This window comes from Stomoxys calcitrans, chromosome 3 (genome assembly GCF_963082655.1).
Source record: "Stomoxys calcitrans chromosome 3, idStoCalc2.1, whole genome shotgun sequence".
NCBI classification, from domain to species: Eukaryota; Metazoa; Arthropoda; class Insecta; order Diptera; family Muscidae; genus Stomoxys; species Stomoxys calcitrans.
Window position 1 is genome coordinate 142730038 of NC_081554.1, and position 288358 is coordinate 143018395.

Genomic DNA, 288358 nt, shown 5'->3' on the forward strand with positions numbered 1-288358 from the left:
TTTATTACATTATTATTGCAAATTGGACATCTCTACGCCGAAAAATATACCCATACCAAATTTTAAGACGATCGGATGAAATTGCGACCTATAGTTTGTACACAAATTACCATGGACCGACGGACAAACAGACAGATAGACGGATGGGCATAGCTAATGAGTTGATCGGTATACATATCAATGGGTCTATCTCTCTTCTTTTGGGTGTTACAAACAAATGCACTAAGTTATAATAGCATTTACCACAGTAGTGGTGTAGGGTATAAAAAGGGCTTCTTTGGCTGAACATATAAATAAAACTTTTTATACCCTCCACCATAGGATGGTGGGTATACTAATTTCGTCATTCTGTTTGTAACTACTCGAAATATTCGTCTGAGACCCCATTAAGTTTAATCTCAATGATTGGGTGATTTTTTTGAGGTTAGGATTTTCATGCATTAGTATTTGACAGATCACGTGGGATTTCAGACATGGTGTCAAAGAGAAAGATGCTCAGTATGCTTTGACATTTCATCATGAATACACTTACTAACGAGCAACGCTTGCAAATCATTGAATTTTATTACCAAAATCAGTGTTCGGTTCGACATTTTACACAGGTTTCCAACATATAATTTAATTGTGGTCCAAACCGGACCATATCTTGATATCGCTCTAATAGCAGAGCAAACCTTTCCTTATATCCTTTTTGCCTAGGAAGAGATGCCGAGAAAAGAACTGGACAAATGCGATCCATGGTGGAGGGTATATAAGATTCGGCCCAGCCGAACTTAGCACGCTTTTACTTGTTTTTACTTTCTTTCTATTTTAAAATCACACAAGCCAATGAGAAAGATGCATCTGAAATTGAATCACATTTTTATGCAGATATTTAATATTACTCATGATCTCGATTTACCTTCATTAATATTTTTTATTATTAAATTGGCACTGCCATCATTCGAAGTGCTGATATTGCATCACTGAGTTTTTCGTCTGTTTTGTTCTTCATTTCCGGCGACATTTTCATTTTATTTTGTTTGTAACTTCAATTGCTATATTATTTTTCACATGATATCCCGAAACGTGATATCAACCGTAGGGGTATGAACATTTAAAATTTTATATGAAGTATTTTTAGTTGCGAAAGCTAAAGTAAAATAAAATATAGCAAATAGAAATCGATTCTTATTATACCTTCATCTACAATAATAAGATGCACATAAATGATTTTTGAGATTCAATCAACAACTTTTTGATATATCTCTTTGCAAAACTATAAGGCGTATCTATAGGTTATTGTTGAAGGTTTATAGATTATTAATGTGTTTAAATGAACTGTTTTTGTGTGAATATTTGATAACCGTTCATATATCAAACAATTAAGATAGGAAAAAAGCCAGGCGGAGCCGGCTTTATAATACTCCACATCTATCCTATTATTGTAAATTGTGAGATATGATTATATGGATGCTACATCTACATTAACTCTGCATGGATTTTGGTGGATGTAATCAGATGGCCAATAAAGCAATCCTTACCAATTTTCCCACAAATTCTTGAAAAAATGTTAAAACTATGGCCATATAAATGTAAATAAGTGGATGCATACATATGAGAGCTATATCCTTATAAAATAAGGACCGAATTTGATAAAATTCGTCAGATATATCAACAGTAGTGGTGTGTGCCAAATATTGTGAGAATCAGCTAAAAATGACCACAGTATTCAAATCGACCGAATATACATATATAGCTGTGTTTAAAACAAGTAAAAGCGTGCTAAGTTCGGCCAGGCCGAATCTTATATACCCTCCACCATTGATCGCGTTTGTCGAGATCTTTCCCGGTATCTCTTCTTAGGCAAACATATGATAAAAGGAAAGAATTTTTATGATATTGGAGCTATAATATCAAGCTATCAAATTTTGTTGTAGACCATAGTAGAAGTCGTTGTCTAACATTTCAGCGAATTCGAATAAAAATTGCGATCTTTTAGGGCTCAAGAAGTAAAATAGGGAGATCGGTTTATATGAGAGCTGTTTCATGCTATAGACCGATTCAGTCCATAATTAACACGTATGGGAAAAGTCGTTGTACAAAATTTCAGTCAAATCGGATAATAATTGTGACCTCTAGAGGATCAAGAAGTCAAGATTCAAGATCGGTTTATATGGTAGCTATATAAGGCTATGGACCCATTTGAACCATACTTTGCATAGTTTTTGGAAGTCATAATAAAAGCCCATGCAAAATTTCAGCCAAATTGGATAAGAATTGCGCCCTCTAGAGGCTGAATAAGTCAAGACCCCAGATCGGTTTATATGGCAGCTATATCAAAACATGGACCTTTATGGCCCATCTACAATCCCAACCGACCTACACTAATAAGAAGTATTCTTGCAAAATTTCAAACGGCTAGCCTTTCTCCTCCGAAAGTTAGTGTGCTATCGACAGACGCTCGGAAGCTGTATTTGTTATGGTAAAAGTAAAACAAACGGCTACATTATACCCAAACCTAACCTACAATTATAAATTTGGGAAATAGATATATGTATATGAGAGCTATATCTGAACCGACTTTTTTCGAACAGATCAGCAAATCCAGCAATAAATATAAATGGAACCTTTCTCCAAATCTGAACCGATTTAGATAAAATCTTGCAGATATGTTATGATCAATAACAAAGCAATCTGTGCCAAATTTTGTGCAGATCAGTTGAAAATTGTAGATACTACTGCCATTAAAGTGTTAATCGGGAGATACATATATATGGGAGCTATATCGAAATCTGAACCGATTTTAATGAAATATTGCAGATATGTTAAAAAATAGTAACAAAAAAATCCGTTGTAAATTGTGTGCAGATCGGTTGAAAATTGTAGCTACTACGGCCATTGAAGTGCAACTCGGGCGATACATATAAAGGGTGATTTTTTTGAGGTTAGGATTTTCATGCATTAGTATTTGACAGATCACGTGGGATTTCAGACATGGTGTCAAAGAGAAAGATGCTCAATATGCTTTGACATTTCATCATGAATAGACTTACTAACGAGCAACGCTTGCAAATCATTGAATTTTATTACCAAAATCAGTGTTCGGTTCGAAATGTGTTCATTCACCGTAACGTTGCGTCCAACAGCATCTTTGAAAAAATACGGTCCAATGATTCCACCAGCGTACAAACCACACCAAACAGTGCATTTTTCGGGATGCATGGGCAGTTCTTGAACGGCTTCTGGTTGCTCTTCACTCCAAATGCGGCAATTTTGCTTATTTACGTAGCCATTCAACCAGAAATGAGCCTCATCGCTGAACAAAATTTGTCGATAGAAAAGCGGATTTTCTGCCAACTTTTCTAGGGCCCATTCACTGAAAATGATTTGCAAGCGTTGCTCGTTAGTAAGTCTATTCATGATGAAATGTCAAAGCATACTGAGCATCTTTCTCTTTGACACCATGTCTGAAATCTCACGTGATCTGTCAAATACTAATGCATGAAAATCCTAACCTCAAAAAAATCACCCTTTATATGGGAGCTATATTCAAATCTAAACCGATTTTGATGAAATCTTGCAGATAGGTTAAGATCAGCAACAATACAATACAAAAATTATAGTTACTACTGCCATTAAAGTGCTAATCGGGAGATACATATATATGGGAGCTAAATCTAAATCTGAACCGATTTTAACCAAAATCTAGAGCGTTCGTTGAGCCAAAGAAGTGACATGTGCAAAATTTCGTGACGATACACAACAAATACGAAGTGTACCTTGATTACAAGAATTCCTGACTCACAGTCGGACATGGTTACGTCGAATCAGAAAGTGATTCTGAGTCGATCGCTATATTATCAATGGGTCCAGTTCTTTTTTAGCTTTCCAAACAAATACACAAACTTATAATACCACAGCGGTGGTGTAGGGTATAAAAACGATTATCGTGTAAATGTTACCAAACAATGTATGCACCTTAGAAATTCTTGTTATATTTTCTTGTACCTAGCAGCCACTTGTGCGTTATTTAATGATATTTGTCATTGGACATACCAAAATTTTTGTACCGAAATTTTAAAAATTGTCACTTTCCGAGTTTACTGGTCTTTGCCCAGTCAAAACAAACAAGTAAAAGCGTGCTAAGTTTTTGCCAACCACTGGTCTATACGCTCAAGTACACACGCTTTCTTTTTAGTAGAAAAGGCATAAGAGAATAATTATTGGTCCAGTACACGAATAATCATTTGCGGATATGAAGCACAAAATTCCAACATAGACGTGCATATTCATGGCCTACATCATTGTACAATCTTGGAAACCCACCATCATGGATTCTGCTAAAAATTTATACAAAATAAATTTAGCTGATGGGCATAGTTACGATCATCGAGAGACCGGTTTTTATGGGAGCTATATTAGGTTATAGACTGACCTTGACCGTAATTGGCGCAGTTATTTGAAGTTATAATAAAACACTACATGCAAAATTTCAGTCATGTCGGACAAAAATTTCGGAAGAAGTCAAATCGGGAGATCGGTTTATATGGGAGCTGTATCATGTTATAGACTGATTGGAACCGGACTTGCACAGTAGTCAGAAGCCATAACAGAACATTACATACAAAATTTCAGCCAAGTCGGACAAAAATTACGGTTTCCAGGGGCTGAAGAAGTCAAATCGGCAGATCGGTTTATATGGGAGCTATACCAGTTTATATACCGATTTGGAATTTACAAAGTACAATTTTTGAAGGTAACAATAGTACACCACATGCAAAATTGCAGCCAAATCCGACAAAAGTTGTGGCTTCCAGGGACTCAAGAAATCAGATCGGTTTATATGGGAGCTGTATCTAAATCTGAATCGATATGACGCATTTGCAATCCCCAACGACCTACATCAATATAAAGTATCTGTGCAAAATTTCAAGTGGACAAACGGACGGACTGGCATGGCTAGATAGACTCAGAGCGTCGAGACGATCAAGAATATGTATACTTTATGGGGTCTTAGACGAATATATCGAGGTGTTACAAATGGAGTGACTAGATTAGTTTACTCCCATCCTATGGTGGTGGGTATAAAAAAAAAAAATATTGTGTGTGAGAATGTGCCTACACCAGTGACGAGTACACAATTGCAATTATTTTCTAGCCTATGGGTGTGCTTGGGATTATTTTCTTGTGCACGTTCAAAGTAATTTGCAATTGAGTGATTATTTTTGCCAACCACTGGTCTATACGCTCAAGTACACACGCTTTCTTTTTAGTAGAAAAGGCATAAGAGAATAATTATTGGTCCAGTACACGAATAATCATTTGCGGATATGAAGCACAAAATTCCAACATAGACGTGCATATTCATGGCCTACATCATTGTACAAAAGGCTCAATACATTTTCCCCCACCATGTTTGACTATATTTTTTATAACGTGCTTTATATTATGTGTTGGGAAGTTATGTGACAAAATGTTTAGACCTAGTTCCATCAAATTATAAAATTTTACAAATAAGAATAAGAACTGCTATGCTATTGGAACTATATCAAGTTACAGTCCGATTCGGACCAGAAATGAATTGAATGCAGAACATTGTGTAATATTTTAGTCCATTCGGATAAGAATTGCGCCTTGTAGGGGCTCAAAATGCAAAATCGAGAGATCGGTTTATATGGGAGATGTATCAAGCTTTAGATCGATTCAGACCATATTGCACACGTATATTGAAGGCCATGGGAGAAGCCGTTGCTAAATTTGTGCTAAATCTAATGAGAATTGCTCTCTCTAGAGGCTCAAAGGCCAAGATGCCAGATCGGTTTATATGGCAGCTATATCAGGTTATGTACCAATTTGCACCACACTCATCACAGTTTTTGGAAGTCATATTAAAACACCCCACGCAAAATTTCAGACAAATCGGATGATAATTGCGCCCTCTAGCGGCTCAAGAAGTCAGGATCCAAAATCGATTTATAAGGCACCTAAACCAGGTTATGGACCGATTGGGACCACACTTCTCACAAATGTTGAAAGTGATACCAAAACACCACTTGCAAAATTACAGACAAATCGGATAAGAATTGCGCCTTCTAAAAGCTCAAGAAGTCAAGACCCAAGATCGGTTTATATGGCAGCCATATCAGGATATGAACCGATTTTGACCATACTTAGCAGAAATGTTGGAAGTCATAATGGAACACCTTACGCAAAATTTCAGCCAAATCGGCCAAGAATTGCGCCCTCTAGTGGCTCAAGAAATCAAGATCCAAGATCGATTTATATTGCACCTATACCAGATTATGAACCGATTTGGACCATACTTCTCACAAATGTTGAAAGTGATACCAAAACACAACGACCGAAATTGCAGCCAAATCGGATAAGATTTAATCAGATTTAGCCATTTTTGAATGGTTTTTGATAATTATACCCACCACCGATGGATGGGGGTATATTCATTTTGTCATTCCGTTTGCAACACATCGAAATATCCATTTCCGACCCTATAAAGTATATATATTCTTGATCAGCGTAAAAATCTAAGACGATCTAGACATGTCCGTCCGTCTGTCCGTCTGTCTGTTGAAATCACGCTACAGTCTTCAAAAATAGAGATATTGAGCTGAAACTTTGCACAGATTCTTTTTTTGTTCATAAGCAGGTTAAGTTCGAAGATGGGCTATATCGGACTATATTTTGATATAGCCCCCATATAGACCCATCCGCCGATATAGAGTCTTAGGCCAAAAAAAGCCACATTTATTATCCGATTTTGCTGAAATTTGGGACAGTGAATTGTGTTAGGCCCTCCGACATCCTTCGTTAATTTGGCCCAGATCGGTCCTGATTTGGGTATAGCTGCCATATAGACCGATCCTACGATTTAGAGACTTAGGCCCACAAAAGCCACATTAATTATCCGATTTAGCTGAAATTTGGACAATGAGTTGTGTTAGGCCCTTCGACATATTCCTTCAAATTGGCCCAGATCGGTTCAGATTTGGATATAGCTGCCATATAGACCGATATCTCGATTAAAAGTCTTGACCCCAAAAAATGCGCATTTATTGTCCAATGTTGCCGAAATTTGGGACAGAATGTTAAGTTAAGCCCCTTCAATTATTTCTGTAATTTGGTCTAGATAAATCAAGATTTACATATAGCTGCCATACAGACCGATATCTCCGATTTAACTGAAATTTGACACATTGACTTATGTTAGGCTTTTCGACATCCATGTTGTATATGGTTCAGATTGGTTTATTTTTAGATATAGCTACTAAAAGGACCAATATTTTTGTTATACACAATTGAATAATGACTTGTATCTATTAGTATTTGCTGCAAATCGGTATAACTGCTATGGAATATACGGTGTGCAATGTTCACCCAATTTTGATGAAAGGTGGTATGTAATGTACCCGAGGTGTTAGGTATCCAAAGTTCGGCCCGGCCGAACTTAACGCCTTTTTACTTGTTATTAGTATAGGTCGGGATTGTAAATGGACCAAATCGAACCAAGTTTTGATATAGCTACCATTTAAACCGATCTTGGGTCTTGACTTCTTTAGCCTCTAGAGGGCGCAATTCTCGTCCGGTTTGGTTTAAATTTTTGTACAACGGCTTCTCTCATTACTTTTAATATACGTGTTTTATATGGTCTGAATCGATCAATAGCTTGGTACAGCTCCCATATAAACCTATATCGCGATTTTGCTTCTTTGAGGGTTAACCCTACAAGGCGCAATTCTTCTCCGAATGAAATAGAACACAATGACTTTTACAATGTTAGGCATTCATTTATGGCCCGAATCGGACTATGACTTAATAAATAGCATAACATTTCTAAACCTTATTCTTCGCTTGCCTAAATAGAGATAAAGCGCAAAGAACTCGACAAAGGCGATCCATGGTGGAGGGATCGCATTTGCGGTGGAGCGCAGAGCGTGCTAAGTTCGGCCGGGCCGACTCTTATTTGTTCTGTTTAAAATTTAATACTGTTTAAATTTCATTTTTTTTTTACCCACCACCGAAGGATGGGGGTATATTCATTTTGTCATTCCGTTTGCAACACATCGAAATATCCATTTCCGACCCTATCTTATATATAAAAATCAATTTGTGTTTGTAGGTTTGTTTGTCACAGATGGTGCATAATGAACCCGTGGTGAAAATAGGGTACTATATTTTTTGATATCTGAAGGGGGGGCGGACCCTCCCCCTTACCCTTATTTTCAGAAACGCCAGATCTCGGAGATGGGTGGTGCGATTTAAGCGAAATTTTGTGTGCTCTCTTATAGCACCCTAAAAATAAAAATTTGGTATCCAAATTTCGGATGGGGTACCGAGGGGGTTGCCCTACCCTAAAACCTACCAAACATATATTTAGACCAATCACTACAATATGGGACTCAAATGAAAGGTATTTTGGATAAGAAAACATATCTGATATCCAATTGTCGAACCAAGTGCTAAGGCAACCACCCCAAGCCCCAAAACACCCCTAAATCGGACATTTTTACCGACCATGGCAATATGGGACTCAAACGAAAGGTATTTGCGAGCAGAATACGAAACTTATATCCAAATGTGGGACCACATTACTAGGGGTCCACCCCCTTCCCCAAAACACCCCCCAAATAGGACTTATTAATTGACCATGGGAATATGGGGCTTAAATAAAAGGTATTTGAGTGTAGAATTTGAATCTGATATCCAAATATGGATCAAGTGTTTGGGGGGCGGTCTCTCCCCGAAAACTTTCCCCAAAGGGGACAAATTTACGACCATAGGCACATGGGTTCAAATGAAAGGTCTTTGTGAAAAGTGTGTATGGGGCCACCCCACCTGTATTGTATTATGTATTTAGGGCAACTCCCCTTCCCAAAACACCCCCCAAGGGTAAAAATTTTCGACCATGCCAATATGTGGCTCAAATGAAAGGTACTTGAGATTAGAAAACTAATTTGAAAACCTATTTTGGGGCCATGTGTTTGGGGGACTCCTCATCCTGTTAACTCCTCTTAAGCCAATGGCAATATGTGGTTTAAATAAATGGTATTTATGAGAAGAGCATGATGCTGATATTTTTCAGGGCCAAGGGTGTGGGGGACCACCTCACCCCCGAAAACATCGAAAACAAATATCGGGCTGAAATAAAAGTATTTTAAAAATGGAGTACAAACTTAAATTCGTGACCAATGAAGATAATATGGGATTCAGATAAATACACTTATATTGTTAAACTGTTAGTCAAGCGACTAACGACTCAATAAAAGATCTTTCATTATCGAAAATAAATATTCCAAGGACACTTTCGTTTCATATAATGTAAAAGAAGGCGCAGCGGAGAGGGCCCGAGTCAGCTAGTATAAGATTAAATCCCCATTTGTTTGTTTGTTTGTTATACCCTCCACCATAAGATGGGGGTATACTAATTTCGTCATTCTGATTGTAACTACTCGAAATATTCCTCTGAGACCCCATAAAGTATATATATTCTCGATCGTGAAATTTTATGTCGATCTAGCCGTCCGTCCGTCCGTCCGTCTGTCTGTCGAAAGCACGCTAACTTCCGAAGGAGTAAAGCTAGCCACTTGAAATTTTGCACAAATACTTCTTATTAGTGTAGGTCGGTTGGTATTGTAAATGGGCCATATCGGTCCATGTTTTGATATAGCTGCCATATAAACCGATCTTGGGTTTTGACTTCTTGAGCCTCTAGAGTGCGCAATTCTTATCCGATTGGGATGAAATTTTGCACGACGTGTTTTCTAATGATATCCAACAACTGTGCCAAGTATGGTTCAAATCGGTTTATAACCTGATATAGCTGCCATATAAACCGATCTTGGGTCTTGACTTCTTGAGCCTCTAGAGTGCGCAATTCTTATCCGATTGGAATGAAATTTTGCACGACGTGTTTCGTTATTATATCCAACAACTGTGCCAAGTATGTTTCAAATCGGTCCATAACCTGATATAGCTGCCATATAAACCGATCTGGGGTCTTGACTTCCTGAGCCTCTAGGTCTCCAACATAAACATAATTTAACTGTGGTCCAAACCGGACCATATCTTAATATCGCTCTAATAGCAGAGCAAATCTTTTCTTATATCCTTTTTTTTTTGCCTAAGAAGAGATGCCGGGATAAGAACTCGACAAATGCGATCCATGGTGGAGGGTATATAAGATTCGGCCCGGCCGAACTTAGCACGCTTTTACTTGTTTTTAAATTAAGTTTCTTGGAATCATCCCTTCTTCAATGGCATTCTTCGACGAATCCCAGAAAATGCAATCCAGTTAACTTTAGCAAGTAAAAGCGTTCTAAGTTCAGTTGGGCCGAAGCTTGGGAACCCAGAATGCTAAAAATGTATACAACATAAATTTTGTTGAAAGGCTCAATTTTTTATTCTACATACCAAACCTCTGTGGACCGTACTTAACACAGTTGTTGGAAGTTATAAGGAAACACCACATGCAAAATTTCAGCCAAATCGGATAAAAATTGTTGATTGAAGGCCTCAAGGGGTTAAATCGGGAGATCGGTTATATGGGAACTATATCAGTTTATTGACCGATTTGGACCTTTCTTAGCACAGCTGATGAAAGTCATAAGAAAACACTACATGCTTAATTTTAGCCAAATAGGAAAAAAATTGCGGCTTCCAAATCAAATCGGGGGTCTGGCTTATATGGGAGCTGTATCTAAATCTGAACCAATATGGCCCATTTGCAATCCTCAATGACCTACATCAGTATTAAGTATCTGTGCAAAATTTCAAGCGGCTAGCTTTACGCGGTCGACCCCTATCGTGATTTCGACGGACGAACGAACGGGCTAGATCGAATCAGAATGTCGAGACAATCAAGAATATATATTCTTTATGGGGTCTTAGACGAATTGCGAGGTGAAACAAACGGTGGGTGGGTATAAATAGTGAAAGTATATGTGTGCAACTGCATGAAACGTATAAATACTAAACTGTTTCACGTTAACTCCTATCATTGTCCTTCTTATGCTGTAACGTACTGTCATTGCCCTTCAACAGGTTTTAAAAATGTAAGCTCAATAATGCATTTTTGACCATTTGCCAAAAAAAAGTTCAACTTACATTCTGTCGGATACATATTGAATTTTTATTTAAATGTTTGTGTACGTCTTCCTGCAGTCACTATCCGTGCGCCATTGCCAAATCCATTGAACGGATATATCTTTATTACATTGTATTGGCTACTATTGCCATCAGCTTTTGTGTGATGATGACCTCGATTCCTTAATTTTTTGCACATCCGTGCTGAAATTTAAGGACGATATTAAAGGGTCAGGCCTTTGCATTGTGTAAATGCAAAATTAATGGCACAGAAACAGGCAAGAAGAGGAAACTCGATATAGGGAAATTAATTGGGTTTGTAGCATTAAATTAAGTATAAGAGAATTTATTTATTACTGAAATTGCCTGTAAGATGAGCTGATTTCGGTTTGATGAGAGTGGAAAATCGATTTACCAAGAATATCATTGTGGTAGAAGGAAGAATGTATCATAAAGAGCTTAACACTTTTAAAGTTCGTGGCAACATTTTTAAATGAAAAATGTTGTTGAATTTTTGAAGAAATTGAATTCTTAAAGAAATTAAGAAGCTTTAATTTTTCCTGGTTCGTAGAAGCTTTAATTTTTGCTGGTTTTACAGAAGTTTGATACGTAGAATAAAATTATGCCCTTCAACCAAACTTATTTTGTATAAATTTTTAAAAGAACCCATGATGGGTTCTTAATATTCGGCTCGACCGATTTTTCCTGATTCCGACTACAAAGCCTGCACGAGATCGTAGTGTAAAGAGGATGAACTGGCTCAAAATACTTCAAAGGCCGATATTTATCATAAAAGGTATACTTATTTTTTCTATTTAATTAATAGATGAGTATACAATCACTTTCGTTACTACCTCAATAAATTATTTACGAAAATATGAATATTGCATTGGTGGGATTGCAAGGGTTTATTGTACTTTTGCGGAACAATGCCACTATTGATTATTGATTCTGAAGTGTTTTGTGATTAGGTGGACAAATAGAAAAATGTAATCAAGCAGAAGAGGACAGCAAGGACTCAATTCCCTTTCTATGAAAACACCAAATGATTAGTTTTTTTAACGATTTCATAACATATCTGATTCCTGTTTTGGGTAAATACAAAAACAAAAAGACATTTTGTCAGAATGTTTTCGTATGAATACGAAAATGAAAATATTTTTTCAATTCATGTTTTCATAGAAAGAGTATTAAGCCCTAGAATTTATAAATAGAATAAAATAAAAACGAGGTTAATGCGATACATAAAACAAGTTTTATAACTCGCTAAAAGCTTTTTCAGCTTGAATGTGATTTTTTTCTTACTCACCCTTTTCTACAGATTCGCAACTACGGACAAGTTCCGGTCTCCAAAAAATTGGATGGGAGAAGATTTAGCTCAAACCAAGACTTCATAATCCACTTAAATAAGTTATTTTCCAGCAGGGATCAATCATTTTATGAGCATAGATTCAACCTCATGTCGAAAGATGACAAAAAGAAGACGTCATGTATTAAAATGCTTTACACAAAAAATTCAATTTACTTGAAAACAAAATTAGTGAGAGGCTCATTAGATAATTGCTGGCACGGGGTGATCGAAAGGTAATTTAGTGATTGGAATCAATATTGGCAACCTTGGCAATTATATATACTGTCAATCACAAGATTACAAGTAAGTGTCGAAGTGTATACTTAACAGGGATGTTGAGTCGGAGTCGAGCAATTTTGCTGTTTGTATACCCACCACTAGGTCGCCCGGTAGCCGAGTTGGTATTGTGCTTGGATTACCAGTGCAGGGGTCGTGAGTTCAATTCCCGCCAGAAGCCTTGGTCTGTGGCTACTGTGGTATCACAATGGACTTAAAAAATTGTCAAAGTAAGGCTGCAAAGTACTGTCACTCTTACCTAACCTAACCATACCCACCACCACAGAATGGGGATATACTAATTTAGTTATTCCGTTTGTAACACCTCGAAATATTCGTCTACAATCCCATAAGGTTCGGTTGGTAAGAGGGTGCAGATATTAATCCGCCCCATGCCACTATGGACATACACCTAAAACAGTAATCGGCTTGTTTTGCGCTCCAAGACCTATAAAGTAACCTCTAAAAAGAACATTTTTAGTTAGGAATTCCGTGCTACTTACAAAATCCTTAATGGTTTTCAATACCACTTCCCTAAGTTGGTTCATGTCCGATATTGTATCTCCACCTAAGTACCGATATCTGTTGGACGCGAAAGCCGGGCAATAACAAAGGAAATGCTCCAACGTCTCATAATCTTCCCCGCATTCCCTTAACATGCTGTCACTAGCCGCACCGATTTTACATAATTGAGCTCGTAGTCCAATGTGTCTCGTTATGACACCAATAGCTATACTGACCTCCTTCTTGCTTCCTTTCAGTAATAGCCTCGTCTTCTCACGATCTGGATCACCCAATAGGATTTCGCCATCCTACCAACCATTTCGCTGTTTCAACCCGGCAACCAAACGATGCGGATTTTGCCATCCACAGAGAAGGCGTTAATCTCCTTCTTTCACTGCTAGACTGTTCTTGACCTCACCGTCTTGGTTGTTATTGCCCTTAAGACAATTTTTCTGTCGATAAAGATGTTCACACTCGTCGTCCTCGCTTTAGCGCCACACCACTTCACGTATTCCGTGATCGCCCGGATCTAGGGTTCCGTCAATCCAAGACTGTGCCGATGGCAGAGGTGCCTCGCACTCGACTTCTAGGTTCATCTCAGGTATCCGATCGGAAACCTTTTCCGTTCCTTCCAGGTTTCCAATCGTCGCCTCGATCATACCGCGATGGTATGAGCTGCTCTCATCCTCAATCCATTCTCCTATCGCCTTAAGTCTCATAGCCGCAGTGGCTCCCTAACACTTAATCTGTATGTCAATGGGTCGGATATCTAGAATAGTCTCCAGTTCCCTTGTGGGCGTGGTCCTCATCGCTCCGCCTATGCCAAGACATCATGTTCTCTGAACCTATTGTGTGGTCCTTATGTTGCACCTTTTCCCCATAGCAGTCCACCAAACTACTGAGGCGTAAGTAAGTATTGGTCTAATCACGCTCCTGTAGAGCCAGTGGACTATGCTAGGATTCAGGCCCCATTTCGAGTCTACGGCCCGTTTAAATAGTGCCCAACATCTGTTAGCCTTCTCAGTACGCATCTAAGTATTTGACCTTGTCAGATATCGAAATCGTGTTATTGAGGAAACGTGGTGCGTTAAATTGGTCCACCTTCGTCTTCCTCGTGAACATGCGAATTTCAGTCTTCTCTGGGTTAACATTAAAACCTCTGTGTCTAGTCCAGTCATATGCCATATGCAAGACCCTTTCGGCGCATAGCTTATCTCGATCGGATCCTTATATCTTAGAAGTATTATAACATCGTCTGCTTAGCAGACGGGTTCAAATTCCTCCTCAGACAGCATCCGTAATAGGTCATTTATGGTGGTCACCCATAGGAGTGGCGATAAAATGCCCACCTGTGCCGTGCCCTGTGCCACTTTCTCCCTTATATTTATGCCATGGGACGCACAATTTATTCACCTGTTCCTTAGCATATGGTTTATCCAGTCTCTGTGGACCGGGTCCACCCGGTACTGGACCGCACATTGTTAAAATCCCCCTCGATGTCAATGCATACCGCCAGTGTGTACATCGAAGGATTCTTCTATTTTATGCCCAACCTCGTGCAGGGCAATCTCCACCGACTTGCCTTGACATAGGCATGCCGTTTGTATTTGAGCAGTTCGCTGGATGTCATACTCTTTACCACGGTGTTCACAATACGTCCCATCGTTTTGAGTCGAAAGGAAGTAAGGCTTATGGGTCTGTAGGCTTTTGCTGTCGCATAGCTTGCCTTGCCGGGCTTGGGTATAAACACCACGTTAACAACTGTCCCAAATTTCGGCGAAATCGGACATTACATTCCCCTTTTACGGCCTCAAAACCTTGAATCGAGAAATCGTTCTGTATGGCAGCTGTATCCAAATCTGGACCGATCTGAGCCAAACTAAGGAAGAATGTCAAGGGGCCTAACTCAACTCCCTGTTCCAAATATCGGCGATATCAGACAATAAAAGCGCATTTTATGAGTCCAAAACCTTAAATCGAGAAATAGGTCAATATGGTAGCTATATTCAAACCTAAGCCGAACTAGACTAAATTGAAGAAGGTTGGCTAAGGGCCTTACACAACTCCCTGTCCCAAATTTTGGCAAAATGGGACAATAAATGCGCCTTTTATGGGCCCAAAACCTTAAATGGAGAGATCGGTTTATATGTCAGCAATATTCAAATCTGGACCAATCTGTGCAATTTTGCAGAATTATGTCGAGGGGCTTAATTTAATTCACTTTCCCAAATTTCGGCGACATCGTACAATAAATGCGCCTTTTATGGGCCCAATTGGTCCATAAGGCAGCTATAAATGCGCTTTTATAGCCGCAAGAACCTTAATCGAGAGATCGGTTATATGGCAGTTATATCCAAATCTGGACCGATCTGTGCCATATTGCAGAAGTATGTCGAGGGGGTTATATTAAGCCCTTCGAGTTTCTCCTTCAATTTGGTTCAGATCGGTCTAGACTTGCATATAGCTGCCATATAGACCGATCTCTCGATTTCAAGACTTGGGACCATAAAAGGCGCATTTATTGTAAGATTTTGCCCAAATTTGGGACAGTGAGTTGTGTTAGACCCTTCGACATCCTCCGTCAATTTGGCTCAGATCAGTCTAGATTTGGATATAGCTGCCATATAGACCGATCCTCCGATTTAGGGTTATCTGCCCATAAAAGCTACATTTATTATCGGATTTTGCTGAAATTTGGGACAGTGCGTTGTCTTAGGCCCTCCGATGTCTTCTGTGAATTTGGCTCATATCGGTCCAGATTTAGATATAGCTGCCACATAGACCGATCCTCCGATTTGGGGTCTTAGGCCCATAAAACACGCATTTATTGTCCGATGTCGCCGAAATTTGGGACAGTGAGTTAAGTTAAGCCCCTTGATATACTTCTGCATTATTGCACTGATCGATCCAGATTTGGATATAGCTGCCATATAGACCGATCTCTCGGTTTTAGGTTTTGGGGCAATAAAAAGCGCATTTATTGTCCGATGTTGCCGAAATTTGGGACAAAGAGTTAAGTTTCTGCTATGGGACATAAGTTATGAGTTTTGCACCGGATTTTGACGAAAGGTGGTTTACATATATAGCCGAGGTGGTGGGTATCCAAAGTTCGGCCCGGCCGAACTTAACGCCTTTTTACTTGTTTAATCTCAAATACCTTTCATTTGAGCCACTGGCATGGTCGAAAAATGTTTACCCTTTTGGGTTAGGGGTAATGCTCTAAATACATGATCCCAGATTTCGATATCAAATTCGTATTCTACTCCCAAATACCTTTATTTGAGCCCCATATTGCGATGGTCACTAAAAAAATGCTGTGGGTATTTTGGGAAAGGCGTATACCCCCAGAAAATTGGTCCCGAAAATTGGTATTAATTCTTGCTCTACCTCCCAACTCCTTTCATTTAAGCTCCACATTGACATTTTCGGTAAATATGCCCGATTTAGCGGTGTTTTGGGGATTGGTGTGGTCCCCCAAACAATAAGCCCAGAAAAGGTATCAGCAACGTGCTCTATTCTCATATAACTATATATCAATAATTTGAACTCTATATTGCCATTGGCCTCAAAATTGGATATCAAATTCGTTTTCTAAACTCATTTAAAATCCTTATTGCAAAAGTCAGCAAATATGTCCGGTTTGGGGTATTGGCCCTAAAAACTATAAATATTTTGTTACACTCTCTTTAAGACGCAAATTGTCTTGGTGAGCAAATACGTCCTATTTGTGGGTTGTTATGGTGGTGGGACGTCGTGTGGACAGTTGGCCCCTAATGTTGATATCAGATACGTGGTATACTCCCAAATATCTTTAATTTGAGCTCATTATCTCCATAGTCGGCAAACACGACCGGATTGGGGAGTGTTTTGGTGGATGGGCGGCCACTCAGTGAGTTGGCCTTGAAAATATATATCGGATTAGTGTTCTACTCCAAAAATTCTCTTATTTGAGCCTCATATTCCAATAGTCAGCAAAAACTTCCTATTTGCATGGTGTTGTGGGGGTGGGGTGGCCCCATAGACACTTTTCCGGATTATTGATATCAGATTCGTGCCTTACTCCCAAAGACCTTCCATTTGAGCCCCCGATTCCTATGGTCTTAAATTTGTCCCCTTGGGGGGATGTTTCTGGGGAGAGGCGGCCCCCAAGCACTTGGTCCCATATTAGAATCGAAATCTACACTTAAATATCTTTTATTTAAGCCCCATATTCCCATGGTCAGTAAATAAGTCCATTTTGGGGGTTGTTTTTGGGAAGGGGTGGACCCCCAGAAACTTGGTCCCAAATTTAGATATTAGGTTCGTATTCTACTCGCAAATATCTTTCATTTGATCCCACAATTGGATATCAGATACGTTTTCTTATCCTAAATTCCTTTCGTTTGAGTCCCATATTGTCGTGATAGGTCCAAATGAATGTTGGTAGGTTTTAGGGTGCGGGGGCCCCCCTAGGTACCCCATCCGAAATTTTGATACCAAATTTTTATTTTTAGGGTACTGTACGGGAGCACACAAAATTTCGCTTAAATCGCACCACCAATCTCCGAGCTCTGGCGTTTCTGAAAATTAGGGTAAGGTGGAGGGTCCGCCGAAGTACTCTAAATTTGAACATTTCTGCGTAATTGTAGTTGGAAATGTATTCCAATTTTTCTAAGGTTTTTTCTACACACAAGTATCTCTTATTTAAACCACACAGTGAAATGGTCAAACAATTTCAGTTGAAGACTACCAGATGACGCTGATTTAAATGTTAATGCTACTCGCTTAGAGTGGATCATATGGTATGGTGATTGTCTATGAATGACTATTCATTGACAACCATTATACGACTACATATCAAATAGTCATCATTTAGTCTTTTTTATACCATGAATGAATATACCACCACCGAAGGATGGGGGTATATTCATTTTGTCATTCCGATTGCAACATATCGAAATATCCATTGCCGACCCTATCTTATATATAAAAATCACTTTATATATAAGATAGGGACACTTTGAACCATATGACATCATCGATGCTGTCAAATCAATTAAATCTAATGCTGAAGGATCTGATCTAATTGATCCTAAATTTTTAAAAATAATATTTCCCCATACTCTGCCTTACATTTGTTATTTCTTTAACAATATTATATTAAGGAGCTGCTATCCACAATCCTGGAAACAGGTAAGAGTAGTCCCGGTACCGAAAACTAATCAAGAATTTAGACCTATAGCCATACTTCCGTATATTTCGAAGTTATTTGAACACTTTTGAACAAACAAATTTCGCAACATATTGCGGATAACTCACTTTTAACCAACCTCCAATCAGGATTCCGGCCGAAGCACAGTTGCACTACTGCACTTTTGAAAGTTATTGAATAAGAAGTAATATTGATCGCAACAAAACCCTTTTTCTGGTTCTTTTAGATCATTCTAAGGTGTTTGACTCTGTTGACACTAAAAATCTCTGCCTTAAACTTAAAAATTTTTTTAAATTTTCCGAATCTTCAACAAATCTGATTCATTCCTATCTTTCCAATCGTAGCCAATCCGTATCAATTGGAAATCGTAATTCTAGATTCCTTCCAGTTCCACGAGGTGTTCCACAAGGTTCGATATTAGGCCCTCTCCTTTTTTCTTTATACAGCAATGACCTTTCCAAACAGTTGCAGAGTTGTAGTATACATATGTATGACGATGACGTTCAACAGTTTATAAGCACGTCAGCTGAGAAAATAAATAATACCGTAGATCGTCTGAATAACGACCTTAACAATATTAATGCGATGCGATGCGATAATAATGGGCGAATGCAAATGGCCTTCAATTGAATCCCTCGAAGTCAAGATGTATAGCCATTTCCAGAAATCGCACAATAATGCCGCTAAATATTAATATTGTTTTTGATGATAAATTATCATGGGCGAATCATATTAACTCGGCAGTTGGCATGATGTATGGTGTATTAAGGACCTTATATATGAGTCGCTCGTATACTCCCATAGAAATCAGAATGCTCTTGGCAAAAACATATATCCTGCCAAAACTTTTATATTCTTGTAAATATATACTCTTCCCAATAATATCCAAACTTTAAGTAACGAAAAACAGTTTAAATCTTCGATTTTTATTCACCTTTAATCTTTTTAACATATTCAATCTTTTTCTAAACAATTTATGAACAATTATAATTAGTTTAACCATTTGTTATTAAGTTAAACAAAAATTATAGCAAATTTATTTAATTTAATCCATTTGTTGATACACATTGTTAAAATGCGAAAATCCAAATGTATTTAAAATTTACTATATAGTTATTTTATACAATTAAGAAATTTTTGTACCCTCCACCATAAGATGGGGGTATTTTATGTCGATCTAGCCATGTCCGTCCGTCCGTCCGTCTGTGTGTCGAAAGCACGCTAACTTCCGAAGGAGCAAACCCAGCCGCTTGAAATTTTGCACAAATACTTCTTATTAGTGTAGGTCGGTTGGTATTGTAAATGGGCCATATCGGTTCATGTTTTGATATAGCTGCCATATAAACCGATCTTGGGTCTCGACTTCTTGAGCCTCTATAGTGCGCAATTCTTATCCAATTGGAATGAAATTTTGCACGACGTGTTTTGTTATTATATCCAACAACTGTGCCAAGTATGGTTCAAATCGGTTCATAACCTGATATAGGTGCCATATAAACCGATCTTGGGTCTTGACTTCTTGAGCCTCTAGAGGGCGCAATTCTTATCCAATTTGAATCAATTTTGGCACGTAGTATTTTGTTATGATTTCCAACAACTGTGCCAAGTATGGTTCAAATCGGTTCATAACCTGATATAGCTGCCATATAAACCGATCTTGGGTCTTGACTTCTTGAGCCTCTAGAGTGCGCAATTCTTATCCGATTGGAATGAAATTTTGCACGACGTGTTTTGTTACTGTGCCAAGTATTGTTCAAATCGGTCCATAACCTTATATAGCTGTCATATAAACAGATCTGGGGGCTTGACTTCTTGAGCTTCTAGAGGGCTCAATTTCTACCCGATTTGGCTGAAATTTCGCAAGACGTTTTTTATTGTTACTTCCAACAACTTTGTAAAATAAAGTACAAGTCGGTTCATAACCTGATTTAGCTGCCATATAAACCGATCCGTGATTTTGACTTCTTGAGCCTCTAGAGGTCGCAATTATTATCCGATTTGCCTGAAATTTTGTACGACGGATTCTCTCATGACCATTAATATACGCGTTTATTATGGTCTGAATCGGTATATAGCCCGATACAGCTCCCATATAAATCGATCTTTGTATTTTACTTCTTGAGCCCACAAAGGGCGCAATTCTTATTCGAATTGGCTGACATTTTACACAGGTCTCCAACATTTAATTTAATTGTGGTCCAAACCGGACCACATCTTGATATCGCTCTAATAGCAGAGCAAATCTTTTCTTATATCCTTTTTTTGCCTAAGAAGAGATGCCGGAAAAGAACTCGACAAATGCGCTTCATGGTGGAGGGTATTTAAGATTCGGCCCGGCCGAACTTAGCACGCTTTTACTTGTTTTTCTTTCGGTTTTATTAATTTGATCTCTGAATTTTCATTGCTGCCTTCAATTTGTTAAAATTAAAATATATTACTTAATTTTTACTTTATAACTAAGTTGCAAATCACAACTGAACGATTAGCTGACCCATATTTTATATAGGACCTAGTCTTTTGTGTGGGTATTATCACAATAAAAATAAATACAAATACAATTACAATTTGTGTTTGTTTGTAGATTTGTTTGTTTGCTTGTTTGTTTGTGTGTTCCTTATAGACTCAGAAACGGCTGAACCGATTTTCTTGAAATTTTCACAAATGGCGCAGATTGATCCCGTGGTGAAAATAGGGTACTACATTTTTTGATATCTGAAGGGGGGACCTTAATTTTCAGAAACGCCAGATCTAGGAGATGGGTGGTGCGATTTAAGGGAAATTTTGTGTGCTATCATATAGTACCCCAAAAAAAAATTTGGTATCCAAATTTCGGATGGGGTAGTAGGGAGGCCGCCCCACTCTTAAACCTAACAAACATATATTTAGACCAATCACGACAATATGGGACTCCAATGAAAGATATTTAGGATAAGAAAACGTATCTGATATCCAATTGTCGGACCAAGTGCTAGGGGGACCGCCCCAACCTCAAAACACCCCTAAATTGGACATATTTACCGACCATGGCAATAGGGGACTCAAATGAAAGGTATTTGCGATTAGAATACGAATCTGATATCCAAAAGTGGGACCACGTTTCCGGGGGTCCACACCTTCCCCAAAAAGACCTCCAAACAGGACTTATTTACTGACCATGGGAATATGGGGCTTGAATAAAAGGTATTTGAGTGTAGAATTAGAATCTGATATCCAAATATGGGACCAAGTGTTTGGGGGACCGCCTCTCTCCAAAAACATCCCCCAAAGGGCACAAATTTCCGGCCATAGCAATATGTGGCTCAAATGAAAGGTCTTTGGGAGTAAAGCACGAATCTGATATCAATATTCGGGAAAAGTGTCTATGGGGCCACCACACCCCCACAACACCACCCAAATTGTAAGTATTTGCTAACCATTGCAATATGAGGCTCAAGTAAGAGGGTTTTTAGAGTGGAACACGAATCCGTTATATATTTTCAAGTCCAACTCACTGAGTGGCCGCTCCATCCCCAAAACACCCCCCAAGCCGGGGGGTGTTTACTATGGAAAAATGGGGCTCAAATTAAAGGTATTTGGGAGTAGACCACGTATCTGATATCAACATTAGTGACCAACTGTCTGAAGGACGTCCCAACCCCTTAACAACCCCCAAATAGAACGTATTTGCTTACCAAGACCATTTGGGTCTTAAAGAGAGTGGAACTAAATATTTATAGTTTTCAGGGCCAATACCCCAAACCGGACATATTTGATGAATTTTGCAATATGGAGTTTGAATGAGATTAAAAAACGAATTTGATAACCAATTTTGAGCCCAATGGCAATATGGGGTTCAAATATATGATATATAATAGAGCACGTTGCTGTTAAATTTTCCGAGCTTAATGGTACTGATATATTTGGGATAAGAAAACAAATTTGATAACCTATTTCGTGGCCATGTGTTTGGGGGACGCCTCATAGTGTAAACTCTCCTAAACCAACGCCAATATGGGGTTTAAATAAAAGGTATTTGAAAGAAGAGCACGATGCTGATATTTTTTCAGGACCAAGTATCTGGGGGACCATCTCTCCACCGAAAACACCACTAAATCAGACATCGTCAGAATATCGGGCTGAAATAAAGTATTTTAAGAATGGAGTACACCTTACATCCAAACATAAATTCGTATACCAATAAAATTCATATGGGATTCAAATTAAGATACTTATATTGTTAAACTGTTAGTCAAGCGATATACTATTGGTTGCCCAAAAAGTAATTGCGGATTTTTTAAAAGAAAGTAAATGCATTTTTAATAAAATTTAGAATAAAATTTAATCAAATATACTTTTTTACACTTTTTTTCTAAAGCAGGCTAAAAGTAACAGCAAATAACTGACAGAAGAAAGAATGCAATTACAGAGTCACAAGCTGTGAAAAAATTTGTCAACGCCGACTATATGAAAAATCCGCAATAAGTTTTTGGGCAACCCAATATTTTCGCAGCATGGTATTTCACTATAAGCTCTTTAATTGTCGAAAATAAATATTCAAAGGAAAATTTTGTTCAATATAAAGTAAAAGAAGGCGCAGCGGAGCGGGCCCGGGTCAGCTAGTAAAGTATATATATTCTTGATTAGCGTAAAAATCTAAGACGATCTACACATGTCCGTCCGTCTGTCTGTTGAAAACACTTTATAATCTTTAACAAGTAAAAGCGTGCTAAGTTCGGCCGGGCCGAATCTTATATACCCTCCACCATGGATCACATTTGTCGAGTTCTTTTCCCGGCATCTCTTCTTAGGATATAAGAAAAGATTTGCTCTGCTATTCGAGCGATATCAAGATAGGGTCCGGTTTGGACCACAATTAAATTATATGTTGGAGACCTGTGTAAAATGTCAGCCAATTCGAATAAGAATTGCGCTCTTTGTGAGCTCAAAAAGTAAAATAGAGATATCGATTTATATGGGAGCTGTATGGGGCAATGGACCGATTCAGACCATAATAAACTCGTATGTTAATGGTCATGAGAGAATCCGTCGTACAAAATTTCAGGCAAATCGGATAATAATTGCGATCTCTAGAGGCTCAAGAAGTCAAGATCCCATATCGGTTTATATGGCAGCTATATCAGGTTATGAACCGACTTGTACTTTATTTGACATAATTGTTGAAAGTAACAATAATAAACGTCTTGGGCTATGGACCGATTCAGACCATAATAAACTCGTATGTTAATGGTCATGAAAGAATCCGTCGTACAAAATTTCAGCCAAATCGGATAGGAATTGCGCCCTCTAGAGGCTCAAGAAGTCAAGACCCAAGATCGGTTTATATGACATCTATAGAAGGTTATGGACCGATTTGAACCATACTTGGCACAGTTGTTGGATATCGTAACAAAACACGTCGTGCAAAATTTCATTCCAATCGGATAAGAATTGCGCACTCTAGAGGCTCAAGAAGTCAAGACCCCAGATCGGTTTATATGGCAGCTATAGCAGGTTATGGACCGATTTGAACCATACTTGGCACAGCTGTTGAATATAATAACGAAACACGCCGTGCAAAATTTCATTCCAATCGGATAAGAATTGCGCACTCTAGAGGCTCAAGAAGTCAAGACCCAAGATCGGTTTATATGGCAGCTATATCAAAACATGGACCGATATGGCCCATTTACAATACCAACCGACCTACACTAATAAGAAGTATTTGTGCAAAATTTCAAGCGGCTAGCTTTACTCCTTCGGAAGTTAGCGTGCTTTCGACAGACAGACGGACGGACGGACGGACGGACGGACAGACGGACGGACATGGCTAGATCGACATAAAATTTCACGACGATCAAGAATATATATACTTTATGGGGTCTCAGACGAATATTTCGAGTAGTTACAAACAGAATGACGAAATTAGTATACCCCCCATCTTATGGTGGAGGGTATAAAAATAGAGATATTGAGCTGAAACTTAGCACAGATTTTTTTTTTGTCCATAAGCAAGTTAAGTTCGAATATATCGATGGGAATATATCGGACTATATCTTGATATAGCTCCCATATAGACCGATCCGCCGATTTAGGGTTTTAAACCCATAAAAGCCACATTTATTAACCGATTTTGCTGAAATTTGGGACAATGAGTTGTGTTAGGCCCTTCAAAAAACTTCGTCAATTTGGCTCAGATCGGTCCAGATTTGGATATTGCCCCCATTTAGATCGACCCGCCGATTTTGCTGAAATTGGGACAGTGAGTTTTGTCAGGCCACTCGACATTCTCCTTCATTTTGGGTCCGATCGGTTCAGATTTGGATATAGCTGCCATATAGACCGATCTCTCGATTTGAGGTATTTGGCCCATAAACGACACATTTATTGTCCTATTTTGCCAAAGTTTAGGGCAGTGTGATACGTTAGATCCTTCGACATCCCTGTGCTATTTAGTTCGGATCTGTTCAGATTTGAATATATCATCCATATAGACCGATCTCTCGGTTTAAGGTTTTGGGCCATAAAAGGCGCATTTATTGTCTGATATTGCCAAAATTTGGGACAGTGATTTATGTTAGGCCCTTCGACATTCCTGTACAATTTGGCCCAAATCGGTTCAGATTTGGATATAGCTCTGATATAGAGCAATCTCCCGATTTAAAGTCATGGCCCAATAAATGGCGCATTTATAATCCGATTTCGCTGAAATTTGACACGCTGACTTATGTTAAGCTATTCGATATCCGTGTCGTATATGGTTCAGTTCGGTCTATATTTGGATATAGCACCAAAAAGACCAATAGTTTGTTCTACTAAATTGAACAATGACTTGTACTTGTTAGACAATAAATTATGCATTTTTCACCGGATTATGACGAAAGGTGGTTAACACTTATACCCGAGGTGATGGGTATGCAAAGTTCGGCCCGGCCGTACTTAACGCTTTTTTAGTAAAAAAAATCACTTTTCAGTTTTTACATATTTAACATTTTTTACATATTTAACAATTAAGGATGGGCTAAAATCCGGTAAAGCCGACCTTTTGAGCTTCACCATACTGGGCATGCACGCTTATTCATCAAAACTAAAATTTGATATATAGAATTTCAACAAAATCCGTATACATTTAAGAGGTCAGAGAGAAATCGTTGTGCAAACAAAATCTGAACCTATTTCTTCGAAGTTTATCTGGGTTTTGAAGAGTCATTTCAGGAGCCTTCGTGCCAAATTTCGTGAGTATCGGTTGTCAAATCACCAAAATGTTGGACTATTAGTTAAAATCGGGCGAACATATATAAGGGATCTATATTTTAGTCCAAATCAATTCCGATAAAACACCGTATGAGGCATCAAGGAAATTTTCGAGTCAAATTTTGTGAGAATCGGTTAACAAATGACCAAATTAATGCAGTATTAGTCACAATCGGACGAAAATATATGTTGAAGCTTTATTCAAATCTGAATCGGTTTCAACCAAAATCACAAATAGTACAATTCATAAAAGAGGAAATTGTTCAAAATTTTAAGAAAATCCCTTAAGAAATAACCTGAAAAATGTGACACATCGGATGAAACATATATATGGGCGCTATATCTATATCTGAACCGAATTTAATGAATTTCAACAGCAGTGCCGGAAGTCGAAAGAAAGTATTTTGTGTGAATTTTTAGCAAATGGCCATATAATTGGAATATTAACCCAAATCGAACGAACAAATATATGGGAGTTATATTAGAAATTGATCCGATTTCGGCCAAAATCAATCTATTTTGCGGTAAATTAAGAAGAAAGCGTATTGCAATTTTTTTATAAAATCGGTTGATAAATATGCTTGCCAAGGGTTAAAAAAATTAATTTCGGGTGATACCTATATAAGTTAGTTTTCTTTTTCGTCATGTGGGGGTAACGGAAACTGTGTTATCCTTCATACAATGTCCGATGATCCAGGTAGTGTGGATTACACCCCGCCTGAGCCGCTTTTTGATAAAAAATTCTGTACCACTATTCCTGGTAATAGAAGTTGTATAGATTTCTATACGGATGATTCCAAAGACAACCAGGTAGGCTTTGAGGGGTACTCTGACCGCTTTGCTGTCACTGGCTTGAACAGACGTCTCAGTCATTGTGTCCGTTGTGACATGTCATCGTTTGATCGGAAAACGTGCTGACAGACGGACGGATGCCACTAACGACTTTTGCCGAAGCTGTGAGGACATCGAGGAAAAATAAATTATAGAACATCCGCTGTATGTGTGTCCAGCACTGGCAGCCAGAAGGAATTCAACTATAAGTTCTCTGATTTAACGGATGTGATTATTCGCAAGTTGTTGGGCTTTTTAAAGCGATCGGGATGGTTCAACGGTAAGAACTAGAATTTATCATCCTTCTCCTGTTCCTGTGCTATCACAATGGACGAAAACGTCTAAGTTAGTCTGATAGGGAGCTGTATCTAAATATGAACAGATTATTCTCAAATTCGCCATAATTTCGACGGGAAACCTTCACACAAAATTTGCAGTATAAGTGTAAATCGTACAAGAATTTAAGTTTATACAAAGCGTGATTTTTTAAGAGCTATAGGAAAGTTTTTCGAAAAACAACATATAAAAGTCAAAAAAATGCATGAAATCTTTATATGAATTGATAGTACGGTATTTCATGCAAATGTTGACCATGACTGCGCCTCGAATGACCCATCCGCTTAGTCCAATTTCGGCATACTCTCTCCAACATTTCGGCCTGTATCTCACGAATAAATGCATTAATGTTGTCTTTCAATGTGTCAATTTAAGCGTGTTCGTCTACATAGACATAAGCTTTAACATAGCCCTACAAAAAATAGTCTAAAGGCTTTAAATCTCACGATCCACCAGCCCGTAATCCGCACCAAACTCCGACTTTTTCTGAATGATCTACACTTCAAAGTCGACAATTATGCTTATTTACGTACCCATGAGTAAAAAAAATGATCACTTTGATAATGAAATTCACTAATTTGAAAGCGTTGCTCGTTTGTTAGACGATTTATGGTTAAATTATAGACCAAACTGAAGAGGTTTGACAGTGAAAAAAAAACACACGAAACCCGCGTGAGAAATTTAAACCAGTGCTTCCAAAAAGATAATAGTTGAAAAATCACCCCTTATATATGGGAGCTACATCCAAATCTTAACCGAGTTCTTTAATTTAAATAGGCTAACAAATATAGCTGTACTAAATTTGAAGACAATGAGATGGAAGTTGATCCTGTTCTTTGTACACTAATTAACATGGACAGACAGATAGAAGGACATAGCTAAATCGAGCCAGAAAGTGATACTGAGTCGATCGGTATGCTTATTAAAAGGTCTATCTCTATTGCCTGTACCACAGCAGTGGTGTAGGGTATAAATATTTATTAAAACTTGCACCCATTTTTTGAATAATCTCAGTTTCTGTAGAAAATACACTGGTTTTGAGTAGAAATGACATTCCATGGTTTTATGTAGAAATGACGTTCCTGGTTTTAAGTAGAAATGACATAAGGCTTATAGGTCTGCAAGCTTGGTGTAGCATAACATTAACACCAATAATACCACCTATGCTTTCTACCAGGCTTTCGGATTATATGCAAGTCCTACACGCAAAAAATCAAACTTTTTGAACATTTTACAACAAATAAAATACTTTTACCACGAAATTTTTCTTTTATTCTAACCGAGTAGGATAGGTTAGGTTAAGTTGAAAAGAGGGTGAAGATATTCATCCACTTCATGCCACTATGGATATGCACCTAAGCCAGTAATCGGTTTGTTTTAACCGAGTAACGTTTCACTTAAAAACATATCAAACGTTAGCCATAATCGTAGCGTTATTGTACGTAACTAACTCTGTTTATTATAAGCCCTTTGCCACTTTCGCATATGGTAAAAGGACCTTTCTTTTGTAAAACCATAAACTTTTTCATTGCAACGTGCATCGAAAGCCACAAACGATTATTTGAGTGCCGGGGCAATAATATTGGGTTGCCCAAAAAGTAATTGCGGATTTTTCATATAGTCGGCGTTGACAAATTTTTTCACAGCTTGTGACTCTGTAATTGCATTCTTTCTTCTGTCAGTTATCAGCTGTTACTTTTAGCTTGCTTTAGAAAAAAAGTGTAAAAAAGTATATTTGATTAAAGTTCATTCTAAGTTTTCTTAAAAATGCATTTACTTTCTTTTAAAAAATCCGCAATTACTTTTTGGGCAACCCAATAATTCTCATGTGTCTTTCCTTCTAGAGAGAAAAATTGGTTGGCATAATACTCAGTGGTTGGCAAAATACTCACTCTATTATACATTACTTTGTAAGTACACAAGAAAATAATCCCAAGCAGACCCATAGGCTTGCCAATGATTGCAATTGTGTGCTTGCACTGGTATAGACAAATTCTCTCACACAACATTTTTATACCCACCACCAAAGGATGGGGGTATATTCATTTTGTCATTCCGTTTGCAACACATCGAAATATCCATTTCCGACCCTATAAAGTATATATATTCTTGATCAGCGTAAAAACGATCTAGACATGTCCGTCCGTCTGTCTGTTGAAATCACGCCACAGTCTTTAAAAATAGAGATATTGAGCAGAAATATTGCACAGATTCTGTTTTTGTCCATAAGCAGGTTAAGTTCGAAGATGGGCTATATCGGACTATATCTTGATATAGCCCCCATATAGACCGATCCGCCGATTTAGGGTCTTAGGCCCATAAAAGCCACATTTATTATCCGATTTTGCTGAAATTTGGGACAGTGAGTTGTGTTAGGCCCTTCGACATCCTTTGTCAATTTGGCTCAGATCGGTTCAGATTTGGATATAGCTGCCATATAGACCGATCCTCCGATTTAGGGTCTTAGGCCCACAAAAGCCACAAATTTGGGACAGTGAGTTGTCTTAGGCCCTCCGACTTCCTTCGTTAAATTGGCCCAGATCGGTCCAGATTTGGATATTACTGCCATATAGACCGATTTGTTGATTTAAGGTTTTGGGCCCATAAAATGCTCATTTGTCCGATGTCGATGAAATTTGAGACAGTGAGTTTAGTTAGGCTCTTCGACGTCCTTCTTCAATTTTGCCCAGATTGGTCCAGATTTGAATATAGCTGCCATATAGACCGATCTCTCCATTTAAGGTTTTGGGCTCATAAAAGATGCATTTATTGTCCGATTTCGCCGAAATTTGGGACAGTACTTTGTGTTAGGCTCTTCGACATTTTTATGCAACTTGGCCCAAATCGGTCCAGATTTGGATATAGCTGCCATATAGACCGATCTCTTGATTTAAAGTCTTGGCCCCATAAAAGGCACTTTTATAATCCGATTTCGCTGAAATTTGACACAATGACTTATGTTAGGCTTTTCGACATCCGTGTCGTATATTGTTCAGATCGGTCTATATTAGGATATGGCTACCAAAATGACCAATATTTTGTTCTAAAAAATTTCCGTGTCAAATGTGGTCCAATTCGGACCATATTTCGATAAAGCTTCTATGGAAGCATAAATTATGCATTTTTCACCAGATTATGACGAAAGGTGGTTTACACACAACCCGTGGTGGTGGGTATCCAAAGTTCAGCCCGGCTGAACTTAACGCCTTTTTACTTGTTTTGTTTGAATTAGCAAAGAGCAGCTCGGTTGAAAGCGGATGATAAACTCTGAAAGAGATAATTTTCAAAATTTCGCAAAAATTAAAAAATTTGTTATGACCAATGACAAAAATCATCAGAGCTATACACAAATGGCTGCCAGTTACAATAAAAAAACACAACAAGAATTTTAAAGGGACGTACATTGTTTGGTAATATTTACGCGATAAAGAAATATCCATCCATTTAAACAACAAATTCCATAAGTATTTTTATACCCACCACCGAAGGTAGGGGGTTTATTGATTTTGTGATTCCGTTTGCAACACATCGAAATATCCATTTCCGACCCTATAGGGTATATATATTCTTGATCAGCGTACAAATCGGAGACGATCTAGACATGTCCGTCCGTTTGTCTGTTGAAATTACGCTACAGTCCTTAAAAATACAGACAATGAGCTGAAACTTCGCACAAATTTTTTTTTTTATCCATAAGAAGGTCAAGTCCATAAAAAGGTCAAGAAGATGGGCTATATCGCACTATATCTTGATATATATCCCCCATATAGACCGATCGGCCGATTTAGGGTCTTTGGCCAATAAAAGCCACATTTATTATCCAATTTTGCTGAAATTTGGGAGAATGAGTTGTGTTAGGCCTTTCGACATCCTTCGTCAATTTGGCTCAGATCGGTTCTGATTTGGATATAGCTGCCATATAGACCGATCCTCCGATTAAGGGTCTTAGGCCCATAAAAGCCACATTTATTATCTCATTTTGCTGAGGCTTGGGACAGTGAGTTGTGTTAGGCCCTTCGACATCCATCGTTAATTTGGCCTAGATCGGTCCAGGTTGGGATATAGCTGCCATATAGACCGATCCTCCGATTTAGGGTCTTAGGCCCATAAAAGTCACATTTATTATCCGATTTTGCTGAAATTTGGGACAGTAGGTTGACTTAGGCCCGTCGACATCATCCTTCCATTTGGCTCCAATTGGTTTCGATTTGGATATAGCTGCCATAAAGACCGATCTCTCGATTTAAGGTTTTTGGCCCATAAAAGGGCATTTATTGTCCGATTTCGCCGAGACTTGGGAAAGTGCGTTGTGTTAGGCTTTTCGACATTTTTCTGCATCTTGGCCCAAATCGGTCCATATAGACCGATATCTCGATTTGAAGTCTTGGAGTCTGGAGTTGTGGGAATATGGAAGGCTTGAAATACAATTGGATATCATAACTTCGAAATAACTTCCCAATATTTTGTACAACGCTTTCCTCGACGACTTCCACAAAATCTGTAAGGTTTGGTCGAAATCGCTACAGATTTTGATATAACTCCCATATATATGTTCGTCCGATTTTGAGAAATATTGCAATAAAGTGCCCATTTCTTAACCGATTCTCTCAAAACTTAGCAGGAAGGAGTTTCTTATGGCTCTTGATATTACTTGTGAATTTCATTGAAATCGGTTCATATATAGATACAGCGGTCAAAAAAAGTATTCATCATTAGCAAAATTGATAATAAATTCACTTATTTTGGGTAATTGAAGAAAATTTAAAGTAAACAAATAATGCAGTTTATGCAATAGTTTATTTTTCGTAATATGTTTTAAAATAAATTCAAAAAATAAATTTAATTAGCGCAAAAAATGCAATTTTATTAATAACACCAAAAACAGAACAAAAAAAGTATTCATCATTGATGTGCTATCATCAAAGTCAAATTCAAATATTATTTGGGAATCCCCATTTTCTGTTTTATTTAGTAAAGGAGGCTTTGCCCTTGACAGCAAATATTTAATTTCATTGAAAATATAGTTTTTGTCAAAATGGGTCGTAAGCAAAACGAGGTTTCTGATGAGGTAAAAGTTTTGATAATAAAACACCACAGGAATGGTTTAACTCAAAAAACTATCAGTGAAATATTAAATAGACCACGATCTACTATACAATCCATCATCAGAAAGTGGACAGAAACGAAAACTGTTGACAATAAACCAAGATCTGGTCGACCAAAAGCACTTTCAGTTGGAGATGTGCGTTGGCTAGTGCGGCAAGTTCAGAAAACTCCGAAGACAAATGCGACCATTCTTCGTAAAAACACTATGGAATATTTAGGGAAGGAAGTTACTACACAAACAATTCGAAATACACTCAAAAGGCATAGTTACAGAGGAAGAACTGCACGTAAGAAGCCCTTTATAAATAAAATAAACCGAGTGAAAAGGCTAAACTTCGCAAAAATGTATGTAAAACAGCCCGAATAATTTTGGAAAACAGTCATTTTTGCAGACGAGAGCAAGTTTAATCTTTTTGGGTGCGATGGAAAGGTCATAGTGTACAGAAAACCAAATACAGAGCTTGTAGAACGAAACACAGTTGCTACTGTAAAACATGGTGGAGGTGGTTTAATGGTTTGGGGGTGTATGGCGGCTTCAGGAGCGGGAAATCTTGAAATTATTAATGGTGTAATGGATCATAAGTATTACATTGACATTTTAAAGAGGAATTTAAAAGATAGTGCTGTAAAACTTGGGCTTGGTAATAACTTTCAATATTATCAAGATAATGACCCCAAACATTCTGCTTTAATTACCAAGATGTGTATGCTGTATAACTGCCCCAAAGTCATTAAAACTCCTCCTCAAAGTCCCGACTTGAACCCAATTGAACATCTTTGGGAACATCTCGAACGCAAATTGAGAACGCGCAATTTTTCGAGCAAGAGTCAAATGCAACAGGTGATAATGGAGGAATGGACTAATATAGACCAAAATATAACCGCTAAATTAGTCCAATCGATGTCAAACCGTTTAAAAGAAGTTATAAGACGCGGTGGTCGAATAACAAAGTATTAATTTTTTTAAATTATGTTATTTATTTTTTTGTTTTTTTGCAATGATGAATACTTTTTTTGTTTAATTTTTTGTGTTCAGCTGTAAAATGGCCCTTTTTGTTCCAATAAATACTATTTTTTTCTTTAAAAACAATGAAATTGTGTACATATATATCACACAAGCACTACTGCATCATTAGTTTAATATGTTTTTATTCCAATTGTCTTTTGTAGACTTATTAAAAAAAAAACATTGAATGATGAATACTTTTTTTGACCGCTGTATATTGGGTTGCCCAAAAGGTAATTGCGGATTTTTTAAAAGAAAGTAAATGCATTTTTAATAAAACTTAGAATGAACTTTAATCAAATATACTTTTTTTACACTTTTTTTCTAAAGCAAGCTAAAAGTAACAGCTGATAACTGACAGAAGAAAGAATGCAATTACAGAGTCACAAGCTGTGAAAAAATTTGTCAACGCCGACTATATGAAAAATCAGCAATTACTTTTTGGGCAACCCAATAATTGCCATAAATGCTTATCGCCCTATCTTTAGGACGGGGGGTATACTAATCTACTCATTCCATTTGTAATACCTCGAAATATTCGTCTAAGATCCCGTTAGGTATATATATTCCTGACCGTCTCGACGTTCTGAGTAGAACTAGCCATGTTTGTCCGTCCGTCTGTCGAAATCACGATAGCGGTCGAACGCGTATTGCTAGCTGCTTGAAATTTTGTAGAGCTGGAGGCCACCGTAGTGCAGAGGTTAGCATGTCCGCCTGTGACGCTGAACGCCTGGGTTCGAATACTGGCGAGACCATCACAAACATGTAAAAGCGTGCTAAGTTCGGCCGGGGCGAACCACCACCCGAACCCTCCACCATGGATCGCATTTGTCGAGTTCTTTTGCTCTGCTATTAGAGCGATATCAAGATATGGTCCGCTTTGGACCACAATTAAATTATATGTTGGAGACCTTTGTAAAATGTCAGCCAATTTGAATAAGAATTGAGCCCTTTGGGGTCTCAAGAAGTAAAATAGAAAGATCGATTTATATGGGAGCTGTATCGGGCTATAGACCGATTCACACCATAATAAACACGTATGTTGATGGTCATGAAAGGATCCGTTGTTCAAAATTTCAGGCAAATCGGGTAATAATTGCGACCTCTAGAGCCTCAAGAAGTCAAGATCCCAGATCGGTTTATATGGCAGCTATATCAGGTTATGCACCGAATTGAATTATACTTAGCACAGTTGTTGCATATCATGACAAAACACGTCGTGCACAATATCATTCCAATCGGGTAAGAATTGCGCTCTCTAGAGGCTCAAGAAATCAAGACCCAAGATCGGTTTCGGAAATTAGCGATTAAATAAAGCTCCCATATAAACCGATTTTCCGATTTAACTTCTTGAGCTCTAGGAAGGCGCAATTTTGGTCCGTTTTGGCTGGTATTTGGGCATGTAGTGTTCTGTAATGGCTTTTCACAACGGCGCTATGTGCTGTCCTAATGTAGCTCCCTTATAAACCGATTTCTCGATTTGATTTTTAAGCCCTTACAAGCTCCATGTTTTGTCAAATTTGGCTAAAATTTTGCATGTGGTTTTCTGTTATGACATCCAACAACTGTGCTAAGTGCAAGCATATAAACCGATCTCCCGATTTTATTTCTTGAGCCCTTACAAGCCACAATTTTTGATTGATTTGGCTGAGATTTTGCGTATAGTGTTCTGTTATGATTTCTGTTATGATTCAAACTGTGACGAGTACGGTCCAAATCGATTCATAACCTGATATGGCTCCCATATAAACCGATCTCCCGATTTGATTCTTGAGTCTTTGCAAGCCGCAATTTTTGTCCAATTTGCCTGAAATGTTGCATGCGGTGTTCTGTTACGACTTCCGAAAACTGTGTCGAAAGCGGTAAAATCAGTCTATAACCTGATATAACTGTCATGTAAACCGATCTCCCGATTTAACATCGTTAGCCCCTGGAATTCGCAGTTTTCGTCTGATTTAGTTAAAATTTTGCATATAGTGTTCTGTTATGACTTCCAACAACTGTGCCAAGTACTTAACTTAACACGCGTTTACTTGTTACTTCTACAGCAACTTCAGGCGCATTTTTTCCAATATTGCCAAAATTGGGCACAACGCTTTCCACAATGCCTACCACAAAATCTAAAAAGTATGATCAAAATCGGTTTAGATTTAGATGTAGCTCCCATATATATGTTCGTCAGATAGTGGGTAATTTGCAATAATGTTGTCATTTGTCAACAAAATTTTTTTCCGTTTCAACATATTTGCACGAAATTTGATACGGATTGCGTAATAACCCATCTGAAAACATCCGTTAAGGTCCATCAAAATGGGTTCAGAATTAGATATAGCTCCCACTTTCTGCTTATAGGGTAGGTGTAGGCTATTATAAAGGCGGCAACGCCCGACTTTTGCTTCTCCTTACTGGTTTATTTATGATTTATTATACCCTTCACCATAGGATGGGGGTATACTAATTTCGTCATTCTGTTTGCAACTACTAGAAATATTCGTCTGAGACCCCATAAAGTATATATATTCTTGATCGTCGTTACATTTTATATCGATCTAGCCATGTCCGTCCTTCCGTCTGTCTGTCGAAAGCACGCTAACTTTCGAAGGAGTAAAGCTAGCCGCTTGAAATTTTGCACAAATACTTCTTATTAGTGTAGGTTGGTTGGGATTGTAAATAGGCCATATTGGTCAATAATTTGATATAGCTGCCATATAAACCGATCTTGGGTCTTGACTTCTTGAGCCTCTAGAATGCGCAATTCTTATCCGATTAGATTTAAAATTTGCACGACGTGTTTTGTTATGGCTTCCAACAGCTGTGCCAAGTATGGTTCAAAACTGTCCATAACCTGATATAGCTGCCTTATAAACCGATCTTTTGTCTTGACTTCTTGAGTCTCTAGACGGCACAATTCTGGTCCGATTTGACTGAAATTTTGCACGTGGTATTTTGGTATCACTTCCAATAACTGTGCCAAGTATGGTTTAAATCGGTCCATAAGCCGATAAAGCTGCCATATAAACCGATCTTGGGTCTTGACTTCTTGAGCCTCTGGAGTGCACAATTTTTATCTGATTGGAATGAAATCTTGCACGACGTGTTTTGTTGTGACATCCAACAACTGTGCCTAGTATGGTTCAAATCAGTCCATAATCTGATATAGCTGTCATATTAACCGATCTTGGGTCTTGACTTCTTGAGCCTCTAGAGGGCGCAATTCTTATCCGATTTAAATCAATTTTTGCACGTAGTATTTTGTTATGATATCCATTAACTGCACCAAGTATGGTTCAAATCGGTTCCTAACCTGATATAGCTGTCATATAAACCGATCTGGGATCTTGACTTCTTGAGCCTGTAGAGGTCGCAATTATTATACGATTTGCCTGAAATTTTGTACGACGGATTCTCTCATGATCATCAACATACCCATTTATTATGGTCTGAATCGGTTTATAGCCCGATACAGCTCCCATATAAATCGATCTCTCTATTTTACTTCTTGAGACCCCAAAGGGCGCAATTCTTATTCGAATTGGCTGACATTTTACACAGGTCTCCAACATATAATTTAATTGTGGCCCAAACCGAACCATATCTTGATATCGCTCTAATAGCAGAGCAAATCTTTTCTTATATCCTGTTTTGCCTAAGAAGAGATGCCGGGAAAAGAACTCGACAAATTCGATCCATGGTGGCGTGCTAAGTTCGGCCCGGCCGAACTTAGCACGCTTTTGATTGTTTTCATTTACTTTTTCCATGAACTCAAATGAATTTGTAATAAATGTACCCAGCTTGTCATGACTTTGAAGAATTTATTTCTAAAACATGTTTTAGAATCAATATTGCACTATGCAGCTTATCCCCATTTCATTTAAACTTGTAATACTATGAAAAAAAGTCATGTGACACTTCAATGTTTGTTTGAACTTAAAAAACAAGTGTCAAATTTGTGATAATGTCACAAAAACTAATATCAAATAATATTAATTGAATTATTTCCAATACCTAACAGTATCATAATGTCATAAATATTTCATGTGAACTACAAGCGGAAAGTGTTATGTAGATATTTCATATTTTATGAATGCTAATCAATCATGTTTTACAAATCCCTAACTACAGTTTGAAATCAATTTTACATCTCGTATAGCGGAACACCCACCCAAAGGTAATAAAATTTGTTGCAAAATTTTTGCCATAAATATTTTTGATATAAATAAAACGAAAACGCTACACCTTGTCGGTTACCAGCTACACAAGTATGTACGTTGACAAAAAAAAATAAACGTATAACTCTTTGAATTACATAGAATGCTGCAACCTTTAGCCGACAGTCACCTGCATTCACAAGAGAATAGACAACTACGCGGACATTTGCAAATACAATCTAAAGCCAAATGAAAAATTTCCATTTCATGTGTAAGTTTTAACACCTGTAATCAATCGTACGAACTGTGATTGAAAGCAAAGTTTTATATCATTTTTTTTAGGTGCGCCTTTCGCTCAACCCCTATGTAACTGCTTAGTGGTGGCAATCGCTTTAGGAACACTTGCTTGTTGGCAGACCAATGAATTTCCGAGTAAATGTACCAGCAGCCAGGTGGGAATACCTCAGACAAGTGTTGAATAAATTAAGGATATTAGTGTTGGTTGGTTGGTTGCACCTCGTGCAAAGTGTTTGTTAGCTTAGCAACGAAAGTTTAAAGGATAACATTTTGGTTATAATGACTGACATTTGGCAAAACTTTAAATTGGGAAACAATGTTTTGCACAGCGTTGCACGAAGGAAAATGTCACCGGCAGATTTTGAGGGAAACTGACACGAAATATATGTACTATGTAATATTTCAATTAGAACAGAGCAAAAATTTGAAAAGAGATGCAAAATACATATGGTTAAGCTAAATAAGCTGAGTCAGGTTAAAGCTGCGGTCTACAATCGGACTAACTTTGAAGAAGTCTATCACGATACCACAGGAACAAAAAGAACCGCTAACCTGCTTTCTTCTATTGAACCACACAGATAGTTCTTAAGCGCCTAGTTGTTCACATCGGCTAAACACATTATTCTTCATTGAGATCATGTTTAGGATCTTATCGTGTCCATCCTCGAAACAAAATCATCTTATTCACGTATCTGCACTGAAAAAAAATTATAAAAGATTTTTTTCGTAACATTAAGGAAGCAATTTTGTCCATAAATGACAAGTAAATACTCCTAATGTTTTCGATATTATGCTTGGCTTTAAAAATTAGGTCTTAATCACAATGATTTATCAATCCTAAAAATAGTATGTTTAATCTTTAAAATCACGTACTTGACATAAGGATGCATATCTTTGAGCTAAACTTGAGGTGCGTTATATTGCAGTATATTAAACTTAAGATGAAGAAATTACCAATAAATTGAAAGAGACCACAAGCCTTTGATTAGAAATCAAAAATAGCATTGATATAAGTAAGAAATTTTTTTTAATTTTTTATACACACCACCGAAGGATGGTGGTATATTCATTTTGTCATTCCGTTTGGAATATATCAGAATATCCATATCCGAACCTATAAAGTATATATATTCTTGATCAGCCTAAAAATCTAAGACAATCTAGTCATGTCCGTCCGTCTCTTCGACCGTCTGTTGAAATCACGAAATTACCCATAAATTGAAAGAAACCACACGCCTTTGATTAGAAATCAAAATTGCAATGATATTGGTTAAAAAATTTTTGCTACTTTTTTATAGACATGTCCGTCCGTCTGTCTGTTAAAATCACGCTACAGTCTTTAAAAATAGAGATATTGAGCTGAAATTTTCCACAGATCCTTTTTTTGTCCATAAGCAGGTTAAGTTCGAAGATGGACTATATCTTCATATTGCCCTCATATAGATCGATCCGCCGATTTAGGGTCTTAGGCCCATATAAGCCACATTTATTATCCGATTTTGCTGAACTTTGGGACAGAAAGTTGTGTTAGGATACTCGATATGGTTCTTCAATTTGGCCCAGATTGGTTCAGATTTGGATATAGCTGCCATATAGACCGATCTCTCAATTTAAGGTTTTGCACCCCTAAAAAAAAGGCGCATTTATTGACCGATTTTGCTGAAATTTGGGACAGTGAGTAGTGTTAGGAACTTCGACACCCTTCTTCAATTTGGCTCAGATCGGTTCAGATTCGGATATAGCTGCGGTATGGACCGATCTCTCGATTTAAGGCTTTGGCTCCATAAAAAGCGCATGTCCAATGTAGTGGAAATTTGGGACAGTGAGTTGTGTTAAGCCCCTCGACATACTTCTGCAATATGGCACAGATCGGTTCAGATTTGGATATAGCTTCCATATAGACCAATCTCTAGATTTAAGGTTTCAATATTTTGTTATACACAATTGAAGAATGACTTGTACTTATTAGTATTTGGTCCAAATCGGAACATATTTCGATATAGCTGCTATGGTGCATAAGATATGCATTTTTCGATAGATTTTGACGAAAGTTGGTTTACATATATACCCGAGGTGGTGGGTATCCAAAGTTCGGCACGGTCGAAGTTAACGCCTTTTTACTTGTTAAGGTTAAAAAACACTTAAATGAAAATCAAGTATTTATTACATTTTCAGATTCTGGCCTTATTTGAGGCATATTTCCATATTTATTAAATTTGACCTCATTAAGTGGTCATATTAATTAAATTTGGAAAATCGGAGTACAATCCCAATACTAATCAAATTTTTTTTTTTATGTTCAAGAATTTAAATATGGATTTAGGTGTCCATAACCTTTATATCATTTATGGGCCCACATATCTATTTATGGACCCACCTGGCATTTGGTTCAATTTTATTGAGTACAGTACACCTTAAGTACCAATTTTCTACCAATTTGCAAGTTTAAAATGTATATCGATTTGAGAGCGTAATCCAACGACTCGCACCGATGTGATTTGTGTGACACGATACATTTGTCATTATTGACGTTCAATCATGGAATGTGGTGAATCAAAATAGACAAATTGGTAACATCCCAAAGACACTGAGAAATGTATGAAGGCATCGTGACTTGTGTTTTAATGTCCTATCTTATTTCATATGTAGGAGAGTTTAGCAAAGAAACCTTTCGGAATTTTAGAAAAAAATGGTTTATATGACAGCTTTATCAGGTTATGGACCGATTTGAACATACTTGGCACAGTTGTTGGATATCATAACAAAACACGTTCGTAAAAAATTTTATTCCAATCGGATAAGAATTGTGCACTCTAGATGCTCAAGAAATCAAGACCCAAGATCGGTTTATATGGCATCTATATCAGGTTATTTACCGATTTCAAACATACCTGGTGCAGTTTTTGGATATCATAACAACACACGTCGTGCAGAAGTTCAGCCAAATCGGATAAGACTTCCGCACTCTAGAGGCTCAAGAAGTCAAGACCCAAGATCGGTTCATATGGCATCTATATCAAAACATGGACAGATATGACCCATTTACAATACCAACCGACCTACACTAATAAGAAGTATTTGTGCAATATTTCAAGCGGCTAGCTTTACTCCTTCGGAAGTTAGCGTGCTTTCGACAGACAGATGGACGGACGGACAGACGGACGGACGGACATGGCTAGATCGACACCCTTCCTATGGTGTAGCCATGTCCGTTCATCTGTCCGTCGGACGTTAGAAAGTTAGAGTGCTTTCGACAGATAGACGGACGATCTGTCGAAAGCACTCTTACTTTCGAAGGAGTAGAGCTAGTTGCTTGAAATTTTGCACAAATAAAGGGTGATTTTTTTGAGGTTAGGATTTTCATGCATTAGTATTTAACAGATCACGTGGGATTTCAGACATGGTGTCAAAGAGAAAGATGCTCAGTATGCTTTGACATTTCATCATGAATAGACTTACTAACGAGCAACGCTTGCAAATCATTGAATTTTATTACCAAAATCAGTGTTCGGTTCGAAATGTGTTCATTCACCGTAACGTTGCGTCCAACAGCATCTTTGAAAAAATACGGTCCAATGATTCCACCAGCGTACAAACCACACCAAACAGTGCATTTTTCGGGATGCATGGGCAGTTCTTGAACGGCTTCTGGTTGCTCTTCACTCCAAATGCGGCAATTTTGCTTATTTACGTAGCCATTCAACCAGAAATGAGTCTCATCGCTGAACAAAATTTGTCAAAATTTCAACACATTTCGAACCGAACACTGATTTTGGTAATAAAATTCAATGATTTGCATCTTCTCCGATTTGGCTATAATTTTGCATGGGGTGTTATGTTATGATTTCGAACAACTGTGTTGAGTTTGGTTCAAATCGGTCAATAACCTGATATAGCTGCCATATAAACCGATATGGGGTTTTTATTTTTTCTGCCTCTATAGGTGGCAAATTTTAATCCGATTTGGTTGAAATTTTGCATGAGGTGTATTGTTATGACTTCCAGCAACTGTGCTAAGTACCATTTAAATCGGTTCATAAGCTGAAATTGTGGTTGAAATTGTGTACAACGACTTCTCTCATGAACTTCAACATACGCGTCAATTATGGTCTGAATTGGTCTATAGGCTGATACAGCTCCCATATAAACCGATCTCCCTATTTTACTTCTTTAGGCCATTAAGGGCGCAATTTTTATTCGAAAAGTTCCAATATCATAACAATTCTTTCCTTTTAGCATATGTTTGCCTAAAAAGAGCTACAAGAAAAAGATGGGATCCATGGTTTAGGGTATATAAGATTCGGCCCGGCCGCTAAGTCCGTTTGTACTTGTTTTAAAATATTTATAAATTTGTTAAGCCTTTTTTAACTTTTAAAAATTTGAAAACAGCAGAAAATGTTTGCTCTTTTAGCAAGAAATTACCGATGTTTCATTTTCCTTAGATTTTCTTCTGTTTCAACAAACATTTTTGCTGTTTTTGGTTAAAAAATTTCTATGAGTGAATTTTATTGCCCGTCTATCGTGGCTAACAAACACCGGTACTTGGGCGAGGATACAATACAGATATGAACCGATTTAGCGGCATGGTATGGAAAACAATTACGGATTTTGTTTGTGCCACGGAATTCTTGGCTTAGATTTTGTTTTTCGAGAATACTTTTTAGTGTTTATAGTGCACAACAAGCCGATTACAGGCTTAGGTGTATGTCCATAACGGCATGGGGTGGATTGATATCTCCACCCTCTTTTCAACCTAACCCAGTTTTCAATCCAACGTTAATCTATAACAAATCAAAAAATTTCGGATTTGGATTTTTTTTTTATCAAAAAATATTTTTTATTGTTTCATCATCATAAATAAATTTTGATTTTAACTCATCTGGCTTATTTGGCTTATTGCTTTGTAAATAAGGCTATATTACATATACATTTTACAATGCAATTTGAATCAATTGTGTGGAGGCTTCAAATATCTTGAGGAAGGAAAATGTCTTTAGGTAATTATTTTGCAATTAAACCGAATTATCGTTCCTTAACAATTTGCTTGTGTTCAAGTCTTATTCTACGTTTTTCCTTTCTTCTAATTTAGACTTCAAGTGTAATTTATATGATATCTTAAAGTGATACTAGACGCCTTACAAGCCGGAATGATATCACTTACTGGTGATCGAAATTAATGTTGGCTTCTATAAATATCAAAAGCCATGTTAAATGCCTTTCATGTTGTTGCGTATAGAGCTTTCGACCTGCCCATTTTTTCTTGTTTTTATTCAAATCAATTATGCATTGAATAATAATCCGACAGAAGAGAAAACACCATTAATCCAATCAAATAAAAAAAGGAAAATTAATTCTTTGCCAACAAAAGCCGGTATTGATATTTTTCGGCGATGTTTGCGAGCCTCATGCCAAAACAATGACCGTTCGTCATTTGGCAAATAAATCAATTTTTATCTTTATTGCTCACATTTTAATGACAACTGACATTTTTTGACTGAGGTCACCGGCTGGGGGACACAAGCGAAGTCACACAGACAAACACGGCAGGGAGGGATATTTTTACATAGTACATATGAATATTCAAATTTACACTCATCCTTTTTGCCATCGCTGTGGAGTAGGCGTACAACAACAGCAGCCAGACATTTGACACATCCCCCATTCTCTCTCCGTTGTAAACAACTCAGCCACATAATAGAGTGACTTTTTGTCACAGTTGGTGTTAATTTTTTTCTCGTGATTCTATGAAAGTCAAAATATTGTCACCATGCTAGTGCGAGAACAAAAAGGTACTACACCGACATGTCAATTTTCCAACCACAATCGTAAATGTGAAATGTGGTGCTCATCAGCTAAACGGACTATGTGCTTTTATAAATATGTTGTACAATTACTTCCCTGATATATATTTATTTGTTCATTAAATATTTATTAACACCAAACATAAGAGAGTTTGTTTTGTTAATACATTAGTTAATCCGTCGTTATATCGTTTTAGGATCTTATAACGTATATATTCTTGGTCGATTATATATACTAAGTCGATTGAGCGATATCCGCGTGTCGAACAGTCTGTCTGTCTTTCCTTTTGATTATTGTAATCACGCTATATTCTGCAAAAGTCGAGATATTTAACTGAAATTTTGCACATATCATGCACATGATAAGAATTTGAAAGGGCGAGATGTGACAATTATAGGATATAGCCATAGATAGCACATATATCGATTTTCCAATTTTGTGTTTTATGCTCATAAAAGCCTCAATTTCTACCCGATTTAGCTAAAATTTGAAATAGTGATTTGGATGAGTTATACACAAAATAGACATGAATGTACCAAATGCAGATCGGACTATTATTAGGTATAGCTGTCATAATGATGTCAGCATTAGAGCCTTAAACCTACAAAACCGCTTTGGTTGCCCAATTCAGCTGAAATTTGTAACACCTAATTATTTTAGATCCATCGACATTGTTGACGAATGTGATACAAATTGGACTATTTTTGGATATATGTAGCTGCCTATATACAGTTCTGCTGAATAAGAGTCACGCATTCATTTCCGATTCGTACGAAATTTGGAATAGTGAGTGATTTTGCATTGGTTAAGAACGTGGCCTGAAATGGTCTTGGTAAGATCATAATTTAAAGTTATTGTATCAGACTTTCCAATAAGGACTTGACAACTTCTTATTTTATATGGAACAGAATTTTCATTGGAATATTTATTTTCTACAACTAAAGAGCTTTTAGTGAAATACCATGCTACGAAAATAGTATATCGCTTCACTAACAGTTTAACAAAATAAGTGCCTTTATCTGAATCTCATATGATCTTTATTGGTCTACGAATTTAAGTTTGGATGTAAGGTGTACTCCATTCTCAAAATACTTCATTTCAGCCCGATATTCTCATGATATCTGATTTAGGAGTGTTTTCGGGGGTGAGGTGGTCCCCCAGACACTTGGCCCTGAAAAAATATCAGCATCGTGATCTTCTTTTAAATACCACTTATTTAAACCCCATATTGCCATTGGTTTAGAAAGTTTACACAATGAGGCGTCGCCCAAACACATGGCGCGCAAAATAGGGTATCAAATTCGTATTCTACTCCCAAAACCTTTATTTAGGCCCAATATTGCGATGGTCAGTAAAAAATTGCTCTTTGTGTGGTATTTTGGGAAAGGGGTTGAGCCCCGAAAAATTGATTCCGAAAGTGGGTATCAATTCTTGCTCTACCCCCCGATGCCTTTAGTTTAAGCCCCACATTCACATGGTCGGTAAATATGCCGGATTTAGGGGTGTTTTGGGGAGTGGGGTGGTCCCCCAATCACTAAGCGCTGAAAATGTATCCGCAACGTGCCCTATTCTCATATATCTATATATTATTTAATTGAACCCCATATTGCCATTGGCCTCAGAATTGGCTATCAAATTCTCCCTATTGCAAAAGTCAGAAAATATGTTCGGTTTGGGGTATTGGCCCTAAAAACTATAAATATTTAATTCCACTCTCTTTAAAAACCAAATTGTCTTGGTGAGCAAATACGTCCTATTTGGGGGTTGTTATGGTGGTGGGATGTTCTCTAGACAGTTGGCCCCTAATATTGATATCAGATGCGTGGTCTACTCCCAAATACCTTCAATTTGAGCCCCATATTTCCATAGTCGGCAAACATAACCGGCTAGGGGGGTGTTTTGGGGGATGGGCGGCCACTCAGTGAGTTGGCCTTGAAAATATATATCGGATTCGTGTTCCACTCTAAAAACCCTCTTATTTGAGCCTCGTATTGCAATAATCAGCAAATACTTACTATTTGGGTGTTGTTGTGGGGGTGGGTTGGCCCCATAGACACTTTTCCCAAATATTGATATCAGATTCGTGCTTTACTCCCAAAGACCTTTCATTTGAGCCCGATATGGCTATGGTCGTAAACTTGTCCACTTTGGGGGATGGTTTTGGGGAGAGGCGGCCCCCCAAACACTTGGTCCCATATTTGAATATCAGATTCTAATTCTACAGGGTGGCTGATGAAAGCCGCTACCAAAAAAAAATGTAATAACTTTTTTTCTATTTAATAATAATAATTTAATAATTAATTTAATTAATTAATTAATTAATTTAATTAATAATAATTTAATAATTAATTTAATAATTTAATTTAACATGAATAAAAGAAAAATGTATTCCATACACCGAAAAAAAAATGTAGCAATATTCATCAGCCACCCTGTATACTCAAATAAGTTTTATTTAAGGCCCATATTCGCATGGTCAGTAAATAAGTCCTGCTTGCGGGGTATTTTGGGGAAGTGGTGGAACGCCAGAAACGTGGTCCCACATTTGGATATAAGATTCGTATTCTACTCGCAAATACCTTTCATTTGAGTCCCATATTGCCATGGTCGGTAAATATGTCCGATTTAGGGGTGTTTTGGGGCTTGGGTTGGTCCCCCTAACACTTGGTCCGACAATTGGATATCAGATACGTTTTCTTATCGTAAATACCTTTCATTTGAGTCCTTTATTGTTGCGATTGGTCTAAATGTATGTTTGGTAGGTTTTAGGCTGGGGCGGCCCCCAAGGTACCCTATCCGAAATTTGGATACCAAATTTTTATTTTTAGGTCACTATATGAGAGCACACAAGATTTTGCCTGAATCGCACCACCCATCTCCGAGATCTGGCGTTTCTGAAAATTGGGGTAGGGGCGAGGGTCCGCCTCCTCTTCAGATATGCAAAAAATAGTACCCTAGTACCTTGGTACACACAAACAAACAAACAAACCTACAAACAAACACAACTTGATTTTTATATATAAGAAGAAAATGAATTTTGTTTTATTTGTTACGTATAGACTCAAAAACGGCTGAACCGATTACCTTGAAATGTTCGCAGATAGTGTAGGTTTGTCTGGAAGGAAACATAGGCTAAATAATTTTTTGATATCGGAAGGGGGGCGGACCCTCCCCATTACCCCAAAAGTACTACCCAAAAATAAAAGTGGACCGATCGGGACAATATGGGACTCAAATGAAGGGTATTCAAGAGTAGAGTACGAATTTCATATTAAATATATGGTTGGGGGCCGCCCCAACCCCAAAACCCCCTTTAATAGGTTATTTGGATGATCATGACAATTTGCGACTCAAATGAAAGGTATTCGAGAGTAGATTGCGAATATGGTCAGGAAGGAGAAATAGGCTTTATAATTTGTTGATTTCAGAAGGGGGCGGACCCTACCCCGTTACCCAAAAACACCACCCAAAATCAAAAGTGGGCCAATCGGGACAATATGGGTATCAAATGAAAGGTATTGGAAAATAGAATACGAATATAGTATTAAAATTTGGGTCTAAGTACCCATCGGCCACCCAAAACCCCTAAACTCCCAGACATATTAGACGTTCATGTCAATATGGGCCTCAAATGAAAGGTATTCGGGAGTAGATTACAAATCTGGGATACAAAATCAGATCGATGTAAATGGGCATATGACCCATCATGACTATATGGGACTCGGTTTTTTGTTTGTTCCATAGAATCAAAAACGGCTGAACCGATTTTCTTAAAATTGGCTCTGAGCTCCTTCAACGTCATCAGCTTGTTGGCATTGACCAATGACTTGACGTAGCCCCAAATAAAATAGTCAAGAGGCATAAAATCGCACGTAATTTTTTGGTAAATGAAGTGTTGATTCTTTAAACGCATGTGCCCAGTAACGCATATGTTGCGAATATAAATTTACTAGCGAACTTAGGTAGTAAATTTTTATGATTTAAAAACCTTGTTCGTTCGTATACATTAACATGGTAAAAAAGTTGGGTTTACTGAATAAATTGACAGAGGCAGTTCGATGATTAGTGTAAAAGTGCGTTCACAAATTAAATTCAAAGCTGTCAAGTCCCACTACTACTGCTACTAAATTTCCCATGAACATTCCACTAAGAAACAGGGAATACTTCTCTCATTTCAATGAGCGCAGTCCGATTAAAGTTTAATCTCAAAGATAAGGGGCATCCTTTTCATGCGGAATCCGAACGGCATGCCGCATAGTGACACAGCTTGGTAGAGAAGTTTTAACGTGGCATGTACCTCGCAAATGTAACCAGCATTAGTAAGGGGGTAACCACAACTGAAAATTTTTCTGATGTTCACGCCGCGATTTAAACCCAGGCTACGGCGTCACAGGCGGACATGCTAACCTCTGCGCCACGATGCTTTTCAAGTGTGACTGCCAATATATACACCCTACATTAATTTTGTGGTACAGGGCATTATAACATTGCACTATGGTCTCAATCCCCTGTTTTCCTGCCCAAAAGTATTTCAGAATTTTATTTTTAGTTGTAAAGCCTTTATAACTCTGAAACTAGAAAGGTGATTGTTTTGTACTCTTATGACGATTTGGAGTATAGAATATAAACTTTCAGCAAATGCTTGAAATTGCCACCCTGCTAATAACATAAGGTACGCTTTTCCGGGTTATAATTGACCCCTGGTGATTTCTTTAATACATAAATGCTCATAACTTTCGATTGATTTTTATACCCACCACCGAAGGATGGGGGTATATTCATTTTGTCATTTCGTTTGCAACACATCGAAATATCCATTTCCGACCCTATAAAGTATATATATTCTTGATCAGCGTAAAAATCTAAGACGATCTAGACATGTCCGTCCGTCTGTCTGTTGAATTCACGCTACAGTCTTCAAAAATAGAGATATTGAGCTGAAATTTTGCACAGATTCTTTTTTTGTCCATAAGCAGGTTAAGTTCGAAGATGGACTATATCGGACTATATCTTGATGTAGCCCCCATATAGACCGATCCGCCGATTTAGGGTCTTAGGCCAATAAAAGCCACATTTATTAACCAATTTTGCTGAAATTTGGGACAGTGAGTTGTGTTAGGCCCTTCGACGTCCTTCGTCAATTTGGCTCAGATCGGTTCAGATTTGGGTATACCTCCCATATAGACCAATCCTTCGATATAGGGTCTTAGGCCCATAAAAGCCACATTTATTACCCGATTTTGCTGAAATTTGGGACAGTGAGTTGTGTTAGGCCCTTCGACGTCCTTCGTCAATTTGGCTCAGATCGGTTCAGATTTGGGTATACCTCCCATATAGACCGATCCTCCGATTTAGTGTCATAGGCCCATAAAAGCTACATTTATTATCCGAGTTTGCTGAAATTTGGGACAGTGAGTTGTCTTAGGCCTCTCGACATCCCCCGTCAATTTGGCTCAGATCGGTTCAGATTTGGATATAGCTGCCATATAGACCGATCCTCCGATTTAGGGTCATAGGCCCATAAAAGCCACATTTATTATCCGATTTTGCTGAAATTTGGGACAGTATGTTGTCTTAGGCCTCTCGACATGCTCCGTTAATATGGCTCAGATTGTTTCAGATTTGGATATAGCTGCCATATAGACCGATCCTCCGATTTAGGGTCATAGGCCCATAAAAGCTACATTTATTATTCGATTTTGCTGAAATTTGGGGCAGTACGTTGTCTTAAGCCCCTCGACATTTTGCTGAAATTTTGGACAGTGAAATGTGTTAGGTCCTTCGACGTCCTTCGTCAATTTGGCTCAGATCGGTTCAGATTTGGGTATACCTCCCATATAGACCGATCCTCCGATTTAGTGTCATAGGCCCATAAAAGCCAAATTTATTATCCGATTTTGCTGAAATTTGGGACAGTATGTTGTCTTAGGCCTTTCGACATCCTCCGTCACTTTGGCTCAGATCGGTCCAGATTTGGATATAGCTGCCATATAGTCCGATCATTTATTGTCCGATGTTGCCGAAATTTGGGACAAAGAGTTAAGTTAAGCCCCTCCACATATTTCTGCAATTTGGTCTAGATCGATCAGGATTTGCATATAGCTGCCATATAGACCGATATCTCGATTTAAAGTCTTGGCCCCATAAAAGGCGCTTTTTTAATCCGATTGCACTGAAATTTGACACACTGACTTATGTTATGCTTTTCGACATCCGTGTCGTATATATTGGGTTGCCCAAAAAGGTAATTGCGGATTTTTCATATAGTCGGCGTTGACAAATTTTTTCACAGCTTGTGACTCTATAATTGTATTCTTTCTTCTGTCAGTTATCAGCTGTTGCCTTTAGCCTGCTTTAGAAAAAAAGTGTGAAAAAGTATATTTGATTAAAGTTACTTTCTTTTAAAAAATCCGCAATTACTTTTTGGGGAACCCAATTGTTCAAATCGGTTTATTTTTAGACGTAGCTACTAAAAAGACCAATATTTTGTTATATACAATTGAACAATGACTTTTACTTATTAGTATTTGGTCCAAATCGGAGCATATATTGATATAGCTATATATATATATAGGTATGAGTTTTGCACCGGATTTTGACGAAAGGGAAAACGGGAGTAATAAACAAGTAAAAGCGTGCTAAGTTCTGCCGGGCCGAATCTTATATACCCTCCACCATGGATCGCATTTGTCGAGTTCTTTTCCCGCCATCTCTTCTTAGGCAAAACAGGATATAAGAAAAGATTTGCTCTGCTATTAGAGCGATATCAAGATATGGTCCGGTTTGGACCACAATTAAATTATATGTTGGAGACCTGTGTAAAATGTCAGCCAATTCGAATAAGAGTTGCGCCATATGTTGATGGTCATGAGAGAATCCGTCGTACAAAATTTCAGGCAAATCGGATAATAATTGCGACCTCTAGAGGCTCAAGAAGTCAAGATCCCAGATCGGTTTATATGGCAGCTATATCAGGTTATGAACCGATTTGAACCTTATTTGACATATTTGAAAGTAACAATAAAAAAAGTCTTGCAAAATTTCATTCCAATCGGATAAGAATTGCGCACTCTAGAGGCTCAAGAAGTCAAGACCCAAGATCGGTTTATATGGCAGCTATATCAGGTTATGGACCGATTTGAACCATACTTAACACAGTTGTTGGATATAATAACAAAACACGTCGTGCAAAATTTCATTCCAATCGGATAAGAATTACGCACTCTAGAGGCTCAAGACCTCTAAACCCAAGATCGGTTTATATGGCAGCTATATCAGGTTATAAACCGATTTGAACCATCCTTGGCACAGTTGTTGGATATAATAACAAAACACGTCGTGCAAAATTTCATTCCAATCGAATAAGAATTGCGCACTCTAGAGGCTCAAGAAGTCAAGACCCAAGATCGGTTTATATGGCAGCTATATCAAAACATGGACCGATATGGCCCATTTACAATACCAACCGACCTACACTAATAAGAACTATTTGTGCAAAATTTCAAGCGGCTAGCTTTACTCCTTCGGAAGTTAGCGTGCTTTCGACAGACAGACGGACGGACGGACGGATCGACGGACGGACCGACGGACGGACATGGCTAGATCGACATAAAATTTCACGACGACCAAGAATATATATACTTTATAGGGTCTCAGACGAATATTTCGACTAGTTACAAACAGAATGACGAAATTAGTATACCCCCATCCTATGGTGGAGGGTATAAAAACGCGAAAAATAAAAACAATAAACTTTCGCTTGTATTTATGCACTTTTCATGTTTCAAAATAAATAGGAGCATTAATTTTAATGTTAATTTGTATACCCACCACCGTAGGAAAGGGGGAAGTATACTCATTAACTCATTCCGTTTGAAACACATCGAAATATCAATTTCTGACTCAACAAAGTATATATATTTCGGATCGTTGTAAAATTCTAAGACAATTTAACGATGTCTGTGTGTCTGTCCATCCGTCTTTTGTAATCACTCTAGAGCCTTCAAAAACTGATATTTTTAGCTGAAATTGAGCACAAATACGTCTTTTTGATGGACGCTGGTTAAGTTGTTGAACGGGCTAAATCGGACCTTACTTGGATACAGCTGCTATATAGACCGATTTTCCTATAAAGGGTCTAATGCCCATAAAAACTTCATTTTTCATCCCATTTTGCTGAAATTTAAAACAGCTATTAGTTTTAGGCCTCCTGACATCTGATCCAAATATGGTTCAGATCGGACTATATTTAGATATAGCTGCCATATAGACCGATCTGCCGATAAAGGTTCTGAAGCCAATAAAAGCTTTATTTTTTATCTGATTTCGCTGAAATTTCAAACAGTGAATAGTTTATTCCACCTGCCATCCGATCTATATAAAGAATAAAAGGACTGTATTTAGATATAGCTGCCATATAGACTGATATGCCGATTTTGTTGAAATTTGAAATACAAAATTCAACAGTGACTTATATTTATAAGACTACTCAATGTCCGTGCCGTATTTGGGTGCTTAAGTTATCAAAATTTCATCGGATTGTGACGAAAGGAGGTTTAAATATACTCCCGAGGTGGTGGGCCCAGCCGAACTTAATGCCTTTTTACTTGTTCAGTTATAAAACTATGAACACTCAAAGTAGTCAGAACTATTCGGCTAAAAGTTAGGAGTTTATTTTCCATTTCAGTATGTTGCTTAATTTTACGGCCGATACCAGCCGAAACACCCGAAAGTATACTGACTTCATTACTCAAAATAGTCAGAGCTATTCGGCTAAAAGTTAGGCGGAAATCTTCCATTTCACTATGTTGCTTAATTTTACAGCCTATACCAGCCGAAACACGCGAAAGTATACTGACTTCATTACTCTGTCCGTAACATTAGACTATTGAAATAACGCATCTTTTGAATGAATAAAACTATTCATTCCAAATTTTGCTCAAATATTCTTTAATGACTTTGGTTGGCTAAAAAACAAAACACATTCCATCACAAACCTAAAAGCGATATCTCAATTAGTGTGCCGGCAATATCTTTATTATCAATATCATTAAAAAAGTTAGCATGCACTTACTTAGTCCATTACGACTTTTTGAGCATATTTAAGAGATGTTATTGAGGATTACATGGCCTACCTTACTTAAGACAACATTTATTTTAATATTTTTATACCCTCCACCATGGGATGGGGGTATACAAATTTCGTCATTCTGTTTGTAACTACTCGAAATATTCGTCTGAGACCCCATAAGGTATATATATTCTTGATCGTCATGTGCCATTTAAAGTCGATCTAGTCATGTCCGTCAGTTGGTCGAAAGCACGCAAACTTTCGAAGGAGTTAAGCTAGCCGCTTGAAATTTTGCACCAAAGCTTTTTACTAGTGTAGGTCATGTGGGATTGTAAATGGGCCAAATCGGTCCATGTTTTGATACAGCTGCCATATAAACCGATATTGCGTTTTGACTTGTTGAGCCTCTAGAATGCGCAATTCTTATCCGATTTGACTGAAATTTTGCACGTGAAGTTTTGCTATCACTTCCAATAGCTGTTTAAGTATGACACAAATCGGTTCATAATCTGGTATAGCTGTCATATAAACCGATCTTGGATCTTGACTTCATGAGCCAATAGAGCGCGCAATTCTCATCCGATTAGGCTGAAATTTTGCATGAGGTGTTTTGTTATGACTTCCAATATGGCGCAAGTCGGTACATAACCTGATATAGCTGCCATATAAACCGATCTGGTATCTTGACTTCTTGAGCCTCTTGTTATACCCTCCACTAATTTCGTCATTCTGTTTGTAACTACTCGAAATATTCGTCTGAGACCCAATAAGGTATATATATTCTTGATCGTCGTGACATTTTATGTCGATCTAGCCATGTCCGTCTGTCCGTCCGTTCGTCTGTCTGTCGAAAGCAATACTTCTTATTAGTGTAGGTCGGTTGGTATTGTAAATGGGCCATATCGGTCCATGTTTTGATATAGGTGTCATATAAACCGATCTTGGGTCTTGACTTCTTGAGACTCTATAGGGCGTGATTCTTATCTGATTTGAATGAATTTTGGCACGTAGTATTTTGTTATGACATCCAACAACTGTGCCAAGTATGGTTCAAATCAGTTCATAACCTGATATAGCTGTCATATGTCAGATATGGGTACTTGACTTCTTGAGCTTCTAGAGGGCGCCATTCCTATCCGATTTGGCTGAAGTTTTGCATGACATATTTTTTCTTACTTTCAACTACTGTATCAAATAAGGTTCAAATCGTTTCATAACCTGATATAGCTGTCATATAAACCGATCTGGGATCTTGACTTCTTGAGCCTGAAGAAGTCGCAATTATTATCCGATTTGCCTGAAACGACGGATTCTCTCATGACCATCAATATACATGTTTATTATGGTCTGATTCGGTCTATAGCCCGAAACACCTCCCATATAAATCGATCTCTCTATGTTAAAACTTTAAAATCTGTCGGAATGACCATTCTTTTCATTCAAAATGGAAAATTTTCCCGAAAAAGTATAAAAACTGATATAGTCCCCATATAAACCCATCTTCAGATTTGATTTCTTGAAGCCTCAATCTTCATCCGATTTTCCTGAATTTAGGTACGTGAAGTACACATATGCCCTCCAAAATATGTGCCAAACTCTACCCAGATAGGTTCATGAATATTTGTTTGAACTAAAACTTAATACAGCTCCCACATAAACTGATCTCCCGATTTGACAAATTGGGCCCCTTGCAGTTGCAATTATTATCCGATTTATTTGAAATTTTGCAAGGAGTGTTTCTTTGCGACTTCCAAAAATTGTGACAAGTACGGTCTTAATTGGTCTATGAGCTGAAATAGCTACGATGTAAACCGATTTCCCTATTTAACATATTGGAATTGTTGTCGGACTTGGACCATGGTAAGTTTTAGCCCAATCAGTCGAAAGCCTGATATAGCTCCCAAATTAACTGATCTCTCGATTAGTCTTCTAAGACCACTAGAAGCTTTAAATTTTGCCTAATTTGTTTGAAATTAGGAACATAAATGACAGATATGCCCTTCAGCTAAGTTCATTGTGTAAATTTTTAGCAGCACCACCCACTTCGGGTTCCCAAGATTTGGTTCAGCCGAACTTAAGAGTCTATTGCATGGTAACTATGGGTCAAATTTAGCACGTGTAGAGTTGTTCATATCGTGCGATACAAATCAAATTAACATATGAAAATCGCTTATGAAAATAGCACATGTAATTTTTTGGAAATCAGCTTTAGAGAAATCAGCTGTTTTTGTTGTCAGTTGTATGTAAATAGTCCCAAAGATGAAGCGGTTTTTACAAATTTATGATTAAACACCTTCTAAACAACTTTAAAAATTTTTACGCTTAAACAAATTAGCTTTTGCTCACATATTTAGGTTACGTCATACGAAAATAACGTGCAGATGTGATAGCAAAAGTGATGAATCGTATCTAAGTTCAAATTTGACAAAGATTTTATGTAACAGGCCAACACAAACAAGTAAAAGCGTGCTAAGTTCGGCTAGGGCGGATCTTATGTACCCTCCACCATAGACCGCATTTGTCGAGTTATTTTCCCAATATTTCTTATTAGGCAAACAAAGGATAAAAGAAAAGCATTGCTATAATAATGGAGCTTTATCAAGCAATGGTCCGATTTGGACCATAATTGATTTAAATGTTGGAGACCATAGTAGAACATATTCTGTAAAATTTCAACCAATTCGAGTAAGAATTGCGCCCTTAAGGGGCTCAAGAAGAAAAATAGACAGATGGGTTTATATATAAGCTGTATCGGGTTATAGACCGATTCGGACCATGGGAGAAGCTGTTTTACAAAATTTCAGCTTAATCGGATAATAATTAAGTCCCCTGGAGGCTCAAGAAGCCAAGATCCTTGAGTAGTTTATATGGCACCTATATTTGGTTATAGATCGTTTTGAACCATATTTGGCACAGTTATTAAAAGTCATATCAAATAACGTCATGCTAAATGTCAGCCAAATCGGATAAGAGTTGCGCCATCTAGTGGCTCAAGAAGTCAAGATCGGTTTGTATGGCAGCTATATCAGGTTATGGACCGATTTAGACCATACTCTGGGCAGTTGTTGGAATTCATAACAAAACACTTCATGCAAAATTTCAGCCAAATCCGATAAGAATTGTGGCTCAAGAAGTCAAGATCCAAGATCTGTTTATATGGCAGCTATATCGAAACATGGACCGATATATTCAATTTACAATCCCAACCGACCTACATTAATAAGAAATATTTGCGCAAAATTTTGGCTTTACTCCTTCGTAAGTTAGTGCGCTTCCGACAGACGGACGGACGGATATTTTGCACGTGGTCTTTCGGTATCACTTCCAACAACTGTGCTAGTTATGGTTGATATCGGTCCATGTCTTAAGATAGCTGCCATATAAACCGATCTTGGGTCTTGAATTCTAGAGCCTCTAGAGGGCGCAATTCTCGTGCGATTTGTCTGAAATTTTGCACGTAGTGCTTTGGTATTACTTCCAACAACTGTGATAAGTATGACACAAATCGGTGCATAATCTGGTATAGCTGTCATATAAACCGATATTGGATCTTGACTTTTTGAGCCAATAGAGCGCGCAATTCTCATTCGATTTGGCTGTATGAGGTGTTTTGTTATAACTTCCAATAACTGTGCTAAGTAGGGCGCAAATCGGTACATATCCTGATATAGCTGCCATATGAACCGATCTGGGATCTTGACTTCTGGAGCCACTAGAGAGCTCAATTCTTATTCGATTTCACTGAAATTTTGCACGTTTTGGTGTCACTTCCAATAACTGTGTTAAGTATGATACAAATCGTTCATGATCTTGTATAGCTGTCATATAAACCTATCTTGGATTTTGACATTTCGAGCCCATAGAGCGCGCAATTCTCATCCGATTTGGCTTAAATTTTGCATGAACTGTTTTGTTATGACTTTCAATAACTGTGCTAAGTATGGTGGAAATCGGTACATAACCTGATACAGCTGCCATATAAATCGGTCTGGGATCTTGACTTCTTTAGTCTCAGAGGGCGCAATTTTCATCCGATGTGGAAGAAATTTTGTACAACGGCTTCTATCTTGATCTTCAACATACGTGTCTAATATGGTTTGAATAGATTAATAGCTTGATACAGCTCCCATATACACCTATGAACTGAAATATTACACAATGACTTCTACAATGTTCAGCATTCATTTATGGTCCGAATCGGACAATAACTTGATAAAGCTCCAAAAGCATAACAGTTCCTAATCAATATTCTTTGTTTGCCTAAAAAGAGATACGGCGCATAGAACTCGACAAATGCGATCCATGGTGGAGGGTATATAAGATTCGCCCCGGCCGAACATAGCACGCTCTTACTTGTTAATTTTGGTTTTTACCCACCACCGAAAGATGATCTCGATATTCGTACCGAGTGTGGTTAAGATCGGTTGATATAACTGTCATATGGACCGATCTCTCGTTTTACGGTCTTGGACCGGTAACAGGGGTATTTATTGTTCGATTTCGCTGAAATATGGTATAACGAGTTGTGTTTGAACATAGCTGTCATATATACCGATCTTCCGATTTAAGTTCTTGGGTCAATAAAAGCACGTTTATTACTCGAATTTCCCTGAAAATTAAAAGCTCGGCCTGGCCGAACTTAATACCTTTTTACTTGTTTGTCTTCAAAATAACATATAATCATAAAAACTGAGCTAATGTAGATAAAGGGTATCGAAGGTTCTATAAGATACATTATATCGAAATACTGTTTGTATTGGGTTGCCCAAAAGGTAATTGTCGGAAATATAGAAGTAATATAGTCGGCGTTGACAAATTTTTTTCAACGGCTTGTGACTCTGTTATTGCATTCTTTCTTCTGTCAGTTATCAGCTGTTACTTTTAGCTTGCTTTAGAATAAAAGTGCGCGAAATTTTGTTTACATTTGTTTATTTGGCGTCAATTTTAATATGGGTACCACTTGTATTGAAAGAAATTCATTTAACAAACCGAATCAGCGCTTGTGATATGCACCTTAAACGCAATGAATTCGATCCGTTTTTAAAACGAATCATAACTGGAAAACGATCATGGTCCAAGCATGGTGAACCAGCTCAAACCACTTCAAAGGCTGATGTCCACCAAAAGAAGGTTATGATGTCTGTTTGGTGGGATTGGAAGGGTGTGGTATATTTTGAGCTGCTTCCAAGGAACCAAACGATTAATTCGGATGTTTACTGTCTACAATTGGACAAATTGAATACAGCCATCAAGGAGAAGCAACCAGAATTAGTCATCGTAAATGTGTCATATTCCACCAGGACAACGCAAGACCGCACACATCTTTGGTCACTCGCCAAAAACTGAGTGAGCTTGGCTGGGAACTTTTGATGCATCCACCATATAGCCCTGACCTTGCACCATCAGTCTACCATTTATTTCGATCTTTGCAGAAATCCTTAAATGGTAAAACTTTCGGCAATGATGAGGCTATAAAATTACACTGGTTTATTTTTTTGCAGATAAAGGCCAGAAGTTCTATGAGCGTGGAATACTAAATTTGCCAGGAAGATGGCAAAAGGTTATCGAACAAAATGGCAATTACAATATATATTTGATTAAAGTTCATTCTAAGTTTTATTAAAAATGCATTTACTTTCTTTTAAAAAATCCGCAATTACTTTTTAGGCAACCTAATAGAACGTCTCTTAAAAATCTAGGATAATTTAATGAGTTGTGCCTCTAATGCTAAAGACTAATCTTCGCAAATACACCAATCGGAGCTTGGAAAATGTCAACTTTTTGGTTAGATACGGTAAACACAATAGCAAGTCTATCTTATTTTTATATAAATCAATTTCTACTAACCTTTTTCACCAATTTGACTTTGGTCGCTTTGGGAATTGAACGATAACACACATACAAACCCAAACATATTCTGAAGTGAGTGGCACTTGCTGTGTTTGACTCAGCACGAGTACAAGTGTGTTGATGATATGCATGTTCAAGCCCACGGAGAAAACCCGTAGTGACAGCTATAACTATTAATAAAAATGTTTCGCAAAAAAGGTGCAAGAAGAAGAAGGCTGCATAAAAAATTACCTTGGCCAGGAGGAGGCAACCAGACACATGTCACAACAGCCCCAGCCAGTCAGTTAGGCGTCCATTCATTTGACTTCGTAAATATTCATGTCAAAGTACGATAAAGAGAGAAAGAGAGGGATTACGGAAATATGTGTATAAGCATGGATATATACTTGTATGTGTTAGAGTGTGTGTACGCTTTTAGTGCAAACGACAAATCTAATTTAGCCACACTTATTTAAATTATAATAATTCTCAGTGAATACTAGATTGGATTTATGAATTAATGTAGAGAAGGCAAATATCCAAAATTTACACGAAAAAAGTAAAAGCGTGCTAAGTACACAGGACCGAATCTTGGGAACCCACCATCATGGATTTAAAATAAATTAAGTTGAAAATCATAATTTTATTTTACATACCAAACTTCTGTCAAACCAGCAAAAATTAAAGCTTCTAGGAACCGTACAAGGATGATCGAGAGACAGGTTATAGACTGAATTGGACCATATTTGGCATCGTTGTTGGAAGTCGAAACAGAACACCGCATGCAAATTTTCAGGCAAATCGGACAAAAATTGAGCCTTGTAAGGACTCTAGAAGTCAAATCGGGAGATCGGTTTATATGGGAGGTATATCAGGTTAAAGAGCGATTCGAACCGAACTTAGCACATTTGTCATAACACAATTCTATGTGCAAAATTTCAGTTAAATCGGATGAAAATTGCGGCTTCCAGGAGCTTAAAAATTCAAATCGGGAGATCGGTTAATATTGGAGCTATATGCACATCTGAACCGATATAGCCCATTTTCTATCTCCAACGATCTACTTTAATATTAAGTATATGTGCCAAATTTTAAGCGGCTAGCTTTACGCGTTCGACCGCTATCATGATTTCGGCAGACGGAAGGACGGGCATGGATGGACTCATAATGTCGAGATATGCATATATACTTTATGGGGTCCTAGATCAATATTTCGAGGTATTATAAACGGAATGACTAGAATAGTATACCCTCATCCTAAAAATATATAAAATGTAAAAAAATCTTACCCGTTATTTTGGCTGATTTGGTTTTTCTAGGGTTAAATTATTACAATACCAGTAAGGAAAGGCAAAAGTCGGGCGGTTCCGACTTTATAATACCCTATACCTACCCTTTAAGTACAAAATTGGGACTATATCTAATTCTGAACCAATTATGATGGACCTCGGCGGATGTATTCAGATAGGTTATTAAAATTACTGTATCAATTTTCGAGCAAGGCAAATATGTAATAACTACGGTTGACAAATGACGTGAGGTGGGAGCTATACTAAATCTGAACAGATTTCGATCAAACTTTATGGATATTGTGGAATACGTCGAGGAAAGCGTTGTACAAAATGTTGGGAAGATTGGTCAATAAATGAGTTTGCAGTTGGTCTAGGAGTGAAAATCGGGCGATATTTATTTATGTGAGCTATACGTAAATCTGTACAGATTTCTATGAAATTCACCAGTAATATCGAGAGTCATAAGAAAATCCTTCCTGCAAATTTTCGAGAGAATCGGTTAACTTATGATCATTTTATTGCTGTATTACTGCAAATCGGCTGAACATATATATTAGAGCTATATCCAAATCTGAACCGATTTCTATAAAATTCATCAGTTATATTGGGAGTCATATCCTTATACCAAAATATATATCCTTTCTACCAAATTTCAAGAGAATCGTTCAACAAATGGCCATGTTATTTCTGTATGCAAATCGGACGAACATATATATGGGAGCTATATCCAAATCTTTACCGATTTTTTCCAATTTCAATAGGCTTCGTCTCTATGCCGAAAAACATGCCCATACCAAATTTGAAGACGATCGGATGAAAATTGCGACCTGTAGTTTGAACACAACTTAACATGGACAGACAGACGGACATAGCTAAATCGAATCAGAAAGTGATTCTGAGTCCATCGGTATATTTATCAATGGTTCTACATCTCTTCCTTTTGGGTGTTACAAACTAATTCACTAACTTATAATACCCTGAACCACAGTAGTGGTGTAGGGTATAAAAATGGAACTTTACAAAATTCCGTTTTCTTGGTTTCGAAGCCTGAAAAAAGTTTGAAGTTTACCTATAAAACGCGCTATAAATAATAGAAATAACATCCATTTACATTTTTAATACACTTGAGCAACGATATTCCCAATAGTTCGGGGCAAGAAGCGTTCATCGGATAATTAATGTAAAATGTTTTACTTGTTTTTACAAAAATGCTTAAGAATAATTTAAATAACGTTTTTATACCCTGCACCATAGGATGGGGCGTATATTAATTTCGTCATTCTGTTTGTAACTACTCGAAATATTCATCTGAGACCCCATAAAGTATATATATTCTTGATCGTCGCGACATTTTATGTCGATCTAGCCATGTCCGTCCGTCTGTCCGACCGTCCGTCAGTCCATCTGTCTGTCTGTCGAAAGCACGCTAACTTCCGAAGAAGTAAAGCTAGCCGCTTGAAATTTTGGACAAATACTTCTTATTAGTGATATAGCTGCCATATAAACCGATCTTGGGTCTTGACTTCTAGAGCCTTTAGGGGGCCCAATTCTTATCCGATTTGAATGAATTTTTGCAGTATTTTGTTATGATATTCAACAACTGTGCTAAGTATGGTTCAAATCGGTCCATAACTTAATATAGCTGCCATATAAACCGATCTTGGGTTTTGACTTCTTGAGCCTCTAGAGTGCACAATACTTATCCGATTTGAATGAATTTTTGCACGAAGTATTTTGTTATGATATCCAACAACTGTGCCAAGTATGGTTCAAATCGGTTAATAACCTGATATGGCTGTCATATAAACAGATCTGGGGACTTGACTTCTTGAGCTTCTAGAGGGCGCAATTCCTATCCAATTTGGCTGAAATTTTGCAAGATGTATTTTATTCTTACTTTCAACAACTGTGTCAAATAAGGTTTAAATCGATTCATAACCTGATATAACTACCATATAAACCGATCTGGGATTTTGACTTCTTGAGCCTCTAGAAGTCGCAATTATTATCCGATATGCCTGAAATTTGTACAACGGATCCTCTCATGACCATCAACATACGTGTTTATTATGGTCTGAATCGGTCTATAGCCTGATACAGCTCCCATAAAAATCGATCTCTCTATTTTACTTCTTGAGCCCGCAAAAAGGACGCAATTCTTATTCGAATTGGCTGACATTTTACACAGGTCTCCAACATATAATTTAATTGTGGTCCAAACCGGACAATACCTTGATATCGCTCTAATAGCAGAGCAAATCTTTTCTAATATCCTTTTTTTCCTAAGAAGAGATGCCAGGAAAAGAACTCGACAAATGCGATCCATGGTGGAGGGTATATAAGATTCGGCCCGGCCGAACTTAGCACGCTTTTACTTGTTTGTTTATCACTTGTATTTGCGCTTGAATATACTGCGTCCGTAATTTCAATTTCATTCGCCAATTTTTGAGCCAAAACGATTTATTTTGCTTGTGATCGTAAAAGGTTATTTATTCATTTTTAGTTCGTAGCTATTCGTAACCATGAATAAGTAACATCCGCATATTGACAACGATTAAGAACTTTTAGTGTATTATGTTGTATACGGGAGTGTGGCAAAAGCTATTTGTTTATAATATGAAAACTAAATTATTTACATATACTTTTTTTATATTATATATGAATATGTTTATATTTGTTTAGTAATTTTGTTATTTCTTTAATTTAATAAATATTACTTTTAAAAATTGCGGCCACTGTAGCTCAGTGGTTAGCATCTCCACCTCCGGACGTCTGGATTCCTAACGAGAACATCAGGGTGTTATTTTCTAGCTGGAAGATAAGTGACCTCGCGTTTGTAGCTCAGTCTGAATAGTGTGCCGCTGAGCGAAACCAAAATAATAGTTCGGGTGTAGGTCCGTGATTAAAAGACAAAAAAAAAAAATGCTTTTAATTTATATTCTTATTGGAATTTGTTTTCCTTATTTCGATTGACATCGTCAATCATCGGCAGGAGATTTGTTACATTTATACAAAAAATATTTTACATCAAGAAATACAAAACCAGAAATTTATATTTACTTGAAATTAGTTTGCACTAATAACTATGAGTCTACTTTATCGTTCACAAGCTTTTCGTCTACTAATGCTTTCTTCGTCCGTGTTTATTAACAATTTGTCTATATGTTTGAGAGCATATATCCGTGTGAGTTTTGTAATTTAGTCTCTTCTGAGTGGGAACATCTATTATGTGCAACAATTCTAAAGTCATACGTCTGTAGTAGTTACTCTCTTCTGCCAGTATCTCAACGTAGTCAAAGTTTGGTCTGTGACCTGTTTCTGCACAGTGGGACGCGAATACAGTTTGCTGCTGTATGGGTTTGTCAGTGGCTTTCATGTCAGATTTGTGTGATGACATCCTGGTTTTCAGTTTTGATCCTGGTGTACCGACATATGCTTTTGTGCATACGTCGGTTGAGTCCCCGTTAAATTTTATTGTTATATGCCATTCGACTTGTCCTCCTTCATAACTTTCGATTTGGTTTACCAAAAAGTTGATTCGCTGTGTTGTATGTTCTATGTGCTATATTTATTTTGTCTTTATTGTATATGTGCGAGTGTAAGAACCTTTCAGACAAACCAGGGATATATGAAATGGTTTTGTAGATTTTGGAGTGCTATTACATCAATGTTTTTTCTTTGCGGGTTTTATTAGATTGTCTATTGTTCTTTGGGTGGAAATCATTTTCTTTTAGAATGGCTCATATATTTTCTTCATTCGTCTTGCTCCAATTTCTTTTTTATATTAAGATATTCTTAGGACATTTTCAATGCTTAAATAGATTTGAATAGAAAAAAAATGTTGCAAAAAAGTCCAATGTCCATAACCTGATATAGCTGTCAAATAAACCGATTTGGGGTGTTGATTTCTTGAGCCTGTAGAGGGCGCAATTCCTATCAGATTTGGCTGAAATTTTGCACGATGTGTTTCGTTATGACAGCTAATAACTGTACTAAGTATGGTTCCAATCGGTTCATAACCTGATATAAGTTCTTCAATCATAACTTCTTGAGACACCAGAGGACGCAATTCTTATCCGATTTGGCTGAAATTTTGCATGAGGTGTTTCGTTTTGACTTTCAACAACTGTACCAAGTGTGGTCTAAATCCCTCAATGACCTGTTATAGGCGCCGTATAGACCGATCTCCCGATTAGACTTCTAGAGGGCGCAATTCTAAACCAATTTTGTTTAAATTTTGCATATGTCGTTTTGGTATGACTTTCAAGAACTATTCCAAGTAAGATCTAAATCGGTTGATAACCTGATATATCTGCCAAATAAAACGATCTCCCAATTTGACATTCTGAGTCAGTGGAAGGCGCAATTTTGACTCGATTTTCCTGAAATTTTGGAGGTGATATTTTTCTATGACTTCTAACAGCCATGGCAACCACGGTCTATACCGGTCAATAACTTGATGTAGCTCATATATATTTTGAAAAATTTATTCAAATAACTTGATAAATGCGACCCATGGTAGAGGGTACATAAGATTCGGCGCGGCCGAACTTAGGGCGTTTTACATGTTTTATTTCTTATATTTTTCATATTCAGACCTTTCCGTGTAACTCCTTCGGGTCGGAGCATAGGGCCCATACTTCATCGTCATATGTTTCACCTAGTTCACCTGTTTTTATCGTTTCCTTGCCTGGCTTCTGAGTGAACTCACATTTTCGAAGTTTGCTAGCTATTCAATCTAAATCTATCACGCTATTGGTGTAGGGCCATGACGTTTACCAACCAAGCAACCAACCATGTCCTAAATCAGCATATATTTTACGTTGAAAACTATATATGTAATCGATTTTAAATCACATATAAGGCAAATGAAAGTTTTATATAGATAATTTTTTTTATATGGCACCCATGTTGACCAAATAGTCGTTGGGCTAAATAGTCGTTCCATTGTTATGTGGTGCCGGTAATTCGAACTTCAGCCCGGCAGGACATCATACCTTGTTACATGTTCATATAAAAATTGTGTACTTTTTATTAGCATATCAATAGTTGTCTTCTAGACTAACAAGAAAAACATACTTTATCTCCGCATCCTGTCATCCTTGCGAATATAGCGTAGATTTTAATAATGAATCAACGTAAGCCAAAGGAAGTTCCTTTAAGGCATATCCTCTGATAGACTGACAGTTTGTTGGAAAGGTACAACGTCTATTATATTTCACAACATTTACCAAACTTCTTGGCTTCGATGTTAAGCTAGAAATTTCATTGCCTTAAGAGTTCCGCCACATAAAATGTGTTGAGACCTGAGAGAAACCTGAACTATATACAATAGTTATAGTGTTTATGTAAGTGCTGCAGTGTATCCTGAGATAATTTATTTTACAGCCTGGTGCGATTAGTGTGTCTTTCATTACATCGTAATATTGTCTTGGAATGAGTAATCAGCTAGCCTCATGTCACACCATGACTGAAATGGTTTGGGATATTTTGCTGCTTTATTAATTGAAACTAAACGGTTCATATTACCCATTTTGACTCAGTTAGCAGCTACTACACTTTTTTTTACTTAAGCCTCTTGGCATTTTTATACGTAATACCACTACTCTGTTACATGGTATTAGCACTTGATATATTTGTTTGTTACAAAAATTAGGAGAAGATTAGGAGTGTACCGGTTAAACGCTATTTTCCTAATTATTTATAGATACTATTCACATACGTACGAGTATATGAAATGTATACATGAAACATGTAACACATACCCAAGTTGACACGGATAGTGCGTTAAACAATATATATTAACATGTAAATTCACGTTCCACTTTCGTGCTTTGCTTAATACGACATTGAATTCAATAAGGCGTAAAGTCTCGTAAACCACCATGGATCATCGTCGAATTTAGGGAAAAAGAGGGGATTGAGTTACATCTTATACACACAAGTTAAGTTTCGTCTTATATATAGAAGTAAAGATATCATTATTTGAATGCTATATATAATTCTGAACCGGCTTTGATGGACTTTGGTATAGGTATCCAGATTGTTTCCAGATACGTGCAAAATTGTGATAACTACGGTTATACAAGTTTTTATCGAGCGATGCATAGGTAGTATATCTTAATATTAACCTATTTTGATAAAATTCTCCAAAAATAGGCACAATAGAGCGCTACGTCCCAAACATCATGAGGATCCTAATAGGTAGATAGGCAATAAATAGATAAGAACTGCTTTCCGCAAGAATCCAAATCGAGAAATAAGTTATATTGGAGCTATGTAAGTTTATTGACTGGTTCTGACTATACTTGGCACGAATGTCACAGGTCATAGTTAAAGTAAATGTACGAAATTTCAAACAAATCGGCAAAAATTGCGCATTCTACATTAGGGAGTTCGATTTATATGGGAGCTATTTCGGTTTATGGACCGAATCATACCATATTTTGTACAAATGTTGGAATTCATTGTTCGAAATTTCAGCAAAATCGAATAAGAATTGGGCGTTCTAAAGTCCCATGAAAACATTCGGGAGATTGGTATATGCGGGAGCTATATTACGTTATGAACCGTTCGGACCATACTTAGCACGAGCGTTGGAAGTCATGGTCATTGTTCAAACTTTCGGTCAAATCGGCTAATAATTTCGCTCTCTAGGGGCTAACGATGTCATATCGATGGATTGGTTGATATGGGGGCTATATCCAAATCTAAAACGATATGACCCATTTGCAATCCACAAAGACCTGCATCAATAAGAAGCATATGTGCAAAATTTGAAGGAGCTGGTGTCACCCGTTCGAGCGCAATCATGATTTCCACAGATGGAAGGACAGTCGGAAAGACAAACGAACCCATGGACAGATAGACGGACGGGGGAACAGGACATAGCTGGTTCGACTTTGAATGTCACGATGATCAAGAATATGTATACGTACTTAGTATAGTCTTTGATCAATACATCATGGTGTTACATACGGACTGACTCGATTAGGATAGCCCCCAGCCTATGGTGGTGAGTTCAAAAACGGGTAAAGGTGTACTTAGTTATAGAGTGTGTAGAATCTAATAAAGTGTGTCGAATTTCAGCCAAATCGAAAAAGAATTGAGTCGTAAAGGAGGAGGGGAGTAAGTATAATCGGAAAATCGGTTTATATGAAAGCTATATCAGGTTATGAACCGATTCAGACCATATTTGACATATATGTTGAAGGCCGTAAGAGCAGTCGTTGTGCCAATAAAAATTGGGCCATCTGGAGGTTTAAGAAGTAAAGTGTGAAGATAGATTGATATAGGAGCTATAAGAGGTTTTTAACCAATATTTCGATGAGTTACAAACGGAATGACGAAGTCTGTCGAAAGCATACTAACATTCGAAGGAGTAAAGCTAGACGCTAGAAAGTGTACACAAATACTTCGTATTAGTGTAGAACGACCGATCGCCAAAATTAACTTCTTGAGCCTTTAGAGGGCGCACTAAATAACCGATTTGGGTGGGGTTTTGAACATGATATTTTTAATGGCTTCTAACAGCCAGAACAAGTTTGATCCATTTCGGTCCATAACTTGATATAACTGCTATATGTTTGAAAAATATATTCAAAGAAGTTGTAGTATGCGATAAATTTTGGAGGATATTACGATTCGCCCACCCCCCCTTATACATTAAAATAAAACAAGTGAGGAAAGCCCTATGTCGGACGGTGCCGGCTATGTAGTATCCTATAAGCAAAAATTGGGAGCTATACCTAATTCTGAACCGAATTTAATGGACTTCGGTGGAAGTTTTTGCAATCCGTATAAAATTTTGAGCAAATGTCTTCGAATTTATATTAACAACGATTCTATATGTGAAAATAGGGCGGTATATATGAGCGATTCGGAGCGGATCGGAGTGGACCCAAACGGAGCAGGCCTAACTTTGCTGGAGCGGGAACGACATTTTTAGAACTTGGAGCGTGGCGGTTTCTATTCTCAAAAACCGCTCCGCTTCGATACGTTAAAAAACCTTTTTAAATACATATTTATATGTACCGCCATAGGTTGGGGTTATACTTATTTCGCCATTCCTTTTGAAACTCATCGAAATATTGATCTGAGACACAAGAAAGTATGTATATTCTTGATCATCTTGATATTCTATGTCGATTTAGCCATGTCCGTCCGTCCGTCTGTCTGTCGAAAGCACGCTAACTTTCGAAGGATTTTACCTATACGCATTTGAAATTTTGCACAAATGCTTTCTGTTAGTGTAGGTCGGTTGGGATTCCAAATGGGTCATACCGGTCCACGTTTTGATATAGCTGCCATATAAACCGATCTCGATCTTTCCCAATTTGGCTGAAATTCAGCATGAAGTGTTTGATTTTTAACAACCTCATTTACCTGTTATATAAACCGATATCGAATCTTGATTTTAGAAGGCGCAAACCTTATTCTATTTACCTGACATTTTACAATGTATTTGGTTATGATTTCCAACAACCGTGCAAAGTATAGTTCAAATCGCTCTATAACCTGATATAGCTTCTATATAAACCGATCGCCAGAATTGACTTCTTGGGCCAATAGAGGGCGCAATTACTAGTCGATGTAGCTGAAATGTTGGACGTAGTATTTTAAATGACTTCCAATATCTATGACATGTACTGGCAACATCGGTCCCTACCTTGCTTTAGCTCCTGTATATTTGAAAAAATTATTCAAAAAATTTGTACCAAAAAATCAATCAAAGAACTTGTACCATGCGAACCTGAGGGAGGATATATAAGATTCGGCACAACCGAATTTAACATGCTTCTCCATGCTTTGGTTTACGAACTTGTTATTTTGGGAACTGAACCAAAAATTTAAATTAACTCGAGATAACTTTTAATTTAGCTTTTGTGACACCGTTATCGGAAAGATATTACAGAACCAATTTCTATAATTATAACTGGTATCGTTTTTAAGCCAAAACAACTAAAAACGTGATGAGTTTGGTCGGTAAAAACCTTCTTTAACCTCCAGTTGTCAAATTCTTTGCTCAGTTCCACTCCAGGAATTTTTTCCAAACTTGTTAGGAACTATTTCTGCTATTCGTTTAAGAACTAAAATCCGACAATCGGTTTATATGGGAGCAATAAAAGGTTAGAGATGGAGTCAGACCATCCTTGGCATGGATTTTGGAATTTATATGAGAAATCATTATGCAAGAACTACAAACGGGAGGTCGGTTTATTCGGTTTATACATATTTACCGACCATGGCAATATAGGGCTTGAATAAAAGATATTTGAGTGTAGAACATGAATCTGATATCCAGATGTGGGACCAAGTGTTTGAAGGCCCGCCCATTCCCGAGAACATCCCCAAAGAAGACAAATTTACGACCATAGCAATATGGGGCTCAAATGAAAGGTCTTTAGAAGTAAAGCACGAATCTGATATCAATGTTCGGGAAAAGTGTCTATGGGCCCACCCCACACCCACAACACCATCCAAATAGAAAGTATTTGCTGACCATTGTAATATGAGGCTCATATAAGAGTTTTTTTTTTACAGTACAAAACGAATCTGATATACAGGGTGGCTGATGAAAGCCGCTACCAAAAAAAAATGTAATAACTTTTTTTCTATTTAATAATAATAATTTAATAATTAATTTAATTAATTAATTAATTAATTTAATTAATAATAATTTAATAATTAATTTAATAATTTAATTTAACATGAATAAAAGAAAAATGTATTCCATACACCGAAAAAAAAATGTAGCAATATTCATCATTGTAGCAATATTCATCAGCCACCCTGTATATTTTCAAAGCCAAGTCACTGAGTGGCCGCCCCATGTTTGCGGTCATGTTTGCGGACTATGGAAAAATGGTGCTCAAATGAAGGGTATTGGGGAGTAGACCATGAATCTGATATCATCATTCCGGACCAACTGTCTAGGGGAATTCCCACCACCATAACAACCCCCAAATAGGACGTATTTGCTCACCAAGACAATATGGGACTCAAGACTGTGGAGTTCGATATTCATAGTTTTTAGGGCCCATACCCCAAACCGGACATATTTGCTGGCTTTTTCAAGAAAAAGAATTTGATATCCAATTTGAGGCAATGGCAATATGGGGTTCAAATATATGAGAATAGAGCACGTTGTTGATATATTTTCAGGGCTTAGTGATTGGGGGACCACACCACCCCCCAAAACACCGCTAAATCGGGCATATTTACCAACCATATCAATGTGGGGCTTAAATGAAAAGTATTGGGGGGCAGAGCAAGAATTGATACCCACTTCCGGGACTAATTTTTATGTGTCTACCCCTATCCCAAAATACCCCACAAACAGCAACTTTTTACTGACCATCGCAATATGGGGCTCAAATAAAGGTATTTGGGAGTAGAATACGAATTTGATATCCCTACATTTGTAGGGCCATGTGTTAAGGGCATCACCTCTTCCCCAAAACACCCCACAAAGCGTAAAAATAGTTCGACCATACCAATATGTGGCTCTAATGAAAGGTATTTGATTAGAAAACGATTTTGATAACCAATTTTGGGACCATGTGTTTGGGTGACGCCTCATCCTGTTAACTTCCCCTCAAAACCAATGGCAATATGGGTTTTAAATAAGTGGTATTTGAGAGAAGAGCACGATGCTGATATTTTTTCAGGGCCAAGTATCGGACATCATGAGAATATCGGGCTGAAATAAAGTGTTTTAAGAATGGAGTACACCTTGCATCCAAACTTAAATTCGTAGACCAATGAAGATCATATGGGATTCAGATAAAGGCACTTATATTGTTATACTGTTTGTTAAGCGATATACTATTTTCCTAGCATGGTATTTCACTAAAAGCTCTTTAATTATCGAAAATAAATATTCCAAGGAAAATTTTGTTCCGTATAAAGTAAAATAAGGCGCAGCGGAGCGGGCCCGGTCCAGCTAGTGTTGTATAAAATATTGTTTGATTCGTCCGTGGATTGGAATATACTTTTACCATGCCGAGAAATTTTAGAAAAATTGAAACAAAAATGTGCATTTCAGAGCAAAAATATCGATAAATATGGGTACGTTAGTAGGGACCTACACCTAAAGATGGACCCATATGGACCTTATTCGCATTTTATAGGTTTTACATGTTTAACGTTGGAGATCGATCTATATGGTAGCTATATCTCAAAATTTTAGCGAAATCGGACTTTAAATACGCCTTTTAGGGGCTGAAGATTTCAAATCTGGAATCCAGTCTATCGGCGGACATGAAAATATATAGTCCTATACAGCAAACGAACATTTGTACCATTTGTAAAAACAGACATTTGTACCAAAACACAATAAACATAAACGTATTAAGCTTAATGTTACATTTATAAGGCCTAAAAACCCTGAACTTTTGCTTGGATATAGCACGATTTGTTATTACCATCTGTATACTGCTGCCCAAGGTCTTCAAATTGATTCAACCATGAAATGATTTTAAAAATTTTTTCTTTCCGTTTAAATAACGTTTAAGCGTTTAAATAACTATTCGATTTCAAAAATATATTTATGACACAAGAATTGGAAACAATTTTTACCTAGCAACAATATAAGCAATGGAAAATTTGTATCTCTGTGCAGCTTTTTTCCTCTGTGCAACTTTCTTTTCGACTTTTCAATTATTCGACTTCAAAATCGATTATTTGACATTTTTTTCATCATTGAAAGTCTACTTCGACTTTTTTACACAAAAAGTCGTTTAATCGATTAGTGGAAAGTCGACTTTGGGATCCCTTATCGGAGCTATACCCAAATCAGAAGCGGTATTTTTCAATTTCCATAGTAGTGATGTAGGGTATAATACATCTTATTTATTGTTATCGTTTGCATTTGCTCATACATTCTAAGCAGGGTACCACAAGGACTGCTGTGACCGATAGTAGCCATTTTATACTTGTTTTTGGAGTGAGTCTTGGGGTAGGTCGTTGGTGTTGGCGGCAGTGTTGATACATTGGTTGTTTATGGTTGGCTACACGCACACCTACCTAATAAATGGTTACCTTTTAGAAATTGAGTGTGATAAATGGTGACCTATAATAGATGAAGGCATGAAACACTATAAAGAACTCTGACGGTGGTGCTGAAAAATTACCTTAGCCATATGTACGGACGACGATGGCTATCATCGGGAAGGAGATAACGCTTGTCGGCTTCCTTCCTTCCTGAAACGTACCGTAGTTATTGGAGATAGTGGTTGAGGAGGCATAGAAGTATGCGGGCCACAGATGGACTAGACTCAGTTGGTATAATGTGAAATGTTAATTTGTACAAATTGCAATGATTGGCAACGTTGTTGCGTTTCAAAGAAAATGGGTTAACACGCTAGACTTAGAGGGTATGCAAGTGTCATTAATCATCGTATACGGGCCCAATAAGATGGAAAGCTTATACCAGTATAGAGGTTTGGTACCATTTTAAATGTAGTCAACAAATGTGTTTTTGGTATAATTTATTGACTTTAGCGTATTTATTTAGCAGCATGCAAGGAAGTTAGTAGCTCTACTTGATACTACAATCGTTTAGCAAATTTTTATTTTAAAGATCGAATTTAAAGGAAATGTATTGTATCAGAGAATATTGTGTGTTGTATTGTAATATATTAACTTATTGTTTTTAGTTAACGCCTTTAATTATTCCAACACATTAATCTTCTAGTAACTTGCATTCTTATTCGCATGTTCACCTCTAAACTTGAAAAGAGCATTTCACATATTTTTTGCGGATTGTTCAAAAAGCATTGCGAATTACGTGTTTTTGCAGGCTTCATTCGATTTCGGATTGTTTTGCTACATTTTAGTTTACTTTAATTGGCTCCAAGCGACTTGATTCTCTGCGCTCTTTATAAAATCTCTGACACCAAGTTTCGAGATGTCTTTCATCACTTATGTAGGTACTCCTTATTTATGATTGCAAGGTCGGCCATGTTAAGTTAATTTTTGACAGGTTTTTTTGCTTGGATGATTTGGATCATCTTTTACTTAATCCTATTTCTTAAAGATGGTCAAAGAATTTGCATTAAATTTTCTGTGAAAAACAATTAAGTGAGCGGACGCCTTCTGAATGTTGATCGTGACATATGGTTGAGCTACCTTGGAAATACTCAATTTTTATCCGTTCTGATTTCCTTTCATAAATAGCCTCGTCATCCCACGATACGGATCTTCTTATAGGATTTTCGTCGCCCTTCCAAGGGATCTCCGCCTGCAGAATCGTATTATGGTCAGGCAGTCGCAAAAAGATCTCAGTCCTTGGGTTCTCAATGTAAATCCCTAGGCCCACTCTGTCCTCTAGCTTTGATGTAGCACGAATTTCGAAACGACAATACTAGAGTTCAATCCAAGATTGTGCTGCTAGTAGCAGTGCATGGCACTCGACCTCAAGTATCGTCCATGGTATCCGATCGGAAATCTCTTCCATTCCTTAAAAGTTTTCTATCGTCGGGTCTCCATACTGCTTTAGTGTGACCTTCTCCTATCCTCTAACCACTCTGCCATCGCCTTAGGTCTCAAACACAATCTGCATGTCTATGGGTCAGTTATCTATAATATTATTCAGTGCACTTATCGGCCCACCTGTGCCAAAATAACATGCTCCGTAAAACTGTTGTATTATTCTTATGTTGCACTTGTTCACCACCGCAGTCCACCAAACTACTGAGAAGTAACGAAGTATTAGTCTAATTACGTTAACTACGTCTATAATCTGATGCAGGACCCATATAAATCATAGTGTCCAGCATTTGCGAGCCTTTTCATTACGCTTCCAAACGTGACACTTCCAATTCAGTTTTCTGTCCTATATCAGTTCTAAGTAGGTAAGTGAACTTATCAAAACCGTTCTATTGAGGAAACGTGGTGCATCAAATTGGCCAACCTTCGTCTTCCTCTTGAACAGGCAGATTTCAGTTGTCTCTGGTTTAACATTGAGACCCCTAGGTCCAGCCCAGCCGTATGCCATCCCCCTTTCGGCCCTTATGCATAGCTTATATGGATCCCTACCCTCTTGAAGTTTTGTAACATCGCTGGCATAGCAGACAGGTTCAAATCTATCTTCAGTCAGCATTCCTAATAGGTTATTTATGGTGGTAGCCCAAAGATGTGACGAAATGTCACTCACTCCGTTTTCGTTATCTCATGGAAAGTATAATTTTTCCACCTGTTCCTTAGCGTGTGGTTTATCCAGTCTCTTAGGATCCGATTCCCCCGAAACTTGTCTAACGATAGGATCAATGTGTTGGTCAACACATTGTCAACAGCTCCCTCGTGTTAATGCATACCTCGTGCCGAGTAGTCTCCATCGACCTTTCCTTGATACAGGCATGCTCTTTAACATGGCATCCACGGCTTTGAATAGAAAAGACATAAGGCTTTTAGATCTCAGGCTGCGTTGAGTCTCCTGTCCCTGCACTGCCAGATGTTTTATATTAAGATCTTACCATCCAAGTCTTCCCAATCTTAAAAAATACATCCTTGGGCGCGTTGAACGCCATGCCTTTCATCTTGGCCAAACTTGTCATGGAGACTTGTTCAAGGCCCATCACAATAGTTCCTTTCAAGGTTTGTCCCGTGACCAAACTTTGGTTTTGCATTCTCAAGACTTTCTCCATACTTTCTGTAGCGAATTTGCTACCCCATCCTTTGATGAAAACCCTCGCTTTTGTGAGGTGTGGAGAATTCCATCTTTCTCACCAGGTCGAGGTTTGCGCCCTCCCAAGGATTGTGGATACTTCCAACGAGCTTTTTGATAGTATTTATAGATTCTCTGTAGCACAGAGGTTAAAATGTCCGCCTCTGACGCGGAACGCCCGGGTTCGAATCCGGGAGAGACAATCAGAAAAAAAATTTCAGCATTGGTTTTCCCCTCCTAATGCTGGCATAATTTGTGAGATACCATTCTATTTAAAACCGTTTGAACTCGGCTATAAAAAGCTTACAGTTGAATCGGACTGCACTCATTAATATGTGAGAATTTTGCACGTGTTCTTTAGTGGGCAAAATAATAATTTTCATTCAGAGTTCAACAAATATTCCAAAATCTGCTCGTTAATCAGATTCTGCATTTTGGACTGATGATTTGGTGGAATTCTACTGGATGCACTGCTGAAATTGATAGCTGCATATGTCAGCTTGTCTCTGTTGTGCTTCCTGTCCACTTTGGCGTAAGAAGGCGCCTCCCTACCTTTTTGAGTAACCATCTTCTGCTTTTGTGATGGCTGCGGCGTACTCTTGGATGTTACAGTCTTCCATGAAGACGGCTTCCTTGGTTCCTTTGTAGGATACTGTGTGAAGTCTCCTTTAAGGGAGGGCAGGTTTTGTCTATTCAGAGTACTTGAAAACAGTGGCACCTTTTCAACGTTTAGCAGTGTCATCCTCTTCTGATTCTTTTGCGGCTTCCGTAGAAATGTATCCTTCTTTGTTCCCCGGATTGCATTCTTTGTCTTTTTGTGAGCTTACCAAAGCCCTCGCTAACTACTGCGCCGTCACGATAACCTCATCTCTCGATTCGTCTGCAATGACTGTTTCTATCGCGGATTCCTCTGGGTTATTAGTCTCTTCCTCAGTCGATAGTCTGACGACTGGTTGTTCGTTTGAAGCATTACTTTCGACTACAGGGGCTAAGGCACCCACATCTTTGGGAGAGGCGGACAACATGTTGATGCCACCACCACAGCTGCTAGGCCTTTGGAGTTCATTCTAAGCCTAAAGTTTTTGTGTAATAAGTAGTCCTATTTTGAGACGTGCAGTAGGAAGCAAAACCGAGTGGATGTTCAACTGTTGTTATCAGGCATGTCGGGGTGACTTACACAACTAAATTTCATCAAAATCCGACAATGATAACTCCTGTTAAATTTAGAGATCAGTCTAAATAGCAGTTATATCGAAATAAAGACCGATCTTTACCGTACCCGGGTCGAATATCGAGCGGCTTAATGGGACTCATTGTGCTTAATTTCAGCAAAATTGGTAAAAAAATTACCTTTTCCAATTCAGGGGTATCGAGGAGCCTAACACAATGAATGCGCCTATTATTGGCCCAAGATCTTAAATCGAGGGATCGGTCTATATGGCAGCTATATCCAAATCTGTACCGATCTGAGCCAAATTTGACAAGGATGACCCAAATATCAGCGAAATCGATCAATAAATGGGCCCAAGACCCTAAATCGGGAGATCGGTACATATGGCAACTAAAAGTAAATCAGGACTGATTTGGGCCGTATTGATCATGGATATCGAGAATTTCAGAAAAATCGGGTGATCGGATATATATGGGAGCTATATCTAGTTAAAGTCCGATGTATCCCATCTTTGAACTTAAACTGATTTTGGACAAAGAAAAGTTTCAGTTCAGTATATCTACTTTTAAAGACTGTAGTGTGATTTCAATCTACAAATGGACGAACATAGCTAGATCGTCTTAGATTTTTACGACGTCCAAGAATAGATATACTTTATAGAGTCGCATAATCAATGGACAGTCTGGAGAACTTTTTACGTGCCTATACCTTTTATTCATCTACATCGAACGAGCTTTTGACACAGTTTCGAGAACTGCAATGTGAAGCACGCTGATGAATAAGGGTATTCCTGAAAAAATCGTGGCACTTATTTGCGAGCTGAATAGGAATGCTTACGTTTCAGTCCTTTTCAATAGAAAAGAGAGCCGACCTTTAGGGATCGGCAAAGGAGTGAAGCAGGGTTGCATCCTGTTACCGACGCTATTTTTAATTTTATTAGACATCGACTACGCGGATGATATATGCCTCTTGGTTTATGTCTCCGATCACATAAAAACGAAACCGGAACGACTGCATGAAAACGCTGCTGAAGTTGTCCTTAGGATAAACATAGCAAAGACCAAATTGAGGAGGATAGAAACATCAAATCTGACACTGTTCACTATAAACGACCATATCATTTAAGACATTGACAACTTCTCCTATCTTGACAGCAAAATAACAAAGGACGGAGGATCAGAGGCAGACATCCGCGTACGTATCAACAAGATTAGAAGCGCCTTTCTTAAACTCAACAAAGTTTGGAGATGCAGTAACATCTCACACAATACAAAATCAGGATTTTCAACAGTAGTGTGAAATTTACTTTATTATATGGTTGTACAACTTGGAGCTTGACACAAGCGACTACCCGTAAAGTCCAAGTTTTCAGAAATCGCGATCCTAAGCCATAAAATCCTCATTTATAACCAGATTTCCTTGAAGTTTTAAATTATGACTTATATACACTTCTCGGTACATGAATCGAATACGAGGGTTGGTTTTTCTATTTCGGGATTAGAGAACACAAAAACAAATATTAATCATCGAAAACCTCTTTATTCTTTTCCAAAATATTCCCCATTAAGATCTATGCACTTTTCTATGCGTTTGACCCAATTTTCGAAGCCTTTTTAGCACTCTATTAATATATCAATTCATAGGGTTACGGCGCCCTACAAGAAGAATTTTTAAATGAAAACATATAAGAGCGTGCTAAGTTCAGCCGGGCCGAATCTTATATACCCTCCACCATGGATCGGATTTGACGAGTTCTATGCGGGGTATCTCTTTTTAGGCAAACAAAGAATATTGAATAAGAACTGTTATGCTATTGGAGCTATATCAAGTTATAGTCCGATTCGGACCATAAATGAATGCTGAACATTGTAGAAGTCATCGTGTAATATTTCAGTTCAAACGGATAATAATTGCGCCTTGTAGGGGCTCAAGAAGCAAAATCGGGACATAGGTTTATATGGGATCTGTATCAAGCTATTGATCGATCCAGACCATATTAGACACGTATGTGAAAGGTCATAAGAGAAGCCGTTGAACAAAATTTCTGCCAAATCGGAGGAGAATTGCGTCCTCTTGAGGCTCAAGAAGTCATGATCCCAGATCGGTTTACATGGCAGCTATATCAGGTTATGTACCGATTTACGTCATACTCGGCACAGTTATTGGAAGTCATAACAAAACACCACATGCGAAATTGTATCGAAATCGGCTAAGAATTGCGCGCTTTAGAGGCTCAAGAAGTCAAGATCAAAGATCGGTTTATATGGCAGCTATGCAAGATTGTGAACCGATTTAAATCGTACTTAATACAGTTGTTGGAAGTGATTCCAAAACACCACGTGCAAAATATAAGTCAAATCGGGAGAGAAGTGCGCCCTATAGAGGATCAAGAAGTCAAGACCCAAGAACGGTTTATATGGCAGCTATATCAAAATATGGACCGATTTGGCCCATTTACAACCCCAAGCCACCTTCACTAATAAAAGGTATTTATGCGAAATTTCAAGCGGCTAACTTTACTCCTTCGAAAGTTAGCGTGCTTTCGACAGACAAACGGATGGACGGACAGACGGACGGACATGGCTAGATCGACTTAAAATGTCATGACGATCAAGAATATATATACTTTATGGGGTCTCAGACACATATTTCGAGGTGTAATAAACAGAATTACGAAATTAATATACCCCCACCCTATAGTGAAGGGTAAAATAATAATTCGGGTTAACAGCAATGGAGCGGAGCGAAAGAAGTTGCCGGAGCGGATTATTCTAAAACTAAATTGTTGTATATTACCTATTTAATTTAACGTGGACAGTTTGTTTACATTTCGAAGGGACCATTCTCAATTTACAAATGATCTTTTTTGGAAATAGGTCCAAACTTTGTAATTACTTTCTTCAAACATTAAAATTTTGGCTCTGATTAAAATATTTACTTTGTAATTTAAGTTTACATTAGGCGAAATGTGGTTTTACTAACCAGAGATTTCACATCTTGAGCTCTTATGAGCCACAATTTTTGTCCAATTTGGCTGAAATTTTGCACATAGTGTTCTGTTATGACTTTCAATAACTGTACTTTGTAAAGTCTTAATCCGCTCTATAATCTGGTATAGCTCCCATATTAAGCGATCTGCAAGACTTGACTTCTTACGTCCCTACAATTCGCAATTTTTGTCCGATTTGGCTGAATGAAAACTCTTCCTCAGTGCTCAACGGATACTTCGTAATATTAGTCGTTTAACTCTATGAAATGAAGCTAAACAAAATTATAATTAATCTCTTCGCTACGTCAGACCTTGATCCTTGCGATGAAAAAAAAATGGTAGAGATTTAGATAATTAAACCAATGGAAAACGGGTTAAGTGAATTGTTAAATATGAATATTTGCAAGCCTTTCAAGGCGGAAGGAGAAACTTAGTACCTGTAAAAACACATTTTACTGAATGATTTGTCGAACTTAAGCCTGTGCTTTTTGTTTCCCAAATGCGCCAACAAATGGTGTTTTTTCAGAAACATTCCCCATTGTACTTCACATCATGTAAAACAAATAATTCACGAACCCAGAAATATAAAAAATCGTTGTTAATTTTGGAAGCAAATCTTCTTGAAAATCACCTACACTTATTACACAGAACATTGACAACCCATAGCTAGCAATTCTGTCTTGATTTATTTAAGGTTGTATTAAAAGTAATTTATTTTAATGGTTTACATAATTTTCCCGTATCTTAACTCCGTTTCTTTTGTTACCCGTATCTGTCTTTGACATTCATATAAGCGACCATAACCAGCACCATTACCGATTACACTAAAACAAATCAAATGGATGTACAAAAAAAATGAAAAGAAGAGAAAAAAAATGTTTTCGTACATTTTTATTTCAAAATCACTAACCATGAAATCACATGGCCTTTCGACAATACCTGTGAACATTGACTGTCAACCTAGTGAGTTTATTTATGCCTTTATGACGCACATCGGGGCACAAACAACCTGGATGGTGCAGAACACAATACACAGCCATCAAAGACTAGATTCCATTAAGATCCAATACAAAATACTTTCATACTTTATACAATGGAATGCACTACAATACTGCCAGTTACGATGTTTTTGTCTACTATTTGTAACTACATACATCGGGGAAGGTGATGACAGAGTCAATGGAATAAGAGCGAAGTCTTAACACATCACAAGTCAAAAACGGATATAATAATGTGTCATTTAATACCCATTGAAAATGTCATTTGGAGCAAATAACAAATCATTTGTTTTACTCCACAATGGAGCAAAACGGAAAAGGAAACAAAAGGACCCCGTACAGGAATAATAATAACAACAACAGCCATTGACAATTGCTGAGCAGAAGAAGGAGAGACCCAAACAGACTTATGTATTACCAACCAACAAGGGTAACAAATAGCTAGTAATGAAATGGAAGGGACCAAGATATAAACATACACACATAAGTATCTGCAAGTACACACAGAAAAATATGTTTGTAGATATCAAAAAACACTGTTTGCTGACGTTAAACTGGGTTTTAACTCATAAGCGGCAAAAGGCGAAATCGCGTTCGTTGCAGCCCGCCAATGATACATTTAACACACCAATATTGCTACGACACTTTAAAGTGTTTTTCTTGTTTTGTTTTCAAATAGAAGCAAGAAATAAAACATATTGGTCTAAGATGGTTAATGCCATACAAAATGAAATAATTTTTGTGACCAAACTAAAGAAGCACAAAAAACGATCAAATGCGTTTTATTAATGTAGAACAGTTGGTCATCCAGATCTTCTCATAATTAGCAAGAATCCATATAATTCGATCTTCATATTTGACATCATCCTACCTCTGAAGCCGCAATTTTCCCCCATTTAGTGAAAATTGTGCACAAAGACTTTTGTTATGACTTCCATCCTATAAAAACTGATCTCTAGAGTTGACTTGTCAAGAATTTTAGATCCAACTTAGTACATAGTAGTACATAGAATATGGCAAATCCTTGGCAGAGAGAAAAAATGGGCCAATCAATTTCGGAGCAGAAAGTGGCACTAAATGCGTACGCAATCCGCCCAAATTATGAGTAAGTCAATCAAAAAAAAAATAATCTACGTGTGCGAGGATGTCCAGTCCGAATATATCAAATAATCTAGAAATCCGAATTTGAATTTAGGGTTAAAATTTTGATCGCTTATAATCGACTAATGCTTTCGACTTATTAGCTAGTATTTTCTTTTAATTTCAAATCACAAATCTCTGATCTTCTGACAATCAAAAAAAGGTGTGGAGGCAAATAGCTTGAACACGGCGTTATGATTTAAGCGCAATAATGCTTACATTGAAATAGTTGTTGTAGGAATTGTTTAAATTAAAAAAAAACTAATTCTTCCATTAAATCTTATAATTGTTTGGGTATGAAATTTGGGTACATGATGCAAAAATTAACAAAAGTTCTTAATTTCATCCAAATTTAACTTGAAAGTAAAAGAAATAAAAAAGTTTAAGCGTGCTCAGTTCGGCCGGACCGAATCTTACATACCCTCCACCATGCCATGCTATGGGAGCAATATCTAGTTATGGTCCAATTCGGACAATAATCGAACTCGATGTTGGAAACCACTGTAGAAGTCACTGTGTAAAATTTCAGCCTATTCGAATAAGAATTGGGTCTTTTAGGGGCTCAAGAAGTAAAATAGGGAGATCGGCTTATATGGAAGCTGTATCAGGCTATAGACCGATTCAGACCATAACAAACACGTATGTTGATGGTCATGAGAGGATCCGTTGCACAAATTTCAGGCATATCGGATAATAATTGCGACCTCTAGAGGCTCAAGAAGTCATAATCCCAGATCGGTTTATATGGCAGTTATATCAGGTTATGAATCCATTTGAACCTTATTTGACACAGTTGTTGAAAGTAAGAATAAAATACATCATGCAAAATTTCAGCCAAATCGGATAGGAATTGCGCCCTCTGAAGCTCAAGAAGTCAAGTCCCCAGATCTGTTTATATGACAGCCATATCAGGTTATTAACCGATTTTAACCATACTTGTCACAGTTGTTGAATATCATAACAAAATACTATGTGCAAAATTTCTTTCAAATCGGATAATAATTGAGTACTCTAGAGGCTCAAGATCCCAGATCGGCTTATATGGAAGCTATATCAGATTATGAACCGATTTAACCCATATTTGGCGCAGTTGTTGGAAGTCAGCCAAATCGGATAAGAGTTGCACTCTTTAGTGGCTGAAGAAGTCAAGATTCAAGATCGATTTATATGGCAGCTATATCAGGTTATGAACAATATTTAGCACAGACCGATTTGAACAATATTTAGCACAGAAGTTGGAAATCATAACGAAACACGCGGTGCAAAAATTCTGGCCAAATTGCATTATAATTGCGCCCTCTAGAAGCACAAGAAGTCAGCTATATCAGGTTATGAATCGATTGCAACCATTCTTAGCACTGTAGTTGGATGTCATAACAGAATACAAAGTGCAAAATTTTATCCAAATCGGATAAAAATTACGGCTTCCAGGTTCTCAAGAAGTCAAGATCCCATACCGGTTTATTTGGGAGCTATATCCAAATTTGAACCGATTTTGACCAAACTTCGTAGACATTGTGGTTTGCATCGAGTAATGAGTTGTGCACAATTTGGCAATATTAGCCAGTCGATTAGAAAATCGGGCCGCTATTACAAATCTGAACCGATTTCAATGAAATTCATCAGTAATGTTAAAAGACATACGTCCTTCCTTCCGAAATTTAAGAGAATCGGGTAACAAATGAGCACTTTATTGCAATGTTTGTTTGGGAACTATATCTAAACCTGAACTGATTTCTAGCAAACTTCTTAGATATTGTGGTGGTCGTCGAAAAAGCGCTGTTCAAAATTTGGCAATATTGGTAAATTAATGCGCTTGCAGTGACCATACAAGTGAAAATCGGTCTGAACTGAAATGAACATATATATGGGAGCCATATCTTAATCTGAACCGATTTACAGCAAACTTTATAGATATTGTATAAAACGTCAAGGAAAGTGTTGTACAAAGTTTTGGAAAGATTGGTGAATAAATGCGTTTGCTATGGCTCTTGGAGTAAAAATCCGGCGATATAAATAATATTAGAGCTATATCTAAATCTTAACTGATTTCTATAAAATTCACCATTATTTTCAGCAGTCATAAAAAAATCTTTCCTGCCAAATTCCGAGAGAATCGGTTAACAAATGACCATTTTATTGCATTATTACTGCAATGCAGACTAACACATATATATCTAAATCTGAACCGATTTCCAATTTTGATAGGCTTCGTCTCTAGGCTGAAAGTCTTCAAATTAGGCCTGTACCTAATTAGAAGACGGTCAAGTGAAAACGGCGACCTGTACTTTGTACACAAATTAACATGGACAGACGGACAGACAGACAGACGGAGAGACGAACACTAAATCGAATCAGAAATTGATTCTGAGTCGATCGGTATACTTATCAATGGGTCTATCTCTCTTCCTTCTGGGTGTTACAAACAAATGCACAACGTTATAATAGTCTGTACGGTGTATGGTATAAATATGTCTTTAATAATTTATTTATTATATACTTCTACCAATTATATATATATAGTACATGTAGGTTTATTCACCCGTACCAAAAATTAAAAAAAATCGTAAGCTCGGTTTATGTATGCGTGTGCAAAGACCCTAAAACTAAAATTAGGGAGATTCATATAGATTGGAATTATATCAAAATCTAAACTGAATCCTATAAAATTTGTCAGCAATGTCGAGAGTCATTAGAGAAAATTTCTACCAAAATTTCATGAGAATCGGTTTACAAATAACGATATTGTTCCAATATTAGTCAAAATCGGGCGACAATTGAAAAGGAATTATATTCAAATTTGAAATATTTCCTTCCAAGATGGCTGTACTAAATTGGAAGATAATGGGATGAAAATTGCAACCTTTACTTTGTTCACAAATTAATATGAACAGAGAGACAGACAGACGAAAAGAGAGACAGACGAACATAGCTAAATCGAATATAGCTTTTCTGTCTTGAAATGTGCAGACGATTGAAAATCTATATATAACTAGCTGGCCCGGGCCCGCTACGCTGCGCCTTCTTTTAATTTATATGGAATAAAAGTTTCCTTGGAATATTTATTTTTGACAATTAAAGATCTTTTAGTAAAATACCATGTTACGAAAATAGTATATCTCTTGACTAACAATTTAACAATATAATTGCCTTTGTCCGAATCCCATATGACCTTTATTGAAAATAAAATATTGAAAATATCAAAAACCATTTATTTAAACCCCATATTGCCATTGGTTTAGGGGAGTTTGCACGATGAGGCGTCTCCCAAACACATGGCCCAAAAAGATTGTCAAATTCATTTTCTAATCTTAAATACCACATATTGGAATGGTCGAAAATTTAGTACCCTTTGCGGGGTGTTTTGGGGAAGGGGTGATTCCCTAAATACATGGTCCTAAATTTGGATATCAAATTCGTATTCTACTCCCAAATTCCTTTATTTGTGACCCATTTTGCGATGGTCACTAAAAAATTGTTGCTTGTGGGGTATTTTGGGAAAGGGGTTGACCCCCAGAAAATTGGTCCCGAAAGTGGGTATCAATTCTTGCTCTACCTTCCAATACATTTCATTTAAACTCCACGTTGGCATGGCCGGTATATATGGCCGATTTAGGGGTATTTTGGGGATTAGGGTGGTCGCCCAAACACTAAGCCCGGAAAATATATCAGCAACGTGCTCTGTTCTCATATATCTGTATATCATTTATATGAACCCCATATTGCCATTGGCCTCAAAATTAGATATCAAACTCGTTTTCAAATCTCATTTAAACTCCTTATTGCCAAAGTCAGCAAATATGTCCGGTTTGGGTAAAAACTATAAATATTTAGTTCCACACTCTTTACGACCCAAATTGTCTTGGCGAGCAAATACGTCCTATTTGGGGATTATGGTTATGGTGTGGGACGTCCTCTAGACAGGTTATGGTGGTGGGACGTCCTCTAGACAGTTGGTCCCTGATGTTGATATCAGATACGTGGTCTACTCCCAAATACCTTTAATTTGAGCCCCATATTTCCATAGTCGGCAAACGTGACCAGCTTGGTGGTGTTTTGGGGGATGGGCGGCCACTCAGTGAGTTGGCCTTGGAAATATATATCGGATTCGTGTTCCACTCTAAAAACCCTCTTATTTGAGCCTCATATTGCAATAGTCAGCAAATACTTACTATTTGGGTGGTGTTGTGGGGGTGGGGTGGCCCCATAGACACTTTTCCCAAATATTGATATCAGATTCGTTCTTTACTCCCAACCTTTCATTTGAGCCCGATATGGCTATGGTCGTAAACTTGTCCACTTTGGGGGATGGTTTTGGGGAGAGGCGGCCCCCCAAACACTTGGTCCCATATTTGAATATCAGATTCTAATTCTACACTCAAATAAGTTTTATTTAAGGCCCATATTCGCATGGTCAGTAAATAAGTCCTGCTTGGGGGGTGTTTTGTGGAAGGGGTGGACCCCCAGAAACGTGGTCCCACATTTCGATATCAGATTCGTATTTTACTCGCAAATACCTTTCATTTGAGTCCCATATTGCCATGGTCGGTAAATATGTCCGATTTAGGGGTGTTTTGGGGGTTGGGGTGGTCCCACTAGCACTTGGTTCGACAATTAGATATCAGATACGTTTTCTTATCCTAAATACCTTTCATTTGAGTTCCATATTGTCGTGATTGGTCTAAATATATGTTTGGTAGGTTTTAGGGTGGGGCGGCCCCCCTAGGTACCCCATCCAAAATTTCTATACCAAATTTTTATTTTAGGGTACTATATGAGAGCACACAAAATTTCGCTTAAATCGCACTACCCATCTCCGAGATCTGGCGTTTCTGAAAATTATGGTAAGGGGGAGGGTCCGCCCCCCCTTCAGATATTAAAAAATGTAGTACCTTATTTTCACCACGGGGTCATTATGGACCATCTGTGAAAATTTCAAGAAAATCGGTTCAGCCGTTTCTGAGTCTATAAGGAACGCACAAACATACAAACATACAAACAAACACAAATTGATTTTTATATATAATATTTGTAAGGTCACAAATAAACATTTCGATGTGTTACCAACGAAATGGCAAGATTTGTATACCCCAATTCTATGGTGTGGGAATAAAACCCTCCACCATAGAGAGGGCATATACTAATTTTTTCATTCCGTTTGTAACCTCTAAATATTCGTCTGAGAACCAGAAAATATATATATTCTTTATCATCATGACATTTTAAGTCAATCTATTTCTTATCCGATTAACTGAAATTTAGCATGAAATGTTTTGTTATGACTTCCAAAAACTGTGCTAAGAAATGTTGAAATCGGTACATAACCTGATGTAGCTGCCATTTAAACTGATCTGGTATCTTGATTTCTTGAGCCTCTAGAGAGCGCAATTCTCATCCGATTTTGTTGAAATTCTGCATGAAATATTTTGTTATGACTTCCAAGAAGAATTGTTGAAGTCGATACATAACCTGATATAGCTGCCATATTAACCGGTCTGGGATCTTCACTTCTAAAGCATCTAGAGCGTACAATTCTTATCCGATTTGGCTGACATTTTGTACAATGGCTTCCATCCATTTATAGTTTGATACAGCTCATTTATAGTTTGATACAGCTCACATATAAGCCGATCTCCCGATTATACTTCTTGAGTCCCTACAAGGCGCAATTCTCATCCAAATGGACTAAAATATTACCCAATGATTTCTACTATGGTCTTAAGCATTCAGTTCATTTTGGTCTAAATCGGACTTTTAATTTATGAAGCTTTAATAGCATAACAATTTTTATTTATTTATTTCTTAAGGTTCAATTTAAATGGACAATGCTCTAAAGACAAAATTTTGGCCAGTAGTTGGCCTAACTCTAAATCACTCTTTAAAACCAAAATTTAAATATTTTTGCCCGCTCAAAGCATTTTGCCAAAACTTTTTTTAAGTCTTTCTATTTCATTTGGAAAAAAACAAAACCAATTTATCTAATCCGGACACAATTCCTATAACAAATTCTTTTCTTCGTTAAGATAAAACTTTTCGTGATTTTTATACCCTACACAACTAATGTGGTACAGGGTATTATAACTCAGTCAATTAGTTTGTAACACCCAAAAGGAAGAGAGATAGACACATTGACAATTATACCGATCGACTCAGAATCACTTTCTGATTCGATTTAGCTATGTCCGTCTGTCTGTCTGTCTACCTGTCCGGCCATGTTAATTTGTGTACAAACTACAGGTCGCAATTTTCATCCGACTCCTTTAAATTTGGTATGGGCATGTTTTTCGGCTTAGAGACAAAGCCGATTGAAATTGGAAAAAATCGGTTCAGATTTGGATAAAGCTCTCATATATACATTCGTCCGATTTACAGTAATACTGCAATAAAATGGTCATTTGTTAACCGATTATATCGAAATTTGGCAGGAAGGATTTTCTAATGACTCTCTGGTTAATTTTTGACATTACTCGCGAATTTCTTTGAAATCGGTTCAGATTTAGACAAAACATGGACCGATTTGTCCCATTTACAATCCCAACCGACCTATACTAATGCCAGACGGACGAGAATATATACGTGAGATGTATGTCTAAATTTGTACTGATTTCGATCAAACTTTATAGACATTGTGGAAGTCGTCGAGGAAAGCGTTATACAATTTTGGGAAGATTGGTCAATAAATGCGCTTGCAGTGCCACTAATCCTAATACAGCTGCCATATAAACCGATCTGGGATCTTGACTTCTTGAGCCTCTAGAGGGCGCAATTCTCATCCGATTTGGCACAAATGTACAAGGGCTTCTCTCATGACCTTCAACTTACGTGTCTAATATGTTCTGAATCGATCAATAGCTTGATATAGCTCCCATATAAACCTATCTCCCGATTTTGCTTCTTGAGCCCCTACAAGGCGCAATTCTTATCCGAATGAACTGAAATATTGGACGATAACTTCTAAAATGTTCAGCATTCATTTATGGTCCGAATCGGACTATAACTTGATATAGCCCCAATAGCATAACAATTCTTATTCAATATTATTTGTTTCCCTAAAAAGAGATACCGGGTATATAAGATTCGGCCCAGCCGAACTTAGCACGCTCTTACCTGTTTTATTTGAAACGCAGTAAATATTAATATACTCTTTTAAAAATATAAACTCAAATTTCTTTTTTGGAATATATGGGGTTTCTTATACGTATCAACGTTCTAGTCTTACATAATTTTTAACTGTATGGAACGATTAGAACCAAGTTGAATCTTCAAAAGTTGGAAACATATTAAAGGAAAAGCAAATGTGGTTGAGAATTATTGACTAAGGGCTGATTCTATAGCTATTATCGTTTTGGCAACACTGGTTTAAACAGCTCGCCCAGGTTTCGTGTTTTGTTTCACTTTCAAACATCTTCAGTTTGGTCTATAATTTAACCATGAATCGTCTTACAAACGGACAACGCAAATTATTGAATTTTGTTATCAAAATACGTGCTCTGTTAAGAAAATTTATCGCGCGCTCCTTGCGATGTGCGACGAAGCTCATTTTTGGCTCAATGGGTACGTAAATAAGCAGAATTGTCGATTTCGGAGTGAAGATCAGCCAGAAGTATTGCAAGAGCTTTCAATGCATCCAAAAAAAGTTACAGTTTGACGCTGAACGCCTGGGTTCAAATCCTGGCGAGACTATCATAAAACTTTCAGCGGTGGTTATCCCCTCCTAATGCTGACGATGTTTGTGAGGTACTATACCATGAACAAACTTCTCCTCAAAAGAGGTGTCGCACAGCGGCACGCCGTTCGGACTCGGCTATAAAAAGGAGGTATCATTATCATTGAGCTTAAACTTGAATCGGACAGCACTCATTGATATGTGAGAAGTACGCCCCAATTCATTAATTGAATGTTCATGGGCAAAGTTAGCAATTTTGGCATCATTGGACCGTATTTCTTCAAAGATGATGTGAATCGTAAAGTAACTGTGAATGGTGAGCTGTGCCGTGAGATGATATTCAACTTTTTTTGCACAAAATGCAATAGCTTGACTTGCATGACATAAATAAGACGGTGGTACATGCCTTACAGCACGCGAAACAATGGAGATATTGAGAGGCGAGTTCGGCGAAAATTTTATTTCACGTTCGGGACCGGCCAATTAGCCTGGATCGTGCGATTTAACGCCTTTATGGGGCTATGTTAAAGCTCATGCCTTTACAGACAAGCCCGCCCCAATTGATGCATTGGAAGACAACATTGATACCGGCCGAAATTTTGGAAAGTGTATGCCACAATTGGACTTAGCGGATGGACCATTTGCGGCGCAGTCACGGTCAACATTTGCATGAAATAATCTTCAAACATTAAATTATATGGACCGTGGAATTAAAGTAAAAATTTCATGCATTTTTCTGAATTTTGTGTGTGTGTTCTTTGGGAAATCTTTTCTATAGCTTTCAAAAAATCTCCCTTTATAACTTTTTTGAAACATATACAAATGTAATAAATGAGGTCGTAAAAAGTTTTTTTATAATTCTGTTAAAAACTTTTCGGGATGTGTTGTTCTCTAAACTATTGTAGATTATAGCTTATTTGTACATAGGTATATTACTTAATTGAGTAAATTTAACGTCACATTATCTCCAATTTTACTAAGGGCTAATTAGTCCAAGACACCATTCTATTTTATACACCCTCTAATCATACCCTTTGTACAGTTGTACTACTGAAAAACTTTATATGGATTTCAACAAGCAGTGGTAAGAATGATTCAATTTTTTTTTTATTTATTTAGGTCTATAAATAATAAATACCCTTACAGACTAATAATAATATATTTACAAATGTATTAACCCAAGAATTTAAAAATAATATAATTTTTTTTAATTTCTTGATTCTCAGGTAGATCTATTATATCTTTCAGTCGATTAAATTGATAACATAGGTGCCGAAAACGATCATTATTGGCATAATTGGTTCTATAATAAGAAATTTTCAAAAATCTAAAAATCTAGTGGGTCTGATAGGAACGTTAAAGACTCAAAAGAAAGCAAGAATCTATTTGACCATGAATTAATTTAGTCAAAAGCGTAATGTTTAGCATGGTTCTACGACTTTTTAAAGTAGGAAGCTTTATAAGATTTAATCGGTACTCATACGAAGGTAATGAACTTCTGCCCCACCCATTTCGACGGAGACAAAATAATAGAAATTGTTTTTGAACCGATTCTATCAAATTAGAATGAATATTGTAGTACGAATCCCATACCACTGAACCGTACTTGAGATTACTTCTGAATAGTACTCGAGATTACTTCTGACTAGCGAAATATATAAGTTTTTCGTCACAGAGAAATCATCAAGTTCCTTACTCCAGCGTTTCATGAAGCCAAGAGCTTCACGTGCTTTATTTACAACCATTGAGATGTGTTGAGGGAAGTTTAAGCGTTGGTCTAAAAGCAATCCAAGGTCTTTAAAGCTATAGATTACTTCAAGTTGATTGGAACGCAAAAAGGAGCTAGTTTTAAGAGAGGTTAATCTTGAAAAATGATATGTGTGTGCATTTGGAAATATTAAGTTCCATAAAGTTCAGGTTGTAATTAATTCGAAAAATACCAAAATTTAATACTATGCCGATGGATTCACTAGAATTGTCATTTGGTATCACGGGTGTTAAATCATTTGACTTGGACGAATGAATCCAGTTAATTTGAGGAGGATTAAAATCATCAAGAGAAGATTCCACTACTTTTTCTTCAGAAGGAAATTCTGTGGAGACCGCTATAAAAATTCAGTTTTTATACCCTCCACCATAGGATGTGGGGTATACTAATTTCGTCATTCTGTTTGTAACTATTTGAAATATTCATCTGAGACCATATAAAGTATATATATTCTTGATCGTCCCGACAGTTTATGTCGATCTAGCCATGCCCTTCCGTCCGTCTGTCTGTCGAAAGCACGATAACTTCCGAAGGAGTAAAGCTAGCCGCTTGAAATTTTGCACAAATACTTCTTATTAGTGTAGGTCGATTGGTATAGTAAATGGGCCATATCTGTCCATGCTTTGATATAGCTGCCATATAAACCGATCTTGGGTCTTGACTTCTTAAGCATCTAGAGTGCGCAATTCTTATCCGATTGGAATGAAATTTTTACACGACGTGTTTTGTTATGATATCCAACAACTGTGCCATGTATGGTGCAAATCGGTCCATAACCTGATATAGCTGCCATATAAACCCATCTTGGGTTTTGATTTCTTGAACCTCTAGAGTGCGCAATTCTTATCCGATTGGAATGAAATTTTGCACGACTTGTTTTGTTATGATACCCAACAACTGTGCCAAGTATGGTTCAAATCGGTCCATGACCTGATATAGCTGTCATATAAACCGATCTTAAGTCTTATCTTCTTGAGCCACTAGAGGGCACAATTCTTTTCCGATTTGAATGAATTTTCGTACGAAGTATTTTGTTGTGATATCCAATAACTGTGCCAAGTATGATTTAAATCGGTTCAAACACAGTATCGGTTCGGCACAGTATCCAATAACTGTGCCAGGTATGGTTTAAATCGGTTCAAACCTGATATAGCTGTCATATAATCAGATCTGGAGACTTGACTTCTTGAGCTTCTAGAGGGCGCAATTCCTATCCGATTTGGCTAAAATTTTGCATGACGTTTTTTATTCTTACTTTCAATAACTGTGTCAAATAAGGTTCAAATCGTTTCATAACCTGATATAGCTGTCATATAAACCGATCTGGGATCTAGATTTCTTGAGCCTCTAGAGGTCGCAATTATTATCCGATTTGCCTGAAATTTTGTACGACGGATCCTCTCATGACCATCAACATACGTGTTTATTATGATCTGAATCGGTCTATAGCCCGATACAGCTCCCATATAAATCGATATCTCTACTTTACTCTTAAGCCCCCAAAGGGCGCAATTCTTATTCGAATTGGCTGACATTCTACACAGGTCTCCAACATATAATTTAATTGTGGTCCAAATCGGACCATATTTTGTTATCGCTTCAATAGCAGAGCAAATCTTTTCTTATGTCCTTTTTTGCTTAAGAAGACATGTCGGTAAAAGAACACAACAAATGCGATCCATGGTGGAGGGTATATACTTGCTTGGAATAATTTCAGAGTTAGAATTATTTGGGAGGTAAACAACATCAGATCGAGGCATCTCCTTTAAGATAAACTCTCGGATATATGCCTTAGCGGACCAAAAATCAGGTTTTATAACGACTTCAAAAATGTCTCCTGGAACAATGTTTCGGAAAGAACCTTTGCTACTCCTATCATGGTACTAAAATTTATAAACACTTCATTCGATATGAATGTCAATCTTTTGTTTTATATAAAATAACATGTCATCGATGGCAGTTTCAGCAGCTAATTTGGCTGCAAAAACCACTTTCTTATCCGGGACAACTTTGAGTGGTTCAGGAGTCGTTGGTGGTAGTTTGGGTATAGCTTGTGGAGTGTAAAATGTTGTGCCATACGGGAAGGCAGAGGCATTAGGAGCACTTCATGAAGCAACTCTGTTCGATGGAGTTAATGGGCCAGAAGGCGGCAGAGTATTAAGTGTCGTGTAATAGGGGACTAAACCGGTTGATGGTTGCTGATCCATTGGAATATCAATATTAAACGGAACTGCGTATAAGGATTCAATTGTTTTTATACCCTACACCATGGGATGGGGGTATACTAATTTCGTCATTCTGTTTGTAACTCCTCGAAATATTCGTCTTAGACACCATAAAGTATATATATTCTTGATCGTCATGACATTTCTAGTCGAACTAGCCATGTCCGTCCGTCTGTCTGACGAAAGCACGCTAACTTCCGAAGGAGTAAAGCTAGCCGCTTGAAATTTTGCACAAATACTTTTTATGTGTGTAGGTCGGTTGGGATTGTAAATGGGCTATTTCGGTCCACGTTTTGATATAGCTGCCATATAAACCAGTCTGGGACCATGACTTCTTGAGCCACTAGGGGGCGCAATTATTATCCCATTTAGCTGAAATTTTGTACAACGGCTTCTCTCATGACCTTTAACATACGTGTTGAAAATGGCATGAATCGGTTTATAGCCTAATACAGATCCCCTATAAACCGATCTCCCTATTTTACTTTTACAGCTCCAAAAGTGTGCAATTCTTACTAGATTTGGCTGAAATTTTACACAATGACTTCTACTACGGTCTCCAATATTCAATTCAATTATGGTGCGAAATGAACCATAACTTGATATTGTTCCAATAACATAGCAATTCTTTTTTCTTATATCCTTTGTTTGCCTAAAAAGAGATACCGTGGCAAGAGCTCGACAAATGCGATCCATGGTGGAGGGTATATAAGATTCGGTCCGGCCGAACTTAGCACGCTTTTACTTGTTTTCTTTAATGCATTGAATCGATGGGTTATTGCAGAAAATTTACCACTGTAAGTTTTATAAGAAGTACAACATGCAGTGGTTTGTTTAGGTCTCCCATTCGCCAAATCTAGCATTAAATTATTTCCCATTTTTTTATACATAATAGCACAAATGAGAATATCATAAAGTTTCAGCTCTTGAAATTTATAAATAATCAGCAAAAATTGAGTTGAAGGTCTAAGGTTTAAGTTAATTTTTCGCAAATTAGGGGGTCACGTGTTTTTGAGTGCAGTAAGTCTTCCTTTGATAATGTGTTCTATCAATGAGTATAGTTTTGCATATGTTTAGTATTTTATGAGTTATATCATTTTATATACATCGAACATTTTCCAGAACAATTTTTTTATTGTGTACGCAATGAACAAGTATCTACCTCTACAATAATCTAAAGCTTAAAAATGTTATATTACTCACACACACATATATCAACCGGAAGAAATCAATTTATTTATTTTTTTTTGTTTTACTAGAATTACAGATTCAGATGTAGCTACAAGCTACAGGCATGACGTTTCCAAGCAATGAACATCGATGAAACAAATGATTCGCCAAATGAGTCTTCTGATGCCTCTGATACCTCTGATGGTGAATAACAATTCAATTTGTTTTTAGTTTTTTTCTCCATTGTATACATATTCTAGTCTATGCGATTGATTTATTCTTCCTTTTTGCTTTATGAACCAAGACGATTTTTGTTCTCTTTTTTGTTTCCCCTGCCCCTGTGATCCTATTATCTTGATAAACTCATATATTTTAAAATATTTGTTAGAAGAGAAATATAGATAAACGGTTTATGTATCTGGACCTCCAATCAAATTCAGTCTCAGAAATTGACTCAAGTATTGGGAGAAAAACAAACACAAACTACTCTTAAGATTGATGGTGTTTCGTAAATGCCATAATCAAGAACTCGTCCATGCCCTTACAGTATCTGTTTTGGTCTGAGTTGATACGAAAGAGAAAAGTGATTGGGACAAACGCCGTTGGCAATTTTTTACATAGCCTGAATGTGTTGGGAGGAGCATAAGCCATTTTAGAAGTATGTTAAAGGGGATTTTGACTTTTAGAGGGATAGATTAATTAATGCTGCACTCAACGAAATTTTTTATTCAAAATACCAAAAATTTTTGTTACAACAAGAGTTTTTTTTTTGTACCCGCCACGGAAGGATCGATATCCTTCTTCAATTTGGCCCAGATCGGTACAGATTTGAATATATCTGCCATAAAGACCGATCTCTCGATTTAAGTTTTGGACCCATAAAAGGCTCATTTATTTTCCAATGTCGCCGAAATTTGGGACAGTGTGTTGTGTTAGGCTCTTCGGAATTTTTTTTTTTAAGATAAAGCTACTAAAAAGACCCATATTTTGTTATACACAATTGAACAATGACTTTTTCCTATTAGTATTTGGTCCAAATCGGAACATATTTCAATATAGCTGCTATGGGGCATAAGGTATGCATGTTTACCGGATTTTGACGAAAGGTGGTTTTCATATATACCCGAGATGGTGGGTATCCAAAATTCAGCCCGGCCGAACTTAACGCCTTTATACATGTTTTTTGCTGTAAAAGGGAAATCAGACACTGCTGCTCTTTCAGCAAACAAATAACTGCTGTTTTATCAAACATTTCGGTCAGCTATTTCAGCACATAGACTCTTGAAGACATATTACTACTGAAACGAAAACAAGTAAAAGCGTGCTAAGTTCGGCCAGGCCGAATCTTGGGAACCACCATGGATTCTGCTAAAAATTGATGCAAAATAAGTTTAGTTGAAGAGCATAATTTTATTCTACGTACCAAACTCTGCCACACTAGCAAAAATTAAAGCTTCTAGGAATCGAACAATGATAATCGACAGACCGGTTTATATGGGAGCTATAAAGGTTATATAATGATTTGAATCATACTTGGCACAATCGTAACAAAACATCGCATGCCAAATATCAGCCAAATCGGAAATGCGGCATGTTAGGACTCAAGAAGTCATATCGATATTAGGTTATAGGCTGATTTGAACCGTACTTGGCACAGTTGTTGGAAGTCATAACAAAACACAACATGCTAAATTTTAGCCAAATGGAAATAAGGGGGTTGTAAGAACTTAAGAAGTCAAATTGGGAGTTCGGTTTATATGGGAGCTTTATCAGGTTATATACCGATTCAAACCGAACTTGGCACAGTGGTCTGAAATCACAACGAAACACTACACGCAAAACCTCAGCTAAATTACACTAAATTGCGGCTTCCAAGGGTTCAAGAAGTCAAATCGGGAGCTCGGTTTAAATGGGAGCTGTATCTAAATCTGAACCGATATGGTCCATTTGCAATCCAAAATTAACTATTTGTGCAAAATTTCAAGCGGCTAGATATACGCGTTCGACCTCTATCGTGATTTCGACATACGGACGGGCGGACGATTCAGAACGACGAGACGATCAAGAATATATATACTTTAAAAGGTCTTAGACGAATATTTCGAAGTGTTGCAAACAGAAAGACTAGATTAGTATACCTCCATCCTATGGTGGAGGGTATACGAAAACTAGTAAGAGCGTGCTAAGTTCGGCCAGGCCGAATCTTATGTATCGCAGTATCTCTTTTTAAGCAAACAAATAATATGGAATAAGAGCTGTTATGCTATTGGAGCTATATCAAGTTATAGTCCGATTCGGACAGTAAATGAATGCTGAACATTGTAGAAGTCATTGTGTAATATTTCAGTTCATTCGGATAAGAATTGCGCCTTGTAGGGGCTCAAGAAGCAAAATGCGGAGAACCGTTTATATGAGAGCTATATCAAGCTATTGATCGATTCAGACCATATTAGACACGTATTGGTCATGAGAGTAGCCGCTGTACAAAATTTCTTCCAAATCGGACGAGAATTGTGCCCTGTAGAGCCTCAAGAAGTCAAGATCCCAGATTGGTTTATATTGCAGCTATACCAGATTATGAAACGATTTGAATCATTCTTAGCGCAGTTGGTGGAAGTCACAGCAGAACATTACGTGCAAAATTTCAGTCAAATCGGACGATAATTGCGCCATCTAGAGGCTCAAGAAGTCAAGACCCAATATCGGTGTATATGGCAGCTATATCAAAACATGGACTGATTTGGCCCATTTACAATCCCAACCGATCTACACTAATAAAAAGTATTTGTGCAAAATTTCTAGAGGCTAGCTTTACTCTTTCGACAGACAGACGGACGGACGGACATGGCTAGATCGACTTAATATGACATGACGATCCAGAAGATATATACTTTAGGGGGTCTTAGACGCATATTTCGGGGTATTACAAAGAGAATGACTAAATTAGTATACCCCCATCCTATGGTGGAAGGTATAACAAGTAAAAGCGTGCTAAGTTCGGCCGGGCCGAATCTTATATACCCTCCACCATGGATCGCATTTGTCGAGTTCTTTTCCCGGCATCTCTTCTTAGGCAAAAAAAAAAGGATATAAGAAAAGATTTGCTATGCTATTAGAGCGATATTAAGATATGGTCCGGTTTGGACCACAATTAAATTATATTTATGTTGGAGACCTGTGTAAAATGTCAGCCAATTTGAATAAGAATTGCGGTCTTTGTGGACTCAAGAAGTAAAATAGAGAGATCGATTTATATGGGAGCTGTATCGGGCTATAGACCGATTCAGACCATAATATACACGTATGTTAATGGTCATGAGAGAATACGTCGTACAAAATTTCAGGCAAATCGGATAATAATTGCGACCTCTAGAGGCTCAAGAAGTCAAGATCCCAGATCGGTTTATATGGCAGCTATATAAGGTTATGGACGGATTTGAACCATACCTGGCACAGTTCATGGATATCATAACAAACACGTCGTGCAAAATTTCATTCCAATCGGATAAGAATTGCGCACTCTAGAGGCTCAAGAAGTCAAGTCCCCAGATCTGTTTATATGACAGCTATATCAGGTTATGAACCGATTTGAACCATATTTGGCACAGTTGTTGGATATCATAACAAGATACTATGTGCCAAAATTCATTCAAATTTGATAAGAATTGCGCCCTCTAGAGGCTCAAGAAATCAAGACCCTAGATCGGTTTATATGACAGCTATATAAGGTTATGGACAGATTTGAACCATACCTGGCACAGTTAATGGATATCATAACAAAACACGTCGTGCAAAATTTCATTCCAATCGGATAAGGATTGCGCACTCTAGAGGCTCAAGAAGTCAAGACCCCAGATCGGTTTATATGGCAGCTATATCAGGTTATTGACCGATTTGAACCATACTTGGCACAGTTGTTGGATATAAAAACGAAACACGTCGTGCAAAATTTCATCCCAATCGGATAAGAATTGCGCACTCTAGAAACTCAAGAAGTCAAGACCCAAGATCGGTTTATATGGCAGCTATATCAAAACATGGACCGATATGGCCCATTTACAAAACCAACCGACCTACACTAATAAGAAGTATTTGTGCAAAATTTCAAGAGGCTAGCTTTACTCCTTCGGAAGTTAGCGTGCTTTCGACAGACAGACGGACGGACGGACAGACGGACGGACATGGCTAGATCGACATAAAATTTCGCGACGATCAAGAATATATATACTTTAGGGGGTCTCAGACGCATATTTCGGGGTATTACAAAGAGAATGACTAAATTAGTATACCCTCATCCTATGGTGGAAGGTATAAAAATCGTACCATTCATAGGTTCAATGTACCTGTACCTTCAAGCAAACTTAAATTTTCTACTTGTGATACAATCTGATATTTTATTCAAGTTTACTTGAACGAAACAAACAATATTAGTTCCACATCCTCGTTGGTAATTATTTGTTCCCTCATAAAATGCTGTTTATTAGGCTCAAACAAAAGTTTAATTGACCTATAAATTACTGTTTTGGTTCGCAGTATATACTTGACTTCCTACTCCACCCATTGCATTGGGAAAAATAAATGAAGCCATTGAATTAATGGCGTGGTGGCCAATGAAGCTAAAATGGAAGGCCAAACAAAGCCGTAATATGTATGAACATTCTCCCCCACAGATAGAAATCAAGCATTATAACTGATTAAAACATTACTATTTGTAACCGGCAAATATTATGTTGGTAACAATGACACAGCAATCAAGATTGCTTTGCTCACATGGAAAAGCTCCACTCTACTCTTGTAGTCACAAATCCAGGCACATGTATTACACAAACTCACCAATAAATTCACAAAACGTAGTTGAATAATAACACACATGAATGATGAATGTGCGTACACCCGCATATGCTGATGTGAAATATATATTCCTCAATTTATGTATTTTTCTAACCACGGCCAGTAGCAGCATTGCTACATCGTTACTACCTATGACAGAAATGTGGGTTTAACATATGTCTAAATTGTTGTTTGTTTTTCCTTTTTCACAAGGGCGCTGACCCTGCTTTGTTGGGCAATAATGAAATTATAGAAAATCCAATAATTATCAAAGCGGTTAACCACAAATATCAACCTATGTGATAAGTGATAATAGGAGGAGTGTGTGAACAGTTTTAGAAATTTCAATATTCAGTGGGAACAAATATTAAGGATAGTTTGGAGTTTCGAGGAAAACGGAAAACTGAAATCATATATATATATATATCATTAGGTAAGGTTTAAGTGGCAGTTTGCCATCGGACTTACTTAGACATTTTCGTCCATTGCACTATTGCGAAAATCGCGGATAAGTCAACTTTTCAAAATTTAATTTTTTTTTTTCAATTTCAAAAACTTTTTATATGGATTCTAATGTTAGAAGTGAGTACTCTAAAAACAAGTAAGAGCTTATATACCCTCCACCATGGACCGCATTTGTCGAGTACTATGTGCGGTATCTCTTTTTAGGCAAAGAATATTGAATAAGAACTGGCCCATTTACAATCTTAACCGACCTACACTAATAAAAAGCGGCTAGCTTTACTCCTTCGAAAGATAGCGCGCTTTCGGCTGCATCTGACGGAACGTAATTGCGCCAAAACTACTCTAGTTTTCCGAGGGAGGTCAATTTCTTGTGGTGCGATGGGAGACGGTCGTTCTCCAAGAACTAATGTTTACAAAATTCACCCAGTGGCTATTTACCGCATATGCATGAATTTTGTCTAGACCCGCTTGATCATAATCTCTCATGTAGCGCTGAACCCCACGCTTTAGATATAGATCTACCTCAAGACTTCTGGACGGTGGTTATCTATCCACAAGATGATGATTTGGGTGGTCCCGTCGATAACAGCCCAAAATGAATTGCATAGACAGCATGTAGTTATATCTTCGCCCTGATAGGATCTATGTCTCCTGATGGAGGTGGTCACGGAGCTGACGAGACCTTACTGGCGCTGCATAACTTGCCACAGACCTGATGCCATAATCATACAATCTTCCGCATACGACACGATCTCTATGCTATCTGGAGGTGGTGGAATGGAGGATAGGTAGAGGTTAAACAGTGCCGGAGATATCTTTTCGGCTTGGGGAACTCCCTGTTTCACTCTACGGTGCATATCCACAGTTACGGTGCATATTCCAGTTCCCTAGAAATTCTTGGTATTTCCTAGTCTCGCAAGCTTGTCTGCACTACAGTTCCCTGGGATATCTCTGTGGCCCGGCACCCAGAACAGGTGAATTTTGAACTGTTCATCTGCGACAATTAAGGGTGGCTTCTGAATTCAGAAATATGTTCCCCATAGAATGAATAGCTGATTGGCTGTCTGAGAAGATATTTATCTTCGCTATTCCACCACATTTTTAATTGCAAGTATCCTCGCTTGATACAAAAGTAATCCCAAGTTGAGATGGAAAGTCGACTTTTAGAGTTTTCGACTTTTATCAAAATAGCAGAAGTCGATTTTTTTGCTTATTTTTTACAAAAAGTCGATTTTTCGACTTTATAAAAAGGTCGAGTTTTGCATTGCCACCAATATATAATCATTTCTTTGTATTTTCATAAATGGGAGGTACTAAAAAGAGTTTTAAATGCAAAATTTGTGCATTTTTATTACAAAACCAACCCCGCTATTTTAAAGCAAATAAGGCACAAAAGTAAATCTATTCTATCCCATTTTATGTATCCCGCATTATTAAAGACCATTTTTTAAAAATTTTGAATTTTCCAAATTTTGTTGTTGTCGTCACCATTAAACATGAAATTAATAAAAATTTTAAATTTGCCCTTATATGATTAGGTTGCCAAATTAATATATATATATATATATATATATATAGAATATGTAGGTTGCAAAATTTAAGACAAATTGGAACAAAAATGTATGTTTCAGAGCCAAAATACCAAAATTGAGAGTTTGTTAATATGCGTCCAACATCTAAAGTTGGACGTATTTGGACGTTATTCGCATTTTATAGGCTTAAGATGTTAAATCCATCTATATGGTAGCTACATCAAAATATGGACTGGGGTGAGTAAATTATTTAAAAATTTTTAAATTTTGAGCGAAATTAGATAATAAATACGTCTTTTAGGAGCTGCAGATCTCAAATCTGGAGTCCAGTCTTTACTGGGGCTATGAAAAATATTGTCCTATATGGACAAGCCCATCCTCGAACATGGATGCTTAATGAATGAAAAATTTATTAGTGCCAAAATTCAGCTTCTATAAACATAAATCTTTTAGGCTGAATATTACACTTATAGAGACGTAATCCCCAAAATTTCGCTTAAATATGGCACGAATTGTTATCACCATCTGAACACCGCTGCCGAAGATGATCAAATCGAATTAACCGTGTCATGATATAATCAAATTTTGCCTTCCGTTAAATAACGTTTAAATAACTATTCAATTAAAAAAAATATATATGGCAACAAGAATGAACGAAAGAGCAATGACTCGTAGCACTTGAGAATAAAGTACCTAAATACATCCCAAAAAAAATGGGAACAATTCTTATCTAGAAACCAATATCAGTATAGCAAAACTTGTATCTCTGTGCAGCTCTCTCTTAGTCTATTCGACTTCAAAATCAATTATTCGACTTTTTAATTATTGAAAGTCGACTTCGACTTTTGGATATTTTTACAAAAGAAGTCGATTAATCGATAAGTCGAAAGTTGACTTTGGGATACCTAAGCCTGACCTTAACTTTGGTAGAGCATTTTCTAATATAAATACCAAGTTGATTGCTAAAAAATCGCCGGGAATAACTAAAATTTGTTTTATTTTCTGTCATTTCTTTGTACTCGTTATGACTGCGGAAAACAAATTTTAAATCAAAGTAACGCTTTGACCTCGGGCTTGAAGTTTCAATCAAAATGATCTGTTATAATCATTATTATAAATCTAATAATGATTATAACAGAAGATTTTGATCTCAAGAAGTTAGTTCGTGAAATCGTCCTATAAATAGCTATATAGTACAATGTATACAAAAATATGATCCGATCTACATAGACTACACTTTTCATGGAATTAATAACTCTTTTTATAGCCACCACCATAGGATGAGGTTATACTAATCTGGTCATTCCATTTGTAACAACTCGAAAATTGATCTGCGACCCCATAAAGTAAAAAGTATTTGACTTGTTTTATTAAACGAATAGAAGTAAGTAACAAATTATATCAAGACTTATTGCACTAAAGTATACGGTTGTTTTGTAAGAATAATATTAATATAATGAGGTGTGTGGAAATTTAATACTCAAAATGAAGTTTCATAAAAACTTTTGCTTGATTATATGGGATAGGTATTTGTTAGTTATGTTTCAAAACTGTAATTTATCATTTTATCATTATCATTTATTTATTTATCATATCATATTACAAATCTTTAAATTTGGGAGTTAAAATATTTACTTGTTAAACTTTTTTTGAGGTATTACTTTAACAATGTAGTGATCGAGTTGAATAGTGCCATGGTAAATTAAACACCATCTTAAGTAATTTGTTCTGGCAAATTTACAACTGAATCTCCATCTGGAAGAAAGCAAAACTTTCTTTTTCGTGAAAAATTGATAGCTCGCGTTTTATCAAACATTAGTTTATTTTCCATTTCTAGTAGTATTTTGTTAAAACATTGAGAGCACATTGAAGATCGGTCACAATATTATGGCCAAGTTTATATGAGACAAATATGTCCACATCATCAGCAAATGCCGCTCATTGACATGGTTGAAAGTCAGGGCAGTCGGATAAATTTATATTGAATAAAAAGGATCTTCAAATACTACGGAAAGTAATATTTCGGGATTAGAGAACAAAAACAAATATTAATCATCGAAAAAGGAGGCCACCGTAGCGTAGAGGTTAGCATGTCCGCCTATGACGCTAAAAGCCTGGGTTCGTATCCTGGCGAGACCATCAGAAAAAATTTTCAGCGGTGGTTTTCCCCTCCTAATGCTGGCAACATTTGTGAGGTACAATGCCATGTAAAACTTCCCTCCAAAGAGGTGTCGCACTGCGGCACCCCGTTCGGACTCGGCTATAAAAAGGAGGGCCCTTATCATTGAGTTTAAAACTCGGACTGCACTAATTGATATGTGAGAAGTTTGCCCCTGTTCCTTTGTAGATTAATGTGGATGTTAATGGGCAAAATTTGCATTTGCAATCATCGAAAATCGCTTTATTGTTTTTAAAAATATTCCCCATAAAGATCTATACACCAATTGAATTGAACCAATTGTCGAAGCAATATTGCCACTCTGCTTGAGGTATCGTCAAAACATGCATTCTGCACGCATCAACCGCTTCTTCAGGTGTCGAAGAACGAGGACCTCTCATTTTATTTTTTAAGGAATATTAAAAAGAAGTCATTCGTGCCAAGTCAGGAATATACGGTGGATGACTCAACTAACCAATGTTTTGAGTGCTCAAAAATGAAGTTGTTTAAGCCGTTGAGTGAGAGCTCGCACTATCGTGGTGAAGAGTGATCCGTCTCCGGCGGTTGGTATTCCTGATTTCTTGGAAGACAACTGGCAAGCAAATGGTTGTATACCACTCAGAATTTACTGTTCTGTATTGTTCTAGTGGTACGATTGCGACATGTCCAGTTTTTCCGAAAAAACAGGTGATCATTTGCTTGGAAGTGTTTCGAGCGCGAGCAACTTTTGTCGGATTTGCTCATTTTGAAATACCCATACAGTCGACTGCTGTTTACTTTCGAGCTCATTCGCGTAAATCCACGATTCATCACCTGTCAAGATGTCATAGACGTGTTTCGAAGTACCTCGATCGAATTTTTGGAGCATTTCTTTCGACCAATCCAAACGAGGCTTTTTTTTGAGCGATTGACAAATTGTGTGGCATCGAACGCAAACAAATTTTTTTTAACGGTCAAATGTTCATGCAATATTGAATGTATGGTGGTCCCACTAATGCCTAAGGTTGTCTCAATTTCATGATAGGACACATGACGAACTTGCAATATTAGTTGACGTACAGCATCAATGGTTTTTGGAACACCAACTGATTTTGGACGACCTTCTCGAAATTCGTCTTGGAGTGAACTTCGACCTCGGTTAAATTCACCATACCATCGATAAACACTGGTCCTTGGTGCAGCTTCATCGCCAATAATTTACTTAAGTTCATCGATGCACTGTTGTTGTGTTAATCCACATCGAAAGTAAAAAATAATCGCACGAAAATGTTCACGATTTAATTAAATTTTTTGGGTGAGATAAATCTTTTAAGTTACTGTAAACAACACAAATAGCGTCGCTCTGAATACGTATAACCTCAAATATGTCAAGCTTTTGGATAGTTCTGTTAGTTGGCAGATTGTAACACAAGGGTTATCCAATCCCGAAATATAAAAGGCAACCCTCGTATGTGCTTACAATCTAACAAGTAAAACCGTGCTAAGTTCGGCAGTGCCGAATCTTATATACCCTCCACCATGGATCGCATTTGTCGAGTTCTTTTCCCGGCATACCTTCTTAGGCAAAAAAGGAAATAAGAAATGATTTGCTTTGTTATTAGAGCGATATCAAGATATGGTCCAGTTTGGACCACAATTAAAATGTTTGTTGGAGACCTGTGTAAAATGCCCTTTGGGGGCTCAAAAAGTAAAATAGAGAGATCGATTTATATAGAAGCTGTATCAGGCAATAGACCGATTCAGACCATATAAACACGTATGTTGATGGTCATGAGAGAATCAGTAGTACAAAATTTCAGGCAAATCGGATAGGAATTGCGCCCTCTAAAAGCTCAAGATCCCCAGATCTGTTTATATCACAGCTATATCAGGTTATGAACCGATTTGGATATCGAAAAAAATACTTCGTGCAAAAATTGATTCAAATCGGATAAGAATTGCGCCCTCTAGAGGCTCAAGAAGTCAAGACCCAAGATCGGTTTATATGACAGCTATATCAGATTATAGACCGATTTGAACCATACTTGGCACAGTTATTGGATATCATAACAAAACACGTCGTGCAAAATTTCATTCCAATCAGATAAGAATAGCGCACTCCAGAGGCTCAAGAAGTCAAGACCCAAGATCGGTTTATATGGCAGCTATATCAGGTTATGAACCGATTTGAACCATACTTGGCATAGTTGTTGGAAGCCATGACAAAATAGGTCGTGCAAAATTTTATTCCAATCGGATGAGAATTGCGCACTCTAGAGGCTCAAGAATTCAAGACTCAAGATCGGTTTATATGGCAGCTATATCAAAACATGGACGAATATGGCCCATTTACAATCCCAACCGATCACACCAATAAGAAATATTTGTGCAAAATTTCAAGCGGCTAGCTTTACTCTTTCGAAAGTTAGCGTGCTTTCGACAGACAGACGGACGGACGGACATGGCTAGATCGATATAAAATGTCACGACGATCAAGAATAAAAACCTTCTAGGGTCTCAGACGAATATTTCGAGTAGTTACAAACAGAATGACAAAATTAGAATACCCCCATCCTATGGTGGAGGGTAAACAAATTTATCATTCACCAGTAACTGAAAGAGTCTGCCTGCGATATAGTTTTTTTAATAAAAAGAATTTATGTTGGTTTGTTCATTTGTTTGTAAATTTATTTGTTCCGTATAGACTCAAAAACGACTAAACCGATTTCTTTGAAGATTGGAAGCAGCAATAGGCTGTATAATTTTTAATATCGGAAGGGGAGCGGACCCTCCCCCTAACCCGAAATGTACCACACGATGTTGACAATATTGGACTCGAAAACTCCTGTCCAAATAGGAATATTTGCCAATCATGGCTAAACATTTTTTTTTCTCGTGGTGGTAATAAAAGCGCAGCGGTGCGAAGCAGGAAATCGTAATTATTATATCATTAATACCATATAAAGGGTGATTTTTTTGAGGTTAGGATTTTCATGCATTAGTATTTGACAGATCACGTGGGATTTCAGACATGGTGTCAAAGAGAAAGATGCTCAGTATGCTTTGACATTTCATCATGAATAGACTTACTAACGAGCAACGCTTGCAAATCATTGAATTTTATTACCAAAATCAGTGTTCGGTTCGAAATGTGTTCATTCACCGTAACGTTGCGTCCAACAGCATCTTTGAAAAAATACGGTCCAATGATTCCACCAGCGTACAAACCACACCAAACAGTGCATTTTTCGGGATGCATGGGCAGTTCTTGAACGGCTTCTGGTTGCTCTTCACTCCAAATGCGGCAATTTTGCTTATTTACGTAGCCATTCAACCAGAAATGAGCCTCATCGCTGAACAAAATTTGTCAAAATTTGAACACATTTCGAACCGAACACTGATTTTGGTAATAAAATTCAATGATTTGCAAGCGTTGCTCGTTAGTAAGTCTATTCATGATGAAATGTCAAAGCATACTGAGCATCTTTCTCTTTGACACCATGTCTGAAATCCCACGTGATCTGTCAAATACTAATGCATGAAAATCCTAACCTCAAAAAAATCACCCTTTAGAATCAAAAGCTTTAGCGACAGCAAGAAGGTGAGAAAGTTTCGCACTAGAAATAAAAAATAACAAAAACCATCCAAATTCTTAACAGCGCGTAATAAAAACATGTAAAAACGTGTCGAGTTCAGCCGTGCCGAACTTTGGATACCCACTTCCAAGGATATAATAATCATCCTATTCAGGTCCCGAGAACTCATATACAAATAACAGTTTCAGCGAAATCAGGCAAGAATTTTGCTTTTTATGGGATTTAGACTCAAAATTAGAAGATCGGTATATATGACAGCTATATCTGTATAGTCTGATCTGATTCATATTTGGGTCCTTATTTCAAATTTCAACGAAATCGGGTAATAAATAAAACTTTTATGGATGTCGGAAGGCCTAAACCTATTCACTGTTTTATGGGCCTCAAACCCTTTATCGACTGATAGGTCTATATAGCAGCTATATCCAAATATGATCCGATTTGGCCCGTTCAAGAACTTAACCTGTGTGCATCAAAAAAAAGGTATATGTGCCAAATTTCAGCTCAATATCTCAATTTTTGAAGTCTGTAGAGTGATTTCAACAGACAGGCACACGGACGTCGTTAATCGTCTTGGAGTTTTACGATGATCCGAAATATATATACTTTATAGGGTCGAAAATTGATATTTCGATGTGTTGCAAACGAAATGACTAAATAAATATATCCCAATCCTATGGTAGTGGGTATAAGAATCATACCAACAATTAACTAAAGCACAGAGCATAAGAGAAATATAAACGAAAACCGATCCACATTTTTCCGCGACATCAACCACCCACATCTTTAAGTAAGGCCGAATAAATAACGTAAAATATAAACGCGAGATAGAGATACCCGTGTATATCCCCACACTGCTGCATTTATTTCAAAAAGAAAATTGTGCGCTTCCATCTAAATTAGCACAATAAAATGGGAGTTCCTATCATAGAAATTATCAAACAACAACTTTACGCATTACAAAAGGTGCCCATTCTCTCGCAGAATACTACAACTTTACAATAGTTCATATCAGTTGCTTTACATAACACAACAAAAACATTTTGAGTATTCCCGGTATTTCAATCGTCTGTCCACTTTGACGCACAATTCAAATATTTTAAGCTTTTACCAATCAATATTGATTGAGGTTTTAATAGCAGCCATCTTTGTCAATCAAACAGGTTGCATATGTCAAAGCAAAAATTAATATATCGAAGATTTCAAAGACACATTTAACAACTACAATAAAATTAAATCGGACACAATGACTGAGACGTCTGTACTTGTCAGTGAATCTTGATTAGGCCACATAGTTTTAGAAGGCACACAGTCCGTTCTTTGTGACCATCTACCATTCGTTGTCCTTCGGGCCTGGTTCTGAAAACTTAGCTTACATGTCGCTAGAGGCATACCCACAGATTCCAGTTTCCCTGGAGTGTTTTAGGTAGTTCCTAGATTCGCAAGCTCATCTGTTTTACAATTCCCTGGGATATCTCTGTGGCGCGACACCCAGAATACTTGAATTTTGAACTGTTCAGCCATCTCGTTGAGAGATCTGCAACAGTCGAGGACGGTTTTTGTGTTCAGTAATACGTTATCCTGCGATATAATGGCTGCCTGGCTGTCTGAGAAGATATTTATGCCAATCGTCGTAATGACATTATATCTTAGCCATTCCACCACTTCCTTAATTGTAAGGATCTCCGCTTGATACACACTGCAGTGGTCGGGTAACCTTTTCGATATGACCAGTTCTAGATCCCACCCCAAAGTCTATTGAACTTCAATTATAGTATAGGAATAGTGCTTTATACTGCTTTTTATCAAAAACCGGCTCAAATAAGGTGTAATCCACACAACCTGGAACATCGAACATTGTATCAAGGACAATATAGTGCCCGTAGCCGCCACTTGACCAAAGAGAAAGATTCCTTAGCCTCATGGCATTGGTCGCAGCAATTTGTCTAGCCACAATGTCCAGAGGCATTAGATGTAGCATTAAATTCAGTGCATCAGATGGTGTCGTCCTCAGTGCGGCTGTGATGCTATGACTCCCAACAACTGTGCCAAGTTCGGTTCAAAACCCACATTGCAAAATAAACATTTTTATGCAATGTTTTCTAATTTATACCCTCCGCCATAGGATGGGGGTATACTTATTTCGTCATCCCGTTTGTAACACCTCGAAATATTTGTCTAAGTACCCGTACAGTTCATATATTCTTGATCGTCATGACATTTTAAGTCGATATAGCCATGCTCGTCTGTCCGTTCGTCCGTTTGTCAAAAGCAGGCTAACTTTCGAAGGAGTAAAGTTAGGCGTTTGAAGTTTTGCACAAATATCTTTAATGATCTTTATTAATGTAGGTCGGTTGGGATTGTAAAAGGGCTATATCGGTCCATATCTTCATATAGCTGCCATATAAACCGATCTAGGATCTTGACTTCTTGAGCCACTAGAGGGCGCAATGCTCATCTGATTTGGCTGAAATTTTGCAACTCTTATTAGAATGGACTTAAATATTAACCAATTTCTTCTGATATGGTCTTCAACATTCTATTTATTTATGGTCCGAATCGGACTATAACTTGATATTGCTCCAATAGTATAACCATCATTATTCATTATTCTTTGCTTGTCTAAAAAGAGATACCGCACAAAGAACTCGACACATGGTGGAGGGTATATACAAGATTCGCGCCGGCCGAACTTAGCATGTTCTTACATGTTTATTTTTGGATTTTCGTACATACAGATGGCAACTCTACCAGCAAACTAAAAAGATGATGACAATCAAAGAACGATGCCAGGAGCAAAAAGAGCAGTAAACTTTCCAAGATAACAAAGTTCTCAATATTCACCAATACAATGCTGAGGCGGCAGTATGTTGAAGCGAGTTCAATAGCTTAGCACTGTAAATCTCACTTGACATATATGCCGAATTATGCTCACGAAGAGTGCATACGGATATGCTGGAGTTCTCTTATTATACCCACCACCGACGGATGGGGGTATATTCATTTTGTCATTCCGTTTGCAACACATCGAAATATCCATTTCCGACCCTATAAAGTATATATATTCTTGATCAGCGTAAAAATCTAAGACGATCTAGACATGTCCGTCCGTCTGTCCGTCTGTCTGTTGAAATCACGCTACAGTCTTCAAAAATAGAGATATTGAGCTGAAATTTTGCACAGATTCTTTTTTTGTCCATAAGCAGGTTAAGTTCGAAGATGGGCTATATCAGACTATATCTTGATATAGCCCCCATATAGACCGATCCGCCGATTTAGGGTCTTAGGCCAATAAAAGCCACATTTATTATCCGAATTTGCTGAAACTTAGGACAGTGAGTTGCGTTAGGCCCTTCGACATCCTCCGTCAATTTGGCTTAGATCGGTTCAGATTTAGATATAGCTGCCATATAGACCGATCCTTCGATTTAGGGTCTTAGGCCCATAAAAGCCACATTTATTATCCGATTTTGCTGAAATTTGGGACAGTGAGTTGTGTTAGACCCTTAGAAGTCCTTCGTCAATTTGGCTCAGATCGGTTCAGATTTGGATATAGCTGCCATATAGTCCGATCATGTATTGTCCGATGTTGCCGAAATTTGGGACAAAGAGTTAAGTTAAGCCACTCCACATATTTCTGCAATTTGGTCTAGATCGATCAAGATTTGCATATAGCTGCCATATAGACCGATCTCTCGATTTAAAGTCTTGGCCCCATTCTTTTTTAATCTGATTGCACTGAAATTTGACACACTGACTTATGTTATGCTTCTCGACATCCGTGTCGTATATAGTTCAAATCGGTTTATTTTTAGATATAGCTATTAAAAAGACCAATATTTTGTTATATACAATTGAACAATGACTTTTACTTATTAGTATTTGGTCCAAATCGGAAAATATATTGATATAGCTATATATATATATATATATATAGGTATGAGTTTTGCACCGGATTTTGGCGAAAGATGGTTTACATATATATCCAAGGTGGTGGGTATCCAAAGTTCGGCCCGGCCGAACTTAACGCCTTTTTACTTGTTTTAAGTTCTTTTTAGTCAAATTGCTTATTATACCCTCCACCATAGAATGGGAGCTATACTAATTTCATCATTCCATTTGAAAAAACCTCGAAATATGCGTCTAAGACCCCATCAAGTAAATATATAGATTCTTGGTCGTCATGTCATTTAATGTTGATCAAGCCATGTCCGTCCTTCCGTCTGTCGAAAGCACGCTAACTTTCGAAGGAGTAAAGCTTGAAAGTTTGCACAAATACTTCTTATTAGTGTAAGTCAGTTTGGATTGTAAATGGGGCAAATCGGTCCATGTTTTGATATAACTGCCATATGAACCGATCTTTTGTCTTGACTTCTTCAGCATCTAGAGGGCGCAATTCTTATCCGATTTAGCTGAAATTTTGCACGTGATGTTGTGGTTCATAACCTGCCATATAAACCGTTCTTGGTTCTTGACTTCTAGATGAGTCATGCCTGAACACTTCAAATATTGCATGAAGTGTTCAGGCATGACTCGTAAAAACTGTGTTAAGTATAGATTAAATCAGTCTATAAACTGATATAGCTGACATGTAAACCGATTTCCCGAGCAGACTTCAAATCAGTGTATAACCTGATTTAGCTGGCATATAAACCGAATTACCAATTTGACTTTTTGAGCCTCTGAAGGGCGCAATTATTGCTCGATTTGCCTGAATTTTTGGAGATGGTGTTTTTCTATGACTGGTGTTCTTCGATGACTGGTGTTTTTCTATTGTATTTGAAAAAGTCATTCAAAGAACTTGACAAATGGGATCCATGGTGGAGGGTATATAGGATTCGGCTGGCCGAACTTATCATGCTTTTACGTGTTTATTCTCATTTCTAAATATGTTGAAGCGAATTCAAAAAGTTTGTAGTGAAGTTCTATTACTTGCAACATTTTCTACGCTCTCTCACTCTCTTGTAGTTATTACTTCACCTTTTGTTATTATCTTTTTTACAACTTCTTCTGAAAGTTCGATGTACATAAGAACCGTTGCTCTAAATACAAGTTTTGCTCTAGCTTAAAGTAGGAACATTTGTATTGTAAGAGTTACTTAAGTTTAATGTTTGAAAGTTTAGTTGTAGTAGTCTTTTCTTTAAAATGCAATTTGGCTTCGTGCTCCATATTAGGGTAATTGGAGTCAACAGCCTCCCTGGAATTACCACATTGGAGTTTTAGCGTTACATCATCGTCGATAAACTTAAACTGCGAACAGTTTTGAACCACCCTTCGCTTAACTCAACCAACTTCCTCGGGATCAATTCATACTTGATCCAAAGGCATCTTTGCACTGGGTAAAAAATACGGCTTTTGTGCGATAGATTGGCCTATATGACAGCTACAAATATATATGGTCAGATCTTGTCGACATACAACTCTGTTATGTCGAAAACAGGACCAAGACATTAAATTGGAAGTCGTTTTTATACCCACCACCGATGGATGGGGGTATATTCATTTTGTCATTCCGTTTGCAACACATCGAAATATCCATTTCCGACCCTATAAAGTAAATATATTCCTGGGCCCATAAAAGCCACATTTATTATCCGATTTTGCTGAAAATAGGGACAGTGAGTTGTGTTAAGCCCTTCGACATCCCCTGTTAACTTGGCTCAGATCGGTCCAGATTTTGATATAGCTGCCATATAGGCCGATCCTCCGATTTAGGGTCTTAAGCCCATAAAAGCCACATTTATTACCCGCTTTTGCTGAAATTAGGGACAGTGAGTTGTGTTAAGCCCTTCAACATCCTTCATCAATTTCACTCAGATCGGTCCAGATTTGGATATAGCCGCCATATAGACCGATATCTCGATTTAAAGTCTTGGCCCCAAAAAAGGCGCATTTATAATCCGATTTCACTGAAATTTGACACTGTGACTTATATAAGGTTTTTCGATATCCGTATCGTATATGGTTCAGATTAGTTTATTTTTAGATATAGCTACTAAAAAGATCAATATTTTGTTATACACAATTGAACAATGACTTGTACCTATTAATATTTTGTCCAAATCGGATCATATTTCGATATAACTGCTATGGGACGTAAGGTATGCAATTTTCACCGGATTTTGATGAAAGGTGGTTGACATATATACCCGAGGTGGTGGGTATCTAAAGTTCGACCCGGCCGAACTTTACGCCTTTTTACTTGTTACGATATACGACTTTAATAAACTCAATAATTCTTTTTGGAGGATCGATAATTTTGGGAGCTATATCAAGATGTAGGTCATCTTTGAACTATGCCTATTATGTTAATAGGCTGTATAGTGTTTTCAACAGACAGACTGATGGGCATAGCTAGATCGTTTATGAATATTCCGACTATTCCAAATCTAGTTACATTGGATTGCCCAAAAAGTAATTGCGGATTTTTCATATAGTCGGCGTTGACAAATTTTTTCGCAGCTTGTGACTCCGTAATTGCATTCTTTCTTCTGTCAGTTATCAGCTGTTACTTTAAGCTTGTTAGAAAAAAAGTGTAAAAAAGTATATTTGATTAAAGTTTATTCTAAGTTTTATTAAAAATGCATTTACTTTCTTTTAAAAAATCCGCAATTACTTTTTGGGCAACCCAATATATGCCCAGTATGTATACATTGTTGAAATGTATATTTCAATGCGTTGCAAATGGAATACTAAATGGCCAATTCTTCGGTGGTGGGTATAAAACAGATACCTTATTTTAGCTTATAGAATATTTTGGGGTTGGCAGCATTTTTCTTAAGGCTCCAAACTCTATAAAACTTTTCCATCTAAAATACTCACAACATGGGCTTTTATATATCTCTGTTTCCTTATATGTTACGGTTACGATTATGGGAGAAATTATTAGTGCTATTGCAGCGCACATGCAGAAGGCTTAAAAAAAAATAGTCACCTATGTAGGAGCCTTATCCAAATCTGATCCCCCTTTTGGGAAGTTCTAAAATCTTATGTGCATATTTAAAAGTACTAGACTCTGCCAAAATTCTGTGCAATGTCTCAATTTATAAATAGACAGTTCAATTTATGAATAGACATTCAATATAGAATGTAAGGAATATCAAGAATGTAAGTATTAACCTTTTAGAGTCTTAAATCAGATATTGCCCAGTGTTCTACAACCAAATTAACAATTGCTCGTCATTTAACCAGATTAATGCTGATTTTGGGCATATGGCCAGTTGGTAAAGCTGAACTCATGCGAATGTACAATCGCATATTAAGGCTAGCAGCCCACGTTCGTACTTAGCTATGTATGTATGTCTACTTGTAAGTCTATATAACCTTGGAGAAATAAATTAACTTAATTTTTGCTGATGTTGGAGGGTGGAACTAAATTGTTTCACTTCTTGGCAATTTGTTGGCCCTTACGTACCATGAGGGGAAGCATAGACCGTGAAACCAAAAGCAAGGCAGAGAGAAAAAACATTAACAGGAACAAACTTTAAATGAAATTACCAAATGGAGCGTTTCAGTCTGAAACAATTTCGAAATTTTTCCTCGACTGACACATTTACTGACAGGCAATCACGCAACTCCATACACACATTCGTTCAAAGGTGGATACGGACTCAAAATGAATGAGTGGGCAAAAGGAGAAACAAATTGTCCTCTGTTTGTTGGGAGAATCTTGTGTTTACGTAAATACAATTATTGTTTGGTAAGCCATAAAAATTAAGAGCTAACAAAGGAAAGATTTCTATCAACATTTCGACAAAGTAATTACTTATCTGTGATTGTGTTGTTGTAAATAATTGATAGCTAATATTTTACGATGATATTAGTTCGTTCTTGCAATATCCTACATGGACGCTCCACCTTTAAATGTATGTTTTGTATACACTCAGAGAAATGTTCAGTGTTCGATTTAGTCGTTCTCTTTTAAATCCATGTTCCAATGTCTCATTCGTACTTTAATCGTAAAGAAAAAGTGTAGTCAATTGCCGGTCCGTACCTGGAGAATTAGTTACCTGTCACAGGACATATCCTACAGGGAAGAGTTTCAATTGTCATAACTTCTAAAAGTCTTGTTTATTTTTTAAAATGTCGCTTAATTATTATTAAAAGTTGTTAATCCGTTAAATATATTTTCTAACTAATGTACTTTGCAAGTATATTTTCTAAAAATACTTGCAAAGTATACTCACCGGTCCCTATCACTAGAGAACCTATCCCGTGACAGGTTTGGGACCTGTACCATTTCCCGCAGGGATGCTACACGTCGCCTGAAGGGGTACTCAAACTCAAATTGGCGGTACTCAAATTGGCGATACTCATATTCAAATGCGTTGAATTGCCTCCCAAATTGATATATTTGTCTACATGTCGGATAGGGCGTTTTTGGAGTAAGGTCCGTACATTACTTCTAAAACTTAGTACCAAATTGTCATTATTGGGAGCACTATACGTTTTTTTCCCACGTAATTCCTATTTTCAACACAGAATCATTGTATACTGCGAACATTTCAAAGAAATCGATTCTGCTATTGTTATTTCTGTACGAGCATACAAACAAAAAGGTTCCACCATATAATGTAAACAAAACTTTTCCATTCTTTTCTAAATTCTTTAAACTGTCCAGCAACTATTTCGTTCAATGAATTCATAGTATGACCACACAATTTCACTGAGCACAAGCGTTTTTTTTTATTTGCACTTTAATGTTTAAATACAATAAATGTGTTGCCACAGTTGTTGTTGTAGCAGTTTGTTGTGTTCTATCTTTCGTCTGCTTGGTTCTGTTGAGTGTCAAGACCTAGGAACTCTGCGACTAAGACGGGGTGCGTCAACAGGGATCTGGGTCTCAGTCGAGTGGGTCTGGCTGGGCAATTAAACAGGTGACGTGTATCGTGCGGTCCCTGGTTACAATCGGGACAAACATCGTGCACATTGACATCAATCCATGCTATGTTGGAGTTGAGGCGGCTGCATCTGCCGGAACGTAATTGAGCCAGAACCACTCTGGTTTGCCGGGGAAAGTCAATTTCTTCAGGTGCAATGGGTGGCGGTCGTTCTCCAAGGACTACATTCACCCGTAAGCCAATTACCGCATCCGCTGCCGTGTCTGCACGAATGTTGTCTAGACCTGTTTGATACACCGCTTAATCTAGAAGTTCTCTCTTGTAGCGCTAAATCTCACGCTTTGGATCATGTAGATCAACCTTAAGGCTTCTGGGCGGTGGATATCTATCCAAAGTTGTGTTTAACTATTGCCATCAGACATCCGCGACAACCACTCTCTTTTTCTGGAACAACCTATGGCTTTGCATTCACAAAAATAACGGATGCTTAAGAAAAAAACCAGCAATAATTCGCTATGTCTCCGCTTCTTCTTCTTTTATTGAAAATTGATTCAATTTTATTAAAGCCCATTCAACCATTTTGCCGTAATATGTACCACAAACTCGCCTTTATAAAACCCTCAGCCGTTTAATAATCTTATATATAACAAGTAAAAGCGAGCAAAGTTCAGCCGGGCCGAATCTTATATACCCTCCACCATGGATCGCATTTTATGCAAATCGGATAATAATTGCGACCTCTAGAGGCTCAAGAAGTCAAGATCCCAGATCGGTTTATATGGCAGCTATATCTGGTTATGAACCGATTTGAACCTTATTTGACATAGTTGTTGAAAGTAAGAATAAAATACGTCATGCGAAATTTCAGCCTAATCGGATAGGAATTGCGCCCTCTTGAAGCTCAAGAAGTCGAGATCCCAGACCTGCTTATATGACAGCTACATCAGGTTATGAACCGATTTGAACCATACTTGGCACAGTTGTTGGATAACAAAACACGTCGTGCAAATTTTTATTCCAATCGGATAAGAATTGCGCACTCTAGAGGCTCAAGAAGTCAAGACCCAAGATCGGTTTATATGACAGCTATATCAGGTTATGGACCGATTTAAACCATACTCGGCACAGTTGTTGAATATCATAACAAAACACGTCGTGCAAAATTTCATTCCAATCGGATAAGAACTGCACACTCTAGAGGCTCAAGAAGTCAAGACCCAAGATCGGTTTTTATGGCAGCTATATCAAAAGATGGACCGATTTGAACCATACTTGGCACAGTTTTTGGATATCATAACAAAACACGTCGTGGAAAATTTCATTCCAATCGGCGGACCCTCCTCCTTACCCAAATTTTCAGAAACGCCAGATCTCGGAAATGGGTGATGCGATTTAAGCGAAATTTTGTGTGCTCTCATATAGTACCATAAAAATAACAAGTAAAAGCGTGCTAAGTTCGGCCGGGCCGAATCTTATATACCCTCCACCATGGATCGCATTTGTCGAGTTCTTTTCCCGGCATCTCTTCTTAGGCAAAAAAGGATATAAGAAAAGAGTTGCTCTGCTATTAAAACGATATCAAGATATGGTCCGGTTCGGACCACAATTAAATTATATGTTGGAGACCTGTGTAAAATTTCAGCCAATTCGTATAAGAATTGCGCCCATTGGGGCTCACGAAGTAAAATAGAGAGAACGATTTATATGGGATCTGTATCGGGCTATAGACCGATTCAGACCATAATAAACAACGTTTGTTGATGGTCATGAGAGGATCCATCGTACAAAATTTCAGGCATATCGGATAATAGTTGCGACCTCTAGGGGTCAAGAAGTCGGTTCGGCGGTTTATATGGCAGCTATATCAGGTTATGAACCGATTTGAACCTTATTTGACACAGTTGTTGAAAGTAAAAATAAAATACGTCATGCAAAATTTCAGCCAAATCGGATAGGAATTGCGCCCTCTAGAAGCTCAAGAAATCAAATCCCCAGATCTGTTTATATGACAGCTATATCAGGTTATGAACCGCTTTGAACCATACTTGGCACAGTTGTTGGATATCATAACAAAACACGTCGTGCGAAATTCCATTCCAATCGGATAAGAATTGCGCCCTCTAGAGGGTCAAGAAGTCAAGACCCAAGATCGGTTTATATGGCAGCTATATCAGGTTATGGACCGATTTGAACCATACTTGGCACAGTTGTTGGATATCATAACAAAACACGTCGTGCTAAATTTCATTTCAATCGGATAAGAATTGCGCAAGCTAGAGGCTCAAGAAGTCAAGACCCAAGATCGGTTTATATGGCAGCTATATCAGGTTATGGACCGATTTGAACCATACTTGGCACAGTTGTTGGATATCATAACAAAACACGTCGTGCAAAATTTCATTCTGATCGGATAAGAATTGCGCACGCTAGAGGCTCAAGAAGTCAAGACCCAAGATCGGTTTATATGGCAGCTATATCAGGTTATAAACCGATTTGAACCATACTTGGCACAGTTGTTGGATATCATAGCAAAACACGTCATGCAAAATTTCAATTCAATCGGATAAGAATTGCGCACTCTACAGGCTCAAGAAGTCAAGACCCAAGATCGGCTTATATGGCAGCTATATTAAAACATGGACCGATATGGCCCATTTACAATACCAACTGACCTACACTAATAAGAAGTATTTGTGCAAAATTTCAAGCGGCTAGCTTTACTCCTTCGGAAGTTAGCGTGCTTTCGACAGACAGACGGACGGACGGACGGACGGACAGACGGACGGACATGGCTAGATCGACATAAAATGTCACAACGATCAACAATATATATACTTTATGGGGTCTCAGACGAATATTTCTAGTAGTTACAAACAGAATGACGAAATTAGTATACCCCCCATCTTATGGTGGAGGGTATAAAAATTTGGTGTCCAAATTTCGGATGGGGTACCTAGGGGGTCTGCCCAACCCTAAAACCTACCAAACATATATTTAGACCAATCACGACAATATGGGACTCAAATGAAAGGTATTTAGGATAAGAAAACGTATCTGATATCCAATTATCGGACCAAGTGCTAGGGGGACCACCTCAAACCCCAAAACACCCCTAAATCGGACATATTTACTGACCATGGCAATATGGGACTCAAATGAAAGGTATTTGCGAGTAGAATACGAATCTGATATACAAAGGTTGGACCACGTTTCTGCGGGTCCACCCCCTCCCCCAAACAGGACTTATTTACTGGTCATGGAAATATGGGGCTTAAATAATAGGTATTTAAGTGTAGAATTAGAGTCTGATATCAAAATATGGGACCAAGTGATTGGGGGGCGCCCCTCCACAAAAATATCTCTCAAAGGGGACACATTTACGACCATAGCCACATGGGGCTCAAACGAAAGGAGTAAAGCACATATCTGAAATCAATATTCGGGATAAGTGTCTAAGGGACCACCCCATCCCCACAACACCACCCAACCTCCAAAACACCCCTAAATCGGACATATTTACCGATCATGGCAATATGGGACTCAAATGAAAGGTATATGCGAGTAGAATACGAATTTGATATCCAAATGTGGGACCACGTTTCTGGAGTTCACCCCTTACCCAAACAACCCCCCAAACAAGACTTATTTACTGACCATGGGAATATGGGGCTTAAATAAAAGGTATTTGAGTGTAGAATTAGAATCTGATATCCAAATATGGGACCAAGTGTTTGGGGGGCCGCCTCTCCCCAAAAGGGGACAAATTTACGACTATAGCCATATGCGGCTCAAAGGAAAGGTCTTTGGGAGTAAAGCACGAATCTGATATCAGTATTTGGAAAAAGTGTCTATGGGGCCACCCCACTCCCACAACACCACCCAAATAGTAAGTATTTTCTGACTATTGCAATATGAGTCTCAAATAAGAGGGTTTTTAAAGTGGAACGCGAATCCGACTTATATTTTCAAGGCAAACTCACTGAGTGGCCGCCCATCCCCCAAAACACCCACCAAGCCGGTCATGTTGGCCGACTATGGAAATATTGGGCTCAAATTAAAGGTATTTGGGAGTAGAGCATGTATCTGATATCAACATTAGGGGCCAACTGACCAAATAGCTCGTATTTGCTCACCAAGACAATTTGGGTCGTAAAGAGAGTAGACCAAATATTTATAGTTTTTATGGCCAATACCCAAACCGGACATATATGCTGATTTTTGCAATAAGGAGTTTAAATGAGATTATAAGACGAATTTGATATCCAATTTTGAGGCCAATGGCAATATGGGGTCCAAATAAATGATATATAGATATATGAGAATAGAGCACCTTGCTGATATATTTTCCGAGCTGAGTGTTTGGGCGACCACCCTAATCCCCAAAACACCCCTAAATCGGCCATATTTATCGACCATGTCAATGTGGAGCTTAAATGAAAGATATTGGGGGGTAGAACAAGAATTGATACCTACTTTCGGGATCAATTTTCTGGGGGTCAACCCCTTTCCCAACATATGGGGTTCAAATAAATGATATATAGATATATGAGGATAGAGCACGTTGCTAATATATATTCTACGCTTAGTGTTTGGGGGACTACCTCGACCATTCCAATATGTGGTATTTAAGATTAGAAAACGAATTTGATAACCTATTTTGGGCCATGTGTTTGGGGGACACCTTATCGTGTAAACTCCCCTAAACGGATGGCAGTATCGGGTTTAAATAAATGGTTTTTGAAAGAAGAGCACGGTGCTGATATTTTTTCAGGGCCAAGTGCCTGGGGGACCACCTCACTCCCGAAAACAACCCTAATCAGATATCATGAGAGTAGCGGGATGAAATAAAGTATTTTTGGAATGGAGTACACCATACATCCAAACTAAAATTCGTATACCAATAAAGATCATATGGGATTCGGACAAAGGCACTTATATTGTTAAACAATTAGTCATGCAATATATTATATTCGTAGCATGGTATTTGACTAAAAGCTCTTTAATTGTCGAAAATAAATATTCCAAGAAACTTTTGTTCCATATGAAGTAAAAGAAGGCGCAGCGGAGCGGGCCCGGGTCAGCTAGTTTAATATAAAAATTCGTTTATTTTAGTTTAATACTCTCCACCATAGGATGGGGGGTATACTTACTTCGTCATTCCGTTTGTTACACCTCGAAGTATGCGTCAGAGACCCCATAAAGTATGTATCTTCTTGATCGTCATGTCATTTTAAGTTTATCTAGCCATGTCAGTCCGTCTGTCAAAGGCACGCTTACTTTCGAATGAGTAAAGCTAGACGCTTGATTTTGCATAAGTATATCTTATTAGTGTAGTTCGGTTGGGATTGTAAATGAGCCAAATCGGCCCATGTTTTTATATAGCTGCCATGTAAACCGATCTTGGGTCTTGAGAATCTAGAGGTTGCAGTTCTTAACCGTTTTTGCTGAAATGCAAGTGGTATTTTGGTATCGTTTGCCACAACTGTGCTAAGTATGGTTCAAATCAGTACATAACCTGATATAACAGCCATATAAAACGATCTGCTATCTTGACTTCTTGAGCCAACAGAGGTCGCAATTCTCATCCGGTTTGGCTGAAATTTTTTATGATGTATTTCGTTATGACTTCCAACAATTGGTCCAAATATGGTAAAATCGGTCAATAAACTGATATAGCTGCCTTATTAACCGATCTTACTTTACTTTAATTGGCTATGACAGAATATTTCTTCCACTAGCCGAACGTAGAATAGCGTTCCAAGCGCCTCGATCTTCTGCGCTCATTCTAAAATCTCTGACACCAAGTTTCGAGGTGTCTCCCACAACTTGATCTTTCCATCGGGCTTTTGGTCTTCCCGGTTTGCGTGTACCACCGTGTTTGCCTTCAAAAGACTTCTTTGCTGGAGCTTCTTCATCCATTCTGACAACATGACCTAGCCAACGCAGCCGTTGTATTTTGATGCGTGTAACTATGCTATCGTCGTCATACAGCTCGTGGTTCATACGGCTCCTATATTCTGACAACATGACCTAGCCAACGCAGCCGTTGTATTTTGATGCGTGTAACTATGCTATCGTCGTCATACAGCTCGTGGTTCATACGGCTCCTATATTCTCCGTTAACGCAAACTGGTCCATATATTTTACGAAGAATCTTTCTCTCAAATACTCCAAGCACTGCCTCATCTGCTTTCACAAGTACCCATGCTTCAGAACCATATAACAGCACGGGTAGTATTAGTGTCTTGTAAAGTGTAGTCTTCGTCTGTCGAGAGGTGACCTTGTTTCTAAACTGCTTACTTAGTCCAAAGTAGCATCTGTTTGCCAGTATTATTCTTCGCTTTATCTCAAATCTGGTGTCATTCGTTTCGGTTACGGCGGTGCCGAGGTAGATAAAGTTACTGACTATCTCAAAGTTGTGGTTCCCAACTTTCTCCATGTTCTTTATCTGCTCGGTTGTACAAGGCTTTTTGGGAGTGGAGACCATCCATTTCGTCTTATCTCCATTCACTGCCGGACCCATTTTCCCTGACTCTCTTTCGATTCTTTCAAAGACTGCAGTTACTACTTCCGGTGACTGACCTATGATATCGATATCGTCGGCATAGGCAAGTAGCATGTGCTCTCTTGTGATTAGTGTGCCATATCTATTCAATTCTGCATCTCGTATAATCTTCTCCAGCAGGATAATAAAGAGATCACACGAGAGGCTGTCTCCTTGTCTGAAACCTCGTTTGGTATTAAATGCTTCGGAGAGATTCTTTCCTATTCTTACTGAGGAACGCAAGTGTCATCCTGCAGAGTCTTATTAATTTTGCAGGGATACCAAACTCAGACATGGCTTGAAATACCTTTGAACGTAAAGGAGTATCGAAGGCGGCTTTGTAGTCAACAAAGAGGTGGTAGGTGTTGATTTGTCCTTCTCGGGTCTTTTCCAGGATTTGGCGCAGTGTGAATATCTGGTCTAGGGTGGATTTACCAGGTCTAAAGCCGCATTGATAGGGCCCAATTATCTCATTGACTTTGAGGTTTTAATCTTTCACACAGTACGCTCGTACGCTTTTCACAGTACGCATCCCGGCCGTATCGGCCACAACAGGCTGGAACTTTAAGCTCCGACTTGTGTGGTGCCCATCGTTATCACGGGAAGCTTAGCTGAAAGCTACCGGCCTCGTCCACAGGTTGCGGATGGTGGAAAGCTCCGTTTTCATGCGGAGTAGCTGCAAATGCGGCCGCGGGCAGTCAGCGATTTTCGAGAGGAGAGTCTCAGTGAGGAGTCAGGTGGCACTGGCTCTTAACTAAATACTGAGTGCCAATGATACTCGAGATGACAAGGCGAGTTATTGGCGCCTTCAAATAACTAACGGCCAACATCTGCGTCTGTTCCCAAGTTAGGGGCGGCTGGCGGCGAGCGTCGGATCTTGGAGCAAGCGGCTCGACACAACGAGGGATACATACAATCCCACAAACCCATGCGGTTGGGGCGCTGGCCCAGTAACCCGCCCCCGGAAAACATAGAACTACTATAAAAAACAAAGGAATATTAACCGATCTGGGATTTTGAATTCTTGAGCCTCTAGATGGCGTAGTTATCATCCGATTTGGCTGAAATTTTGTACAACAGCTTCTCCTATGACCTTCGACAGACGTGTAAAATACGGTCTTAGTCGGTTTTTAGCCTGGTACAGCTTAGATATGGTAAATTATCGATAATCGCAACATTCGATACTATCGTTAATATCCCATCACCTATATATCAAACACAAATTAGAAGTAAAAATCAGGAGATCGATTTATATAGAAACAATTTCAATGTACGGACCGAATAAACCCAAATTTAATAATGTCTGAGAGAATTTATAGGAGAAATCATTGAGCAAGGCTTTAGCCCGATCGGATGAAAATACCACCCTCTATGGGCGCAATGTTATAGGATATAGTCAGTGTCAAATCGCCGATTTTTGTTCAATTTTGCCAAAAAATTAACTTTGCCGATAATATCGATAGAAAAAATATTAATCGATATTCACACAAAAAATAAAATATCGATAAATCCATATCTTGCAAGCTCTAATACAGCTCCCATATAAACTGATCTCCCTTTTTTACTTCTTGAGCCCCTAAAGGGAGCAATTCTTATTCGATTTGGCTAAAAGTTTATACAATGACTTCTGCTATGGTCTTTAACATTCAATTGAATTACGGTACGAATCTGACCTTAACTTGTTAACATATCTCCAATCGCATATCAATTCTTTTCCTTTGTTTGCCTTAAAAGAAATACCGAGAAAAGAACTCGACAAATGCGATCCATGGTGGAGGGTATATTAGATTTGCCGCGGCCGAACTTGGCACGCTTTTACTTGTCAAATGTTCAGCTGAAAACCAATGAATATATTACCAAGTAAAAGTATATAATACATACATATGTATATTAAGTTCTTCTGTAGATTTTACTTTAGATGTTATACCAAATATTGTAGTATAATTTCATGTGAAATCGTCACGAATTATACTCTAATTGTGTTAGTTTTTTCCTACAAATTAACGTGGCTCAATGTTTAATTTTTATACCCACCACCGATGGATGGGGATATAATAATTTTGTCATTCCGTTTGCAACACATCAAAATATCCATTACCGACCCTATAAAGTATATATATTCTTGATCAGCGTAAAAATCTAAGACGATCTAGCCTTGTCCGTTCGTCTGTCCGTCTGTCTGTTGAAATCACCCTACAGTCTTCAAAAGTAGAGATATTGAGCTGAAACTTTGCAGAGATTTTTTTTTGTCCATAAGAAGGTTAAGTTCGAAGATGGGCTATATCGGACTATATCTTTATATAGCCCCCATATAGACCGATCCTCCGATTTAGGGCCTTAGGCTCATAAAAGCCACATTTATTATCCGGTTGTGCTGAAATTTGGGACAGTGAGTTGTCATAGGCTCTCCGACATCCCTCGTCAATTTGGCCCCGATCGGTCCAGATTTACATAAAGCTGCCATATAGACCGATCCTCCGATTAAGGGTCTTAGGCCCATAAAAGCCACATTTATTATCCGATTTTGCTGCAATTTGGGACAGTGAGTTGAGTTAGGCCCTTCGAAATTTTTCTGAAACTTGGGCTAAATCGGTTTAGATTTGGATATAGCTGCCATATAGACCGATATCTCGATTTAAAGTTTTGGCCCCATAAAAGGCTCATTTATAATCCGATTTCACTGAAATTTGACCCAGTGACTTATGTTAGACTTTTCGAAATCCGTGTCGTATGTAGCTCTGATCGGTTTATTTTTAGATAAAGCTTCTAAAAAGACCAATATTTTGTTACACAAAATTGAGCAATGACTTGTACTTATAAATATTTGGTCTGTATTGGAACATAATTTTATATAACTGCTATATACAATTTTCACCAACCGATGTTGTGGGTATCCTATGTTGGGCCCGACTGAACTTAATGCTTTTTTAGTGGTTTAATTTGTCCCATATCAATCCAGATTTGAATTTATCTGCCATATAGACCGATATCTCTATTTAAAGTCTTGGCCCCATAAAAATCAGATTTATTATCCGATTATAACTTCCAACGACTGCGCTAAGTATGGTTCAAATCGGACAACAACTTATAAAGTTGCCATATGCCGATCTTAGATCTTGATTTTTTGGCCAATTAAGGGTGAAATTCTCATCTGATTTGGCTGAAATTTTACATGAAGTTGATTGTCATTATTTCCAATAACTGTCTTAGGTATGGTGTAAATCGGTCCATAACCCGATATAGCTGCCATATGAACCGATCTTGACTTCTTGGGCCTCTAAATGGTGAAATTCCTTGGCCGAAGTTTTGAATGACATGTTTCGTTATGACTTCCAACAACTGTGCCAAGTATGGTGCAATTCGGTCAATAACCTGATATAGCTGCCATTTAAACCGATTTGGGATCTCATTTCTCATCCGACGGCTTCTCCTATTACTTTCAACGTACATGTCCAATATGGCCTAAACCGATCGATAGCCTCATACAGCTCCCATAGAAACCGATCTCCCGATTATGCTTCTTGAGCCCCTACAAGGCGCAATTCTTATCCGAATGGACTGAAATATTACCCAATGACTGCTACTATTGTCTTCAACATTCAATTCACTTATGGTCGGAATGGTACTGTTACTTGATATATCTCCAATAGCATAACAATTAGTATCCATTATTCCTTGTTTGCCTATAAAGAGGTACTGGGTAAAGAACTCGACAAATGCGATCCATGACGCGCTTTTACTTGATTTCTTTAATATAGGCCATGGCCTCTATTTACGTCAACAGCTGGTAGTTTTTTGCAATATAGAGTGCAGTTAGATTCAGTGAACACTTGGTTAGGATAGGTTGAAAAGAGGTCCCGGAAATTAATCCGCCCCATGCATCTATGGACATACAATTAAACCAGTAATCGGCTTGTTATGTGCTCTATGTGTGCCCTATTATGATACCGAAAGCTATATTTACCTCCTTTTAACTTCCTTTCCGGATCTTCCTAACGGATTTTCGTCGTTATTCATATCGTTTCACTGTTCCACAGTGTTACAGGCTTTTAACGCGCTGACCTGAAAGGCTCCGGGTTCACCAAGTTTATTAACTTTGCTTCTTCATATCTCCCTACTGCGTTTTAGCCCGGCACATAAAGATTGCTGATCAGGGATGATAATTTTGATACTTCGGTACATTTTTTTGATACTTTTTAAACATAGAAAGTACCACTGTACTTTCTAGTAGTACCATTTGGTACTTTTTCGAGTATAACCATTTTTCATAATTTGTATTTGAAGAACCAAGAAGGGGTGGAGTTTAAATTCTATATAATATAATATTTAATATAATAGTGTACCCCATCCTATGGTGGAGGGTATAAAAAAAACCCAATTCTTATGATAATTAGCTGTAACTTCGCATGATGATTTATCCTATCACCACCAACTTCCGAACCAAGAATTGTACAAATTGGCATTACTGGTTTCATGGTTTTATTTCTTGAGCCTCTGAAGAGCGCATCTTCTTATCCGAATTGGCACAATATTGTGTTAAAGCTATTTCAATTATATGTTCTCCTCGGTCCACATAAATACTGAGGTTTCTCTTATTATAAAATTGTGGGTGAGCAATGGAAGTGGCCAAACCTTAATAAAATTAAAATTGTTTCTTTGGGAATAACAAGAATAATAAGAATAACATTGCTGTATTTTAAGTTGCAGAATAATGTACATAATGTTAAAATTTGCAAAGAGTTGTTGTGACCATCACTCATATTTACTATAAGAAAAAAAATTCTTGATTTTTAATACCAAACTATTATCTTGGTATTTTGTTACTCCAAAAGCCATTCGTCACGTTTGCACTCGGATCGTCCGGACAATGGCCATTGTGAAATATGTCAACAAGCAAGTGACACTTTGTAATCATCATTTAATGCATAATCTCGGGTCGGTGACTATGAGTTAATGTTTGATGCCACTGTATTGGCCAGGCATTTGACGCCGCAAGTATAAAGTACCAAAATGCTTTATCTTTGACCCTATCCCTGTCGCAGCCGCTGCATAGTGGTGTAATCCATCAACTGCTGTCAGTGGCACTCGCCAACATTTAAAGAAGTAAGGAAAGGCAAATGTCGGGCGGTGTCAACTATATAATACCCTACAAGTGTTTTGTACGTGGAAATTGGGAGCTATATCTTATTCTGAACCAAATTTTATGGATTTCGGTGGAGAGCTTTAGATGTGTAATAAAACTTTCCGTATTAAATTTTGAGCATGTGTGTTCAAAATTGTGATAAATAGCGCTCCATATGTGCAAATAGATATAAATCTGAATCGATTTTTATCAAATTTAACAAAAAAGTCTTCGGTCATTACTGTTTAATATATGCCAATTTTCGTAACACTCGGTTGAATGTTACTCAAAATTGGACGAACATATATATAAGAGCCATAAGTGAAAATCGGGCGATATATCTATATATATATATTTTTATATATGTGAGCTATATCTAAAGGTGAACCGATTTCTACGAAATACACCAGTAATGTCGACATTCATAATAAAATTCCGTCATGCCAAAATTCGGAGAATCGGTTAACAAATGACGATGCTATTGCAATATACGCCTAATTCAGACGAACATATATATGGGAGCTATATCCAAGTCTGGGCGGATTTCTCAATAGGTTTCGTCTCTTGGCTAAACAAATGTCTATCCAAATTTTAAGATGATCGGATGAAACTTGCGACTTGTACTTTGTATACAAAAAAAAAAACAAGTAAAAGCGTGCTAAGTTCGGCCGGGCCGAATCTTATATACCCTCCACCATGGATCGCATTTGTCGAGTTCTTTTCCCGGCATCTCTTCTTAGGCAAAAAAGGATATAAGAAAAGAGTTGCTCTGCTATTAAAACGATATCAAGATATGGTCCGGTTCGGACCACAATTAAATTATATGTTGGAGACCTGTGTAAAATTTCAGCCAATTGGTATAAGAATTGCGCCCATTGGGGCTCACGAAGTAAAATAGAGAGAACGATTTATATGGGATCTGTATCGGGCTATAGACCGATTCAGACCATAATAAACAACGTTTGTTGATGGTCATGAGAGGATCCATCGTACAAAATTTCAGGCATATCGGATAATAGTTGCGACCTCTAGGTGTCAAGAAGTCGGTTCGTCAGGGGGGTCAAGAAGTCGGTTCGGCGGTTTATATGGCAACTATATCAGGTTATGAACCGATTTGAACCTTATTTGACACAGTTGTTGAAAGTAAAAATAAAATACGTCATGCAAAATTTCAGCCAAATCGGATAGGAATTACGCCTCAGATCTGTTTATATGACAGCTATATCAGGTTATGAACCGATTTGAACCATACTTGGCACAGTTGTTGGATATCATAACAAAACACGTCGTGCGAAATTCCATTCCAATCGGATAAGAATTGCGTCCTCTAGAGGGTCAAGGAGTCAAGACCCAAGATCGGTTTATATGGTAGCTATATCAGGTTATGGACCGATTTGAACCATACTTGGCACTGTTGTTGGATATCATAACAAAACACGTCGTGCTAAATTTCATTTCAATCGGATAAGAATTGCGCACTCTAGAGGCTCAAGAAGTCAAGACCCAAGATCGGTTTATATGGTAGCTATATCAGGTTATGGACCGATTTGAACCATACTTGGTACTGTTGTTGGATATCATAACAAAACACGTCGTGCTAAATTTCATTTCAATCGGATAAGAATTGCGCACTCTAGAGGCTCAAGAAGTCAAGACCCAAGATCGGTTTATATGACAGCTATATCAGGTTATGGACCGATTTGAACCATACTTGGCACAGTTGTTGGATATCATAGCAAAACACGTCGTGCAAAATTCCATTCCAATCGGATAAGAATTGCGCCCTATAGAGGCTCAAGAAGCCAATATCCAAGATCGGTTTATATGGCAACTATATCAAAACATGGACCGATATGGCCCATTTACAATACCAACCGACCTACACTAATAAGAAGTATTTGTGCAAAATTTCAAGCGGCTAGCTTTACTCCGTCGGAAGTTAGCGTGCTTTCGACAGACAGACGGACGGACGGACGGACGGACAGACGGACGGACATGGCTAGATCGACATAAAATGTCACAACGATCAAGAATATATATACTTTATGGGGTCTCAGACGAATATTTCGAGTAGTTACAAACAGAATGACGAAATTAGTATACCCCCCATCTTATGGTGGAGGGTATAAAAAATTGCGGACAGGCAGACGGACATAGTTCAATTGAATTAGAAATTAATTCAGAGGCGTTCAGTATAGTTATCAATTGGTCTAGCTCTCCTGTTTCTTGGTGCTACAAACGAATGCACTTTGCACCACAGTAATGATGTAGGGAATAACAGCCATTTGGCTTGATAAATGTTCAGCATTCAAGGAAGGTTGCAATGAGATTTCGCAATGTGGGCTGTATAAGTCTCCAGTGTTTCAAATAATATGATCATTTTTATACCCTCCACCATAGGATGTGGGTATACCAAATTCGTCATTCTGTTTGTAACTACTCGAAATATTCGTCTGAGACCCCATAAAGTATATATATTCTCGATCGTCGCGACATTTTAGTCGATCTAGCCATGTCCGTCCGTCCGTCAGTCTGTCGAAAGCACGCTAACTTTCAAAGGAATAAAGTTATTCGCTTGAAATTTTTCACAAATACTTCTTATTGGTGTAGGTCCGTTGGAATTGTAAATGGGCCATATCGGTCCATGTTTTGATATAGCTGCCATATAAACCGATCTTGGGTCTTGACTTCTTGAACCTCTAGAGTGCGCAATTCTTATCCGATTGAAATTGAATTTTGCGCGACGTGTTTTGTTATGATATCCAACAACTGGGCCAAGTATCGTTTAAATCGGTCTATAACCTGATATAGCTGTCATATAAACCGATCTTGGATCTTGACTTCTTGAGCCTCTAGAGTGCGCAATTCTTACCCGATTGGAATGAAATTTTGCACGACGTATTTTGTTATGATATTCAACAACTGGGCCAAGTATCGTTTAAATCGGTATAAAACCTGATATAGCTGTCATATAAACCGATCTTGGGTCTTGACTTCTTGAGCCTCTAGAGTGAGCAATTCTTACCCGGTTGTTATGAAATTTTGCACGACGTGTTTTGTTATGATATTCAACAACTGTGCTAAGTATGGTTCAAATGGGTTCATATCCTGATATAGCTGTCATATAAACTGATGTGGGGAATTAACTTCTTGAGCTTCTAGAGGGCGCAATTCCTATCCGATTTGGCTGAAATTTTGCATGACGTATTTTATTGTTACTTTCAACAACTGTGTCAAATAAGGTTCAAATCGGTTCGTGACCTGATATAGCTGCCATATAAACCGATCTAGGATCTTGACTTCTTGAGTCTCTAGAGGTCGCAATTATTATTCGATTTGCCTGAAATTTTGTATGACGGATCCTTTTATGATCATCAACATTCGTGTTTATTATGGTCTGAATCGGTGTATAGCCTGATACAGATCCCATATAAATCGATCTCTCTATTTTACTTCTTGAGCTCCCATAGCGCGCAATTCTTATTCGAATTGGCTGACATTTTACGCATGTCTCCAACATATAATTTAATTGTGGTTCAAACCGGACCATATCTTGATATCACTCTAATAGCAGAGCAAATCTTTTCTTATATCCTTTTTTGACTAAGAAGAGATGCCGGGAAAAGAACTCGACAAATGCGATCCATGGTGGAGGGTATATAAGATTCGGCCCGACCGAACATAGCACGCTTTTACATGTTTGTAATGATATACTCTTCCTTTTTTTTTATACCTTGCACCACCACTGTGGTACAGAGTGTTTTAGATTTGTGCATTTGTTTGCAACGCTAAGAAGGAGAAGAGCTAGGCCCATCGATAAGTATACGGATTGGCTTAGAATCACTTTTTGATTCGATTTAGGTCGCGTTTGTTGTCGGATTTTCACAAAATTTTGCATAAGTGCCTTTTTTGGTCCAAGGACGAACGCTATTGATTTTTTCGGTCCAGATTTAAATATAGCTCTCATATATATCTCTTATCCGATGTGCCTTCTTAAAGTTGTAGAAGCCACAATTTTGGTCCGATCCTTACAAAATTTGGCACGAAGTGTTTTTTAACGACCCAAAATGCTTGCAAAATTTTATTGAAATCGGCCCAGATTTAGATATAGCTCCAGTATATATCTTTCATCCGATATGCCCTTTTAAAGCTGTAGGAGCGGCAATTTTGGTTCGATATTTACCAAATTTGACATGAAATGTTTCGTGTAACGTCCGAATATGTGAGAAAAATTCCATCTAAATCGGTTCAGTTTTAGATATAGATCCCATATATAATTTTCGTCCGATTTGACCTATATAGAATCTTAAAGGCACTATTTTGGTCCGATCTTTACAAAATTTGGTATGAAGTTTTTTTTGTGACGTCCTAATGTGTGTGCAAAATTTTATCAAAATCGGATCAGATTTATATATAGCTCCCATGTATATCTTTAATCCGATATGCCCTTCTAAAGCTGTAGTAGCCACAATTTTGGACCCATCATTACAAAATTTGGCTTTATTTCATTTGGTTTTATTGGTCTTATTCAACGTCCTCATTTGTGTGCAAAGTTTCATAAAAATCGGTCCAGATTTAGATATAGCTCCCATATATATTTTTCATCCGATATGGCCTTTTAAAGCTGTAGAAGCCACAATTTTGGTCCGATCTCTACAAAATTTTACATGAGATGGTTTAATTGACATCCCAATACGTGTGCAAAATTTCATCAAAATCGATTTAGATAAAACTCCCGTATATATCTTTTATTGGTTTCGACTTTTAAGGCTGTAGAAGCCACAATTTTCGTACCATCGTAAGAAAATCGTATGAGGTTCTATTCGATATTTCAATAGTTATGCAAAATTAAAGTCTGACTAAATTTGGATATGGGTGCTATATATTAAAAGTATTACGTATACTCGGTGGTGTAGGGTTTTATATAGTCGGGTCCGTTCGACTTTTGCCTTTTCTTACTGGTTATTATTTGCAGACGTTGTTCGTTACCATGACAGTGACAATTTTATGATTAGTGTAAGAGTGCGTTCAAAACTTAAATTCAAAGTTGTCAAGTCCCTACTGGAAAACCCTTTTTATACAAAATTCATGAAGCTTTTGTATTATGTCCCCCATCTATCCCATTTTAAATTCTATTTACACACAGAATCTGTGCCATGACCTTGACAAATATTTTGATTTAATCTTTTGCAAACATGAGCTAATTGATATTGTCCTTCTTGCAATCTGAGAGCATATGTGTGCCCATATAGAATTAGCGATAGGCTGTACATCTGTTTCAAAATCAACTACACTAGCAAATAATCGAGATAACACCTTTGCAATTACTTTTAGACATTCTGAACTTTAAAACTAATTAAGTTTAATGTAATCACATGCTCATCTGGACAGGACTAACAAGGATATAATTAAATGTGCGAGTGATTGCGGAGAGCCATGGTGGTAAATTAAGTGTGCGTTAATCGGCCATAACATATAAGTACATATAAATATATTTTAATTGTTTTAATATACTAGTTTGGTGTCGTTAAGTAGAAAGGCTGAGAAACTTCTTGCATGCATGAACTGTCGAATAAATGTAAGAATTCCTCCCCTTCCTACATAAAATATACTTAACTAACGTCTTTTTATACCCACCACCGAAGGATGGGGGTATATTCATTTTGTCATTTCGTTTGCAACACATCGAAATATCCATTTCCGACCCTATAAAGTATATATATTCTTGATCAGCGTAAAAATCTAAGACGATCTAGACATGTCCGTCCGTCTGTCCGTCTGTCTGTTGAAATCACGCTACAGTCTTTAAAAATAGAGATATTGAGCTGAAATTTTGCACAGGTTCTTTTTTTGTCCATAAGCAGGTTAAGTCTGAAGATGGGCAATATCGGACTATATCTTCATAAAGCCCCCATATAGACCGATCCGCCGATTTAAGGTCTTAGGCCCATAAAAGCCACATTTATTATCCGATTTTGCTGAAATTTGGGACAGTGAGTTTTCAATTTGGCTCTGATTGGTTCAGATTTGGATATAGCTGCCATATAGACCGATACTCCGATTAAGGGTCTTAGGCCCATAAAAGCCACATTTATTATCCTATTTTGATGAAATTTGGGACAGTGAGTTGTGTTATGCTTTTCGACATCCCCCATCAATTTGGTGCAGATCGGTCCAGTTTGGGATATAGCTGCCATATAGACCGATCTCTCGATTTCAGGGTTTGGGCCCATAAAATGCTCATTTATTGTTCGATGTCGCCGAAATTTGGGACAGTGAGTTAGATTAAGCCCCTCGACATAATCCTGCAATATGCCAAAGATCGGTTAAGATTTGGATATAGCTGCCATATAGACCGATATCTCGATTTAAAGTTTTGGCCCCATAAAAGGTGCATTTATAATCCGATTTCACTGAAATTTGACACAGTGACTTATGTTAGGCTTTTCGAAATCCGTGTCGTATGTAGCTCAGATCGGTTTATTTTTAGATAAGGCTCCTTAAAAGACCAATACTTTGTTATACACAATTGAACAATGACTTGTACTTATAAGTATTTGGTCCATATCGGAACATATTTTGATATAACTGCTATGGGACAAAAGGTATAAAATTTTCACCTGATTTTGATGAGAGATGGTTTACGTATATTACCGAGGTGGTGGGTATCCAAATTTCGGCCCGGCCGAACTTAACGCCTTTTTCCTTGTTACTTGTTGTCATTTGAATGCCTTAATTTGTTATACTCAATTTAGAAGTGGTTCACGAGGCAAATAGGAAATACAATTTTGCAGTTTTTACGGATTTTCTTCAAATTAAGCACACATGGCTTTGCGGTCTACAGGTGATTATATTGAAATTATGTAATCCATATACAATTTATGTACAGATATCGCCCAATTTTCCAATATTGTTCCATAGAAAGTTAATTTTTACCAATCGCTTTTTACAAAACCCACCAAAGTATGTCAAATTTTGTCAATCTGCTTGTAGAACATCAAAATATTGATATTGTAGGGTCAACAAGGTTTCGACAATCATAACAAGTGCGGTCCATCTGTATCTGGGGATGTATCTACACCGAACGAAAAAATTGATAGCAACGGTATTTATAGTAAAGCAATCCCAAAACAATACCGTATGGTATGGATGATGTAAACCATTTGTAATATCATACGGTTCATGGTATTGCATGACTATCAATACCATTAATACCATATTGTATCAATTTTTCTTTTGGTGTATATATTTGAAAAGTCATTCAAAAAACGTGTCAAATGCAGTCTATGAAGGAGGTTATATGCAGTAACTAGCTGACCCGGGCCCGCTCCGCTGCGCCTACTTTTACTTTATATGGGACAAAAGTTTCCTTGGAATATTTATTTTCGACAATTAAAGATCTTTTAGTGAAATATCATGCAACGCAAATAGTATATCGCTTGACTAACAGTTTAACAATATAAGTGCCTTCATCTGAATTCCATATGATCGTTATTGGTCTACGAATTTAAGTTTGGATATAAGGATATTCTTTACATACTTTATTTTAGCCCAATATTCTCATGATGTCTGATTTAGTGCTGTTTTCCGGGAAGAGGTGATCCCCCAGATACTTGGCCCTGAAAAAATTTCAGCATCGTGCTCTTCTCTCAAATACCATTTATTTAAACCCCATACTGCCATTGGCTTAAGAGGAGTTTACAGGATGATTCGTCCCCCAAACACATGGCTCCAATATAGGTTATCAAGTTCGTTTTCTAATCTCAAATACCTTTCATTTGAGCCACATATTGGCATGGTAGAAAAATGTTTTCCCTTTGGGGGTGTTTTGGGAAAGGGGTGATGTCCTAAATACATGGCCCTACATTTGGATATCAAATTCGAATTCTACTCCCAAATACCTTTATTAGAGCCCCATATTGCGATGGTCACTAAAAAATTGCTGTTTGTGGGGTATTTTGGGAAAGGGGTAGACCGCCAAGGTTCCGAAAATGGGTATCAATTTATGCTCTACCCCCAAAACCTTTCATTTAAGCCCCACATTGTCATGGTTGGTAAATATGGACGATTTAGGGGTGTTTTGGGGAGTGGGGTGGTCCCCCAAACACTAAGCTCGGAAAATATATCAGCAGCGTACTCTATTGTCATATATCTATATATCATTTATTTGAACCCCATATTGCCATTGCCCTCAAAATAGGATATCAAATTAGTTTTCTAATCTCATTTAAACTCCTTATTGCAAAAGTCAGCAAATATGTCCGGTTTGGGGTATTGGCTCTTGTTCAAAGTACGTTTGAACATGAAGTCATGTGCACCCATGTGCAGACATGCGTTCACGTATGCACATGACCCACTGTGCATAACGGTACATTGAAGTAAGTTCTTAATCGCTGATTCCGCCTTGACTTCATATTTGTTTACCTGGAATTGTTGCTTGTAGCTTGGAAAGTTGACCGTTTTCGCGGGGTCCAAGTGACAAGCAACAACCAAAAAAAGATCAGTCTCGCTTTTAAATCTCAAACCCGCGCATCGTATTCTCTCCCCCTCAAAGTGAACCCAAGTGAAGTGAAAAGCAAAAAAGTGATCTTACATATATACATATAAACAATCGTTAAAGAAAAGAACATTACAAACAGTGAAACAAAAATTAACAAACTCAATTTTCAGACGTGAAGAAGACACTAAGATACAACATAAACCCACAAGAAGACCCAAAATCAACACAACACATGGTTAAACCATCAAAGTGCGGGACACCAAAAATAAACACAAGTGCAGGCCACTCTACACACCATCAACCAATTCCTATATCCTTAGACCCAAAATCAAAATGTGAAATAACCTACTTACCCTCTAAAATTAAATTTTCCTACTTAAAGCTAAAGTTAAAATTTCCTATCCAAAACTAAAAGTAAAATTCGCTACTTAAACTAAGAATAAATTGTGCTACTTCATCCTAAAAGAAATTAACTACTTAATGCTACATGTACAATTGTCTATCTAAATTTACCTACAACAAAAGACTGAATTCGATTTACTACTTATAAATAATGAAATGAGCAACAAACACAATAAACCATTACAACAGCATTGAATTTTAAACCTAATTCTCCCTCTGATTTTTTATTTCGAAAGGCAAAACCCTTAGTTTGACCCCAAACATTTGGTCCTTCGAACCGGATAAGTGGTTTTTTTAAATAATTAAAAAACCAAAAATCAAAAAAATTTTTCTGTTTTGTGCCCAAAAATAATTCATTTTCATTTCAAAAGACCCAGTGACCGAAACACAAAAAAATTCGCAACAACAAAAGTGCAGTGACCCAACAATTAAAAGCAAATGAAATAGAGAAAAGTGCGAAAAAAGGGTTGGTTACACACAACCGTACATACATACACGTATGGACGGACGGCCAACACAAAAATATCAAAACACATAAAAGATCAGTTTTGGCAATTTATTAAAAACAAAATAATACACAAATCACAAATTAAAAAATATATAGCGGCTCTCAGTGTTCTTCGTTTGGTTGTGGCATTTATTTTATTGAAAATTTGATAAAATATTCCAACCAAATGAAGATCAAAACGAAATAACAAAAGAAAATAATAACCAAATTGCAAAGTGACAATTAAAGTACATAAAGACTCAAATAAAACAAAAACTAATTAAATCAACAGGGTGACCCGTGTAAAAATAAAAATAATTAATTAAATTTTAATGTGCAAAAATTGACCCCAAAATCATTAGAAGTTGTGGTAAATCAAAAAAGAAGTGTGCAAAGGACCCAAAAAACGTAAAGTGACCCGCACAGTGGAACAGAAGTGGAAAAAAGTGGAATTTCAAAAAAAATTATAAAAATCAAAAATTTTTAAATTGTTTAAAGAAGTTTCTTTGTGTTAAATTGAAAAAAAAGAGCTAAAAAATTGAAAAATTTAACAATTTATCGTCCAACCCAAAATTTATGTTAATTTTTTCTACATATTTTGAAAAATTTTTTTTCTCTAAAAATCATAAATTTTTCAGTATTTTAACTTAAAAAACAAATTAGAGTGTTAAAACAGAATTATGGGTTGCTCGATAAATTTGTAAATTTTATCCCAAACTAATTCTTTCTTTTTCTATCACACATAAAATATTGTGCATTTTCAAAAAACCCCAACAAAATCAAATTCGTGCGTTCCGTGTAAAAACACAAAAACAAAAAATCTACGCTCTGGGATAAAAACGGAAAAACCCGCTACAACGGTTAAATTCCCAAAACTTCATCAAATCAAAAACACTAAAACAACAAAATCCAAGACTCTAACGACACAAAGCTACAAAAATTGCAAAAGGCGCCAACACACAATTCTGGACCCAAGCCAAGCGCCCACCTACACACACACACACATACACACACATCAAAAAAGAAGCTTCAAAGTGAGTACCATTTTGTTTTTCTATTAAAGTGCGCTTGGGTATTACGTCATACATAACCTTTTTTTCAAAAAAGGAAAAGTTCATACATTTACCCAGCGTACTTTAATATTGTTTTTGATCGTTTTCTGATTATGAATCGCTAATTCGGTTGTCTGATAAATTTTGACCCAATTAATTTTGACCCAAATTAATTTGATCCAAGTGAATTTGACCCAATATAGCAGACCCTACTTTCAAGGCAGTGTGTAGGATTTTCGGGACAGACATCCACGAGATTTTTTGTTGAAATTTTTTATAAAGAAAAGGAAAAGTGTCTAAGAAAAATCGAAGTGCTTTTAGAAAAGAAGAAGTTTTTTTTTATCAAGAATTGTTTTTGTGTGAGAAATAACGAAAATAATATTGCGTGCTGGCCTCATTTGTCTTCGAAATTTTAAAACTTCATTCTATTGCACAAATTTAAGTGGAAACGGTCGGAAAGGACTGTGGTTGTTTGTGCAATCCTTTGTTGTTTTTTATACAGAAAGCAAATTGACCCAACGAGTCAAAGCAGTATTATTGTAAAGAATCATCTAGTTCTGTATGCCAAATTTTGAAAAGTGAAAGTTTAATTTTTTTTGGAGAAAAATAAATTTTTTTTGCAACTTTAATTCGAGCGGAATTAAATTGCTGGTGTATTGCGATTTGAAAGGAAAATTTTTCTTACAATTTTTTGCGGCTATTGTATAATCGATATCATCAGAAATATTAACCTGTTTTTTTTCTAGTGACCCAGATAAAACATTTATTACGAATTTTGTAAAAAGTTTCAGGTTTGACCCTTAGATATTTGACCCATCATCAAGACACACATCTTTTTTTCTCGCATTAGGTTTTTTTGAAATAGATTTGATTTCTACAAATAACCAGTTTTTTTTTTGGACATTTTGTTGTAAAATTTTCCTTGGTTTTATAGTTTTTTGACCCTATTTAAAACATATACAAGCCAATTACAAAATGGATAAGAATTTACGCGAAAGATTTGTAAACTGTGTGGATGATTTAGTGGATTTTGAGACCGTTTACTCCGCGGCTAAGTCGGATGATAATATACATTCGTTAGAAATCACGCGGGTAGAACTCAATTCTTTATGGGATCAAATCAAGAAGGCATACTTAGATTGTAGGGATCGCATTCCGGAAAAGGATGAGACACCTATAGATAAAACTAAGCTTCGAAATAGCTACAAACAGGCACTAGAAACTTATAAACGGTGTTTAAGCTCTCTTAACGGAGAAATTTTGGCCCTTAACGAGCAACAAGATCAAGAAAAACAGGAGAGAATATCGATGACCCAACAGCGAGACACTAATGATTTTTCACCAGCTCTAAGATTGCCGCCCTGTGACACAGATGTTTTTAAAGGGGGATATCGCGAATGGCCTACCTTTAGGGATTTATTTTCAGCAATTTACATTAACAATTCAAAATTAAGTAAAGTCGAGAAGTTGTTTCACTTAACCCAGAAAACAGCAGGAGAAGCCCGCGAAATAATTTCCAATGTTCCACTGACCCATGAGGGTTTCGACATAGCGTGGAGAAATCTCGTTCATAGGTACGAAAATAAACGCATGCAGGTAAATGAGCAATTGCGAGCTCTTTTTAATTTACCTTCGGTTTCCGTTGATAGCGCGTCAACAATCCAGAAATTACAGCGCACTATAGGTAGTTGTACCCAAACTTTACAGACCCTTGAAGTAGAAACGGGGGGATGGGACCCAATCTTAGTTTATCTTGTGTCAACCAAACTACCAAGAATATTTTTAGAAGAATTCGAAAGCAGCCTAGCAGATTGTTCGTCTCTTCCATCGTGGAATCAACTAGATGTATTTTTGACCCATAAATTCAAGACCCTAGAATCAGTCGGCAATATCAAGCCACAATATTCGAGATATAATCAACCCAGATCGGAGTACGATAAGCGGGAAAAGCGAGTTAATAGTTTTCAAACAAATGTAAATCCCAATTTCAAGAACACGGGCTCAAGACCCAGCAACAACACACAATCACACTATAATGCTCAGAATAACAAACCGGTTTGTCAACTTTGTAAATCCAATCATTCTTTGCGAGAATGTCCTCAATTTCTAGAAAGGTCGATCAACGATCGAATAAACATTGTTAAGACCAGTCATCTTTGCTATAACTGCCTTTCTTCGGATCATGGAGTCAGGGAGTGTAAAAGTCGTTTTAGTTGTAGGGAATGTAGTCAACGACACCACAGTTTGATACATAAAGGCAACCAGACCCAGTACCCTACAACAGGCACACTCCAACGAGACGGAGCACGACCCAGCACAAGTGCTGCCGCTCTCAACACTTTAGTTCAACCCGGTAGACAGGAAGCACGACCTAGCACCAGTGCTACTGATCCTACCACCCTAGCTCAACCGGTTAGCGAATACGCACGCCCTAGTACCAGTGCTGCCGCTTTAACCACCCTAGTACAACCATCGGTATCGCCAAATATACAGTCCACACCTTGTTTAGAAGCACCTTGTTCAACGACTTTGACACTTCAGGAAATCAGACCCACTCCGCAACCCAAAGAGACACTTTTGTTCACAGCAATAGTTCAAATCAAATCTAGAGGACATAGATATGATGCCAGGGCAATCATCGATCCTGGGTCACAATCAACTTTCATTTCAGAGAAAATTAGAAACAAACTACAACTTCCAACAGTTAAGAATTTAATTCACGTCACAGGTTTAAGCGACGCAGTTTCTGAAACATCGACAAAAGCTTGCGTCTTCAATCTTTGCTCACGAGTAAATCCTAGTTTTGAGCTGGAGGTTTGGGCACCAGTCTTAAAGACCCTACCTTCTCATTTACCAACACACGATTTAAGGCAAAATCAATTTGGAGATTTTGCACACCTTGGTCTCGCGGACCCTCGATTCTTTGAAAGTCGACCCGTGGACATGTTAATCGGATTAGATATTGGACCCCTTATATACACAAAAGGCGGTACTATGAAATCCTGTGGATCACTTTTAGCGCAGGACACCGTTTTTGGGTGGATCATAGGAGGACCCATTACGGAAGACCCTAAATCCGACAGACAAATCACACTTTATAGTGCATCATCATTAGAAAAGATGATCACTCGCTTTTGGGAGGTGGAAGAGACCCCAAAAAAGGTTTTGAGGTCAGCAGAAGATATTTATTGCGAAAATAATTACAAAAATACAACACGACGTAATGAGGCGGGGAGATATATCGTAACTTTACCTTTTAAAAGCTGTTCAGAGATCGGTTCATCTAGGAACATCGCATTGGCACAGTTTCATAGAATGGAGAAAAAGTTGTCTAAGACCCCAGATATTAAAGCACATTATGATGCAGCCATATTAGAGTATTTGGAATTAGGACACATGAGGAAGGTAGACCCAAACAGCGTATACAGGACCCCTCACTACTACTTACCTCACCATGCAGTTATCAAACCAGATAGGGTTACCACAAAACTTAGAGTGGTTTTTAACGCATCTAGCCCAACATCAAACAAGAAAAGTCTTAATGATATCTTACATACAGGACCCATACTTCAGCAAGACCTTGTCGTACAAGTGTTGAACTGGAGATTTTTTAAGTACGTCTTCAATGCAGACGTGACAAAGATGTATCGTCAGATCTTAGTAGACCCCAATCAAACAGCATTTCAAAGGATCCTCTTTCGCAAATCAGAAAACCACCCAATTGAGGATTACGAACTCTTAACTGTTACCTTCGGCATAAATTGCGCCCCATTTTTAGCGATTAGGACCCTTCTCCAGTTAGCAGAAGACGTGAAAGATTCTCATCCGTTAGGATCAAGAATTATTAAAGAAAATTTATATGTCGATGATGTATTAGCGGGCGGACACTCCATAGAAGAAGCTACAGCAGCTAGGAAAGAATTAGCCTCCGCATTAGAATCAGCTGGTTTCAGGCTAAGAAAATGGGCGTCAAATGACACACGTTTGTTAAAGGATTTAAATGAAGACATGCTTCTTCCAATAGATTGGTTAAATATTTCCGAAGCTTCTTCGACAAAGACCCTAGGAATTCGTTGGAATATATCAGGTGATAATTTCACTTTTACGGCCCCTACAGTTGAAGAAAAGCAAATGAGCACCAAGCGAGAAGTATTATCAACGATAGCAAGGTTTTTCGACCCATGTGGATGGTTAGCGCCAGTAATTGTTGTAGCCAAGTTAATCATGCAGCAGGTTTGGCTAGATAAGGTAGAATGGGATGACTCGTTGAAGCCAGTGACTCAAATGAACTGGAATAACTTTGTGAGAGGCAGCCATTCTATAGACACTGTATCGATACCAAGATGGGTTCGGTTTACACCTGCTAGTATTGTGGAGATACATGGATTCTGCGACGCGTCAGAAAGCGCATATGCAGCCACAATTTATATACGCGTTGAACACATCGATAAAACTGTAGACACTTTTCTTCTAGCAGCCAAGACCCGAGTAGCCCCAGTTAAGAAAATCTCTCTGCCAAGGTTAGAATTATGCGGTGCAGTTATGTTGTCAAGGTTAGCAAATGCCATTGTGCCTAAGCTTCGATTATCAAAGTTTACGACCCATTTCTGGACCGACTCTACAATCGTTCTAGCCTGGCTACAAAAGCCACCATGCTCATGGAGCGCTTTCGTTGGTAACAGGGTTTCAGAGATATTAGAGAACGTCGGTGGTGAGCATTGGAAACATGTTGACTCAGAATATAATCCTGCAGATGTAGCAAGTCGTGGCTGTTCTCCTGACGACTTAATATCTCATAATTTATGGTGGACGGGACCCCAGTGGCTCAAATTGCCGCATGATCAGTGGCCGCAAGACCGAGTTAATACAGACACTAATCTTGAAGCAAAACAAGTTAAAGTATTCGCAACAGGCACTTTTGATGACCCTTTGACTCGATTTTCGTCTTTAGCTAGAGCATATCGTGTTTTGTCTTACGCAGTTAGGTTCTGGCGTAACACAGGTTCAACTAGATCCTCACTTAAAATTTCATCGCAAGAAATAACCAGCCCAGAGCTCATAGACACAAAGATGCGTCTTATAGTGGCAACTCAGAAACATTACTTCGTTGAGGAATACAGTTCTTTGACCCAAAAGAAAAGGCTTTCACCTAGAAGTAGTCTTTTACCATTCAACCCCTTCATAGATAGAAAAGGAGTAATTAGATCCAATGGTCGTTTAGTTCAATCGCCAGCTTTGACGTACAGCGAACGTCATCCAATCTTAATCCCATATGATTCGCGATTTGCACTCCTTCTAGTGGAATTTGTTCATAAAGTCTCAATGCACGGAGGCAATCAACTTATGACCCGGCTCATCCGTACGGAGTTTTGGATATTCAGATTGAAACAGTTGATCAAGAAAGTTATACACAATTGCAGAGTTTGTACCCTATATCGATTAAAGACTCAGACCCAAATTATGTCATCTCTTCCACCCGAGCGTACTACTTTATCCAGACCCTTTACGAATACAGGGGTAGATTTTGCAGGACCCTTCGGAATCAAAAGCTTAACAGCACGAGCGTGTTTAATAACCAAGGGTTATATCTGCATATTTGTTTGTTTTGCGACAAAAGCCATCCACTTAGAAGCAACAAGTGATTTATCGACTCAATCATTTCTGGCGGCATTAGCTCGTTTCATAGGAAGGAGAGGGTGCCCAGAAAAGATATATTCCGACAATGGAAAGAATTTTATAGGCGCAGCAGAAATGCTCAAGAAAGATCAGAAAGAGTTTATGAAAAGTTTACAGAGCAGCGCCATTCAGCAACATGCTCATCAGAATTTAGAGTGGAAATTTATTCCTCCAGGAGCTCCCCATATGGGGGGATTGTGGGAGGCAGGAGTTAAATCATTCAAGATACACCTTAAGAAGTCTATGCCCAAAATGAACTTCACGTTCGAAGAACTGTCAACCATATTGGCACGTATCGAGGCCTGCCTCAATTCACGACCCCTTAGTCCAGCTTCTGAAGACCCTAACGATTTAGCACCCTTGACCCCAGCTCACTTCCTTATAGGCTCTTCCCTTTTGACCCCGGCAGAACCCGACATCTCAGAGGAGGACATAACGCTTGCAAATCGGTGGAAGAGATTAAAGATTATATCCCAAAACTTTTGTCAGAGGTGGAAGTCAGAGTACTTAAATGAGCTTCACCGTAGATACAAATGGAAGTATCAGCAAGATAACATACAGGTCAATGATTTAGTTGTCATCAGGGATGAGAGATATCCCACCGAGTGGAAGTTAGGACGAGTTTTTAAAACATACCCCGGTGTTGATCAGAACACTCGAGTTGTAGATATTCGAACTTCCAATGGCATAGTCAGTCGACCCATAACTAAGATTGTCAAATTATTCTCAGACACCCCTAGCAATTCATAATCACATCAAAACACGGTACTCACGGGATTTTGGTTACAGATAATGGCCGGATATTTACCTCGCCCAGAGTCCCCACGACCCGCCAGACCCACACGCCCTCGCTTCGACCCACGGGAACCCAGGTATCGCCCCGCATCTTGGCAGTATGCCTGTGGCCTCTGCCAGGAGGACCACGCCATACGGTCATGCCCGCGGTTCCGGCAAATGACACCGTATCAGAGATACGAGACAGTTGAGAGACGGAGTTACTGTCGGAACTGTCTGGCGCGCAGCCATCTGGCCCCAGACTGCCCCGTGGTCACTGCCTGCCGAACATGCGACTACCGCCATCACACAATGCTGCATGGAGCCCCACAGCTTAGGGAGACATACGGCAGCTACAGCCCGCCCCCAATGGAGATTGCCAACACACGGCAACTTGCAATCGAACCAGCCAACCAGATGCCCCTCGTCCAAGGCCCTCCCCCGGTCGAGATACCTTACAGCCGGGCCACTGTTTTTGTACCCACGGCGATGGTGGAATTGGCACCCGAGGAGCAGGACGATTGGGCTGGGGTACGGGTACTTTTGTGCCAGGCATCGACCATCACCCGAATCGCGGCAGCCACAGTAACTCGCCTGGGGATACCAACGAGAGAGCGCAGAGGGCACCGTCTGGCAACAATAAGACTTCGGTCAAGGCATGCGTCGAGGAGGACCATGTATACCATCCGGGCAGTGGTGACCCGGGATTTGCCGCGACGACCCTATTCAGATCCCATCATTCCCGACCCCACAAGCAGCCTAAGATCCCTTTCTTTGGCAGATGCTGACCCTAGGGGCAACGAACCAATCGATGTAGAGGTAGGGGCCGATGCCTACGCCCACCTCCGGAGGAGTGGTGTTGTACAACCCGGATTGGGAGCCGTCTTCGCCCAGGAGACAGATTGGGGATACGTGTTCGTCGGCCCAGTCACCTCACAGGCAAGAAACCAAAATTAAAAAGGTAAGATGTCACTTCGTCACTTGGAGGGGGAGAATGTTCAAAGTACGTTTGAACATGAAGTCATGTGCACCCATGTGCAGACATGCGTTCACGTATGCACATGACCCACTGTGCATAACGGTACATTGAAGTAAGTTCTTAATCGCTGATTCCGCCTTGACTTCATATTTGTTTACCTGGAATTGTTGCTTGTAGCTTGGAAAGTTGACCGTTTTCGCGGGGTCCAAGTGACAAGCAACAACCAAAAAAAGATCAGTCTCGCTTTTAAATCTCAAACCCGCGCATCGTATTCTCTCCCCCTCAAAGTGAACCCAAGTGAAGTGAAAAGCAAAAAAGTGATCTTACATATATACATATAAACAATCGTTAAAGAAAAGAACATTACAAACAGTGAAACAAAAATTAACAAACTCAATTTTCAGACGTGAAGAAGACACTAAGATACAACATAAACCCACAAGAAGACCCAAAATCAACACAACACATGGTTAAACCATCAAAGTGCGGGACACCAAAAATAAACACAAGTGCAGGCCACTCTACACACCATCAACCAATTCCTATATCCTTAGACCCAAAATCAAAATGTGAAATAACCTACTTACCCTCTAAAATTAAATTTTCCTACTTAAAGCTAAAGTTAAAATTTCCTATCCAAAACTAAAAGTAAAATTCGCTACTTAAACTAAGAATAAATTGTGCTACTTCATCCTAAAAGAAATTAACTACTTAATGCTACATGTACAATTGTCTATCTAAATTTACCTACAACAAAAGACTGAATTCGATTTACTACTTATAAATAATGAAATGAGCAACAAACACAATAAACCATTACAACAGCATTGAATTTTAAACCTAATTCTCCCTCTGATTTTTTATTTCGAAAGGCAAAACCCTTAGTTTGACCCCAAACAGCTCTAAAACTATAAATATTTAGTTCCACTCTCTTTAAGACACAAATTGTCTAGGTGAGCAAATACGTCCTATTTGGAGGTTGTTATGGTGGTGGGACGTCCGCTAGATAGTTGGCCCCTAATATTGATATCAGATACGTGGTCTACTCTAACATACTTTTAATTTGAGCCCCATATTTCCATAGTCGGCAAACATGACCGCCTTGGGGGGTGTTTTGGGGAATGGGCGGGCACTCAGTGAGTTGGCCTTGAAAATATATATCGGACTCATGGTCCGCTTTAAGAGCCCTCTTTTTGAGCCACATATTGCAATATTCAGAAAATACTTACTATTTGGGTGGTGTTGTGGGGGTGGGGTGGCGCCATAGACATTTTTCCCGAATATTGATTTCAAATTCGTGTTTTAGACCTTTCACGTGAGCCCAATATAGCTATGGTCGTAAATTTGTCCCCTTTGGGGGATGTTTTTGGTGAAAGGCGGCCCCCAAACACTTGGTCCCATATTTGGATATCAGATTCGTATTCTGCATTCAAATAACTTTTATTTAAGCCCCATATTCCCATGGTCAGTAATTAAGTCCTGTTTGGGGGGTGTTTTGGGATAAGGGTGGACCCCCAAAAACGTGGTCCCACATTTGGATATCAGATTCGTATTCTACTCGCAAATATCTTTCATTTGATCCCACAATTGGATATCTAATACGTTTTCTTATCCTAAATACCTTTATTTTGAGTCCCATATTGTCGTGATTGGTCTAAATATATGTTTGGTAGGTTTTAGGGTGGGGCAGCCCCCCTACGTACCCCATCCGAAATTTGGATACCAAATTTTTATTTTTAGGGTACTATATGAGAGCACACAAAATTTCGCTTAAATCGCACCACCCATCTCCGAGATCTGTCGTTTCTGAAAATTAGGATAAGGGGGAGGGTCCGCCCCCCTTCAGATATCAAAAAATTTAGTACCCTATTTTCACCACGGGGCAATATGTACCATCTGTGAAAATTTTAAGAAAATCGGTTCAGCCGTTTCTGAGGCTGTAAGGAACACACAAACATACAAACAAACAAACTAACAAATCTACAAACAAACACAAATTGATTTTTATATATAAGGTATCTGCCATATAAGCCGATCAGGGATCTTGACTTCTTGAGCCTTTAGAGTGCGCAATTATTATAAAATTTAACTGAAATTTTGCTATTGAAGCCAAGAATGCGGCATACAGAGCAACCCTGCAACCAGTAGCAACGCGCCAGATGAAGGAGTGGTATCGGGAGAAAAGAAGAGAGGTGAAACGCTTATTCCGCAGAAAGATGGAAATGGAAGACGTAAGTGTGGGCGATTTTAGATGTACAGGAGTCAAAATGAAGTCCGGAAATTCTACCAAAGAGTCAAACATCAAACCGATGGTTTTAGTATAGGCACCTTTCCCTGCAGAAAAAGAACGAAATCTGGTAACGGATGTACATCGTGTTCTGAGGATATGGAAAGAATACATTTACCAAGCTGCTAGTGTCCGACGATGATGGCGAAGAACCGCAGAACCAATCCCTGATGATGGTATAGAATATTTTCCTACTAGTCAGAATGAGGTCCGCGTAGCTTTGACCCGTCTGAAGAACTACAAGACAGCAGGAGCCGACGGGTTCCCGCTGAACTATTCAAGACCGGAGGCGATACGTTGATATGGCGTATGCTTCATCTTGTCTGCGCGATCTGGCTAGTAGAACGCATACCCGATGATTGGAATCTCAGACAACTATTTCCCATACACAAGAAGGAATACAAGACGGAATGTGCCAACTACAGACGAATAAGTCTCCTCCCCATCCCGTACAAGATAATCTCGAGCGTACTGTGTGAAAAAAAGACAATGATATAATTTTGCCCTATCATTACAGCTTTAAACCTGGTAAATCCACCCTAGACCAGATATTCACACTGCCCCAAATCCTGGAAAAGACCCGAGAAGGACAAATTAACACCTACCATTTCTTTGTTAACTACAAATATGCTTTCGATACCCCCACATGTATGATATCCCTGCAAAACTAAGAGTACTCTGCAGAATGACACTTGCTGAACCGCATTCCAAAAATGGGTCTGGCAGTAAATGAAGATAAGACGAAATGAGGTTTTAACTCCCAAAACACCCTGTACAACCGATCAGATAAAGACAATTGAGAAAGTTGTGAATCACTACTTTGGGATAGTCAGGAACTTCTCGGCACCCCCGTAACCGAAACGAATAATACCAGTTTCGAAATAAAGCGGAGAATAATACTGGCAAACAGAAGCTACTTTAGAAACAAGAAGTTTAGAAACAAGGCCATCTTTCGACTTTCTCCGTTCGGCTAGTGGAATAAATGTTGAGGGTATATAAGCTTGGGCCCGGCCAAACTTAGCACGCTTTTTGTTGTTTTTTGTTTTTTTTTTTTTAATTTTGCACAATTGTTTTTAAAACCCTTCACCATAGGATTCGGGTAAACTAATTTCGTCAGTCCATTAGTAGCATATTGAAATATTGGTCTAAGACCTCATTAAGTACATATGTTCTTGATCACAGCCACATTCAAATTCGATCTAGCCTTGTCCGCCTGTCTATAGAAAGCACGCTATCTTTTGAAGGGTAAAGCTAAGCGCATAAAATTTTGTACAAATATTTCCTATTAGCGAAGATTAGTTGGAATATTAAATGGGCCATATCGGTTCATGGTTTGGTGTAGGTATCATGTAAAACGATCTCCAGATTTTGCGATTTTATTTCTTGAGTCCCTATAGGACGCAATTATTATCCGATTGAGCAGACATTTTACACAACGACAAATACTATGGTTTTCAGCATCTAAGCCAAGTATGGCCCGAATCTGTCAATAGCCTGATATAGCTCTAGACCAGCAATTCTTATCATTTGACTATTAAGAGATACCGTGCAAATAATTTGACAAATGCGATTCATGGTGTTGGGTATATAAGATTCGGCCTGACACGTTTCGACTTGTTTCTACTGTAGCCGTGGGAGCAATATCCACAAAGCCTAGAGTACACCGAACTTGACAATATCTTTCCATTTTAAAGGGATCAGATAGATATTTGAACAAACAAAAAATTAAGTCAATATTTAACTTCTTATCTTTAATAGGCAAACAAACATATTGGGTTGCCCAAAAAGTAATTGCGGATTTTTTTAAAAGAAAGTAAATACATTTTTAATAAAACTTAGAATGAACTTTAATCAAATATACTTTTTATACCCACCACCGACGGATGGGGGTATATTCATTTTGTCATTCCGTTTGAAACACATCGAAATATCCATTTCCGGCTCTATAAAGTATATATATTTTTGATCAGCGTAAAAATCTAAGACGATCTAGTCATGTCCGTCCGTCTGTCCGTTTGTCTGTTGACAGTGAGTTGTTTGGGACAGTGAGTTGTGTTAGGTCCTTCGACATACTTCGTCAATTTGGCTCAGATCGGTCCAGATTTGGATATAGCTGTCATGTAGACCGATCCTCCGATTTAGGGTATTAGGCCCCTAACAGCCTCATTTATTATCCGATTTTGCTGAAAATTGGGACAGTACGTTGTCTTAGGCCCTTCGACATCCTCCATCAATATGGCTCAGGTCGGTTCAGATTTGGATATAGCTACAATATAGACCGATCCTCTGATTTAGGGTCTTAGGCCCATAAAGCCACATTTATTATCCGATTTTGCTGAAATTTGGAAGAATGAGTTGTCTTAGGCCCTTCGACATCTTTCGTCAATATGGACCGATCCTCCAATTTAGGGTCTTAGGCACATAAAAGCCACATTTATTATCCGATTTTGCGGAAATTTGGGACAGTGAGTTGTGCTAAGTCCTTCGACATCCTTCGTCGATTTGGTTCAGATCGGTCTAAATTTGGATATAGCTGCCATATAGACCGGTCCTCCAATTTATGGTCTTAGGCCCATAAAAGCCACATTTATTATCCGATTTTGCGGAAATTTGGGGCAGTGAGTTGTGTTAGGTCCTTCGACATCCTCCGTCAATTTGGCTCAGATCGATCCAGATTTGGATATCGCTGCCATGTAGACCGATCTCTCGATTCCAGGTTTTGGACCCATAAAAGGCGCATTTATTGTCCGATGTCGCCAAAATTTGGAACAGTGAGTTGTGAAAGACTCTTCGACATTTTTCTGCAAATTGGCCCAAATCGGTAAAGATTTGGATATAGCTGCCATGTTGACCGATATCTCGATTTAATGACTTGGCCCCATAATAGGCGGATTTATAATCCGATTTCACTGAAATTTGACACTGACTTATGTTAGGCTTCTCGACATCCGTGTCGTATATGGCTCAGATCGGTTTATTTTTAGACATAGCTACTAAAAGACCAATATTTTGTTATACACAATTGAATAATGACTTGTAGTTATTAGTATTTGGTCCAAATCGGAATATATATCGTTATAACTGCTATGGGACAAAAGGTATGCAATTTTCACCGGATTTTGATGAAAGTGGTTTAAATATATACCCGAGGTGGTGGGTATCAAAAGTTCGGCCCGGCCGAACTTAACGCCTTTTTACTTGTTTACACTTTTTTTTCTAAAGCAAGCTAAAAGTTACAGCTGATAACTGACAGAAGAAAGAATGCAACTACAAAGTCACAAGCTGTGAAAAACTTTGTCAACGCCGACTATATGAAAAATCCGCAATTACTTTTTGGGCAACCCAATATAACTGAACTTATCGGTTATCAAACCTCGTTTCGCACCCTTTGTATTATTTTTATACCCACCACCGAAGGATGGGGGTATATTAATTTTGTCATTCCGTTTGCAACACATCGAAATATCAATTTCCGACCCTAAAAGTATATATATTCTTGATCAGCGTAAAAATCTAAGACGATCTAGCCATGTCCGTCCGTCTGTCCACCTGTCTGTTGAAATCACCCTACAGTCTTTAAAAATAGAGATATTGAGCTGAAATTTTGCACAGACTCTTTTTTGTCCATAAGCAGGATAAGTTAAGCTATATTGGACTATATCTTCATATAGCCCCCATATAGACCGATCCGCCGATATAGGGTCTTAGGTCGATAAAAGCCACATTTATTACCCGATTTTGCTGAAATTTGGGACAGAGAGTTATGTTAGGCCACTCGGCATCCTTCCTTAATTTGGCCTAGATCGGTTCAGATTTCGATATAGCTGCCATATAGACCGATCCGTCAATTTAGGGTCTAAGGCCCTTAAAAGCCACATTTATTATCCGATTTTGCTAAAATTTGGGACAGGGAGTTATGTTAGGCAATTCGATATCCTTCGTCAATTTGGCCCAGATCGGTTCTGATTTCGATATAGCTGCCATATAGACCGATCCGCCAATTTGGGGTTTATGGCCCATAAAAGCCACATTTATTATCCGATTTTGCTGAAATTGGGGACAGAGAGTTATGTTAGGCAACTCGTCATCCTTCCTCAATTTGGCTCAGATCGGTTCAGATTTGGATATAGCTGCCATATAGACCGATCTCTCGATTTAAGGTCTTCCGCCTATAAAAGGCGCATTTATTGTCCGATGTCGTCGAAATTTGAGACAGTGAGTTAAGTTAAGGCCCTTGACATACTTCTGCAATATGGCATAGATCGGTCTAGATTTGGATATTGCTGCCGATATCTCGATTTTAAATTTTGGGGCCATAAAAGGCGCATTTATTATCCGATGTCTCCGAAATTAGGGACAGTGAGTAGTGTTAGGACCTTCGACATCCTTCTTCAATTTGGCTCAGATCGGTCCAGATTTGAATATGGCTGCCATATAGACCGATCTCTAAATTTAAGGTTTTGGTTCAATAAAAGGCGCATTGATTGTCCGATGTCGCCAAAATTTCGAACAGTGATTTGTGTTGGGCCCTTCGACGTTCTTTTTCAATTTGGCTTATATCGGTCCAGATTTGGATATAGCTGTCATATAGACCGATATCTCGATTTAAGGTTTTGGGGGCCAAAAAAGTCGCATTTTTAGTCCGATTTCATCGAAATTTGCGTTATGTTAGGCTCTTCGAGTTTTTTCTGCAACTTGGCCCAAAGCGGTCCAGATTTGGATTTAGTTGCCATTTAGTCTTGGCCACATAAAAGGCGCATTTATAATCCGATTTCACTGAAATTTGACACTGTGACTTATGTTAGGCTTTTCGACATCCGTGTCGTATATGGTTCAGATCGGTTTATTGAATAATGATTTGTACTTCCTAGTATTTGGTTCAAATCGGAACATATATCGATATAGCTGCTATGGGGCATAAGGTATGGATTTTTCACCGAATTTTGACGAAAGGTGTTTTACATATATACCCGAGGTGGTGGGTATCCAAAGTTCGGCCCGGCCGAACTTAACGCCTTTTTACTTGTTTGTTATTAAATTACCAATTGAGGGTCTAATGACATTTACTGTTTGGTACCCTTTGTATTATAATTTGGTATTAACGAATCAATTGAGGGGCTAATGACATTTACCTAAAACATAGTTTCATTTGTACTTACTGTGAAATTTCAAATTGAAAACGTATGTACTTACAAATAAAAAATTACTTAACATACGTACGTATCATACCTGAAATAAGAATAAAAAGAGAAGCATTAAAATAAAAATGTTAATCAAGTAGTTTGTTCTTTTGCAAACTTTTATAATATACTAAATGGACAGGGTTTAAATTTCCATTTGGTGGTTTAATTGGTTTAAATTTCCATTTTGGAGGTGGGGTGGCCGCCCTATACATCCCACCTTAAAAAAGTATACCAAATTTTGTTTTATTATAAACAAACTATATTTCGCGTAAATCGCCCCATCCATCTCCGAGAGGTGGCGCTTTTGAAAATAGAGTAAGGGGAGGATGTTGGATGTTAGATCTACTTTAGTCTCTTTGTTTTGGTGGTGGATTGGAGTAGGTAAACCTTTTGCCCCGAAAGTGGATATTAAATGCATACTCTACTCAAAAAGCATTTGACCTACATATCGCTATAGTCGGGATATGTGTGGTTCAGGGGGAGTTTATAAGATGGGTCGTCCCAGAAACTCTTGGCCATAAAACGAAAATCAAATTTGAGCCCCTTTTTGCTCAAATGTCCAGTTTGAAGCGAATAGGTTGAGGCGGTCACCAACGAGGTTAAACATCCTATCTTAAGGGGATATTTTCATGCCAAGTTCGCACTCTACTCTTAAATACCTCTCATTTGATACCCATATTGCCCACAGCGGTAAAAGTGTCCTGTTGGGTGTTGTTTTTGGGGGTGGGGGACTCCCCAGACACTTATGATGCCATTTTATTGCCAAGTTTGTACTCTACTCTGAAATACCTATCATTTGATACCTATATTGTCCCATTTGGTAAGCATGTTCGGGTGGTTTTGGGATGGGGCGTCCCCCAGGTTATTTGGCCCAAATCGGCTTATATGGCGTCACCCAGTGGCTCAAGAAGTCAAGATCAAGGTTCGGTTTATATGCCAGCTATACCTAAACATAGACCGATTTGGCCCATTTACTATCCAACACACCTGTACTAATAGGAAGTATTTGTGCAAAATTTCAAGCGCTTAGCTCTACGGACGGACGACCGGACATCGCTAAATTGACTTCGAACGTTAAGACGATCAAGAAAATATATAATTTGTTACGTCTCAGATAAATTTTCGATAATTATCAAACGGAATGACGAAATTTGTATACCCCCATCTTATGGTGGAGAGTTGTTGATTTAGCAGTTTGTTGTGTTCTATCTTTCGTCTGCTTGATTCTGTTGAGTGTTCAGATCCAGGAACTCCGCGACTAACTGGCTGGGCAGTTAAACAGGTGACGTGTGTCGTGTGGTCCCTAGTCACAATCGGGACACACATGTTGCACGTCTGCATCTGCCGGGACGTAATTGAGCCAGAACTACTCTGGTTTGCCGGGGGAGGTCAATTTCCTCAGTTGCAACTGGAGGCGGTCGTTCTCCAAGGACTACATTCACCAGGAAGCTGTTTACAGCATCTGCTACCGTGTCTACATGAATGTTGTCTAGACACGCATGATATGCCGCTTGATCTAGAAGTTCTCTCTTGTAGCGCTGAACCTCACGCTCTGGATCGTGTTGATCTACCTTAAGGTTTCTGGGCGGTGGATATCTATCCACAAGATGATGATTTGGATGGTCTCTGCGCTAACAGCCCAAAAGGCATTGCTTAGACAGCATGTAGTTATATCTTCGCACTGGTAGGATTTATGTCTCATGATGGACGTGGTCACAGAGCTGTAGAGACCACACTGGCGCTGCCACAGACCGGCCAATTGCTTTATGTGTGGTCAAAAAGGTTTGGTTTATCTGCTACCGGCAAATGTCTTGAGGACCTTGTTTCTACTTTTGACTTTATCGCAAATTGCTGTGGCATGTGGGGAGAAAGTGTAAGAAATGTTAAAAGTGAAGCCAAGTATTCTGGGACACATGATGGTCGGAATCATTTCTTCATCCACCATCACAGTCAGCTCGGTATTTACCTCACGTGTATTTGCAGTGAACAATGTGGCTGAAGATTTGGTGGCAGATATCTCAGATTTTTGCAGCGAAATATGAGGCATGTTCGTTGAGATAGACGTTCAACCTATCGCTGATGTCAAAAATGGGGGGAGGGCCTGTTGCCATGATCGTACAATCGTCCACATATGATTTTTGTTATACCCTCCACCATAGGATGGGGGGTTTACTAATTTCGTCATTCTATTTGTAACTACTCGAAATATTCGTCTGAGACCCCATAAATTATATATATTCTTGACCTTCGCGACATTTTATGTCGATCTAGCCATGTCCTTCTAGACTAGTGTAGGTCGGTTGGTATTGTAAATGGACCATATCGGTCCATGTTTTGATATAGCTGCCATATAAACCGATCTGTGATCTTGACTTCTTGAGCCCTAGAGGTCGCAATTATTATCCGATTTGCCTGAAATTTTGTGCGACGGATCCTCTCATGACCATTAACAAACGTGTTTATTATGGTCTGAATCGGTCTATAGCCCGATACAGCTCTTATATAAGTCGATCTCTCTATTTTACTTCTTGTTTTTATATTGATAGTTTCGACGAATAACATTCAGTATTTTTAAGATTTTTTTCCTTTGGTCTCACTTAAATTTGTTATCAAACTAGTTTTGTGACTTTAACAGTTTATAATTTGTATCGGTAAATTTTTTTTAAATGTCTTTTATTTCAATAAATATTAACGCAAACACACTTATAACATTAACCAACCATATTCTTAAATATTTAAACAAGTAAAAAGGCGACCGGAGCGAACTTTGGATACCCACCACCACCACGGGTATATAAAGGGTGATTTTTTTGAGGTTAGGATTTTCATGCATTAGTATTTGACAGATCACGTGGGATTTCAGACATGGTGTCAAAGAGAAAGATGCTCAGTATGCTTTGACATTTCATCATGAATAGACTTACTAACGAGCAACGCTTGCAAATCATTGAATTTTATTACCAAAATCAGTGTTCGGTTCGAAATGTGTTCATTCACCGTAACGTTGCGTCCAACAGCATCTTTGAAAAAATACGGTCCAATGATTCCACCAGCGTACAAACCACACCAAACAGTGCATTTTTCGGGATGCATGGGCAGTTCTTCAACGGCTTCTGGTTGCTCTTCACTCCAAATGCGGCAATTTTGCTTATTTACGTAGCCATTCAACCAGAAATGAGCCTCATCGCTGAACAAAATTTGTCAAAATTTGAACACATTTCGAACCGAACACTGATTTTGGTAATAAAATTCAATGATTTCCAAGCGTTGCTCGTTAGTAAGTCTATTCATGATGAAATGTCAAAGCATACTGAGCATCTTTCTCTTTGACACCATTCAGACATGGTGATCTGTCAAATACTAATGCATGAAAATCCTAACCTCAAAAAAATCACCCTTTATGTAAACTACAGTTCTTCAAAATCCGGTGAAAATGCATACATTATGCCCCATAGCAGCTATATCGAAATATGTTCCGATTTGGACCAAATACTTATAAGTACAAGTCATTGTACAATTGTGTATACAAAACCAGTAAGGAAGGGCAAAAGTCGGGCTGTGCCGACTGTATAATACCCTACACCTACCCTATAAGTTTAATGTGGGAGCTATATCCAACTCTGAACCAATTTTGAATGACCTCGGCGAGCAAATATGTTTAAAATGTAATAACTAGGGTTGACAAATGACAATATTATTGGAAATTCCCCAAAATCTGACAAACATATATATGGGAGCTATATCTAATTCTGAACTGATTGTACAAAGTTTTGGGAAAATTGGTTAATAAATGCGATTGCAATGGTTCTAGGAGTGAACATCGGGCGATATATATAAATGAGAGCTACATAAAAATCTGAACCGATTTCGATGCAATTCACCAGTAATGTCGAGAGTCATAAGAAAATCCAAGAGGAAGGCGTTGGAAAGATTGGTCCATAAATGAGCTTGTAATGGCTCTAGGAGTGAAAATCGGGCTAGAGTTATATCTAAATCTGAACCGATTTCTATGAAATTCACCAGTAATATTGAGAGTTATAAAAACTTCTTCCTGCCAAATTTCGAGAGAACCGGTAACAAATGACCATTTTATTGCATTATTTCTGCAAATCGGACGAACATATATTTTCAAATCTGATCCGATCTTTTCCAATTTCAATAGGCTTCGTCTCTAGGCTGAAAAACATGTCTGTACCAAATTTGAAGACGATCGGATGACAATTGCGACCTGTAGTTTATTGACATTTGTCTTTAATCTTTGGATGTCAAAGTGGGTGGGAAAAACATTAGCCGAAAGTCGATTCCACATATGAACGGTTCGGGCGAAATAAGAATATAATGCATTGTGCGGTCTGCTGGCCAATCAATTACAAACAGGTGTGAGTTCCTGGAATGTCTGGTATCCCTGACATACATCCTTACATCAGGAATAAGAAGACGAATATCAGACGAACACATACCATGAAAGTACCGATAGAACAGCGCCAAACAACCCCCAGTGCGACATTGATGAAGGGAGGCAATAGAGGATAGGATACTCTACTGTCCCCAATCAACGGCATCGCTCTCCTTTGTACACGGTCCAGTAGCTCCAGTGATGATTTTGAAGCTCCAGCCCATACATGTGAGTTGTTCTCCATTTTCGGCCTTATGAAAGTGGTATAGATGTTAAGAAGATTAGACGGAGTGAAGTAATTTTTACACCGTTTAAGGAAGCCTAAACACTTGAATACTTCTTTCGACACTTCCAATACATGTTTAGCCCAACTGACATCACTTTGTATTTTCATGCCCAGAACATCAAGAGCTTCTGATTGCTCAAAATCTACACCGTTGATAGACAAAGATGATCGTGATGGGTCAGCGAATCGTTTGCGTGACAACAAGCAGCACTGAGTTTACCGTGCATTAAAATCTACTCGATTCATTCGACCCCACTCAGAAATGGCCAGCAAATCCAGCAGAGTGTAACGTCCATAACCCGCCTCTTGTCCTCAATCTCTCGAAGACTTGGCCTATGGTCGAATGAGTACGAATGACAGAGATTACTGTCATCCGCAAATGAGTAAATCGGATTCGATGTCTGGCCCAACAGATCGCTGATGAAAATTAGAAAAAGAGAAGGAGGAAGAACAGAGCCCTGGGGCACACCTGCGGTCAATTTGCGCTCATTGGATGAGGACCCATCTATAACGACTCGAATAGCGCTATCTCTGAGAAAGCTCGAAATAAAACGAACGAAGCCATTACCGACACCAAATGCGACAAGCTTTGATAGTAGTGCACCGTGCCAGACCCTATCAAAGGCCTTGGAGATATCCAGAGCCACAACCTTACTCTCACCAAACTGTCATCCCGTCTACCGGGGTTCGAAAGTAACTTAACATTAGAGATCATAGCTTGCATAAACCGGCCACAAATTCCGCTTATGTTCGTTGACTACCCTGTTTATTTCCAGATTCAGCTCGCTGATTCTTGGGTTAGTGGTGTCTTTACAACTAACCCCATTACGTTCGTCTGCGAGAATCACTGCCTGCGTCGGGAAATTGGGCCACGTTTGGGGTATTCGACCAGCTGGTATAAAGCGAACGGCTGCTGTATAAATGATGTCTCGGTATTTCCTCTAGGCAAATAGCACATACGAGGGGGGTGTCAGTTCAATGAGCGGCATTCGGTGTACAATCTGAAGCCAACCCAATGGGCCTTCTTCTGTTTGATAAACGTCTGGTGCTCAGAGATTTTGAAGTTGGGTGGTCGGTCGATGGTGTGAATTTTGTGGAGGTGGTCTGATCCCAATGAAATTATGGCTTGCCAGGATACGTAACTCAAGAGATGCATTGGAATCGTCTGGCGAGCTGCTACACCTCCTCGTAATCCTATTGGGTGCATCCACATTTACCGTGGAGCATTCAATATGCTCTGCCAAAGTTATGCCCCGCTTATCATGGCTACTCATTGCCATGAAATGTGATGCGCATTTAAGTCCCCTAGAACCAGACGATTATGGCCAGATAGTAGCCCACTTATGTCGGGCTTGTAAGCCTGGCAGTTAATTGGGACACAGCTACCAACCGGCGGTATGTACACGTTGTATAGCTCTATCTCGGCAGTAGGGGGTCACTAGCGCCAGTAAGGGTCACTAGCGCCAGTAGGGGTCACTAGCGCCAGGCGCAGGCGTAATAGGTCTAAGCTGCACGGAATGGTGTATACTATACTTACGTAGCATTGTATCCGTGACAACTGTGCAAGCTGCAGGTGTTGGTCAGCTTTTTCTCGGCGCACGACGAGGACGCAGAAGGCCAAGACGACGACGCACAGTGGGCCAAATGGCAAAAAAATTGGAAATAAGTCTACAACTTTTTATCTGTTGATTTTAGCCTTACAAAATGTTCTAGACATTTGTAGAGGAGGACATAGGCTTTCAGAAAAGTGCTGTTGTTGGTCCATATCTTTAATACAGGGTGAGCTACAGGGTGTCAAAGTTGACCACTTTTGACTTCTCCAAGCTTCTGGGGGCCATAACTTTTGATCTACTCAACCGATTTACATGATTTAGGACTCTAGAGAAAGAGCTTGACAAGATCTAAAAAACTTATGCATAAAGTACCATGCCATCGTGTACTGTTAAGGAGTTATGAATTGTTTAATTTTAAAATATGAAAATTTGGCCTTGGTTTTTTTCAGTGTTTTTTAAATAACTCCGTCAATTTTAAAGCTATAAACTTCATACTTCACACAAATTATGCCAGCATATGTGTGCATAAAATACAAAAGGAATCACGTGAATATCTTTGGCGGTTTAAAAATGGCATCGTTTTCAATATGAAAAATATTTTTTTTGTCAAAAAATTGCAAAATTTTTCAAAAAAGATACTCCCATTTCCTTTAAGTTTTCGCAAACTTTGGCCGTCAAAGCATTATCATTTCTTTCCATTTTCACAAAGTCGAGGTATTAAGAAAAGTTTTAAGTGCTAATTTGGCTAATTTCGATATCAAACAACACCGTTATCTTAAGACCAAAATGGCCAATTTTTTTACTAAACTTCAAAAGTTTCTCACTGGAAAAAAAGTTCCACGGGGATTTTTTCGCTTTTTTTGAACTTAAATGAAAGCTTAAAATGTTCCCAACATTTTAAGGTATGTCTCGCCATATCCTAGCCATAAATGAGATCGTAGCGATCAAAATACTGAAAAAAGTCAATTTTCAAGTAGTGCTATATTCATTGCTAAAAAACAAGTATTACGTCACATTTTATTGCAAAGATGTTAAATAAACTTTTATTTGGTAACACTTCTTCTACAAAACACAAAAAGAATCATGGAAATATCTCTATTCTATTCCATTTTATGGAACCGGCAATAAAAAAGTCAATTTTTCAAAAAAGTCGAATTTCCCAAATTTTGTTTTTGTTGTCCTAATTGCACATGACACACTATAGCCATATTTACGCAACATACCTTATCGTAAAGGATCTAAAATTCATTTACACTTCATTAAACTCTATATAAAAATGTCTATTTGTGAAATGGAACCTTATATGGGGCCTACACTAAAACATTGATAGATTTGCCCAGGGTTTACAATACAAATGTGTTAGAATAAAAAAAGGTCTCCTGCCAAAGTTTAAAAAAATTGGAATAAAAATATGTGTTTTAGAGCGAAAACACTTCGCATCGGCGTGCGTTTGTATAGTACCTACATCTATTTTTAATGTAAGCTGATGATTTTTGAATAAAAAGTAACCTAGAAATATACCTGCATATATATATATTTGTGTTAAGATTTGATGCAGACAAATGTTACCTGTTTCGCTATGTCGAATTCCCAGGAAATCCACCGTATCAATGAATGTGAAAAAACCTACCCATAAAAAATTCATTGTCATTTTTTTTAACCAAATTCGAGTCCAGGTAAATAATTATAGAAGAGTAAGTAAAAAGAGGCACTTTGGACCCCTTTTTACGATTGCGTCTGATACCTGAAATGGGTCATTAATTGTGAATATATTGCATAAATATTTGAACAAAATCCAAATTTTCTTCATTATATTTTGTAGAGGCGTAAAGGACATTTATAAGTTATGGAAGTCATACTGAAGTATTCCACTCTTTCGAAAATTGTATGGGACATCAAAAATGATTCCAAATCATACACGGAGTCATTTAAGGAACTTGTTTACACTTTGGACCACATATATGGAATAAGGCTAAATAAAGACGCTTTAGACAAACTTGAAAAATTCTACAAATCATTTGAGAGAAGGTTGCCAGAATGTTCATTCGCAAAAATCAAGTTTTTCAAAATGTATGAGAAGTGGCTGAAATCGGATCTACTTATTGAAATTAAACCGCTGATTCCCGGCCGGCCTAGCAAAGCATACGACGAAGTTACGGAGAAAACCAAAAAGAAAAAACAAGAGGAACTATTGGCGGCACATCCGCCAAATTTAATAAAAGATACGTTCAAAACAGCATTGTTAAAAACACAACCAAAAAATGTTGGACGAATTGTCGATGTTTTACCATTAGCATCTCCGAAAAGGGTAAAGAGAATGGTAGAAAGTATTCCAACTCCAAAATCGACTACAGAATTCACGGAGGAAGATGCACTGGCCCTGATTTTGAACCTAGGCCTCTCAAGAAACAAATACTCAACAATGAGGAAGGCTCTTCGTGAAAAAGGATGGGGTTGTTTACCCTCAAAACATAAATTGTACAACACCAGGACGAAAATGGTGCCATCAAATATATACGTGGACGAATTAAAAGCAAGAGTGAAACTTGCTGATCTTGTTGAAAATACAGCTGTTAGAATTATTTCTAATTTTACTGAAGAACAGTTGAACACATGTAATAATTCCGAAGTGGTTTTGATCAGCAAATGGGGTTGTGATGGATCATCTGGATTTTCCGAATATAAGCAACAAACAGAAATAGATACCAACTTCGCATCAATTTTCATGGCATCATTAGTACCATTGAGAATGAGATTGTACAAGGACCAATCTTCATCATCGAAAGAAAATGCATTTCAAGATATATGGATAAATAGAACACCTGGGTCAAAATATTTATGTCGCCCAATTCGGTTTGAGTATACAAAGGAAGACCGGAACACAACACGATCTTTGGTGAACGAAATAAAGGAAGAAATTGCTGCATTACCCATGATTGTTATAAACCAATTGGGAAGAAATATAAAAGTTTCGTTTCAACTACAACTCACTATGATCGATGGAAAGGTGGCAAACGCATTAACTGGCGTTATGTCCAATTGGAGATGCAATATTTGTGGCAAGAAGAATGGGCAATTCGAGGACAAGTCTGATGAAAATTTAGTAAACGAAAATGCGCTCAATTTCGGTATTTCGCCCCTGCACTGTAGAATTCGATTCATGGAGTATTGTTTGCATTTATCGTATGACCTTAAATATCGGACTAGCCCTGGAAACCGCGATGTCTCTGCTAGAAACAACCAAGATCTTCACAAAATGAGGCAGGAAGAGAAGAATCGAATCCAGTTGGAGTTTAAACAAAAGGGACTTATAATAGATAAACCTCTTTACGGATACGGAAGCACAAATGATGGCAACTCGGCAAGGCGGTTTTTTGAGGACCCCGTATCGACATCTAAAATAACCGGTCTTGATGAACACTTGCTAAGACGATTCAAAGTGATTTTGGCTGTAATCAATAGCAAAAAGATGATAAATTCAACCAAATTTGAAGCTTATAGTAATGACACAAAAAACATTTTATCTGATTTATATTCGTGGAAAGCTTTAACACCGACAGTACATAAAGTCTTACATCATGGCAAGGAAATTGTGGAATACAACATACTTCCGTTAGGAGAACTTACAGAAGAAGCTCAGGAATCCCGTAATAGAGATGTTAAACAGTTCCGGCTTTTCAATACCCGAAAGAGCACCAAATTTAACCAAAATTATGATTTACTTCAATATTTATTGTTATCGTCTGATCCGGTACTATACAGCATCAGAACTAAATGGCTACCAAAAATATGTGACGATATAGATAAGGACGATCCCGATGCCATTCAAATTAAAGAGCTTTTAAATTTTGATACCTTAGATTATTTGGTAGAGAATAAAATCAAATAATACAAAACTAAAATGCTTTTTTATTTTGGGAGTAGCTAATATACATATAAACGCACGCCGATGCGAAGTGTTTTCGCTCTAAAACACATATTTTTATTCCAATTTTTTTAAACTTTGGCAGGAGACCTTTTTTTATTCTAACACATTTGTATTGTAAACCCTGGGCAAATCTATCAATGTTTTAGTGTAGGCCCCATATAAGGTTCCATTTCACAAATAGACATTTTTATATAGAGTTTAATGAAGTGTAAATGAATTTTAGAGTAGATAGAATCCGAGTTGAGAAATGTTTTATACATTGTTGGAAAGGTATGAAAATTTCCTTTACGATAAGGTATGTTGCGTAAATATGGCTATAGTGTGTCATGTGCAATTAGGACAACAAAAACAAAATTTGGGAAATTCGACTTTTTTGAAAAATTGACTTTTTTATTGCCGGTTCCATAAAATGGAATAGAATAGAGATATTTCCATGATTCTTTTTGTGTTTTGTAGAAGAAGTGTTACCAAATAAAAGTTTATTTAACATCTTTGCAATAAAATGTGACGTAATACTTGTTTTTTAGCAATGAATATAGCACTACTTGAAAATTGACTTTTTTCAGTATTTTGATCGCTACGATCTCATTTATGGCTAGGATATGGCGAGACATACCTTAAAATGTTGGGAACATTTTAAGCTTTCATTTAAGTTCAAAAAAAGCGAAAAAATCCCCGTGGAACTTTTTTTCCAGTGAGAAACTTTTGAAGTTTAGTAAAAAAATTGGCCATTTTGGTCTTAAGATAACGGTGTTGTTTGATATCGAAATTAGCCAAATTAGCACTTAAAACTTTTCTTAATACCTCGACTTTGTGAAAATGGAAAGAAATGATAATGCTTTGACGGCCAAAGTTTGCGAAAACTTAAAGGAAATGGGAGTATCTTTTTTGAAAAATTTTGCAATTTTTTGACAAAAAAAATATTTTTCATATTGAAAACGATGCCATTTTTAAACCGCCAAAGATATTCACGTGATTCCTTTTGTATTTTATGCACACATATGCTGGCATAATTTGTGTGAAGTATGAAGTTTATAGCTTTAAAATTGACGGAGTTATTTAAAAAACACTGAAAAAAACCAAGGCCAAATTTTCATATTTTAAAATTAAACAATTCATAACTCCTTAACAGTACACGATGGCATGGTACTTTATGCATAAGTTTTTTAGATCTTGTCAAGCTCTTTCTCTAGAGTCCTAAATCATGTAAATCGGTTGAGTAGATCAAAAGTTATGGCCCCCAGAAGCTTGGAGAAGTCAAAAGTGGTCAACTTTGACACCCTGTAGCTCACCCTGTATTAAAGATATGGACCAACAACAGCACTTTTCTGAAAGCCTATGTCCTCCTCTACAAATGTCTAGAACATTTTGTATGGCTAAAATCAACAGATAAAAAGTTGTAGACTTATTTCCAATTTTTTTGCCATTTGGCCCACTGTGCGACGCTAGTTACCCACTGCTGTCTATGTTCGCACAGCACCTTACACCATATTCCGTGTGCCTATACTCCCGTAGAGATGTAAGGTCAGAGCAAGATCGGAAATATTCCCACCCCATGCACCGTTACACCTCACCGACCGATGATGATGGCGGTTCCGGCAACCGAACAAAACCAGGGACCGGTGTTCTTTAAATCCCGCCACGGACCACTCTAGAATGTGCCTCTCCCATAACGAAAGCCCTTGCCCATGACGGCGATTTAGCGATGTCCATGTGCCTGTCCGTCCGTCTGTAATAATCACGCTCCAGCCTTCCAAGATTTAAATATCGAGCTCAAATTTGGCACAGGTACGTCTTTTAGCTGCACGCTGGTTAATTTCTTGAACGGCCAAATCGTACCAAATTTCGATATAGCTGCCATATAGACCGATCTGCTGATTAGGTTCTGAAACCCATAAAACCTGCATTTATTACACGATTTCGCTGAAAGGGGGTAGGCTTAAAGAAATGAGTTGCTTTAAGCCACCCGACGACCGATTCAATTATGATTCAAAGTGGACTATGTGTAGATATAGCTGCCATATAGACCGATCTGTATTTGAGGATCGAAATAAAAACACGTCTGTTCACTCAACGGCTACAATACGAATAAGTAAGATGGTGCTAAGTTCGGCCGGGCCGAATCTTATATACCCTCCACCATTGATCGCATTTGTCGAGTTCTATGCGCAGTATCTCTTTTAAGACAAATATAGAACATTGAATAAAACTGTTATGCTATTGGACCAATATCAAGTTACATCCGATTCGGATCATAAATGAATGCTGAACATTGTAAAATGCATTGTGTAATAATTCATTTGGATAAGAATTAGGCCATGTAGGGGCTCAAGAATCAAAATCGGGAGATAGGTTTATATGTATCAAGCTATTGATCGATTCATACTATATTAGACACGTATGTTGAAGGTCATGAGAGAAGCCGGATGAGAATTGCGCCCTCTAGAGGTTCAAAAAGTCAAGATCCCAGATCGGTTTATGGCAGCTATATCAGGTTCAATACCGATTTGCGACTTACTAAGCACAGTTATTGGAAGCCATAACAAAACACCTCATGCTAAATTCATGGAATCGGAAGAGAATTGCGCGATCTATTGGCTCAAGAAGCCAAGATCCAAGATCGGTTTATATGACAGGTATACCAGATTATTAACCTATTTGAATGATACTTAGCACAGTTTTTGGAAGTGATACCAAAACACTTTGTGCAAAGTTTCAGTTAAATCGGACGAGAATTGCGCCCTCTATAGGCTACAGAAGTCAAGACCCAAGATCGGTTTATATGGCAGCTATATCAAAACATGAACCGATTTAAACCATACTTAGCGTAGTTGTTGCAAGTGCTATCAAAACACTACGTGCAAAATTTCAATAAAATCAGACGAGAATTGCGCCCGCTAGAGGCTCAAGAAGTCAAGACCTAAGATCGGTTTATATGGAAGCTATATCAAAACATGGACCGATTTAAAACATACTCAGCGTAGTTGTTGGAAGTGATACCAAAATATTATGTGCAAAATTTCAATAAAATCGAATAAGAATTGCGCCTTCTAGAGGCTCAAGAATTCAAGAACCAAGATCTGTTTATATGGCGGCTATATCAAAACATGGACCGATTTGGCCCATTTACAATACTAACTGACCTACACTGATAAAAAGTATTTGTTCAAAATTTCAGGCGGCTAGCTTTACTCCTTCGAAAATTAGAGTGCTTTCGACAGACAGACGGACGGATGGACGGACATGGCTAGATCGACTTAAAAGGTTATGAAGATCAAGAATATATATACTTTATGGGGTCTTAGTCGCATATTTCCAGGTGTTACAAACAGAATGACGAAATTAGTATACACCCATCCTATGGTGGAGGGTATAAAAATCAATAACAATGCAACTTACAATAGCAAATTTTAGCGAAATCGGTCTATATGATTGCTTCTTCCAAATTTGGACTTATCTATACCATAATCGGCACGAACATCAAATGCTCAGGTATAAGAACAAGATGGCATAGGTAAAGTATGTTTAAGTGCCTATCTGCAATCAAAATCATTAAGAAGTTTTCATCTATTGCGATTGCAAAAGGAAGATGTCTTCCAGTTCCTACCATTGGACCATCCAGATCGCCTTAAAAACCAAACAATTTGCGAATGTGTACATCCGCTACATCAGACAAGTTCTCAAAGAAATGAGAACCTAAAGTGGAATTCCTTTTACCTTCCAGTGCGAAACAAACACACAGCTGTTTATCTATAGTTTCCTCTTCCTTGAGGTCCTAATTTCTCTATTCTCTATTTTACTTCTTGAGCCGCTAAAGGTCGCTGCTCTCACTCGAATTGGCTGAAATTTTACACAGTGACTTCTACTACTGCTTTGGTCTCCAACATTCAATTATATTATGGTCCGAATCGTATAACATGATATAGCTCCAATATTAAATCAATTCTTTTCTTTTTATATCCTCCACCATAGGATGGCGGGTATACTAATTTCGTCATTCTGTTTGTAACTACTCGAAATATTCGTCTGAGACCCCATAAAGTATATATATTCTTGATCGTCGCGACATTTTATGTCGATCTAGCCATGTCCGTCCGTCTGCCGTCCGTCTGTCTGTCGAAAACACGCTAACTTCCGAAGGAGAAAAGCTAGCCGCTTGAAATTTTGGACAAATACTTCTTATTAGTGTAGGTCGGTTGGTATTGTAAATGGATCAAATCGGTCCATGTTTTGATATAGCTGCCATTTTAAACCGATTTTGGGTCTTGACTTCTTGAGCCTCTATAGGGCGCAATTCTCATCCGATTTGACTGAAGTTTTGCACGTGGTGTTTTGGTATCACTTCCAACAACTGCGGAGAGTATGGTTCAAATCGGTCCATATTTTGATATACCTGCCATATAAACCGATCTTGGGTCTTGATATCTTGAGCCTCTAGAGGGCGCCATTTTCGTCCGATTTGACTGAAATTTTGCACGTCGTGTTTCAGTATCACATCCAACAACTGTGTTAAGTATGATTTAAATCGGTTCATAATCTGGTAAAGCTGTCATATAAACCGGTCTTGGATCTTGACTTCTTGAGCCAATAGAGCGCGCAATTCTCATCCGATTTGGCTGAAATTTTGCATGAAGTGTTCCGCTATGACTTCCAATAACTGTGCTGGGTATGGCGCAAATCGGTACCTAAATTGATATAGCTGCCATATAAACCGATCTGGGATCTTGACTTCTAAAGCCTCTAGAAGGCGCAATTCTCATCCGATTTGGCAGAAATTTTGTACTTCTCTCATGACCTTCAACATACGTGTCTAATATGGTCTGAATTGATCAATAGCTTGATACAGCTCCTATATAAACCGATCTCCCAATTTTGCTTCTTAAGCCCCTACAAGGCGCAATTCTTATCGGAATGAACTGAAATATTACATGACTTCTACAATGTTCAGCATTCATTTATGGTCCAGATCGGATTATAACTTGATATAGCTCTAATAGCATAACAGTTTTTATTCAATATTCTTTGTTTGCCTAAAAATAGATACCGCGTATAGAACTCGACAATTGCGATTCATGGTGGAGGTTGAACTTTGCACGCTCGTAATTGTTTTTTTATACCCTCCACCATAAGATGGGGGGTATACTAATTTCGTCATTCTGTTTGTAACTACTCGAAATATTCGTCTGAGACCCCATAAAGTATATATATTCTTGATCGTTGTGACATTTTATGTCGATCTAGCCATGTCCGTCCGTCTGTCCGTCCGTCCGTCCGTCCGTCCGTCCGTCCGTCCGTCCGTCCGTCTGTCTGTCGAAAGCACGCTAACTTCCGACGGAGTAAAGCTAGCCGCTTGAAATTTTGCACAAATACTTCTTATTAGTGTAGGTCGGTTGGTATTGTAAATGGGCCATATCGGTCCATGTTTTGATATAGCTGCCATATAAACCGATCTTGGATATTGGCTTCTTGAGCCTCTATAGGGCGCAATTCTTATCCGATTGGAATGGAATTTTGCACGACGTGTTTTGCTATGATATCCAACAACTGTGCCAAGTGTGGTTCAAATCGGTCCATAACCTGATATAGCTGTCATATAAACCGATCTTGGGTCTTGACTTCTTGAGCCTCTAGAGTGCGCAATTCTTATCCGATTGAAATGAAATTTAGCACGACGTGTTTTATTATGATATCCAACAACAGTACCAAGTATGGTTCAAATCGGTCCATAACCTGATATAGCTACCATATAAACCGATCTTGGGTCTTGACTTCTTGAGCCTCTAGAGTGCGCAATTCTTATCCGATTGAAATGAAATTTAGCACGACGTGTTTTGTTATGATATCCAACAACAGTGCCAAGTATGGTTCAAATCGGTCCATAACCTGATATAGCTACCATATAAACCGATCTTGGGTCTTGACTCCTTGACCCTCTAGAGGACGCAATTCTTATCCGATTGGAATGGAATTTCGCACGACGTGTTTTGTTATGATATCCAACAACTGTGCCAAGTATGGTTCAAATCGGTTCATAACCTGATATAGCTGTCATATAAACAGATCTGAGGCGTAATTCCTATCCGATTTGGCTGAAATTTTGCATGACGTATTTTATTTTTACTTTCAACAACTGTGTCAAATAAGGTTCAAATCGGTTCATAACCTGATATAGTTGCCATATAAACCGCCGAACCGACTTCTTGACCCCCCTGCCGAACCGACTTCTTGACCCCTAGAGGTCGCAACTATTATCCGATATGCCTGAAATTTTGTACGATGGATCCTCTCATGACCATCAACAAACGTTGTTTATTATGGTCTGAATCGGTCTATAGCCCGATACAGATCCCATATAAATCGTTCTCTCTATTTTACTTCGTGAGCCCCAATGGGCGCAATTCTTATACCAATTGGCTGAAATTTTACACAGGTCTCCAACATATAATTTAATTGTGGTCCGAACCGGACCATATCTTGATATCGTTTTAATAGCAGAGCAACTCTTTTCTTATATCCTTTTTTGCCTAAGAAGAGATGCCGGGAAAAGAACTCGACAAATGCGATCCATGGTGGAGGGTATATAAGATTCGGCCCGGCCGAACTTAGCACGCTTTTACTTGTTTTGCCTAAGAAGAGATGCCGGGAAAAGAACCCGACATATGCGATCCATGGTGGAGGGTATATAAGATTCGGCCCGGCCGAACTTAGCACGCTTTTACTTGTTGTTATTTTTTATTTCTAGTGCGAAACTTTCTCACCTTCTTGCTGTCGCTAAAGCTTTTGATTCTATATGGTATTAATGATATATCGATGTTTAAAATGAATAATTACGATTTCCTGCTTCGCACCGCTGCGCTTTTATTACCACCACGAGAAAAAAAAAATTTTAGCCATGATTGGCAAACATTCCCATTTGGACAGGAGTTTTCGAGTCCAATATTGTCAACATCGTGTGGTACCTTTCGGGTTAGGGGGAGGGTCCGCTCCCCTTCCGATATTAAAAATTATACAGCCTATTGCTGCTTCCAGACCACTTTGCAAAATCTGTGAAATCTTCAAAGAAATCGGTTTAGTCGTTTTTGAGTCTATACGGAACAAATAAATTTACAAACAAATGAACAAACCAACATAAATTCTTTTTATTAAAAAAACTATATCGCAGGCAGACTCTTTCAGTTACTGGTGAATGATCAATTTTTTTACCCTCCACCATAGGATGGGGGTATTCGTGATTCTGTTTGTAACTACTCGAAATATTCGTCTGAGACTCTAGAAGGTTTTTATTCTTGATCGTCGTGACATTTTATATCGATCTAGCCATGTCCGTCCGTCCGTCTGTCTGTCGAAAGCACGCTAACTTTCGAAAGAGTAAAGCTAGCCGCTTGAAATTTTGCACAAATATTTCTTATTGGTGTGATCGGTTGGGATTGTAAATGGGCCATATTCGTCCATGTTTTGATATAGCTGCCATATAAACCGATCTTGGGTCTTGAATTCTTGAGCCTCTAGAGTGCGCAATTCTCATCCGATTGGAATAAAATTTTGCACGACCTATTTTGTCATGGCTTCCAACAACTATGCCAAGTATGGTTCAAATCGGTTCATAACCTGATATAGCTGCCATATAAACCGATCTTGGGTCTTGACTTCTTGAGCCTCTGGAGTGCGCAATTCTTATCTGATTGGAATGAAATTTTGCACGACGTGTTTTGTTATGATATCCAATAACTGTGCCAAGTATGGTTCAAATCCGTCTATAATCTGATATAGCTGTCATATAAACCGATCTTGGGTCTTGACTTCTTGAGCCTCTAGAGGGCGCAATTCTTATCCGATTTGAATCAATTTTTGCACGAAGTATTTTTTTCGATATCCAAATCGGTTCATAACCTGATATAGCTGTGATATAATCAGATCTGGGGATCTTTAGCTTCTAGAGGGCGCAATTCCTATCCGATTTGCCTGAAATTTTGTACTACTGATTCTCTCATGACCATCAACATACGTGTTTATTATGGTCTGAATCGGTCTATAGCCTGATACAGCTTCCATATAAATCGATCTCTCTATTTTACTTCTTGGGCCCCCAAAGGGCATTTTACACAGGTCTCCAACAAACATTTTAATTGTGGTCCAAACTGGACCGTATCTTGATATCGCTCTAATAGCAAAGCAAATCATTTCTTATTTCCTTTTTTGCCTAAGAAGGTATGCCGGGAAAAGAACTCGACAAATGCGATCCATGGTGGAGGGTATATAAGATTCGGCACTGCCGAACTTAGCACGGTTTTACTTGTTAGATTGTAAGCACATACGAGGGTTGCCTTTTATATTTCGGGATTGGATAACCCTTGTGTTACAATCTGCCAACTAACAGAACTATCCAAAAGCTTGACATATTTGAGGTTATACGTATTCAGAGCGACGCTATTTGTGTTGTTTACAGTAACTTAAAAGATTTATCTCACCCAAAAAATTTAATTAAATCGTGAACATTTTCGTGCGATTATTTTTTACTTTCGATGTGGATTAACACAACAACAGTGCATCGATGAACTTAAGTAAATTTTTGGCGATGAAGCTGCACCAAGGACCAGTGTTTATCGATGGTATGGTGAATTTAACCGAGGTCGAAGTTCACTCCAAGACGAATTTCGAGAAGGTCGTCCAAAATCAGTTGTTGTTCCAAAAACCATTGATGCTGTACGTCAACTAACATTGCAAGTTCGTCATGTGTCCTATCATGAAATTGAGACAACCTTAGGCATTAGTGGGACCACCATACATTCAATATTGCATGAACATTTGACCGTTAAAAAAAATTTGTTTGCGTTCGATGCCACACAATTTGTCAATCGCTCAAAAAAAAGCCTCGTTTGGATTGGTCGAAAGAAATGCTCCAAAAATTCGATCGAGGTACTTCGAAACACGTCTATGACATCTTGACAGGTGATGAATCGTGGATTTACGCGAATGAGCTCGAAAGTAAACAGCAGTCGACTGTATGGGTATTTCAAAATGAGCAAATCCGACAAAAGTTGCTCACGCACGAAACACTTCCAAGCAAATGATCACCTGTTTTTTTTTCGGAAAAACTGGACATGTCGCAATCGTACCACTAGAACAATACAGAACAGTAAATTCTGAGTGGTATACAACCATTTGCTTGCCAGTTGTCTTCCAAGAAATCAGGAATACCAACCGCCGGAGACGGATCACTCTTCACCACGATAGCGCGAGCTCTCACTCAACGGCTTAAACAACTTCATTTTTGAGCACTCAAAACATTGGTTAGTTGAGTCATCCACCGTATATTCCTGACTTGGCACGAATGACTTCTTTTTAATATTCCTTAAAAAATAAAATGAGAGGTCCTCGTTCTTCGACACCTGAAGAAGCGGTTGATGCGTGCAGAATGCATGTTTTGACGATACCTCAAGCAGAGTGGCAATATTGCTTCGACAATTGGTTCAATTCAATTGGTGTATAGATCTTTATGGGGAATATTTTTAAAAACAATAAAGCTATTTTCGATGATTGCAAATGCAAATTTTGCCCATTAACATCCACATTAATCCACAAAGGAACAGGGGCAAACTTCTCACATATCAATTAGTGCAGTCCGAGTTTTAAACTCAATGATAAGGGGCCTCCTTTTTATAGCCGAGTCCGAACGGCGTGCCGCAGTGCGACACCTCTTTGGAGGGAAGTTTTACATGGCATTGTACCTCACAAATGTTGCCAGCATTAGGAGGGGAGAACCACCGCTGAAAATTTTTATACCCTCCACCATAAGATGGGGGGTATACTAATTTCGTCATTCTGTTTGTAACTACTCGAAATATTCGTCTGAGACCCCATAAAGTATATATATTATTGATCGTCGTGACATTTTATGTCGATCTAGCCATGTCCGTCCGTCTGTCCGTCCGTCCGTCTGTCGAAAGCACGCTAACTTCCGAAGGAGTAAAGCTAGCCGCTTGAAATTTTGCACAAATACTTCTTATTAGTGTAGGTCGGTTGGTATTGTAAATGGGCCATATCGGTCCATGTTTTGATATAGCTGCCATATAAACCGATCTTGGGTCTTGACTTCTTGAGCCTCTAGAGTGCGCAATTCTTATCCGATTGGAATGAAATTTTGCACGACGTGTTTTGTTATGATGTTCAACAACTACGCCAAGTATAGTTCAAATCGGTCTATATCCTGATATAGCTGCCATATAAACCGATCTTGGGTCTTGACTTCTTGAGCCTCTAGCGTGCGCAATTCTTACCCGATCAGAACGAAATTTTGCACGACGTGCTTTGTTATTATATCCAACAACTGTGCCAAGTATGGTTCAAATCGGTCCATAACCTGATATAGCTGCCATATAAACCGATCTTGGGTCTTTACTTCTTGAGCCTCTAGAGTGCGCAATTCTTATCCGATTGAAATGAAATTTTGCACGACGTGTTTTGTTATTATATCCAACAACTGTGTTAAGTATGGTTCAAATGGTCCATAACCTGATATAGCTGCCATATAAACTGTTAACGTAGAAGAAGCCTATACGATTTTATAACTATAACCCTCATTAGATTGAAATGCAGAGGGCGTTCAAATGTATCGTTAAGTGCCATATTTACACTATCACCTATCTTAGCCTTTAAGAATATTATAAATAAAATGTTCACTTTGGATTCAACCTCGAACACAAGAACATTGGTAAGAGTTTCCTTTCCTCCAAGATTTTCCGCTTGTGGATAATTCGTAACTCCAATATTGTCTTCGACTTCTTGCATGACCATCTCTCCTCGAGATTTAATTGCAAGAAGTTATTTCGCTTCAGTTGCTTATGGTCGTGCTGTGATTTTAGTTCCATTTCTTCACCCCCCAAAGAGATCCAACATCCTACATTTATTCATATGGTCCCATCGAGCCGGATTTCTGTACTGGGTACTCAATTACACAACAGCGATCATTGCAACAACTAAGTCATTCCTCGCAACAAAATCATTCTCGGATCATTCCTCCATTTCCATCATCCATTTCCATCATCCAGGTTCGCATTATTTCCATATTGGGTATGAACACTCGTTTTTGCATAACCAGTTTTAGTTTCTAACGAACTAATAAAGTGACAGTGCGATTAACCGGGAGAAGAAGAAGCTAAGAACGTGAACTTTTGTAGCAAAATGACTGGCGTTATTGTTTTTCTTTAAAAATCCATTTAATTATTAATTGTGAGACGTGGTTTTTAATATTAAATCGTGATTTTCTTATACATAAGTAGATGAGAGTATTTTAAGTGTTGGTCGCATATTTAGAGGTTAGGCCGTCTACCAAAAAAAAAAAAAAAAAAAAAAGAAATTAACACGATACCGCGATAAACATTTCTTGGAAATCCAAAAGTGAACAAATTTTATCCGCTGATATTTTTTCGAAGAGAAAGAAAAGATTCAGAATCTTTAGTGAAACTATAGGCTTCCAATTGAGTGTCAAAATTCAAAAAAAAAGGAAGAAAAGAAAAAGATATTTGGAATACATAACCTCTTCTGAGACATGTGCTGACATTTTATATATGTATATAGGCGAAGAAATGGATAATCTCCTATGTAAAACCTCATAGCCCTCAACTGTACAAAGTTTATATAAGCCTTATATGAAGCTGAAGCCGTTACATACATAACGTACGTACAGAACATATGTATATACATATTTCTTTTTTTTTTTCTCCTCCTTTGTTATCCATATTTCGTTATTTATTGCTTGCCGATGAATTCAAATGAGAAGAAAGACAAAGAGTAATGAAAGTAACGAGCAATTTCCAGTGAGTTTTATCCATATATGCTTTACCAGCAGTCCAGCCTAGTAGAGTACTCTCAAGTTGTTTCAAGTTCCATTTGTTTCAATCATCTCACCCGCATCGATTTGATTTGCTTTTCTAGTGTATTTGCTATCCACTCATTATTAGGCTGTCTGCAGCACTGATGTTCTATTTTATTCTGACTGCGAGTACTCTCGACCGAAACTGGGAGTTTTTTTTTGTTTTTAATATATAGAAATGCAAAGAGATACTTGTGTAATCTTAAGAATTCCGATTCAGATTTTATGCTTTTGAAATAAAATAGTCTTTGACAGCCGTCTCTAAAATTTACAGTGTTTTCCCCCCTTTTAAGACATTTCAGACAATTCAAACGAATTTAACGCATACATCAACGCTTGATCAATATTTGTGATTGATTCCTATCCATTTGTTTTGGTTTCCAATTGGTTTTTATTTATTTTTTTTCCTATTTTCCAAATAAATAAGTGTCTACTACACCTCTCCGAATAACGACATTGAAGTTCAGAGAAATATATAGCGAATTTTGTAAGAGATTGTTGCACAGATCTCACGACCAAGCCATGAGTACACTGGACCGATTTATACGCGCTAATATAAAGCTCATTCACTTCGAACAGGAGCTTACCGATGCGTCCATAGAGAACTCTTCAGTTTTTGCTCTCGAGGTTCATCGAGAGGAGCTCAGGTCCATTTGGGGCTCAGTTAAGTCTCTTTACGAGAAATGTGTAGACGAAGTGGACCAAAAGGCCAAGAAAAAGGGCAAAGATGGGACAGATCCATTATCCTCTAGCGACGTCAGCGACGAGACTCATATGGAAAGCATTAATGCACGTTATCATGCATCATACGAAACGTATGTTAAGATAGTATCAAAAATCAGCGCTGGAATACATGACCGTGGCCGGAACACTTCTTCATTACCTCCCTCACCCTTTTCAATCACACCACACTCCAATTTCCATCTGCCTGCGTGTGATACTGAAACGTTTTGTGGGGACTATAAGTCCTGGCCTTCCTTTCGAGACATGTTCTCGGCAATTTATGTCAATAATTCCAGCCTATCTAACGTCCAAAAGCTTTTTTATTTAATGAGGAAAACGGAAGGTGAAGCTCATGACATCGTGATGAAAGGTCCTTTGACGAACAGTGGTTTCGACACGGCTTGGGCAAATCTTGTAGATAGATTTGAGAACAAGCGAATGCTAGTTCATAGCCAGCTGCGCGTTTTGTTTAATCTCTCCCCAGTCAAATCCGAAAATGGCGAGGATATAAAATGCTTACAGAGAGACATCAATTCTTGTATCTCATCACTACAGATGTACCATATTGATATCTCGAGTTGGGATCCAATCTTTGTTTATATCTGTTCGACAAAATTGCCCCGCACAACTCTTTCCTTGTGGGAACATTCAATACAAAACAAAAAGGACATTTCCAACTGGTCCGATTTAAATAATTTTCTTTCCAGTAGGTTTCAGACTCTTGAGACTATTTCTGAAATCAATTGCCAGTCGTCCTCACACGATTCTAGACAAACTGGTTTGAGAAAATCCAGTCAAAACGTTTCGAAACAAATTAACTCCAACCACACTAACGTTTCTGCTACCCCAGCGAAACATCTTTGTAACCTATGCAGTTTAGAGACTCACATTATCCGCAAATGCCCAAAATTTGTTCAGATGTGTCCAGAGGAGAGATTATCGTGCATCAGGAAATTGAATTTGTGTTTGAATTGCTTTGCTGGTGGCCATAGTGTAAAGGAGTGTAAAAGCTCACACAACTGCTTTACATGTAAGAAACGACACAACACGCTACTTCACCGTGATGCAACCATTCAAGTTGCGCAATATCCTAACACTAATGCGCATGCTGTGCTAACGGATTTTGACCCAGATACATCCATCATACAGTCCACTTCTCTTAACCCAACTGAAACCTATAACGCTGTTTCAGAATCCGTAGCATGTTCTCCGACCTCTTTAAACAGTGTTCAGTCATGCTTTGCCTCGCACACCCGCAATGTCCTTTTAGGTACAGCGTTGGTTCAAATCAGGCATTCAGGGTTGACATACATCGTTCGGGCTTTAATAGACTCAGGTTCACAAGGAACTTTTCTGTCTGAGAAGATATTCCATACGCTTAAAATTCCATTTCAACGCATTGATGCTGAAATTACGGGCCTTAACGGCGTTCCTTCAGCCACCGTTAGGAAACTGGCAAAATTTACAATAAGTCCGCGTTTCGATTCTCAACTGGAGATGAACGTAACTGCGTTAGTAATTCCCCAACTTTCAAGAGACCTTCCCTCTAGATCGATCAATCCTTCAATATTAAGTGAGTTTCCGAAAATACAACTCGCAGATCCTCAATTTTTTCAAAGCTCTCGTATTGACCTTTTACTTGGTGCAGACCTTTTTAACAATATATTGCTTGATGGAGTAAAACGTGATATTTGTGGGTCGCTGGTTGCTCAAGAGACTATTTTTGGCTGGATTGTGTCCGGTTCAGTCCAAAATACGGAGAATATTTCCTCTTTTTCATCTCTAGTTTCATTTCTTTCTGAAAAAGGTTTGGAAAAAACGCTAAGACGTTTTTGGGAGGTGGAGAATCTTCCTCGAAAGCAGCATCTGTCCGAAGACGATGAGTTTTGCGAGAAACTGTATAAGGAAACCACAACTAGGGATGAAAGTGGCAGATTCACAGTTGGCCTTCCCTTCAAACACACAATTTTGAATTCAACAATGCAATTGGGACAGTCCAGGACCATTGCAAAGGCACAGTTCTTGCGGAATGAGTCTCGCTTATTGAAGAATCTGGAGCGAAAAAATGAGTACGATGCCGTAGTCGAAGAATACCTGGATTTAGGGCACATGAAAAGCGTTCCAGCTCCCATTCATCAAAATTATCCGCAGCACTATTACCTTCCACATCATTCAGTCGTTAAACCGGAGAGCACCACCACGAAAGTTCGAGTGGTATTTAATGCCTCCTGTCCGACTTCCTCCGGAGTATCCTTGAACGATATCCTTCACACTGGACCTGCATTACAGAATGATCTGGTCCTGCTTCTTCTTAGGTGGCGCTTGTATCGCTTCGTCTTTTGTGCTGACATTCAGAAGATGTATCGGCAAATTAAAGTCCATCCCAAAGACACTTGCTACCAAAGAATTCTATTTCGCAGGGATCCGTGTGAGGAAATATCTGATTATGAGTTAACGACAGTAACATTTGGCCTCAACGCAGCTCCTTATCTGGCAATAAGAACCCTCCTACAATTGGCGGAAGAGTCCGAGAGGTCCCTTCCCATTGCCAGTGAAATTATTAGGGATTCCATGTATGTTGATGATGTTATAGCTGGGAGCCATCATATTCCTGACGCTCTCTCCGCAAGGACACAGTTGATTATCGCGATGAGTTCGGCACATTTTCCTCTGCGTAAGTGGGCATCCAATTGTATTGAGATCCTTGCGGGTTTACCGAAAGATCATCTTCTGAAAGAGGACTTTTTAAGCTTCGACGATAGTAGCCACACTAAAACACTTGGTATCAGATGGAACGCCAAGTCAGATAACTTCTTCTTCAGGTGCAACGCAATTTCAGACAAATTATCCTATACAAAAAGGGAAGTGTTATCGGAGATTTCTAAAATCTTCGATCCAGCAGGCTGGCTAGCCCCCATTATAGTCCTGACCAAGATACTCATGCGAAAAATTTGGTTGTCTAATGTTGGTTGGGACGAATCCATTAATTCCGATTGCCTGCATGACTGGAAACGTTTCCTTAGCAGTTATTCATTGATAGACACCATTCAATTACCGAGATGGCTCTCATATTCCCCTTCCTGTCATGTTCAGTTCCATGCCTTCTGCGATGCATCGGAGAATGCATATGCGACAGTGATATACACCAGAATTCTTCTGGAGGACGACTCCGTTTATGTAGCACTATTAACCTCCAAGTCCAAAGTTGCTCCAGTCAATACGCTTTCCATACCCCGTCTGGAACTCTGCGGAGCCACACTTTTAGCTGAGTTAGTTGATTCTGTCATTCCATCCATGCACCTTCCAAGCTATGAAATATACAAGTGGACAGACTCTACTATAGTCCTGGCATGGCTTCGAAAGCCTTCATGTTATTGGAAAGTGTTTGTAGCGAACCGAGTATCTACAATTACCGAACTAGTTGGAATCGACAATTGGTTCCACGTTGAGTCTGAATCGAATCCAGCAGATTTAGTTAGTAGGGGAGTCTACCCCGAAGATCTAGTCGCCTGCAACCTTTGGTGGAATGGACCGCAATGGCTGCAGTTATCGCCAGAATTTTGGCCCGTAACTTCAGATACCGCCATGGATACACAACTGGAACAGAAACCAATAGCTGCCCATATTTCCATACTGCCAGAAGAACCTGATCTTCTGGAACGTTTTTCCTCTTTTAATAGGGCAATTCAGGTTCTCTGTTACATTTTTCGTTTTTTCCATCGGACACATCCAAATCACCGGCAGTGCAAACAATTTACTTCAACACTTTTGACTGCCTCAGAAGTGACTCATGTGAAAAGACGTCTTATAACCTTAGCTCAAACCAGACACTTTCCTGAGATTTTTAAAGCTATAGAGAAAAAGGTAGACATTCCTAAGACATGCAAGATTATTAGCCTCAATCCTTTCTTGGACAAAGACGGGATAATAAGGGCATTCGGCCGGCTCGCTTATTCGCCGTCTTTAAGCTATGATGAAAGGTATCCAATTATATTGCCATACAATTGCCAGTTCAGCCGTTTACTGGTTTGTTTTACCCACAAAATCTCCTTGCACGGGGGCAATCAGCTAGTGCTAAATTTAATTCGCCTTCAATATTGGATACCAAAACTAAAAAATTTAATAAAGAGCCTTATTCATAAATGCAAAGAATGTATTGTCCACAAGAAGAAAGTCCAAACTCAGCTTATGGCCGCTCTACCCCCAGAAAGGACCCTGCTTCGGCGACCGTTTCACTGTACGGGCATCGATTTTGCTGGGCCCTTCGATATTAGAAGTTTCAGCGGGAGAGGAGTCAAAACAACGAAAGGTTACACCTGCGTTTTTGTTTGCTTCGCAACGAAAGCGATTCATTTGGAAGCAGTATCTTCCTTATCCACTGACGCCTTCCTTGCCGCCTTTGATCGGTTCATTTCAAGACGAGGGTGCCCTTTGCACGTTTATTCCGATAATGGAACCAACTTTCAAGGTGCATCCAAACAAATTGAAAAACAGTTCTTAGTAGCTGCCAAATCCAACGTCCAATCCAAATATGTGCACCAAAATCTGTCCTGGCACTTTATCCCTCCTGGAGCCCCCCATATGGGAGGTCTTTGGGAAGCTGGAGTGAAAAGTTTCAAGACCCACTTCAAAAGGGTCTCAAATAACTTTAACTACACCTTCGAAGAGTTTTCCACACTTCTTTCAAAAATCGAAGCGTGTCTTAACTCACGACCAATTTCCACCATGTCCGAAGACTCCACGGATCTTAACCCTCTTACTCCAGGACATTTTCTGACCGGGGGTCCGATTCTTGCATTACCGGAGCCTACCTTTGACATAGACCCAGAATCGGTTGTTAATCGATGGCAACGCGTTAAGGTTCAGCAACACCATTTCTGCCAACGCTGGAAAATGGAGTATTTAAAAGAATTACACAAGCGCTATAAGTGGCAGCATCCTAAAAAGGAAATTAAAATAGACTCAGTAGTCATTATTAAGGAAGAAAACCAGCCTCCAAATGAGTGGAGATTAGGTAGAGTAACCCATCTTTACCCAGGGAAAGATAATAGAACTCGAGTCGCAGATATTTATACGCAGAAGGGAACAGTCACCCGTCCAATCGTTAAACTGGTTTTGCTTCCCACTGAGTGATCTATATATACATATTTGTTTTTGTTTATCTTACGATTTTAATACTTATGTACAGCATGCCAAGAATAATTCAAAACCGTTCCATCACCCCAGAAGATCCAATGAAACCAAAAAAAATCTACCGATGCCACGTGTGTAAAAGAGTTCATCCCTTACGTAGTTGCAGCAGATTTCTCAATATGGATGTCCATCAGCGGAGGAAAGTCGTCCACCGTTTCAAATATTGCCTTAATTGTCTGGCTCATAAACACTCACGAGGTAAATGCTTAAGCCGCTCTGGATGTCATATATGCAAGCGCCAACACCATACTCTTTTACACCACCGCGGTTCCCAACAGTACAGTCGCTCCGAACATGCTTCAACATCTCATCCAACGCACGCTATGCTACCACATCAAAGAATTACTGTACTACCCACGGCTATCATTAAAATTGCATGGAAAAACCGCTTATATCCAGTAAGGGCACTTATCGATACGGGTTCTGCTGTAAGCCGTATTGCAAAAGCCATTGTGACAAAACACCACTTACTGACCAGCCGCATGGGAGAGTCGGAAATGTGCCAAATTGTTTTTCGGGCTCATTCTGGAAACACCACCAAGATTTCAATGTGCGCTCGTGTTGATAACCGAATCTCCATGGTAACACCCATCTCAACGTTGTCAATGGCATTCAAAGAAAAATTTCTTAACTTGGTACTGGCAGACCCCGACTTTCTTGAAAGTAACCCGATTTCAATAGTCCTCGGGGCGGACATCTACCCTAAGCTCATACTCAGCGGTGTCATACCCACCGGCGAGGGATCTTTAATGGCGCAAAACTCAACACTCGGATGGCTAGTATCTGGCACTTGTGCAGCATAAAGTAAACATTAGCAAAGAAATACCCAGCAAACAACTTTATAATCATTATGTATTAATCTGTTCGAATACCGCAAAAATCCGAATTATGAATTATGATTTTTTATGCAAGTTCGATGAATTAATTTCTTATTTGATGGTACCCATCAAGGGGCCCGGAATGTTAACGTAGAAGAAGCCTATACGATTTTATAACTATAACCCTCATTAGATTGAAATGCAGAGGGCGTTCAAATGTATCGTTAAGTGCCATATTTACACTATCACCTATCTTAGCCTTTAAGAATATTATAAATAAAATGTTCACTTTGGATTCAACCTCGAACACAAGAACATTGGTAAGAGTTTCCTTTCCTCCAAGATTTTCCGCTTGTGGATAATTCGTAACTCCAATATTGTCTTCGACTTCTTGCATGACCATCTCTCCTCGAGATTTAATTGCAAGAAGTTATTTCGCTTCAGTTGCTTATGGTCGTGCTGTGATTTTAGTTCCATTTCTTCACCCCCCAAAGAGATCCAACATCCTACATTTATTCATAAACCGATCTTGGGTCTTGACTTCTTAAGCCTCTAGAGGGCGCAATTCCTATCCGATTTGGCTGAAATTTTGCATGACGTATTTTATTTTTACTTTCAACCACTATGTCAAATAAAATACAAGTCGGTTCATAACCTGATATAGCTGCCATATAAACCGATCTTTGGTCTTGACGTTTTGAGACTATAGAGGGCGCAATTCTTATCCGAATGGAATGAATTTTTGCACGAAGTATTTCATTATGATATCCAACAACTGTGCCAAGTATGGTTTAAATCGGTCCACAACCTGATATAGCTGCCATATAAACCGATCTTGGGTCTTGACTTCTTGAGCCTCTAGAGGGCACAATTCTTATCCGATTTGAATGAATTTTTGCACGAAGTATTTCGTTATGATATCCAACAACTGTGTCAAATAAGGTTCAAATCGGTTCATAACCTGATTAGCTGCCATATAAACCGATCTGCGATCTTGACTTCTTGACCCCTAGAGGTCGCAATTATTATCCGATATGCCTGAAATTTTGTACGACGGGTCCTCTCATGACCATCAACAAACGTGTTTATTATGGTCTGAATCAGTCTATAGCCCGATACAGATCCCATATAAATCGTTCTCTCTATTTTACTTCGTGAGCTCCAATGGGCGCAATTCTTATACGAATTGGCTGAAATTTTATACAGGTCTCCAACATATAATTTAATTGTGGTCCGAACCGGATCATATCTTGATATCGTTTTAATAGCAGAGCAACTCTTTTCTTATATCCTTTTTAGCCTAAGAAGAGATGCCGGGAAAACAACTCGACAAATGCGATCCATGGTGGAGGGTATATAAGATTCGGCCCGGCCGAACTTAGCACGCTTTTACTTGTTTTTTTTAATATTTGTATACCCACCATCATAGGATGGGGTATACTAATCTAGTCATTCCGTTTGTAATACCTCGAAATATTGATCTAGGACCCCATAAAGTATATATATTTTTGAACGTCTCCATGCCATATCAGTCTATCGAAATCACGACATCGGTCGAACGCGTGGAGCTAGCCACATGAAATATAGTTCCCATATAAACCGATCTCCAGATTTGACTTCTTGAACCATTTCAAGCCGCGTTTTTTGTCAGATTTGGCTGAAATTTTGCATAAAGAGTACTTGTATGACTCTCAAAAACCGCGCCAAGAATGGTCCAATTCGGTCTATAACTAGATATAGCTCCTGTATTTTGGAAGAATCCATGGTGGTGGGTTTCCAAGGTTCGGCCCGGTCAAACTTCGCACGCTTTTACTTGTTTTTATAAAAAATGTACCAAAAAAGTGGTACATAATGGGTTTATTGCAAGGATTTCCGCTTGATATACACTGGAATGGTCGTATAACCTCCTCGATAAAACAAGTCCTAGTTCTTCAGACTTCTATCAGACCGGCAAAAGTTGAAGCTCCTAGGAACCGAACAAGGATGATCGAGAGACCGGTTTAAATGGGAGCTATATCAGGTTATAGACCGATTAAGACCGTACTAAGTACAGTTGTTGGAAGTAATAACGGAACACCACATGCTCAATTTCAGCAGCATCGAACAAAAATTGAGTCTTGTAGGGCTCAAGAACTGAAATCGCAAGATCGGTTTATATAGGAGCTATATTAGGTTATAAAACGATTTAGACAGTTCTTGACACACTTATTGGAAATCATAACAGAACACTAAATGCAAAATTTCAGCCAAATCGGACAAATATTGTGCATGTAAGGGACCAAGAAGTCAAATCGGGAGATAGTCTTATATGGGAGCTATATCTAAATCAATTTACAATCCACAAGGACCTACATCGTTATTAAGTATCTGTGCAAAATTTAAACCGGCTAGCTTTACGTATTCGACTACTATCGTGATTTTGAGAGACATACTGACGGACATGGCAAGATCCACTCAGAACGTCGAGATGATTAAGAATATATATACTTTAGGGGGTTTTAGAGGAATAGTTCAAGGTGTTACAAACGGAATGACCAGATTAGTATACCCCCATCCTATGGTAGTGGGTATAAAAATTTATTCTAACTTGAAAAGTGGAATATAACGAAGGAGTTTTGTTTCGTAGAAATAAAATTACTTGGAATTATAATGTGCTTCCATTTTATCACAGGGTTCCCATATACCTCCGCAAATTGGGTTTAAATAGTATTTGGATATAATTTGGCGGACAGTGTTGCTATTTTATACCAGGGGTCAAATTGGACCGTTGGTCTATCTAGATATACCACGTACGTATCTGCAGCACTACAGGGTTGCTATTTTATACCAGGGGGTCAAATTGGACCGTTGGTCTATCTAGATATACCACGTACGTATCTGCAGCACTACAGGGTATTATAACTTAGTGCATTTGTTTGTAACACCCAGAAGACAGAGAGCTTGGTACAAATAGACTCAGAAATACTTCCAGATTCGTTCTAACTATGCCCGTCTATCCATGTTAATTTACATACAAAGTATAGATGGCTATTTGCATCTGATTGACTTCAAATTTGGCAGAAGTATATTTTTATACCCTCCATCATTCCATCATAGAAAAGGGGTTCACTAATTTCATTGTTCTGCTTGTAGCTCCTCAAAATATTCTTCTAAGATGCCACAAAGTATATATATTCTTGATTTTCATGACATTTTAAGTCGATGTAGCCATGTCCGTCCGTCTGTCTGTCGAAAGCACGCTAACTTTGAGAGGAGTCAAGCTAGCCGCTTGAAATTTTGCACAAATACTTCTTAATGTTGTACGTCAGTTGGGTTTGTAAACGGGCCATATCGGTCCATGTTTTGATATAGCTGCCATACAAATCGATCATGAATTTTGACTTCTTGAGCCACTAGAGCTACAATTCTCATCCAATGTGGCTGAAATTTCCCATGAGGTGTTTCGTATTGATTTTCAACAACTGTGCTGTGTATGGTTGAAATAGGTCTATAACCTGATATAGCCGTCATATAAGCCCATCTTGGGTCTTGTCTTCTTAAGCCTCTAAAGGGCGCAAACCCTATCCGATTTCGATGAATAATTGCATGACGTGTTTTGTTATGACTTCCAATAACTGTGCCATATATGGTTTAAATCGGTCCATAACTTGGTATTGCGGTCATATAAACACGTCTGAGATCTTGGTTCTTGAGCCACTAGAGGGCGCAATTATTATCATATTTGGCTGAAATGTTATACATCGGCTTCTCCTATGACATTCAACATACGTGTCAAATATGGTCTGAATCAGTTTATAGCCTGATACAGCTCCCATATTAAACGATCTCCTTATTTTATTTCTTGAGCCCCTAAATGACGCAATTCTTATTCGAATTGCTTGAAATTTTGCACAATGACTTCTGCTATGGTCTCCAATATTCTATGCGATTATGGACCACAACTTCGTATAGCTCCAATAGCATAGCAATTATTTTCTTTTATCTTTTGTTGGCCTAAAAAAGATACTGCAAAAAGAACTCGACAAATGCGATCCATGGTGGAGGGTATATAAGAGTCGGCCCGGCCGACTTTAGTACGCTTTTAATTATTTGGAAGAAATCGGATCAGATTTGGATATAGCTTCCATATATATGCTCATCCGATTTTGACTAATACTGCAATAATTTGGACCTTTGTTAACCGGTCCGCACAAAATTTGACACGAAAGATTCTCCTATGTCTATTCTGATCACTGATCACTATACACGTATGTAATTCCCGATTTTCACTGTAAGGGACTTTGCAAAGGCTTAACCGACCGTCTCAAAAGTTTGCACATCGATTTCTTATACGACTTCCGCAATATGTTTGCATTTTGGTCCACATACTTGACAAAAAAAAAAATTGTTTCAAATAAAAAAACTTCGCCAAATAAACTTTATTTCTGAACAGCGTTAGATTTTTGTTTACGTTTTAATTTTACAATAGTTGTCTATATTGAAAGGCCTACCAAGTTAATTTTATGTCGTAACACAATTCTAACTCAATTTCATAAAATGCTACTTAAATTTTCGGTCAAAAAATTTTACTTCGAAGAAATTTGGTCATGCCGAACGTTGGATACCCACTACCGAAGGTATAATAATCGTCCTATTTTGTTATAACTCCACTACTATATCCATAGTTATATTTAATAGATCATCTTTTATTCAGGTCCCGAGAACTCATATACAAGTAATAGTTTCAGCGAAATCAGGAAAGAAATCCGCCTGTTGAAATCAAATTTCAACGAAATCGGGTAAAAAATAAAGCTTTTATGGGCATCAGACCCTTAATCCGCATATGGGTCCATATGACAGCTATATCTAAATATTGTCCGATCTACACAATATCTGGGTCAGATGGCGGGAAACTTAAAACAACTACTGATTCACATTTCAGTGAAATCGCGTAATAATTAAAGCTTTTGTGGGCGTCAGACCCTTAATCGGCATACCGGTCTATATGATAGCTTTATCTTAATATAGTCCAATCTGAACCATTTTCAGGTCAGATGTCGGAAGGCTTTAAATAACTCACCGTTCCAAATTTCAGCGAAATCGGGTAATAAATGCAACTTTTATGGTTTCCAGACCCTTAATCGCAGAACGGTCTATATGGCAGCTATATCTAAATATAGTCCGATCTGAAACATACCAGGTCGGATGTCGGGAGGCTTGAAATAACTCACTGTTTCAAATTTCTGCGAAATCGGGTAATAAATGAAGCTTTTATGGGCTTTAGACCCTTTATCGGCAGATCGGTCTATATAGCAGCTATATCCAAATATGATCCGACTGGGCCCGTCCATCTATTATAAGCCTTTGAAGCCTAATATCAGACATAAGTTTCCAAATTTCAGTCTAAATTGAATAAATTGAGGCTTCTAGTTTCTCATGCAGTCAAATTAGGGCCTCATGCAGTCAATATTTCGACGTGTTGTTAGACCAGTATACCCCCCACCCTATGGTGTTGGGTATAAAAATTGCATAGTCTTTATGCGTTCTAATTTTTGCACATTGGTCATACGCCACATGTGACTACCATTTGGATTAATGTTACTCTTAAGCAAGCATTTCACAATGCTTATAAGTAGATATTCACCAAAAAACATCTGTTGATGCATTTAAATTTTCTTTAAAGTGAACCTCTCGTAAATTTAAAAATTTAGCACAAGCAACCAAGAATTTATGCAGTCACTATAATAAACAAAAAATTATGTGAAAATGTAAAATTATAGTCACAGCTGGATGCGGCAACGTCATGATTCATTTTTACGTCTTTAAAGAGTAGGTAAATAAAAAACCGACATCATTTTATATGAGGAAGCAAGAAGCTGTGTAAATTTTTTTACGACAGCAGTCATATAATTTTTAAAGGCCAATGCTTTTCTCAGTGGCTTTGGCAGGTGGTACCGGAAATAGGAGAAAATTTCGTGTTTATTTTAAGCTTATTTCCTGAAATTTTTGAATATTTGAATCAAGTTTAATTAAAAAACAAGATGCATGAATGAAAATAAGTAATATAAAGCGGACCATATACCTCAATAAAGAATTGCCCAGAATTCAAAACAGGTCATTTGTCCATATTGAGTCTAACAACAGAGTGAACCTATGGGGACCATATCATACATCAAATTTGATTAAATTATATATCATTAAAGGTGAGCTATCTATCCCCTCAATTAGTCAAACCAAGAGAGCAGTTGATAAGTGAGCTAAATCGAAAACAAGTAAAAGCGTGCCAAGTTCGCCCGGGCCGAATCTTATATACCCTCCACCATGGATCGCATTTGTCGAGTTCTTTTCCCGGCATCTGTTCTTAGGCAAAAAAGGATATGAGAAAAGATTTGATCTCCTATTAGAGCGATATCAATATATGGTCTGGTTTGGACCACAATTAAATTATATGTTGGAGACCTGTATAAAATGTCAGCCAATTCGAATAAGAATTGCGCCCTTTGGGGCCTCAAGAAGTAAAATAGAGAGGTCGATTTATATGGCACCTGTATCGGGCTATAGACCAATTCAGACCATAATAAACACATATGTTGATGGTCATGAGAGAATCCGTCGTACAAAGTTTCAGGAAAATCGGATAATAATTGCGACCTCTAGAGCTTCAAGAAGTCAAGATCCCAGATCGGCTTATATGGCAGCTACATCAGGTTATGAACCGATTGGAACCATACTTGACACAGTTGTTGGATATCATAACAAAACACGTCGTGCAAAATTTCATTCCAATCGGATAAGAATTGCGCACTCTAGAGGCTCAAGAGTTCAAGACCCATTATCGGTTTATATGGCAGCTATATCGAAACATGGACCGTTATGGCGCACTCTTGAGGCTCAAGAGTTCAAGACCCATTATCGGTTTATATGGCAGCTATATCAAAACATTGACCGATATGGCCCATTGACAATACCAACCGACCTACACTAATAAGAAGTATTTGTGCAAAATTTAAAGCGGCTAGCTTTACTCGTTCGAAAGTTAGCGTGCTTTCGACAGACGGACGGACGGACGGACAGACGGACGGACATGGCTAGATCGACATAAAATGTCGCGACGATCAAGAATATATATACTTTATGGGGTCACAGACGAATATTTCGAGTAGTTACAAACAGAACGACGAAATTAGTATTCCCCCCATCCTATGGTGGAGGGTATAAAAGAAGTTATATGTAACTCACTTGTCAAATTAACTGGTGTTCTGATTTTTTTTATGTGTACACGAGAGTTATATCTATTTACGAAACTATACCTACAGGCTTTTGTTAATATGTCCCATCAATGTACTTCGCGTTAATATTATACAAATTGAATAAATTGTAAAGCTTCAGATTCGAAATTAAATTGAACTTTGTTGATTGATGTAACTAATCATACAAATTTTCTGAAATGAAGCATGTTTAAGTGATACTCATTCCAAAAATGTTGATTTTGAACTGAGTATTAAATCTTATATATAAAAATCAATTTGTGTTTGTTTGTAGATTTTTTTGTTTGTTTGTTTGTATGTTTGTGTTTTCCTTATAGACTCAGAAACGGCTGAACCGATTTTCTTGAAATTTTCATAGATGGTGCATAATGACTCCGTGGTGAAAATACTGTAGTACATTTTTTGATATCTGAAGGGGGGCAGACCCTCCCCCTTACCCTAATTTTCAGATACGCCAGATTTCGGAGATGTGTGGTGCGATTTAAGCGAAATTTTGTGTGCTCTCATGTAGTACCCTACAAATAAATATTTGGTATCCAAATTTCGGATGGTGTACCTAGGGGGGCTACCCCACCATAAAACCTACCAAACATATATTTTGACCAATCACGACAATATGGGACTCAAATGAAAGGTATTTAGGATAAAAAAACATATCTGATACCCAATTGTCGAACCAAGTACTGGGGGGACCACCCCAAGCGCCAAAACACCCCTAAATCGGGCATCTTTACCGACCATGGCAATATGGGTCTCAAATGAAAGGTATTTGCGAGTAGAATACGAATCTAATATTTAAATGTTGGACAGCATTTTTAGGGATCCACCCCTTCCCCAAAACACCCCTAAACTGGACTTATTTACTGACCATGGGAATATGGGGCTTCAATAAAAGGTATTTGAATGTAGAATACGAATCTGATATCCAAATATGGGACCAAGTGTTTGTAGGGCCGCCTCTCACCAAAAACATTCCCCAAAGGGAGAAAATTTACGACCATAGCAATATGGTGCTTAAAGAAAGGTCTTTGGGAGTAAAGCACGAATTTGATATCAATATTAGGGAAAAGTGTCTATGGGGCTACGTCACCCCCACAACACCACCCAAATAAGAAGTAGTTGCTGACTATTGCAATATGAGGCTCAAATAAGAGGGTTTTTAAAGTGGAACCCGAATCCGATATATATTTTCAAGGCCAACTTACTGAGTGGCCGCCCATCCACCAAAACACCCCCCAAGCCGGTCATGTTTGCCGACTAGGAAAAATGGGGCTCAAATTAAAGGTATGTGGGAGTAGACCATGTATCTGATATCAACATTAGGGACCAACTGTCTAGCGGACGTCCCACCACCATAACAACGTACGTATTTGCTCACCAAGACAATTTGGGTCTTAAAGAGAGTGGAACTAAATATTCATAGTTTTTAGGGCCAATACCCTAAACCGGACATATTTGCTGACTTTGGCAATAAGGAGTTCAAATGAGATTAGAAAACGAATTTGATATCCAATTTTGAGGGCAATGGCAATATGGGGTTCAAATAAATGATATACACTAGATATATGAGAATAGAACACGTTGCTAATATATTTTCCTGGCTTAGTGTTTGGGAGACCGCAAAACACCCCTGAATTGGGCATATTTACCGACCATGTCAATGTGGAGCTTAAGTGAAAGGTTTTGGGGGGTAGAGCAAGAATTGATACCCATTTTCAGGACCAATTTTCTGGGGATCTACCCATTTCCCAATATAACCCACAAAGAGCAATTTTTTGCTGACCATCGCAATATGGGGCTCAAATAAAGGTATGTGGGAGTAAAATACGAATTTGATATCCAAATGTAGGACCATGTATTTAGGGCATCACCCCTTTCCCAAAACACCCCCCAAGGGGTAAAAATTTTTGACCATGCCAATATGTTGCTCAAATGAAAGGTATTTAAAATTAGAAAACGAATTTGATAACCTATTTTGAGGCCATGTGTTTGGGGGCGCCCCATCCTGCTAACTCCTCTTAAGCTAATAGCAATATGGGGTTTAAATAAATGGTATTTGAGAGAAGAGCATGATGCTGATATTTTTTTCAAGGCCAAGTGCCTGGGGGACCACCTCTCCACCGAAAACACCACTAAATCAGACATCATGAGAATATCGGGCTGAAATGAAGTAATTTAAGAATGGAGTACACCTTACATCTAAAATTAAATTCGTAAACTAATAAAGATCATATGGGATTCAAATAAAGGCACTTATATTAAATAAACTGTTAGTCAAGCTATATACTTTTTGCGTTGCATGGTATTTCACTAAAAGCTCTTTAATTGTCGAAGATAAATATTCCAAGGAAAATTTTTTCCTATATAAAGTAAAAGAAGACGTAGCGGAGCGGGCCCGGGTCAGCTAGTTCTCTTATAACAAAACTTCAACATATCAATTAAATTTTTCCTAGAGACAAAATTTTTATAAAACAAGTAAAAGCGTGCCAAGTTCGGCCGGGCCGAATCTTATATACCCTCCACCATGGATCGCATTTGTCGAGTTCTTTTCCCGGCATCTCTTCTTAGGCAAAAAAGGATATAAGAAAAGATTTGCTCTGCTATTAGACCGATATCACCATATGGTCCGGCTTGGACCACAATAAAATTCTATGTTGGAGACCTGTGCAAAATGTCAGCCAATTCGAACAAAAATTGCGCCCTTTGGGGGCTCAAGAAGTAAAATAGAGACATCGATTTATATGGGGCTCAAGAAGTCAAGATCGAACAAGTAAAAGCGTGCTAAGTTCGGCCGGGCCGAATCTTATATACCCTCCACCATGGATCGCATTTGTCGAGTCCTTTTTCCGGCATCTCTTCTTAGGCAAAAAAGGATATAAGAAAAGAGTTGCTCTGCTATTAAAACGATATCAAGATATGGTCCGGTTCGGACCACAATTAAATTATATGTTGGAGACCTGTGTAAAATTTCAGCCAATTCGCATAAGAATTGCGCCCATTGGGGCAAACGAAGTAAAATAGAGAGAACGATTTATATGGGATCTGTATCGGGCTATAGACCGATTCAGACCATAATAAACACGTTTGTTGATGGTCATGAGAGAATCCGTCGTACAAAATTTCAGGCATATCGGATAATAATTGCGACCTCTAGGGGTCAAGAAGTCAAGATCCCAGATCGGTTTATATGGCAGCTATATCAGGTTATGAACCGATTTGAACCTTATTTGACACAGTTGTTGAAAGTAAAAATAAAATACGTCATGCAAAATTTCGGCCAAATCGGATAGGAATTGCGCCCTCTAGAAGCTCAAGAAGTAAAATCCCCAGATCTGTTTATATGACAGCTATATCAGGTTATGGACCGATTCCAACCATACTTGGTACATTTGTTGGATATCATAACCAAATACTTCGTGCAAAAATTCATTCAAATTGGATATGAACTGTGCCCTCTAGAGGCTCAAGAAGTCAAGACCCAAGATCGGTTTATATGGCACCTATATCAGGTTATGGACCGATTTGAACTATACTTGGCACAGTTGTTGGACATCATAGCAAAACACGTCGTGCAAAATTTCATTCCAATCGGATAAGAATTGCGCACTCTAGAGGCTCAAGAAATCAAGACCCAAGATCGGTTTATATGGCAGCTATATCAGGTTATGGACCGATTTAAATCATACTTGGCACAGTTGTTGGATATCATAACAAAACACGTCGTGCAAAATTTCATTCTGATCGGGTAAGAATTGCGCACGCTAGAGGCTCAAGAAGTCAAGACCCAAGATCGGTTTATATGGCAGCTATATCAGGTTATGGACCGATTTAAACTATACTTGGCACAGTTGTTGGACATCATAGCAAAACACGTCGTGCAAAATTTCATTCCAATCGGATAAGAATTGCGCACTCTAGAGACTGAAGAATTCAAGACCCAAGATCGGTTTATATGGCAGCTATATCAAAACATGGACCGATATGGCCCATTTACAATACCAACCGACCTACACTAATAAGAAGTATTTGTGCAAAATTGCAAGCGGCTAGCTTTACTCCTTCAGAAGTTAGCGTGCTTTCGACAGACAGACGGACGGACGGACGGACGGACGGACGGACGGACGGACGGACGGACGGACGGACGGACAGACGGACGGACATGGCTAGATCGACATAAAATGTCGCGACGATCAAGAATATATATACTTTATGGGGTCTCAGACGAATATTTCGAGTAGTTACAAACAGAATGACGAAATTAGTATACCCCCCATCTTATGGTGGAGGGTATAAAAAGGATATAAGAAAAGATTTGCTCTGCTATTAGAGCGATATCAAGATATGGTCCGAGCGACATCAATTAAATTATATGTTGGAGACCTGTGTAAAATGTCATCCAATTCGAATAAGAATTGCGCCCTTTGTGGGCTCAAGAAGTAAAATAGAGAGATCGACTTATATGGGAGCTGTATCGGGCTATATACCGATTCAGACCATAATAAACACGTATGTTAATGGTCATGAGAGAATCCGTCGTACAAAATTTCAGGCATATCGGATAATAATTGCGACCTCTAGAGGCTCAAGAAGTCAAGACCCAAGATTGGTTTATATGACAGCTATATAAGGTTATGAACCGATTTGAACCATACTTGGCACAGTTGTTGGATATCGTAACAAAACACGTCGTGCAAAATTTAATTCCAATCGGATAAGAATTGCGCACTCTAGAGGCTCAAGAAGTCAAGACCACACATCGGTTTACTTGGCACAGTTGTTGGATATAATAACAAAACACGTCGTGCAAAATTTCATTCCAATCGGATAAGAATTGCGCACTCTAGAGGCTCAAGAAGTCAAGACCCAAGATCGGTTTATATGGCAGCTATATCAGGTTATGGACCAATTTGAACCATACTTAGCACATTTGTTGGATATCATAACAAAACACGTTGTGCAAAATTTCATCCCAATCGGATAAGAATTGCGCACTCTAGAGGCCCAAGAAGTCAAGACCCAAGATCGGTTTATATGGCAGCTATATCAGGTTATGGACCGATTTGAACCATACTTGGCACAGTTGTTGGATATCATAACAAAACACGTCGTGCAAAATTTCATTCCAATCGGATAAGAATTGCGCACTCTAGAGGCTCAAGAAGTCAAGACCCAAGATCGGTTTATATGGCAGCTATATCAGGTTATGGACCGATTTGAACCATACTCGGCACAGTTGTTGGATATAACAACAAAACACGTCGTGCAAAATTTCATCCCAATCGGATAAGAATTGCGCACTCTAGAGGCTCAAGAATTCAAGACCCAAGATCGGTTTATATGGCAGCTATATCAGGTTATGAACCGATTTGAACCATACTTGGCACAGTTGTTGGATATCATAACAAAACACGTCGTGCTAAATTTCATTCCAATCGGATAAGAATTGCGCACTCTAGAGGCTCAAGAAGTCAAGACCCAAGATCGGTTTATATGGCAGCTATATCAAGTTATGAACCGATTTGAACCATACTTGACACATTTGTTGGATATCATAACAAAACACGTCGTGCAAAATTTCATCCCACTCGGATAAGAATTGCGCACTCTAGAGGCTCAAGAAGTCAAGACCCAAGATCGGTTTATATGGCAGCTATATCAGGTTATGGACCGATTTGAACCATACTCGGCACAGTTGTTGGATATAATAACAAAACACGTCGTGCAAAATTTCATTCCAATCGGATAAGAATTGCGCACTCTAGAGGCTCATGAATTCAAGACCCAAGATCGGTTTATATGGCAGCTATATCAGGTTATGAACCGATTTGAACCATACTTGACACAGTTGTTGGATATCATAACAAAACACGTCGTGCAAAATTTCATCCCACTCGGATAAGAATTGCGCACTCTAGTGGCTCAAGAAGTCAAGACCCAAGATCGGTTTATATGGCAGCTATATCAAAACATGGACCGATATGGCCCATTTACAATACCAACCGACCTACACTAATAATAAGTATTTGTGCAAAATTTCAAGAGGCTAGCTTTACTCCTTCGGAAGTTAGCGTGCTTTCGACAGACAGACGGACGGACGGACGGACGGACGGACGGACAGACGGACGGACATGGCTAGATCGACATAAAATTTCACGACGATCAAGAATATATATACTTTATGGGGCCTCAGACGAATATTTCGAGTAGTTACAATCAGAATGACGAAATTAGTATACCCCCCATCTTATGGTGGAGGGTATAAAAACGTCTTGCGAAATTTCAGTCAAATCGGATAGGAATTGCGCCCTCTAGAAGCTCAAGAAGTCAAGTCCCCAGATCTGTTTATATGACAGCTATATCAGGTTATGGACCGATTTCAACCATACTTAGCACAGTTGTTGGATATCATGACGAAATACTTCGTGCAAAAATTTATTCAAATCGGATAAGAATTGCACCCTCTAGAGGCCCAAGAAGTCAAGACCCAAGATCGGTTTATATGGCAGCTATATCAGGTTATGGACCGATTTGAACCCTACTTGGCACAATTGTTGGATATAATAACAAAACACGTCGTGCGAAATTTCATTTCAATCGGATAAGAATTGCGCACTCTAGAGGCTCAAGACCTCAAGACCCAAGATCGGTTTATATGACAGCTATATCAGGTTACGGACCGATTTGAACCATACTTGGCACAGATGTTGGATATCAAAACAAAACACGTCGTGCAAAATTTCATTCCAATCGGATAAGGATTGCGCACTCTACAGGCTCTAGAAGTCAAGACCCAAGATCGGTTTATAGGGCAGCTATATCAGGTTATAATCCGATTTGAACTATACTTGGCACAGTTGTTGGATATCATAACAAAACACGTCGTGCAAAATTTCATCCCAATCGTTTAAGAATTGCGCACTCTAGAGGCTCAAGAAGTCAAGACCCAAAATCGGTTTATAGGGCAGCTATATCAGGTTATAATCCGATTTGAACCATACTTGGCACAGTTGTTGGATATCATAACAAAACACGTCGTGCAAAATTTCATCCCAATCGGATAAGAATTGCGCACTCTAGAGGCTCAAGAAGTCAAGACCCAAGATCGGTTCATATGGCAGCTATATCAAAACATGAACCGATATGGCCCATTTACAATACCAACCGACCTACACTAATAAGAAGTATTTGTGCAAAATTTCAAGCGGCTAGCTTTACTCCTTCGGAAGTTAGCGTGCTTTCGACAGACAGACGGACGGACGGACGGACGGACGGACAGACGGACAGACGGACGGACATGGCTAGATCGACATAAAATGTCGCGACGATAAAGAATATATATACTTTATGGGGTCTCAGACGAATATTTCGAGTAGTTACAAACAGAATGACGAAATTAGTATACCCCCCATCTTATGGTGGAGGGTATAAAAATCGGTTTATATGGCAACTAAATCAGGTTATGAACTGAGATGAACCTTATTTGACACAGTTGTTGAAAGTAAAAATAAAATACGTCATGCAAAATTTCAGCCAAATTGGATAGGCATTGCGCCCTCTAGAAGCTCAAGAAGTCAAGATCCCAAATCGATTTATATGGCAACTATATCAGGTTATGAACTGAGTTGAACCTTATTTGACACAGTTGTTGAAAGTAAAAATAAAATACGTCATGCAAAATTTCAGCCAAATCGGATAGGCATTGCGCCCTCTAGAAGCTCAAGAAGTCAAGTCCGCAGATCTGTTCATATGACAGCTATATCAGGTTATGAACCGATTTGAAACATACTCAGCACAGTTGTTGGATATCATAACAAAATACTTCGTGTATATAAACCGATCTTGGGTCTAGAATTCTTGAGCCTCTAGAATGCGCAATTCTCATCGGATTTGAATAAATTTTTGAACGAAGTATTTTGTTATGATATCCAACAACTGTGCTGAGTATGTTTCAAATCGGTTCATAACCTGATATAGCTGTCATATGAACAGATCTGCGGACTTGACTTCTTGAGCTTCTAGAGGGCGCAATGCCTATCCGATTTGGCTGAAATTTTGCATGACGTATTTTATTTTTACTTTCAACAACTGTGTCAAATAAGGTTCAACTCAATTCATAACCTGATATAGTTGCCATATAAACCGATTTTTCGATCTTGACTTCTTGAGCCTCTAGAGGTCGCAATTTTTATCGGATTTGCCTGAAATTTTGTACGACAGATCCTCTCATGACCATCAACATACGTGTTTATTATGGTCTGAATCGGTCTGTAGCCCGATACAGCTCCCATATAAATTGATCTCTCTATTTTACTTCTTGAGCCCCCAAAGAACGCAATTCTTATTCGAATTGGCTGACATTTTACATAGGTCTCCAACATATAATTTAATTCTGGTCCAAACCGGACCATATCTTGATATCGCTTTAATAGCAGAGCAAATCTTTTCTTTTATCCTTTTTTCCTAAGAAGAGATGCCGGGAAAAGAACTCGACAAATGCGATCCGTGTTGGAGGGTATATAAAATTCGGCCCGGCCGAACTTTGCACGCTTTTACTGGTTAAAGTCTTTTTATTATGCTTATCTGTCCCAAACAACATTTACCTAAAATTTTTTCTATAGACAAATTTCAATAAATATTTTTACACCCACTACCGAAGGATGGGGGTATATTCATTTTGTCATTCCGTTTGCAACACATCGAAATATCCATTTCCGACTCTATAAGGTATATAAATTCTTGATCAGCATAAAAATCTAAGACTATCTAGACATGTCCGTCTATCTGTTGAAATCACGCTACAGTCTTTAAAAATATTGTATAGAGATGAAACTTTGCAGAGATTCCTTTTTTGTCCATAAGCTGGATAAGTTCGAAGATGGGCTATATCGGACTATATCTTGATATAGGTCCCATATAGACCGATCCGCCGATTTAGGGTCTTAGCCCCATAAAAGGCACATTTATTATCCGAGTTTGCTAAAATTGGGGACAGTGAGTTGTGTTAGGCCCCTCGACATCCTTCTTCGATTTGGCTAAGATCGGTCCAGATTTAGATATTGGTGCTATATAGACCGATCCTTCGATTTAGGATCTTAGGCCCGTAAAACTCACATCTATTATCCGATTTAGCTGAAATTTGGGACAGTGAGTTATGTTAGGCCCTTTGACATCCTTCGTTAATTTGGCCCAGACCGTTCCTCCTATTACGGGTCTTAGGCCCTTAAAAGCCACACTAATTAACCGATTTTGCTGAAATTTGGGACACTCAGTTGTGTTAGGCCCTTCGATATTCGTCGTCAATTTGGCCCAGATCGGTCCAGATTTGAATATAGCTGCCATATAAACCGATCTCGATACCAGAGGTGGTGGGTATCCAAAGTTTGGCCCTGCCGAACTTAACGCCTTTTTATACCCTCCACCATAAGATGGGGGGTATACTAATTTCGTCATTCTGTTTGTAACTACTCGAAATATTCGTCTGAGACCCCATAAAGTATATATATTCTTGATCGTCGCGACATTTTATGTCGATCTAGCCATGTCCGTCCGTCTGTCCGTCCGTCCGTCCGTCCGTCTGTCTGTCGAAAGCACGCTAACTTCCGAAGGAGTAAAGCTAGCCGCTTGAAATTTTGCACAAATACTTCTTATTAGTGTAGGTCGGTTGGTATTGTAAATGGGCCATATCGGTCCATGTTTTGATATAGCTGCCATATAAACCGATCTTGGGTCTTGACTTCTTGAGCCTCTAGAGTGCGCAATTCTTATCCGATTGGGATGAAATTTTGCACGACGTGTTTTGTTATGATATCCAACAACTGTGCCAAGTATGGTTCAAATCGGATTATAACCTGATATAGCTGCCCTATAAACCGATTTTGGGTCTTGACTTCTTGAGCCTCTAGAGTGCGCAATTCTTAAACGATTGTGATGAAATTTTGCACGACGTGTTTTGTTATGATATCCAACAACTGTGCCAAGTATAGTTCAAATCGGATTATAACCTGATATAGCTGCCCTATAAACCGTAGAGTGCCTGTAGAGTGCGCAATCCTTATCCGATTGGAATGAAATTTTGCACGACGTGTTTTGTTTTGATATCCAACAATTGTGCCAAGTATGGTTCAAATCGGTCCATAACCTGATATAGCTGCCATATAAACCGATCTTGGGTCTTGACTTCTTGGGCCTCTAGAGGGTGCAATTCTTATCCGATTTGAATAAATTTTTGCACGAAGTATTTCGTCATGATATCCAACAACTGTGCTAAGTATGGTTGAAATCGGTCCATAACCTGATATAGCTGTCATATAAACAGATCTGGGGACTTGACTTCTTGAGCTTCTAGAGGGCGCAATTCCTATCCGATTTGACTGAAATTTCGCAAGACGTTTTTATACCCTCCACCATAAGATGGGGGGTATACTAATTTCGTCATTCTGATTGTAACTACTCGAAATATTCGTCTGAGACCCCATAAAGTATATATATTCTTGATCGTCGTAAAATTTTATGTCGATCTAGCCATGTCCGTCCGTCTGTCCGTCTGTCCGTCCGTCCGTCCGTCCGTCCGTCCGTCTGTCCGTCCGTCCGTCCGTCCGTCTGTCTGTCGAAAGCACGCTAACTTCCGAAGGAGTAAAGCTAGCCTCTTGAAATTTTGCACAAATACTTCTTATTAGTGTAGGTCGGTTGGTATTGGAAATGGGCCATATCGGTCCATGTTTTCATATAGCTGCCATATAAACCGATCTTGGGTCTTGACTTCTTGAGCCACTAGAGTGCGCAATTCTTGTCCGAGTGGGATGAAATTTTGCACGACGTGTTTTGTTATGATATCCAACAACTGTGTCAAGTATGGTTCAAATCGGTTCATAACCTGATATAGCTGCCATATAAACCGATCTTGGGTCTTGAATTCTTGAGCCTCTAGAGTGCGCAATTCTTATCCGATTGGAATGAAATTTAGCACGACGTGTTTTGTTATGATATCCAACAACTGTGCCAAGTATGGTTCAAATCGGTTCATAACCTGATATAGCTGCCATATAAACCGATCTGGGGTCTTGACTTCTTGAGCCTCTAGAGTAAGCAATTCTTATCCGAGTGGGATGAAATTTTGCACGACGTGTTTTGTTATGATATCCAACAACTGTGCCGAGTATGGTTCAAATCGGTCCATAACCTGATATAGCTGCCATATAAACCGATCTTGGGTCTTGACTTCTTGAGCCTCTAGAGTGCGCAATTCTTATCCGAGTGGGATGAAATTTTGCACGACGTGTTTTGTTATGATATCCAACAACTGTGTCAAGTATGGTTCAAATCGGTTCATAACTTGATATAGCTGCCATATAAACCGATCTTGGGTCTTGACTTCTTGAGCCTCTAGAGTGCGCAATTCTTATCCGATTGGAATGAAATTTAGCACGACGTGTTTTGTTATGATATCCAACAACTGTGCCAAGTATGGTTCAAATCGGTCCATAACCTGATATAGCTGCCATATAAACCGATCTTGGGTCTTGACTTCTTGGGCCTCTAGAGTGCGCAATTCTTATCCGATTGGGATGAAATTTTGCACAACGTGTTTTGTTATGATATCCAACAACTGTGCCAAGTATGGTTCAAATCGGTCCATAACCTGATATAGCTGTCATATAAACCAATCTTGGGTCTTGACTTCTTGAGCCTCTAGAGGTCGCAATTATTATCCGATATGCCTGAAATTTTGTACGACGGATTCTCTCATGACCATTAACATACGTGTTTATTATGGTCTGAAGCGGTATATAGCCCGATACAGCTCCCATATAAATTGATCTCTCTATTTTACTTCTTGAGCCCCCAAAGAACGCAATTCTTATTCGAATTGGCTGACATTTTACATAGGTCTCCAACATATAATTTAATTCTGGTCCAAACCGGACCATATCTTGATATCGCTCTAATAGCAGAGCAAATCTTTTCTTTTATCCTTTTTTCCTAAGAAGAGATGCCGGGAAAAGAACTCGACAAATGCGATCCGTGGTGGAGGGTATATAAAATTCGGCCCGGCCGAACTTTGCACTTTACTGGTTAAAGTCTTTTTATCATGCTTATCTGTCCCAAACAACATTTACCTAAAATTTTTTCTATAGACAAATTTCAATAAATATTTTTACACCCACTACCGAAGGATGGGGGTATATTCATTTTGTCATTCCGTTTGCAACACATCGAAATATCCATTTCCGACTCTATAAGATATATAAATTCTTGATCAGCATAAAAATCTAAGACTATCTAGACATGTCCATCCGTCTATCTGTTGAAATCACGCTACAGTCTTTAAAAATATTGTATTGAGATGAAACTTTGCAGAGATTCCTTTTTTGTCCATAAGCTGGATAAGTTCGAAGATGGGCTATATCGGACTATATCTTGATATAGGTCCCATATAGACCGATCCGCCGATTTAGGGTCTTAGCCCCATAAAAGGCACATTTATTATCCGAGTTTGCTAAAATTGGGGACAGTGAGTTGTGTTAGGCCCCTCGACATCCTTCTTCGATTTGGCTCAGATCGGTCCAGATTTAGATATTGGTGCTATATAGACCGATCCTTCGATTTAGGATCTTAGGCCCGTAAAACTCACATCTATTATCCGATTTAGCTGAAATTTGGGACAGTGAGTTATGTTAGGCCCTTTGACATCCTTCGTTAATTTGGCCCAGACCGTTCCTCCTATTACGGGTCTTAGGCCCTTAAAAGCCACACTAATTAACCGATTTTGCTGAAATTTGGGACACTCAGTTGTGTTAGGCCCTTCGATATCCGTCGTCAATTTGGCCCAGATCGGTCCAGATTTGAATATAGCTGCCATATAAACCGATCTCGATACCAGAGGTGGTGGGTATCCAAAGTTTGGCCCTGCCGAACTTAACGCCTTTTTATACCCTCCACCATAAGATGGGGGGTATACTAATTTCGTCATTCTGTTTGTAACTACTCGAAATATTCGTCTGAGACCCCATAAAGTATATATATTCTTGATCGTCGCGACATTTTATGTCGATCTAGCCATGTCCGTCCGTCTGTCCGTCCGTCCGTCCGTCCGTCCGTCCGTCCGTCTGTCTGTCGAAAGCACGCTAACTTCCGAAGGAGTAAAGCTAGCCGCTTGAAATTTTGCACAAATACTTCTTATTAGTGTAGGTCGGTTGGTATTGTAAATGGGCCATATCGGTTCATGTTTTGATATAGCTGCCATATAAACCGATCTTGGGTCTTGACTTCTTGAGCCTCTAGAGTGCGCAATTCTTATCCGATTTAAATGAAATTTTGCACGACGTGTTTTGTTATGATATCCAACAACTGTGCCAAGTATGGTTCAAATCGGATTATAACCTGATATAGCTGCCCTATAAACCGATTTTGGGTCTTGACTTCTTGAGCCTCTAGAGTGCGCAATTCTTATCCGAGTGGGATGAAATTTTGCACGACGTGTTTTGTTATGATATCCAACAACTGTGCCAAGTATAGTTCAAATCGGATTATAACCTGATATAGCTGCCCTATAAACCGTAGAGTGCCTGTAGAGTGCGCAATCCTTATCCGATTGGAATGAAATTTTGCACGACGTGTTTTGTTTTGATATCCAACAACTGTGCCAAGTATGGTTCAAATCGGTCCATAACCTGATATAGCTGTCATATAAACCGATCTTGGGTCTTGACGTCTTGAGCCTCTAGAGTGCGCAATTCTTATCCGATTGAAATGAAATTTCGCACGACGTGTTTTGCTATTATATCCAACAATTGTGCCAAGTATGGTTCAAATCGGTCCATAACCTGATATAGCTGTCATATAAACCGATCTTGGGTCTTGACTTCTTGAGCGTCTAGAGGGCGCAATTCTTATCCGATTTGAATAAATTTTTGCACGAAGTATTTCGTCATGATATTCAACAACTGTGCTAAGTATGGTTGAAATCGGTCCATAACCTGATATAGCTGTCATATAAACAGATCTGGGGACTTGACTTCTTGAGCTTCTAGAGGGCGCAATTCCTATCCGATTTGACTGAAATTTCGCAAGACGTTTTTATACCCTCCACCATAAGATGGGGGGTATACTAATTTCGTCATTCTAAATTGTAACTACTCGAAATATTCGTCTGAGACCCCATAAAGTATATATATTCTTGATCGTCGTAAAATTTTATGTCGATCTAGCCATGTCCGTCCGTCTGTCCGTCCGTCCGTCCGTCCGTCTGTCTGTCGAAAGCACGCTAACTTCCGAAGGAGTAAAGCTAGCCTCTTGAAATTTTGCACAAATACTTCTTATTAGTGTAGGTCGGTTGGTATTGTAAATGGGCCATATCGGTCCATGTTTTGATATAGCTGCCATATAAACCGATCTTGGGTCTTGATTTCTTGAGCCACTAGAGTGCGCAATTCTTATCCGAGTGGGATGAAATTTTGCACGACGTGTTTTGTTATGATATCCAACAACTGTGTCAAGTATGGTTCAAATCGGTTCATAACCTGATATAGCTGCCATATAAACCGATCTTGGGTCTTGAATTCTTGAGCCTCTAGAGTGCGCAATTCTTATCCGATTGGAATGAAATTTAGCACGACGTGTTTTGTTATGATATCCAACAACTGTGCCAAGTATGGTTCAAATCGGTCCATAACCTGATATAGCTGCCATATAAACCGATCTGGGCTCTTGACTTCTTGAGCCTCTAGAGTGCGCAATTCTTATCCGATTGGAATGAAATTTTGCACGACGTGTTTTGTTATTATATCCAACAACTGTGCCGAGTATGGTTCAAATCGGTCCATAACCTGATATAGCTGCCATATAAACCGATCTTGGGTCTTGACTTCTTGAGCCTCTAGAGTGCGCAATTCTTATCCGAGTGGGATGAAATTTTGCACGACGTGTTTTGTTATGATATCCAACAACTGTGTCAAGTATGGTTCAAATCGGTTCATAACTTGATATAGCTGCCATATAAACCGATCTTGGGTCTTGACTTCTTGAGCCTCTAGAGTGCGCAATTCTTATCCGATTGGAATGAAATTTAGCACGACGTGTTTTGTTATGATATCCAACAACTGTGCCAAGTATGGTTCAAATCGGTTCATAACCTGATATAGCTGCCATATAAACCGATCTTGGGTCTTGAATTCTTGAGCCTCTAGAATGCGCAATTCTTATCCGATTAGGATGAAATTTTGCACGACGTGTTTTGTTGTTATATCCAACAACTGTGCCGAGTATGGTTCAAATCGGTCCATAACCTGATATAGCTGCCATATAAACCGATCTTGGGTCTTGACTTCTTGAGCCTCTAGAGTGCGCAATTCTTATCCGATTGGAATGAAATTTTGCACGACGTGTTTTGTTATGATATCCAACAACTGTGCCAAGTATGGTTGAAATCGGTCCATAACCTGATATAGCTGTCATATAAACCGATCTTGGGTCTTGATTTCTTGAGCCACTAGAGTGCGCAATTCTTATCCGAGTGGGATGAAATTTTGCACGACGTGTTTTGTTATGATATCCAACAACTGTGCCAAGTATGGTTCAAATCGGTCCATAGTATGGTTCAAATCGGTCCATAACCTGATATAGCTGCCATATAAACCGATCTGGGCTCTTGACTTCTTGAGCCTCTAGAGTGCGCAATTCTTATCCGATTGGAATGAAATTTTGCACGACGTGTTTTGTTATTATATCCAACAACTGTGCCGAGTATGGTTCAAATCGGTCCATAACCTGATATAGCTGCCATATAAACCGATCTTGGGTCTTGACTTCTTGAGCCTCTAGAGTGCGCAATTCTTATCCGAGTGGGATGAAATTTTGCACGACGTGTTTTGTTATGATATCCAACAACTGTGTCAAGTATGGTTCAAATCGGTTCATAACTTGATATAGCTGCCATATAAACCGATCTTGGGTCTTGACTTCTTGAGCCTCTAGAGTGCGCAATTCTTATCCGATTGGAATGAAATTTAGCACGACGTGTTTTGTTATGATATCCAACAACTGTGCCAAGTATGGTTCAAATCGGTTCATAACCTGATATAGCTGCCATATAAACCGATCTTGGGTCTTGAATTCTTGAGCCTCTAGAATGCGCAATTCTTATCCGATTGGGATGAAATTTTGCACGACGTGTTTTGTTGTTATATCCAACAACTGTGCCGAGTATGGTTCAAATCGGTCCATAACCTGATATAGCTGCCATATAAACCGATCTTGGGTCTTGACTTCTTGAGCCTCTAGAGTGCGCAATTCTTATCCGATTGGAATGAAATTTTGCACGACGTGTTTTGTTATGATATCCAACAACTGTGCCAAGTATGGTTCAAATCGGTCCATAACCTGATATAGCTGCCATATAAACCGATCTTGGGTCTTGACTTCTTGGGCCTCTAGAGTGCGCAATTCTTATCCGATTGTGATGAAATTTTGCACAACGTGTTTTGTTATGATATCCAACAAATGTGCTAAGTATGGTTCAAATCGGTCCATAACCTGATATAGCTGCCATATAAACCGATCTTGGGTCTTGACTTCTTGAGACTCTAGAGTGCGCAATTCTTATCCGATTGGAATGAAATTTTGCACGACGTGTTTTGTTATTATATCCAACAACTGTGCCAAGTAAACCGATGTGGGGTCTTGACTTCTTGAGCCTCTAGAGTGCGCAATTCTTATCCGATTGGAATTAAATTTTGCACGACGTGTTTTGTTACGATATCCAACAACTGTGCCAAGTATGGTTCAAATCGGTTCATAACCTTATATAGCTGTCATATAAACCAATCTTGGGTCTTGACTTCTTGAGCCTCTAGAGGTCGCAATTATTATCCGATATGCCTGAAATTTTGTACGACGGATTCTCTCATGACCATTAACATACGTGTTTATTATGGTCTGAATCGGTATATAGCCCGATACAGCTCCCATATAAGTCGATCTCTCTATTTTACTTCTTGAGCCCACAAAGGGCGCAATTCTTATTCGAATTGGATGACATTTTACACAGGTCTCCAACATATAATTTAATTGATGTCGCTCGGACCATATCTTGATATCGCTCTAATAGCAGAGCAAATCTTTTCTTATATCCTTTTTATACCCTCCACCATAAGATGGGGGGTATACTAATTTCATCATTCTGTTTGTAACTACTCGAAATATTCGTCTGAGACCCCATAAAGTATATATATTCTTGATCGTCGCAACATTTTATGTCGATCTAGCCATGTCCGTCCGTCCGTCCGTCCGTCCGTCCGTCCGTCTGTCTGTCGAAAGCACGCTAACTTCCGAAGGAGTAAAGCTAGCCGCTTGAAATTTTGCACAAATACTTCTTATTAGTGTAGGTCGGTTGGTATTGTAAATGGGCCATATCGGTCCATGTTTTGATATAGCTGCCATATAAACCGATCTTGGGTCTTGAATTCTTCAGTCTCTAGAGTGCGCAATTCTTATCCGATTGGAATGAAATTTTGCACGACGTGTTTTGCTATGATGTCCAACAACTGTGCCAAGTATAGTTTAAATCGGTCCATAACCTGATATAGCTGCCATATAAACCGATCTTGGGTCTTGACTTCTTGAGCCTCTAGTGGGCGCAATTCTTACCCGATCAGAATGAAATTTTGCACGACGTGTTTTGTTATGATATCCAACAACTGTGCCAAGTACGATTCAAATCGGTCCATAACCTGATATAGCTGCCATATAAACCGATCTTGGGTCTTGATTTCTTGAGCCTCTAGAGTGCGCAATTCTTATCCGATTGGAATGAAATTTTGCACGACGTGTTTTGGTATGATGTCCAACAACTGTGCCAAGTATAGTTCAAATCGGTCCATAACCTGATATAGCTGCCATATAAACCGATCTTGGGTCTTGACTTCTTGAGCCTCTAGAGGGCACAGTTCTTATCCAATTTGAATGAATTTTTGCAAGAAGTATTTGGTTATGATATCCAACAAATGTACCAAGTATGGTTGGAATCGGTCCATAACCTGATATAGCTGTCATATAAACAGATCTGGGGATTTTACTTCATGAGCTTCTGGAGGGCGCAATTCCTATCCGATTTGGCCGAAATTTTGCATGACGTATTTTATTTTTACTTTCAACAACTGTGTCAAATAAGGTTCAAATCGGTTCATAACCTGATATAGCTGCCATATAAACCGATCTGGGATCTTGACTTCTTGACCCCTAGAGGTCGCAATTATTATCCGATATGCCTGAAATTTTGTACGACGGATTCTCTCATGACCATCAACAAACGTGTTTATTATGGTCTGAATCGGTCTATAGCCCGATACAGATCCCATATAAATCGTTCTCTCTATTTTACTTCGTTTGCCCCAATGGGCGCAATTCTTATGCGAATTGGCTGAAATTTTACACAGGTCTCCAACATATAATTTAATTGTGGTCCGAACCGGACCATATCTTGTTAACGTTTTAATAGCGGAGCAACTCTTTTCTTATATCCTTTTTTGCCTAAGAAGAGATGCCGGAAAAAGGACTCGACAAATGCGATCCATGGTGGAGGGTATATAAGATTCGGCTCGGCCGAACTTCGCACATTTTTACTTGTTCAATTTTACTCTTCTCCGTTCACTGGAAAAGTAAAAAAACTATTTCGTTCTTTTTTGTTCCAAAATGTATGGTTTGTTAAAATAATCACTTAGTCAGCCAACATTTAAATATATGTTGGCTTAGTAGAATCCTAATGTTAAATTTCAGAGCTCTAGTTCAATCCGTGAAGTAAGTATGAAAGTATTTTTTCTATCTACATTCTTTATTTCGCCACAACAATCATTTTAGCCAAATTTCAAAGTTTCGAGCTCTACCCATTCGCCCTATGCGAAGTTCACCAATTTCGTAATTTTTTGGTGCTGTTTTGTTCCTAAATGTTCAAAAGTCCAAAAACTCTTTTGTCATCTCAATTTAGGTGGCCATAGTGTACCTGAATTCCAAATTTCAAAGCTTTAGCTGAATTAACAAACAACGTACCAAAAAGTACCAATTGCGGTACTAAACGCACTATACTCCCACAACGGTACTATTTTTGTCACCAAATCTTTTTTTTTCGAAACGCTCTTTAATTTGAGCCCAAAATCATAATAGACCCATCCGTTCGCACTGGGTAAAAAATCACCATTTCGTACTTTTAAAAATCGAAACGTACGAATATATCAAAATCCTGTCTTATCGCGCACGTACTGCCCAAGACCAACATTCGTGGCAAATTTCATGGCTCTAGCTTTAGCTGTTTGGGCTGGGCGTTGATCAGCCAATCAGTCAATCACACGTCTCTTTTATACATAGAGACGAAATTTCTTCAAAATCGGACAACGGAATCGATTGTCAGGCGTAGTGTATAAAATTTGTCTTTAACAAATAACAAGTAAAAGCGTGCTAAGTTCGGCCGGGCCGAATCTTATCGCATTTGTCGAGTTCTTTTCCCGGCATCTCTTCTTAGGCAAAAAAGGATATAAGAAAAGATTTGCTCTGCTTTTAGAGCGATATCAAGATATGGTTCGGTTTGGACCACAATTAAATTATATGTTAGAGACCTGTGTAAAATGTCAGCTAATTCGAATAAGAATTGCGCCCCTTTGTAAAATAGAGAGATTGATTTATATGAGAGCTGTATCGGGCTATACACCGATTCAGACCATATTAAACATGTATGTTGATGGTCATGAGAGGATCTGTCGTACAAAATTTCAGGTAAATAGGATAATAATTGCTACAAGAGTCAAAATCCCAGATCGGTTTATATGGCAACTATATCAGGATATTAACCGATTTGAACCTTATTTGACACAATTGTTGAAAGTAAGAATAAAATACGTCATGCAAAATTTCAGCCAAATCGGATAGGAATTGCGCCCTCTAGAAACTCAAGAAGTCAAGTCCCCAGATGTGTTTATATGACAGCTGTTGTTGGATAGCACAGTTGTTGGATAACATAACAAAATACTCCGTGCAAAAATGCATTTAAATCGGATAAGAATTGCGCCCTCTAAAGGTTCAGGAAATCAAGACCCAAGATCGGTTTATATGACAGCTATATCAGGCAATAGACCGATTTGAACCATACTTGGCACAGTCGTTGGATATTATAACAAAACATGTCCTGCATCGGATAAGAATTGCGCACTCTAGAGGCTCAAGAAGTCAAGACCCAAGATCGGTTTATATGGTAGCTATATCAAAACATGGACCGATATGGCCCATTTACAATACCAACCGACCTACACTAATGAGAAGTATTTGTGCAAAATTTCAAGCGGCTAGCTTTACTCTTTCGGAAGTTAGCGTGCTTTCGACAGACAGACGGACGGACATGGGTAGATCGACATAAAATGTCGCGACGATCAAGAATATATATACTTTATGGGGTCTCAGACGAATATTTCGAGTAGTTACAAACAGAATGACGAAATTAGTATACCCCCCATCCTATGGTGGAGGGTATAAAAATCAATTTGTGTTTGTAGGATTGTTTGTTTGTTTCTATGTTTGTGTGTTCCTTACAGACTCAGAAGCGGCTAAACCGATTTTCTTGAAATTTTTACAGGTGATGCATAATGACTCCGTGGTGAAAATAGGGCACTACATTTTTTGATATCTGAAGGGGGGGACCCTCCCCCTTACCATAATTTTCGGAAACGCTAGATCTCGGAGATGGGTGGTGCGATTAAGGCGAAAATTTGTGTGATCTCATATAGTACTCTAAAAATAAAAATTTGGTATCCAAATTTCGGATGGGGTATCTAGGGGGCTGCCCCACCCTAAACATACCAAACATATATTTAGACCAACCACGACAATATGGGACTCAAACGAAAGGTATTTAAGATAAGAAAATGTATCTGATATCCAATTACCGGACCAAGTGCTAGGGGGACCACCCCAAGCCCCAAAACACCCCTATATCGGACACATTTACCGACAACGGCAATATGGGACACAAATGAGAGGTATTTGCGAGTAGAATACGAATCTGATATCCAAATGTGGGACCACGGTTCAGGGGACCACCCCTTCCCCAAATCACCCCCCAAGCAGTAATTATTTACTGACCATGGCAATATGGGGCTTAAATAAAAGGTATTTGAGTATAGAATTAGAATCTGATATCCAAATATGGGACCAAGTGTATGGGAGGTCGCCTATCACCAAAAACCTCTTCCAAAGGGGAGAAATTTACGACCATAGCAATATGGGGTTCAAATGAAAGGTATTTGGGAGTAAAGCACGAATGTGATATCAATATTCGGGAAAAGTGTCTATGACGCCACCCCACACCCACAACACCACCCAAATAAGAAGTAGTTGCTGACTATTGCAATATGAGGCTCAAATAAGAGGGTTTTTAGAGTAGAACGCGAATCCGATATATATTTTCAAGGCCAACTCAGTGAGTGGCCGCCCATCTCCCAAAACACCCCCCAAGCCGGTCATGTTTGCCGACTATGGAAATATGGGACCCAAATTAGAGATTATCGGGCTGAAATGAAGTATTTTAAGAATGGAGTACACCTTACATCGAAACTTAATTCTAGACCAATAAAGATCATATGGGATTCAGATAAAGGCACTTTTATTGTTAAACTGTTAGTCAAGCGATATACTATTTCCGTAGAATGGTATTTCACTTAAAGCTCTTTAATCGTCGAAAATAAATATTCCAGCGAAGCGTGCCCGAGTCAGCTAGTAAAGTATATATATTCTTGATCGTCATGCCATTTGAAGTCGAACTAGCCATGCCCACCCCCGTCTGTTTGTCGAAAACACGCTAACTTTCGAAGGAGTAAAGCTAGCCGCTTGAAATTTTGCAAAAATACTTCTTATTAGTGTAGGTCGGTTGGGATTGTAAATGGGTTATATCGTTCCATGTTTTGATATAGCTGCCATATAAACTGATGTGGGATCTTGATTTCTTGGCCCGTTAGGCACAATTTTTCAGCCGATTTGGCTGAAATTTTGCATGAGGTGTTTTGTTATAACTTTCAACACCTTTGCTAAGAATAGTTCAAATCGGTCCATAACCTGATATAGCTGTCATATAAACCGATATGGGATCTTGACTTCTTGAGCCTCTAAGGGAGGCAAGTATTATCCGATTTGGCTGAAATTTTGTACAACGGCTTCTCTCATGATCTTTAACATACGTGTAGAATATGGCATGAATCGACTTATAGCTTAATAATCTAAACCGAGCTCCCTATTTTACTTCTTCAATCCCTAAAGTGCGCAATTCTTACTAGATTTGGCTGAAATTTTACACAATGACTTCTACTATGGTCTCCAATATTCAGTTCAATTATGGTCCGAAATGAACCATTACTTGATATTGTTCCAATAACATAGCAATTCTTTTCGTTTATCCTTTGTTTGCCTAAAAAGAGATGCTGTGGCAAGAGCTCGACAAATGCGATCCATGGTGGTGGGTATATAAGATTCGGCCCGGCCGAACTTAGCACGCTCTTACTTGTTTTTTTTTTTTATTTGCACATTTAGGCACTAAAACTTTCAAATTTTTCTTTCTTTACGGATAAAGCTAAAGCTTTGAAAACAAAAATCTTATTTTTTTATTTCCTAAGCATCTACAACAAAAAAAAAATAGTTTTCTATATATTTTATGACCATTTGACAAAGAAAGCTGGAATTAGTGATTTTGGCAAAAAGTAGAACCTGCTGTCAAAAGAAGAAGGATTATTGCCATTAATTTATTTTTTTATAGAATCATCAAATGCAACAAGACATTAAAACGGATTCCAGAAATCTCACTCCTAAGAATTTTGAGAAATTTTTTCGTTTTATTTTTGGGATATAAAAATTGCCGAATTTAGACAATCCAATTTTCCTCCAAAATATGACGGTAGAAATTGTTGTAATTGGTTTCAGTCGTCTACTTTATGCCAATCCAAATTTCATTGCGATACCTCTTGCCAAATTCGAGCTAGAATTTTTCTAAGGCATGAGTATTTTCTTCTGGGTATTTTCTTCTTCTAGGTATTTTCTTCGTTAATGCAACCTGGGCACATGTTGTCTAGCGTTCGACGCCATTAATTACAATGTATTCACAATCAGTGTAAAATTCAGCTCTGACTTTATGACCAAATGTCACCGCCGATATGTCAGTTCCTGCACGTAATGGCGACTTCAATTTTCAAAAAAATACAACAAAAATGAGGTGTTTTTTACCAATTTCAGAGTAACAGAAGAATTTTGGCAATTTTCGATTTTGAAAAAATGGAGGTGTGCCCCCCTCCCCCCAAAATAAAATCCTGGCTACGTGCCTGATATAGCAGGTTAAAGACCGATTTGGGCCGTACTTAGCACAAATGTTGATAGTCTTAACAGAACACTATATGCAAAATTTCAGCCAAATCGGCTTGTAAGGGCTCAAGAAGTCAAATCGGGAAATCGGGTTATATGGGAGCTATATAAGTTTATAGACCGATTTGGACCATACTGAGCACAAATGTTGAAAGTCTTAGCAGAACACTATATGCAAAATTTCAGCCAAATCGGCTTGTAAGGGCTCAAGATGTCAAATCGGGAAATCGGTTTACATGGGAGTTATATCAGGTTATAGACCGATTTAGAGCGTACTCAGCACATATAGTCATAACACAACACTAAGTGCAAATTTTTAGCCAAATCGGACAAAAATTGCGGCTTGTAAGGGTTCAAGAAGTCAAATCAGGAGATCGGTTTCTATGAGAGCTCTATCGATAAACCGATTTGAGCCGTATTTGGTACAGTCGTTGGAAATCTTAACGGAAAGCTACATGTAAAATTTCAGCCAAATCGGAAAAATTTCTGCTTGTAAGGGCTCAAGAAGTCCAATCGGGAGATCGGATTATATGGTAGTTCTATCAGGTTATATATCGATATGTACCGATATGGGATTAGATTTAGATATAGCTCCCATATAAACCGATCTCCAGATTTAACTTCTTGAGTATTTGGAAATCTCCATTTTAATCAGATTTGGCAAAATTTTGCACATAGTGTTCTGTTATGACTTTCAACAACTGTAATGAGTACTGTCCAAATCGGTCTATAACTTGATGTAGCTCACATATAACCCGATCTCCCGATTTGACTTCTTGAGCCCCTGGAAGCCTCAATTTTGGTGGTGATGTAAAAATAATTCGTTTACAAACCCAGTGTATTTGTTAAAATTGTTGTTGAGTTCATGATGGCAACTAAATGTTCGGTTCGGTTTGGTTCCATCTAACTTAACGCCAAAATATTTTATCTAAGTTCATCATCTGGCTAAAAAGCTCCGCGCTTGTTTATGCTTCACGTACTTCCTTACGTGTTATACCCACTACCATAGGATTGGTGTATACTTATCTAGTCATTCCGATTGTGACACCTAGAAATATTGATCTAGGACCCCATGAAGTATATATATTCTTGATCGTCTCGACATTCTGATTCAATCTATCCATGTTGGTCCGTCCCTCCGTCCGTCCGTATGCCGAAATCACGATAGCGGTCGAACGCGTAAAGCTTGCCGCTTAACATTTTGCACAGAAACTTAATATTGATGTAGGACATTGGGGATTGTCCTTCATATCGCCATATCGCTTCACATTTGGATATAGCTCCCATATAAACCGGTCTCCCGATTTGACTTCTTGAGCCCCTAGAAGTCGTATTTTTTCCGTTTTGGCCAAAATTTTGCATATAGTGATCTATGCGGTCCAAATCGGTCTATAACTTGATATAGATCCTATATAATTCTTGAGCTCCTGGAAGCCTACATTTTCATCCGACTTGGCTGAAATTTTGCACATAGCGTTCTGTTATGACTTCCAACAACTGTGCCAAGTACGGTTTTAATCGGTCTATAACTTGATATAGCTCCTATATAAACCGATCTCCCGATTTGAATTCCTAAGCCCATGGAAGCAGCAATCTTTGTCCGATTTGGCTGAATTTTTTCACATAGTGTTTTACAATGACTGTTAATAACTGTGCCAAAGACGGTCCAAATAGGTCTTTAACCAGATATAGCTCCCATATTTTACCAGAATCCAAGGTGGTGGGTTCCCAAGATTCGGGCGGGCCGAACTTAGCAAGCTTTTGCTTGTTTTAAGTAACATTGCCAACATGCCATCATTTACTTTAAACAATTAACATTGATGAAGATTTCATCCAATTATTACCATCCTTATTTAATTTTTACCATGATGCCTGTACGAGTATGTGTTCTTGGATTATATAAAATCGTGTTTACTTTTTGTACAAATATCATGATATGTATGCAACAAGCTTAACAAAAGTATTCAAAGAATTCAACGTGCCACAAAGAAAGAAGTCAAAAAATCTACTTTCACTTGTGGTGGCATTTTCATTCTTATGCGAATAAGATTGCAACGGCTTCATTCTTTCCATTATTCGTTACCATTCCCCTTAACCAAACGAAGTCTTCCTATCCACAACAAGCGTTTGGCATTGCTGCGTTAGCCCTACAAAGTATGCCTTTCATACCCACCACGGATGTATTCCTTTCATGGGGGTATACTAATCTAGTCAATCCGTTTGTAACACCTCGAAATATTCGTCTAAGACTCTATAAAGTATATATATTCTTGATCGTCTCGACGTTCTGAGTCAATCTAGCCATGTTCGTCCGTCTGTCGAAACCACAATAGAAGTCGAACGCATAAAGCTAGCCGACTGAAATTTTGAAATATCGGTGTAGGTTGTTGAGGATTGAAAAATAAACCGATCTCCCAATTTGACTTCTAGAGCCACTTGAAGTCGCAACTTTTGTCCGACTTGGCCGAAATTTAGCTTGAAGTGTTCTGTTATGACTTCCAGCAACTGCGCCAAGTAGCTACCATAAAAATCGACCTCCCGATTTGACTTCTTGAGCCCCTAAAAGCGGAAATTTTTGTCCGATTTGGCTAACATTTTACACGTAGTGCTCTGTTATGACTTCCGACGACTAGGTAAAGTACTGTCCAAGTGGTCTTTAACCTGATTTAACTCCCATATAAACCGACCTCCCGATTTTACTTCTTAAACCCTTAGAAGCAGCAATTTTTGTCTGATTTGGCTGAAAAATAATCGACTTCCGACTGTGCCAAATACGGCCAAAATCAGTCTATAACCTGATATAGCTCCCGTGTAAACCGGTCTCTTGATCATCCTTGTTCGGTTCCTATAAGCTTTAATTTTAGCTGGTTTGACAGCAGTTTGGTATGTAGAATAAAAGTATGCCTTACAACTAAATTAATTTTATATAAATTTTTAGCAGAATCCATGGTGGTGTGTTCCCAAGATTCGGCTCGGCCGAACTTAGCACGCTTTTACTTGTTTTTGTTAAGCAGAAATGTAATGGAATGTAAAAAAAGACCAAAAAACGAAAACCGCATTCCTTCGATTTTTTAAACAAGGACGAAAACAAGAAAGTGAGAGAAAATACACTAAAGGCAAAAGTAAAGGGTGATTTTTTTGAGGTTAGGATTTTCATGCATTAGTATTTGACAGATCACGTGGGATTTCAGACATGGTGTCAAAGAGAAAGATGCTCAGTATGCTTTGACATTTCATCATGAATAGACTTACTAACGAGCAACGCTTGCAAATCATTTTCAGTGAATGGGCCCTATCGACAAATTTTATTTTATCGACAAATTTTGTTCAGCGATGAGGCTCATTTCTGGTTGAATGGCTACGTAAATAAGCAAAATTGCCGCATTTGGAGTGAAGAGCAACCAGAAGCCGTTCAAGAACTGCCCATGCATCCCGAAAAATGCACTGTTTGGTGTGGTTTGTACGCTGGTGGAATCATTGGACCGTATTTTTTCAAAGATGCTGTTGGACGCAACGTTACGGTGAATGAACACATTTCGAACCGAACACTGATTTTGGTAATAAAATTCAATGATTTGCAAGCGTTGCTCGTTAGTAAGTCTATTCATGATGAAATGTCAAAGCATACTGAGCATCTTTCTCTTTGACACCATGTCTGAAATCCCACGTGATCTGTCAAATACTAATGCATGAAAATCCTAACCTCAAAAAAATCACCCTTTATAACATAATGTTAAGCCATGGTGTAGGTTTTTCATTTTCCTCTGCTCTCACATTTACACATTAGAGTGTTCCAAAAACCAAAAAAGATTTTTTTTGGTCCGTCCGCCCGTCTGTCGAAATCATGAAAGCGGTCAAACGCGTGAAGCAATTCGCTTGAAATTTTACACAGATACTTATTATTGATGTGGGCCGTTGGAGATGGCAAATGGGCCATATCGCTTCAGATTTAGATGTAACTCCTATATAAACCGATCTCCCGATTTGACTTCTTGAGCCGCTGGAAGCCACAAATTTCGTCAGATTTGGCTGATATATTTGGTGATATTGGGTTGCCCAAAAAGTAATTGCAGATTTTTCATATAGTCGGCGTTGACAAATTTTTTCACAGCTTGTGACTCTGTAATTGCATTCTTTCTTCTGTCAGTTATCAGCTGTTACCTTTAGCTTGCTTTAGAAAAAAAGTGTAAAAAAGTATATTTGATTAAAGTTTATTCAAAGCTTTATTAAAAATGCATTTACTTTCTTTTAAAAAGACCGCAATTACTTTTTGGGCAACCCAATATATTATGACTTCCACCAACTGTGCCAAGTATGGTTTAAATCAGTCTTTAACCTGATATAGCTCCCATATAAACCGATCTCCCGATTTGACTTCTTGAGCGCTTAAAAGCCGCAATTTTTGTCCAATTTGGCTGAAATTTTCCATGTAGTGCGTTTTTATGACTTCCAATAACTGCGGCTAGTTTGGTTCAAATCGGTCAATAACCTGATAAAGCTTTCAAATAAACTGATCTCCGGATTTTATTTCTTGAGCCCTTACAAGCCGCAATTTTGTTCGATTTGGCTAAAATTTTGTGGATAGCTTTCTGTAATGACTTCCAACAAATGAGTTCCGTATAGACAGCTGAACCTATTTTCATGAAATTTTCACATTGTAAAGTTTGAGCCCCCGGTGAAAATTGGGTACTACATTTTGTGACATCCAAAGGGGTGCGGACAGATGTATGCGAAATTTTGCATGTCATCTTATGGTACCCATAAACATGAAATTTGTATGAAATTTTGGGGTCAAATAACCTGGGGGGACGCCCCATCCCAATGGGACAATATTGGTATCAAATGAAAGGTATTTGAGAGTAGAGTACGAACTTGGCTTAAAAATGTCACCTTAAGTGTCGGAGGGTTCCCCACCCCTAAAAACACTACCCAACTGGACACTTTTACCGCTTTGGACAATATAGGTATCAAATGAAACGAACTTAAAAGAAGAATATAAATCTGACATAAAAATTTTTTCTTTGGTGTCTGAGGGGCCTACCCACCCCATAAAACCCCCCAGCAGGACATATTTACCGATTGGAACAATATGGATATCAAACGAAAGGTATTTAAAAGTATAAAAAAAAACTGATATAAAAATTTATTCCTTGATATCTGAGACGCACCCACCCCCAAAAACCCCTCAACAGGACATATTTACCGATTGGGATAATATGGATATCAAATTAAAGGTGTTTGGAAGTTGAGTGTAGTTCGAAAGGATAATATGGGAATTAAACGAAAGGTCTATTAAAGTAGAGTTCGAATCTAATGTTGCTATAAAGATTCAAGAATCTGGGTCAAATAAATTGTTTTTTTGGGTGTTGACGTCAGGATGACCGACCCTTTACTCCCAATAAAAACAATACCAAACTGTCATGTAGGACGACCGGGAATATATTGTATTCTAATGAAATGACGTGTCAGAGGGCAATAGCCATTCTAGCAAACAAAAAAGGAATTAAAAATAAAAAATTAAGGCCGATCAGGATTGAAGAGGACAGGAATAAAACGTCTTTGGTAGGATAGTACGTTTTTTACCCTCAAATTGAGATAGACTCAGGAAGACCTGCAGATCTTTAAAAATGTGGTATCCCAAGTAGTAACTATGAAATATGATTCTGAATGTAGATAACCAATACAAAAACAAATTAATTAGTGCGGATCTGAACGAAACCCGTAGTTTTGAATAACTTGAAAGCCACCTCAAACAAAGTTCTGCTCTATCACGATGCTGATATTATTTCAAGGTCCGCCTCCTAAACTCCCTTCAAACCGTCTATGTTTGGCTACTTTGGCAATAAGGAGCTCAAACAATACGTATTTCATAGTAGAAAACGAATTTATGTCCAATTTTGAAACCAAGAGTTTGGGGATAGTCTCACCCCATAAACTCCCCCTAAATCAATTGCGGCTCAAATAAAAGGAATTCAACAGTAGAGCACGATTCTGATATTTTTTCAGGTCCAAGTGAGTGGGCGGTCATCCCACCTTACATACACCTCAAACTGGATATATTTGTGGATTATGGCAAAAAGGGGCTCAAACATAATTAAACAGATATTATTATGTTTATCTGTTTTAAAAAAAAAGGTATTTGAGTGTAGTATACGAATCTGATATCTAAATGTGGGACCAAATGTTTGGGGTGCCGCCCCTCCTCAAAAATTGCTGACTTTTACAATAAGAGGCTTAAATGAAAGGTATTTGAGATTAGAAAAAACACCATGCCGATATATTTTCAGGGCTAAGTGTTTGGAGGACCACCCTACCTACTACCCGAAACACCCCTAAATCGGATATATTTACCGACCATGTCAATGTGGGACCCAAATGAAAGGTATTGGGGAGTAGAGCACGAAATTGATACCGACTTTAGGGACTAATTTTCTGGGGGTATACAAATTCCCCAAAACACCCCACAAACAGCAAATATTTACCGAAAATTGCAATATGGGGATCAAATTAAGGTATTGGGGGGCCATGTATTTCGGGCACCGTCACTTCCCCAAAACACTTACTTAACCCCAAAACAATAAACTTTTTTTGGAGTAAGGCAGAAAATTTGTGTGGTTTCCTAGATCGCGATTTCGTCTGGCACCACACTGTATTCATCGGTAGGATCTGTAAAAATGGATACATGCCTTTTTCTCATCTGTGAATTACTGAAAAAGGTATATCTTCTAGGCTGAAACTACGCTCTTAAGCAACCGGACAATATTTAATTTTTTGGGGCTATACCCAAATCTGAACTGATTTTGATTCAATTGAGCAGAGGTGTGAACATATTTACTATTTTCGTGAACGCCTTATTAGTCTAAATCGAACGATACATATGAATATTATTTCACAGAAAAGTCTTCCTACCTTTTCGAAAATGTCAGTTTCGTAAACTGATAGTAACGTAATGAGGATGTGGCATAACTCAATAAATTTTAACTAAATATAACACAGGTGTCCATGATGAACAATACCGTGTGTCAGTAGGCTAAAAAAGATATATCTGCAAAATTTCGTGATGATTGGATAACAAATTCAACTTACCTGTATTACAAAACACAGACAGATAGACAGGCGGATTCGCAGCCAGACGGACCTGGCTAATTCGAACTAAGAAGTACTTCTGAGTCCATCGGTACATTATCAACTACCTGAGTAGTGGTGTAACTTGTGAAAAAGAAAATTTTTCCCTTATAGGATGGGACGGTCTAATAAATAAACATCCGCTCACTGTCTCTCACTCTCTCTATTTGGTTGCAAACGTGGCGTGTTGCATGCAATTCTTTTGTGCCCAAAGGATAACATCAACATTGTACGAATTTACAAACGATAGTTTATTGTATTGTTCGATGTATTAATACTATGAGGATTGTGTTGTATTTGTAGAGCATTTCATTTCAACGTAAGAATAGTAACAGGAATTTAATGGTATTTTTTATCTGATAAATCGTGGCGATTTTATCATGTGTATCTGCGGCTGTATGTGTGGTCATCAGTCCATTATCCATTTGCGAAACTGCTCTTGGGGGATTACATGGGATAATTTGGCTTAAATTGCCGTTTAAAATTATGTGAAAAATATTGTAATGCTTTAAACGCATCACATTGTGGTAAAAAGTAATTTAAATAATTCCATAATTCGATATGGCAGAGGACATATTGCATATGTTAAGACTGTTTCTTTGTAACTACAAGGTAGGCGGTATACCAATCCCCGTCATTTTGTTTGCAACAACCTGAAATATTGATGTAAGATATCTAGTAGTATATTTATTTCTGATTATCTAAGCAATATATTTCCAGCTAGTCTTGTTAATCTAGTTGTACCATTTGCAAATTTACTTAATTATGGCGCTATTACATGGTATGTAGTTGATTATAATATGCCACTTTCTATATTCATATGCAATTACAATCTGCGAAACCGGCAAACATCAAAGCTTCTAGGAACCGAACAGCGATGATCGAGAGACCGGTTTATATGGGAGCTATATCAGGTTACAGACCGCTTAGGACCGCACTAAGCACAGTTGTTGAAAGTCGTAACGGAACACTGTGTGCAAAATTTTAACTACATCGGACAAAAATTGAGGTTTTCAGGGGCTAAAGATGTCAAATCACGATATTGGTTTATATAGGAGCTATATCAGGTTATAGACCGATTTGGACCGTACTTAATACAGTAGCTGAAAGTAACATAACACTACATGCTGAATTTCAAAAATTTCGGCTTCAATGAGCTCAAGAAATATAATTAGGGGATCGGGTTATATGGAGGCTATATCAGTTTATACACCGATTAGGATCATACTTGGCAACAGTTTTGAAAAAGAACAGAAGTCTTTGTGTCAAATTTCAGCCAAATCGGATGATAATTTAGGACTCACTATATCAAAACCGGAGATCGATTTATTTGGGGGCTATATCCAAATCAGAACCGATATAGCCCATTTGCAATCCCCAAAGACCCACATCGATATAAAGTATCTGCGCGTAATATCAAGCGGATATCTTAATTATTTTGGATAGACAGACGAACATAGCTAGATCTATTTAAGTCAAGACAATGAAGAATACTTTTGGATCGCAGATCAATATTTTGAGATGTTGCCAACTGACTAGGATCGTATACCCCCATGCTATGGTGGTAGTCATACAAAATAAATAGCTTATTAAATAAATAAATGATCTTGAGTACCCCCTAAAGGGATGCACTAGCCGAATTGAATGAAACCTGGACAACTGTGACAGCATAAAATTGTCTTGTTGCTGTACAAACTTATTAGCTGACTACAAGCCATCTAAACTGCCTACTACACTCACAAATGCATGCCGCTAAGCCCAAGTGCCGATGAAAAATAAAGGGTGATTTTTTTGAGGTTAGGATTTTCATGCATTAGTATTTGACAGATCACGTGGGATTTCAGACATGGTGTCAAAGAGAAAGATGCTCAGTATGCTTTGACATTTCATCATGAATAGACTTACTAACGAGCAACGCTTGCAAATCATTGAATTTTATTACCAAAATCAGTGTTCGGTTCGAAATTTTGACAAATTTTGTTCAGCGATGAGGCTCATTTCTGGTTGAATGGCTACGTAAATAAGCAAAATTGCCGCATTTGGAGTGAAGAGCAACCAGAAGCCGTTCAAGAACTGCCCATGCATCCCGAAAAATGCACTGTTTGGTGTGGTTTGTACGCTGGTGGAATCATTGGACCGTATTTTTTCAAAGATGCTGTTGGACGCAACGTTACGGTGAATGAACACATTTCGAACCGAACACTGATTTTGGTAATAAAATTCAATGATTTGCAAGCGTTGCTCGTTAGTAAGTCTATTCATGATGAAATGTCAAAGCATACTGAGCATCTTTCTCTTTGACACCATGTCTGAAATCCCACGTGATCTGTCAAATACTAATGCATGAAAATCCTAACCTCAAAAAAATCACCCTTTATATATAAGAGCTATATCTTAATGTAGAACGATTTTGACGAAATTTTTCACACGAATGAGTATGTCAAGTAAAACACCTGATGTTAAATTTTGTAAAGATCGGACGAAAATTGTGGCTTCTACATCCTTAAAAGGCCATATCGGGTGAAAGATATAAATGGAAGCTATATCTAAGTCTGAAATGCATAACTTATGCACCAACAGCAACTATATCGAAATATGATCCGATTTGCACCAAATTTGGCACAGACATTGAGTGGTCTAATAAATTCAATCCACTGTTCAATTTTGCCAAACACGGTGGTACACTCAAACCGGGAAGACCAAAAGCCCGATAGAAAGATCAAGTGGTGGGAGACACCACGAAACTTATTGTCAGAGATTTTAGAATGCGCGCAGAAGATCGAAGCGCTTGGAACGCTATTCTATGTTCAGCTAGTGGAACAAATATTCTGTTATAGTCAATTAAAGTAAAGTAAGTTCAATTTTGGCAGATCGGCATATATCGCAGCTATATCCAAATCTGGTCCAATTTAATCCAAATTAAGGAGGAATGTCGAAGGGCCTAACACAACTCACTGTCCTAAATTTCGGCCAAATCGGACAATAAATGCGTCTTTAATGGGCCCAAGACCTTAAATCGAGAGATCGGTCTATATGGCAGCCAAACCAAATCTGGACCGATCTGAGACAAATTGAAGAAGGATATCGAGTGGCCTAACACAACTTACTGTCCCAAATTTCAGCGGAAGTTGAACCAATGCGGATTTTATGGCCCAAAACCTTAAATCTGCCTATGAACAAGAAATGAATCTGTGCAAAGTTTCAGTTCAATATCTCTATTTTTAATGACTGCCGCGCGATTTCTACAGTTAGACGGACATGGCTAGACTCTCTCAGATCAAGAACATAAAGGGTAATTTTTTGAAAGCTATAGGAAAGTTTTTCAAGAAAAAAACACAAACATTCTGAATAACGCATGGAATCTTTATTTGAATCTATAGTATGGTCCATATAATTTAATGTTTGAAGATTATTTCATGCAAATGTTTACCGTGACTGCGCCTCAAATGATCCATCTGCTTAGTTCAATTTAGGCATTCTCTTTTCAATATTTCGGCCGGTATCTCATGAATAAATGCTTCAATGTTGTCTTCCAATACGTCAATTGAAACGAGCTTGTTTATATAGACATGAACTTTAGCATAGCTCCACAAAAAATAGTTTAAAGGCGTTTCATCGCACGATCTAGGTGGCCAATTGGCCGATCCCGAACGAAATAAAATGTTCACCGAACTCGCCTTTAAATTAGTCCCTTGTTACGCGTGCTTTGTTGTATGTGGCACCATTTTGTTCAATCTACATGTCATGCAATTCAAGCTCTTGCATTTTGGGCAAAAAATATTGGATATCATCTCACGATAGCGCTCACCATTCACAGTTACGTTTCGATTCGCATCATCTTTGAAGAAGAACGGTCCAATGATGCCACCAGCCCATAAACCTCACCAAACTGTGACTTTTTCTGGATGAATTGGTAGCTCTTGCAATGCTTCTGGCTGATCTTCACTCGAAAATCGACAATTCTGCTTATATACGTATCCGTTGAGACAACAATGAGCTTCCTTCATAAAATGGAAGAAGAGCGCGATCTATAACATAGCACGAGCTGTTTGAACCAGTGTTGCGTAAAAGGTAATAGCTAAAACAATGCACACTATTTACAGGGTCAGAAATTGATATTTCAATGTGTTGCAAACGGTATGACAAAATGAATATACCGCCATCCTTCGGTGGTGGGTATAAAAAAGCATGCCGTCAAGCGTGGTTTGTTGCCATGGGTTATTTCATACGCGAGTGAGCTCTGTACATATTTCAGAAACTTAATAAATGGTGGAGTAAATACATTTTATCCATTACAGATAATTTCTACGTCAAGAATACAATGGTTGGCTAAATAAAATTGGCTAAATAAAAATTTATAAATTTTACATAATTTTAAAATTTGACAAAAAATGCCTTTGAAAAATTGTAAATGAAATTTATGTAAACCCTTTCAGTGTCAAGTAGCATTTTCATACCCACCACCGACGGATGGGGCTATATTCATTTTGTCATTCCGTTTGCAACACATCGAAATGTCCATTTCCGACCCTATAAAGTATATATATCCGCGTAAAATCAGCGTAAAAATCTAAGACGATCTAGACATGTCCTTCCGTCTGTCCGTCTGTCTGTTGAAATCACGCTACAGTCTTCAAAAATAGAGATATTGAGCTGAAATTTTGCACAGGTTCTTTTTTATCCATAAGCAGGTTAAGTTCGAAGATGGGCTATATCGGACTATATACCGATATATAGACCGATCCGCCAATTTAGGGTCTTAGGCCAATAAAAGCCACATTTATTATCCGAATTTGCTGAAATTTAGGACAGTGAGTTGTATTAGCCCCTTCGACATCCTCCGCCAATTTGGCTCAGATTGGTTCAGATTTAGATATAGCTGCCATATAGACCGATCCTTCGATTTAGGGTCTTAGGCCTATAAAAGCCACATTTATTATCCGATTTTGCTGAAATTTGGGACAGTGAGTTGTGTTAGGCCCTTGGAAGTCCTTCGTCAATTTGGCTCAGATCGGTTCAGATTTGGATATACCTCCCATATAAACCGATCCTCCGATTTAGTGTCATAGGCCCATAAAAGCTACATTTATAATCCGATTATGCTGAAATTTGGGACAGTACGTTGTCTTAGGCCTCTCGACATCCTAAGCCAATTTGGCTCAGATCGGTTCTGATTTGGATATAGCTGCCATATAGACCGATCCTCCGATTAAGGGTCTTAGGCCCATAAAAGCCACATTTATTATCCCTTAGACCCTTCGACATCCTCCGTCAATATGGCTCAGATCGCTTCAGATTTGGATATAGCTGTCATATAGACCGATCCTCCAAATTAAGGGTCATAGGCCCATAAAAAGCTACATTTATTATCCAATTTTGCTGAAATTTGGGACAGTACGTTGTCTTAAGCCCCTCGACATTTTCCGTCAATATGGCTTAGATCGGTTCAGATTTGAGTATAGCTGCCATATAGACCGATCCTCCAATTTAGGGTCTTAGGCCCATAAAAGCCACATTTATTATCCGATTTTGCGGAAATTTGGGACAGTGAGTTGGGTTATCCCCTTCAACATCCTCCGTCAACTTGGCTCAGATCGGTCCAGATTTGAATATAGCTGCCATATAGTCCGATCATGTTTTGTCCGATGTTGCCGAAATTTGGGACAAAGAGTTAAGTTAAGCCCCTCCACATATTTCTGCAATTTGGTCTAGATCGATCAAGATTTGCATATAGCTGCCATGTAGACCGATCTCTCGATTTAAAGTCTTGGCCCCATAAAAGGCGCTTTTTTGATCCGATTGCACTGAAATTTGACATACTGACTTATGTTATGCTTTTTGACATCCGTTTCGTATATAGTTTAAATCGGTTTATTTTTAGATATAGCTACTAAAAAGACCAATATTTTATTATATACAATTGAACAATGACTTTTACTTATTAGTATTTGGTCCAAATCGGAGCATATATTGATATAGCTATATATATATATATATATATATATATATATATATATATATATATATATATATATATATATATATATATATATATATATATATATATATATATATATATATATATATATGAGTTTTGCACCGGATTTTGACGAATGATGGTTTACATATATATCCAAGGTGGTGGGTATCCAAAGTTCGGCCCGGCCGAACTTAACGCCTTTTTACTTGTTTGCTGTCATTTTTTACCCACCACCGAAGGATGGGGGTATTTTCATTTTGGCATTCCGTTTGCAACACATCGAAATATCTATTTCAGACCCTATAAGGTATATATACCTTGATCAGCGTAAAAAAATCTAAGGCGAAAAAAATCTAAGATGTCCGCCCGTCTGTCCGTCTGTGCGTCTGTCTGTTGAAATCACGCTCCAGTCTTCAAAAATAGTGATATATATCTGAAACTTTGCACAGATTCTTTTTTTGTCCATAAGCAGGTTATGTTCGAAGATGGGCTATATCGAACTATATCTTGATATAGTCCCCATATAGACCGATCCGCCGATTTAGGGTCTTAGGCCAATAAAAGCCACATTTATTATCCGACTTTGCTGAAATTATTGACAGTGAGTTGTGTTAGACCCTGTGAAATACTTCGTAAATTTAGTCCCGATCAGATCAGATTTGCATATAGCTGCCATGTAGACCGATCCCTCGATGTTAGGTTTGGGGCCCATAAAAGGTGCATTTATTGTCCGATGTCGCCGAAATTTGGGACAGTGAGTTAAGTTAAGCCCCTTGGCATACTTCTGCATTATGGCACAGATCGGTCAAGAATTGGATATAACTGCCATATAGACCTATCTCTCGGTTTTAGTTTTTGGGGCCATAAAAAGCGCATTTATTGTCCGATGTCGGCGCAATTTGGAACAGTGAGTTGTGTTAGGCCCTTCGACATCTTTCTTCAATTTCACTCAGATCTGTCCAGATTTGGATATAGATGCCATATAGACCGATCTCTCGATTTAATGTTTTGGGCCCATAAAAGGCCCATTGATTGTCCAATGTTGGCGAAATTTGGGACGGAGGGTTAAGTTAAACCCCTCCACATATTTCCGCTATTTGGTCTAGATCGATCAAGATTTGCATATAGTTGCCATATAGACCGATCTCGCAAAAGAGGGGCATTTATAATCTGATTTAACTGAAATTTTACACAGTGGCTTATGTTAGGCTTTTCGACATCCGTGTCGAATATCGTTCAGATCGGTTTATTTTTAGATAAAAAGACCATTATTTTGCTATACACAATTGAACAACGACTTGTACTTATTAGTATTTGGTCCAAATCGGATCTTATGTCGACATAATTGTTATGGGACATAAGGTATGCAATTTTCACCGGATTTTGATGAAAGGTGATTTACATATATATCCGAGGTGGTGGGTATCCCAAGTTCGGCCCGTCCGAACTTAACGCCTTTTTATTTGTTATTAAATATTGTATGGCAATAAGCCATGTCATGTCACTAAAATCCAATTTTCTCGATAAATGGAAATATAATGCTAAAACAATACTGTTTTGCAGTAAAAACTTAGTGACTGATAAAATTTGAAATTTTTTTTTTTTTAGTTTTTTTCAATAAATTAATTTAAAGAAATGTAAGTATCATATATTTAAAATTTCTCAAAACTAGACAATGGAATCGATGGGTCGATTTTAATGGGTAACATTTTTTTATTTGAACAAAGACTAATTTAAAACATGTTAAAAATTAAAATATCAAAATTAAAAGTTAACTACTACCACTTTTAAATACATGAAAAACTCGCACACATTCTACATCAATATGGACCATAAAATACTACCACAAATATCGCAAAAATCTGTAATTGTTTTTTAACAGCTATTTGCAGTACCATAAAAACTATATAAATCCTTAATTACAAAATAGGGATAGGGGTTTTTCTGCCTTCACCCATTTTTTTCGTTTGACACCATTAAATAACATGTAAACAAATTTCTTTGGGTGTTTTCTTTTATCATATATTTTCAAAATTGACATTGTCTGATGCATTACTGGGATGCCAAGTTGCTGTGATAACAGTCAATGGCATTGTAGTTGGTTCAGCAATGCAGAATATGGCAAAGGGTTGTCGCGCAGCCCTCATGGCACGATGTTGCGTCGATGATCGCATATTGTAGCTATGCATTTGTTTTCGATAAATGGCATTAATAGAGACAAGTAAAAGCGTGCTAAGTTCGGCCGGGCCGAATCTTATATACCCTCCACCATGGATCGCATATGTCGAGTTCTTTTCCCGGCATCTCTTCTTAGGCAAAAAAAGGATATAAGAAAAGATTTGCTCTGCTAATAGAGCGATATCAAGATATGGTCCGGTTTGGACCACAATTAAATTATATGTTGGAGACCTGTGTAAAATGTCAGCCAATTCGAATAAGAATTGCGCCCTTTGTGGGATCAAGAAGTAAAATAGAGAGATCGATTTATATGGGAGCTATATCAGGCTATAAACCGATTCAGACCATAATAAACACGTATGTTAATGGTCATGAGAGAATCCGTCGTACAAAATTTCAGGCAAATCGGATAATAATTGCGACCTCTACAGGCTCAAGAAGTCAAGATCCCAGATCGGTTTATATGGCAGCTATATCAGGTTATGAACCGATTTGAACCATATTTGGCTCAGTTGTTGGATATCATAACAAAATACTACGTGCCAAAATTCATTCAAATTGGATAAGAATTGCACCTTCTAGAGGCTCAAGAAGTCAAGACCCAAGATCGGTGTATATGACAGCTATATCAGGTTATGGACCGATTTGAACCATACTTGGCACAGTTGTTGGATATCGTAACAAATTACGTCGTGCAAAATTTCATTCCAATCGGATAAGAATTGCGCACTCTAGAGGCTCAAGAAGTCAAGACCCAAGATCGGTTTATATGGCAGCTGTACCAGGTTATGGACCGATTTAAACCATACTTGGCATAGTTGTTGGATGTCATAACAAAACACGTCGTGCAAAATTTCATTCCAATTGGATAAGAATTGCGCACTCTAGAGGCTCAAGAAGTCAAGAGCCAAGATCGGTTTATATGGCAGCTATATCAGGTTATGGACCGATTTGAACAATACTTATCACAGTTGTTGGATGTCACAACAAAACACGTCGTGCAAAATTTCATCCCAATCGGATAAGAATTGCGCACTCTACAGGCTCAAGAAGTCAAGACCCAAGATCGGTTTATATGGCAGCTATATCAAAACATGGACCGATATGGCCCATTTACAATACCAACCGACCTACACTAATAAGAAGTATTTGTGCAAAATTTCAAGCGGCTAGCTTTACTCCTTCGGAAGTTAGCGTGCTTTCGACAGACAGACGGACGGACGGACGGACGGACGGACGGACGGACGGACGGACAGACGGACGTACATGGCTAGATCGACATAAAATTTCACGACGATCAAGAATATATATACTTTATGGGGTCTCAGACGAATATTTCGAGTAGTTACAAACAGAATGACGAAATTAGTATACCCCCCATCTTATGGTGGAGGGTATAAAAACGTCTTGCGAAATTTCAGCCAAATCGGATAGAAATTGAGCCCTCTAGAAACTCAAGAAGTCAAGTCCCCAGATCTGTTTATATGACAGCTATATAAGGTTATGGACCGATTTCAACCATACTTGGCACAGTTGTTGGATATCATAACAAAACACGTCATGCAAAATTTCATTCCAATCGGATAAGAATTGCGCACTCTAGAGGCTCAAGAAGTCAAGACCCAAGATCGGTTTATATGGCAGCTATATCAGGTTATGGACCGATTTGAACCATACTTAGCACAGTTGTTGGATATCATAGCAAAACACGTCGTGCAAAATTTCACTCCAATCGGATAAGAATTACGCACTCTAGAGGCTCAAGAAGTCAAGACCCAAGATCGGTTTATATGGCAGCTATATCAAAACATGGACCGATATGGCCCATTTACAATACCAACCGACCTACACTAATAAGAAGTATTTGTGCAAAATTTCAAGCGGCTAGCTTTACTGCTTCGGAAGTTAGCGTGCTTTCGACAGACAGACGGACGGACGGACGGACGGACGGACGGACGGACGGACGGACGGACGGACGGACGGACGGACAGACGGACGGACATGGCTAGATCGACATAAAATTTCACGACGATCAAAAATATATATACTTTATGGGGTCTCAGACGAATATTTCGAGTAGTTACAATCAGAATGACGAAATTAGTATACCCCCCATCTTATGGTGGAGGGTATAAAAATATGACATTTGTAGGCCTTAAGCATACACCACTATAGATACCGCTTAAAATTAAACTTTTTAACTCAGTTCGTATTTAAATTGTTTGGCTATAATAAAACCGGGAGTTGATTGCGGGAATGGTCTCAAGAACTCATATCGGGGTATGGGTATTTAAGGGACCTATATCAGAATATTGACCGTTTCTCTTCATACTTGGCACGGATGTTGGAGTTGATAACAGAAGTCTTTCAGATAATTGAGGCTTCTAGACCTGAGGAAGTCAAGTCCGAGGATCGGTTTATATGGGAGCTCAGTATGTCGACCGTTTTGAATCATACTTGGGACAGATGTTGGATGTCAGAACAGAAGACTTTGTGTCATATTTCAGCCAAATTGGATGAAAATAGTGGCTCTAATGGGTTCAAGAAATCAAAAACGGGGATCGGTTTATATGGGAGCTATATCAGTTTTCAAACCGATTCAGAGAATACTTTTCATTCAAGATTTCATAACCAGAGATAGGTTATATGAGAGCTACATCAGGTTATACACCTAGTTGGACCATACTTGTCACGATCGTTGAAAGTTATAATAAAATACAAGCTGCCAAAATTCAGTCGATCGGTTTGTAATTGCAGCTTCTAGAAGAAAAGCCGAAGGACCAATAAATATATAGAAGTTATATCCAGACCTGAAACAATATAGCTTAGAAACTGATGAAAACAAGCAGATAATTTCCCCGTTAACAATTTTTTCCGTATTCGGTCAGAATCTCTGCACAATTTCCGATTAAATGCAAAACTGTAATGAAAGTTTTATAAGCGGTTTACACTGACTCTATAAGAATTCGGAAGAAAAATTCTAAGTGAATTTTAGAAATTACTCAAATATTTCCAATGTTTTGTTGGAGCCTTGTCACAACTTTGGACGCAACTGTAAAGGAACATTCGAAAATTAAAATAATTTAGAAATGTTTTCTGATGGTTTATCTGAAGTTCCGTACATCTTCAGAAGTAAGATTTGACCGAAATGTTTGTTGTGATCTTAAAAGAAGTAAAACCGTGCTAAGTTCGGCCGGGCCGAATCTTATATACCCTCCACCATGAATCGCATTTGTCAAGTTCTTTCCCTGCAAACAGATGATAAAAGGAAAGAATTGCTATGATATTGGAGCTGTAATATCAAGTGTTCCTATGATGTGGACCATGACTAAACTGAATGTTAGAAATCATAGTAGAAGCCATTGTGTAAAATTTCAGCCAAATCGAATATATATTGCGCCCTTTAGGGGCTCAAGAAGTAAAATTGGGAGATCGGTTTATATGGGAGCTTTGTCAGGCTATAGACTGATTCCGACCATAATTGACACGTATATTGAAGGTCATGAGAGAGAGTGAAAGTCGTTGAACAAAATTTCAGCCACATCAGGTTGCAATTGCGACCTCCAAAGGGTCAATAAGTCAAGACCCCAATTCGGTTTATATGGCAGCTATATTAGTTTATGGACCAATTAAAACCATATTTCACACAGTTGTTGGATGTCATAACAAAACCGTTCTTGCAAAATTTCAGCCAGATCGTATAAGACTTGCGCTCTCGAGTGGCTCAAGAAGTCAAGACCCCACATCGGTTTATATGACAGCTATATCAGGTTATGGACCGATTTCAACCATACTTAGCATAGTTGTTGAAAGTCATAACAAAACTACTCATGCAAAATTTCAGCCAAATAGGATAGGCAGCGTTATCAAAACATGACCCAATATAGGCCATTTGCAATCCCAACCGACCCACCCTAATAAGAAGAATTTGTGCAAAATTTCAAGAGGCTAGGTTTACTCCTTCGAAAGTTAGCGTGCTTTCGACAGATAGAAGTACGGACAGACTTACGGACATGGCTTGATCGACTTAAAATGACATGACGATCAAGAATATACATACTTTATGGGGTCTCAGAGGAATATTTCGAGGAGTTACAAACTGAATGGCTAAATGAGTATACTCCATCCAATGGTAAAGGGCTTAAAACACCGGAATAAATACTGACCCTTCTGATAAATTTCGAAGATTGACATAGAAAACAAGTAAAAGCGTGCTAAGTTCGGCCGGGCCGAATCTCATATACCCACCACCATGGATCGCATTTGTCAAATTCTTTTCCCGGCATCTCTTCTTAGGCAAAAAAGGATATAAGAAAAGATTTGCTCTGCTATTAGAGCAATTTCAAGATATGGTCCGGTTTGAATGACAATTAAATTATATGTTGGAGACCTGTGTAAAATGTCAGCCAATTCGAAAAAGAATTGCGCCCTTTGGGGGCTCAACAAGTAAAAACAAATAAAAACATGAGAGGATGCGTCGTACAAAACTTCAGGCAAATGGGATTATAATTGCGACCTCTAGAGGCTAAAGAAGTCAAGATCCCAGATCGGTTTAAATGGCAGCAAGGTTGCCCAAAAAGTAATTGCGGTTTTTTCATATAGACGGCGTTGACAATTTTTTTCACAGCTTGTGACTCTATAATTGCATTCTTTCTTCTGTCAGTTATCAGCTGTTACCTTTAGCTTCCTTTAGAAAAAAAAGTTTGGTTACGAACCGATTTTAACCTTATTTAACGCAGTTGTTGAAAGTAAGAATAAAATACGTCATGCAAAATTTCAGCCAAATCGGAGAGGAATTGGGCCCTCTAGAAGCTCAAGAAGTCAAGTCCCCAGATCTGTTTGTATGACAGCTATATCAGGTTATGAAACGATTTAAACCACACTTGGCACAGTTGTTGAATATCATAACAAAATACTTCGTGCAGAAATTCATTCAAATCGGATAAGAATTGCGCCTTGTAGAGGCTCAAGAAATCAAGACCCAAGATCTGTTTATATGGCAGCTATATCAAAACATGGACCGATATGGTCCATATACAATTCCAACCGACCTACACTAATAAGAAGTATTTATGCAAAATTTCAAGCGGCTATCGTTACTCCTTCGAAAGTTAGCGTTCTTTCGACAGACAAACGGACGGACGGATGGACGGACAGACGGACGGACATGGCTAGATCGACATAAAATGTCGCGACAATCAAGAATATATATACTTTATGGTGTCTCAGACGAATATTTCGAGTAGTGACAAACAGAGTGACGAAATTAGTATACCCCATCTTACGGTGGAGGGTATAATAATCCGATTCCCCTTTAGTTTATTGTAGAGTGTACACTCTATTAATCGTAATTTGATTAATCGATTAAAAATATATAACTAGCTGACCCGGGCCCGCTCCGCTGCGCTTTCTTTTACTTTATATGGAATAAAAATTTCCTTGGAATATTTATTTTCGACAATTAAAGAGCTTTTAGTGAAATGCCATGCTACGAAAATAGTATATCGCTTGACTAACAGTTTAACAATATAAGTGCCTTTATCTGAATCCCATATGATTTTCATTGGTCCACGAATTTAAGTTTGGATGTAAGGTGAACTTCATTCTTAAAGTACTTTGTTTCAGCCCGATATTCTCTCGATATCTGATTTAGGGGTGATTTCGGGGGTGAGGTGGTCCCCCAGACACTTGGCCCTGAAAAATATCAGCATCGCGCTTTTCTTTCAATTATCATTTATATAAACCCCATATTGCCATTGGTTAAGGGGAGTTTACACGATGTGGCGTCCCCCAAACACATGGCCCCAAAATAGGTTATCATATTCGTTTTCTAATCTCAAATACCTTTCATTTTTTTTACCCTTTGGGGGGTGTTTTGGGGAAGGGGGGATGCCCTACATACATGGTCCTACATTTGGATATCAAATTAGTATTCTACTCCCAAATACTTTTATTTGAGCCCCATATTGCGATGGTCAGTAAAAAATTGCTGTTTGTGGGGTATTTTGGGAAAGAGGTAAACCCCCAGAAAATTGGTCCCGAAAGTGAATATCAATTCTTGCTCTACCGCCCAATACATTTCATTTAAGCTTCACATTGACATGGTCGGTAAATATGCCCGATTTAGGGGTGTTTTGGGGATTGGGGTGCTCCCCCAACACTAAGCCCGGAAAATATATTAGCCACGTGCTCAATTCTCATATATCTATATATCATTTATTTGAACCCCATATTGCCATTGGCCTCAAAATTGGATATCAATTTCGTTTTATAATCTCATTTAAACTCATATTGCAAAAATCGGCAAATATGTCCGGTTTGGGGTATTGAACGTAAAAACTATAAATAATTAGTTCCACTCTCTTTAAGTCCCAAATTGCCTTGGTGAGCAAATACATCCTATTTGGGGGTTGTTATGGTGGTGGGACGTCCGCTAGACAGTTGGCCCCTAATGTTGATATCAGATACGTGGTCTACTCCCATATACCTTTGATTTAAGCCTCATATTTCCATAGTCGGCAAACATTACCGGTTTGGGGGTTGTTTTGGGGGATGGGCGGCCACTCAGTTAGTTGGCCTTGAAAATATATATCGGATTCGTGTTCCACTCTAAAAACCCTCTTATTTGAGCCTCATATTGCAATAGTCAGCAAATACTTACTATTTGGGTGTTGTTGTGAGGGTGGCGTGACCCCATACACACTTTTCCCGAATATTGGTATCAGATTCGTGCTTTACTCCCAAAGAGATTTCATTTGAGCCCCATATGGCTATGGTCGTAAATTTGGCCCCTTTGGGGGATGTTTTTGGGGAGAGCCGGCCCCAAACACTTGGTCCCATATTTGCATATCAGATTCTAATTCTTCACTCAAATACCTTTTATTTAAGTCCCATATTACCATGGTCAGTAAATAAGTCCTAATTGAGGGGTGTTTTGGGAAAAGGGAGGACCCCCAAATGTGGTCTCATATTTGGATATCAGGTTCGTATTCTATGCGCAAATACCTTTCATTTGAGCACTATATTGCAATGGTCAGTAAATATGTCCGATTTAGGGGCGTTTTGGAGGTTGTGTGTTGTTGTGGGGGTGGGGTGGCCCCATAGACACTTTTCCCGAATATTGATATCAGATTTGTGCTTTCATATGAGCCCCATATTGATGTGGTCGTAAATTTGTCCCCTTTGAGGAATGTTTTCTGGAAGAGACCGCCCCCAAACATTTGGTCCCATATTTGCATATCAGATTCGAATTCTACACTCAAGTACCTTTTATTTAAGCCCCATATTCCCATGGTCAGTTAATAAGTCTTGTTTGGGGGGTGTTTTGGGGAAGGGGTGGACCCCAGAAACGTGGTCCCACATTTGGATATTAGATTCGTATTCTACTCGCAAATACCTGTCATTTAAGTCCCATATTGTCCGATTAGGGGTGTTTTGGGGCTTGGGGTGGTCCCCCTAGCACTTGGTCCGACAATTGCATATCAGATACGTTTTCCTATCCTAAATACCTTTCATTTGAGTCCCATATTGTCGTGATTGGTCTAAGTATATGTTTGGTAGGTTTTAGGGTGGGGCAGCCTCCCTAGGTACCCCATCCGAAATTTGGATACCAAATTTTTATTTTTAGGGTACTATATGAGAGCACACAAAATTTCGCTTAAATCGCACCACCCATCTCAGAGATCTGGCGTTTCTGAAGATTAGGGTAAGGGAAAGGGTCCGATTAGGACATACACTTATTATACCCACTTCGTTTATGAAACCTCTTAATATTGATCTGCGATCCCATAACGTATATAAATTCTAGATCGTCGCGACATTTAGATATAGCTCCCATAAACCGATCTCCCGATTTGACTTCTTGAGCCCCTTTGAGCAGCAGTTTTCATCCGATTGGGACCAAATTTTGTATGTGATGTTCTGTTGTGACTTGCAACAACTGTGTTTAGTACGGTCCAAATCGGTCCATAACCTGATATAGCTCCCATTTAAAACAGCTAGATGATCATCCTTGTTCGGTTCCTAGAAGCTCTAATTTTTGCTGGTTTGACAGAAGTATGGTATGAAAAATAAAGTATGCCCTCCAACTAAATTTAGTGTGTATAAATTTTTAGCAGAATCTATGGTGGTGGGTTTCAAAGATACGGCCCGGCCGAACTTAGCCCGCTTTTACTTGATATACCCTCCACCATTTACTAATTTCGTCATTCCGTTTGTAACATCTCGAAATCCATAAAGTAAATATATTCTCGATTGTCATGACATTTTAAGTCGATCTAGCCATGTCCGTCCATCTGTCCGTCCGTCTGTAGAAAGCACGCTTACTTTCGAAGAAGTAAAACTAGACAGTTGAAATTGTGCACAAATTTTTTTTTAAAGAACGAATTGCAATATTATTTTTTCAAAAAATTAAATTTTTGAGATTGTTGTAAGCAAAAAATTATTTAAATTTCATTCCGTAAGTTTGTAAAACTTTAGTTGATAATTAAAATGGTTCACAAAGTGGTATTTATTTATAAATTATTTGAATTACATCAGCAAAAAAAAAAAAAAATTAAAAATTCTAAGGATTCGCAAATACAATTTTAAATCCGCGAAATAATCACACACATTAATTTGCATTTAAAAACAATTATTTTAAAAGAAACCATTTCGTCTATTACTTGGAATTCTATAATTTACAATACATCTTATATACAACAAGTAGGAACGTGCTAAATTCGGCTGGGCCGAATCTTATATACCCTCCACCATGGATCGCAATTGTCGAGTTATATTCCCGGCATCTCTTCTAAGGCAAAAAAGGATGTAAAAAAGATTTACTCTGCTATTAGAGCGATATCAGGATATGGTCCGGTTGGGACCACAATTAAATTATATGTTGGAGACCTGTGCAAAATGTCAGCCAATTCGAATAAGAATTGCACCTTTTTGGGGGCTCAAGAAGTAAAATAGAGAAATCGATTTATATGGGAGCTGTATCACGCTATAGACCGATTCAGCCCATAATAAACAAGTAAGTTGATGGTCATGAGAGGATCGGTCGTACAAAATTTCAGGCAAATCGGATAATAATTGAGACCGGATAATTGTGGCTCAAGAAGTCAAGAACCCAGATCGGTTTATATGGCAGCTACATTAGGTTATGAACCGATTTGAGCATTATTTGGCGCAGTTGTTGAAAGTCCTAATAAAATACGTTATGCAAAATTTCAGCCCAATCGGATAGGAATTGCGCCCTCGAGAAGCTCAAGAAGTCCCCAGATCGGTGTATATGACAACTATACCAGGTTATAGGCCGATCTGAAAACACGTTGTGCCCTCTAGAGGCTCAAGAAGTCAAGACCCAAGATCGGTTTAAATGGCAGCTATATCAGGTTATTGACCGATTTGAACCATACTTAGTTACACTAATAGGAAATATTTGTACAAAATTTCAAGCGGCTAGCTTTACTCCTTCGAAAGTTAGCGTGCTTTGGACAGACAGACGGACGAACGGACAGACATGGCTAGATCGACATAAAATGTCACGACTATCAAGAATATATGTATACTTTATGGGATCTGAGACGAATATTTCGAGTAGTTACAAACAGAATGACGCAATTAGTATACCCCCATCCTATGGTGGAGGGTATAAAAATCAATTTGTGTTTGTTTGTTTCTTTATTTGAGTGTTCCATATTGACTCAGAAACGACTGGACCGATTTTCTTCAAATTTTCACTGATGGTGCATAATGATCCCTTTGTGGAAATAGGGTACTACATTTTTTGATATCTGAAGGGGGAGTGGACCCTCCCCCTTACCCTAATTTTCCGAAACGCCAGATCGCGGAGATGGGTGGTGCGATTTAAGCGAAATTTTGTGTGCTCTGTTATAGTAGCCTACAACAAAAAATTGGTTTGCAAATTACGGAGGGGCGCCCCACCCCAGAACCTACCAAATATATATATTGGTAGGTTTTGGTAGGTACCTTTCAAATGAAAGTTATTTAAGAATAGAAAACTTTTCTGATATCCAATTGTCGGACCATCTGTTTGCGGAACCACCCCAACCCCCAAAACACCTCAAATCGGACTTATTTACCGACCATGGCAATATGGGACTCAAATAAATCCAAAATCGGGACAAAGTTTCTGGGGGTCAACCTCTTTCCTAAAACATCATCCAAACAAGACTAATTTACTGACCATGGCAAAATGGGCAATAAAAGGTTTATGAGTGTAAAATACAAATCTGATCTCCAGATGTGGGGCCAAGTGTTTGGGGGGCCGCCTATCCCCAAGAACATGCCACCCCACCCCCATAACACCACCCAAATAGGAAGTATTTGCTGACCATTGCAATATGATCCTCAACTAAGAGGTATTTTAGTAGAACACGAATCTGATATATATTTTTAAAGCCAAGTCACTTATTGGCAGCCTCATCCCCCAAAACTGTCTAGGGGACCCACCACCATAACTACCCCCAAGTAGGATGTATTTGCTCACCAAGACAATTTGGGTCTTCATGACAGTGGAGCTCGATATTCATAGTTTTAGGGCTCATATTCCAAAGCGGACATATTTGCTGGTTTTTTCAATAAGGGGTTTAAGTGAATGGTATTTGAGATTAGAAAACGAATTTGATATCCAATTTTGAGGCAATGGCAATATGGGGTTCAAATATATGAGAATACAGCACATTTCTGATATATTTTCAGGGCTTAGTGTTAGGGAGGGAACTCCCCACTCTACAAAACACCCCTAAATCGGGCATATTTACCGACCATGTCAATATGGGGCTTAAATGAAAGGAGTTGGAAGTTAGAGCAAGAATTGATACCCACTTTCGGGACCATTTTTTTGGGGGTCTACCCCTTTCCCAAAATACCCCACAAACATCAATTTTTTACTGACCATCGCAATATGGGGCTCAAATAAAAGTGTTTGGGAGTAGAATACGAATGTAATATCCAAATATAGGACCATGTACTTTTTGTACCAAAGGTAAACATTTTTCGATCATACCATATGAAAATACCAAATGAAACTTATTTTGGGGCCATGTTTTTGGGGGACGCCTCCTCCTGTAAACTCCCTTCAAAACGAATTACAATATGGGGCGTAAAAAAATGATATTTGAGAGAAAAGCACGATGCTGATATTTTTCAGGGCCAAGTATCTGGGGACCATCTCACCCCCGAAAATACCCCTAAATCAGACATCATGAGAATATCGGGCTGAAATAAAGTATTTTAAGAATGAAGTTCACCTTACATCCAAACTTAAATTCGTGGACCAATGAATATCATGTGGGTTTCAGATAAAGGCACTTATATTGTTAAACTGTTAGTCAAGCGATATACTATTTTCGTAGCATGACATTTCACTTAAAGCTTTTTAATTGTCGAAAATATATATTGCAAGAAAAATTTTATTCCATATAAAGTAAAAGAAGGCACAGCGGAGCGGCCCCGGTTCAACTAGTACTGTATAAATAAAGGCAATTAATACACAGCTTTTTAGTTCTATAGGCTTTGGCTGTAGATTTGGGCATAGTGAAATATTACTCAAAAAATTTTGAATTTTATTTTTTTATTTTCTTCCAAGAAAATCTTGTTTACGATGAAAAGATTGTGCGAATAATAATTTCGTTAAGTGTTAGTACGAAAAAATTTAATTGAAATTCGACGAGTCAAATTTCATGTTTACAAAGATTCCCAACTCCCTAATGGTGGGTTTTAAGTTCGTGTTTCACATGTTTTTCACGATTAATTTTTTGAAAAACTACAAAAATATCACTGGTAACATAATATTTTATTAAAATGTTATCAAAAATAATGAGAATTCCCTAATGAATGAAATCAGGAAGTTATTTTAATTCAGAATATTTGAGCTACAAATAGTTATCGTGAAAAAATGTTCACTGTGAAACACGAACTTAATACCCACCTTAAATAAGGAAATGTGTTTTAAACTGCACTAACGTTCGCCGCTAGGACGTTTGACATCGATTTGAGGGCAACAAAAGTTTATTTAACTGCAATAACGTAGAAATTGCTTCTTATTTCTGATTGTTATTTCTACCACATTTTCTTTTTATATATCCCATAAATAAGAAAAACTTGAGGACATATCAAGACATGACGCAAATTATAGGCATATATGGCAATAGTTAGATAGAATTGTTACCGGACATCTTCTCCATCAAAATCGGAATTTTAGAAATAAAAGTCATTTGAAACCGGTCTCTTGGTTTTAAATAACCTGTTTAAAATATGAATATTTTAAGAGCAAATAAATATGAACGCAAAATAAAGAAGTAGAAAGGCATTAAGTCCGGCGGGGCCGATCATTGGATACCCACAACTTCGGGTATATATGTTAACCACTCGCTATAATCCGGAGAAAAATGGATCATTTATGAAACCATTGCAGCTATATTTAAATATTTTAACATTTGGACCAAACTCGGTACTGAGGTCGAGTGTCCAATAAATACAACTCACTGTTCAAGTTGTTAAAGCAGAATATTGATCAATATGCCAGCTATATCAAAATATAGACCGACCTGAACCATATAGGACACGGATGTCGAAACGCCTAATATAGAAATTGGATAATATGTGTGCTATTAATGGGCCCAAGACCTTTAAATGGGAGATCGCTCTATATGGCAGCTATATCCAAATATAGACCGATGGGGGGCCATATAAAATGCAAATATCGTAAGGCCTAACGCAGCTCACAGTGTCACATTTCAGCGAAATCGGGTAATAAATGCTCCTTTTATGGGCCCAAGCCCTTTAATCGGGAGATCAGTTTATATATATACCTCCATCCTTCGGTGGTATGTATAATAAGTAAAAAAGGTATTAAGTTCGGCCAGGACGAACTTTGGATACCCACCACCTCGCATATATTTCGTCGTAGTACGGTGAAAAATGCATCATTTATGAACCCATGTACAAAAATGCTAGTTTAGGGTCTAACACAACTTTTTGTACCAAATTAAAAAAATTCATCTTTAAAGGGCTAAAGAACTATAATCGGGAGACCGGTATATGTATCCAGATATAAACCGACCTAAACGATATATGGCAAGAATATCGAAGAGCTTGAATGGGTCCAACTTTTTATGGGTCCAAAGCGAGAGATCGGTCTATATCCAAGTTATATCTAAAAATATAGACCGATCTGGGCTATATTGAACATGAATATTGAAGAGCCTAACACAGCCCACTGTATCATATTTCGGCGAAATCGAGTAATGGTCCCAAGAACTTAAATTGTGAGATCAGTACAAATGACAGCTATAACAAAATATAGCCAAATCTTGACCATACTGGGTATGAACGTCGAAGGGCTAAATTTCAGCGAAAATATTTAATTAGTTCTCTTTTTATGAGCCGAAATCGGAAGATCGGTATATATAGAATCTACATCGAAAACTATACAAATCTTGGCTATAACTACCGGGATGTCGAGGGACCTAATACAACTCACTGCCCCAAATTCTGTTATATCCAAATAAAGACCGATCTTTGCCATACTTAATACGAATGTGATGTTGCCTAACGTAACTCATTGTGCTTAATTTGAACAAAATTGGTTAATAAATTCACCATTTATGGGCTTTAAACTTTATACCAAGAGATCGGCATACATGGCCTTATTTTCAAATATGGGCTGCATCAAACAGGATGCCGAAGGGCCTTACTCAACTCGCTATCATAAATTTCAGCGAAATCCCACTTTAATGGGACAAGACCATAAATCGAGATATCGGTCTATCTATCTATGGCAGATATATCCAAATCTGAACCGGCCATTTTAAACAAGAATGTTGAGGGGCCAAACATAACTTACTGTCCCAAATTACAGCGATTTCAGCAATCGGACAATAGGTTCGCCTTATATAGGCCCAAGACCTTAAATCGAGAGATCGATCTATATGGCAGCTATATCTGAATCTGGACCGACCTGGGCCGTATTGCACCCGGATGTCTAGAGGTACATTAAAACTCTTTGTCCCAAATTTCAGGACACCGGACAATAAATGTGGCTTAGTCTGATATAGCTTTTCTGCCTTTGGACGAAAAAAATAACTGTGCAATATTTCAGCTCAATATCTCCATTTTGAAAGACTGTAGAGTGATTTCAATACATAGACTGACAGACATGTGCGGATATGGATATTTCGATGTGTTGCAAGCACGCTAACTTTCGAAGGAGTAAAGCTATCCGCTTGAAATTTTTCACAAATACTTCTTTTAAGTGTAGGTCGGTTGGGATTGTAAAAGGGCTATATCGGTCCATGTTTTGATATAGCTGCCATATAAACCGATCTGGGATCTTGACTTCTTCAGCCACTAGAGGACGCAATTCTTATCCGATTTCCGATGTTTTGTTATAGTTTCTAACAACTGTGCCAATTATGGTTCAAATCGGTTCAAATCAAAACTTAAATGGCTGTCATATAAACCGATCTTGGGTCTTGATCGATTTATATGGGAGCTGTATCATGTTCTTGACCGATTTGAACAGTATTTGGCATAGTTTTTGGAAATCTTAACATAACACCATGTGGATGAGAATTCCTGGAGCTCAAGAAGTCAAATCGGGAGATCGGTTTATATGGGAGGCATATCAGGTTCTTGAAAGATTTGAACCGTACTTGGCACAGTTGTTGAAAGCCATAACGGAACACTATGTGCAAATTTCAGCCGAATGGTGCAAATTTCGGTTTCCAGGGGCTCAAAAAGTCAAATCAGGAGACAGGTTGTCATGATAGGTTGATTAAGGAAAAAGTATGACCCTCAACCATTTGCAGTTATATTTTAGATTGGTTCTGCCTTCCATTCCAGAACACATATTATCAGATCACGCCACGTGCCGCCTCTGGTTGTTCAATAACAGGGCACACAACCTCCTTTTCATATTGAAATATAAAGTGCACTGTTTCCATCATATGATCATTTTAAATATTGCAAGTAAATCAAGTCTATACGAACTCAGATGCATACAAATAGATACTGGTGTTTGTACCCACCACCATAGGATCGGGGCAAACTAATCTAGTCATTCCGTTTGCAACACCTCGGAATAGTCATCTAAGATCCTATAAAGTATATACATTCTTGATCGTCTCGACGTCGATCTAGCCATGTCCGCATGTGTAGGGCATTTCTATGTCATTGCTCAGCACTCGCGGAAAAAAAAAAGTCGGTACTTAGTTGGGGACACGATACCAGAAATGAACCAACTTAGAGCACTGGTATTGAAAACAATAAAGGATTTTGTAAGTAGCCCCTAGAAGCCGCAATTTCTGTCCGATTAGGATGAAAATTTGCTCGTAGGGTTCTGTTATGACTTCCAACTAAATTTGTTTTGTATAAATTTTTAGCAGTAAGCATGGTGGTGGGTTCTCAAGATTCCATCCGGCCGTACTTACCACTCTTACTTGTTTAAACTCTCCGCTAAATTTTTCATTCAATAAGTGCATAGTGTGGCCACATAGTAAGTTACATTGTTGCCAAGTTGTATTTAACCATTGCCAACATATTAAACGTCATAATCCATAGCCGCAGCTTCCAGTCACGCACTCTCACCACTAATAGTCCCATCTATGGCTTTGCATCCACACCCATAACGAATGCTTTCGAAAAAAAAACCAATAATAATTTGCTGTGTTTATGCTTCTTCTTTTTTTATTGAAATTTAAATCCTCATTTTCGAGGATTTTCTTTAAGGAAAATAAATGTTCATTTATATTCGTCGCTTCTCTGGAAAAATGTATTGTATTTCGATGTAGCTCCCTAGTCTAACAACTCTTTGAAAAAGAGACGTTTTTAATTAATGAAAAAATTAATAAAAAATTGTATACCATCTACCATAGTGTGGGGATATACTAATTTCGTCATTTGATTTGTATCACCTCTAAATATTCGTCTAAGACCTTACAAAGTACATATATTCTTGATCGTCGTGACATTTGAAGTTGAACTAGACATGTCCATCCGTTCGTCTGTCTGTCGAAATCATGCTAACTTCCGAAGGAGTAAAGCTATCTACTTGAAATTTTGCACAAATATTTCTTATTAGTGTAGGTCGGTTGGGATTGTAAATGGGCTATATCGGTCTACGTTTTGATATAGCTGCCATATAAACCGATCTTGGATCTTGACTTTTTGAGCCTCTAGAAGCAAATCCTATATGATTTGGCTGAAATTTTGCATGGCATGTTTTGTTATGACTTTCAAAAACTGTATTAGGAATGGTTCAAATCTGTTAACCTGATATAGCTGCCATATAAACCGATCTGGGGTCTTGACTTCTTGAGCTACTAGAGGGCGCAATTATTATCCGATTTAGCAGAAATTTTGCATGAGGTGTTTTGCTATGAATTCCAACAACTGTGCTAAGAATAGTTCAAATCGGTCTATAACCTGATATAGCTGCCATATAAACCCATATCTTGACTTCTTGAACCACTTAAGGGTGCAAGTATTATCCGATTTGACTGAAATTTTGTACAACGGCTTCTCACATGACCTTTAACATACGTATCGAATATGGCATGAATCAGTTTATAGCCTAATACTGCTCCCCTATAAATCGATCTCCCTATTTTACTTCTTCAGCCCTTAAAGTACGCAATTCTTACTAGATTTGGCTGAAATTGTACACAATGACTTCTAAAGGGTGATTTTTTTGAGGTTAGGATTTTCATGCATTAGTATTTGACAGATCACGTGGGATTTCAGACATGGTGTCAAAGAGAAAGATGCTCAGTATGCTTTGACATTTCATCATGAATAGACTTACTAACGAGCAACGCTTGCAAATCATTGAATTTTATTACCAAAATCAGTGTTCTGTTCGAAATGTGTTCATTCACCGTAACGTTGCGTCCAACAGCATCTTTGAAAAAATACGGTCCAATGATTCCACCAGCGTACAAACCACACCAAACAGTGCATTTTTCGGGATGCATGGGCAGTTCTTGAACGGCTTCTGGTTGCTCTTCACTCCAATGCGGCCTCATCGCTGAACGGTGAATGAACACATTTCGAACCGAACACTGATTTTGGTAATAAAATTCAATGATTTGCAAGCGTTGCTCGTTAGTAAGTCTATTCATGATGAAATGTCAAAGCATACTGAGCATCTTTCTCTTTGACACCATGTCTGAAATCCCACGTGATCTGTCAAATACTAATGCATGAAAATCCTAACCTCAAAAAAATCACCCTTTACTATGGTCTCCAATATTCAGTTCAATTATGGTCCGAAATTAACCATAACTTGATATTGTTCCAATAACATAGCAATTATTTTCTTTTATCCTTCGGCCCGGCCGAACTTAGCACGCTTTTACTTTTTAAGGGTAAAATATTAATTTGGAGTTTATAATAAAACTAGTAAGGAAAGGCAAAAGTCGGGCGGTGCCGACTTTTTCCTTTCCTTTTGTATAGCCTTTTTTTAGCCAAAATCTGACAAACATAAATATGTGAGCTGTATCTAAATCTGAGCCGATTTCTAGCAAACTTAGATATTGTGGTAGTCGTCGAGGAAAACGTTGTACAAAATTTTGGGCAAGATTGGTCAATAAATGCGCTTGCAGTGGGCATAGGGCGATATACATATATGGCAGCTACATCTATATCTGAACTGATTTCTATAAAATTCGCCAATAAAGTCAAGAGTCATAAAAAAATCCTTTCTTGCTAAATTTTGAGAGAATAAGTTAACAAGTGAGCACTTTATTGTAATATTTCTCAAAATCGGAAGAACATATATATGGGAGCTATATCTAAATCTGAACCGATTTCGACCAATCTTTATAGATATTGTGAAAGTCGTCGAGGAAATCGTTGTTCATAATGTTGGCAAGATTGATGATTACATGCATTTCCAGTGGCTTTAAGAGTGAAAATCGGGCGATATATATATATATATATATATATATATATATATATATATATATATATATATATGAGAGTTATATCTAAATCTGAACCGGTTTCTATGAAATTTAAAAGTTATTAAAAGTTATACGAAAGTTATATCCAAACCTGAACCGATTTTTTCTAATTTCAATATGCTTCATCTCTAGGCCGAGAAACAATCCTGTACTAAATTTTTAAGCGATCGGACAAAAATTGCGACCTGTACTTTTACACAATATAATATACAGACTGACGGACATAGCTAAATCGAATCAGAAGTTGATTCTGAGTCGATCAGTATGCTTCTCAATTGGTCTATCTCTTTTCCTTCTGGGTGTTACAGTTAAATGCACTAAGTTATTATACCCTGTACCACAGTAGTGGTGTAGGGTATAAACACAAAGAGACAGTAACTAATTCACAAAGCAATAAAATTTACTAAATTAGACCGTCTTAATGTTAAATGAGGTGCAGTTACCTGTTGGATTAGTTATCAATTAAATAGCTAATATTATTGCAATGGAAACAAACCAGCATCAGCGTTAAATTTCGAAGTTTTAGAGCGAGTTTTGCAAAGGGTTAAAAATGTTATGATCCCATCTTCCTTAACTTTATGTAGTAGCATAGAGCTGATATATTTAGGATAAAATAGTTTTAGCCCAATAACTGTCGGTCCAGTCGCCATTTTCAATATTTTTGGCTTGCCAAGGCATGAAGAAATGAATATTTTTACTCGTCTCTCATCAGATTTCCGACCTGATATAGCAAATAGATTTCCGACCCATTTGATATGTATATTCTTAATTGTTTTCACATTCTTAGTCGATCCATGTGTCCTTCCGTCTGTCGAAATCATGAGAACGTACGAGTTAAAAAGGCTATCTGCTTTAAATTTTGGATATTGCATATAGCCTTATACAAGAATATATCTTAAGATTCCCAGATTTCGCTTCTTGATCTTAAGACTCAGAGGAGGCCTTAAGATTTATTCAATTTGGCTAGAATTCATTCAGCATTCATTGTATACCTACCCAAACCAGATACGGCCGAAATAGTTTTACAAATAGATAAAGACTCAAATTTGCTTCTTGAGCCTCCAGAGAACTCATTTTTATCGGATTTGATCAATTTTTGCTAAATAAGTAAGCTTACAATGAGCGCCATAATAAAGTGTTCATAAGTCAGGCTTTTACAGGCTTTTTTGCCAAATACCTTAAACTTACTTTTATCACCTGATAAAACCTTGTTTCGTATTTCGTACAACTAGTTTAAAGCTTTGAAGTCCACCGTAGCGTAAAAGTTAGCATGTTCGCCTATGTTGCTGAAAGCCTGGTTTTCCCCTACTAATGCTGCCAACATTTGTGAGATACTATACCATTTGGTATGACAGCCATGTATAAGACTCGGCTATAAAAAGGAGGTCTCTTATCTTTGGGCCAAAATAGAATCAGTCAGTGATATGTGAGAAGTTTTTCCCTGTTGCTTAGTGAAATGTTCATGGGCAAATTAACACTTGCAATTTGACGCTCATTTTATTCCCTACTACTTCACCATCCTCACAACAATGTATCGAGCATGAACTAATTTTATGATGATTTCATCTCTGGCAGTCTAAAGAAAATATTCGAATACATTTTTCTATTCAAATATTACCTTTGAAGGCGAATGTTCCATGAATTTTTTCATAGACGGGGCAACATGTTTGCCATTTTCGCGATGCTTTACTTTAGTAAATAGGACTATTCTAAGAAAGAATCAAAAATTCATCGAGCGGTTAACTGTTCATCCTCAAAGGGTTAAAACGCCTTTTTAGTGCATAAAAATTCGAACTCCATCTAACCATATCTTTGATGCAGCACAACAGCATTTGATAGTATCAGCAAAGTATAGTTGTGTTTTTTATACCCTCCACCATAAGATGGGGGGTATACTAATTTCGTCATTCTGATTGTAACTACTCGAAATATTCGTCTGAGACCCTATAAAGTATATATATTCTTGATCGTCGTGAAATTTTATGTCGATCTAGCCATGTCCGTCCGTCTGTCCGTCCGTCCGTCCGTCTGTCCGTCCGTCCGTCCGTCTGTCTGTCGAAAGCACGCTAACTTCCGAAGGAGTAAAGCTAGCCGCTTGAAATTTTGCACAAATACTTCTTATTAGTGTAGGTCGGTTGGTATTGTAAATGGGCCATATCGGTCCATGTTTTGATATAGCTGCCATATAAACCGATCTTGGGTCTTGACTTCTTGAGCCTCTAGAGTGCGCAATTCTTATCCGATTGGGATGAAATTTAGCACGACGTGTTTTGTTATGATATCCAACAACTGTGCCAAGTATGGCTCAAATCGATCCATAACCTGATATAGCTGCCATATAAACCGATCTTGGGTCTTGACTTCTTGAGCTTCTAGAGTGCGCAATTCTTATACGATTGGGATGAAATTTTGCACGACGTATTTTGTTATGATATCCAACAACTGTGCTAAGTATGGTTCAAATCTGTCCATAACCTGATATAGCTGCCATATAAACCGATCTTGGGTCTTGACTTTTTGAGCCTCTAGAGTGCGCAATTTTATACGATTGGGATGAAATTTTGCACGACGTGTTTTGTTATGATATCCAACAACTGTGCCAAGTATGGTTCGAATCGGTCCATAACCTGATATAGCTGCCATATAAACCGATCTTGGGTCCTGACTTCTTGGGCCTCTAGAGGGCGCAATTCTCATCCGACTAGACTGAAATTTTGCACATAGTGTTTTAGTATCACTTCTAACAACTGTGCTAAGTATGGTTCAATTCGGGCCATTACTTGGTATAGCTGTCATATAAACCGATCTTGGGTCTTGACTTCTTGAGGCTCTAGAGTGAGCAATTCTTATCCGATTAGAATGAAATTTTGCACCACGTGTTTTTTTATGATATCCAACAACTGTGCCAAGTATGTGTCAAATCGGTCCATAACCTGATGTAGCTGCCATATAAACCGATCTTGGGTCTTGACTTCTTGGGCCTCTAGAGAGCTCAATTCTTATCCGATTTGCCTGAAATTTTGTACGACGGATCCTCTTATGACCATGAACATACGTGTTTATTATGGTCTGAATCGGTCTATAGCCCGATACAGATCCCATATAAATCGATCTCTCTATTTTACTTTTTGAGCCCCCAAAGGGCGCAATTGTTATTCGAATTGGCTGACATTTTACACAGGTCTCCAACATATAATTTAATTGTGGTCTGAACCGGATCATATCTTGATATCGCTCTAATAGCAGAGAAAATCTTTTCTTATATCATTTTTTGCCTAAGAAGAGATGCCGGGAAAAGAACTGACAAATGCGCTCCATGGTGGAGGGTATATAAGATTCGGCCCGGCCGAACTTAGCACGCTTTTACTTGTTTTTCAATATCCTATTATCTTCATTATAATGATTATCACGGTATGAGGTTCAAAGATTGCATATTTGTCATATTGAACACCACTTCCAAATTATCCATAAAAGTTTGAACGTACATATATGGGAACATTTTTTTATATGCGCACCTTTGCGGCATTAGTTTATTCGTGTTCATCGTATGCTATCAGTATAGTAGTCTGTAGTTCTTGTTGAGTATTTGAAGATTTTTTATTCATGGTATTGGTTTTTCCTTCTTACCAGTACCCTGCAAACATGTATCATAATTTTGGAAGATCACTTGTCCCCGCGATGAATAAAACAATCTTCTGTAAGATTTTTACGTAAATGTTCTTTTGTATGAGTCGCGAAACACTCTTCTGGGATATCATTGCGCAATCCATTACGTGTGCAGAAGTTTCTGCAGCTCTTCCCGACGTTTCTATTACAACCCCTTGCCATGTGCGGAAGTTTTAGCAACTCTTCGCAAAGATCCTTTTACAACTAATTGCATTATAATCGTCCGAATGAGTCATCAAAACACTTTTCTAGAATATCATTGGACAATCCATTGCGTAAGTGGAAGTTTTAGTGATTTTTTGCGACGATTGTTACGCAACTCATTGCATTATAATTATCCAGAATATTTGTTTATAAATTGAATGAGTTAACTTTTCGCGATTGGTTTTATTTTTATACGTGGTGCGTTTAGGACTTGTATTGAATTATGTTATTCGATATTTTGTTTCGAGCGGACAACTTTAACAACATCAAACAGTGAGCTTATAAGACGACTAGTACTTAGTATGACGAATGGAACGAGTAAACCTAACATTTTTAAGTTTTTCCAAAGTTGTTTCGTTTTTGATGGACAGACTAATGAAGTTTTAGATCTTCCAAACGAAAATTGTGCAATTCTTGGAGAATAACATTTAATAAATATTACAAAACACAACTTGGTACTCGTCCAGGCGAGTAATGCGCAACTTATCTAGAAGAGTATTCATTAATACTATTTATTGGTATTAATTAATCTTCCAAAACACTAATTTTTAACTCGCCTAAACGATTTTTGCGCGATTCTTAGACTCTTCTGACTTACTCGTTAGTAACTCACATGGAAAATTTACAAAATACTCTTCCAGAAGAATAGGCTTTAGGACACGACTGCTCACGACGTGGAAATCGTCTACGGCTTTTAGATGAGCTCATTCGCGAACATAATCTTCATCTAGGAGAATCGCGGAAGATTATTTTGCGATTAAAAATGTTTGCAGGGTATATACTCGTATAGCATCTCATTCTATATGTTAGAGTGTGCATATATTATGCAGTCGTTGCGTCTTTGTTTGAGAGCTTGCATGTTTACAATACGATGCCTTCACTATTGGCAAGTCCTTTGTGCTGCAGATCCATTATTATAAAATAATGTTATTTGTTATTTAGTCATGCGGAATTTTATAAAATTTCATGAAACTAAAAAATAGCTAGGAAATATCATGTAACAGTATTTACTGCAAGGCATACACAAAAAAATATAAAACATTATGTACGACATTTCTAAAGGGTGATTTTTTTGAGGTTAGGATTTTCATGCATTAGTATTTGACAGATCACGTGGGATTTCAGACATGGTGTCAAAGAGAAAGATGCTCAGTATGCTTTGACATTTCATCATGAATAGACTTACTAACGAGCAACGCTTGCAAATCATTGAATTTTATTACCAAAATCAGTGTTCGGTTCGAAATGTGTTCAAATTTTGACAAATTTTGTTCAGCGATGAGGCTCATTTCTGGTTGAATGGCTACGTAAATAAGCAAAATTGCCGCATTTGGAGTGAAGAGCAACCAGAAGCCGTTCAAGAACTGCCCATGCATCCCGAAAAATGCACTGTTTGGTGTGGTTTGTACGCTGGTGGAATCATTGGACCGTATTTTTTCAAAGATGCTGTTGGACGCAACGTTACGGTGAATGAACACATTTCGAACCGAACACTGATTTTGGTAATAAAATTCAATGATTTGCAAGCGTTGCTCGTTAGTAAGTCTATTCATGATGAAATGTCAAAGCATACTGAGCATCTTTCTCTTTGACACCATGTCTGAAATCCCACGTGATCTGTCAAATACTAATGCATGAAAATCCTAACCTCAAAAAAATCACCCTTTATATCAATGCTGGAGGAACATTAAATGAAAATTGTTTTTAATATCGAAATTTTTTTTTAATAATAAAAGTATTTTGGGTTATTATATTATTACATACAATATGGAGACCACTGTAGCGCAGAGGTAAGCCTGTATGACGCTGAAAGCCTGGGTTTGGCGAGTACATCAGGACAATTTTATGTTTCCCACGTAGCATTAGGCTGCAATATTCCGTATATATGGAATTTGCTTATAGGGGAATCACAACAAGTTTGGCGTATTGGGCTTATAAATAAGAACACACAGAACCAGCTAAGAATAAAACACTTTCTTCAAATTGTTAGTAGTTACTTTTGCTGCTATTACAGCAGTAGTTCTGCATTTTCAGAACAGCAGGCCGACTACTGAAAAGTCTGTTGTTTGCTGAAAATGGCTGATGTTTAATGATAGGTTTGTTGGAAAAAATAAAATGAAAGAGAAAATTTTTGGAAAGAAAAAAGAAATGAACGAGGTTCCCGTTTTGTTGTTTATTGCACACGCTGTTTTTAAAAGATTTTTGAGCATAGGCGCATGTGCCCTGCGTTTGATGACATAATAAAAAGGGTCATCGTTATTGCAAACAATACCTAGCTCAAATACCTGTTTAAAATATCTTCAAATACCTGTTTAAAATATCTTTGCACTGTTGTATTTTACTGAAAACGAGAGATGGTTTGTTGTTGTTGTGTTAAAATACAAATTTGCCCATGAACATTCCATTAGGAACAAGGACAAACTTCTCACATATCAATAAGTGCTCTCCAAACTGCAGATATATGTGGAGTTGCTTAACTTAACTCTCTGTCCCAAATTTCGGCAACATCGGACAATAAATGTGTCGTTTATGGGCCCAAAACATTAAATCGAGAGATCGGTCTATATGGCAGCTATATCCAAATCTGATCCGATCAGGGCTAAATTGAAAGATGTCGAAGGGCCTAAGACAACTCACTGTCCCAAATTCAGAAATATTGGATAATAAATGTGGTTTTTGTGGGCCTTTGACCCCAAATAGGCGGATCTTTTTATTTAGCAGCTATATCCAAATCAGGACCGATCTGGGTCAAATTAACGAAGGATGTCCAAGAGCCTAACATAACTCACACATTTCAGCAAAATCGGATAATAAATGAGGCTTTTATGGGCGCAAGTCCTTAAATCGACAGATCGGTCTATATGGCAGCTATAAGCAAACCTGGACTGATCTGAGCCAAATTGGCGAAGGATGTTGAAGGGTCTAACACAACTCACTGTCCCAAATTTCGCCGACATTCGACAATAAATGCTCTATTTATGGCCCCCAAAACCTAAAACCGAGAGATCGGTCTATATGGCTGCTATATCCAAATCTAGACCGACCAGTGCCATATTGCTGAGATATGTCAAGGCGCTTAACTTAACTCACTGTCGGACCATAAATGCGACTTTTATGGGCCCAAAACCTTAAATCGAGGAATCGGTCAGAATGGCAGCTATATCCAAATCTGATCCGATCAGGGCCAAATTGAAAGATGTCGAAGGGCCTAAGAGAACTCACTATCCCAAATTCAGCAAAATTGGATAATAAATCCCAAGTTTCAGCGAAATCGGATAATTAATGTGTCTTTTATGGTCCTAAGACCCTAACTCGGATTATCGGTCAATTCAATAAATGCGACTTTTATGGGCCCAAAACCATAAATCGAGGAATTGGTCTTTATGGCAGCTATATATCCAAATCTGATCCGATCAGGGCCAAATTGTCCCAAGTTCAGCAAAATTGGATAATAAATGTGGCTTTTATGGGCCTAAGACAATAAATCGGAGGAACGGTCTATATGGCAGCTATATCCAAATCTGGACCGATCTGGGCCAAATTGACGAAGGATGTCGAAGTGCCTAACACAACTCATGTCTCAAATTTCAGCAAAATCGGATAATAAATGTGGCTTTTATTGGCCTAAGATCCTAGCTCGGCGGATCGGTCTATATGGGGGCTTTATCAATATATAGTCCGATTTAGCCTATCTTCGAACATAACCTGCTTATGGACAAAAAAAGAATCTGTGCACAGTTTCAGCTCAATATCTCCATTTTTAAAAACTGTAGCGTGATTTCAACCGACAGACGGACGGATATGTTCAGGTCGTCTTAGATTTTTACGCTGATCAAGAATTTATATACATTACAAGGTCGGAAATGGATATTTCGATGTGTTGCAAACGGAATGTCAAAATGAATATACCCCCATCCTTTGATGGTGGGTATAAATATACCCACATACTTCGGTGGTGGATGAAAATATGCCCACATCCTTCGGTGGTGTGTATAAAAAAATGCTGAGATATTTTTCGCTGTTGATCAGTTAATTTCCTTTCAGTAATATTCCCCAAATTAAAATCTTTTCTTCCAAGATAATTTGTAATGGTCATAAGCTTGACACTCTTTGTCAAAAATTGCTCAAAGTAATCAAAACACATGACCGGCCGTAAAATGCAAATATAAATCTTATATATAAAAATCAATTTGTGTTTGTTTGTAGATTTGTTTGTTTGAATGTTTGTGTGTTCCTTATAGACTCAGAAACGGCAGAACCGATTTTCTTGAAATTTTCACAGATGGTGCATAATGACCCCGAGGTGAAAATAGGGCATTAATGGGGTACCTAGGGGGGCTGCCCCACCCTAAAACCTACCAAACATATATTTAGACCAATCACGACAATATGGAACTTAAATGAAAGTGAACAGAGCCTATACTGTGTGGACGTGTTTTTTATTCGCTCCTTAAAAACAATAAATTGTTCGTATTAAACGATAAATTTACACTACAAAAACAGATTAAGTTAATCCTGCAAGTGTTTCTACATTAAAGTGACTATAAACATATCTGTTATTTGGTGCTTTTAAGTTGTTTTCGACAAAACAAATAAACTAAAGAACATTGTGTTTCATTGGCCATTTACCTTTTGTGCTTTGTTCGTAACAAATCACGAAAAGCTTTGATCCACACTTGTCAACCAACATTACCTTAAACATCTCTTCGCATATTTTGCTGATATTGTTAACATAGCAGCTGTTCCTTCCTAAATAAAAGCTACATTTTCTACAGTGTGTTAAAGTTTGGTTGTTGAACGTGATAAAGCTTTTTATAACACATTTCACTAAGTGGTTTCCGAACGTGGTAAAGCTTTTATAACAATTACATTCAAGTTCCCTGCAGGCAAGGTAACTAACTTGTTAAAATGGGCTGTTCAAAAGTTAACTGCAAAAGTTCGACGTCTGGGGATTCGATGGTATCATGTTGGCTCTGTCTGGACTCTTATCACGACAAATGTGTAGAATTATCCGTCCGAACTGCTGATAATCTAAGAGAAAATAAAGGTCTACGTTGGTGCTGTATTAAATGTCGTGCGTACGATGCTGAATTTTATTCCTTTTTCAAAACTACACGTATAGAGTTTAATAAAATATCCCTGGAACTCAACTCTGTCTTGGAAAAGTTCAATAAATACAAACAAGTATTTGATAACTCATCCCGTTTGGATCAGTTCCTTCAATCTCCTTCTGATTCTTTACGCAAAAGAAAGAAGCCATCCGATATTACTGTCCGTACTGCAGCAAACGATGAAACAAATGTCATATCTGTTCCGAAAATCAATCTTCCGGATACTTTCTCTACAAGTGTATCCTCGTCAAAACCTACCGATGCAAACAAATTAACAGCGGAAGTTATTCCATCCGGAACTAATCAATTTTATTCCCCTCTAACTTCGCCGAAATCTCCAAATGCTCCGAATACTCCGGCTAGTCCCAATTTACGTGTTGTCGTACCGAAGAAAACTATATTTGCTGCCCGTTTTGCGGCTGAAACTTCTGAGAACGATATAATTTCATATATTAATAGTAAAATTGGCTCTAATCATGAGATAAAGGTCTTTAAATTTAAATATGCAGAAAAAAGAAGTAAAATTTCATTTAAAATAATTGTTCCTGATGATATTTTTGAAACAATTGTAAACCCATCTTTTTGGCCTCCTAAAGCTGTAATTCACGAATATGTTTATAGGGATATTCCAAGAACTGATGTAGTTTATTTGCCAAACAGTGATTCAAAAAACTAATTGCAACACCCTCCGTTAAAGACATTAGTCTTGTATATCAAAATGTTAGAGGCTTAAATTCTAAGTTATCTTCCTTATTTATTAATAGTTTTGAATTTAATTACGATATAATTGCTTTCACCGAAACATGGCTTCAAGATAATGTATATGATAGGGAAATTTTATGTCAACAGTATCAAATTTTTAGACGTGATCGCAATGAGACTTCCAAAACTAGAGGTGGCGGGGTTCTTATAGCTGTAGCTTCTCGATTTACGGCAGAAGAAATTCCTCTTTCATTGTCTACTGGTACTGAAATAGTCGCTGTTAAAGTGTTTCTTAAGAACTTAACACTTTTTGTAACATGTTCGTATGTACCACCTAGTTCGAGCGTTGATATTTATACCAACCACACGTCGTCTATTTTAAGTGCATTTGAGTCAGCAAAACCAAACGATATTTTAATTGTTCTCGGAGACTTTAATTTACCAAGTATTAATTGGACTTTTAGTCAAGATAGTAATGATCTTTTGCCTACTGCAATCAGTGAGAGTACTAACCAATGTATTGGTCCATTATTTGGTTCCGGCTTGTCACAAATTAATAATATTCACAACGTTTTTGGTAAACTTCTTGACCTTGTATTCGTAAGTCAACCTCACGACATTTTTGTTTGTCCATGGGATCCTTTAGTCCACCCTGAGGATAGATATCATCCCACCATAAAAATTCAAGTTCCCTTATTGTTATGCTCTAGTGACTCTGCTAATTCTTATTTAGAGGAGACAAGATATTGTTTCTCCAAAACAAACTATAATCAGATGAATTCATTTTTAAGATCGATTGATTGGTCTGTACTTAAATCACTAAACTCACTGGAGACAAGATATTGTTTCTCCAAAACAAACTATAATCAGATGAATTCATTTTTAAGATCGATTGATTGGTCTGTACTTAAATCACTAAACTCACTGGATGAGATGATTGAAATGTTTTATTCTATTTTGAAAGATGGATTGTCTATAGCTGTTCCGAAAATGATTAAATGTAGGAATACTGGTCCTCCGTGGAATTCGGCTGCTTTATCAGGATTAAAGAATAGAAAGAATAAGCATTATAAAAAGTTTAAAAAAAGTGGTTCTTCTTTGGACTTTGTAAATTATTCAGTCACAAGATCGGAATACACCATCTTAAATAGAAGACTGTATCAGGGCTATATATCGAGAATGAAGAATGAATTGGTATCCAACCCGAAATCTTTTTATGGATTCATAAAGTCTAAGCGTCGATCTAATGATTGTCCAAAGAGCTTACATTTTGGATCTGATGTTGCAGATGATGATACTGGAATTTCCAATATATTTGCATCATTTTTTAAAACTACCTACTCTGATAATGTATATGATTCCACTTTCCAATATCCCTACTATATTGAGGAATTCTCAACCGTTACTATTCCATTATTGGATATTACAACGGTGTTGGCCAATTTAAAGAGTCTAAAGGACACAACGGTCCCAGGTCCCGATGGAATCCCTTCATGCATTCTTAAATACTGTGCAGAGAATTTTGCTCTTCCTCTCTCTATAATGTTCAATAAGTCCCTGGATACTGGCTATTTACCACCAATATGGAAAGAATCGTTTATTGTACCTTTATTTAAATCGGGTAGTAGAATTGATGCATCGAACTATAGAGGAATCGCTAAACTGAATACAATTCCTAAATTATTTGAAAAAATTGTGACTGAGATATTATCCTTTCAGGTCTCATCTGTTTTTTGTAAATTTCAACATGGCTTCCGGAAGCATCGGTCTACAGTGACGAATCTTTTAGAGTTAACTACGATTGTAAATGAAGGATTTAGAAGACGATATCAAACTGACTGTATTTATACAGACTTTAGTAAGGCTTTTGATAAGGTCAATCACGAATTACTGTTGTTGAAGTTGCATCTTATGGGTTTCTCCAATGCGTTATTGAAGTGGATAAGATCATATCTAATGGGCAGAGCTCAGATGGTGAAAGTAGGAAATGCTATTTCTGACAAGATAATTGTGACATCCGGTGTTCCTCAAGGAAGTCATCTTGGACCGGTCTTATTTACATTGTTTATAAATGACCTGCCCAGCGTGATACATCGATCAAAGGTTCTAATGTATGCAGATGATGTTAAAATTTTCTACTCTTTTAATGAGGAAGCAAACCAGTGTATACTGCAATCCGATCTTAATGAGTTTTATAAATGGTGCAATGCTAACTTGCTAGAACTAAACACTTTAAAATGTAAACATATGTCTTTCTTTCGGCTGAGAAGAATTGATACGAGTTACTATTTGAATGATTGTATGGTGGAGTATGTGGACTCTATTCATGATTTGGGGATTCTGTTGGACCACAGGTTGGATTTTAGAAAACATATTTCCTTAATTACGAACAAAGCTTATAGAAGTTTGGGATTTATCAAGCGTTGGAGTAAAGAATTTTCAGATCCCTTAGTAACGAAACAATTATATATTTCTTTTGTACGTTCTACTTTGGAATATGGGTCCATTATATGGGATCCAGCCTATTCCATTCATTCGAATGCGATTGAGTCAGTTCAGAAACAATTTCTTTTATTCTGCCTTAAGGGGCGTGGCTGGGACCCTCGGGCTCTACCATCGTACGAATACAGATTAAACTTAATAAAATTACCAACATTAAAAAGCCGACGAATAATGCTGAATGTTACTTTCCTTATCAATATAATGCAAGGCAAAATAATCTCCGATTTTATTTTGAATAGAATTTACATAAATGTTCCCTTAAGGCCATCCCGAAACTATCAGCTATTTCAAATAAATTATTTCACATCAAACTATGCAAACAACGACCCTTTACGCCGCCTCTTTGTTGAATTTAATAAATTTTATAGCCTCATCGATCTCTCTGAAAAACGTGATTCTGTTAAAAGAAAATTAATACTTCACTTAAACACATAGTTTTATTTATTTTGAATCTAAAATATGTATATATTCGTAAATATTTAGCATATAATTTAGTCTGTAAGGATTATAATCTATAGACTTAAGAATAATAAAAAAAAAAAAAAAAAAAAAAAAAAAGAAAACGTATCTGATATCCGAACCAAGTGTTAGGGGGACCACCCCAAGCCCCAAAACACCCCTAAATCGGGCATATTTATCGACCATGTCAATGTGAAGCTTAAATGAAAGGTATTGTTGGGTAGGGCAAGAATTGATCCCCATTTTCGGGACCAATTTTCTGGGGGTATACCCCTTTCCCAAAATAATCCACAAACAGCAATTTTTTACTGACCATCGCAATATGGGGCTCAAATAAAAGTATTTGGGAATAGAATACGAATTTTATATACAAATGCAGGACCATGTTTCGACCAAGGACCATATGTGGCTCAAATGAAAGGTATTAGAGATTCGAAAACGAATTTGATAACCTACTGTGGGGCCATGTGTTTGGGGGAAGCCTCATCCTGTAAACTCCTCTTAAGCCAATGGCAATATGGAGTTTAAATTAATGGTATTTGAATAAATGGTATTTGAGAGAAAAGCACGATGCTGATATTTTTTCAGGGCCAAGTATCTCTCCCCCGAAAACCCCACTAAATCAGACATCATGAGAATATCTGGCTGAAATGAAGTATTTTAAGAATGGAGTACACCTTACATCCAAACTTAATTCGTGGACCAATAAAGAACATTTGGGATTCAAATAAAGGCTCTTATATTGTTAAACTCTTAGTCAAGTTAGCATGGTGTTTCATTAATTAAAGGTCTTCGAAAATAAATATTCCAACGAAACTTTTGTTCCATATAAAGTAAAAGAAGGCGCAGCGGAGCGGGCCCGGGGCAGCTGGTCGTCCTATAAAACCAAGACGATCCAGCCATGTCCATCCGGCAGCTATACCCAAATCTGGACCGATTTGGGCCAAGTTGTATAAAAATGTCGAAGAGCCTAACTTGAACCACTGTCCCAAATTTAAGCGAAGTCGGACAATAAATGCCTCTTTTATGGGCCCAAAACCAAAAACCTAGATATCGGTCTATATGACAGCTATATCCAAATCTGGACCGATCTGTGCGATATTGCAAAAGTATGTGTAGGGGCTTAATTTAACTCACTGTCCCGAATTTCAGCGACATCGGACAACAAATGAGCATTTAATGGTCCCAAAACTTTAAATCAGGAAATCGGTCTATATGGCAGCTGTATCCAAATCTAAACCCATCTGGACCAAATTTAAGAAAGATGACGAAGGGCCTAACACAAATCCCTGACCCAAATTTCAGCGAAATCGGATAATAAATGTGGCTTTTATGGGCCTTAGACCCTAAATAGGAGGATCGGTCTATATGGCAGCTATATCCAAATCTGGACCGATCTGAGCGAAATTGACGAAGGATGTCGAAGGGCCCAACACAACTCTCTGTTCCAAATTTCAGCAAAATCGGATAATAAATGTGGCTTTTATTGGCCTAAGACCCTAAATCGGCGGATCGGTCTACATGGGGGCTATATCAAGATATAGTCCGATATAGCCCATCTTCGAACTTAACCTGCTTATGGACAAAAGAAGAATCTGTGCAAAATTTTAGCTCAATGTCTCTATTTTTAAAGACTGTAGCGTGATTTCAACAGACAGACGGACAGACGGACGGACATGTCTAGATAGTCTTAGATTTTTGCGCTGATCAAGAATATATATACTTTATAGGGTCGGAAATGGATATTTCGATGTGTTGCAAACGGAATGACAAAATGAATATACCCCCATCCGTCGGTGGTGGGTATAAAAATAGAGATATTGAGCTGAAACTTTGCACAGATTCTTTTTTTGTCCATAGCCAAGGTTAAGTTCGAAGATGGGCTATATCGGACTACATCTTGCTATAGCCCCCACATAGGCCGACCCGCCGATTTAAGGTCTTAGGCCCATAACAGCCACATTTACTATCCGATTCCGCTGAAATTTGGGACAGTGTGTTGTGCTAGGCCACTTGACATCTTCAATTTGTCTTAGATCGGTTCAGATTTGGATATAGCTGCCATATAGACCGATCACTCGATTTAAGGTTTTGGGCCCCTAAAAGGCGCATTTATTGTATGATGACGCCGAAATTTGGAAAAATGAGTTCGGTGAGGCCTCTCGAAATCCTTCTTTACTTTGGCCCAGATCAGTTCAGATTTGAATATAGCTTCCATATAGACCGATCTCTCGATTTAAAACTTGGTCCGACAAAAGGCGCATTTGTAATGCGATTTCGCCAAAATTTTACACAGTGCCTTATGTTAGTCTTTTCAACATCCGTGTCGTACATGGTTCAAATCGGTCTATATTTGGATATAGCTACAACAAGTACAAAAGGCGTTAAAATCAGCCGGGCCGAACTTTGGATACCTACCACCTCGGGTATAAAGCGTGATTTTTTTGAGGTTAGGATTTTCATGCATTAGTATTTGACAGATCACGTGGGATTTCAGACATGGTGTCAAAGAGAAAGATGCTCAGTATGCTTTGACATTTCATCATGAATAGACTTACTAACGAGCAACGCTTGCAAATCATTGAATTTTATTACCAAAATCAGTGTTCGGTTCGAAATGTGTTCATTCACCGTAACGTTGCGTCCAACAGCATCTTTGAAAAAATACGGTCCAATGATTCCACCAGCGTACAAACCACACCAAACAGTGCATTTTTCGGGATGCAAGGGCAGTTCTTGAACGGCTTCTGGTTGCTCTTCACTCCAAATGCGGCAATTTTGCTTATTTACGTAGCCATTCAACCAGAAATGAGCCTCATCGCTGAACAAAATTTGTCAAAATTTCAACACATTTCGAACCGAACACTGATTTTGGTAATAAAATTCAATGATTTGCAAGCGTTGCTCGTTAGTAAGTCTATTCATGATAAAATGTCAAAGCATACTGAGCATCTTTCTCTTTGACACCATGTCTGAAATCCCACGTGATCTGTCAAATACTAATGCATGAAAATCCTAACCTCAAAAAAATCACCCTTTATAAGTAAACCACCTTGCGTCAAAATACGGTGAATAATTCATACCTTATGCCTCATAGCAGCCATATCCATATATGTTCCGATTTGGAATAAATACTAATAAGTACAAGACATTGTTCAATTGTGTATCACAAAATATTGGTCTGTTTTGTAGATATATCTAAAAAAAATCCGATCTGAACCATATACGATACGGATTTCGAAAAGCCTAACAGAAGTCACTGTGTCAAATTTCAATGAATTCAGATTAAAAATTAGCCTTTTTTGGGGCCAAGACTTCAAATCGAGATATCGGTCTATATGGCAGCTATATCCAAATCTGAACCGATTTAGGCCAAGTATTAGAAAAATGTCGAAGAGCTTAACACAACTCACAGTCCCAAATTTTGGCGAAATCGGACAATAAATGCACCTTTTATGGCCCAAAACCTTAAAACTGGAGATCGGTCTATATGGCAGCTATTTCCACATCTGGGCCGATCTGAGCCATATTGAAGAAGTCAAGTGGCCTAACATAACTCACTGTCCCAAATTTCAGCAAAATCGGATAGAAAATGTTTCTATGGGCTTAAGACCCTAAATCGGAGAATAGTTCTATATGGCAGCTATATCCAAATCTGGACCGATCTGGGCTAAATTGTCAAAGGGTCTAACACAACTCACTGTCTTAAATTTCAGCAAAATCGGATAATTAAATGTTTTTTTTGGGGGGCCTAAGACCTCAAATCGGCGGATTGGTCTATTTGGCAGTTATATCCAAATCAGGACCGATCTGGGCCAAATTAACGAAGGATATCGAAGGGCCTTACATAACTCAAGTCCTAAATTTCAGCAGAATCGGATAATAAATGTCAAGATATCGTCCGATATAGCCCATCTTCGAAATTAAGCTGATTCTTTTTTTTGTCCATTGGAACAAAAAAAGAATCTGTGCAAAGTTTAAGCTCAATATCTTTATTTTTAATGCATGATTTCAACAGACAGAGGGATGGACATATCTAGATCGCCTTAGATTTTTACGCTGATCAAGAATCTATATACTTTATAGGGTCGGAAATGGATGTTTCGACGTATTGCAAACGGAAATGAATATACTCCCATCCTGCGGTGGTGGGTATAAAGGAACCAATATTTTGTTCTAAAAAATTTAACAATGACTTGTACTTATTAGACAACTCAATTTCCGTGCGGAATATTGCCCAAATCGGACCATATTTCCATATAGGTTCTATCTGGACATAAATTATGCATTTTTCACCGGTTTATGACGAAAAATGGTTTACATGTATACCCGAGGTGGTTGGTATTCGATTCCTGCCCGAAGCCTTGTACTGTGGTACCAAAATGGACTTAAAATTGTCCAAATGAGTCTGTAAAGCACTGCCACTCTTACCTAACCTAACCTAGGGAGCTGTATAGGAATGCCGAATTTTTAATCCCACCCTATAGAATCCGCTGGGGAATAAATGACTTCCTTGGAGACATCGACGACGCGGATGATATATGCCTCTTTGCGCATTGCTTTGAGCATATAAAGGCAAAATTGGAATGCTTGAATGAATACGCGGACAGATTTGAGTCGTTTAAACATGATTAGAAAAATCTAAGAACATATGTCTGGAAACGTTTGTCAATAAAACTACAATTCGATTTAAAAAATGTATTTTAGCAAACATTTTTGCTATTTTGAACAAATACAATAACAAATTTCGTTGAAAGTTCCGATTTGGACACAATCTTGCCTGTCAAGCGATTCAAGAGGATCATTGGGCTTAAAGCGCCTATCATTTCTTAAAATAATAAATTTTAAGTAGTTTTAAGCAAGACCACAACTCCGATGAAATTATCAAGGTATGAAAATCTATCAAAGCCAGTTAAAATAATTGTTTCGAATATTAAGTCGAAAATTAATGAAATTTAATACAAAAACAAGTAAGAGCGTGCTAAGTTCGGCCGGGCCGAATCTTATATACCCTCCACCATTGATCACATTTGTCGAGTTCTATGCGCGGTATCTCTTTTTAGACAAACATAGAATATTGAATAAGAACTGCTATGCTATAAGAGCTATATTAAGTAATAGTCCGATTTGGACCATAAATGAATGCTAAACATTGTAGAAGTCATTGTGTAATATTTCAGTTCATTCGGATAAGAATTGCGCCTTGTAGGGGCTCAAGAAGCAAAATCGGGAGATTGGTTTATATGGGAGCTGTATCAAGCTATTGGTCGATTGAGACCATATTAGACACGTATATTGAGGGTCATGAGAGAAGCCGTTGTACAGAATTTCAGCCAAATCAGATGAGAATTGCGCCCTCTAGAGGTTCAAGAAGTCAAGATCGAAGGTCGGTTTATATGGCAGCTATATCAGGTTCTATATCGATTTACGCCATACTAAGCACAGTTATTGAAAGTCATAACAAAACACCTCGTGCAAAATTTCAGCCAAATCGGATGAGAATTGCGCGTTCAATTATCTCAAGAAGTCAAGATCCAAGATCGGTTTATATGACAGCTATAACAGATTATGAACCGATTAAGTCATACTTAGCACAGTTGTTGAAAGTAATAGCAAAACACTACGTGCAAAATTTCAGTTAAATCGGATAAGAATTGCGCCCTCTAGAGGCTCAAGAAGTCAAGATCCCAGATCTGTTTATATAACAGCTATATCAGATTATGTACCGATTAGCGCCATACTAAGCACAGTTATTGGAAGTCATAACAAAACACCTCATGCAAAATTTCAGCCAAATCGGATGAGAATTGCGAGCTCTATTGGCTCAAGAAGTCAAGATCCCAGATCGGTTTATGTGGCAGCTACATCCGATTATGTACCGATTTGCGCCATACTTAACACAGTTTCTGGAAGGCATAACGAAACACCTCATGCAAAAGTTCAGCAAAATTGGATGAGAATTGCGCCTCCTATTGGCTCAAGAAGTCAAGATCCAAGATCGGTTTATATGACAGTTATACCAGATTATAAACCGATTTGAATCATACTTAACACAGTTGTTGGAAATGATACCAAACACTATGTGCAAAGTTTCAGTCAAATCAAACGAGAATTGCGTTCTATAGAGGCTCAAGAAGTCAAGACACGAGATCGGTTTATATGGCAGCTATATCAAAACAGTGTGAGTGTGAACATCTTTACCGACAATAAAATTGCTATAAGGGCAATAACAACCACGGCGGTAAGGTCACGAACAGTCTTGCAGTGTAAGAAAGAGATTAACGCCTTCTCTGAAGATGGAAAAATCCACATCGGTTGGGTGCCGGACCATAATGGAGTAAGGAGAAATGAAAGGGCAGACGATTTGTCGGTGAAGGCCAGAGGACTGCCGTCAATAAACTTGGTTAACCTAAAGCCTCTCGGGTCGACGCAGTACGAGTTAAGGGAGAGGGTGACGAATGCACATGCAACATTGTGGAACAGCGAAACTGCCAGTAGGACGGCGAAAATCCTATGGGGTGGTCCAGATCGTGAAAAGACGAGGCTATTACTGAAAGGAACCAAAAAGGAGGTCAGTATAGCTATTGGTATCATAACGGGACACATAGGACTACTAGCTCACTTATGTAAAATCGGTGCGGCAAGTGATAGCATGTGTAGGGCATGCGGGGAAGATAATGAGACGTTGGAGCATTTCCTTTGTCATTGCCCGGCTTTCGCGTCCTACAGATACCGGTCCTTAGGTGGAGACACAATATTGGACATGAACCAACTTAGGGGAGTGGTATTGAAAACAATTATGGATCTTGTAAGTAGCACGGGCCTGTTCCAAGACCTGTTCGTGACCTCGCCATCTTGGTTATTACAGTTCATTTTACAGCCCCGACCATATAATTCGCGCATTTCATGATTGCCCGAATCCCCACTTGTAGGGCGGTAGTATGGTGAGGCACTCGGAAACAGATCTCATTTGTTGGATTCTAAATATAGACCCCGAGGCCCGCTATGTTCTCTAGCTTTGATCTATTCTTGTTTAGTGAACTAATAAATACTAACAAGTAAAAGCGTGCTAAGTTCAGCCCGGCCGAATCCCCTCCACCATGGGTCGCAACTGTCGAGTTCTTTTTCCGGTATTTATTCTTAGGCAAAAAAGGATATAAGAAAAGATTTGCTCTGCTATTAGAGCGATATCAAGATATGGTCCGGTTTGGACCACAAATAAATTATATGTGTAAAATGTCAGCCAATTCGAATAAGAATTGAGCCCTTTGGGGGCTCAAGAAGTAAAATAGAGAGATCGATTTATATGGGAGCTGTATCAGACTATAGACCGATTCAGACCATAATAAACACGTATGTTGATGGTCATAAGAGGATCCGTCGTACACAATTCCAGGCAATTCGGATAATAATTGCAACATCTAGAGGCTCAAGAAGTCAAGATCCCAGATCGGTTTATTTGGCAGCTATATCAGGTTATGAACCGATTTGAACCTTACTTGACAAAGTTGTTGGAAGTAAGAATGAAATACATCATGCAAAATTTCAGCCATATCGGGTAGGAATTGCGCCCTCTAGAAGCTCAAGAAGCCAAGACTCAAGATCGGTTTATATGGCAGCTATATCAGGTTATGAACCGATTTGAACCATACTTGGCACAGTTATTTGATATCATAACAAAACATGTCGTGCAAAATTTCATTCCAATCGGATAAGAATTGCGCACTCTAGAGGCTCAAGAAGTCAAGACCCAAGATCGGTTTATATGGCAGCTATATCAGGTTATGAACCGATTTGAACCATACTTGGCACAATTGTTGGATATGATAGCAAAATAGTTCGTGCAAAAATTCATTCAAATCGGATAAGAATGGCGCACTCTAGAGGCTCAAGAAGTCAAGACCCAAGATCGGTTTATACGGCAGCTATATCAGGTTATGAACCGATTTGAACCATACTTGGCACAATTGTTGGATATCACAGCAAAATAGTTCGTGCAAAAATTCATTCAAATCGGATAAGAATGGCGCCCTCTATAGGCTCAAGAATTAAAGACCCAAGATCGGTTTATATGACAGCTATATCAGGTTATGGACCGATTTGGACAATACTTAGCACAGTTATTGGATGTCATACCAAAACTTTTCGTGCAAAATTTCTTTCTAATCGGATAAGAATTGCGCACTCTAGAGGCTCAATAATTCAAGACCCAAGATCGGTTATATGGCAACTATATCAAAACATGGACCGATATGGCCCATTTACAATACCAACTGACATACACTAATAAGAAGTATTTGTGCAAAATTTCAAGCGGGTAGCTTTCGACAGACAGACAGACGGACGGACGGACATGGCTAGATCGACATAAAATTTCGCGACGATCAAGAGTATATATACTTTATGGGGTCTCAGACGAATATTTCGAGTAGTTACAAACAGAATGACGAAATTAGTATACCCTCCATCCTATGGTGGAGGGTATAAAAACATATCATCATATCAATGAGTGCAATCCGATTTAATTTTAAGCTCAATGATAAGGGACCTCCTTTTTATGCCGAATTCGGCCGGCTTGCCGCATAATGACACCACTTATTAAAGAAGTTTTAACATGGCAGGATACCTTACAAACATGAATACTTTGTTGATGTTCACAAAAGGATGTGGTCATGCTATTCCCTGCTCAACGATGGCCAGCGCTACCAGATGGCAACACAGAGTTCCGTTAATCCAAAACAGTGCCTATGGCAACACTTTCTCGCAATCACCATTAAGTGTCGTCTCACGTACCCAATCTGAGACCTCCTTTATTCCATCCATGTTTCCTATCGTCGCCTCGATTAAACCGCGATGGTATAACCTGTTCCTACCCTCAATCTATTTTCCCACTGCCTTAGGTCTCAATGCGGTGCCTCATACTTAGTCTGCATATCTTTGGGTCGGATATTTAGAATAGTCTCCAGTGCCCTAGGGGCTGTGATCCTCATCCCCACACTTAAGCCAAGACAATATGCTCTTTGATACTGTTGTATTGTCTTTATATTGCACCTTTTATTCCCACCACCGAAGAATGGGGGTATACTCATTTCATCATTCCGTTTGCAACACATCGAAATATTCATTTCTGACCCTATAAAGTATATATATTCTTCATCGGCGTAAAAATCTAAGACAATCTAGCCATGTCCGTCCGTCTGTCTGTTGAAATCACGTTTCAGCCTTTAAAAATGGAGAGCTGAAACTTTGCACAAATTCTTTTTTTTGTCCATAAGTAAGTTAAGTTTGAAGGTGGGCTATATCGGACTATATCTTGATATAGCCCCCATATAAACCAATAGGGTCTTAGGCTCATAAAAGCATTTATTATTCGATTTTGCTGAAGTTTAAGGCAGTGAGTTGTGTGAGCCCAGTCCATATTCTTCTACAATTTGGCACAGATCGGTCCAGATTTGGATACAGCTGCCATATAGACCGATCTTTCGATTTAGGGTCTTGGGCTTATAAAAGGCACATTTATAATCCAATTTCGCTGAAATTTGGGACAGTGATTTGTGTTAGGCCCTTCGACATCCTTTGTCAATTTGGCCCTGATTTGGATATAGCTGCCATATAGACCGAACCCCCGATTTTGGGTCTTAGACCCAAAAGAGCCACCTTTATTATCCGATTTTGCCGAACTTTGGGACAGTGAGTTGTGTTAGGCACTTCGACAATCTTCTTCAATTTGGCTCAGTTCGGCTCAGATTTGGATATAAAGGGTGATTTTTTTGAGGTTAGGATTTTCATGCATTAGTATTTGACAGATCACGTGGGATTTCAGACATGGTGTCAAAGAGAAAGATGCTCAGTATGCTTTGACATTTCATCATGAATAGACTTACTGACGAGCAACGCTTGCAAATCATTGAATTTTATTACCAAAATCAGTGTTCGGTTCGAAATGTGTTCAAATTTTGACAAATTTTGTTCAGCGATGAGGCTCATTTCTGGTTGAATGGCTACGTAAATAAGCAAAATTGCCGCATTTGGAGTGAAGAGCAACCAGAAGCCGTTCAAGAACTGCCCATGCATCCCGAAAAATGCACTGTTTGGTGTGGTTTGTACACTGGTGGAATCATGGGACCGTATTTTTTCAAAGATGCTGTTGGACGCAACGTTACGGTGAATGAACACATTTCGAACCGAACACTGCCATATAGACCGAGCTCTCGCTTTAAGGTTTTGGGCCCATAGAAGGCGCATTTATTGTCCAATGTCGCCGAAATTTGGGACAGTTTTTTAAGTAAGGCCCCTCGACATTTTCCTGGAATATGGCACAGATCGGTCTAGATTTGGATATAGCTGCCATATAGACCGATCTCTCGATTTAAGATTTTGGGCCCATAAAAGGCGTATTTCTTGTCCGTTGTTGCCGAAATTTGGGACTGTGAGTTGAGTTAGGCTCTTCAACAACTTTCTGCAATTTGGCCCAGATCGGTCCAGATTTGGATATAACTGCCATATAGACCAATCTCTCAATTTAAGGTTTTGGGATTTTTTCGTTCTATTTCGTCGAAATTTGGGACAGTCAGATGCGTAGGGCTCTTCGACATCCCTCCTCAATTTGGCCCAGATCGGTTTACATTTGAATATAGCTGCCATTTAGATCGATCGCTCGATTTAAAGTCTTGGCCCCATAAAATACACATTTATAATCTGATTTCGCTCAAATTTGACACAGTGACCTACGTTAGGCTTTTCAACATCCGTATCGTATATGGTTCAGATCGGTCTATATTTGGATATGGCTACCAAAAAGACCAATATTTTGTTCTACAATTTAAACATTGACTTATATTTATTAGACCTCTCAAAATCCGTGTCGAATTTTGTCAAAATCGGACCATTTCGCATTTTCCCCGGATTATGATGAAAGGTTGTTTACATATATACCCGAGGTGGTGGGTATCCAAAGTTCGCCGGCCGATCTTAACGCCTGTTTACATGTTGAACATAATTAACTTTGTTTATTGTAAACCCTTTAGCAGCTTCGCAAAAACAAATATTAATCATCGAAAATCGCTTAATTGTTTTTCAAAATATTCCCCATTAAGATCTATGCACTTTTGCATACGTTTGAACCAATTGTCGAAGCACTTTTGCCACTCCAAAACATGTATTTTGACCGCATCAACCACTTCTTCAGGTGTCGAAAACTTTGACTGGTCCCACCAATGTATGCTCATCCCACTAATGCCTAAAGTTGTCTCAATCTCACGATAGGTCACATGACGATCTTGCAATAACAGTTGGTGCACAGTCTTCAATCATTTTTGGAACAACTGTTTTTAAATGACCTTCGTCTAAGAGTGAATTACGGCCTCGGTTGAATTCACCATACCATCGATAAACACTGGTCCTTGATGGAGCTTCATCGCCAAAAATTTAATAAAGTCCATCGATGCAAATGTTCATGATTTAATTCCATTTCTTGGGCGATATGAATCCTTTTTGTTACTGTAAACAACACAAATAGCTCTCGCATCTTAAAACGTTCTGAGTACGTATAACCTCAACCATGTCAAGCTTTACGATAGCGCTGCCAATTAGCAGATTGCAACACAAGGGTTGTCCAATCCCAAATATAAAAACAACCCTCGTATAGACACATTATCACAAAAAAATTTTTTAATTTTGTTTTTTTTTTTTTTGAATGAGTCAGTACATTGAGCAGGAAAGTGAACATTTCTTAAGTTTCGCCTTAGAACAAAAATGTTGGTATGCCCAATGCCAAAAATCATAGACCAACAGACACATGACTGCTGGTACAAGAAATAAGGAAAAGACTTTCTATGGCAAATACATTGTTTGGATATACTTGCGCGACAAAGAAATGTCCATCCCAAAAATGCTATTTAAATGTGCGAAAACAACAACTCACAACAACTCAATTTTTATACCCACAACCGAAGAATGGGGGCATATATAGCGGCCTATATGGCAGCTATATCCAAATCTGAACCGATCTAAGCCAAATTGAAGATGGATGTCAAGTGGCCTAGCATAACTCACTGTCCCAAATTTCAGCAAAATCGGAAAGTAAATGTGGCTATTATTGGGCTAAGTCCTTAAATCGGCGGATCAGCCTATATGGGGGCTATGTCAAGATGTCTGTTATGGAAAGCACGGTAACTCTCGAAAGGATAAAGCTAGGCGCCTAAAATTTTGCACAAATACCTACTATCAGTGTAGGTCGCTTGGGATTGAGCGTAATGCCTACCCGATTTGGCTGAAATTTTGCATGAAGTGTTTTGTTTTTACCTTGGATAACTGAGTCTAATATGGTCCGAGTCGGTAAAAAACCTGACATAACGCCCATATTTATCCTTTTTGAGCCACTACAGGGGGCAGTTCTTGCCTGATTTGGCTGAAAATTTGAACAATGACTACTCATCTGACTTTCAATGAAAGGTCTGAAATAAGGTCTGAATCTGAACTGAATAACTTGTCATAGCTCCCATATAAACCAATCTTCCGATTTTTCTTTTTGCACTTATTTTTTCTTTTTTAATTTTGAAGGAAAACACATTGTACCACTGTCGGAAAATCTGGTGTTAAGTAGCAATTGAAGACTGTCATTGTCGGTGTCATAACATTTAAAATATTGCTACAGTCATACTCATTGTTCCCTTTACCATTAAATATCAACATCTATTTACATTACTGTTAATATTTAAAGGATATTTTAATTAAATTTCATTGCATTTTACTCATAATTTATGTAAACACTACGACAAAAACTGCAACCATATGAGACATGCCATATCTCGAAAAATTTACTTACATTATCTTGTAATGAAAACTAATACTTGCTTCATACTATAATAAATCAAAACAGCATTACACCTGCCAAAATAGTTAATAAATAATTAAATAAAAAGAGCCAAGGGTTTATTGACGTCGATAGTATCTGTGGAAACATTTCATTTATTCCAAAGCCGCAACTTTCCTTGTCTCATATAAAATGGTTGCAGTGAAATAAAATAAATGCAAATATTTGCACACTTTAAACCTCGACAAAAAATAGCATCAAATTAAACACCAGGGATATTGAGACATAAATAAATCTCTGATTTTCAGCGTAATTTAATCAAGGGCAAAAAATAAAATGGACGATACAGTAAAATAAGCAACATTTTGATGCACCGAGTGTATTTCGTCGGAATGAAATGATAACAAGTAAACGCGTGCTAAGTTCAACCGGGCCGAATCTTATATACACTCCACCATAGGCCACATTTGTCAAGTTCTTTGCCCGGTATCTCTTTATAGGGAAACAAAGAATAACGGAAAGATTCGGGCCGCACTTGGTTTGGGTGTTGGAGACCATGGGATCAGTTTTGGAGTGTAAGAAGTAGATTCACGTCTGAGGAAGCAGGGTCTGCATTGTTTGGGTGTGAGACCATAGCGGAGTAAAAGGTAATGAGAGTGCAGACGACTTTGCCGTGAAGGCTAGAGGTAAGCCATCAATGATCTTAGCTAATCGGAAGCCTTTCGGTACGACGCAGTTCGTTTCGCGCATGTTGTACTGTGGAACAGTGAAACGACTGTTAGGACAACGAAAATCCTATTGGGAAATCCGGATCGTTAGAAGACGAGACTATTACTAAAATGTTGTAAGAAGGAGATCAGTATAGTTTTCGTTATCATGACATTAATGCAGAATAGACGCGGGAAATGATAGTATGTGTAGCATCAGATATGCAAACTTAGTGCTTTTCGCACTAGATTTGATGCTTTTTAGGTAATCAAAATCCCAAAAAGGTTCCACCTAGTGCAACTAAGTGGACGCTTCTTACGTTTCTAGTTAGTTCCTTTTAACTTTTCGAAAACTTTCGTTTTTTGCTGTCATGGGGCGACAAATGCATATTATATAGGAACAGGAGAAACGTTTCCCATATCAATTAATGCTAAAACACACCTTTCCATAGAAAAATCTTTAATGACTGATAACACCACAAATGTGCCAAACGTAAATGAAACAAGCAAGAGCGTGCTAAGTTCGGCCGGGCCGAAACTTATTGTATATACCTTTCATCATGGATCGCATTTATCGAGTGAATAATGAACAAGTAACAAGTAAAAGCGTACTAAGTTCGGCCGGGCCGAATCTTATATACCCTCCACTATGGATCGCATTTGTCGAGTTCTTTTCCCGGCATCTCTTCTTAGGCAAAAAAGGATATAAGAAAAGAGTTGCTCTGCTATTAAAACGATATCAAGATATGGTCCGGTTCGGACCACAATTAAATTATATGTTGGAGACCTGTGTAAAATTTCAGCCAATTCGTATAAGAATTGCGCCCATTGGGGCTCACGAAGTAAAATAGAGAGAACGATTTATATGAGATCTGTATCGGGCTATAGACCGATTCAGACCATAATAAACACGTTTGTTGATGGTCATGAGAGGATCCGTCGTACAAAATTTCAGGCATATCGGATAATAACTGCGACCTCTAGGAGTCAAGAAGTCAAGATCCCAGATCGGTTTATATGGCAGCTATATCAGGTTATGAACCGATTTGAACCTTATTTGACACAGTTGTTGAAAGTAAAAATAAAATACGTCATGCAAAATTTCAGCCAAATCGGATAGGAATTGCGCCCTCTAGAAGCTCAAGAAGTCAAATCCCCAGATCTGTTTATATGACAACTATATCAGGTTATGAACCGATTTGAACCATACTTGGCACAGTTGTTGGGAATCATAACAAAACACGTCGTGCGAAATTCCATTTCAATCGGATAAGAATTGCGCCCTCTAGAGGCTCAAGAAGTCAAGACCCAAGAACGGTTTATATGGCAGCTATATCAGGTTATGAACCGATTTGAACCATACTTGGCACAGTTGTTGGATATAATAACAAAACATGTTGTGCAAAATTTCATTTCAATCGGATAAGAATTGCGCACTCTAGAGGCTCAAGAAATCAAGACCCAAGATCGGTTTATATGACAGCTATATCATGTTATGAACCGATTTGAACCATACTTGGCACAGTTGTTGGATATCATAACAAAACACGTCATGCAAAATTTCATTCTGATCGGATAAGAATTGTGCACTCTAGAGGCTCAAGAAGTCAAGACCCCAGATCGGTTTATATGGCAGCTATATCAGGTTATGAACCGATTTTAAACATACTTGGCACAGTTGTTGGATATCACAGCAAAACACGTCGTGCAAAATTTCATCCCAATCGGATAAGAATTGCGCACTCTAGAGGCTCAAGAAATCAAGACCCAAGATCGGTTTATATGGCAGCTATATCAGGTTATGGACCGATTTGAACCATACTTGGCACAGTTGTTGGATATCATAACAAAACACGTCGTGCGAAATTCCATTTCAATCGGATAAGAATTGCACACTCTAGAGGCTCAAGAAGTCAAGACCCAAGATCGGTTTATATGGCAGCTATATCAGGTTATGGACCGATTTCAACCATAACTGGCACAGTTGTTGGATATCATAAAAAAACACGCCGTACAAAATTTCATTTGAATCGGATAAGAATTGCGCACTCTAGAGGCTCAAGAACTCAAGACCCAAGATCGGTTTATATGGCAGCTATATCAAAACATGGACCGATATGGCCCATTTACAATACCAACCGACCTACACTAATAAGAAGTATTTGTGCAAAATTTCAAGCGGCTAGCTTTACTCCTTCGGAAGTTAGCGTGCTTTCGACAGACAGACGGACGGACGGACGGACGGACGGACATGGCTAGATCGACATAAAATGTCACGACGATCAAGAATATATATACTTTATGGGGTCTCAGACGAATATTTCGAGTAGTTACAAACAGAATGACGAAATTAGTATACCCCCCATCTTATGGTGGAGGGTATAAAAAGGCGTTAAGTTCGGCCGTGCCGAACTTTGGATACCCACCACCTCGGGAATATAAAGGGTGATTTTTTTGAGGTTAGGATTTTCATGCATTAGTATTTGACAGATCACGTGGGATTTCAGACATGGTGTCAAAGAGAAAGATGCTCAGTATGCTTTGACATTTCATCATGAATAGACTTACTAACGAGCAACGCTTGCAAATCATTGAATTTTATTACCAAAATCAGTGTTCGGTTCGAAATGTGTTGAAATTTTGACAAATTTTGTTCAGCGATGAGGCTCATTTCTGGTTGAATGGCTACGTAAATAAGCAAAATTGCCGCATTTGGAGTGAAGAGCAACCAGAAGCCGTTCAAGAACTGCCCATGCATCCCGAAAAATGCACTGTTTGGTGTGGTTTGTACGCTGGTGGAATCATTGGACCGTATTTTTTCAAAGATGCTGTTGGACGCAACGTTACGGTGAATGAACACATTTCGAACCGAACACTGATTTTGGTAATAAAATTCAATGATTTGCAAGCGTTGCTCGTTAGTAAGTCTATTCATGATGAAATGTCAAAGCATACTGAGCATCTTTCTCTTTGACACCATGTCTGAAATCCCACGTGATCTGCCAAGTACTAATGCATGAAAATCCTAACCTCAAAAAAATCACCCTTTACGTAAACCAACTTTCATCAAAATCCGGTGAAAATTGTATACCTTTTGTCCCATAGCAGTTATATCAAAATATGTTCCGATTTGGACCAAATACTTATAAGTACAAGTCATTGTTCAATTGTGTATAACAAAATATTGGTCTTTTAAGTAGCTTTATCTAAAATTAAACCGATCTGAGCTACATACGACACGGATTTCGAAAAGCCTAACATAAATCACTGTGTCAAATTTCAGTGAAATCGGATTATAAATGAGCCTTTTATGGGGCCAAAACTTTAAATCGAGATATCGGGCTATATGGCAGCTATATCCAAATCTGAACCGAATTGGCCCAAGTATCAGAAAAATGTCGAAGGGCCTAACTCAACTCACTGTCCCAAATTTCGGCGAAATCGGACAATAATGCGCCTTTTATGGACCCAAAACCTTATATTGAGAGATCGGTGTATGTGGCAGCTATATTCAAATCTGGACTGATCTGGGCCATATTGCAGAAGGAAGTCGAAGGGCTTAACCTAACTCACTGTCCTGAATTTCGGCGACATCGGACAATAAATGCACCTTTTATGGGCCCAAAACCTTAAATAGAGAGTTCGGTCTATATGACAGCTATATCCAAATCTTAACCGATCTGTGCCATATTGCAGGATTATGTCGAGGGGCTTAGCTTAACTCACTGTTCCAAATTTCGGCGACATCGGACAATAAATGAGCATTTTAGGGGCCCATAACCTGAAATCGAGAGATCGGTCTATATGGCAGCTATATCCAAAATTAGTCCGATCTGCACCAAATGATGAGGGATATCTAAGGGCCTAACACAATTTACTGTCCCAAATTTCAGCAAAATCGGATAATAAATGTGGCTTTTGTGGGCCTAAGACACTAAGTCAGAGGATCGGTCTATATGACAGCTATATCCAAATCTGAACCGATCAGAGCCAAATTGACGAAGGAGGTCGAAGGGCCTAACACAACTCACTGTCCCGAATTTCATCAAAATCGGATAATAAATGTGGCTTTTATGGGCCTAAGACCCTAAATCGAAGTATCGGTCTATATGGCAGCTATATCCAAATCTGAATCGATCAGAGCCAAATTGACGAAGGGTGTCGAAGGGCCTAACTCAACTCACTGTCCCAAAATTCAGCAAAATCGGAGAGTAAATGTGGCTTTTATGGGCCTAAGACACTAAATCGGAGGAGCAGTCTATATGGCAGCTATATTCAAATCTGGACCGACCTGAGCCAAATTGACGAAGGATGTCGAGGGGCCTAACACAACTCACTGCCCCAAATTTCAGCAAAATCTGATAATAAATGTGGCTTTTATGGGCCTAAGACCCTAAATCGGCGGATCGGTCTATGTGGGGGCTATATGAAGATATAGTCCGATATTGCCCATCTTCGAAGTTAACCTGCTTATGGACAAAAAAAAAGAACCTGTGCAAAATTTCAGCTCAATATCTCTATTTTTAAAGACTGTAGCGTGATTTCAGCAGACAGACGGATAGACGGACGGACATGTTTAGCTCGTCTTAGATTTTTACGCTGATCAAGAATATATATACTTTATAGGGTCTGAAATGGATATTTCGATGTGTTGCAAACGGAATGACAAAATGAATATACCCCCATCCTTCGGTGGTGGGTATAAAAAGAACTGTTATGCTATTGGAGCTACATCAAGTTGTAGTCCGATTCAGACCATAAATGAATTGAATGCTAAACATTGTAGAAGTCATTGTGTAATATTTCAGTTCATTCGGATAAGAATTGCACCTTGTAGGGGCACAAGAAGCAAAATCGAGAGAAAGGTTTACATGGGAGCTGTATCAAGCTATAGATCGATTCAGGCAATATTCCACATGTATGTTGAAGGTCATGAGAGAAGCCGTTGAACAAAATGTAAACCAAATTGGATAATAACTGCGCCCTCAAGAGTCTCAAGAAGTCAAGATCGGTTTATTTGGCAGTTATACTAGGTTTTTAGCCGATATTAACCGTAGTTGGCACAGTGGTTGGAAGTGACACCACAACATCACGTGCAAATTACAGCCAAATCGGATAAGAATTACACCCTCTAAAAGCTGAACAAGTCAAGACCCTAGATCGGTTTAAATGGCAGCTATATCAGGTTATGAACCGATTTGAACCATACTTGGCACAGCTGCTGGAAATGATAGCAAAATACCACGTGTAAAGTCAAATCGGAAGAGATTGCGCCCTATAGAAGATCAAGAAGTCAAGACCCAAGATCGGTTTATATGGCAACTATATCAAAACATGGACCGATTTGGCCCATTTACAATCCCAACCTTCACTAATAAAAAGTATTTGTGCAAAATTTCAAGCGGCTAGCTTTATTCCTTCGAAAGTTAGCGTGCTTCGACAGACGGACGGACGGTCATGGCTAGATCGATTTAAAATGACATGACGATCAAGATTATATATACTTTATGGGGTCTCAGACCCTCAGAATGACGAAATCAGTATACCTTCATCCTATGGTGGAGGGTATAAAAAACACCAACGCTGATACATGTTTCTAAGGCTTTACACGAAAAAATTAAAACGTTTGAGAAATTTTTACGACAAACAAAATACTTATATCACTAAGTTTTGCTTTTATTGTAACCGTCTAAAGTTCCGCTCGAACTTATGAAACGTTATCCTAAACGTAGTATTTTTGTACCCTCCACCATAGGATGGGGGGTATACTAATTTTGTTATTCTATTTGTAACTACTCGAAATATTCGTCTGAGACCCCATAAAGTATGTATATTCTTGATCGTCGTGAAATTTTATGTCGATCTAGCCATGTCCGTCCGTCCGTCCGTCTGTCTGTCGAAAGCACGCTAACTTCCGAAGGAGTAAAGCTAGCCGCTTGAAATTTTGCACAAATACTTGTTATTAGTGTAGGTCAGTTGGCATTGTAAATGGGCCATATCGATCCATCTTTTGATATAGCTGCCATATAAACCGATCTTGGGTCTTGACTTCTTGAGCCTCTAGAGTGCCCAATTTTTATCCGATTGGAATGAAATTTTGTACGACGTGTTTTGTTATGATATCCAACAACTTTGCCAAGTACGGTCCAAATCAGTCCATGTTTTGATATAGCTGGCATATAAACCGATCTTGGGTCTTGACTTCTTAAGTCTCTAGAAGGCGCAATTCTTATCCGATTTGAACGAATTTTTGCACGTAGTATTTTCTTATGATACCCAACAACTGTGCCAAGTATGGTTAATATCGGTTAATAATCGGTTAATAACCTGATATAGCTGTCATATAAACAGATCTGGGGACTTAACTTCTTGAGCATCTAGAGTGCGCAATTCTTATCCGATTAGGCTGAAATTTTGCATGACATATTTTATTCTTACTTTCAACAACTGTATTAAATAAGGTTCAAATGGGTTCATAACCTGATATAGGTGCCATATAAACCGGTGTGGGATTTTGACTTCTTCTTCAACACAGGTCTTCACAATATATTTTAATTGTGGTCCAAACCGGACCATATCTTGATATCGCTCTAATAGCAGAGCAAATCTTTTCTTATATCCTTTTTTGCCTAAGAAGAGATGCAGGGAAAAGAATTCGACTATGCGATCCATGGTGGAGGATATATAAGATTCGGCCCTGCCGAACTTAGCACGCTTTTACTTGTTGAATGTAACTAACTTTGTTCATTGAAAACCCTTTAGTAGCTTCGTCTACGGCAAAAGGACCTTCCTTTTGTTGTAAAACCAAAAAATATTTAAAATATATAATTCGTGCACCGGACCAATAATTGTTCTCTTGTGCCTCTCCTGCTAGAGAGAAAGCGTGAGTGGTTGAAAAAAATACTCACTCTATTGCACATTACTTTGAACGTAGACAAGAAAATAATCCCAAACAATCCAATAGGGTAGCAAATAATTGCGATTGTGTGCTCGTCAATGGTATAAAGAAATTCTTACACTCAACATTGGTTCTTTTTGTTTTGACTGAGCAAAAACCAGTTAGAATATTGAGCAGCTCGGTTAAAGTTTCGGTACAAAAATGCTGGTATATTCAACGCCAAAAAATCAAGAGCAACACAAAAATGGCTGGCAAGTACAAGAAAACACAACAAGAATTTCTTGTTTGGTAACATTTACTCGACATTGAAATATGCATCACATAGTAGGTATTTAGATGTGCGAAAACAACAACAATTACAATTTTTGTTGTTTTATTTATATCATCAGATTACTGTCGATCATAATACAAAACCATAATGGGTTGTGCGAAAATGGAAGGCTTTTAATATATTTGTGTATCATATCCTCAAAACAAGTAAAAGCGCGCTAAGTTCGGCCGGGTCGAATCTTATATACCCTCCACCATGGGTCGCAATTGTCGAATTCTTTTTCCGGCATTTCTTTTTAGGCATAAAAGGATATAAGAAAAGATATGCTCTTCTATTAGAGCGATAACAAGATATGGTCCGGTTTGGACCACAATTAAATTATATGTGTAAAATGTCAGCCAATTCGAATAAGAATTGAGCCCTTTGGGGTCTCAAGAAATAAAATATAGAGATCGATTTATATGGGAGCTCTATTAGACTATAGACCAATTCCGACCATAAAAAACTCGTATGTTGATGGTTATGAGAGGAACCATCGTACAAAATTCCAGGCAAATCGGATAATAATTGCGACCTCTAGAGGCTCAAGAAGTGAAGATCCCCGATCGGTTTATTTGGCAGCTATATCAGGTTATGAACCGATTTGAAACTCATTTGACACAGTTGCTGGAAGTAAGAATAAAATACGTCATGCAAAATTTCATCCTTATCGGATAGGAATTGGGCCCTCTAGAAGCTCAAGAAGTCAAGAGCCAAGACCGGTTTATATGACAGCTATATCAGGTTATAAACCGATTTGAACCATACTTGGCACAGTTGTTGGATATCATAACAAAACACATCGTGCAAAATTTCATTCAAATCGGATAAGAATTGCGCCCTCTAGAAGCTCAAGAAGTCAAGACCCAAGATCGGTTTATATGACAGCTATATAAGGTTATAGACCGATTTGAACCATACCTGGCACAGTTGTTGGATATCGTAACAAAACACGTCGTGCAAAATTTCATCCCAATCGGATAAGAATTGCGCACTCTAGAGGCTCAAGAAGTCAAGACCCAAGATCGGTTTATATGGCAGCTATATCAGGTTATGGACCGATTTGAACCATACTTGGCAAAGTTGTTGGATATCATAACAAAACACGTCGTGCAAAATTTCATTCTAATCGAATAAGAATTGCGCACTCTAGAGGTTCAAGAAGTCAAGACCCAAGATCGGCTTATATGGCAGCTATATCAAAACATGGACCGATATGGCCCATTTGCAATACCAACCGACCTACACTAATAAGAAGTATTTGTGCAAAATTTCAAGCGGCTAGCTTTACTCCTTCGGAAGTTAGCGTGCTTTCGACAGACAGACGGACGGACGGACGGACGGACAGACGGGCGGACAGACGGACGGACAGACGGACGGACATGGCTAGATCGACATAAAATGTCACAACGATCAAAAATATATATACTTTATGGGGTCTCAGACGAATATTTCGTGGAGGGTATAATAAATCCAAATATATTATAAAATAGTTTGAATTACCAACTGAGATCTGCTTATAATTCGTAAAAATTTGAGTTTGAATTATGTTACAGCACTAAATTGAGCTTTGAACCCTTTTCAGTATACCTAATCCTTTTTAATGTTTGGCGTTAAATAAATTTATAAATAATAAACACTATTTGAAACCCGGAATAATATGTTCTATATACCAAGAGTGAATGGTGTTGTCAGGGTTAAAAACTTTATATTTGTCACAAATTCTTGCAAGAATTTATGGCAAAAAACATGTACTTTTATCGTAAACAAAGTCTAACATTGTTCAGAAAAGAAGTTTTATTGGCGAATAATTTTTTTTGCGTGTACCTTTTGATTTAAACCTAGACGTTCTTATGAGTTAACCAAATCAACAGCTAAAAAATCAAAACGAAGACATTTGATGGCGACGCCTGATTTTTTTGTATCAGTTCGTATATCCGTTGTGATTTTTCAATTGCAAAATTATTTTTTTAAATAATGAACTTTTTTGTAAAATTTTCCAAAAATTCAATTTATTAAATTTTTACCCTTTTTGAAATATTTGTTACGCTTTCTGTTGGAATCACTGTGTGGTGCATATGGGAAAGATGATGAGATGTTGGAGCATTTCCATATCATTGCCCATCTTTTCGGGCTATTAGATACCGGCACATTGATAGGGACACAATATCAGACTTGAACTGACTAAGGGCCGTGGGATGGAGAATAATTAGGAATTTTGTTAGTAGCACGGCACTCCCGACTTGGATTATTTCGTTTTAACAACGAAGGATTCTTCTATTTTATGGACAACCTCGTGCAGGGCAGTCTGCACCGACCTTGTCTTGCTTTGGCATACTGTTTGTATTTGAACAGTTCGCTGGAAGTCTTGCTATTTATCATGGTATTCACAATACTTTCCATGGTATTGAGTAGAAAGATGTCGCGTAATTTGCCTTGCCCGGATGACTTAAATGGTTTTAAGCTCCTCAAGCATTCGTTCACCATAAATTCCATAATGATAAGCCTTCGATCAACCCCATTATTCCAAGATTCTGGTGCCTCCGTGAGTCCCTTCATATCCTGTGGAAAATACGTTTTTATCAAAAAACTCCGCTCTCACTCCCATGTTATCTACAAAAGTTTCAGTTTGGACATGGGGTTTTGATAGAACTTTTTTCATCTTGGCGGTGTCTTTAACGCTATCGACCTGTTCGCAGAAAAGCTTCCAGGTGGAATGTTCTGCCGCTCTGGTAATTTTATTGTGGAGACTCTCCAATCCTGAACATCATAAATAAGATTTCCCAACATATCGTCCCATTTAAAAACTTCTCCCTAATCCTATTAACAAAGTTAGCGGTGTTACCAATATTAAGTGTATTAGGAAAGAGATCAGCTCACTTTTTAACAGAGCACGTTGAAATAAAGCGGAAGTATATTGGGATGTGTTTTACCCACGGCTCAAGGAATACAATAAAATTACCGGAGCGGCAGAACATTCCACCTGGAAGCTGAACATCATCAATAAGATTTTCCCAACATATCGTCCCATTTAAAAACTTCTCCCTAATCCTATTAACAAAGTTAGCGGTGTTATTGGGTCGTTAGTATTCAAGAACTCTGCCAGGTCTTGGCCCCGCCTAAAAGTGTTGGTACTACCCCACGAAATGCGGTGAGACTTCGCGTCGCATACTATAAGTACCTCGTTTCCTGTCTGTTTTGCTTTCCTCATCTGCCTATGAAGCTCCGACACGGGTGGCGGTGTCGGAGAGTCGAAAGACATATAAAGTGATGCTCCACCGTCTCCCAGTCTCATCACTATTTCATCCGACCTTGACAACTCTGGGGAAAATATATACTTTTAATTTCTATGACAAATACTGCAGGTCCTCTAAATCTAAACTTATAATTATTTGCAAAACTCTAGCCTCTGAAGCCGATATTACCTTAAGAATTCCGGACATTCACCGAGTGGAGTCATCTAGCTATTTGGATTTGACTTTCAACACCAAGTTGACTTAGTCAAACCACATAAATCGAGCTTTCGGCAAAATTCATGGTATGTTAAGAAACCAATGAAAATAACGTACATCAACTCCTCACGTTTTAGCAAGTTTGCTGCTTGCTAAAACGTATTTAATCGCAAAGCTTCTCTGTGAATGTGAAGTTTTTGCATGCTGCGACAATAATGATACAAACACACTTAATGTTGCCTATAATAATATTGCACGTTATTTATATAACAAAGGAAAGAGAGAAAGAATTTCGTAGTTTTCATACCAAACCTTCAATGTCCAATTTGATAACTACCTTAAAATTATATGTCTATTGCAACTGCATAAAATAATTAATTCACAAGAACCTATTTGTTCACTTTAAATTCTAGTACAGTCAATTATAAAATATTTCATCTTGTACAAGTAATGTCAATAAATTAAAATAAACCTAAGAAAAAGATATTCTAAGCGTGCTAATATCGGCAGGGCTAAATCCAAGTTCGAGTTCTTTCACGGTCCGAGTCGAGTTCATTTCACTGTACCTCTTTTTAGGCAAACTAAGGATAAAACAAGTAAAAAGGCGGTAAGTTCTGCCGGGCCGAACTTGGGATACCCACCACCTCGGGTATATATGTAAACAATCTTTCATCAAAATCCGGTGAAAATTGCATAGCAGTTATGTCGAAATATGACCCGATTTGGACGAAATACTAATAAGCACAAGTCATATATTATATCTAACAAGTAAAAGCGTGCTAAGTTCGGCCGGGCCGAATCTTATATACCCTCCACCATGGATCGCATTTGTCGAGTTCTTTTCCCGGCATCTCTTCTTAGGCAAAAAAGGATATAAGAAAAGAGTTGCTCTGCTATTAAAACAATATCAAGATATGGTCCGGTTCGGACCACAATTAAATTATATGTTGGAGACCTGTGTAAAATTTCAGCCAATTCGTATAAGAATTGCGCCCATTGGGGCTCACGAAGTAAAATAGAGAGAACGATTTATATGGGATCTGTATCGGGCTATAGACCGATTCAGACCATAATAAACACGTTTGTTGATGGTCATGAGAGGATCCATCGTACAAAATTTCAGGCATATCGGATAATAATTGCGACCTCTAGGGGTCAAGAAGTCAAGATCCCAGATCGGTTTATATGGCAGCTATATCCGGTTATGAACCGATTTCAACCTTTTTTGACACAGTTGTTGAAAGTAAAAATAAAATACGTCATGCAAAATTTAAGCCAAATCGGATAGGAATTGCGCCCTCCAGAAGCTCAAGAAATCAAATCCCCAGATCTGTTTATATGACAGCTATATCAGGTTATGAACCGATTTGAACCATACTTGGCACAGTTGTTGGATATCATAACGAAATACTTCGTGCAAAAATTCATTAAAATCGGATAAGAATTGTGCCCTCTAGAGGGTCAAGAAGTCAAGACCCAAGATCGGTTTATATGGCAGCTATATCAGGTTATGGACCGATTTGAACAATACTTAGCACTGTTGTTGGGTATCATAACAAAACACGTCGTGCGAAATTCCATTTCAATCGGATAAGAATTGCGCCCTGTAGAGGGTCAAGAAGTCAAGACCCAAGATCGGTTTATATGGTAGCTATATCAGGTTATGGACCGATTTGAACCATACTTGGCACTGTTGTTGGACATAATAACAAAACACGTTGTGCAAAATTTCATTCCAATCGGTTAAGAATTGCGCACTCTAGAGGCTCAAGAAGTCAAGACCCAAGATCGGTTTATATGGCAGCTATATCAGGTTAGGGACCGATTTGAACCATACTTGGCACAGTTGTTGGATATCATAACAAAACACGTTGTGCAAAATTTCATTCCAATCGGATAAGAATTGCGCACGCTAGAGGTTCAAGAAGTCAAGACCCAAGATCGGTTTATATGGCAGCTATATCAGGTTATGGACCGATTTGAACCATACTTGGCACAGTTGTTGGATATCATAGCAAAACACGTCATGCAAAATTTCATTCCAATCGGATAAGAATTGCGCACTCTACAGGCTCAAGAAATCAAGACCCAAGATCGGTTTATATGGCAGCTATATCAAAACATGAACCGATATGGCCCATTTACAATACCAGCCGACCTACTCTAATAAGAAATATTTGTGCAAAATTTCAAGCGGCTAGCTTTACTCCTTCGGAAGTTAGCGTGCTTTCGACAGACAGACGGACGGACGGACGGACATGGCTAGATCGACATAAAATGTCACGACGATCAAGAATATATTTATGGGGTCTCAGACGAATATTTCGAGTAGTTACAAACAGAATGACGAAATTAGTATACCCCCCATCTTATGGTGGAGGGTATAAAAATAAACCGATCTGAATCATAAACAACATGGATGTCGAAAAGCCTAACATAAGTCACTGTGTCAAATTTCAGTGAAATCGGATTATAAATGCACCTCTTTTGGGGCCAAGACTTTAAATCGAGATATCTGTCTATATGGCAGCTACATACAAATCTTGATCGATCTAGACCAAATTGCAGAAATATGTGTAGGGATTCAACTTAACTCTTTGTCCCAAATTTTGGCAACATTGGACAATAAATGCGCCCTTTATGTGCCCAAAACATTAAATCGAGAGATCGGTCTATATGACAGCTATATCCAAATCTGGACTGGTCTGCGCTACGATGCAGTATGTCAAGAGGCTTAACTTAACTCACTGTCCCAAATTTCGGCAACATCGGAAAATAAATGCCCCTTTTTTGGGCCCAAAATATTGAATCGATAGATCGGTCTATACGACAGCTATATCCAAATCTGGACCGATCTGAGCCAAATTCAAGAAGAATGTCGAAGGGCCTAATACAAATCACTGTCACAAATTACGGCGATATCGGACAATAAATGCGCCTTTTATGGGCCCAAAACCTAAAATCGTGGGATCGGTCTATATGGCAGCTATATTCAAATCTGATCCGATCACGGTCAAGTTGTAGAAAGATGTCGAAGGGCCTAAGACAACTCAAATCAAATCACTGTCACAAATTGCGGCGATATCGGACAATAAATGCGCCTTTTATGGGCCCAAAACCTAAAATCGTGGGATCGGTCTATATGGCAGCTATATTCAAATCTGATCCGATCACGGTCAAGTTGTAGAAAGATGTCGAAGGGCCTAAGACAACTCACTTTCTCAAATTTCAGCAAAATCGGATAATAAATGTGGCTTTTATGAGCCTAAGAACCTAAATCGGCGGATCGGTCTATATGACAGCTATATCCAAATCTAGACCGATCTGAGCCAAATTGACGAAGGATGTCGAAGGGCCTTACACAACTCACTGTCCCAAATTTCAGCAAAATCGGATATTAAATGTGGCTTTTATGGGCCTAAGACCCCAAATCGGCGGATCGGTCTATATGGGGGCTATATCTTGAACTTAACCTGCTAATGGACAACAAGTAAAAAGGCGTTGAGTTCGTCCGGGCCGAAGTTTGGATACCCACCACCTCGGGTATATAAGTAAAACACCTTTCGTCAAAATCCGGTGCAAAATGCATACCTTATGCCCCATAGCAGCTATATCGAAATATGTTCCGATTTGGACTAAATACTTATAAGTACAAGTCATTTTTCAATTGGGTATAACAAAATATTGGTCTTTTAAATAGCTATATCTAAAATTAAACCAATTTGAACCATGTACTAAACGGATGTCGAAATGCTTAGCATAAGTCACTGTGTAAAATTTAAGTGAAATCGGATTATAAATGCGAGTTTATGGGACCAAGACTATAAATCGGGATATCGGTCTATATGGCAGATCTGGACGGATCTGGATCAAATTTAAAAAGGATATCGAAGGGCCTAACACAACCCACCGTCCCAAATTTCGGCGTCATCGAACAATAAACGCGCCTTTTATGACCCCAAAACCATAGATCGAGAGATCGGGCTATATGGCAGCTATATCTAAATCTGAACCGATCTGTGCCATATTGCAGAAGTATGCCGAGGGGCTTAATTTACCCCTCTGTCCCCAATTTCGGTCACATCGGACAATAAATGCGCTTTTAATAGAGAGATCGGTCTATATGGCAGCTATATCCAAAACTGGACCGATCTGAGCCAGATCTGGACTGATCTGGGCCAAATTGACGAAGGATGTCGAAGGGCTTATCACAACTCACTGTCCCAAATTTCAGCAAAACGGATAATAAATGTGGCTTTTATGGGCCTAGGACCCTAAATCGTAGGATCGGTCAAAGAATCTGTGCAAAGTTTCAGCTCAATATCTCTATTTTTAAAGACTGTAGCGTGATTTCAACAGACAGACGGACGGTCATGTCTAGATCGTCATAGATTTTTACGGTGATCAAGAATATATACTTTATAGGGTCGGCAATGGATATTTCGATGTGTTGCAATCGGAATGACAAAATGAATATACCCCCATCCTTCGGTGGTGGGTATAAAAAAATGAATCTGCGCAAAGTTTCAGCTCCATATCTCTATTTTTGAAGACTGTAGCGTGATTTCAACAGACAGACGGACGGACATGTCTAGATCGTCTGAGATTTTTACGCTGATCAGGAATATATATACTTTACAGGGTCGGAAATGTATATTTCGATGTGTTGCAAACGAAATGACAAAATGAATACACGCCATCCTTATGTGGGTATAATAAATCATTTAGGATAGAGACATTACTATAGATTATTATAATTTTCAAAAACTAAAAAAATATAGAATTAACCGAAAGAAGTAAAGGCGTGCTAAGTTCGGCCGGGCCGAATGTTGGGTACCAATTACTACGGGTTCTGCTAATAATTTATACTAAAAAGTTGAGTTGTAGGGCATAATTTTATTCTACATACCAAACTTCAAACCAGCAAAAATTAAAGCTTCTAGGAAACGAACATGGATGATCGAAATACCGGATCGAAAATTGCGGCTTGTAAGGGAGAAAGAAGTCAAATCGGCTTATATGGGAGCTATACTAGTTTGTTGACCAATTTGGACCGCATATGGCACAGTTGTTGAAAGTCATAAAAGAACAAAAATTACGGGTTCCAGGGGCTCAAAAAATGAAATCGGGAGAACGGTTAATATGGTAACTATATCAGGTTATAAACCGATTTACACCGTACGTGGCACAGTTGTTGGATATCATAATAATACACCACATGCTTAATTTCAGCCAAATCGGAAAGAAATTGCGACTTCCAGGTGCTCAAGAAGTTTAATCGTGAGATCGGTTTAAATGGGAGCTATATCAGGTTCTCGACCGATTGAGACCGTACTTGGCACAGTTGTTAGAAATCATACTATAACACTACATGCAAAATTTCAGCCAAATCCGATAAAAATTGCGGCTTGAAAAGGCTCAGGAAGTCAAATCGGCGATCGGTTTATAGATCAATTCGGACGGTACTTGGCACAGTTGTTGAAAATCATAAAAGAACTTTATGAGCAAAATGTCAGCGAAAAACCGACAAAAATTGCGGCTTCCAGGGGCTTAAGAAGTCGAATAAAGAGATCGGTTTTTTTTGGGAGATATATCAGGTATTGACGGATTTAGACCGTATTTAGCACAATTGTTAGATATCATAACCGAACACTACGTGCAAAATTTCAGCCAAATCGGACAAAAATTACGGCTTGAAAAGGCTCAGGCAGTCAACTCTGGAGATCGGTTTATATGGGAGCTATATCTAAATCTGAGCCGATATGACCCATTTGCAGTCGCAACGATTCACCTAGATATTAAGTATCTGTGCAAAATTTCAAGGAGCGTTCGACCTCTATCGTGAGTTCGACGACGGACGAATATGGCTAGATCGATATAGAACGACGAGACGATCAAGAATATATACAATATACTTTATGGAGTCTTAGACGAATATTTCGAAGTGTTGCAAACGAAATGACTAGATAAGTATACCCCCATCCTATGGTGGTGGGTATAAAAAATATAGTATAAGTCTTGTGTGTGAAGAGGTGATTTTGCATTTAAACTATCTGCTTTATCCAAAAAAGCATATATTGGTCATTACTATAACTAGTCTATTGCGATGCCAATAAACTTGTTGAATTTTTCAAAGGTGTAGCTCATTCAACATAGTCATATCAATTTTGCAGGGATATTATTTGACATTGTTAAAATGCTATAGATGTTGTTGTCGAATGCGGCGCCGATTTTATAAACTTGTTCCAATACTTTCATCGTTTTATCATACTGAATACTTATTCGATTTGAAACCATTAGCAACCACTGTGCGGTATGAATCGCCATGAAATTTAATCTAATATGTGAATTTTTCAACCAAATTAGTGCAGTTTCCCTTGCTGAGTTATTGTAAAAAGTTTTGCAATGAATAACATGGTGGAAAAATAGAACAAACAAACGTTGAAATATTTGTTCTATTCCCCCACATTGAGTTTTTGTGCTCCTTAATTTGTTGAGTTATGCGGTTGACATAGTCGAACCTTGTTGGTCACTTTGTTTTATATGGTTAATGAAATTAATCTTTTTATATTAGAAAAAATAAAGCATAAAGTTATTGAGTAAATAATATATATATATATATATATATATATTTGGCTTATGACTTTAACAATGCCTAGTCATGCATTTTCTGAATTTAAGGAACCAGGACATGGTAAATTGATGTTGTCATTTAGTTTGTACCATTTTCAAAAATCCATTTGCAACCCTATGGGGTTTATGAGGTTATCGTCGTAAGATTCTTACCCGTCCACAAAATCATTGAAATTGAACATACATTTTACAGATGAGCTATATTGGACCATGACTTGTTATAGCCCTCATTTAAATCGGTCCTTCGGTGTAAGGCCTTGAGCACATACATTTCGCATTTATTACCTGATTTCGCTGAAATTTTATTCAGTGATTTATATTACACCTTTACATGTCCTTGCTGAATACTGTCTACTGTCGGCTCATGTTTGCCATATTCTAATTTTTTCAATTCTGTAATGAATCCATCGATGCCTGTGCCGAATATGGTTCAAGGCCATATTTGAATATGGCTGTAATTCGACCAATCTACCCATATAAGGTTTCAAAGCGATAAATAGAACATTTATTTTCTGATTTTGAGCATTGAGTTGAATGGGACGTAGTATTGAATCTCGACCTTCGTATTGAATATAATCCACATCATAACATATTTGGTTATAGCAGATATTCAGTACGATCTCCCCATAAAAGTTCTTAACATTGTTCCCGAATAAGATTTATGTTGGAACATATTTGGACATAGCCACCAAATACAC

General features: G+C 38.2%; 1 protein-coding gene across 1 annotated transcript; it reads left to right on the forward strand.

The window, feature by feature from the left end:
- Positions 1-179363: 179363 nt before the first annotated feature.
- On the forward strand, positions 179364-180627 carry LOC131995918 (uncharacterized). Its single transcript, XM_059365228.1, has one exon. It carries the CDS (start codon positions 179488-179490, stop codon positions 180301-180303), a length of 816 nt encoding a protein of 271 aa, XP_059221211.1. The 5' UTR covers positions 179364-179487; the 3' UTR covers positions 180304-180627.
- The last annotated feature ends 107731 nt before the right edge of the window (positions 180628-288358 follow it).

Bases quoted from the DNA above. Each gene is read 5' to 3' on its own strand.
- LOC131995918 (XM_059365228.1), top strand. From the start codon at position 179,488: ATGTACAGCATGCCAAGAATAATTCAAAACCGTTCCATCACCCCAGAA.